At 43.6% G+C, this 210,076-nt stretch overlaps 1 protein-coding gene and 1 long non-coding RNA gene across 6 annotated transcripts; one reads left to right on the top strand and one right to left on the bottom strand.

Moving 5' to 3' along the window:
* The first annotated feature begins 12,894 nt into the window (after positions 1-12,894).
* Positions 12,895-170,348, top strand: SCD5 (stearoyl-CoA desaturase 5). 5 transcript variants are annotated; one of them, XM_073805400.1, is made up of 7 exons: positions 12,912-13,455; positions 97,951-98,081; positions 101,402-101,469; positions 116,508-116,713; positions 136,855-136,903; positions 164,759-164,991; positions 168,816-170,348. In XM_073805400.1, the coding sequence occupies exons 1-7, from the start codon at positions 13,215-13,217 to the stop codon at positions 169,004-169,006; spliced, it is 1,119 nt and encodes a 372-aa protein (XP_073661501.1). In that variant the 5' UTR covers positions 12,912-13,214; the 3' UTR covers positions 169,007-170,348. The 5 variants fall into 5 exon arrangements, 4 of the variants coding, with proteins under 4 accessions (XP_073661502.1, XP_073661501.1, XP_073661503.1 ...); XR_012332092.1 differs by lacking the exon at positions 101,402-101,469 and having other exon boundaries at positions 168,816-168,955; XM_073805402.1 differs by lacking the exon at positions 136,855-136,903 and having other exon boundaries at positions 12,913-13,455.
* Positions 68,896-78,488, bottom strand: LOC109549587 (uncharacterized). The gene is made up of 3 exons (XR_004526715.2): positions 78,216-78,488; positions 72,140-72,260; positions 68,896-69,581 (listed from the first exon to the last, which is right to left on the bottom strand). It is a non-coding gene; the product is annotated as an uncharacterized lncRNA (long non-coding RNA).
* Positions 170,349-210,076: the final 39,728 nt, after the last annotated feature.

The following is a 210,076-nucleotide window of genomic DNA, read 5'->3' as shown; positions in this document are numbered from 1 at the left end:
TGCAACAAAGAGTAACCCCCACTAGACTCAACTAGAGAAAGCCCACGCACAGCAACGAAGACCCAATGCAGACAAAACAAAAAAAGACATTAAAAAATAGAAATAGTTTTATAACTAAAAAAGGAGGACCTTGATAACATGTATGAACACTGGAGCCTCACAAGTGGGGTGATATATCAGCTCCCCGGGAGTTTGGTGGTCTGAGTCAGTCCTAGGACACACTGAAGTGGCAACTTGACCTTCTGGACCTGACCCTCGACTGTGGTGTCAGCCCAGGACCCCATCTGAACAGCAGGCTGGCCTCTAGTAATTGTTTTGATGTATTGCCCTTATAGTTAGGATTTGTGTTATGGCTGCATGATTACCTTGACATGACAATGGCAAAACTGGCAGCGTTTTACAAAAAAAACATTCCAAAAGATGAGAAACAGGAATAGGTGGCAGTGGAGCCCTGACCAACCCCAAAGATTTTACACGTATGAGTATGAAAGAACAATTTGCCACTGACATCTGAGCAGCTGTTACAAGTGGATGGAGGTAAGAAGACTTGAACCCAAAATAGAGTTTAGTCTTGAAGTATGAAGATAACAGGAGATTATGGGAAGAGAGCAGTTTGTTTTCCTGAAGAAAAGCGAACAAGGAAAGGGGTGTGAGGGAAACTGGTAGGTGGGGCTGGGTGTTGGCTGGGAGACATATCGGATCTCCGGGACGTGCTTTCTTATACTTAACCTGCTCCTCTCCTGCACCCCGCGTATGACCTTTTGGGCTGGATGGGATGGATGTACCTTAGGCCCCGTCTGAGAATCTCTTATGTGTGTGGGATGCATGGCTGATGGAGATGGTGGTTCATTCTAATAGTGTGGCAGCAGGAGAAAGTTGGAAACAACTGCTCTACATCTGACGAGAGTCCAACAAGCCTGTATATTCCTTTGGATTCAGAAAATTCCCGTGTATGCTGGAGGACAGACAGATGCAGTAGGATTCCTGGCAACCAGATGTACTCTATTTAACACCTGCCTGAAAGATAAAGGGAGGGATGGTGATTGGTTAACACTGTTCTGATAACCACATGTCTGCTGAACCAGATTTGTGTTCACCTAAGAATGACTGCAAGGCCATCTGTTGACTGCTCAGCCATGGTGGAGACTTCATTTGGAATGGACATCTACATATGCACACATACATATATACGTATGCACCCCTCTTTGTCATTCAACTGCTGCGGTGGCAGCATCCCCAAATGTCACCCCTGACAAATCTATCAGGGTGTTCAACAGATGCTGAAGATGTCACAGGCAGGTAGCATCTCCAATTATTCAGTGAAGGACTGCCTATGCATAGAAGCTCTTAACTGTTTCCTCTAATAGATAAATGCTCCAAATCTTTTAACCAAACTAAATTATAAAGAAAAAGTGCTCAAATTAGCTTTATAGTTCCACTTTTCCTGGCACACTGGTTTTATATACATTTCTGTAGCATCTGCTCTGCTCAGGGCTTTGGTGACCATACCATTCACTCAGGCTCAGGTTGAGTAGTGCACCTACGAGCTGACTGGGGTCAGACTGTGCCATTCCTAAATTTCCAGCTGTTTGCTTTCTCTCCCCTCTGGGAGATACAGAATGTGTGGGTTTTAGGGTGTTGGGATAGACCTTGAAAAACCTAACAAAATCAAACAAAAGGAAATAGACTTTGGTTTAACTGTGGTGCATGTTTTTTACACTCTGGATTAATGTTTCCAGAGACCTGCTTAAGTATTTATTTGGCAAACAATGTTAGTCACCTAGAATAACTTTGTATAAACATCATTACTCAGTAATGTCTGAGATCATTTTTTTAGTGGAGCTGCACACCCTGTTGATTTTTTTTAGTCCATTTCTTTTTTTTTTTTAATAGGTTTATTTATTTTTGGCTGCGTTGGGTCTTCGTTGCTGCGCACGGGCTTTCTCTAGTTGCGGCAAGCAGGGGCTACTCTTTGTTGTGGTGCGTGGACTTCTCGTTGCAGAGCACGGGCTCTAGACACGCGGGCTTCAGTAGTTGTGGCTCAGTAGCTGCGGTGCATGGGCTTAGTTGCTCTGCGGCATGTGGGATCTTCGCGGACCAGGGCTCAAACCCGTGTCCCCTGCATTGGCATGTGGATTCTTTTTTTTTTTTTTTTTTTTGAGTAGCTCTTTATTGGAGTATAATTGCTACACAATACTGTGTTAGTTTCTGTTGCACAACAAGGAGAATCAGCCATATGCATACACATGTCCCCATATGCCCTCCCTCTTGAGCCTCCCTCCCACCCTCCCTATCCCACCCATCTAGGTCATCACAAAGCACTGAGCCGATCTCCCTGTGCTATGCTGCTGCTTCCCACCAGCTATCTATTTTACATTTGGTAGTGTAATATATGTCCATGCTACTCTCACTTCACCCCAGCTTCGCCCTCCCACCCCATGTCTAGTCCATTTTATATGTCTGCCTTTTTATTCCTGCCCTGCAAGTAGGTTCATCAGAACCTTTTTTTTTTTTTTGATTCCATGTATATGTGTTAGCATATGGTATTTCTTTTTTTCTTTCTGACTTACTTCACTCTGTATGACAGACTCTAGGTCCATACACCTCACTACAAATAACTCAATTTCATATCTTTTTATGGCTGAGTAATATTCCATTGTATATATGTGCCACATCTTCTTTATCCATTCATCTGTCGATGGACACTTAGGTTGCTTCCATGTCCTGGCTATTGTAAATAGAGCTGCAATGAACATTGTGGTACATGACTCTTTTTTTTTTTTTTTAACATCTTTATTGGGGTATAATTGCTTTACAATGGTGTGTTAGTTTCTGCTTTATAACAAAGTGAATCAGTTATACATATACATATGTTCCCATATCTCTTCTTTCTTGCGTCTCCCTCCCTCCCACCCTCCCTATCCCACCCCTCCAGGTAGTACGTGACTCTTTTTGAATTATGGTTTTCTCAGGGTATATGCCCAGTAATGGGATTGCTGGGTCGTATGGTAGTTCTATTTTTAGTTTTTTAAGGAACCTCCATACTGTTCTCCATAGAAGCTGTATCAATTTACATTCCCACCAACAGTGCAAGAGTCTTCCCTTTTCTCCACACCCCTCCAGCATTTATTGTTTCTAGATTTTTTGATAATGGCCATTCTGACCAGTGTGAGGTGATACCTCACTGTAGTTTTGATTTGCATTTCTCTAATAATTAGTGATGTTGAGCATCTTTTCATGTGCCTCTTGGCCATCTGTATGTCTTCCTTGGAGAAATGTCTATTTAGGTCTTCCACCCATTTTTTAACTGGATTGTTTGGTTTTTTTTGATATTGAGCTCCATGAGTTGTTTGTATATTTTGGAGATTAATCCTGTTGTTTCATCTGCAAATATTTTCTCCCATTCTGAGGGTTGTCTTTTTGTCGTGTTTATGGTTTCCTTTGCTGTGCAAGTTTTTAAGTTTAATTAAGTCAACTATACTCCAATGAAAAATAAAAATTAAAAAAAATAAAGAATTTCTACGTGTAAAAAAGAAAGCTACTAGAGAGCCTGCTCTATCCCAGTTGCTATAATTACATCTTCACGAGGGACAGTGAAGCAGACCACCTGAGAGTCAAAGAGCTGGGTTCTAGTGTCTTCTCTGCCACTTACTGTTGGTCAAACCACCCCATTTCCTTTTGCCTCCATTTCTCACCTGTAAAATGAGGGGGTAGGACTAGATGATCTCTAATTTCACTTACAGCTCTGGAAGTCTATGGCCCATCTACCTGACCCACGGTGTCTTTGTATGTTACCTACAAGTCTTCAGAAGGAACCAAAAACAATTTTGGGATAGTACCAAAGCTTTGAAGAAAGATAACAGCAACAACTCAAGCCTATTTATATTTGGATACCTTTTTTCCTCTCATAGAGTTGATTGATTTTTCTGAAGAACAATCAATGCAGTGCTTTCCTTGGTTGGAAATGAATAGGCGGGCATTTAAGAAATAAGTTTCTAATTTGAGGACTTGGGACAGATGTATTTGCTTGGCCTTGAGGTCCTTAAGTAGTAAGTCCCCCTCAGCAATGATAAATATTTCCATGAAATTAACCTTTCTACACACCCGTTTCCCACATCAAGAATATGCTAGGCCTTCCCTGGCGGCACGGTGGTTAAGAATCTGCCTGCCAATGCAGGGGACGTGGGATCGAGCCCTGGTCCGGGAAGATCCCACATGCCGTGGAGCAACTAAGCCCGCGCGCCACAACTACTGAGCCCGTGCACCTAGAGTCCGTGCTCTGCAACAAGAGAAGCCACTGCAGTGAGAAGCCCGTGCACCACAATTAAGAGAAGCCCCTGCTCACCGCAACTAGAGAAAGCCCATGCACAGCAACGAAGACCCAACGCAGCCAAAAATTAATTAATTTTAAAAAAAGAATACGCTATATTTGATTACATAGGACACTCAACAATGAATGAGTTTTCCCTCTGGTGCTGCAAATCTGGGTCACCCTTTTGATGTTCCTGAACGCTATTGACAAATACCCTCTCCCAGCTAGAGAACCACAGGGCCTTTGCTTTAAGAGTAGCCCGTGGTAACGGACACAGCAAGAAGAGAAAGAGGTCATTGAAACAGTGACAGCAGCTAATGCTGAGAAGTAAATAAGAGCTTCTCTATGTTCATCTGCCCTAGGAAACCAAAATAACTATCCTAAAAGAAAACGGGGTGGGTGTTGTCGGAGGACAGGGACTGGAGAGCAGGAAGAGATGTGGGTGAAAACCTCATCAGCACTGTCTTTCTTCTGCCACAACAATAAGGATTGTTGATTCAGAGAGCTGGGATTTGGGAGAAGGGAGAGAGAATGGGGAGGAGTGTGGACCTTGTTTTGGTTTGTGGACCTCGTTTCTAGGCAGCTGTTGGTCAAAGGGGGATGTGGTGTAGGTACTGACAAATGTTCACGTTTCATGGCTGGGTCATAAAAAGGAGTGGCTCCTCCGTAGCACTGGTTAGTGTCTGTGCATGCACACCCTGTAGTGATTATTTGATCCCTCTCTGCCTCCCTACCGGGCTGTGAGTTCCAGGAGCACAGCCGTGCACTCCTCTGTCCGTGGAGCTGAGCTCGGTGCTTCTAGAGGAGGCTAAATCAATAGATGCTTAAGGAAGGACTCTTAATTGATTCAAACTGAAGATAACTTGGAAAGATGCAGGGGGCAGCATGTCACTGACAGGTGGTATCAGAGTCAGGTTTGGCTTGGGTTTTTCAGTAAGTAGACCCTCTCTTGTCTATGAATTAGGAAGTAGGGTCTTCAGATCTGGCTATTTCCAGTGCCCATTTTCCTGCTGCCAAATTGGAGCACTCTATGAAGAGTGGTCAGGAAATGGGGGGGGGAAGAATCTTAAGCAGTAAGGCTGGGGTTTTGTTAAAAGAAAACCCCTTCCTCTCTTCACATCCAAAGCAATAGAAGCATTACTTTCAGAGGAACAGCTTCCCCTCATCCACTGCTATAAAATCTTAATGGGGAAAATGTTCCAATCCATTTAGTACAGAAGCAGGGATGACAACTCTCCTGTGATCGAAGGAAGCTGAGAAGACTAATTTTCTAGTATGCCGTGGCGTTGCTGTATCTCAAAACCGATCCTCCCATAGTCTTGGAGGCTAACTTCCCAACTTTATGCTCCCCTGAAATCACTCTAATCTAAAGCCTATGAGTGGTTTTCTTACTCTGGGAGCAGAAAGAGGTTTACATTTGAAATTGCTGTCATCCAATTGCTGTCATTCCATGCATCTCATCCAAGAGGCAACCCCCTGACCTTTAATCCACAAGAGCTGCAGAGCTCATTCCTTCCTGAGCCAAAGGAGTTGCCTTAAATGATTACCTCTGATAAAGTAGAGCAGGAGATTTTATTTTATTTCATAGTTCCCTTCAGAGCAAACAAATCCTGGTGCAGCCAGAATTCCTTCCTTCAAGGTCTGAATCCCTCCAGCCCAACCAGGGATGAGTCTCTTCCCAAGTCTGGGGCCCCCAGAAGCATCCTGGTGTCCTGGCCAGGCAGGTTTCATAACTGCATGGAGTCTATCTCTCTGGTATGATTAAAAACTGATGAAATACCAACATTATTCAGCACTTAAGTAGGTATTAGACATCGTCCTGAGCTCTCTTCCTGTGAGGTAAGGGGTATCTCCATTTAGCACAAGAAAAAAACGAAGTTAGATTATTAGGTAAATTGCACAGAGAGTACTCCCAGCGTGGAGCTGTCTTAATTCTTACGTTATGTAGGATGAAATTGAAGATCTAAGAGACTGTCATGGTCCCCAAATCACAGAGTACTCAGACTTGCTAATTCAGAGTGGTGCAGCCAAACTCAAACCCAGGTTTTCAGATGCCAAACCTGGATCATTTTCACAACACTGTAGTTCCTGTAGCCAAAATCTAAATTTCCTTAAGAAAACCGTAAGCATGAAAATCACTGTAAATCTCTTACTTCAAGAATGGATCTTCGCAAAAAATAAATAAATAAATAAAAGAATGGATCTTTTCTTTCTCTTTCCTTCCTCCCCAGAGCTTGCATTTTCTCCACAAACTCCTTTTTTTTTAATTTAATTAATTTATTTACTTATTTATTTGGCTGTGCCGGGTCTTAGTTGCAGCATGCAGGACCTAGTTCCCTGACCAGGGATTGAATCAGGGCCCCCTGCATTGGGAGTGCGGAGTCTTAACACCACTGGACCACCAGGGAAGTCCCTCCACAAACATTTCTTATACAATTTTTAAAAATCTTATATTAACGCTTTAGCTAGATACTTTGCCAGGCTCACTCCCATCTCTGAGACTTCTCTGGCACAGTGTTCCAACTGGGAGTTGCTACCAGGTCATTCTATCTTTCAGGGCCTTGTTTGCTGCCACCATCTCCATGAAGCCCTCCTGACCACGCCAGCCCACACACCTCAGAAGCAAGTCTCACACACAGCTTTTTTTTTTTTTTTTTTTTTTTTTTTTGCGGTATGCGGGCCTCTCACTGCTGTGGCCTCTCCCATTGCGGAGCACAGGCTCCAGACGCGCAGGCTCAGCGGCCATGGCTCACGGGCCCAGCCGCTCCGCGGCACGCGGGATCCTCCCGGACCAGGGCATGAACCTGCGTCCCCTGCATCGGTAGGCGGACTCTCAACCACTGCGCCACCAGGGAAGCCCTCCTTCTTATTCTTAAACACAACTCTGTGTAAGGTCTGTTCCCACCACTCAATGAAAAGGCCTTGGCAAAGGTCAGCGATGACCTCTGTACGAGGTGGTCTCTTCATTCCCATCCTCCCCAGCCTTTCTGTAGTATTCAAGGTTGCTCCCCCACACTCTGCTGCTTCTTCCCCATCTCTCATCAGTCCTTCTTTGTCCACACCACTGGCTTCTCTTTCTTTGATATTCTCACAAATAGCAGTTCACTAGATGGCTGTCCTGAGTCCTTTTCTTACCTTCCCTGGGCAACTGCTTCCACTGCCATGGATTTTACTAAATTGAACTACCACTAGGTTACTCTCTCCAGCCTAGACCTTTGCTGGGCTCCAGGCCTATATGTATATTTAACAAATGTTGAATATACTGAATATTTCTTCAGTCCCTTCTCAAAAATGATGATCCCTGTGATGATGATCATGATGACTAATATTTATGGATTCCTTACTACATGCCAGACACTGTTCTAAACTTTAGTCACCATAGAAATACCGTACGGGAGGTATTATTATCCCCATTTCACAAAAATGGTAATAAACACAGTACGATTTAGTATCTCAGTAAGTGACATTGTTTTTCACCTGAATATCCAACCCAGAGACCCAAAAAGAATCCTGTACTTTTAATTTCTCCTCCTTCATTTTCAGTCAAGCATCAAATCCTGTTGGTTCTTCTATTTGAGTTCCTCTGGCTTTATCTTCTCCTCTCTAACACATCTTTTCCAGAATCTGTACCTTTGTCTTACTTGATCATCTTATTACGCTGCATAAAGCCAGTCAGTGACTCCCCTCACATGGCTACTTCTGCTGGGCATGAAAGGCACCCACCTACCTTCATGGGCTGCCCACTGCATGACATTTCATCTTCATCTCCCACCATTTCTCTACTTTCACTTCGGATATTCCAGACATCTCTCTAAGCGACAAATGAAAAAGCTTTTGCTCACACTATTTTCTCTGCCTAGGTTGCCCTCCTCCATTTCTTTGTCTAGTAAACTACTCATCCTTCAAAACTGTGCTCTCTAATATGTAGCCAGTAGCCACATGAGGCTAACCTGAATTAAGATGTGCTGTGCTGTAAGTATAAACATTGGATTTTGAAGACAGTGTGTGAAAAAAAGTATAAATGTCCCAGTAATTTTACATTGATTACCTATTGAAAAGATAATATTTTGGATATATTGGGTTAAGTAAAATATTATTAAAATTTATTGTTTCTTTCTATGTGGCTATTAGAAAATTTAAATTTATACAAGTGGCTTGAATTCGTGGCATGCATTGTATTTCTATTAGACAGTACTTCTTCAAAATCCTTACCCTGTAAACTTAACTGAAGAGGCAAAAGACTTGTACACTGAAAACTACAAAATGATGCTAAGAGAAATTAAAGAAGGCACAAATAAATGGAAAAACTTTCCATGTTCATGGACTGGAGAATTAATACTGTTAAGATGTCAATACTAACCAAAGTGATCTCCAGATTTAATGCAATCCTTATAAAAATCTCAGTGACATTTTTTGCAGAAACAGGAAAAAAAACCATCCTAAAATTCACACGGAATTTCACTGGACCCTAAATAACTATAATAATCTTGACAAAGAAGAACAAAGTTGGAGGTCTCATACTTCTTGGTTTCAAAACTTATTACAAGGCAACAGTAATCAAAACAATGTGGTACTGGCAAAAAGACAGACATATAGACCAATGGAATAAAATAGAAAGTCCAGAAATAAACCCTCAAGTATATGGTCAAATGATCTTCAGCGAGGATGCCAAAACCTTTCAATGGGGAAAGGAGAGTCTTTTCAACAAATAGTGTTTAAAAAACTGGTATCCACGTGCAAAAGAATGACATGGACCCTTACCATACACCATATACAAAAGTTAACTTAAAATGGATCAAAGACCTAAACATAAAAAATAAAAACTATAAAACTCTTAGAAGAAAACACAGGGAGAGAGCTTCATTGGATTTGGCAATGATTTCTTGAATATGACACCAAAAGTACAGGGAACAAAAGTAAAATTAGATAAATTGGACTACATCAATATTTAAAACTTCTAAGCATCAAAAACACAACAGTAAAAAGGCAAACTATGGAATGGGAGAAAGTATTTGCAAGCCATTTATCTAACAAGGGGTTAAGATCCAGAATATATAAAGAACTCCTGCAACTCAACAACAGAAAACCAAGCAACATCTAATTTAAAAATGGGCAAAGACTAGAATAGACATTTCTCCAAAGGTGACATGAAAAGCTGCTCAACATCGCTAATCAAAAACCACAACGAGATATCACCTCACACCCATTAGGATGGCTGTAATCGAAAAACATAAAAAAACAGAATATAACAAGTGTTAGTGAAGATGTGGAGAAATTGGAACTCTTGTGCACCGTTGGTGGGAATGTAAAATGGTGCAGCTGCTATGGGAAACAGTATAGAAGTTCCACAAAAAAATTAAATATAGAATTACCATAAAATCCAGCAGTCCTACTTCTAGGTATATATCCAAAACAATTGAAAGCAGGTATAACAGTACATCCATGTTCATAGCAGCATTATTCACAATAGCCAAAAGGTGGAAGTAACCCGAGTGTCCATTGATGGATGAGTGGATAAGCAAAATGTAGTGTGTGTGTGTGTGTGTGTGTGTGTGTGTGTGTGTGTGTGTGTGTGTGTGTGTAGAGAGAGAGAGGTATATTATTTGGCCTTAAACAGGAAGAAAATTCTGACACATGCTACAATATAGATGAAACTTGAAGACATTACGCTAAGTGATGTAAGCCAGTCAGAAAAAGGCAAATACTATATTATGAGATATCCAGAGTAGTCAAATGCATAGAAAGAGTAAGTACAACATGGCGGATGCCAGGGAGTAAGGAGACAGAGAAATGGAGAGTTGTTTGATGTGTATAGATTTTCAGCTTTGCAGGGTAAAAAAGTTCTGGAGATTGGTTACATATCCATGTGAATATATTTAACACTATTGAAGTGAACACTTAAAAATGATTAAGATGGTAATTGTTATGTGTATTTTACCAAAATTTAAAATTTTTAAAAATCAAGTCCCCAAAAAAAGAAAAAAAAAAAAACCCTTACCCAGATATCACCGGCCTCCTCCCCTCTAGTGTGAATTAACTACTCCTTCATGCCTCCACTTCCTGCACATACCTCTAATAGGGTCTTATCACATTTTCGGTAATTCTTTGTTTGACAGGATAAGGGTTACTGTCCCATGAGTGAGATGAATACCCATCCACTTCTAGGGTCTTGACCAGAAGCTAAGAAAATATACTAGGGTCTTTAGTAAGATGGAGAAAAGACAGTAGCCCTGACTGCATAATATGCTACAGGGGATATTCAAGAGTATACCTTGTATGTGTAGAGGTGTCACCCTGAGGCTAGATCTGGAGGGGCTAATGTCCTTCAGCCATCCCTCTGGAAGCAGCATCGGAAAGGCCTGAGGAGCATGTCCTCCCACCTCCAACAGATGAAAACATCCCCTTCTCTATCATGAGTCCAACCAACTGAAATGATTGGCCACCCCCAGTCTGACCTGTTGGCAGGAAGAGAGGAAGATATTCATTTAAAATAGAGCCAAGATAAAGTAGCTTATGTAACAGATAAGGTACTCTGGGGCCACATAAAGGACTATTTTGCTGCCTCCCCTGAACGCTTTGCATGTACACTTGATGCCTAACAAGAATTTTTTTTTTTCTGATAACGGACTGGACCTTCCTGTCCTTCCCAGTTCATAGCCAAGAGGTAACATTTGTTTGATCTTTCATCCCTCCTAGATGAGGAGCTCCTTCAGGGCATGGACCACACCTTATTCGTCCTCGTATCCCCAGTGTGCACCAGTGCTGGCACATAGCAGGACTGGTGCACACTGCCTGCCCAACAAATGACTGAATGGTTAGCGTGAGGGTGCGGTGGGTCATTACAATAACCCAGAGAGAGGCTTTTGACAGAACAACTACTCCACCCCTAGAGAAAGGACAGTCTGAATAGAGAACTACAGGGAATATGTGGGTCTGGTGGCTGTGGGGAGCAGAGGGAACATGAGAAGAAAAAGTGGTTCGTTCTAAAGCCAAGGTTGAGCAGGCTGATGAGGTTTATGCCCTCAAGTCTCATGTTCTGTTGTCTCACTGGTCTAACGACAGGGCCGACATTTATCTGGTGGCCGGGCAAGTGTCCCTTCATTCTATAAGTTCAGCTCCAACTGAAGCAACACCATAACACTGGCTCAGTGGCCACCATTCCACAAGCCACATACGTTGCTTCAGTTTTAAATTAGGTATTGTTTTTTCTGGCTGATTGGGCTGATTCTGGTCTGCTAACAATGAGATGCTCATGTATGGCCCTTTCATGTAGTCAATTCTTGGTAATTTTTTCCCCTCTCCTGTAATGCTGGAAAGGATTCCTAACAACAGTTGATCCAAAAATCAGCTTTCTTTGTCAACATAATGGTATCCTTTCAAAGTCACAGTTATAGACTTTGCAAGCTGGAAAGAAGAATAAAGTTTAGTTCCTGGTAAGGAAATTTGTCCCCAGAGGACTGAGTTGGGTCACAGTGAATTAGAAGTAGAATGCAGAGCCCCTAGCTTCCATTCCTTTGCTTCTGCTATCCGCCGCAGGTGCAGCCACAGCTGCTTGGGACACGGCCAGCTCGCCCTCCTCTGGGCTTCTGTATGATCAGGGCTCCCTCTGGATAGTTCTAAATTATCCGCGTTGGGAGGGGAGGAATGAGCAGACACGATTCTTCTGAGGTTAAGTTTCCTTGGAACGTTCCAGGTGATGTTTTTCCAAAGCTCCATCTCAACGGTGCTGACTTGGAGGCTTAGGAGACAGTGCAGAAACGCACTGGTTAGCAGAGAATTTGCCACAAACAGTTGCGTGGCTGATGAGCCGCGCAGTGGCAGCGCACTACTGTATACTAACAGCCCCCAAATCATTTATTCATCATCTAATAGGCATTATTTGAGCACCTACTTTGTGTCTGGCTGCAACCTGTCCAATAAGGAGTTGAGCAGCTCGGGGCTTTGTGACCACCTAGATGGGTGGGTTAGGGAGGGTGGGAGGGAGAGGCAAGAGGGAGGGGATATGGGGATATATGTATACGTATAGCTGATTCACTTTGTTATACAACAGAAACTGAAACACCACATTATAAAGCTATTATACTCCAATAAAGGTGTTTTATTAAAAAAAAAAAAAAAAGTTGAGCGGCTGCCTGCAACCCCCCACAGGCCCAAGGAGCCATAGAAACCGGGAGACACAGGGACTTGTGATTCTCAACTCAGATTTGGCCTTAACTTGTGTTGCGACCTGGGGCAAGTATTGTAAATCCTCCAGCCCGTAGCTTCAAAGCAAAAAGAAGTCTTTTCAACAGGGAAGGGTATTTCTGGGAACCGTAGAAACACACAACAGCTGCAGAAGTGCTGTGAGCCCCTCTGCAGGCTCCCTGACCTGGGAGCCACAGCTCACCCACCCGCGGGCGGAGGCTGCCCACTGCCTGCCGACCAGGATGCCCCGTCTGGCCCCGGGGAGCCCGGGCAGCGGAGGCCCAGGAGGCGCCTTTCTCTTTAAGAGCCCCACAGGCGATCCTGATTGGCTGTAGCTATGCAGGTCTTTCTTCCCAGCTCCCTCGGAGCGCTCCCTCCTCCGCCGCTTTCTCGGCTCTTTCCACACCCCCTCCCCCCACCCCCCTGCGTCCCCTCCAGCCCCTGGCGCTCGCCTCCTGTTCCTCGCCGCAGAGTTCAGCCCCGGCAGCGGTAAGGGTGACTCGCCAGCAACAGATGCCGGGCGCCAAGATTTGCATCCTTAAGCCACGCTGAACGCCAGAAGAAAAGAGAAGGAAGCAGAGAAGCGTCGGGAAGGCGGGGACGGGAGGTGCGGAAATCCCCTCCTAAAAGGCAGAAGCCGTCGCCCGCCCCGGAGAGCGCCGCGCCGTCTTATCGCCAGCTTGCTGCCGCTGCCACGAGCGCCCGCCTCTCCCCAGCCATGCCAGGCCCGGCCGCCGGCGAGGGGAAGGTCCCCTTCCGCAACGCCAAGGAGGAAATCCGTGTGGGCTTCGGGGTCCAGGGCTCGGAGGGCGGCGGCGGCGGCCGGGAGAAGCCCGGCGCGCGCGGGCAGCGGCAGGACATCGTCTGGAGGAACGTCTTCCTGATGAGCCTGCTCCACTTGGGGGCCGTGTACTCCCTGGTGCTCATCCCCAAAGCCCAGCCGCTCACTCTGCTCTGGGGTAAGTTCCGCCGGCGCCCCCTGCGCCCCGGGCACCGAGGCGAGGCGGCGCCGGGTCGCGCGGGGTCGCGGGTCGCCGCTGGCTTCGGGCGGTGCGGAGCCCCCCTCCGCTCTCCGCTCGCCTCCCCACCACGCGCCCCGGTCCCCCGGCCTGTAGTCGTCCGGCCTTTGGGACAGGCAGGTATTTCTGTGCTGGTATTTTCAACTTCTGCCTCCCCCGCTGTCAGCTTGAGTAGGCGCCTTTGGCGGCGCCTGGATGGACTCGGGGTCCTTCGGCGCCACCTCTGTGCGCAGAGGCACAGCGGCTGAACCCGGGTACCAGGGCGGGGAGACCGATGGGATGATTGTGTCGCCCAGGCGGGTCCCAGGGGCACTCCTTTCTGCGCCCTTCGGCTTCTCAGTCTCCTCTGTGGGCCACGGACCTTGGGGCCGAGTTGAGGACAAGAAAGGGAGTTGGAGCGGGGGTGGAGAGACCCGGCACCGCATCAGTCTTGATGTTCGCGCAGGAGATGGAAGACACCAGTTCCCTTCCTGCCCCTGCAAGGCCCCCATCCCTGCCCCCTCCGTGATCTTTTGTGCCCAGTTGCACTTCTACGGTCCCAGAAGTTTCTCGGCGAGCACACCAACCCCGCGGTGAGAGCGCTCTGCCCCCGGCACAAAGCTCAGACCGTGGCCGAGCAGATCCCCTACGGGACCTATCCCTTCTGACCAGTGCCTGTCTGTCACCGCACCTGTAGCTCTCCCTCTCGCCACCCTCTTTCCTAGCACCCCCAACCCTGCCGGCATGGGAGGGAGCCCAGGACCACCCCCCTCCAATCCCCCCCACCTCCCGGGGCCCGGGGGCCGAGTGCCTGCCCTACGTGACTCCGGTGGCTGACCTCAGAACCACTTCCAACACCCCCTGCCCCAGCAACTGGTTTTGGCCTCAGTCCCTGCAGTGGCCACGTTAGCCGAGACAAAAGGCGCTGGCCTTGATATCCTGGGCTGAGAATTGGACGAGGTGATCCAAGAAGCCCTTTCAGCTCTCCTTTCCGAGATCGCCAAGGAACGGGGGCAGGAGAAACACAACCTACTTTTATTCCCAGAGTGGAAGAGGAAGGAAGAAAATAAGAAAACCTTTTTCTGCAAGGTGTCTTATTTAGCATAGTGCCAGCTCCAAATGCCTGGGTTCATAATGGGGCCACTCGGTTCCAAGCCTTCCCCTGAAACTCTGCAGTCCCTGCTCTCGGAAGCAAACTCTTCCAGAAGATGGGTGCCTCTTAGGGGAGTGTGGCTGAGCAGAGCTGAGGAATGATGAGAGGGGCGGGGCGTCTTTGGGAATTTGTGAAACCTCCCAGAGCCCCCTAAGCTTTGGGTAACCTCCCTGCTCAGCCCTCCCCTGCTCAGTACACCTCCTCAATTCAGTGACCTTTTCACCATCTTCTTTGCTGTTATGTGTTGGTTTCATTCTCCCTGTCTTCTTCCTTTACCTCCAGATGACTAGATTGTGAGATGCTCAGTCATTGCTTCATGGACACACTCCCCCCACCTGCCAACCAACACCCTTATTGCCCTGGATCCTCCAGGGAGCTTCTCCCTCTCCACCCCACTCCTCCCTGCAGGGGCAGGACTGTGCCTTTGGACTTCAGAGCTCACCTGCCTCCAGGGGATTGGGGCTTAGCTTTAATAGCTGCAGGGAGAAGTGAGCACTTAAAATATTGTCTTAGGGGCTTCCCTGGTGGCGCAGTGGTTGAGAGTCTGCCTGCCGATGCAGGGGACACGGGTTCGTGCCCCGGTCTGGGAAGATCCCACATGCCGCGGAGTGGCTGGGCCCGTGAGCCATGGCTGCTGAGCCTGCGCGTCTGGAGCCTGTGCTCCGCAACGGGAGAGGCCACAACAGTGAGAGGCCCGCGTACCACAAAAAAAAAAAAAAAAAAAATATTGTCTTACATGCCTGGAGCTCCACAGACCCACAGGCTCCATCCCTTACAGCCACCCACCCGCTGGTTCTGGCATCCCACCAGGAGCCACAAGGACAAGGCCTCCTCTCCAGGTTTGCCACTCACCTCTGCCCTTTCCAGGCCACTCACTGTGGTGGAGACAGAATCTTTCTTCTGAAAGACCTTGGCCAGAAGACACCGTCCTCGGCCTCAAACTCCTCCAGCTTCCCCGGAGAAGTCAACACACTGCAGGACTCTGGATTCCCCTTTGTGGGTGATGTTGCCAAGCCCATCCTTGTGCCTTCCTGCATAGTCCTCTGCCTTAGCTACTTTTCATCAGTTCCATTCCCTGAATCTTGATTCACTCCCTACCTGGGTTTCATTGCTCCCCCGCTCCAAAAAAAACCCAAACAAACAAACAGAAAAAGAGCCGACAGTGGTGGATATTGTAGTTTCAAGATTCAAACTTATGACTTAGAAACATTCCAAGTAAGTGAATGTTATCTGATGGATATCTTGTGAGAGAAGAAGTGAGGGAGAGAGACAGCTAAGATCGGTGTGCTGATGGCTAGAATCTTTAGGGAGACTGTTGATCAGGGTTATTTTCATTGAAAGCCCTGGTGCCTTGAGCTACAAGTTTCTCCCCACTGGATGCCCTTTTCATCATCTCTCCCACTGGCTCTGTCTAGTGTTAGGACCGAGTTCATGCACCAGTGGGCTGTTCATCCACTTCAGGGACCTGAGTTGTCAAGGCAGTAGGCTTAACTAGCCCATCTATTATTGCTTGCCACCCTCCACCCCAGGTATGGTTGCCCTGGAAACAGGAGGCATCCATGCAGAGCACCCAGCAGAGGATGTTTTAGGTGTTCAGTTGTGCGAAGAGTAATTTGCGTGGCAGTAAAATGTCATCCATGAAAGATCCCATCAAGTTGTTCAGTCCAGACCTCCTCCACTGCCTCACTCCCCACCTTTTTATGACTCTCCTTGGGCCCAGAGCAAGTTGTTTTCTCGTCTTATCCTTGCAGTTTTCTGAGTGGGCAGGCTGTCAGAACGGAATGCTCTTGGTGCCCACAGGTCCTGAGGGATGAGTTTATGACTTTTGAGGACAGAACACGACCTCCAGCTGGAGGAAAAATCTTCACCTGAAGCCTTGAGCTCAAAAAATGCCTGCTTTGAGGGTTTTTGGCCAAAGGGGCAGTTGTTCATGCCCTGAATCCCAGGATGAGCAGAATAGGAGAGTGAGAGGCAGCAGTTGTGGTGTCGAGGTCAAAGTCCTGTGCTCCTTCCCAGCAGCTTTGCCCTGTCTCCAGGCATTCTGGCCATTGGTTTCCAAAAACGTGAGGGACTTTTCTGGTTTCCCTTGAAATGTCATCCGAATCCCCTAAATATGCCTTGGTGACATCATGACAATTTCAGTGATAGTATCAGGCATGCAAAACAGTAATATGCCCTGCTCCCTTCCATCTTGCCCCAGGGCAAATGTGACAATTGCTAAGGTAGATACAGGATTCTCTGGTACCCTTCAGGTTGCTGGAACACAGCCTTTGGCGAGGAATCTGAGTGGTGGCAGGAATTGACAAGGCAGTCTAGCAGGAGGGAGGATCAGGAGAGGCTGGGGTTTGGAAGGTACTGGTCCATCAGTCAAATTCTGTCCAATTCTGGGCTTCCCTGGTGGCACAGTGGTTGTGGGTCCGCCTGCCGATGCAGGGGACACGGGTACGTGCCCCGGTCCGGGAGGATCCCACGTGCTGCGGAGCGGCTGGGCCCGTGAGCCATGGCCGCTGAGCCTGCGCGTCCGGAGGCTGTGCTCCGCAACGGGAGAGGCCACAACAGTGAGAGAGGCCCGCGTACCGCAAAAAAAAAAAAAAAAAAAAATTCTGTCCAATTCTGAGAGTTGCCCAAAGATGAGTTGTCTTCGGTCAGGCCTTGGGTAACCTGAATCCACACCTTTGATGGTCCTGATGTCTTTGTTGTGCTTCTTTTTCCATCAAATCCCTAACATTGTTGAGGCGCTCCAAGAATGCGTGGCCATGGACTTCTGTTTTACCTCCGGGTTTTCTAGGGTGAGCACAGCTCAGAAGAGAAACAACTGAGAATGTGAATCCTTGCTCTCCTACTTACTTACCAGCTGCATGGCCTTGGGCAAATGAACATCTCCAGACCTCAGCTTTCTCACCTGTAAAATGGGTATATCAATACTTCTTGCTCATGAGGTTGTGAGAATTAAATTCAGTAATAGGTGTAAACTACTTAGCACAGTGCCTGCACCTTGGCTGATGTCCAGTAATTGTTAGCTGCTCTTATTATTCTTGGTCCTGATACTGGCTTTTTTTCTTTAGTAGAAGGAAAAAAGGCCCTCTTGCAGCACAATCAATTCTACAAAGCTGGCACACAACATGGCTTCGTTGCCTCTCTTGCATGGAAAAGGTTGCTTTGGCTTGGGAAACAAGGGTTCTTTCTCAAAGTCTCCAAAGAGAAATGAACACAGATCCCCCTGTCCCTCCTCCCTCCCCCATTCCCTTCTCTTTCATCCTCTCTTCCTCCTATTTTCCTCCAGAAGGCCACTATTTTGTAAATAAGAATCTTTTTGTTCAGCTGATAACTCACCTGGTCTTCAGTGTTTTCTTTGGGGCTTTTTGACCGTTGCAATTGCTGTAAAAACAGGGCCAAATCATTTCTCCTAAATGTCTTAGGGTCTCAGTTTTGACTTTTTTCCCCGTTTCTGTCTCCTTGAATCATCTTTTTTTTTTTTAATCTTTAATGCTCAAACTACTAAAAAACTGAAAAACATAAATGAATCTTCCTTTTAAACCTTGTAATTCCCAGCCCATTGTTGCAACTCTTGCATTTTTAATAACCAGGCAAGCACTAAGAGCCCTACCCAAGGCTGGGTGGAGTGCAGCGAAACCTGAGAGAATGGAGTGTGCTTTTGCTGGCTTAATAGTCTAAACAACTATAAATATAGGTTGAGGTTAACATTATTAACTCGTTTTTTTTCTAACACTGGTCAAGGTCACTGCCAACTGCAGTGTTGTTCAGTGTCATCCTGAAATGTGAAGTCGCTCTGCAGAGTAGAAACCAGAGCTGGAATCCCAGCATTGCCACTTAGTTCAACTTCAGGCGGGTCCCTTTCCAGTGTGTGCGCCTCCGTTTCCTGGTCTCTGAAATAGGGATGATAATACTGAGCTGAAAGTTGTTTTAAGAATCAGGGAAAATGTCAAACTGGTGCCAGAGGATAGACACGCAATGCTCTCTGTTACTACCAACCCCACCGTGGGCCAGGCGTCAGGGAACCTGCAGGGCTTCCGTGTCTGTTTGTCTGGGACTTCTTGTGGCTCGAATATAAGGCATAGCCTTTACATCCAAAGAAATGATCCTGACCTCGTGTAACATTTAGTTCTCATCTTACCCTGATTTGTGTATTGTATAAAATCATAATAATTGCTTGGAAAAGTCACTGAGAGATTTACAAAAGGGTGACACAGTCATGGTGGTTTCTCTAAATTTTTATGAAAGGCAACATCGTATTTGGTTGGCATTATTCCTGTTGAGCATTTATTATGACATTCTGTAGTCTCTGGTGTGCAGTCTCGCCATCCCTCTGCTGTGATGTGTCCTGCTTCTGTGGAAGTGCCACCCTGGGGTTAAGAGTATGGATGTTAGAGTCAGAGGATGTGGGTTCAAGGCCTAGCTATAGCCTTGGGCAGATCGCTCACCCTCCCTAGCCTCAGTGTCCCCAGCTGCACAGTGAGAACAGCAGTACAACCAGCGGCATGTCGCAGCTGGAGTGAAAGGAAGGAGAGTAAGGACCTTGGCCCTTGGTGCTTCCCTTCACTCCTTCCCTTCCTTTAGCTCCCCCTGTGGTGGCTGGGACTTGTTCCGACTGCCCCCTGGTTGTCAGAAAGCCCTGGTCAGGGGTAAAGCAGTTGGTTTTCTGACTTTGTTTTCCCTGGCAATGGGATGGTGGCCACCCCAACAGGGACCCGCTATCCTCCCTCATAAATGTCTGCCGTTTGTTCGCTCTGAGGGTGAACGGCCACGAGAGAGAGCCTCACAGTTGCACATGCAGTCACATATACATTTGTCCACTAATTCATTCATTTTTTTCCTTTTCAACTATTGTCAAAACATATCAGAATCACTTGGGGATCCTTTGAAATATTCAGAAGCCTGGCGCCCCCCCACCCCACCCCACCGCCAGACCTACTGCACTGGAATCTGTAGGAGTGAGGTCCTGGCTTTTTTATTTTTTTGAAAAAGGCATTAAGGTGTTTCTGATGCACAGCAGGGCTGAGAACCATTATTTAATTCCCTTATCCACATTCAGTTATGCTTATTACTCACCCATTACATGCCAGGCACCGACACCATCCCTGACTTCGTGGCACTTAAGGCCAGTTGGAGAGACAGACGGGTGCACAGGTGAGAACCGCCAAGGCAGCATTAGCTGCAGGTGCCAGCCTGGGGGAGTTGGGGCGGCTTCCCAGAGGAGGAGGTGGCTGGACTGAGCCTCCAGGAGGCCCGAGGCTGGCTGGCCGAGGGGTTTGGATGAGATGGCATTGTAGCCACAGGCTACAGATCTCCCGAGGGGAGAGAGGAGAGCCAGTCAAGGACCTGATGGTTCAGCAAGGCTGAAGGTGATCAGGGCCCAGATCCAGGGCAGGAAGATTCAACAGGAACACAAAGACTGGGAGGAGATCAGGCTTTCGGGGAGGCTGCCCTTCAGCCTGTCCCTGCCTCGCACCTCCTCTCACCCACCTCACACACCAGTGGCTCTTGGTGTATAACTTCAAGACCAGACACATGGCAGTGGGATGAGTGAGTCTGAAGATTTTCAGGAAAGACCCTGAGACCTTGGAGCAGGTGTGCACCTCCCTCAGGCTGGCCAGAGCTGAGGGAGAGCTAGAAATAATGTCTCAGCTGGGCCTTTGATCTCACAGATTCAGGGGTATTGTCCCAGGACTAAATTACTAAAAAGCCCCAAGGGTATAATAGCACAGGCACACCAGACCCAGGGCTCTCTCCTCCTCCTGTGTTCCTCTTTCCTCTGTTTCTCAGAGGTACAGGAGTTCTTCTCACCTCACTTCCTCCCTTGAACCTGAGCTTAAACAGCTGGTTCTCAATACGCTCCTTCTTTTTTTTTTTTTTTTTCTTTGCGGTACGTGGGCCTCTCACTGCTGCGGCCTCTCCCGTTGCGGAGCACAGTCTCCGGACGCTCAGGCTCAGTGACCATGGCTCACGGGCCCAGCCGCTCCGCGGCATGTGGAATCTTCCCAGACCGGGGCACGAACCCGTGTCCCCTGCATCGGCAGGCAGACTCTCAACCACTGCGCCACCAGGGAAGCCCCACTACCCTCCTTCTTAATGTCCTGCTTCCCATTTCTGCAGCTTATTTCAGAGGGCTCTGTGGGTCCCTGCAGGCTGTGGTCCAGCAACATCACCTGGGAGCTTGTTATAAAGAAAGACTCTCAGACCCCACCCTGGACCTATTGAATCACTACCTGTACTGATAAGGTCTCCAGGTGACCCATCTGCACTGAACTTAGAGAAGCACTCCCTCAAGTCAGGCCACAGGCCGACGGGTCAGAGAAGCTGCTCACGGCTGGGATTTGGCAACTCTTTCTTTTTCCGTTTAATGGCCTCCTCCCCTTTGCCTTCCCTCCTCCCCTCCTGCCTCCTTGTAGCTTATTTTAGAACATGTCGGGATCCTGCTTCCCTTGCCAACAAAATGCTGTTGCTAAAATTTTTCAGCTGGCAGCAGTGATGTTTAATTCATGGGCTAGAAAATTAATTTTATTTTCATGAGTAGAGCTGGAGAAAAATAACAGGAAGTCTCTGTGCATGGCCTTTGGGAATTCAGCTTGTCTATTTAATAGATGAACTGGTAAAGGTGAGGATGCCTCAGGAAAGGGCCACCTTCCACAAAGGATGCTTTTGGCTGCAAGTAGCACAAAACTCAACTTAGGATGGCATAAAAGATAAAGAAAATTTCTAATTTCACTGGTAAGTAATCCCAAGGTAGGGCACTTGTGGGATGACTCAGTAATAACATCAAAGAGCAGGTTTCATTTCTGCCATGGTGGCCTTGTGGAGTTTAGTTTTCCTTGTGGTTACAAGATGGCTGCCAGAGTTCCAGGAGTTACAACAATGTCCTACAGAAGAGGAGAGAGGCTGCCCCTTCCTGAAGTCTCATCAGAGAGAAACTCTCTCCTGGTCATCTCACAGCTGATGTCTCCTCAAGTCTCACTTGCAGGATTGTGTCCCAAGTCCCTTGTTAAACCATCGTTGGCAAGGGATTCAGGCTAATCAGGGTTAGCCACTGAGCCACATGCCACATGAGGCAGGGGTTAAGAGCCAAACAAAACCCAGGCTCTGGGGGAAGGGAGAAGAGGGCATGGCTGCTGGGACAGCCAACACCTCTGCTCCAGGGCCTGCCTTTACTCCCTCCCATGACTTTCCCTCTTTGGTGTCACCTCCATTCCATGGAAAGGCTCTGATTTCATACTTTAGCACGCTCTTCCCCTCTACTCCCTACCCGTTCAGCTTGTCTCCAGTCCTGCTGTCATTTCAGTGAGTTGTAAATGTCTGCCTTTTCCATGAGGCTGTGAGCTCTCCCATGGCACATCTGCCTCCCCAGAACCTGGCAATGGCCTCTGCTCAACATACACTGTGCTGGGGGAATGGATGAAGGAAGAGACGAATGAATGAGTTTAATCTTTGTGTGGCCTTTCTTTCTAAGGAAAGTTTTCATGTTGTTTCATAACTTTAAAGATGTTTCTGCCCCTGTAAAAGAACTTTCCGTGTGATTTTGGGGAAAGGACTGGGGAGAGAGAAGCCTTTCTCAGTGCCCCAAGAATCTGCATGCCCCTCTGCACCCATGTCCACCTGGGAGACACCCTGACCTCAGTGGGGAGCTTGCAGAACTCTTTATTGCTCTTCTGGGATTTTATGGGGTGAGATGGGGCTGGAGAAGGTTGCTCTGGGTACAGGGAAGTGTTAAATGCCTTGTGGGAGAATGGAATTAAAAAGAAAAAGATGGACAATGAGTGACTTAGAATGTGTTCTGTTTTTTTTTATTTTTTTTTTTTGCGGTACGCGGGCCTCTCACTGTCGTGGCCTCTCCCGTTGCAGAGCACAGGCTCCGGACGCACAGGCTCAGCGGCCATGGTTCACGGGCCCAGCCGCTCCGCGGCACGTGGGATCTTGCTGGACCGGGGCACGAACCCGTGTCCCCCGCATCGGCAGGCGGACTCTAAACCACTGCGCCACCAGGGAAGCCCAGAATGTGTTCTTTACCAAGGTTTTCCATGGACACACTTTCCTCAGACTGATGAATGGGTTTCTTGGCTGGTCATTGTCTTCATTGTTCAGGCGACACAGAGCGTCAGTGATGACCTCACGGTCAGATTTCTGTTCTCTTGCCTCAAATTTTACTTAAAAGGGCATTTAAAAGTCCACTTTAAAAAAAAAAAGTCCACTTAACCTCGCCCAACAGGTACTTTTTTTTTTTAAATAAATGTATTTATTCATTTTTGGCTGCGTTGGGTTTTCGCTGCTGCGTGCAGGCTTTCTCTAGTTGCGGCGAGCCGGGGCTACTCTTCGTTGCGGTGCGCGGGCTTCTCATTGCAGTGGCTTCTCTTGTTGCGGAGCACGGGCTCTAGGCGCGCGAGCCTCAGTAGTTGTGGCACACGGGCTTGGTTGCTCTGCGGCATGTGGGATCTTCCTGGACCAGGGCTCGAACCCGTGTCCCCTGCATTGGCAGGCGGATTCCCAACCATCGCACTACCTGGGAAGCCCTGCCCTTGAAATGGAAAAAAAAAAAATCAAATACCAGTGGACTTGGAAATGAAGAGGTACAAGAATAGAGTTTAGAACTCAGGTTTAAATTTGTTTTCTTCCTGTATCACTGTCTGTTGTATGAATACCATCATGCACTTGCAATTTGACTGTATTGGTTTTAGCTTGGTTCCCTAAAGAGACAATGATTGTAAATGCAACCTGTGACCTGAATGAGCAAGGCCATCTCCCAAAGCATCCTCCACTTCATCATCAAAAAACATTTATCAAGCAAGCAATTAATTTCCTATGGTCTTGAGCCAGGCACTGTGTAAAAAAACAGAGACCTGGTCTCTACCCTCCTATTTTTTTTTTTTTTTTTTTTTTTTTTTGCGGTACGCGGGCCTCTCACTGTTGTGGCCTCTCCCGTTGCGGAGCACAGACTCCGGACGGGCAGGCTCAGCGGCCATGGCTCACGGGCCCAGCCGCTCTGCGGCATGGGGAACTTTTCGGACTGGGGCACAAACCCATGTCCCTTGCATCGGCAGGCAGACTCTCAACCACTGCGCCACCAGGGAAGCCCCCTCCTACCTTTTATAACTCAGAGAACAGCTGTAATTTTCCCCAAGTAGTGTATCCAACTTAATGTTCTCTTGGCATGAGTAGAAGTGGAAAATACTCTTACTTCTTTAAAAGTTCTGTGCATGAAATTAGAAATGAATTTCTAAAATGTAACTGTTTCCTGAAGTAGTTTGTCGATTCCCTCCTCTAATAAATACATTCATAAGAAGCTTTTGCAGATGGTTACAATGAAGATCGTCTCTATTCTCAGCCTGTGAGTCACTGGAGTGTCCCTGAAAGCATTTGTTTTGCCCTAGAGTCTCTCTAAGCAAAAGAAGGTATTTATTAGCAAGTGTGAATAATGCCCACATATCTCCCCCTCCCATCTCCCACCCCCAAATCCATTGTGTTTGGCTCCCTAGCTCCTGACAAGTGGGTGAGTCATTAACATTTTTGAGCTCTGCTTGAATTTCTCCAGGGTCTTGACTCTACCTGGAGCTCTGGGGAGAGTTGTCGCTACCCTCTGAGCATAGACTGGGTACGAACCTAAACTTGGCAGAGCTCCCAGGAAGGTTGGAATAAACCACAGTTATTAGTGCTAATATTCCTTCATGCACAGAGCTGGTAGTCAGTCAGTGTTCGCCCAGTGGTTAAAATCATTGGATAACTGTGGTACTCCTGGAATTCCCAACAATCCAAGAGCTAAAGGGTCAATACCTGGCTCAGCTGCAGGGCTTAAATCTAAAAATAAATCTGTTCTCGGGCTTCCCTGGTGGCGCAGTGGTTGAGAGTCCTCCTGCCAATGCTAGGGGACACGGGTTCGTGCCCCGGTCCGGGAAGATCCCACATGCCGTGGAGCTGTTGGGCCCGTGAGCCATGGCCGCTGAGCCTGCATGTCCGGAGCCTGTGCTCCGCAACGGGAGAGGCCACAACAGTGAGAGGCCCACGTACCACAAAAAATAAATAAATAATAACAGCAAGATATAACTTAAAAAAAATAAAATAAATAAATAAAAATAAACCTGTTCTCATTGGTTTTGGTTGGTTGGTGCCCTTGTGGGTTGTCAGTTGTTTTTTAATTGAAGTATAGTTGATTTACAATATTGTGTTACTTTCACATGTATAGCAAAGTAATTTGGATGTGTGTATATATATATATATATATATATATATATATATATATATTCTTTTTTTGATTCTTCTCCATTATAGGTTATTATAAGATATTGAATATAGTTCCCTATGGTGTACTCAATTTTTTTTTTTTTTTTTTTTGCGGTATGCGGGCCTCTCACCGTTGTGGCCTCTCCCATTGCGGAGCACAGGCTCCGGACGCGCAGGCTTGGCGGCCATGGCTCACAGGCCTAGCCGCTCCGCGGCATGTGGGATCTTGCTGGACTGGGGCATGGACCCCTGTCCCCTGCATCGGCAGGCAGACTCTCAACCACTGTGCCACCAGGGAAGCCCTCAAATATTTTTAATATCATCTCTGCATATGCGTTTTCTTGTTATCATATGATTCCTATAATCTTCAGCTTCTATCCTTTTCTGTTTTAACTGAATGAGAACTTTGAAAAAATCAGTCAGTCATTCTGGCTTAAATTTATATCCTAAATCATGCAAGGAAAGGTACTAGGGCCCAACCTAAGTTCTGGGGTTGAAAGTAAATCACCTGTCCTAATAAAAACTTCTTTTGTGATAGAGGCAATGTGTGTCTGAAAGGTGATTTTTATTTTCTAGTTTATAATTGTCTTTATGTAAGATTCCCCCCAAAAGATTTGATATTAATCATCAGAAAAAAATAACATTGGAAAAGTCAGATTGTGAAGGTGTATCGTTAAGTGTTGGGAGTTGGGAGGACAGAACGTGGAGGACCTTACCACTAATCCAGGTGGTACTCCTAGCTCACAGGTCGTTGCCCGTGATGTTGTGGATGGTGTCTAGGCTCCCAGCAGCCCAGGGTCGGTGCCACTCAAACCATACCTGAGGCTTGGTACAGGGAATTGTTTTAATGATAGAAAATTTCAAACATACATAAAAGTAAAGAGAACGGAGTCTCTATCCCCACACCCACCCCTCACCTGGGGATTTTTTTGGGTAACTTTTTATTTTGATATATAATTTCAGATACATAGAACAGTTGTAAGAACAGTACAGGGAACTCCCATATACTCTATGCAGACTGAACAATTTCCATCATATTCTCTATGTGTATATGTATACATATGTGTGACTACTATTTTTTCTGAGCCATTTGAGAATAAGTCAGAGATATTGTGTCCTTTTATCTCTAAATACTTCAGTATGTATTTCCTAACAGTAAGAATACAACCACAGTACAATGTTCAAAACCAGGAATTTAACCTTGATATTATCTTTTTTTTTTTTGGCCACGCCCAGCAGCATATGGGATCTTAATTCACCCACCAGGAATGGAACAGGCCCCTGCTGCTTTGGAAGCACAGAGTCTTAACCACTGGACCACCAGGGAAGTCCCAATCTTGATATTATCTAATCCACAGTGGATAGCCAAATGTCATCAGGTACCCTAGCAATATCATTTATAGCTTTTTTTTTTTTCCCCTTTCGGATTAGGTTGAAGCAAATTCAAGACAATTGCATCTGTAAATACTTAAGTATCCAGTATTAGTTCGGGTAATTCTGGCTACATCGTCCACATGGAAAACCTCGGGGGCCACCTTTCCCCTATCAACTGCCCCCAGCTCTTTGCGGTAAAACATTTGTGAGGGGCAGTTTTCAGAAGCGGGAAGGGGTAGAAACTGAGAAGCAGACATAGGTAATGAGCGAGACAGTAGTTCTCAGGCTGATCTGCAGACTGTGTATTGGGGGTCATCTGAGTTGCTCGTGCAACGTGCAGAACAGGGGGCTCTACCCAGACAGGAGCTCTACCCAGGCCCTACAGGATGAGAACCTCGGGGAGCGACCAGAACTCTGCATTTTAACACGTGCCACGGGTACCTCTTATACCCTGTGGGCTGGAGGTGCTCTGACCTGGAGGCAGGTGACCTGGGAGTGATGCTGTGTCCCTAGCAGTTTAATGTCACATTCCCACACACCTGCCCCGTCTCAGAACAGGTGCAAGGCTTTTACATTGCCTCCAATTCCACTAGCCCGAGACTCCTTAGGGTTGATAAGAGGCAGCATTTGGGGAATGGGAATACCTGCAGGGGCTCCTTTCTCAGCACACAGCTTCTTACACAGGGCTGAAACCTTTCTTAGGACTGCGGAGGGGACTCAGGTGTGGCAGCCAACTGCGCAGCCTCAGCGCCTCCCTGCCCGATCTTCCCCTCCAGGAAGGCAGCACCAGTACGAGTAGCGGTGGCACCATTATTATCGTTCCCAGGACCAGACAGCGAGTTGGTGCTGGAAATCCGCTATATAGATGTGACCGCATTCAGGAAACGTGTCCATTCAAAAAATGGAGGTCGGTGGAGCCCTTCTCTCGGGCCCCTTTCATCTCTGAGGGTCGGGGCTTTCCAGTCATCTTCATTTGCTGAGGAGCAGATACTTCTTAGACCATGCAGCCGGGGACACAGTGCAGCTCTGTCCGGGACAAGGCACACTTTAGGGGCATCCTGGACCCAGGCTTCTCTGCTACCTGAGATACAAGGACCCTTGTAAACGATTCTGACCCACCAAGAGATGACGACCACTGGGGAGACGCTCTAGATGTTCACTGTGCATCCGATGGGCGGCAGTGGGCTTAATTCTAACCTGCATCCTGTCAATGTGGCCACGTGACAAAGGTGACCACGTGACACAGGTGACCCCCCCCGCTCACCTAGGACAGTAATCCAAGTGGCTGTTTCAGTTCCTCCCGCTGTTGAGTCTTCCTCTCCGTTCTCCTGAAAAGGCGCTGTGCTCTCCAAGTCCTTTTCCATTTTAGCACGAGTGTTTCTCAAGCTGTAGCTCGTGCCAGTTTAGATCTCGGGGCTCATTCAGCCTTGCTCAGGGCAGCCGGGCTGGGTTTCTCTCATTCAGAGATAAGTGTGAAGAGAGCCTTCCAAACCCAGGCAGGCTTGGAGTCTTCACAGAGAAAGAGAGACGCAAAGTCCTGAAAGCAGAGCTCGCGCTGGCGCTGTGCCCAGACTGCGCGACGTGTGGGAGCAGCTCCCAGAGAAGCAAACAGACAAGTGGGCCTCCTTGGCCCCCTGGGGCTGCCAGGTGCTTCTTCAGTCTAAAGGCTGGAGACAAGAGTCTGGAGTCAGATACAGCTTTGCTGATTAGCAAACGTTCTAATCTCCCAAGTCTCTCCCTGGTCAGGGCCATTCCTAGTGGACATGAATTGGGTTTATGAAAAAAGTATTTGAAAGTGCCAAAGAGGTTCCCGCACCATCGTGATGATGCTGACGAGGCAGATTGATGATCTGATGTCTACCCGGGCTCAGGAGCAAGTGAGGGAGCACTTCTGGGGTGCGCTTTTCCACCTGCTTGGAGACAGGCAGGTGGAGAGATTTAGATGACTAATTAACTTGTATTTTGCACACATTTATGGACATGTGCCCATCGTGGGCCAGATGCTGGGAATACACAGGTGAGCAAGCTATCATTCCTGCCCACAAGATGCTCACGATCTAGAAGAGGAGACAGACCTAGGAGAATTGTAACTCAGTGTGATGGATGCCAGGACCGAAGTGGGCCTGAGGTGCAGGGATGGCTAGAGGAGGTGGGTGTTGTAACTGTTTTAATCCACACAACAATAAACCTCCAGGGTCTAAATGTCTTCACGGCTGTTCTGAACAACAGCAAAACTTTGCAAGCAAAATTATTTCATAACTAATGTAGAGGGGAAGCTTAACACAATGAATGCATTTGGTGGCAAAATCTGACCTAAACTGTTTATCCTTTTAAGTCTGAATGTTCGTATCGATGTGTTTGATGACAGACCCACCATGGGTATTACCATAATGCATAGGCACTCTATTACCTTTAGCAAGTCTGAAAAATTCTGAACCTTGAAGCACATCTGACCCTTGGGTTTTGATGAGGGACTGTGGACTTGTCCTGGTATCGTCTGCATTTTGCATCTGCGGAGGCAGAATGCAGGGCGGACTCATTTGCCCAAGATCCAGAGCTGGTAAGGGGCAGTCAGGGCTTGCGGGAATGTCCTTCTGATGCCTGAGCCCTGCTGGGCACCCTCAGGTGACACTGCCTTGAAAGGCACCGACTTACACAGCAGTGGTTTGGGCACCGGACTCGTGGGTGGCTCTGGAGTGGGGATGGATTGGATAGCATTGCCCAGGGATGTACCCAGGTGGCCGTGACGGGGATGTGGGTGTCAGTCTCCCCCTTGCCCCAGGCTCATCCACCTCACGCTGGTGGCAGTCCCTATTTAACAGGGAATGGGGATTTTGTGCCTCTCTGCCCACAAGATATGCTGTTGCCGTGTCAGAATCTGTCCACCGCCACCCCCCGCCCAGGTTATCTCTCACTGCTTCTTGTCTCCATTCCTTGAACATTTTGTTCCCATCACTGGCTTCTGGTCTGTTACCCCTAAGGTCTCTTCAACCAGTGGGAAAGAGGTACTTGTTAATAATTCTGGTGTTTTGTAGGTTGGCCCCGGGATCAGCTTTGTGTACAGGCAGGAAGTAGCCAACAGGGATAAGTGATTTTAGGGACACAGGCCTTTAACAGCCTTCAAATTACCTTCCTTAGCTGTCCTAGCAATTGGAGCAGGGGTTCTGGGCTGAGGCTGGATGCTTCAGCGGTTTCATGAGCCCCCGAAATAGGTTTTGTGTGTGTTGACGTTTTTCTTTCATTGGATTCTCAGCAGAGCCTGTGACTTTAAAAAGGTTAAGTGCTGCTGGGTTGGAGTGAGGCTCATTAAACATGTCAGCATTTCCCAAAAGGATAAACAGTAAATGAGTGTTCATTTATATACTCTCTTCCATTATCCTTTCGTGTATCTATAGTCAGTGTGATCACTTTCATGCTTTAGTTAATAGCTAGGATAGTTAAGCCTTGATAGGCTGAAGGGAAAACTTGGGAGCTTCTGGATTCAATAGGCCTTTATGGGGTAGGTCCACATGGAGTCCCCCAAATGAGGGATCCCCTTGGATTGTGGCACAACCCAAGGACAAAAAACAAAGGGTGTTTTTCATCACTTTGCTTACTTCATAATTTTGCCAGGCCTTCTCATCACGAGGGAAGCAGTGACAGTTCCTCCAAGGGCCTTTCCCTGCCTCAGCTTAGCTCTGCTTGTTAAACACACCCTGGTGATAAGAATCTAAGGAGGTAGTGCATGATTTTCCTCTTGCTGCTGTAACAAATTATCACAAAGTTAGTGACTTACAGCAAAACAAATTTATAAACTTACAGTTCCATAGGTTAGAAGTCCGACACAGTTCTCGCTGGGTTAAAATCAAGGTGGCAACAGGGCGACGTTCTTTTCTGGAGGCTCTGGGGGAGAATTCTGTTCCCTTGCCTTTTCCAGTTTCTGGAGGCTGCCTGCATTTCTTGCCTCATGGCCCCTTGTTCTGTCTTCAAAGCCAGGCTCTATCTTCGACCTAGAGGGTCAAGTCCCTCTCACATAGCATCACTCTGACCTCTTCTTCTGATTCTCTTCCACTTTTAAGGACCCTTGTGGTTACATTGGTCCCACTTGGACAATTCGAGATAATCTCATCTTTGAAGTCAGCTGATTAGCAACCTTAATTCCATCTGTAACGTTACTTCCCCTTTGACATGTAATGTAACATATTCACAGGTACCAGGACGTGGACATCTTTGGGACATCATTATGCCTACCACACCCAGACACCAAAGAAAACTAATCTGCATTAATTCCTTTGGTTATTATAGGTACCACCTGGACAGAAACGCTCAGTTATGTATAACCTTCCTTCGAGGAGAGCTTGTCCTTTTGAGAGGCATATCAGAGGGTCACGATGTTGCAGGTTCTCTGACCTCATCCTCCCCTTCCTGGGACTGGGGGGAATGTCTGGCCATCCCACAGGTTGTGACCTACTTTCCAGGAACAGCCCTGGAGCATGTAGCCCTCTTAGAGACCTTCTAAAGGATGTGTTGATGCTAATGTTTGACTGCCCACCTCTGGCTAGTCCCAGGGGTGACGTATGTTAGCAAAAATTGTCTGGAGGCAGCTTAGGGTCTTGAAACCATCAGATAAACATTTTATTAGGGATGTGTGTGAGGAGAGATTCCTGGCCTGCCTGGAATGTAATTTATGGTTGTGTGTGCAGTGTGTGAGCAGGGATGAGAGGACAGAGATGGGAAAACAGAGACCCAACAGTAACATTAGCCACAGAAACAGGTGCAAGTCTATGCAGGAAAATGCAGAGCGGAAAAAAGCCCCTGGTCATTTGACTTGTGTCACACAAAAATGGCAGCAAGACCTTGGAGGGTAGGATGTTCATGGGGGAAAAGGAGTCTCAAGCCGGAAGCAGCAGCTTTCTGGGCAGAGGGGCTTTGTCTTGGTGAGGAGATATTGGCCAATTGCATGGATCTGGGGCTTTTGTTGGTTTTGTTTTGGTTCTAAACGGTGGTCGGAAAAGCGTCTCTTACAGTGACTGTGTGCAGACCTGGCCCTGCGCAAACTCCTGAGATTGGGGGCAGGGAAGGTAGGGAGAAGGTGACCAAGAAACTTTCCCGGAAGCAGGACCAGCTACATAATTTACAGGGCTGAGTGTAAAATAAAAATACAGGGCCCTTGTTCAATGATTATCAAGAATTTCAAGATGGTGGTGGCAGAGTATTTAGCCAAGCATGGGGCCCTCCTACGGCCTTGCGTTCTCACAGTGGTCACACACCATGAAGCGTGAAGTGGCCACTGCCCAGGGCAGCGTTCCCTGTGTGTGTCCTTGGCTCTCTCTGATATCACGAGTGATGTTCGAGGCCTCTTTCCCAGGGAGTTAGCAGGACCGTGGGCCTTGGCCCCAAGGACTTGCTTTCGTATCATAGAACTTGTCTTGATCGCACTGGATATTTGATGCTGCTTGACAGGTACTTTGCTCCATCTGGGGGGAGCCCACATTCCAGGGGCCGGAAGTAGAGGGGCGAGGAAGAGAAACTTGGGACTCTCAGAGCCTTCCCTTCCGGTGGTGTGACCTCAGACAAGCAACTTAGATCGTCCCCATCCTGTTTCTTCATCTGTAATGTTACTGACTCCAAAGTGACTTCATGAGGCCCATTGGTTAAGGTGCTCTGAGAGGGGCCTCCAGCCCCCCACCCATCTAACAGGTCTCTGGCCAGAACTAATGGCCACAAAGTCTGCAGAAGAGCGTGGATACGGCCGCTGAGGACCGACCGCATTCAGTGTGGCTGACCTGATGTACTTGCCCCCCTGCTTCCCTTTATCTGCCCTCAACACATGCACACCCACACCTACACCTGTGGAGGTGCTTTCCTCTGCAGGACCAGGGAGCTGCTGAGCCGCTGGCTTGAGCTTCCGCAGCCCCAGCCTGCCCAGGGTCCATCCGTCCCAGCCTGAACAAGATGCCCGAGGGAGACTTGGAGTGGACAGGGGAGGGAAGCTGCGTGGGAAGAAAGAGACAGTTGTGGTCCAGTGAACTGGGGGATGGCGCAGACGCATCCCGACCAGTGCTTGCTCCCTCTTTCCCAGCAGTTGGTTCACTGGCCCTGCTGGCGAGAAGCAGCAGCAATGGCTGGGCGTGTCGTCTCTGCAGCCCACCCAGCCCCGGCCGAGCCCAGGCGCTAATTAGCGGTGAGGATATGGGAGGAAGTGGGGAGCCCAGAGTCTGAACTCCTTGGCCTAGAGAATTTGGAACGTGCCAGAGGAAGTATCCGCTGCTGCAGAGAGCCGACCATGGAGAGCCCAGGGCAGCCAGGGCCCGGCCAGGGGTAGTTGGGGCACCTCTGAAGCTTTGCTGGTGGTTGAACGGGCAATTCCTCTTTTCTCCAAGCTGGTAGCCCCACTTTTAATTGGCACCCTGGGAGGACAGGGTGGGTGGAGAAGTGAACAGGGTGGGAGAGACGCAGCATAGGAAGACTTTGCGTCTGGTTAACAGCTTTCCTCAGGCAGCATGGTCCTTTCACCGAATAGAGGAAACAAAGAGTTGGGGCGTGGGGTGAGACCTGAGGCTGCTCTCTTTCTTTCTGAAGACTTTTATTTTACATCTCGTAAATACTTATTCATCGTACACAGGCTAGAAAATACAAGCGTGCAAAAGAAAAAAACACTTGTAACTCCCCATTTTAGAGATGCCTGTTGTTAACATTTTGGGCTGTGTCCTTCTAGACTTTTTTCTCTGTGCTTGACTGTAGTCTTACTCTCTGCAGTTATACTACAATCCTGTTTTGTTATTAGCTTTTGTCACTCGTTGACACATCAGAAACATATTTCATGCCTACAGATGTGGATCTTGGGTTTTATTTTTTGTTGTCTTTTTTAATGGCAGTGGAGTTTTGCAAAGTTTGGATGGACTTAACCCCCGATTGTTGGAAATTTAGGTGGTTCTTTTCTTGCTATTGTTGCTCTTATTAACAGCACTCCATCCTAGTACCTTCATCTTCATGCACATCCTTGTTTTCTCAAGAGACATTTCTGGATGATTTCCATAGGATATGTTTCTTTTTTAAATTATTTATTTATTTTTAAAATTGAAGTATAGTTGATTTACAGTATTGTGTTAGTTTCAGGTGTACAGCAAAGTGATTCCATTTTATATATATATATATATATTTTCAGATTCTTTCTATTATAGGTTATTACAAGTTATTGACTATAGTTCCCTGTGCTGTACAGTAAATCCTTGTTGTTTATTTTATGTAGAGTAGTGTGTATCTGTTCATCCTATACTCCTAATTTATCCCTCCCCCCTCCATAGAACACATTTCTGTATGCATTTTTAAGGCTTTAGACCAGTGGTTCTCAGTGAGGGTTGACCTCTCCCTGGCAAGGGGCATTTGGCAATGTCTGGAGACATTTTTGGATGTCACAGCTGGAGCGGAGGTTGCTACTAGTATTTATTGGCTAGAAGCCACAGTACTACTAAACATCCTACAATTAGAGAACAACTCCCACATCAAATAATTATCAAGTCCAAAATGTGAATTAGCATTTCTTAACCAAGGTCTAGAAACTCTGCTTTGGACACATGGCTTTCCGTCTGCCGCCACCCCCCCCACCCCACCCCACCAACTTTACTGAGATACAGTTGACACATAAATTGTGTAAGTTTAAGGTATATAATGTGTTGATTTGATCCATCTATATCTTGCAAAATGATCACTGCCATAGCATTAGCTGAGACTTCCATCCTGTCACATATTTACCATTTCTTTTTTGTGGTGATGACATTTAAGATCTACTTTCTTGGGACAATGAGTTGCTGACTGGAGCGATGAGCAGCCTTGCTGAGCATCAGAAGAGTGACCTAATAGAGCCAATCTGCAAGGACTGGAAAGGAAGGGCCAGATACAGCAACTTATTCATGGCTATAAAAGGAGAGCTTGACATGCCCATACCACTGGACCTCTAGAAACTCTCCTGAGTGAATTACAACAGGAGAAAATCAGACTTCTATGCAGTAGTTCCTTGATGCATTTTTAGAAGCCTGAGATTGCCACCCAGAATTTAACGAGAAACCAGCAATTAATGGAAAGGCCAACTGTAAAGCAAAATAGCTGAACCTGACTCTTTTACCAAGATAAAAGATGTACTTCAAAGTCTACAACAAATGCTTCATTGTGGAGAAGACTGTGCTGTATCACTTCCTCTGAAGCAAGCCCAAACACTGAGTTCTTGTCTATCAACACATCCCAGGGAGAGGGAAACTTCATAAGAATAAAAAAATCTATTCAGAACATCAGAGAGTCCAGGACTCTACATGACCTGGTGGGACCCCTCGCCCAGGATCTCCCTTGCCTTGCTTATGCTTGAAGCTGTGTGGCTCACAGGGTCTTGGTGCTCTGGCCGGGTGGCAGGCCTGAGCGTTTCAGGTGGGAGAGCCGAGTTCAGGACATTGGACCACCGGAGACCTCCTGGCCTCACGTAATATCAATCGGCGAGAGCTCTCCCAGAGATCTCTGTCTCAATGCTAAGACCCAGCTCCACTCAATGACCAGCAAGCTCCAGTGTGACACCCTATGCCAAACAACTAGCAAGACAGGAACACAACCCCAGACATTAGCAGAGAGGCTGCCTAAAATCATACTAAGTTCACAGACACCCCAAAACACACCACCGGACGAGGTCCTGCTCACCAGAAAGACAAGATCCAGCCTCAACCACCAGAACAAAGGCACTAGTTCCCTCCACCAGGAATCCTTCACAACACATGGAACCAACCTTACCCACTGGGGGCAGACACCAAAAACAACGGGAACTACGAACCTGCATCCTGTGAAAAGGAGACCCCAAACACAGTAGGTTAAACAAATAGGAAAACAGAGAAATATGCAGCAGAGAAGGAACAAGGTAAAAACCCACCAGACCAAACAAATGAAGAGGAAATAGGCAGTCTACCTGAAAAAGAATTCAGAGTAATGTTAGTAAAGTTGATCCAACATCTTGGAAATAGAATGGAGAAAATCAAAGAAATGTTTAACAAGGACCTAGAAGAACTAAAGAGCAAACAAACAATGATGAACAACACAATAAATGAAATTAAAAATTCTCTAGAAGGAATCAATAGCAGAATAACTGAGGCAGAAAAATGGATAAGTGACCTGGAAGATAAAATAGTGGAAATAACTGCCACAGAGCAAAATAAAGAAAAAAGAATGAAAAGAATTGAGGACAGTCTCAGAGACCTCTGGGACAACATTAAATGCACCAACATTCAAATAATAGGAGTCCCAGAAGAAGAAGAGAAAAAGAAAGGGACTGAGAAAATATTTGAAGAGATTATAGTTGAAAACTTCCCTCATATGGGAAAGGAAATAGTCCATCACATCCAGGAAGTGCAGAGAGTCCTATACAGGATAAATCCAAGGAGAAACACGCCAAGACACATATTAATCAAACTATCAAAATTTAAATACAAAGAAAAAATATTAAAAGCAGCAAAGGAAAAGCAACAAATAACATACAAGGGAATCCCCATAAGGTTAACAGCTGATCTTTCAGCAGAAACTCTGCAAGCCAGAAGGGAGTGGCAGGGCACATTTAAAGTGATGAAAGGGAAAAACCTACAACCAAGATTACTCTACCCAGCAAGGATCTCATTCAGATTTGACGGAGAAATCAAAACCTTTACAGACAAGCAAAAGCTAAGAGAATTCAGCACCACCAAACCAGCTTTACAACAAATGCTAAAGGAACTTCTCTAGGCAGGAAACACAAAGGAAGGAAAAGATCTACAATAACTAGGAAAATGGTAATAGGAACATACATATCAATAATTACCTTAAATATAATTGGATTAAATGCTCCAACCAAAAGACAGAGACTGGCTGAATGGATAGAAAAACAAGACCTGTATATATGCTGTCTACAAGAGATCCACTTAAGACCTAGGGACACATACAGACTGAAAGTGAAGGGATGGAAAAAGATATTCCATGCAAACTGAAATCAAAAGAAAGCTGGAGTAGCAATTCTCATATCAGACAAAATAGACTTTAAAATAAAGACTATTACAAGAGACAAAGAAGGACACTACATAATGATCAAGGATCAATCCAAGAAGAAGATATAACAATTGTAAATATTTATGCACGCAACATAGGAGCACCTCAATACATAAGACAAATGCTAACAGCCATAAAAGGGGAAACTGATAGTAACAAATAATAGTGGTGGATTTTCACACCCCGCTTTCACCAATGTACAGCTGATCCAAAATGAAAATAAATAAACACAAGCTTTAAATGATACATTAAACAAGATGGACTTAATTGATATTTATAGGACATTCCATCCCAAAACAACAGAATACACATTTTTCTCAAGTGCTCATGGAACATTCTCCAGGATAGATCATATCTTGGGTCACAAATCAAGCCTTGGTAAATTTAAGAAAATTGAAATTGTATCAAGTATCTTTTCTGACCACAACGCTATGAGACTAGATATCAATTACAGGACAAAAACTGAAAAAAATACAAACACATGGAGGCTAAACAATATGCTACTAAATAACCAGGATATCACAGAAGAAATCAAAGAAGAAATAAAAAAAACCTAGAAACAAATGACAATGAAAACACGACAGCCCAAAAGCTATGGGATGCAGCAAAAGAAGTTCTAAGAGGGAAGTTTCTAGCAATACAGTCCTACCTCAAGAAACAAGAGAAATCTCAAATAAACAACCTAGCCTTACACCTAAAGCAATTAGGCAAAGAAGCACAAAAAATCCCCAAAGTTAGCAGAAGGAAAGAAATCATAAAGATCAGATCAGAAATAAATGAAAAAGAAATGAAGGAAACAATAGCAAAGATCAATAAAACTAAAAGCTGTTTCTTTGAGAAGATAAACAAAATTGATAAACCATTAACCAGACTCATCAAGAAAAAAAGGGAAAAGACTCAAATCAATAGAATTAGAAATGAAAAAGGAGAAGTAATAACTGACACTGCAGAAATACAAAGGATCATGAGAGATTACTACAAGCAACTATATGCCAATAAAATTGGCAACCTGGAAGAAATGGACAAATTCTTAGAAAAGCACAACCTTCCGAGACTGAACCAGGAAGAAATAGAAGATATAAATAGACCAATCACAAGCACTGAAATTGACGCTGTGCTTAAAAATCTTCCAACAAACAAAAGCCCAGGATCAGATGGCTTCACAGGAGAATTCTATCAAACATTTAAAGAGCTAACACTGATCCTTCTCAAACTCTTCCAAAATATAGCAGAGGAAGGAACACTCCCAAACTCATTCTATGAGGCCGCCATCACCCTGATATCAAAACCAGGCAAAGATGTTACAAAAAAAGAAAACTACAGGCCAATATCACTGATGAACATAGATGCAAAAATCCTCAACAAAATACTAGCAAACAGAATCCAACAGCATGTTAAAAAGATTATATACCATGATCAAGTGGGGTTTATCCCAGGAATGCAAGGATTCTTCAATATACACAAATCAATCAATGTGATACACCATATTAATAAATTGAAGGATAAAAACCATATGATAGTCTCAATAGATGCAGAAAAAGCTTTCAACAAAATTCAACACCCATTTATGATAAAAAAAAACTCTCCAGAAAGTAGGCATGGAGGGAACTTACCTCAACATAATAAAGGCCATATATGACAAACCCACAGCCAACATCATTCTCAGTGGTGAAAAACTGAAACCATTTCCACTAAGATCAGGAACAAGACAAGGTTGTCCACTCTCACCACTATTATTCAACATAGTTTTGGAAGTTTTAGCCACAGCAATCAGAGATGAAAAAGAAATAAAAGGAATACAAATCAGAAAAGAAGAAGTAAAACTGTCATTGTTTGCAGATGACATGATACTATACGTAGAGAATCCTAAAGACACTACCAGAAAACTACTAGAGCTAATCAATTAATTTGGTAGAGTAGCAGGATACAAAATTAATGCACAGAAATCTCTTGCATTCCTATACACTAATGATGAAAAATTTGAAAGAGAAATTAAGGAAACACTCCCATTTACCATTGCAACAAAAAGAATGAAATACCTAGGAATACACCTACCTAAGGAGACAAAAGACCTGTATGCAGAAAACTATAAGACACTGATGAAAGAAATTAAAGATGATACAAACAGATGGAGAGATATACCATGTTCTTGGATTGGAAGAATCAACATTGTGAAAATGAGTATACTACCCAAAGCAATCTACAGATTCAATGCGATCCCTATCAAATTACTGATGGCATTTTTCACAGAAGTAGAACAAAAAATTTCACAGTTTGTATGGAAACACAAAAGACCCCGAATAGCCAAAGCAATCTTGAGAAAGAAAAATGGAGCTGGAGGAATCAGGCTCCCAGACTTCAGACTATACTACAAAGCTACAGTAATCAAGACAGTATGGTACTGGCACAAAAACAGAAATATAGATTAGTGGAACAGGATAGAAAGCCCAGAGATAAACCCACGCACATATGGTCACCTTACTTTTGATAAAGGAGGGAAGAATATACAATGAAGCAAAGACAACCTCTTCAATAAATGGTGCTGGGAAAACTGGACATCTACATGTAAAAGAATGAAATTAGAACACTCCCTCACACCATACACAAAAATAAACTCAAAATGGATTAAAGACGTAAATGTAAGGCCAGACACTATAAAACTCTTAGAGGAAAACATAGACAGAACACCCTATGACATAAATCACAGCAAGATCCTTTTTGACCCACCTCCTAGAGAAGTGGAAATAAAAAGAAAAATAAAGAAATGGGACCTAGTGAAACTTAAAAGCTTTTCCACAGCAAAGGAAACCATAAACAAGACAAAACGACAACCCTAAGAATTGGAGAAAATATTTGCAAACAAAGCAACTGACAAAGGCTTAAGCTCCAAAATATACAAGCCGGTCATGCAGCTCAATATCAAAAAAACAAACAGCTTAATCCAAAAATGGGCAGAAGGTACTTCCCTGGTGGCACAGTGGTTAAGAATCTGCCTGCCAATGCAGGGAACACGGGTTTGAGCCCTGGTCCGGGAAGATCCCACATGCCGTGGAGTAACTAAAGTTGTGCACCACAACTACTGAGCCTGTGCTCTAGAGCCTGCTAGCCACAGCTACTGAAGCCTGTGGGCCTAGAGCCCATGCTCCACAACAAGTGAAGCCACAGCAGTGAGAAACCCACACACTGCAACGAAGAACCAACATAGCCAAAATAAATAAATAAATTTAAAAAAACCAAAAAAACAAAAATGGGCAGAAGGCCTAAATAGAGCTTTCTCCAGAGAAGATATACAGATTGCCAACAAACACATGAAAGGATGCTCAACATCACTAATAGTTAGAGAAATGCAAATCAAAACTACAGTGAGGTATCACCTCACACCAGTCAGAATGGCCATCATCAAAAAATCTACAAACAATAAATGCTAGAGAGGGTGTGAAGAAGAGGGAACCCTCTTGCACTGTTGGTGGGAATGTAAATTGATACAACTACTATGGAGGTTCCCTAAAAGACTAAAAATAGAACTACCATATGACCCAGGAATCCCACTACTGGGCATATACCCTGAGAAAACATAATTCAAAAAGAGTCATGTACCACAATGTTCATTGCAGCACTATTTACAATAGCCAGGACATGGAAGCAACCTAAGTGTCCATCAACAGATGAATAGATAAAGAAGATGTGGCACATATATACAATGGAATATTACTCAGCCATAAAAAGAAACAAAATTGAGTTATTTGTAGTGAGGTGTATGGACCTAGAGTCTGTCATACAGAGTGCAGGAAGTTAGAGAAAAAAGAAATACCGTAGGCTAACACATATATATGGAATCTAAAAGAAAAAAAAGTTCTGAATAACCTAGGGGCAAGACAGGAATAAAGATTCAGATGTAGACAATGGACTTGAGGACATGGGGAGGGGGAAGGGTAAGCTGTGACAAAGTGAGAGATTGGCATGGACATATATACACTACCAATGTAAAATAGATAGCTAGTGGGAAGCAGCCGAATAGCACAGGGAGGTCAGCTCGGTGCTTTGTGACAACCTAGAGGGGTGGGATAGGGAGAGTGGGAGGGAGGGAGATGCAAGAGGGAAGAGATATGGGGACATATGTGTATGTATAACTGATTCACTTTGTCATAAAGCAGAAACTGACACACCATTGTAAAGCAATTATACTCCAATAAAGATGTTAGAAAAAAAAAAAGATCTACTCTCTTTACAACTTTCAAGTTTACATTAGATTCCCCAGAACTTTTTAATCTTAAAACTGGAAGTTTGTACACTTTGACCAACATCTTCCCATCTACTCCAATCCCTGGTAACCAACACTCTACTCTATGTTTCTCTGAGTTTGACCTTTTTAGCTTTCACATGTACATGAGATCATCCAGTGTTTGTTTTTCTCTGTCCTACTTCACTTAGCACAATGCCCTAAGTGTTCATCCAAGTTGTCACAAATAGCAGGATTTCCTTCTTTCTCATGGCTGGATAATATTCCCTCACACACACACGGATACTTTTATTCTTGGTAATATGTGTCATGCTCGAGCTTCCAAGCCTCCGAGGAAACCAAGGTCAAGGTATTCAACTTAATTGGCTCTCAACGCAAACCAACCCAATCCCATCCTGTCTCCCACTTGCAGAAGGACCTGAGTGCCCGCTCCGTTTTGGAGCAGGGAAATGACTAATGTGAGCCACGTGGAGCCTGTCCTTGCATCCAGGAGAGAAAGAGGGGCAGGATGCCCTGGGAGGACGTGCACAAGAGAGAGAGGCAGAGAGAAGAAATGGGGAAGTGGGGAGGTGCAGTGTAGACAATGCCATCCTTTTTGCAATGAAAAGAGGATTTGTATGTATTCTTTAGGGGCCTGAAGGCCAGTTCCTGGCACTGAGGACCCAAGCAGGGAGAACACACGGCATTGCAGAGTGCAGGAGGAGGGAGCAGATCAGAAAGCCTCTACTGTCTCTCTGAAGCTGGCATGGGGGCAGTGTGAAGTCCTGTGTCCTGGGGCGGTGCCCAGGGCCCACCCATCAGGAATGGAAAATACCAGCACTCTCTATACCATATATTATGAGGAATGGAATGGAAAATACCAGCACTCTCTATACCATATATTATGAGGCTGTGAGACCCGAAATGTTATCCTATCATATCCTTTTCAGGCAAACCTATGACACTCATTGAAACTGGCTACTTCATTTATTCATCTTTGGAATGTGTTACAGTCATCCGTTCATAACAGATATTTCCTGAGCACCTTTAGATGCCAGGCACCATGAGACCCAGTGAATAAAATAGACACAGTCTCTGTCCTCATGGAGCACAGAACCTCTAACAATGTGTCAGGCAGGGTAAGTGTTATGAGCGGGACATACAGGGTGGAGCCCAGGGTGGAGCCCAGGGTGGGAGCACCCCACCTAATGGGGACATGGAGGTGGATGAAGGGGGCCTGGTGTTAGGAAAACTTCTCGTAAGAAGTGGTGTCTTGGTAGATACAGGGAACAGAGTAGTGGTTACCAGAGGGGCAGGGGTTGAGGGTGAGGGTGATTTACTGTATGGTGGCGGATGGAAACTAAACTTTTGGTGGTAAGCACGCTATAATGTAGTTGTAACACATGAAACATATAATGTTATAAACCAATGTTTACTCAGTAAAAAATAAATTAAAAAGCAGTGATGTCTAAGTCAAGAACAGAAGGACCAAATGGAGTTCATCATAAGCAGAGGCATATAGACTTTTCTCTGGAAGGCTTTGAAAATACAGCGGGTTCTGGTCTCCCCAAGGCCATTTCAGTGTGGTCCTCCATGAAGGAATGCAATTGGACTAAATATGCCTTCAAAAATCTAGCTTCTTTTACGTCATCTTTTAAAACTATGAATATTTCCATCATATAGAAAAGTGAGTGGGATAATATAGCAAACAGCTTTACTGCTACCATCCTGGTCCAAGTTACCCTGAATGAGTCTCCTCCCACAGAGTCTCCCAGCTGCTGCCCTTGCCCCCTAGTCCATTCTCAACACAGCATGCAGAGTGGTCCTGTTAACATGTAGCTCTGATCATGCCTCTTCTCTGTTCAAAGCTCTCCTATGGCTGCCATCTCACTCAGTGTATGTGCTGGTCCTGCATGATGCCCCTCCCTGCCCCCATTACCTCCCTGAGCTCATTTCTGCTCCATTCCACTGTCCTCCTTTCCCTTCCACAGGCACGGTCCCATGTGAGGCTGTTCCGCCTACCCTATGATCACTTTGGATGGGGGAGATCTCTAGAAATTCAATAGTTTTCTTACTATACTCTGGAAGTATAGTAAGAGCAGCTGAAGAGCTTTGAACATTGGTTAAGCAGACTCTCAGCCACACCTCTTCAACCTTTAGTTGTTTCAGGCACTAAAGACAAACACAATTAGGGAGGAGAAAGGGGATACTCAAGAGAAAATGATGTGGAGAAAAATGCCACAAATATCCTCTTTTATATTTGGATATGACAGAAAGTTTACAGGAAGAGTATAGGAGGTAAATAAATACACTTTAGTTAGGTATTTTTCTGAGCAGTTTTTTGCTTTTGTAACTATTTTGATATAATTTCAAATTTATAGAAAAGTTGCAAAAGTAGTACGAGGAACTCCTGTGCACCCTTTACCCATATTAATCATGTGTTTACATTTTACCTCCCTCCCTTGTCTCCCCCATAATACATATGTATAAATATGTATTTTTAGAAACCATTCAAGGGTAAGCTGGAGACGTTGAGTGCCTTTACCTTTAAATACTTCCATGTTTATTTCCTAAGAACAAGGATGTTATCTCATACAACCATAGTCAATTATTTCCGGGCATTTTAAATCACTTTTGCAGTATTTTCAAGTGACTTCCTACTAAGGATACCCTTTACTAAAAAACATGCACCAAAATGGGTTGAATTGATGCCGTTGTTTTACCCAGTGGGATACTGAAACGCAGGTTAAGACTCACAGACCTTCCAAAGTCTACTGATTTTATTTCAATCTGGAAAAAAAAATCTAATCCTCAGTAAAGTGGTGAAACATTTATTGGCCTTGGAAAACACTGCCTACTTGGCTAATATCCTTTTCCCTTAATAGTCTGCTTCAATGCAATGGTATTTTATTAATTTATTAGCCATCAGAATCCTATTAAGAGACAGTGTTGGAGGTGGAAGGGGTATTAGAGATTCTTCCAGCCCTACTTTACAGTTAAGCAAACTGGGGACCAGAAAGACACAGCCCACTGTCTCAGGGCAGTGCTTGGGACTGGAGTCCAGAGATCTAACTCTAAACTCGGAAGGCCCTTCAGAGAGGACCAGTCTAGTGTGTGTGAGGGGGAGCCCATGGGGCTCTTGGGAACCCACGAGGCTCTAGAGGTGGTATGGTGAGTGAGGGGAGCCAGACCCCAGCCTCCAGCCCCTGTCTGAGAACCCTGCTTTCTCCTTTGTTTCATATATTGAGCTTCTGCATAAGATTTTCTGTGAAGAAAGGCCTTACTTCTTAAAAAAATAGGACTTAGTGAGGTTTAAAGATGGGCTCAGTATTACCTGGCAAGTGGATGTCAGAGCCAGGGTGAGGACCTGAGCCTCCCCTCTCCATCCAGTGGGTGTCCTGTTCCACCCTCACACCACAGAGCCGCCTCTCAGCCATCATGCTTCGCTTCTTCTTTTCAATCATTGCCCTGGGGGAGCAAGGAGCAAAACATTTTAGAAAAGGATTCATCTTATCAAAGGATGACTTCACTTCTCCAAAGCCCTCTCGCTACCATTCATTCCTCTCCCACATGTACCTTTACTCTGACACTGATCAAGAGTCCCAGGACATGCTTCTTACTCCCCCAGATTATCACAGTGTTTCCATAATAATACATTTCATTGCAGATCACTCACATAACTACTACTCTGATTTTTTTTAATATAAATTTATTTATTTATTTTTGGCTGCATTGGTTCTTCGTTGCTCTGCATGGGCTTTCTCTAGTTGCGGTGAGCGGGGGCTACTCTTCATTGTGGTGTGCGGGCTTCTCCTTGCAGTGGTTTCTCTCGTTGAGGAGCATAGGCTCTAAGCGTGTGGGCTTCAGTAGTTGTGGTACTCGGGCTTCAGTAGTTGTGGCTCGTGGGCTGTAGAGCTCAGGCTTAGTAGTTGTGGCACATGGAGATTGGTAGCACAGCAATGTGAATGTATGTCATGCTACTGAACTTTTACTAAGATGGTAAATTTTATGCTATGTGTATTTCACCACAATTAAAAATAAAATAGCCCCCACAAAAAAAGGAAACCTCAAAAAGACTAAACTATTTCCAAGTAATGTAACTGCATCCTAGAACAAAGCTCAAGAGTATAGTTATAGCATGTAATTTTAGAATTATAGGATATAATTTATAAAATAATAATTTCTATGAAGAAACACAAAAATATGTAGCACCGAACAAGGAAATACTCACAATGTCTGACATCCAATCAAAAATTACAAGGCATGTAAGAAGGAAAAATACAACCTATAATGAGGAGAAAAATCAATCAAAAGAAACAGATCCCCAAATGACACTTATGATGGAATTAGTAGACAGGAACACTAAAACTATATCCCATATGTTCAAGAATTTAGAGAAAAGAGTGAACGTGAAAAGTAAAGACATGGAAACATTTTAAAAGACCCAACTCAAACTTTTAGAGATGGAAAATACAATATCTGAGATAAAAAAAAAATACACTAGGTGGGAGTTATGGCAGACTAGATGCTGCAGAAGAAAAGATTAACAAATTTGAAGACACCACAATAGAAATTATCCAAAATGAAGCATATAGAGGGGAAAAAAAAAAAACTGAAAGAAAAGTAAATAACAGCATCAGTGAGCTGTGAGACAACTTCAAGCAACCTTATATAATTAGAGTGTAATTAGAGTCCAAAAAGTGGGGATGGGAAAGGAAATATATTTGAAGAAATACTGGCCAAATTTTTTCAAATTTGATCAAAATGAAAAATCCACTGGTTCAAGAAGTTCAACAAAGCACAAGCACAAGAAATATGGGGAAAAAAACCCCAAACTACATAAACATCACAATGAAATTGCTTAAAACCAGTGATAATGAGAAAATCTTAAAAGCATCCAGAGGGTAAAAAGCACATATTACATACAGAGGAACAAAAACAAGGATGAGAGCATATGTCTTGTTGGGAACAATGCAAGACAGCATACAGTGGAGCATCTTTAAAGCACTGAAAGAAACAAAACAAAACTGTCCATTGAGAATTCTGTATCCAGCAAAAATATCTTTCAAAAATGAGAATAAAATGAAGGCTTTTTCAGACATACAAAAACTGAGAGAATTCATTGCCAGCAGACCTGCATTAAGAAATGTTAAGGGCTTCCCTGGTGGCGTAGTGGTTGAGAGTCTGCCTGCCGATGCAGGGGACACGAGTTCGTGCCCCGGTCCGGGAGGATCCCACATGCCGCGGAGCGGCTGGGCCCGTGAGCCATGGCCGCTGAGTCTGCGTGTCCGGAGCCTGTGCTCCGCAACAGGAGAGGCCACAACAGTGAGAGGCCCGTGTACTGCAAAAAAAAAAAAAAAAAAAAAAAAAAAAATGTTAAAAGAACTCCTTCAGTTAGATGGAAAATCTACCAGTCTGAAATATTGACAACATAAAGGAATAAATAGCATCAGAAGTGTAAATATGTTTATAAATCTAAAAGATTTTTCTAATTCTAAAAAATCTTTAAAAGATAATGACTATTTAAAGCAAATATAATAACAATGTATTTTGGGGTTTAAAACATACGTAGAAGTAAAATATATTAAAATAATCACACAAAGGCCAAGAAGTAGACTGTTGTAAGATTCTTATATGATATGTGAAGTGGTATAATAGTACTTGAAGGTAGATGATAAGTTAAAGATGTATACATACTATTAACCCTAAAACAACCACTAAACAAAACAATTATCACTAGTAAGCCAGCAATGGAGATAAAATGGAATCACGAAAAAATGCTCAAGTAATTCAAAGAAGACAGAAAAAGATGAAAAAATGAACAAAGGGCAGTTGGACAAATAGAAAATAAATGACAAAATGGTAGATTTAACCAGCTATAATAGCACCAAATGTAAATGATCTAAAGCAGGCTGCCCCATAGAACTATCTGTGATGATGGAAGTGTTCTTTATCTGTATTCACTAATACTCAGTCACGTGTGATTATGAAGCACTTGAAATGTGGCTTGTGAAGTGAGTTTTAACTTTTATTAAATTTTAGTTAAGTTAAAATAGCCACATATTTCTAGTGGCCTATTGGACAGCATAGTTTTAAATACCCCAATGAAAAGGCAAAGATTGCTAGTTTGGTAAAAGAGCAAGTCCCAACTATATGTTGGCAAAAGAAACTCTTTACATATAAAGAAACAAATAGATTAAAAGTAAGAAGATGGAAAAAATATATCATGCAAACATTAGTTAATAAAGGCTGATATATTTATATCAAAGTAGTCATCAAGAGGACATAACAACTCCTCTGATGACAAAAAATTTATTTTTTATTACATTGTTGCTGGTGGGGGCAGCTGAGGAAAGAAGGATGGTATATTAGTTTGCTAGGACTGTTATAACAAAATACCACAGACTGGGTGGCTTAAATCAGTGGTCCTCAACCTTTTTGGCACCAGGGACCCGTTTCGTGGAAGACAATTTTTCCACGGACCGGGGAGAGAGGACGTTTTCGAGATGATTCAAGTGCATTACATTTATTGTGCACTTTATTTCTATTATTAATAATAGAAATATAATAATATTTATAATGTAATATAAGTATACAACTCACCATAATGCAGAATTAGTGGCAGCCCTGAGCTTGTTTTCACTTGCCACTCACTGATAGGGTTTTGATATGAGTCTGCAAGCAGTTGATTTATTATGGTCTCTGTGCAGTCAAACCTCTCTGCTAATGATAACCTGTATTTGCAGCCGCTCCCCAGCGCTAGCATCACTGCCTCAGTTCCAGCTCACATCAGGCATTAATTCTCATAAGGAGCACACAGCCTAGATCCCTTGCATGCTGGGTTCACAGTAGGATTCACACTCCTATGAGAACCTAATGCTGCCGCTGATCTGACAGGAGGCGGAGCTCAGGCGGTAGTGCAAGCGATGGGGAGTGGCTGTAAATATGGAGGAAGCTTTGCTTGCTCGCCTGCCGCTCACTTCCTGCTGTGCAGCCCAGTTCCTAACGGGGCTGGGGGCCCCTGGCTTAAATGACAGAAATTTATTTTCTCACAGTTCGGGATGTGGAAGTCCACAATCAAGCAGGGTTGGTTTCTCCTGAGGCCTCTCTCCTTGACCTGCAGCTGGCCTCCCTCTTGCTGCTTCTTCACCTGGTCGTCCCTCTGCACACGCACCCCTGGTGTTGCGTCTTTCACAAGGACACCTGTCATATTGGATTAGAGCCCACTGTAATGGCCTTATTTTAACTTAATCACCCCTTAAAGGTCCTGTCTCCAAAAACAGCCATATTCTGAGGTAATGTGGATTAGGGCTCAACATATGAATATTGGGGTGGGAGGGAACACAATTCAGCCCATAACAGGCAGGGACATTATTTATCACAGCTGTCCTCCCAAGAACCGTGTCTCCAGGCTTCCATGGTGTGGTATAATTGTCTGGGAACAGACAGTGCCCTCCCCCTTGTGATGACCATGAGTCAGGGACAAACCCAAGAGAGAGGAGGGCCCAAGGTTGGGGGGCTGTGGCTCACCTCTTAAGAGAGTCATGGAGGAAGATAGACTGGGGAGGAAGAGAACCCTTGTCCACCCAGACTCTTGTGTGACCTCTATTGTTTTTTTTTTTTTTTTTAAGGGATGGGAGTGGGTTTTTTAAAAATAAATTTATTTATTTATTTTTGGCTGCGTTGGGTCTTCGTTGATGCGCACGGGCTTCCTCTAGTTGTGGTGAGCAGGGGCTGCTTTTTGTTGTGGTGGCTCCTCTTGTTGCGGACCATGGGCTCTAGGCACGCAGGCTCAGTAGCTGTGGCTCGAGGACTCTAGAGCGCAGGCTCAGTAGTTATGGCGCATGGGCTTTGTTGCTCCGTGGCATGTGGGCTCTTCCTGGACTGGGGAATCGAACCCGTGTCCCCGCATTGGCAGGTGGATTCTTAACCACTGTGCCACCATGGGAAGTCCCATGACCTCTATTCTCTATGACCTTCTGACAACAAATTATGCTTCTCAGATATACCTTTTTTGTTATTTGAAATGTTACTCTATATTTTTTCCTTTTGAATGAATGAAAGGAAAACTTCAATTAAACAATGTTGTTGCTTCTGACGTCAAGGAGAAGAACCAGCTGAAAATGCTGACCCTACCTTAAGCCCACCAACTCTCCTCACCCACAACAAGCCCTTTGGTTGCCATGGCAACATTCATGTGGTGGTGCTAGTTCTGGCTTCGCTTTGTTAATGTTAGGAGACTGGAGCTAGTTCATCAATTTAGCCCCTAAGGTGCAAGGTTTCTAGGTAAGGCTTGAAATTTGGAAGAGAGGAAAGGGAAGGAGGCTGCAGGTAGGTCCTGTGGGAGTGAAGGCTTTAGGGGCTCTGAGCTACATGATCTGTGAAAGAAGTTAGAGCAGGTCTGTAGAACAATTTGAAAACAGATGGATTTCCTGAGATCACCACTGTGTTTCCATGGCAACATCTCAGCTGACTCTGTCAGTTACTATGAAGTGTTCTCCCTCTGTGTGGATAGAATCTGGGTGTCAGTTGGAGGGAGGGGCCCCAGAACAGGATAAATTGGAGTAAGCTTAGAAGGGTTAGAAATTTGGGTTAGCTATTAGGGTCTTGGGAAAATTCTCCTGAGAGTCCGGCCTCATGTCACCAGGGGAGATGAGAGAAGTCTCCTGCCCTAATGGTTTTTATGGGAATGGTGGCAGCAGTTCTTGGGTGGAATGGTTGTGGCTCCTTCCTGCCTGCCTCTAGGCTTTGTTAACCAGAGGATACTCATCGACCTGTAATTTGTTCATTTGGTAAGATATTTATAGGGTGTTTCTCATTGAATTCTGCCAAAAGCATCCATCACACTGGTGAAAGGCACGCCCATCATGATGAGTGTCGGTTGCCTATATCCCCCTGTGACAGATCTGCAACAAATAAAGGCTAATATTTTAAATCCTCCAAACAGTCAGCTGCTTCTTTACACCCACACTTGTGTGTGTGTGTGTTATGCTTAGGGCACCATGTTAGGAGTTCAAGTTATAGAAAGGAATGAAACCAGGCACAGGCCCTGCCCATGGGAGGCTTACAATCTAGGTGGGATGACAAATATTTTCATGACAAGACAGGGTGGCATATGCTCCATGTTAATGGTGCAGAAAGTAGGCTCCATAGGGATTCGAAAGAGGAGCCTTTCTTCCAGGGCTGAGGTGATCAGGGAGAAGTTTACAGAGCGGGTGGGACTTGAACAGTGTTTGAATAAAGGGCAGTACTTGGGTAACAGGAAAGATCTTGAAAACAAATAAGCAAGGGGAATGGCAGGAAAAGAAATACTGAGACAGGAGTCAGTGTGGGTGGTTGTTCAGGGGAAGGGAGCAGACTTATTTGAGAAGAAGGGTTCATGGCACAGAGGGTGAAAAATAAGATTGGTAAGGGAAAGTGAAGGGCTCCAGTTGTCAAGATTCTGAAGGGCATGACAGGGTGTTTATTCTTCTATAGGCAGTGAAGGGTTTTCAAAGGTTTTGGAGCAAAACAAACAAACAAGAAACTGTAATAATGTAGTAGGATGCTTAATCTGGTAGCTGTATATAGGATTAAGGAGGGAAGAAAGAGCTAGAAAGATTGAATGGAAAACTGATTGAAGGGTTAGGATGGTGGTTGAGGAAATGGAAAGAGAGGGCTGCTTGGATGCATGGGTGGACTGGATGGATGGAATAGAGGGACCCCAGAGATACTGAGAAGGAATAGACTGTAACTGATTGGTTCTAGCAGAGCAGGCGAGGGAGACTGTAAGGTTTGGGCTGTAAGGTTTGGGTCAGTGGAAAAGCAGTTTATACCTTTAAAAGAAACGATGCTTATGAAGCCCTGTGTTAATCAAAAACATAAGAGGAAAATTCTTGCCTAAGTAACTCACAACCAAGTAGAAGAAGACAAGTGTGATTAGAGGCGCTAGGACGGCAGCATGTACAGAGTACAGGGAGAGGTTCACAGGAAGGAGTGGCCCTCGATTCTGGGGAGGGGGAGGGAGGTTGTCAGGAAAAGGTTTATAAGAGATGCCCTTGAGCTGAGGGTTGAGGGGGAGTTTGAGGAAGAAATATGAGGCGTTAAGGGTTATATTGGACTTCACAGTTAATTTTGAGGTGAAGCAGAACATCTAAGTGGGAAGCGTTCGCTCATTCTCTTCATTGTTACAGAGGGACCTCTGTATGAGGCTGCCCTTGGGCAGGAATAAAGAGATGAGTAAGCCTTGCTCCCCACCTTCGAGGACCTGCCCATCCAGTGGGGGGAAGGAGCATTCACTGTATCATTCAAAGGTATGTGTGAAGACCCTGAACCAAGCGGGTGCTACTGGGCTGCTGGGAACGCAGGAGTGAACAGAACGGACTAGCTTCCACCTCTCACAGAGGCCACGTGCTAGTTAAGAACTTTCTCATAAACAGGCAGAATTAGGCTAAGTAGGAAAGGACAGGTTGAAGGGAAGTGCTGGGGGTGCAGAGAAAAGAAGTAGTGAGTTCTGCCTGGACCATCGCCATCTCGCGGAGGCTGGGGCATCAGGACGTGAGGGCCGATTGATGGGTGCTCTCATTCACAGCAGCCGGAGCCGTCAGTCTGTCAGTTGGGGCTGAGGTTGGGGCGGGAGGGACCCCAACGTTGGGTGAGCCTCCTGGTTGTGAGGATGGGCTTGTTTCCCCCGTGGAGGCAGCTTTGTAGCTGTGACAGCTGAGCTAGGCATGCGCGCCCTGTGTGTTCTGTGCCAGCTGGGACGACCCACCACCACCCAGTGAGCAGTGTGTTCACCTGCTCCAGGCCCACGTCCACGGAGCCCTGCCACCAACACCCACAACTGTCACACGATCCGAGGCTCACTTCCTAGTTACAGAGTGGTCTCTGGAGAGAGAGTGGGTGTTATGGGTTCAGTTGTGCTCTCCCCCCCATTCACATGTTGGAGTCCTAACCCCCAGGGCCTCAGGAGGTGACTGTATTTGAGATAGGTCTTTACAAGTTTAAGTTAAAATGAAGTCATTAGGGTGGACCCTATTCGAGTAGAATTGCTGTCCTTATAAAAAGAGGACATTTGGGCGTAGACGTGCGCACAGGGAGACGCCAGGTGGAGAAGAAGGCAGGGGTAGGGAGTGACGCGTCTATAAACTGAAGAGCACCAGAGGCGGCCAGCAAACGAGCGGCAAGGGGAAAGCCCTGGAACTGATTCTGCCTCAGAGTTCTCAGCTGGGACCTACCCTCCCACACCTTGATTTCGGGCTTCTAGCCTCCAGAACCATGAGAATAAATGTACATTGTTGAAGCCACCCAGACTGTGGGACTTGCTATGGCCACCCTCGCAGACTCATACAGAGGGTCAGTCACTCTGAGCTCTGTCAGATCAGGAGCCTGTGGGACCCGGTCCCCTGGGGACCGAGGCCACGCTGTCACAGTCCCTGAGGTCCCTTCCCCACCCGATGCTCTTGAAATCCGTGTATTCCTTACGTGCTCAGAGAGTCTCTGTCAGAAGTTTTGTTGTGACTGACTGGCCCTCAGCTCCTTCAGAGAAGCAGTCAACATATGTGCATGCCCATCTTTCCTGACTCGTTTATTTTTCTGAGGATTCTTATTACTAAAAGCGGCTAAGCCTCTGGGTGTGCTCTGTGGGACAAGTGTTAGATTTGTGAGGAGGTCAGTTAACAAAGAAAAAAAATTAATACGTGTTTTTGGTGGCGTTTGGCAGGATTTACAAGGCTATATAGCATTTTACTGAGCTGAGAGGGTTTCCACTCCAATTCCTGGCATGAAGGGCAGGGAATCGTTTCCGATCACCTTCACCAGCCAGTGACTCTGCTGGAGCTGAGGCACAAGGAAGTCATGGAAACAGATTGGTTAAGAGGGTCCTCTGGGCAGCGTGGATCAATAACCTGTTGTTAGAAAGAGTTTTGGCAAAGCTCAGCTCTGGGGAGTTTATCTGCTCCCGCAGAGACTGGCAGGAGGGTCCGAAGTTCTGTTGGTCTCCCCTCCCCTCCACTCCCTGGCTTCTCCTGCAGGGGGTGAGCACCTTGCTCAGGATTCACCATCATCCTCCAGAATTCTCCAGGTGTCTCTACTGATTCCTCACAGCCCTGCTCTCACTAACCCAGTCTCTCAGGAATGGGGCATAATCACTCCACCTGCTGATTCAACTCTTTCTCTCACTTACTTTTTTGAAGTCTCAGAAGCAGCCGCATGAACATCATATCCAAGATTATCTTGGCATAGCCGTTAGTGAGTTCTGCCTAGAAAAGTGTTTGAAGCTAGTGGCCATACTTTTTCTTTAAACTTGCATTCTATTGCTGTTTTTCATTTGTCAGGACTTTCCTCTCTTGAAGTTTATACATGTCTTTAGGATGTGCCAGTCACCAAGCTAAAGACTGTCTGTTAATTTTGCTCTTTCTTCACAATACCTCTGTGAAGGAGGTACTGCAGTCATCCCCGTTGTACAGAGGGGGCTTCACAAGGTAAGTGACACGATCAAGGTCATATAACCAGCAAATGCTGGAGCTGGGATTCATGCCCGGCACTCGGATTCTAGAGTCCCTGCCCTTAACCGTCACATCACACAGTAATCTATTTGGGTCTGAATGGCCGTGTTGGGGGTATAAAGGTGCTTGGGATGAGTCCCACTCTCGAGGTCTGGAGAGTTTCAGTACGACTTGGTGGCTGTGGAGCAGGAGAAATGCACAGGACTTTGGGAACCCAGAAGGAGGAGTTCGCCCAGGCTCGGGGTCCTGGAAGACTGTCTGAAGGAAATGATGACTAAATTGGAAGCTAAAGAACTTTTCCGTAGATGAATCGCACAGACAAAGGCATGGAGGCTTGAGTCAGCAAGATGGGGGATGAACAGCAGCTCCGTGTAACGGGGGTGAAAGGAAAGGAGATGGGAGAGGAGTGGCTGAAATGGAGCTGGAGAGAAGGGGGAGGGGCAGGCTGGGGGAGGCGCAATCTGGCACACCAAGAAGTTTGGATATTCCCCCTGTGTAGGGCGAGGTGCCGCTGAAGGGTTTTGAGAATGGGTGAAATGTTTAGTTTTGTGTTTCAGATAGGTCAGTGCTGTGGTTCTGTGGAAGCTGGATTTGAGGGAACAAGAGTACAGACAAGGAGACCAAGGAAGGCTACGTAGGATAGGAAAGGGGATGGGGATGGAGAGGATTTTGAAATTGACAGGTCCTGACAATTGAGTCCACGTGGGGTTGAGGACCAGGAATTTTAGCCAACACTGAGCGCTGAATATGTGCCAGGTCTGGTTCTAAGTGTTTGACATATTTTAACTGAGGGGTCCCCAACTCCCCCGCCACAGACTGGTTCTGGTCCATGGCCTGTTAGGAACCAGGCCGCACAGCAGGAGGTGAGCTGCAGGCAGCAAGCGAAGCTTCACGTGTATTTACAGCCGCTCCCCGTTGCTTTCATTACCGCCTGAGCTCTGCCTCTTGTCAGCATTATGGTGAGTTGTATAACTATTTCATTATATATTACAATGTAATAATAGAAATAAAATGCACAATAAATGTAATGCGCTTGAATCATCCCGAAACCATCCCCACCCACACCCTGGTCCGTGGAAAAATTGTCTTCCACGAAACCGGTCCCTGGTGCCCAAAAGGTTGGGGACTGCTGTTTTAACTCATTTATGCCCACCACAACCTTCCGAGGTTTTACGGATGAGGCCACTGAGGCACGGAGAGGCTGGGTGACTTGGCCCAAGGGCACTCTCATGACCAGTAAGTGACAAAGTGAGATTCACATCAGGTGGTCTGGCTCTGTCACCTCCTCTCTTCATGACCATGCTGCACCTCTCCTGAGTGAGCTCGGGGGCAGAGGAGGCATCTAGCTGACCCTCCCTTCCCCTCACCATCGCCTCCCCTGCCGACGACCACGTGCACAGAGGTGCCATTGACCAAGGGCTCTGGAAGGGAGAGAGAAAGATATGGGGCTCCGTATTACATGTTTTTAGGGGGCGGTGCTTGGGGAACACTGAGTGGAAGCATCCAGCTTAGTCCCTTCCTCCTGGAGCCTCTTGTCACTGAGCCCTGGGGCTTCTACACCTACACCAAATCCTTACACAGCTTTACATTTAGATGACAGATAAGAAAAAAAAATTGGTGGTGCAGGATCTAAAGTCTCTCAGACTCTGAAGTGATTCTTCTCTGTTTCCAGTTCACTGACTGGATGGCAGATTATAATGTGAAGGCTTGACAAAAACATAACGTAGCTGTGCGAACCTTCAGGGTCTGAGGCATAAAACTAAATTCAACATTGTATTCCCATTTGAAGACTTGTCATCATACGGCTGGCCAGAGAAATATGATTTAGAGGGTTAAGTTTTGAGAAATGAGTAGGAGAAATAAAATATGGAATAAAGGGGTAGTGGAGATAACACATTTAAAAAAAGCATATCCGATGGTAGTAAGCAGTCCTGTCTGATGACATTGTTTAATATCGCTTCCTCTTTTGCCTGTTTGACCAAGGGATTCTGCTATGTTGCACAGGTTCTCCTACTGAAGTCTGGAAATTCAGACACCCCTTTACCTCATCCTGACCACCTTTTTCATCTCCGTCTCCTCTCCTAATTCTCTGTACATCTCCTGCTAATTCTCTCCTTTCCTGGGCTTTTGGTCCCTGCCCCCGTATTTTTCTTGCCAGCTGCACGGTTCAGTCCGGCTGTGGACTAATTTCCAAGCTCCGAAGGTAAAGCTAAGATGCGGATCTCTCCCTCCAATTGACCTGAGTACACCCCTTAGACACCACAGCCCCTTCTGTTTTAGCCCTGGTCTCTGTCCATGGTGGGGTCTGGTGTCTTACTGCCGGTGCTCCTCTGTGAGAAGTCTTCAAAGGGCATCTGCTGGGTCTGTGTCCTGGCCTTCGAGGCTTGTCATTTCTGTCAGTATTAGAAGTGAAATATAGGTCAGCCCCACAGCTCCCACTGTTAAAAATAAAAGCTTTCTCCCCAGGCTCTGCGCGTTTGTAGATGGGCACAGGTCCCCCCTTCCCAGTAACCCCACTTCTCAGTTGCTTCTTGGAGCTTGGTTGATGCTGCCCTCCATATAAGAGGGAACCTGAGAATAGAAGAGGAGCTTAAATGATCTCCCTCGCAGACTTCTTTCCACAACGTGAAGATTGCCTGATGGGAAGTTGTGAATAGAAGCACTGAGCAGGCTTCCTCCCAGTTGTGGGGTGAGGCGTGCTGGCTGCTGGTAATCGAGGAGAGAGGCTTCCGTCCCATTTTCTGTAAAAGTAGGTCTTGGGGTGGAGCCTGGCAGGAGTCCCTCTCCCTCCAGGGCCGCCCAACACAGCTCTCCTGCCGCAGCCAAGTGACTGGGCAGTGGGATGCCTCATGATGTTGCTGCCAGGACCTCCCATCTCACCTTGCTCATTCCTAGTGCCTGCATTTGCACCATCTCAGAAGCCTCAGCCCTTTTTCTGTGATAATCTGAAAATTGAGGAGGTGAAAGCAGAGCCTTTTAATTTATTGTTAATGACTGCACACTTCTCTCCTCCTGCACTGTTTTCTTCTTCTTCTTTCTCTCCTTCTAGTCTGATTTGCCCCCTGATGTCCTTTCATCTTCATTCCATTTTGCCCTTCAACTCCTGCAAAACTCGGAGATAAGTTTTCATCCACATAAAAAGCCACGGGCCTCTGAGACTCCAGCTCTTTGAATAGATCCTCACCACCCCCCACCACTGCTGTTCTCCGCTCTCATTTCTCAGGCTAGTCTGTGCTTGACGAGGGACTACAGTATCTGCAAGGGGACTCTAAAGAGAAGGATGCTTCGACTTGTGGGGTTTTCCTAAACCGTCTCTGCAATGTCCCAGCAAATCTTGAAACTCACTCTTGCCTTCCTGCCACAGCTGGTAGCAATGTTGCTTTTCCGGTGGAAGCCGGAAGGCCTGCATCAGCCTCGGATCTAAGCATTTTCCAGGGCTTCAAGGAAGTGGCACATATCCTGACTTGTCTTTTAACCCTTCTGAGTTGGATTTTCTCAGAGATTTCTGTTGGGGTGCTGTGTGTGTTGGCTGCTTTCCCTAGAAATGGGAGTGAGGGGAGGGGGAGAGGAAAACAGCTAGGAGGGGGGACAGGCAACTATGAATGCATTTAACGCACATACGGTGGTCAAGCAGAAATGTTATGGTTACGTAACATTTCTAAAGCTGTACTCCAGGCCAGATTGAATGATTCCTTACGGAGTAGAAGAGGGCTTCAAAAAGAGTGATTTGGAGGACGCTCTGCGAACATAGCCTTCTTGCCAGCCCAAGAAGAGCCAGACTCCTGAGGGCACAGGGAACAGACACGCCCACTGTTGGAGTCCACCCTCTGGAGGAACCCCAGGGCACATCACTTTATGGGTTCAGCCCAACCACTGATTTACTTTGTGACCTTGGCAAGTCACTAGGCCTTTCTGCAATTCCATTTCTTCATCTGTGAAACAGGAGGTTTGGCCGGGAGCAGTGCTACTCAACTCTGGCTGCAGAACAGAATCGCTGGGGAGCCTTTAACCACCACAGCATCCACAGATGCCTGATTAATTTGCTCTCAGGTGAGGGAGGTCTGGCTTGGCTAGCTTTTAAAGCTCCCCAGGTGATGCTCCTGAGTAGCCAGGCTGAGAAGCGCTGCCTAGCTCAGTGTCTCTCAGATTGGATCATGCATGTGAATTACACGGGTCTTGTTAAAATTCAGACTCTACTTCTGCAAGTTCTGGTGGGGCCGGAGGCCCTGTCCTTCCAGCAGGCTCCTGGCAGGTCTGGTCCTCAGGCCATGTTCTGAGCAGCAAAGGCAGGGATGGTCTTCAAGGTCTTTGCCTCTCTGATATTATAGACTTCCTTAATTATTTCTTTTTGCAGGGAGAGGGCTGGCAGTAAGTGAGACATATATTGATGGTGTAGCGGGGGTAAGTTCCCTTTCTTCACTGGGGCAAAGTGATGTCTTTGGGAAAATGTGACAGTATTTGGTGGGTAGGGTTCAATTTGTATCTGTTTTCAACACTGAAGTTGGCTTAATTAGGGAGAAAAAGGAAAACAGATGTACCTGTATGTGTGTGTGCGCGCACGAGAGAGAGAGAGAGAGAGAGAGAGAGAGAGAGAGAGAGAGAGAGACAGACAGACAGACAGAGAGACAGAGAGACAGAGAGACAGAGAGACAGAGACAGAGACAGAGAGACAGAGAATGAGGGGGAATGAGTGAGTGCATGAGTGCTCATAGGGTGAATATTCTGAATAAATGAATCTTAGGGAGGATCAAAGGGCAACACATGTGTAGCTTTTCCAGGTCCAGTTATGGTGAGGAGACTAGAAGAGGGGGCAGATTTTTTTTTTTTTTTTTTTGCGGTACGCGGGCCTCTCACCGCTGTGGCCTCTCCCGTTGCGGAGCACAGGCTCCGGACGCGCAGGCTCAGCGGCCATGGCTCATGGGCCCAGCCGCTCCGCGGCATGTGGGATCTTCCCGGACCAGGGCACGAACCCACATCCCCTGCATCGGCAGGCGGACTCTCAACCACTGCGCCACCAGGGAAGCCCTGGGAGTAATAATTCTTCCTCACCTGTTGTGAGGATCAGGCGAGGTAAAAGTTCTGAAACCGATGCTAAGGCGTCAAGTATTATTCACGCCTTCTCCTCCTCCTTCCCTTCCTCTAATTCTTGTTTCTTTCTCTGCCTCAAATACATTAGCTCCTGGCCTCTTTGGCACTTGGATCAGTCATTAGGTCATTCAAGAAACAACTTCCAAGCACTTATGAGAGCGGCCTTGTGCGAGGCACCGAGAATGGAGCTGAAAGACCATCTTTGTCCCCCAGGAGGACATGTGGGAAGGTGACCAGGATATTAAGTACAGGATAGCAGGTTGGATTTTAAAGGAGGGGTGCCCAACTAAGCCTGGCCGAGGATGGGAGGAGGTGGGTGTGGAGGGCTGGGCAGTCAGGGAAGGTGTATAAAGAAGAACAATAAGTAGGAGTTAGCCAGCCAGAGTGAACATGTGGCTTCAGCAAACCGAAAATAGTTTGGATGGTTCTTGTGGGAACCAAACAATCAATAATGTGATTTCTTGCAGGTAGGATTGAGTTTGTCTTTCATGTGGTATGAGTGATTTTCTGACCCACTGTGGCAGGATGAGTATTTTGAATTATTCTTTTTGCAAGAATAAGGGATTTTCTCATTCCCATGGATGTACCTCTGTGAGAGGGCTGCCAAGAGTTAGCCATTCACTCATGGCTCAGAATATCAGAGCTAACGGACCTCGGTGGGGAGCGAGCCCCCGACTGTGGTTCCATTAGCCCAGTGCTCTGTCCAACTGAGAAAGCTCATGCAGGCTTCTCATGTTGTTTTCCATGACCTTAGAATTTGGTATTTGCAAAAGGTAATCCTTTATAGCAAGATCTTTCAAATTGCAGGTCACAACCCATATTTCATATTATGTGGGTTAGAAAATCAGTAGGTTGCAAACAGCATTTTAAACAATGAAATAGAAGGGGAATAGAATATGAGGATACATCTCACAAATAAGGGCTAGCATTGTTTAGTGAAACCTCGTGCATGTACTTGATGCAAAAGGCCTTTTTTTTTTTTTTTTTTTTTACTGTGGATCATGGAAAGGAAAATTTGAAATACTTTAGAGTGTATACTCATAGGCCAAGGAGGCAAAGATATTTCATCTTGTATTCCAACTTCAGTTGATTTGTAGTGGCTGGCTGGGGTACTGTATTGAAGACAGTTCAGAGGTGGCTAGACTCAGAGAGAAGGTGTCATTATGGATCAGCAGTGTTTAATGTGGACTTACAGCAGGGGCCGCGGGCCATGTCGTCTGTGCATTGGCCATCCCTGTGGAAGGCTCTATATAGACATTAAAAGTAGCTGCCAGTAGGTGAATTACAGTGCCTGGTTGTAACTAAATGGCCAGCAGGCATGGCTTTCCTGGGTGTGACTAAACCTCCTCCAAGAGATGGGAGATATACATATGGGTGTGTTTATGCATGTATGTGTGTGTGTGTGTGTGTGTGTGTGTGTATATATATACACATATACATATATATGTAGGTACATATACATGTATGCATACACAGATATATGCATATACTTTATTATGTTTCCTTTAACAAGAAATCTCATTATACTAAATAGTGTAAATAGTTATTATTTACTAATGACGTAGCTTAAAACATTTTAGCCTATTAAATGGTTTGGAAAGATAACTTTTGGGCTAATGTAGTTGATTTCCCCTTAGAAAGTAAAAAATTCAAAAGTTTGATTTGGTTAACCCATGTGCCCTGAGGCAGACGTTTGTAACTTGGCAGTTGAATATATAGGGAAGCTACCTCCCTGACTGGTGTTCATAGGGTCTGGCTTTTCTCAGTCCTATGAAACCCAAAGGCTTAGTGAAATATAAGGAAACATTTAAAGCCGTACCACCAATGGCCCATGAAACGCAGAACCAAGCATTTGGTCCTCCAGCTCCTGCTCTCCTGCACTTGTTCATGGGCTCATTCATTTAGTCCACAAATACGTATGGTGGGTCTGCTGTATGCTTTGTGCTGCGCTCACAGAGCTCTTTGCTAAGCACTCGAGATACAGCGGAAGCTGAAAACAGACTTGGCCCCAGTTCTCGTGAAGTTAGTTTGCAGGTGGTGAGGGAGACAAGCAGAGACAGAGGTGAATGCCTGCATGCAGGAGGAAGGGACCCAGATCTCCGAGCTTGGAGCAGGCTCACCGACCTAGACTGTTTCTCTCCAGCCGGGGGCCTCTAGGGAAGACGCTGGCTTTGGTATTTGCTGCAGAACTTGAGAGGATCTTTGTGCCACAAAGCCCTTGGCAGACAGGTTTCACTTGAGCCTTCAACATGGACTTAGCATGGCATGTGAAATGGGCTTCTGAACCCTCCCTACCTCGTCAGCCCTCAGACCTTTTGGTCAGAGCTTCCTCTTCTTCCCCTCAATACTTTCTCTTAAAGCAGACATAATTACTTGCCTTTTGAATCCCACAACTTTTTTTTGCTACCAGCAGATCTCTGGGGGCAGGCAGAAACAAAGATGTATTTTCTGAGATTCAAAAGGCTCTTCACAACTTCCCTGGATCTTTAAGAACATTTTTCTAGAATTGATTTTATTAGCCTTGAAGAACACTCTCATCCATTGTCCTCATCAATCTTTTCGAAGTGGGCTTATTTGCTTCTAACTTCAAATTTCTTTCTATCACCTCTTGCATATGTGGACCAATAATTCTTTTATTAATCAATATTTTTTTATTGAAGTAAAGTTGATTTACAATGTTGTGTTAATTTCTGCTGTACAACAAAGTGATTCAATTATACATGTGTATATATATATATATATATATATACATTCTTTTTTAAATATTCTTTTCCATTATGGTTTATTGAATATAGTTCTCTGTGCTGTACAGTAGGACCCTGTTGTTTATCCATTCTATCTATAAAAGCTTACATCTGCTAACCCCATCCTCCAATCCATCCCTCCCCCAACCCCCTCCCCCTTGGCAACCACCAATCTGTTCTCCATTGGACCAGTAATTCTTTTTTAAATTTTTTTTATTGGAGTGTGGTTGATTTACAATGTTGTGCTAGTTTCAGGTGCACAGAAAAGTGAATCAGTTATGCATATACATATATCCACTCTGTTTTAGATTCTTTCCCCATATAGGCCGTGACAGAGTATTGAGTAGCATTCCCTGTGCTATGCAGTATTGACCAGTAATTCTTAAGCAGACGTATTGGATGTGATATTTCCCCATACGTTGCTCCTTCGGACTGTTAGGTGCCTCTTCCCTGTCTCTAGTCTGTGTACTCATCTGCCTTTAAACACTGAGAATGGGGAGGTGGGTCTCAGAGTTATCAGTGGGGGAGACCCTGGCTGTGCAGTGCCCCGGCCCCTTCCAATGGCAATCTCACACCAACTCTGGCGGTCAGCCACCTTGGTGATAATAGTCGTGAAAACAAACATTTTTGTGGGCTGACTATGTGCCATCCATTGAGCTATAGTACTTTAGGTACTATTTTATGTAATCCTCACCGTGATTATATGAGGCAAATATTATTATCATTCCCACTTACAGACGAGGAGACCAAGGCTTAGAGGCATTAGGTAACTTGCCACAGTTACGCAGCTGAAAAGTGTAGAACTGGGATTTGAACCCAGGAAGTCTGTTCCGGAGTCCTTACTCCTAGCCGCTATACTTATATTGCCTTCCTAAGTAAATATAAAATATGCTTAGGGGTATAAAGCCTAAAGTCATTTCAGATGAATAACTCCCAAGTCAGCATGAGGCTAAAACTGACAATTTTAAACAGCACATAAGGGCAGTGATTCTTCTTGTCTTAATATCACAGCTCTCCTTGAAACGTGAGTCTGTGGCATGGTTGGATGACTTAGAGTGAAACTATTACGTTGGCACTTGGGGCTCTTTCTCTGAGTCTAGTATCATGGTGTGGCTTCTGCAAGATGGATGTATTTTTGTAATATGAGGACGCTCAGCAGTTTCCAAGAATGAAACATTACCCATTTGACCCAGTGTGTGTCATTATTTATTTTTCTGTTTATGTACATGCTTTGTTTCCTTAAATAAGACCATAAGCTTCTTGAGAACAGTGTCCTTCAGTGACTCACACATTGTAGTGAATGATGCTTATCGATGGTGGTGGTAACAACAGAAGCTACTGCTCTCTTCTCCCTCTGACCTTTTCCAGTGAAGAGTGTTGTTCTCTGAGTACATGACCGGCTGCCCACTAACTCACCCCAGTTCTGCAGTATCTGATGATAAATTGAGCACACTGAATACTCTTTGTTTCTTCCCATTTTGTTTTCTTCTTCCACCAACCTCTGTAAATTCACTTGTATTGTTTCTTGGATCTCAGAGTTTTTTGGAACCCGCTACAGAATAGGGTCCAGACTATATGCTATACCCAGCCACCTGCAGACTTAATAACATATTTTAAAATTCCACTTTGCTGGAATAATAAAGATGCTTTGCAACTTTCTTGGCTATGTACCTCAGGGATTGCAGCAGATGTGTTAATTCTCAGATAGGCAGGTGTTAAAAATAAATGTCACTGCCTATGGATTATTTAAACGTAAATTTAAAATCCTGGCATCTTTAGCCTGGCAATTAGAAGTACACACAGCTGAATTTGATGTCCTCATCTAGTTAATCCCCCCAAAAGACGGTGTGTGTGGAAATAACTGTTCATTTTTGTGTCCTGCGACCCTGACTCCCTCTGCTGTGCCCTGTGCTTACTGAGTTAAATTAGCGTTTAGACCTGAGCCTGGTAATTTCTTCCTTCTGGTTTCTGGACAGTGGATGGACCCTGCTTATCTTTTCCCTTCCCCTAGTCTGACTTGCTCTAAATTCTAGTTCCTATTTAAGACTTTGGAAGTTAAATCCTTCTCTTTTAGGTTAAAATGGGGCTCAAGAAACTAATTAAATTCTTCCCAACCCTAAATCCTTTGCTGTTCTGTGGGGTCACTTCTTTGTGCAGCAAAATGAGCCAAAGCTTCCACTCAAATCTCCAAATGATTCTTCTTGCCTTCTACAATTTATTGAATTCATCTTTTTTGAGACCGATTCAACTGTGGTCTCAAACATAAGCTCTTCCTTTCTCTCTTCCCAATTCCATAGGCCTGAGCTAAAACCTTTCAGCGGTGCTGGTTTCCTTATTTTACCCTGCTTCTCCATGCTTTTGCCCTCAGTGGTGTCTTGTTTTCTCCTTGTGCCAGGGGCAGGAATGCAGTGCCATGGGAAATGCCCTTACAGACAGGGGTCCAAAGAGAGTTTGCCAAATGGCACATTGCTGGCTGGCCTGGTCCAGTGATTATCCATCCATACGTAAAGTTGACCATTGTAGGCCAGCCTTGCAAGGGCTGGCAAAACAATAGTGAGAGTTGAGAGTTACTATATGCCAGCCACGATGTTAGATACTTGAATAAACGTTACATTTAATTTTCACAAAATCTGGTGAGGGAGCTACTATTATCACACCCATTTTATGTATCAGGAAATTAAGTGAGGTTTGGAGAAGTTAAATAGCTTGTTAGTGGTACAGCTGGAATTTAGACCCAGTGGGTCTAGTTCTAAAACCCTTGCAGCGTGCTAAGTGAAAGGCATGAGCTTTGGAGTCAAGGAGTCTCAGTTTAAATACTGGCTCTCACATTTACTAGCAGTGAGACTCAGGCAGTCCCTTACCTTCTAAGTGCCAGTTTCCTTACTTGTCATTGTAATTAATATCATCTATCTGTCAGAGTCATTGTGAAAATTCACGAAGTGCTTAGCACTATGCCTGGTGCATAGTAAGTACTCAGTCTATGGTCAGTATTATAATTATGCTTACTTCTGCTTGAATATTATTACATCTCTCCCATTTACTCTATCATATCTTTGGAGAAGATGTTTTAGTTTAGAAAACATGTTTTAGTCTCTTGCCTCTCCCTTATCAGTCACCTTCTATTTGTCCAGATTTTTGTGGAATGTGGAAAAATATATGAAAGATGGACCTGTGGTATCAGGTGGAATAATCAATCGATACAGCTGATACTCTTAAAAATTGAGATGAGAACCTGACTGATCTGAACAGAGGAAATTCAACTTTAAACTTGATGAGCCATTCTAGTTCATCAAAATGTGTCATCATGGTCTCAGAGGAAAACCAAAAAGAAAGAAAAAAGGCAAAGCGTACATCAGAGAATGAGAATTCTCTCCAAGAAAGAGAGATTTGCAGCACCTCATCTCAACAAAACCACTTTCATCTTCCTCCACTGAAGAGCACTCCTCAGCTTCCGAATGCTCTAGCCCGGTCACCTGGGATGTCCTTTTGGATAACTTCCTCTGGTTCTCGTTTTCCTTCAGCCTGGTCTTGCTTCCATAATTCTCTAATTCCAATACAATGGAGACCACTCAGTCGGCCAATTTCTCTCGTGTCCCGCTCAGCACATCTGGCTCCATTTGTCCTATAGGAACTCGATGCTGGTATCTCCAGTGTGGGCAATAGTTTCACAGAGCAATTCTTCCTAATAATGAAAACTCATACGGCACCTACTGCGAGCCAGGCATGGCTCTCTGCCCTTTATAGGTATTAAGGCATTTAATTTTCACAGCAACCTTAGGAGGTAGGTACTACTATCATTCCATTTTTGCAAACAAAGAAACTGAGGCATAGATTCAGTAACTTGCCCAGGGTTGTATGCCTGGTATGTGGCCAAGCCAAGGTTTGATCCTACGTAGCCTGCATTGAGTGTGTCTGTCCTCTTAACCACCGCTCTTTACTGCCTTTTACCTCTCTCAGTTACATGCAGTACTCTTCGATATTTTCTACTCTATATTCTATTTTTTTTTTTAATGGTGTCTGGATGTGACTTGCAAAATGATTTCACAGCTCTACTGGGTACTGAAATGCAGCTTGAAAACCATTGGCTAGACCCTCTCTACTGGGAATGGACACATCAGGCTGCCTTAGACTGGCGCCCAAAACATTCCATTCACGTTTCTCCTTCTTCGGATATCACGCTCACCCAGCAACCCGCTTAGGATTTAGCCTCCCATAAACGTCTACCCGCAGGGAAAGAATTCATTGGTTATGTGGACTTTGAGTATCCCCGCGAATTAGTGAATTGTCTCTCTGGTTTAGGCTGTGAGGCTGAATGATGTGATTCTGCCCCCAGGAAATGGATTTTTGAGAAATGGAGTCATCAGATCAGACTTCAGTGCCAGGGAGGCTGAGGGTTGTGCCCTGGACCTTGACAAAATCTTCACCGTCCACCCTGTGATGTCTTTTTCAGGACAGCCTGCGAGATTTCTTCCTGGGGCGGTGATTCCCAGCTTTGAGGAGGGACTGCGGGAGCATGATTTAAATTTCCACGGCTCTGAGCCTCATTTGTTCTGCAGTCAGAAATAGAGCTGTGCGCCCTTGTTCCTTGTCTAATATACGTCCTCACTGACTCACGTAGTCAGAAAAGAATGGATGCTCCTTTCCCACCTCACTTTATTATGCGACATGAATAAATGCAACACAGAACCTGCAGATAATTGATTGAAATGCGATCCCCCTTTCCCTCTCGCTCCAGCCGGTCTCTCTCGGAAGATGGTCTCCAGTGGGGTCAGGTCTGCATGCATTATGCATCTCTGTGATTATGCATTGAATTCTGGAGAACTAGCAAGCGATACCTAAATTCTTCAAGCATGTTTGGATATGCTAAATAATTGATTGCATCTTTTATTTATAAAAATTTACTTGCTGGAAATTCAGGCATAGATTTTGCCAACCCATCTCCTCTATTAGACTGCAACTTCCCGGTATGAAATCCAAAAACTCACCTACAGATTTCAATCTTTGAAAGCTCTTAGGCAGGTCGCCAGGATGAAGCTTGCATTCCAGACAAGTGAGACTGGCCTGAAGCCAACAGACACCTGTCCTGACTTCTTCCCACGGTCGGTTGTGGGGATAAAGCTTGCCAAGGCCTTCAGTGCTTGGGGAAACCTATTTCCAAGTTTATAGCCTCAGTAGCTCCCAGGTCTTAAATGGCAAGCAGCTAGGGACTTTCTGGATCTGGACAAATGTAATCATGTAATAAGTTATAAGCCCACCTAGGTGGTCTGAGTGGAAGGGTAATGTGAGCAAAAAGAACTATGGGTAACTGGGGGAAAAGAGAATTGCACAAAGAGGATGTTTTTTGTCTTGAAAAGTATATTCTGGAGGAATGGGGAATAGAATAAATGTAATTAGCATTTCCAACAAACACAATTAGTGATGTCTCCCTGTTGCCCTTTTAAATTTTATTGAATAGAGGAAGATGGATGTGAACAGTCAGCAGGCCTGTGACTTTTCAACTCGTTCTTAGGAAATAGTCCTGACATCATTCTAAGTTGCACTCTGTCTCAATTCAGAAATTAGAATATGAGAATCAAACCTTTAAACTTGATTTAATGTCAACTCTCCTGTTCAATTCCCAATCTCAAGCCTGCATCAGGCTGGGAGTCGGCCGTGGGAGGGGTTAGTGGGTAAATGACAGCATGTGTGGTCTCTGCATTATGCTTTTTCCCTCCCCACAATTTTCAGTTTGCTAGCTAGTTTCTGAATCCCCCAGGATTGGGTGGGCAGGTTAGGGACAAGGGACTCATAAAGGTTGGTTTCCCACTGTCTGAGCCAGGCCAGTGTTTGATGGACTCTTTCCCTTGTTGGACATTGTGGTAGGATCTTCAGAAACCTCCATTATTGGCCCTCTCTCTCCTTCAGTTCTCTGGGTATAGGGAGGTGCATCTTTATTCCGGGAGATCCGTTGGGATTTCTTTCTAAGATTCTATCAATCCAGTGCACACCTCCACTTTCTTGCTGCTGCAGTCTTTCTGCCCCTGTAGGTAGTCCTACAAGACAGGATCCAAGCTGACCCTACCCCAGCTGTCTCTTCAGAGTGACCACGTTTGGTCCACAAGACACACTTTACCCCGGAAACCCCACAAGAGCATACCAGCCCCCCCCCCCCCCCCCCCGTTCCCTTCTCTCCTACTGTCACAGCCCTCTGGGTGTAGAAGGCGCGAATCTAGGACCCATTATGTGTGCTGTTTCCCAGCTGTATTTCAAAATTCTCCGTGTGGTCCACATAAGCCCACTTCACTGGGCTTGAGATAAAGGAGATACAGCTCTGTCCCCTGTTTCCCTGGGGGCATTCAGGGGGATGCTCACAGCTCATTAACAGTTCTTTCTAAAAAAGCTGCTCTTCACCTATCTCTCCTGCCCTTCCCTTTTATATTCTCGATTTGAATGAGGCATCCAAGAATGGTGGAGCCAGGTCCTGATAATTTCCTTTGTGAATTCTGTATAAGGGGGTTTGTTTCAAATTCATGTGAGTATCTGATATCTGTCGTATTGGTGCCTCAGGAAAAAGAGAGGCAGAAAGAATCCTCTGTTTATTACATAAACAATAGAGAAAAAGGTAAAAGTATACATTTCAGTTATCGCTTGTTGAATAACACCCTGCCCTGCAACTGAGTGGCTTAAAAAAAGAGTGATGCGTCCTTTCTTCTGGTTCTGGGGGTGACTGGGCTGCTTCTCTGCTGGTCTCACCTGGGCTGGCTCCTGCCTAGCTCAGCTGGAGGGGCAGCCATCACTCACACTCACACGGCTGGCACTTGGCGCTGACTGTTGGCTGGGCGCCTCAGTTCTTTCTCAGGGCTTCTCACTCTCTGGTAGGCTAAACCGGCTTCCTTTCTTGGTGATCCGGGCAGCGTTTCAAGAGACCAAAGCAGAAACTATAAGGCTTAGGCTCTGGAAATCACACAGCATCACTATCCTATGTTCTGTTGGCCAAAGCCAAATCACAAGACCAGCCTAGATTCAAGAGATGGGAAAAAGACTCCGCCTTTAGCATTTCTAGCTTTTGGCTGTCCTCAGTTCACTACAGAGAATTCTGCCTCTGCCAGCTCTGGTTCTAGTCTTTTTCTGAGCAGATTTGGAGTAAAGGATTAGGGGAAGAATGAAAAATGAGTTTATATTGGTTTTATTCAGCTTACATTTCGAAGAGTAGAAAGGAAGAGAAAAGATCCAGAAGGTGGGAGAAGTGGGGAGAAAAAGCAGAGGCACTGTGGCTGGCTTTGGGCAAGCATGGGGGGTGGGGTGGCGCGGGGGTGGGGAATGGACCACAGGCTGGGAACTGGGAGCCCTGCGTTTAGAGAACAGGCCAGACTGGTTTTTCTGTTCATGAAGGTATGAGCAGGTCACTATCTCTGTGTGAATTGGAGCCTATTGTGAAATAGACTTCATCACTGATCGGTTTCCTCTTGCGGCCTGGCTTAAGTGGATACCATGGGATGCTATCCTGATACTGACTCCTTAATGCCCAAACCCAGCACTGGTGGCCTCTCCTTCCACCTGCCCCCCTGGACACACACCTCCCACTCAATCCTTTCTCTCCTCTGACCTTGTGCTCACAGGGAAGGTTAGCATCAACAAAGAGGGGTGCAGGGTACTGGCAAAACAGCCCCAACTTGAGGTGGAGTTTCAAGACCAGGTGAGTGGGAGAAGCAAGGGGTGATTAGCTGAGGGATGATTAGCTCCATTGCTCTGCTCTGCTGTGGGCTGCAGATTCAAGACTCAGGGTCTTTCATTAAAAAACAAACAAAATTTCTAAAGCCTTTAGAAGTGGTTTAAAATGGTCTTTTAAAAAATAGTGAATGCTTTATGTGTGTTTATCTGGAGTCTAAGTTGAAAGGGCCCTTGTTCCCCAACAGATGTCCACAGGAGGAAGGGAGGGAAGGCTGGAGACCTGCGTTGCTGAGCAGTGAAGTGCCCGGGGCTTGTTTTCAGCCTGCAAAGGTGAGCAGGCTCAGATGGCAGATTGTTGAAGCTGACAAGCACCCTTAGGGGGAAGCTCAGAACCTTTACGTGCCTTACATTTTAAATGAACACACAAAATCTATAGAATAATTTATTTTTCACTTTCAGAGAATAGATGTACACCTGCCTTGAAGAGAATATTTCACGCTTAAAAAAATAAAAAGCATTTTTTAATAATTGTGGCTTTTCGTTAACAAGGCTGAGCACAAGCCTTTCCAGCGGCCCCTGAGCTCCACCATCTGACTCCCACCTAAGTTATTCTATAATCCGTTTGTCCCCTTTGAAACCTTTGCCCATCTGAATCCTAAGCACGTTTCTTTCAGCACACACAGGGCTGTATACACTTTAGAGCGGGGCGGTGAGTTGGGAGCGCCCCCAAATCACTTTCCCCTTTGCTAACCTTTCGCACGGTCTCCACAGCCGGGCCACCTCCGCAGCGGGACCAGCAGGCTGAGCGGGTGACCACGGTCTCACTGCCCGGAGGCTGCCGGTAGGGGGAGCTGTGTCTGCACCTCCAGGCACCAGTGCAATGACACTCCCAGGCGTCATAAATTGTTAAGACGTTTGAAGCTGGAGGGGATGCTTTCTCTTGCCCATGCAGAACCTGTGGTCCAGACAGGGGGGTTAGTGGTGGGAGTAGGGCTGAAATACAGGCCTCTTGACTTCCGCCCTGGGATCCCCACCCTCCCATCTTCCTCCTTCGCGCACTTGCGTGACGTCAGTTATCTTGCCGGCGTTGAGGGGAAGATGACTGGCATGTGGAACTGTTAGAAAAGAACAGAAGATGGTAAGGTGCTTCCTGCGATTTGCCTGGGAAATCACAGTCTCGGACTTTTGCATTTGACCTCACAGAAACAGTCAGTTGGGAACTAGTAGGGATAAGATTAAAGTGTATTTTCTTTTGATAGTCCAAAATAACACACTTGTGGAAAAAGTTACAATTGATTACAAATCATCAAAAAGAGGTAATACCATGAGGGGCAATATGTTATGGTGTCCATCCCCAATTCTGTTACTACTAAGTGGGCGATCTTGGCTAAGTTTCTAAAATTCACTTTGTCTCATCCATAAAATGGGATAATATTGTTGGTGAAGATTCAATGAGATAGGCATATAAAGTGCTCATCTGAGCTCATGGCCCATTCTAAGCACTCAGTAAGTGCCAACAACAACAGCAATAATAATAACAATAGCAGCTAATTGGCATCTATAACTTGGACCTGCAATGTAGTTGTGTCTAGTCCAATGGAGAAATGCCTCTTCTCCTCACCAGTTGGGTGTATAGCTCTTCAGAGTAGCTTCTCTGCCATCTCCCTGTAGCCTCTCCAGAGACCAAAGTTGTGGCCGGGAGTTAGCGAGGGTAAGGGAGTGGGGAGTGGGTGTGGTGGGGCAGAAGGGGTGAATGTGTGGCTCTATAGTCGAAGTTTGTAAGTCAGAAAGAACTGAGTGAGGGAGGAAGCATGCTGGGGTGCATGCTTCCCCAACTGGGGATCCTTCATCTAGGCAAGGGAAAAAAAGGCCAAGAAATGACTTTTTTAAAAAGTCATTTAAACATTTTTAAAAAGTCAACAGTGACTTTTTTAAAAAAGAGAAATCTTTTGGCCATTTTTTATCAAGTAATTTGATAAATGTTTAGCATTTTTTGTACATTTCTTAGTTTTTGTTGTTGTTTTACCATCTCAGGGGGTGCCTGCAAAAGGGAGATGTATTTCTAGATAGTGGGTGTTCTTTGAGCTAATTAAATTGACCTTATGTCCATTCTATAACATGTTTCAAATACTTAAATTAAAAATTTTTAAATTGAGATATAATTGACATATAACATTGTATTCGTTTTAGGTGTACAACATAATGATTTGGTATACATGCATATTGCTAAATAATCACCACTGGAAGTCTAGTTAACATCCATCACCTCACATAGTTACAATTTTGTTTTCTTGTGATGAGAGCTTCTCAGCAACTTTCAAATATACAATGTTACTAACTGTAACTACTCTTAGTCTCAAATACTTAAGTTTTGTTTCAGTTTGTCTAATTTAATCTTACCTTGTCCATGACCTTGTTTTCCTCCCCAGCCCTCTACTCCATTATGCCCTTGATAACATCTTGACTGGTTCCTTCTTCTCTTTTCAGAGTCTGACCCAGTCAGACCCAGTCTGACTGTGTAGAATGCACGGAGACTGCAGTATGTAAATGCTGCCTTAGCAGAAAGACATACTATAAATCAGAAAGGCAAGCGTGAAAATACCTCCCCTGATTGTTTTGCAGTAGCACGTTATGCAACACTGAATAATTGCTGGGTATATTTGACAAATCAGGAATACAGTTCATTAGGGAGCTGGGGGACTCAAAAAGCAGGATGCCTTCAGGAAAATTTATGAGGGGATTACTGTGTGCAGCCACCAGTAAATAGGGCGCCAGGAATCTGAGCTGAACTGATGATCTTCCGCCTGAGTGGGACCTGTGTCCACTGAGCAAAACTTTCTTGAGTCCAAGTGACTTAGGGGAGAAATTGTTTGTGATAAAAAGAACGGATGAAAAAAAGGAACATCCAGAATCTCTAGGGAATGGAACCAAATCCTTAAGAGCCATATTACCTCTACTACATTCATGGTCAAAACAAAACAAAACAAAACAAAAAACCAGAACATGTCATTCACACAAGAAAACAAACCCTTGGAAAAGGATTCAGCCTCACTAGTAATCGTGGAAACTTAAAGCACAAAATCATGCAATGCCAGCGAAACTGGTAAAAGTACATTATAATTACAAAATCAAAATCTGGCAGGCTTTTGAGAAAGCTGTATTGTCTACTGACATAAATTAATACAATATTTCTGGAAAGCGACATGGCAAAGTGTAGTGAGCCATGCGGACTGTCACATCCTTTGGCCCGATAAACGTGTTTGAGACCATATCCTGGAGAAATAACTCAAAAAAAGAAAAATAAGGGAAAAGAAACCAGAAAAGGAACCCCCAAATACCTAAAAGTCATAAAGTAAAAAACTATGGTATAAAAATGAAATATAATATTACTATTAAGAATGATAAATTTGTATATTCTGAAAACAAATAGAAAAGTTGATATAAAATAACGCTAAGTGAAAAATAGTTTGAGCTCAAATCTTATGAACATTGAACATATATTAAAAAAATGCCCAAGCAACAATAAAGCTAAGAAGAGATGATTCAGTTTTGTTACATGGCAGGGTGAGAAGTGAATTTGAGTCTTCTGTTGCTTTGGTGTTGTGTTTAATCCCTCATTACAAAATTGGTTAAAAACGCAGTTTTATAGGCTGCACTGTATGTTGATACTTACCGAGGACAGAAAAGAGGTAAATCCTTCCATCTCCATCTTGTGGTTTCTGACAGCTGCACAGATCGTAAACATGAGCTGGAATCACACAGAAACGGCATTCTGGGACTGCACAAATTCCCTGCTGATTATACAGAGAGAGAACGTGTGATTACCAAGAGCCTTGAATGGCTGTAGGAGAAAATCATATCGGATTAGCTATCTGGTTGGCTCATCTGATGCCAGAGCTTTACCTCCCTCGGATCTGGTGCTTGCATTACTTGGGGTTTTTCTGAAGTGAGGGAGGCAAAGTGTTGGCTCCTTTCTCCCCTTGTAAGAATTTCCCCCTTCATTAAGCCAATACCGCATTTCCCCATCATAGGCCTCCTTTTCCTTCTGGTCTGATCCTTCTTGCCCCACAAGCTCGGCATCCTCTGATGGTTATTTTTCCTCCTATCCACCTCTAACAGAAACAATAATCCTAATAAAATATAGTCACACATTTCCTCGAAGTAGCTAGATGTTCTTAATTAAGGGTTGAGACACAGACGTCATTTTATTTAATAGTGGCCGCTTTTCTTTTCGTCCTTACACACGTGTAAGCAGGCACTAAAGTTCATCGGTCTCTCCCATATTTGCTTCTTTGCAGCAGCAGAGATACCTGAATCTCTGTACTTTGACACAGAATTCTGCTTACATCAGGCAGTTCTCAAAGTCAGAGAGGGTGGCGGGCCTCTTCAACCCCATCTGCTTTCACATGAAGATTAAATATGTGCGTGAGACCCAGAATGGAGAAATTCACGTTTCCATCCGCACGTGCACAAGATGCTTCATTAGCGTGTGCTTCCCAGGCAGACGAGAGAACGGACAGAGACCTTCATGACTTTTTACCTGAGAAGTTGTTACAGAGTTCTCAGGCTGTTGTTTCTAAATTCTTTCTTCCCTCTCTTCCCTTTCTCATATTTTTCTTCCTTTTTTTCCCCTCCACAAATGAGAGGACTTTGAGATAATAAGGTAACACTTATTAAGCATGTGCTCTGCATCAGGCATACTTACATATATTAACCTATTTAATCTTCACAACCACCCTATGAGGTAGTTGGGGACAGTTATTATCACCATTTTATTTATTTATATTTTAATTGACATATAGTTAATTTACAATGTTGTGTTACTTCTGGTGTACAGCGAAGTGATTCATATATATATATATACATATTCTTTTTAAATTGTTTTCCATTATAGATTTACAAGATATTGAATACAGTTCCCTGTGCTATATGGTAGGACCTTGCTGTTTATTTTACATATAGTAGTGTGTATCTGCTAACCCCAGACTACTTTCTCCAGATCCTCACCCCCTCCCCCCTCCCCTTTGGTAACCCTGTTTGTTTTCTATGCCTGTGAGCCTGCTTCTGTTTTGTTTTGTTTTGTTTTGTTTTTTTGCGGTACGCGGGCCTCTCACTGCTGTGGCCTCTCCTGTTGCGGAGCACAGGCTCCGGACGCGCAGGCTCAGCGGCCATGGCTCATGGGCCCAGCCGCTCTGCGGCGTGTGGGATTTTCCCAGACCGGGGCACGAACCCATGTCCCCTGCATCGGCAGGTGGACTCTCAACCACTGCGCCACCAGGGAGGCCCAGCCTGCTTCTGTTTTGTAAATAAGTTCATTTGTATCATATTTTAGATTCCACATGTAAGTGATATCATATGATATTTGTCTTTCTCTGACTGACTTCACTTAATATGATAATCTTCGGGTCCATTCATGCTGCTGCAAATTTCATTCTTTTTTATGGCTGAGAAGTATTCTGTTGTGTATCTATACCACATCTTCTTTTTCCATTCCTCTGTCTATGGACACTTAGGTTGCTCCATGTCTTGGCTGTTGTAAACAGTGCTGCTATGAATATTGGGATGCATACATGTTTTCCAATTAAAGTTTTCTCTGGATATATGCCCAGTAGTGGGATTGCTGGATCATATGGTAACTCTAATTTTGGTTTTTTAAGGAACCTCCATACTGTTTTCCATAGTGGCTGCACCAATTTACATTCCTACCAAGAGCATTTCTCCACACCCCCTCCAGCGTTTGTTATTTGTAGACTTTTTAATGATGGCCGTTCTGACTGGTGTGAGGTGATACCTTGTTGCAGGTTTGATTTGCCTTTCTCTAATAATTAGCACTGTTGAGCATCTTTTCATGTGCCTATTGGCCATCTGTGTGTCTTCTTTGGAAGACACTTAGGCAGTTTACTTAGGCATTCTGCCCATTTTTTGATTGGGTTGTTTGTTGTATGAGCTGTTTGTATATTTTGGAAATTAAGCCCTTGTAGGTTGCATTGTTTGCAAATATTTTCTCCCAGTCCGTAGCTTGTCTTTTCATTTTGTTTATGGTTTCCTTTGCTGCGCAAAAGTTTATAAGTTTGACAAAGGTCCCATTTGTTTATCTTTGCATTTATTTCTATTGCCTTGGGAGACTGACCTAAGAAAACATTGCTACGATTTATGTCAGACAATGTTTTGCCTATCCTCTCTTCTAGGAGTTTTATGGTGTCATGTCTTATATTTAAGTCTTTAAGCCATTTTGAGTTTATTTTTGTGTATGGTGTAAGGGTGTGATCTAACTTAATTGCTTTACATGTAGCTGTCCAGCTTTCCCAACACCACTTGCTGAAGAGACTGTCTTTTCTCCATTGCATATTCTTGCTTCCTTTGTCGAAGATTAATTGACCATAGATGTGTGGGTTTATTTCTGGGCTCTCTTTTCTGTTCCATTGATCCATATGTCTGTACCAATATGATGTTGTTTTGATTATTATAGCTTTGTAGTATTGTCTGAAATCTGGGAGGGTTATGCTTCCAGGTTTGTTCTTTTTCCTCCAGATTGTTTTGACAATTCTGGGTCTTTTATGGTTCCATATACATTTAGGATTATTTGTTTTAGTTCTGTGAAAAGTGTTGTAATTTGATAGGGATTGCATTAAATCCCCTATCCCCATTTTATGGCTGAGGAAACAGTCACCAAGAACCTAAGTAACTTGTCCGAGTTCATGACATGGTAGAAACAAGCTTCAAACCCAAGCAGTTGGCCCAAAGTGCAGGCTTGGGACCACTGAACTTCACTGCCTCGTGACAGTGAACCAGGCCTAGCTTACCCATGCTCTGGGAAGAGAAGACCAAAGTCAGAAAGAGGAGTGAGTAAAGGGGTGTGTGTATATGTGTGTGTGTGTGTGTGTGTGTGTGTGTGTGTGTGTTAGACAGACGTGTTGTTCTCTCATTTACTCTGTGATTACACCGAGTTGCTTAACCTCTCCATTTCTTAGTTACCTCATTTGTAAAATTGCAGGATTTATTAATAGTACTTAACCCGTCAGAGGGTCGTTGTGATGACTGAATGTGTCATAAAGTTCTTAGAATCGGGGCTAGTGCAGAGTGACTGTGATTAATCAATGTTAGCCATTATCATCCCCGTCATCATTCATGCCAGTGTTTGGGGGCCACTGCTGCACCTCTTTCTCCTAGGCTGATAGTGATGCAAATAGTGTTTCTAACAAATTCCGGTGCCACTGCTGCTTCTAGAACCACACTTTGAGAACTACTGAGGAAGAGGATCCAGAGCTCTCCTATCCAATCCGCACGAGTTCTATTTCTTTCTATAAGCTCTGTTGGAATATTTTCATTTTCTAGAGTGAGGGGACCCAGGGACTGTGCCCCAACCTGCAGGGCTGTCAAAAACCCGTGAAAAATGCCATCTCAGAACCTAGCCAGGGCCTGAATTTCATCAGGATCTGACAAGTGGTGAAATTTCAGCCACAGGGAGACACAAGCCAGTGAGAAGACTGGGGGTAGCAAATGTTGAACACAAAATAGGCAGAGAAACACATCTGGATGGGTGGCTCCATGTTTAAAGACAGCAGATGATTTTGGAAGTAATGGGAGAGGAGAGAAAAGAATCTTCCTCCCCTAAAAAAAATGGCCTTTGAGCAAAGATGGAGGTGATAAAGGAAAGTGAGGAGAGGAGGGGAGGGACCCTAATGACAACATTCATGGTTGGTATTGTAGGGCTTGTAAGAGGTAAAAGCCTGAGGCACCTGGGTCTGGCCCAGGCAGATGACGACTTGCCTTTTCCAACGTAAAAGATGAGATTATGTAAATGAGAAAAAAGTGGGAACTACAGTCATTTTCCTACCTCTGGGGAGGAAGGGGAGTGAGGAATAAGTCAGCCTGTTTGGGGTCCTGACAGTTTTGTGGCTGCCAGTTTCAGCGGTCTGGATTCTCTCTAGCCCACTCTCTGTCTTAGCAGGTGGAGTGTGATGGGGCTCCTTGCCCAGGGCTCCAAACCCTAGAATCCACACTCGTCAGAACTGCGCTACATCCCAGCACCTGGAGAGGCTCTGTGAGGGATGCAGATAAGCTCTGAAAATAAGGTTCCACTTCCAGGCTGCAAGCGCAGAGCTGGGATGTGACTCTAAGTCCCCAGCTCTGAGCCCCTAGATGTCTATACTGTAGTCGCTGCGGTGGTGATGGTGGCTGTTTCCAGGGCTCTCACAGCCCCAAGCCCTGTCCTGGAGTGGCTCATAGCAAAGGCTGTGAGGAAGCTACTCTACGTTGTGGGGAGGGAGAAGGAGGGAGCTGGTGGCCCGCTCTGCCCTCACCCACCCTGCAAGCTCCTCAGAGCTGTCCTAGCCAGGCTGGGCACGTGCCAGGCCTCGGTCCAGCAGCGGCATTCTGCACCTTGGATTCCTGACAAAGGCAAAATAATTGCTGCTTACAGCTACATCCAGCTGACTACCAAGACTAAGCACGGGGAAGAACTCTGCTGGTACCCTCCACACCCCGCATCCCCAGCTTTCTGCTGTCAAGAATGGCAGACTTCGTAGTGAGAGGCCCGCGCACTGCGATGAAGAGTGGCCCCCACTTGCCACAACTAGAGAAAGCCCTCGCACAGAAATGAAGACCCAACACAGCCTAAAATAAATAAATAAAAAAAAAAGAATGGTGGACTTGGCTGGTCCTCTGCGTATCAGTCATCAAGTTGAGAATGAAAATGAAATGAAAGGAGTTGAAAAGCACTAAAACATCTAAATGTCCATCAACAGATGAATGGATAAAGGAGATGTGTTGTGTATATATATATATACATACATACACACAATGGAATATTACTCAGCCATAAAAAGGAATAAAATAATGCCATTTGCAGCAACATGGATGGACCTAGAGATTATCATACTAAGTGAAATAAGCCAGACAGAGAAGGACAAATATCATATGATATCACTTATATGTGGAATCTAAAAGGAAAAAAAAATGACACAAATGAACTTATTTCCAAAACAGAAAGAGACTCACAGACACAGAAAACCAACTTACGGTTACCAAAGGGGAAAGGGGGGGTCAGGGGAGGGATATATTAGGAGGCTGGGATTAATATACACACATATATACACTACTATGTATGAAATAGGTAACCAACAAGGACCTACTGTATAGCACAGGGAACTATATTCAATATTATATAATAACCTATAAGGGAAACCTATCTATCTATCTATCTATCTATATCTGAATCACTGTGCTATACACCTGAAACTTACATGATATTGTAAATCAACTATACTTCAATAAGTTTTTTAAAAAAAGAAAAGCACTAATACACCCTGGTGGGGTGGAGCAGGCCGGTTTGGTCTTTGATGGGTCTTGTGGTGGGAGCTGGGGTTTGGGGGAGTGAGGAGATGGGAGGGGGGCTTCTGTATAGACAGAAACGTTGACTTGCTTGGAGGCTGTCAGCTCTTGACTGGAACCTTCCCTGGAAGAAGCAATTTTTCAAGAGCATATGCTCTTTGTGTTCAAGAAGATGATGGTATATTTAAAATACTTTCTCCTAAACATATCCCTTCCACCCCTCCCCGCCACTTCCATGAATTCCAAGAATGTTTACTATTCCACTGACAAACTCTTCTTTATTCAGACTTGTGGGATTCAGAGCTGTGTGCTGGTGCTCTTGGTGGTGAGGTGAAAGCCAGAGCTGATGGCTGCTCTCAGAGAGCTTACAGATGAGCCTATCAGGCGAGGCATAAATACAAGAAAAGGTAACTGACCTTCTGCAGGACCCTCAGTAATCCCAACCTGGTGTTCAACAGCCATCTGCCCGATCTCCACCTCTGGCCCAGCCTCCGTGCTCCCCCGACGGCCCCCTTGGCTCTGTCACCACCTGCGGTACAGCTTCTCTTCTCTACTGGCAAATGCTGCTTTCCACTTCCAGCCCAATCGCATCCCTCTGCCATCTGAACAGGAACCAACTTGCCTCCACAGACTTGGCAATCTACCCCAAGCCCTTGGGATGGAAACCTCTTGGTAACTTGGATTCTTTAATTTCAGGGTTACCCTTTTTAGCTTTTGAAGACTCAAAGATGGTTCCCTCACGTATGAGGTAGATGGGTGAGGTATAGATGAAAAAACCGTGGCCTTGGCCACACGGAATTTCTGGCGCTTCTCGAAGCACTTCCATGCCTTTCTCCCCGCCTCTGCCTGGGAAATCCCCATTCCTTCTCAAAAACCCAGCTCAGAAACCACATCCTCTTTGCAGCTGTCCGGACAGATGCAGCCACAACTTCTGTAGCTCTTCATCTCCCTCTTGGTTTGCTAGCTTCCTCCTGGGCCCTGAGGTGTCACCATCAGAGATGAAATCTCCCTCAGTATTTCCTCCTGGGGCTGCAGCTTCCAGCGCTGGTGCACTAGTTAGGTCCCCTTTGAGATCCTCATATTCGTGTTGTGCTGGGAATAACAGGCTTGATTTTGATTTAAAAGATGATTTCTTGGGTTACGATGTAACCTTTGCAAGTGACCTTCCTGGACAGTGAGGACGGAATGGTCTTGAATCTGGAAGTCGGAGCATCTGCTCTCCTACTGGTTGAAGAAGTGTCTTAAACATGAAACCTGCTGTAAATGGGAATAATAAACAGTGGTTCTCAACCTGGCCTACACTTTGGAATCACCTGCAGAGCTTTAAAAAGCAGTGCCGGGCCCCACCCCCAGAGATCTGATTTAATTTGTCTGGGTGCATCTGTGGCTCCAGAGACTTTTGAAAGCACCCTGGATGACCCTGGTGTGCTGCCCAGCTTGGGAACAGCTGTGCAGACAGCCACCTGATGAGTCTCTTCAGGAAGGAGGAGACCCTTAATTGGTAACTCGGGGGCCATGCAATGCCAGGGAAGAATTGTGAGAACTAAAATATGTTAAAGGAAAAAAAAAAAGGACAGGTAGACAAAAACAGGACCTACACAGGTAAATTCAGAATGATGATTCTTAAATGGCTTAACCTACTGGACTAGAACAAGGTGGGAAAAAGATGCAGAGGAGATAAGAGAGTTGCTCACGGAAAAGCTCAAGTCCAAAGAGGAGAAGCTGAGAGCAGCTGAACTTTCCCAGACCCGGGGAAATGCCACTTGGTGAGGGATTTACCTATGAAGTCAGAACAGTTTTGACTGGCTGTTGGGAGGTGTCTGAGGGGCAGGCAGGAAAGACCATTAGTTCTCAAAAACACAAAAAGGGAACCAAAGTCTAGAGCAGCCCCTGTCCCTGGGAGATGAAAGAACATTCACAGAGGCTGGGGGTGCGTGTGAGCCATGACTCCTGATTTGGGGAGGCTGGGGGTGAGGCCTGGACGCTCAAAGAGGGTGAGGATGAGTGCCTGTCTGAGCACTCAGCTGCTGGGCCAGGGTGCACGCTGCAAGGTCACTGCTCTCACTGTGCTCTGGGAGACTGGCATCCCTTCCAGAGACAATGCAGGTGGTACCCTTTGCAGGTGGGCAGCACTGTGGCATGCCCACTGCATGTCGTTGCACCAAAATTCCCACATCCTATAGTCAAGTTTGGGGTTTCCCTTGAATCCAAGGATGAAGAGACATGAGTTGAGAATCTGATTGGTCTTGCTGGTGGGGAAGGCTCTCTGCCCTTGGCTGGGAACCCAGGAGCCTCAGACATGAGATAGGGTGGCCCCTTCTATAACACACCCCTCATTTATCTTGTGATGACTGTAACGATAAATAGGTCCCACTCCATTAGAGATGGGTCAGCCTCCACCCCGTAGGACAAGCCTGGGCAGCAATGATGGGTGCCCTTGAGAACTTTGGAAGTGTGGAGGAAAAAGAAAAGCTGTCTTGTTTTTCTTGACCCATCAAGATTGATTCGTGGCAGCTCCTAGGGAAAGGGACCAGATGAGCAGGGTTATAGATGTGACAGGAATGTGCCACGAAGCATAGGCTTCATCCAGCCTAGTATATTTCAAACTGCACATTGTAACCTAGTAGTGGGCGTGAAACACTTTAGTTTGCATTGTGACCATTATTTTAAAAATAATCAAATAAACAGACAATATCAGTGTACTGCATATAGTAAGGATTAAGGATTGTTTAATGAAAATTTTATTCAGTTACACTTGAGTGTGTGTTCAACATTGCAGTGTGTAATATATTTCACTGCAAGTCTCCATTAAATAAATAAATAAACAGCTGCCTCCGTAACAAGCAGAATAAAAATAACCAGTTTTTTCCATCTCAGCGTGTGGGTAATTCAACTCTGCTTGGTTGGGAAAGTTCTATTAGCCTTGCTGTGAAAACTCAGGGTTATTTTTTTAGTAACAGACGTGCTGGTAGCAGAAAGTAGTTGCCTGTGCCTCTAAGAGCCTTTGGGAAGGATGCTGTCCCCACTCCACTACAGGCCCTTGAGGGCCTCAGAAGCTCGTCAACCCTCCAGGTGGCTTTTCCTCGCTTCTTTTCTGTGACTCATCTTGTCACTTGCATGCTACTCCCCTTAGGTTTGGGCCAAAATCAAATGCTTCTTTTTAGGGCTTTATCTTCACAAGGCATCATGTCTTAGAATTTTCATGGATGAGCTAAAGCTGTCACAATAACAAATGGGAAAAAACACAAATACCAGTGCCACCCAAAGCTGTCATTTTTGTTTGCTTGACGAGACTAAAAGGTGCCACTGAGGTACTGTGCGTAGTTGATGGTGAAATGAAAAGAAAACTCAGGTTTGGGTTTTACCCTCGGAAAGTTAGTGTTGGCTGATGGGGAGTGACAGCTCTCTTGGGGTTTGAATTGAATTCACATTCAAGGTTTTATTCGAAACACGAAAAAGCCTTTGTCCTTCAGTTCCCTCAACACTGAGAATAGACTAACATCATCTACATTGCATGTGAAGTGGAAAGATTTATTCCTTTCTAAAGCTCAGGGAAGTTATTTTTCTAAAGCAATAAAACATTCCAGGGTCTTGACATAGATCACAGGAGAACTTTGGCCTCCTTCTTGTGGAACTATTCTGACTTGGTTTTTCTTTTTTTGTTAAAATAGGCCTTCAAGAAACCCCTCTTGAATTCTTCCTGATTATTATCCTAAATAGGAAGTGCACCATCTGATATGTAAACAAAATGTGTCCCCAGTTTTCTCTGCATGGGAGAGGTTACCTTTATTGTGCTCATTGGAAGAAAATGCCATGTATAGTTTCTCTCAGAGGCCGTACAGCCCAGTACCGCCTGGAGCAGCGGTGCCCAACATTTTTGGTACCAGGGACCGGTTTCATGGAAGACGGTTTTGCCATGGACTGGGGGTGGAGGAGAATGGTTTCGCAATGATTCAAGTGCATTACATTTATTGTGCACTTTATTTCTGTTATTATTACATTGTAATGTATATTGAAATAATTATACAACTCTCCGTAAGGCTGACAGGGGCGGAGCTCAGGAGACAATGTGAGCAATGGGGAGCGGCTGTAAATACACATGAAGCTTCGCTCACTCGCCCGTGGCTCACCTCCTGCTGTGCGGCCCGGTTCCTAACAGGCCACGGACCAGTACTGATCCGTGGCCCAGGGGTTGGGGACCGCTGAGCCGGAGGACAGGCTCTGGGGCCAGAATGTCTGGGTTCTTGTCTTCCTGCTGCCACTGGCTGCTGCCACCACTCACAGTCACAATAATACCAGCAGTTCTGAGGATATTTATCACCTATCTACTGTTGGTCAGGCACTGGACTTTCCTCATCTCTAATCCTAAAAACAGGCCTTCCAGATTTGTTTTATTCTCCCCACTTACAGATGTGGAAACTGAGACTCAGAAAGGACCAGAGAAGACAGAAACATAGCCACATGTATATCTTTTTACATTATTTCTTTTTTAATCTTTGTCTTTCCAGCTTATTTTAGGGCCTACTTAATTGTGGGCAGGAAGAAGTATGCATATATTTAATCCCTTGAGTATCATAAAGCCAGCACAAAGCAAAGTTTAACCCATATTTTTACGTGCTGGTCCTCTGTGTTCCACTGGTTGGTGTTTTTAATGTGTGAAGCAAAAGAAGAAAGGTGAAATTTAGTATCTGTGTATTGACTCTCAGTGACATTTGTTTCCTGCAGACTTTTAATCTGAACATTTTCAAACACAGATAATTCTAAAGAATAATACAGTAAACACCAGCACATCTACTACCAGATTCAACAATTATTAACATTTTACCACATTTGCTTTATCTACAATTTTTTCTCCGTCGTTTAAAAGTAAGTTGCAGGGCTTCCCTGGTGGCGCAGTGGTTGAGAGTCCGCCTGCCGATGCAGGGGATATGGGTTCGTGCCCCCGTCCAGGAAGATCCCACATGCCGCAGAGCGGCTGGGCCCGTGAGCCATGGCCACTGAGCCTGCGCGTCCGGAGCCTGTGCTCCGCAACGGGAGAGGCCACAACGGTGGCCCGCGTACCACAAAAAAAAAAAAAAAAAAGTAAGTTGCAGATGTTATGGCCCTTTATTCCTAAATAATTCCACATGTATCCTCTTAAAATAAAGACATTATCATAACTTAGTAACAATCTGTCTAGTTAAAATTCAAATTTCTCCAGTTGTTCTCAAAATATCTTTTATAATTGATTTTTTTGAACGCATATTCTGTCAAGCTTATTGCATTGCATTTGACTGTTATTTGTTCTCTGTCTTTAGAACAAACTCTCACCTTTGACATTGACATTTTGAAGAGACCAGGCCAGTTTTCTGTAGAAGGTCCCACATTTTGAATTGTCTGATTGTTTCCTTTTCTCCCTTATTTTCTGTATACTGGGAGCTGGTATAAAAGCATATTGAGATTAAAGTTGAGCATTTTTGGCAATAATTTCTCAAGGATGATGTGATGTGCTTCATATTTATCACATCAAAGGGCACCCAATGTCAAGTTCTTCCACTATTCCTGATGCTAAATTTCATCTCTTGGTTAAGTGCCAGATTCCTCCTTTGTAAAATTTTATTTTCCCCTTTACAATTAGTAAGCAGTCTGGGGGATGATGCTTTGACATCTTGGGGATATCCTGCTTCCCAACAATCCTTTGACCTAATGAGTTTAGTATCTGTATTAGTTTGCTAGGGCTGCCGTAACAAAGTACCACAGACTGGGTGGCTTAAGCAACAGAAATTTATTGTCTCACAGTTCTGGAGGCTAGAAGGCTGGAATCAAGATGTTGGCAGGGTTGGTTCCTCCTCAGGGTTCTGAGGGAAGGATCTGTTCCAGGCTTCTCTCCTTGGCTTGCAGGTGGTTGTCTCCCGGTGTACCTTTACATCACCTTCCCTCTTTGTGTGCCTGTGTGTCCAAATTTCCTCGTCTTCTAAGGACCCAGTCATATTGGTTCAGGGCCCACTCTTTACAGAGTCCATCTGTAAAGACCTGTCTCCATAAAAGGTCACATTCTGGGGGCACTTGGGGGTTAGGACTTCAATACATGAATTTTGGGGGGGCACAGTTCAACCCATAACAGCACCCACTGATGGTCTTGCCAGAATCCATTATTCATTTATTGGGGTCTTAGGTTGGGTTCTTTGGGAAACAGATTCTGAGAGGCAGATTCGTGTACTAGTTTATCAGCAACTGTGCTTGGTAACATCTGGAAGAAAAGGGGAGAAGCTATGCTGCAATGCTGGGGCCTCAGCCTATGCTTCAGGCAGCTCCGGAACTAGATGGTCCTTCAGAGATGTTGCAAATGGTGGCAAAGGGCCAGGCCTTTGTACCCCTTTATCAGCTAAGCATTGGTTGCAGGCTGCCCCCAGGGCGGGGTGTGTTATAACTGTGGGCTGGGCAGCTTTGTTCCTTGGGGGAAGGAAGACTCAGCTGTGAGCTGTTAGGTACCAACAGTTCCAGTAGTTGGAGAAATGAGTGCCTGGGTCCTAGAGGGAGGGTTAGGGGTGTTGTGCCCACCACGTAGCACATGGGGTAACCGGGGGTTGCAGAAGGCTGGTTTCCTCCCCAAATCTACATTTGTTAGCTGGAACTCTTTTGAAAAGAAGAGCTTTCCCTCATCAACTGGGAATGAATTTTTTTTTTTTTTCGGTAAGCGGGCCTCTCACTGTTGTGGCCTCTCCCGTTGCGGAGCACAGGCTCCGGACGCACAGGCTCAGCGGTCATGGCTCACGGGCCCAGCCGCTCTGCGGCATGTGGGATCTTCCCGGACCGGGGCACGAACCCGTGTCCCCTGCATCGGCAGGCGGACTCTCAACCACTGCGCCACCAGGGAAGGCCCCTGGGAATGAATTTTAGTTCTTTCTAAAAAGACAGGGTAAATGCTTAAACCTTTCCCTTTTAATCACCAGTTTTCCAAGTCAGGAGTTGATGTAACTCAGCTATACTTAGCGAGTTATGATTTTTGCCATTGTGGGCCCCTTCCACCATCAAAAAAATTAGAAATTATATCTTACACCTGTGTGGGTGCAAAGACAAATATAACCTAGGCTGGATTCATTATTATACATTTACTATTATATTTGTTTTCCTTCCAAAGAAAATGTATTGTGGGCTTATCAGTGCTGTGTCTTCAGTGCCTAATGGACAAGGCCCTGGTTCTGCCCCAGCTCAGGGGCTGGGTGGGTGATAAACAAAGAGGGTTGATCCTAGTGTGTACCTGGGTACGGGGTGAGTGGGGCGAGGTCTCAAGGGAAGAGCATTTAGCTCCGGTAAAACGTTACCACTCAGGAAAATGAGGTGGCCTGGTGTTGCCAGGTCTTTCCATCTTTCAGGAGAAGCTAGAAATAGAGATTTTAAATCTTGGAATCCTCTATTTTTAACTGTTGGATCAGTTTTTCAAAATATCTGTGGGCTGATGGTGGCCTGAGGGCTGCCAGTTTGTCTGTGAGGCTCCTGGGGGAGGGATGTTGACCGTTTCCATACTGGGTACCTTACAGACAGCCAGGCACACCGAAGGTGCTGCTACATGCTTATCGAGGAAGGAAGGAAGGAAGGAAGGAATGGTGATATTTTGCTAAGGCAACTCATAAAATGAGGTTGGATTTTTTGCTTCAAAACCTGTGAGGATCAGAAAATCAGGCCCTGGATTTTGCTGCAAAGAAAAACATCTGCCTTGGGCTATTCACAGCAATTTACAGAGACTTGGCAGGAATAAAAACGTGTGAAGGAAGCCCTTGAAACCGGAGTTCGTGAACTAGGTCAGGCTGCCCCGATGATGTGGTCCCCAATCAGAGAATCGAACAGGATTTCTTGGTATCTTGATAGAATGCTGTCTTATTAAAATTGTAACTCTTTTCTTCTATTTAAGGCAGAAACATTAGTGTGGTCAACGTTGGAAGGACTGTGTTTTGTCAATTTTCCCTTTGGGGGCACCAAGGCACCTCACTGCCAAACGTGTTCTGTCTCTGTCCTTGGCCTGCTCTGCTCCATGGGGGATGTTTGTTCCAAGCCCAGTGTGTTCACACGGAGCCCCGGGGAGGCCCCTTCTCTGGTCAGAAGAGGGGGGAGGAGGGAGAGGACATCCTTGAGGAGGAAGAAGACAGAGAGAAAGCTATGCCTCCCGGGACGTTTCCCCTCCACTTCATTTTAATTCCCAGCCCTTTAAAGGGCTCAGACATCAAAGCAATATTGGTGCTTTGGGCTTCTCCTGTCAAACTTTCCTCCAACACACCCCTCCAGGGCTCAGTGCTCAGCCCTCTGAGGGCCTGGGTGACACATCTTCATGCTTCACTGCTGCTAACAGGCCTGCTGACTCCTGCCTAAACCTCTGGGCCGGGCTTCAACCATTGGCTGTCCTAATTCTATTAGGGAAATTGCTTGTTAGAAGAGAGAGAGAATGGTAACTCATAAGTACCCAGATAATTCAGATGATAAGGGCAGAAATCCTTCTTTTTTCCACTTCTCCCAAAATGACCAGTTTGGGTGCTGTTTCTAAATTTTAGTCTTCCTTCAGCGAGACTGTCATTTTTGATATTACAGTTTCCCATTTATGGTCAGAGACGTTAATGAGCATACACGATATGAAGCATATCTATAACAATATGAAGAATATGAATTCCTCTCTCTCTCGTCTCTCTCTCTCTCTCTCTCTCTCTCTCTCACACACACACACAGACACACATTTACTGCCCAAGAGAAAAATCACAACTGAATAATTAATGGAAAAGGAAAGTCAGTGTGCCCATAGTGCAGTGCATTATTCTCTTTGTATTCAATTATCTCTAATTCTGATTTTGATAGTTGTGTCTTGATCTTGATTGTGAGAGAGGGAGACAGAGAGGATGATGGGAGTTATCCTGTATCATGAACCGTGCTCGCTCTTCCCAAATTCACCTCCAAGAACCTGGGAGGACTGAAGATCAGGCTAAGGAAAAGAGTTGCTCTTGAGACCTGGGGCCTCCTTTCCTCTGAAGACCCTGCTTCCTGGTCTCCCAGCCTCAGTCTGAAAATCTTTGCCTAGTGGTAAGAATAATGGTGTTTTCAGTAATGTTTATTAAGATATTACTCTTTGCTAAAACCTTATATATATATTTTCATTTATCTCATGATAACCTTTTGAGATAGTCTTTTGTTTGTTTGTGTGTTTCATAGATAAGAAAACTAAGACTAAGAAAGAGTAAGATGGTATTGCCCCCCACCAGCTAGGAAAAGATAGACAGGCGACTGACCTGTGAATTCACTGATTTACCTGTGCACCTCCTCACTCCTCTGTGTAAGAAGCCAGTGTTCTCTGTGAGCTGTTCCAGCGAGCTCTGATTCCCACGCCTAATAAATGATCACCCCCCCCACCCCCCAGAAGCTTTGTGTCATTTGAGGGAGAGAAAGAGGTTTTGAACAAGGAAGTAAGAAGGCATCGAGGGAGCTGGAAGCCACACTGGAAAGATTCCAGTCTGAACTAGTTTATGCTCTGGAATAGTTATCTCTCAGGGGCTTGCTTTGGTGTAGTACTGAAGAAATATTGATAGATCATAAAATAATAAAATAACTTTGATTTTTGTTTGTTTGTTGCATTTTTAGTAAAACGTTAAATGATCGACAGCTCCAAATATAGCTCTTCTCATACGTGTGGCCACTTTCATTAGATGCCAACTATTTTTAGAAGTGGACTGGACGCAGAGCAGTGTTAGTCTTTGACATTTTCTTAAGAACAAAAAGAATAAACTCTTCCACTCCCTTCCCTTAACCATTCAGTTGTCAACACCATTATGTAATGATTACGGACTCCTAAGGTTCTGTTTAACAAATTCTTATTCCTATCAAGGGACCCTTTTTTCTTTAATCAGACCTCTTCTCTCACCAAGGTGTGAAGGTGCCTCAATGCACAGATGGTCTTCAGCCATAGTTCTTTTATTTATTTTTATTTTTTAATGCCTTTATTGGAGTATAATTGCTTTACAATGGTGTGTTAGTTTCTGCTGTATAACAAAGTGAATCAGCTGTACATATACATATATCCCCATATCTCCTCCCTCTTGTGTCTCCCTCCCACCCTCCCTATCCCACCCCTCTAGGTGGTCACAAAGCACCGAGCTGATCTCCCTGTGCTATGCGGCTGCTTCCCACTAGCTATCTATTTTACGTTTGGTAGCGTATATATGTCCATGCCACTCCCGGCTTACCCTATCCCCTCCCTGTGTCCTCAGTCTACATCTGCATCTTTATTCCTGTCCTGCCCCTAGGTTCTTCAGAACCATTTTTTTTTTCTTTAGATTCCATATATATGTGTTAGCATACGGTATTTGTTTTTCTCTTACTGACTTACTTCACTCTGTATGACAGTCTCTAGGTCCATCCACCTCACTACAAATAACTCAATTTCGTTTCTTTTTATTGCTGAATAATATTCCATTGTATATATGTGCCACATCTTCTTTATCCATTCAGTCTGTCGATGGACATTTAGATTGCTTCCAAGTCCTGGATATTGTAAATAGAGCTGCAATGAACATTAGCATTTATTTCTACATGAAATAAACTTTTTTACTCTGTGCCTGAGGAAAGAAAGAAAGCGGGAAGAGAATGTAGGAAGAGCAAGCATAGGCTGTGGGTAGGGAGATGAGACTTCCATCCTGGGCTTCTGTCACTAAAAATCCTTTTGCTTGCATCACAAGCCAAGAGGAGAAGCTAGGTTTCCTTGGTCCTAAATGAGTCTCTGCAGGAATTGGCCAGTGTCTTGCAACTCAAAGTGTGGTCCCTGGGATAGCTGCAGTGGCATTACCTGGGAGCTTGAAGGACATGTAGAATCTCTGGCCCTACCCAGACCTACTGGATTAGTATCTGCAATTTAATAAAATCCCTAGGTGATTTATAGGCACATTAGTTTAAGAAGCACTGTCCTTGTCCATCACTCCCATACTTGGCTGTATAACTGAATCACCTGGGGTTACAAACCCCTGCCTCATCAGTATAAGGTTCTAGAAGATGTGTATAGATTTTAAAGCTCCTCAAGTAATTCTGATGCAGCTAGCCCAGCCCCAGAAGGAGCCCATTGGTACAGCCTATAGTGGCCAGCCTCCTAGGGCACAGAGCAGCATGAGAAGGGAGAGTATGTGTCTGCAGGGGCTCATGGAGACTATCTAGCGCAAGTGATCATTTCAGCCCACTAGAATCCATCTAACACAACACTTTCTGTTATTCTAAATTTGATCATGTAACATTCTTTAGTGGTACCCTCTTGTCCTCAAGATCAAATATCTCTTTTTAGTATCACATATATGCCTTTCTGGTCAGGCCTCTGCCTGGTTTTTGCATTTCATTTCACCCCACACCCCCTCCCAGGAGTCAGACCCAAACACTTGGCAGTGCTCCTCCCAGGAACCTTCACACCTCCATGCCTTTGCTCACACATCACCTCTACCTGGAATGCCAGTCCCTCCTTCAGGGACTCCTGTAGCACCTCTGTCTCTCTTTCATTGTGTTCATCACCCACATAATGATTTGCTTAATATCCATCTAGAGACTGCCCACAAGGAAAGGGACCACATCTGTCTTGTTTGGACCTGGATAGGAGCAGTTTTGATTGGGGTGGGGATGAAAGAAGGGCAAAATCCTAATTGAATGGGCTTAAGAGAAAATGGGAAGTGAAGACCTGTTATCCACAATTAAGAGACAATCCATTCAATGAATTATGTGTAAAGGGAAGCAGAGAAATGGAATAGGATCTAGATAGGGAAAGGGCATCAAGAGAGGTTTTGTAATTTTGTTTTTTGAAATGAGAAAAATAACAGCTTGGCTATAGGCCACAGGAATAATATGGAGGGAGGATATTGATGATGCAGAGAGAAGGGAAATGGCAGAGCAATTGGGTAGGATGGAGGGGATACGATGCACAAGGAAGGGCCAGCCTTAAAGGGCACGTGGACTGGCCATCTGTAGGAATGCAGGAATGGCAGGGTGCACAGGCTCGGATGCTGGAGGGTGGCTAGAGGTGGTAGGGCCTGAGGAGGTTCTGCTATTCTCAAACAGAAGCAAAGTTATCAGACGGGGAGGGGGAAGGAGATTTTGGGAGGTGAGGTGATTGGAGCAGGTATTGAAATAGACATCTAGGAGAGAGGGAGAACATATGGACCAGGGGAAAGTACTATGATTTCTGGGTAATACTAAAGCCCAGTTAAGGTTAAAGGTTCATGAATTTTAAAGTGAAATCAATCAGCATGGTTGCATATTTTTCTCCAGCTAAGTTAGTTTCACAGGTACCAGCTGAGAATACGTGGAAGGACATACATGATCCCTGCCCTCCTGGACATTATGTTTTAGATGGGAAGATGGCATTAGATGAACAATTCCTTATTTCATTACAAAGTGACGATTGCCATGTTGGAAAACACAGAGGGCCAGAGAGCATCTAACAGGGATTCCTGGTCTAGCCTGAGTGCCTGAAGTGAGACCTGTGGATACAGAATGAGGTCGTTTAAAAGACCCGAATTCTTCCTTGTTTTTTTGTTTGAATTATAGATACTACGGTGCAACAGCAGAGTGGTAACATGCTATGCTATAATTTTATGGTTGTTAGTGATCTGCTGTGGCTTTCATTCTAATTGTCATATATGCTGTAAATCAACCCGGAAAAGTAGGATTTGCCCAGGACTTCAGAACAGTCAGTGGACCTGACTGAAGGCAGGAAGGATGCTTGAGGAAAACAGGCAGTACCTGGAAAATGCATGAAATATATCTTCGCCCTCCTGTTCCATTCCCCTCCCGTTGAATCTTCCTAGAAGATGCGGGCACTTCCAGAACGGAGCACCTATCTTCCTGCAGCCCATGTGCAGCACAGCATAAGGGGGCAAAGTGGAAGGGGGTGGGGATTGCAAAGAGGGGCTGTTGGTTATTGCTACGTATGATAGAATTACTAAGACAACATTGTAAGTCAACTCTACCTCAATTAAAAATAAAAAGATAGAATTTAGCAGGTTTTAATAGTAAAAAGAAACCCTTTGCTTCTAAGCCCACAGTTTTCAAGAGCCTGAAAATGTTCTGATTTTGAATGAAGTGTTGAAATAGCACCTAGGAGGAAATGGCCTCGGAATCTCGAACTTTGTAAACCCAAACCTTTAACGGGAGGACATAAGGTCTAATTGCAATCCTTTGTAACACCATCTCATGAGAGGGCCTTGCCCTGTGGCTGCAGTCCCTTGTCAGTCCTTCTTTCTCACATCTGGTGGGTCAGCTAAACACTCAGACCCTGGACCAACAACATCAGCAAACCTGCAAACTTGTTAGAAACAAATCTCGTGGGTCTCTCCCCAGACCTACTGAATCTCTGGGAGTAGGGCCCAGCATCTGCATTTTAACAAGGTCCCCTGGCACTTTAAAGTTCAGGAATCAATGACTTAAAATATTATTGCTCTTTCTTCCGACTTCTTTGTTTTCAGCTTGTTTATGATATGATATGCTATGCTTTGCTGAGCTATGATATATGATATGATATATGAGATGTGAGTTACTCCTACAGCTCCCCCATGAAACCAGAGAGATGTGAGGAAGCAAGGCCAGTGAAGTCACACCAGATTTCAAGAAGAACGTTCCCAAGAAACCAGAGCAGGATTCTCTACCTCGGCACTGTTGACTTTTTGGTAGTGGTACCTTTTTGTTGTAGGCAGCATCTGGGCATTGCAGGGTGCTCAGCAGCATCCCTGGCCTCCACCCACTAGAAGGGTGCCAGTAGCACCCTTCATGTTTTGCATTGTGACAACTAATAATTGTCTTGGAGACTTTGCTAAATGTCCCAGGAAGGGGAGCAGGCAAAATTGCCCACCCGCTTGAGAACCTCCGGCTTAGAGTAATGAAAAGCGTGGGAGTCTTCACAGGGGGTTAGCTGGGAAAGGGATAGTTTACCCTTGGGCGTAACCAGGCATAACCAGGGCAAGAACATATGCTAATGCTGCTTGTCAGGCCTGGCTAACATTTTATGTGCATTACTTCTTTCTATCCTTACAACAAGCCCATAGGGCAGGTACTATTTTCCCCACTTTATGGATGAAAAAAACAAGGTTTAGAGATTAAGTCACACTGATAAGTGATACATCAGGGATTCAATCCCAGGTTCATCTTAACCATTATGACATAAGGCCCATCATTTACTTATATGTATCTCTGTATCTCTATGTGTATCTGTCTATCCATCTATGGCTCTGTCTGTCTTTCTCCATTTATCTGCCAAATCTCAGAAGGACTGGAGAAGAGAAACAGTCATTTGTTGGCCAGAGCCCAAGTGTGGCTTTGAAAACACTGAAGCTGGCGGGAAAGGCAGATATCTAAGTGCGTTGTCTTCTCCCACACAGGCTCCACCCCACCCCCCATGTGGCCCTGTCCCCAGGAGCCTTGGCCCTCTGCGTCCTTCCTCCGCCTCGCCTCTTCCCTTTCCTCAGTGGAAGACAGGTCCGCACATGTTTTGTGCTTCGTGTCCTCCTGTTGGAGCCCCCCTGCACACCTGCCCGCCAGCCCGGGGCTTGGATATCAAAGACTCCTCTGTGGAGGGCCTGGCGAGCAGCTCGCACCATCAAAGGGAGCCGCCAGGAGAAGAGTGCAAACAGCCCGAGTTCACACAAAAGGGCAAGCGGGTCTCTCCAGATCTGGAGGTGCTTAGCATTTACGAAGCCCCGTGGGAGTCAGCTCGGGGCGGGGGGGGGGGGGGGGGCGGGGGGGGTGTTGGAGGGAGCACAATACACTCTGGATCTGGGTTTCTCCATCTGTAAATTCAGGGGATGGGACCAGATGGTCTCTAAGAGAGGATGTACCTTATAGGGCAGCGGTTTCTCAGGCCCGGTAGTGCATCAGAATCACCTGTGGAGAGAGGTGCCCGCTCTACCGGCCCTCATTTCTGACTCACTGGGCCCCATGGGCCTCGCGGCTGTTAAAGATGCCAGATGACTGCAATGCGCTGCCAGGGCTGAGGACCACTGCACCGGAGGAGAGGGCTTGGGGCTGCACTGAGCTGGCCTTTGGGCCCCAGCTCTGTCGTTGTGAGATCCAGAGGCATTTACTTAATGGCTCTGGGCTTCAGTTTTGCCCATCTGTAAAATGGGGATTAGGATATCTACCTCATAGGAATAAAACAATAAAATTAGATATATTGGTAAAGTGACGGTCTGTGGCAGGCATGCAGTGAGAGTAGGCTCCCTTCTCCAGCCTCCTTTCTGACACTGTTATGCAGTGTGGTGCATTTTTCTTCTTTTAATTGGACTTTTACTGTGCACTGGTTTAAGAAAGCATGGGAACCAACTTCTTTTTGCACTCTGTTCCCAAATACTGATCTTTTCATTTTATCACTCCCGTAATAGGGATTGCAATGATCTTATGTGTGCAAAGTATTTGAAGGTGAATGAAAGGAGGTTATTTTAAGAAGTATTATACACACTACTATATATAAAATAGAGAAACAGCAAAGACCTACTGTATAGCACAGTGAACTATATTCAGTAGCTTGTAATAATCTATAATGAAAAAGAGTCTGAAAAAGGATATGTATATATATTCATATATATATATATGAATCACTTTGCTGTACACCAGAAAGTAACACAACATTGTAAATTAACTATATGTCAATTAAAATATTAATAAATAAATAAAATGGTGATAATAACTGTCCCCATCTACCTCATAGGGTGGTTGTGAAGATTAAATAGGTTAATATATGTAAGCATGCCTGATGCAGAGCACATGCTTAATAAGTGTTACCTTATTATCTCAAAGGCCTCTAATTTGTGGAGGGGAAAAAAAGGAAGAAAAATATGAGAAAGGGAAGAGAGGGAAGAGAGAATTTGGAAACAACTCACCTATTTAAAGTGTGCAATTCATTGGTTTTTAGTATATTCGCAGGATTGTGCAACTATCACCAAAATCAATTCCCAAACTTCTTTTTTTTTTTTTCCTGCAGTACACGGGCCTCTCACTGTTGTGGCCTCTCCCGTTGCGGAGCACAGGCTCCTGACGCGCAGGCTCAGCGGCCATGGCTCACGGGCCCAGCCGCTCCGCGGCATGTGCGATCTTCCCGGACTGGGGCACGAACCCGTGTCGCCTGCATCGGCAGGGGGACTCTCAACCACTGCGCCACCAGGGAAGCCCAATTCCCAACCATTTTTAACACTCTTTACCCCCAAACCCTGTACTAGCAGTCATTCCCCACTTCTCCTCCTTGTCCCCAGCCCCATGCAATGTGAATCTACTTTCTGTTCCTGTAGGTGGCAAACTCTTCTTAAACTGGGATTTAAACTGTGCCTTCCTTCCCTCGAGGGAAGTTTCCTACTTAAGTCTTGCATTAGTTACTTACAGCTGCAGAACAAATTACCCCAATATTTAGCAGTTTAAAACAACATGCATTCACTTTCTCATAGTTTTTGTGGAGCAGGGGTCCAGGTACAACTAGGCGGGGTCTTCTGCTTCAGGATCTCTCATAAGGCAGCAAAGTGTTGGCCAGGGCTGTGGTCTTAACTGAAGGCTCAGCTGGGGAAGGAACTACTCCCAAGCTCACCTACACCATTGCTGGCAGGACTCAGTTCCTTGAGGACTGTTGAACTGAGAGCCTCATTTCCTCACTGGCTGGTGGCTGTAGGAAACCGTGAGTTCCTTGCCATCTGGGCCTTCCTGACATGGCAGCTTACTTCACCAGGCCCAAGGGAAGAGAGCATCTGCTAGCAAAACAGAAATCATATCTTTTGTAACCTAATCATGGAACGGATATTCCCTCAATGTTACTATGTTCTTTTGGTTAGAAGCAAGTTACTCAAGGGTAGGAGACTACACAAGGCTGTGAATGCCAGGAGGTGGGGAGTGTTGGGACCATCTTGGAGGCTGTGAACAAAAGCCCTATCCTGCAACTTTCCCATGAGTTCTGTAGGCTACTCAATATCTTTTTCTTTTTTTTAAATATTTGTTTATTTATTTATTTGGCTGCACTGGGTTTTAGTTGCAGCACGTGGGATCTTCATTGTGGCAAGCAAACTCTTAGTTGCAGCATGTGGGATCTAATTCCCTGACCAGGGATCAAACCTGGGCCCCCTGCATTGGAAGTGTGCAGTCTTAGCCACTGGACCACAAGGGAAGTCCCTGCTCAGTATCTTTTTAATACATTTCTTTTTGGCTTCAGATAACTAGAATTGGTGACACTTATTTGCATACAGACCAACATGTTTGTCGCTTACTGTTCTGTAATTTTGTGATTCTGGTTTCTATTGCTTTAGCACCTTTCTCTATGAGGTGAAAGTCACTTGGTGAAGTTATTGGCACTGCTTATTACTCCTTTTTGTTTTTTCTGAAATCATCACTTCTGTGTCTGAGCACTTTAATACCTTAGAGCCAGCTAGCCAGAATTCATCAGAACTTGTTTGGATATTAATTTCCACAAACATCATAGAAGACAGGTTAAGAACGTCTCGTATTAGCCCTGTCAAAATAGGAAAACTGAGTCCTTTTAATGGAACAGGCCATAAAGCCTCACATCCAGCCCAGGGTTTTTGCAGTTTATCCTCATTTGGACTGTGAACAGAAGGTTGCTTTCTTTCCTAGAGATTCTGCAGAATTTTAGTATCAGAAATCCAGTGCATACTGGCTTAAGCAAGAAAAGGGAATTTGTTGGCTCACATCACTAGGAGAAATACTGGGGAGGCCCACAGGATCAAAAGAAGAGCTATAGAACTCCAGGGCCTGCAACCAGTGACTCAATGCAGGCAGTTATCCTTCTAGCTCTTGTGGAGCTAGCTCTGTCCATCATCTTCACGACTTGCTTTCTGGGCCTCATTCTTTACTATTACAATCATGCATTGGTTTGTGACCTTTAGTCTTTAAGCCAGAAGAGAGAAAAGTTGGGTCAGGTGTTTATTCCCAGGACAAGGAAGATGGGATATAATGCTAGGCCAGCCCTGGGTCACACAGCCACATTCATGTTGCCAAAAGAAAGACCATGAAAAACCAATAGCCACTACTGCCCAGTACAGGCTCTGACTCGAGCCCATTGTCAGTGGCCCAGACATGCACAGACCAACCATGTAAATGACCCCTGAAATATTGGAGATCCTAAAAAGGACAAGACAATGCCATAGTCCGTGGTAAGGCCCTGTCTGGGAACCATGGATTGGAGAGATTCCATTTGGCCAATATATTTCATGGAGTCTGGGAATTCATCTTATTATAGCCAAGGTCCAGTGTCTTAGTCCACTGGCAAAGAAAGGCTCACATTGAATTTTTCCATTATAGATTTCACTTGTTCCCTAACTGCTTGACAGTTGGAAAAAAGTTATTAGCAGAGCCATGAAGGCCAGGGATGACATGGAAAATAGCTGTCCATTTCATGGACTCATGACCAAGGTTAAATTACAATAACAAAAAAGGTCAGAGCTTTTTATTTACTGCTACTTTCTGTGATTTATGGGCAGATTGTTGTTATTTGTTTTTAACCTTTCAAAGAAGGAATGATTTTTCAAGTTCATGAAAACCACATGTACTCATACTCATTAATCTTAGTGCCGAGGGTGAGTCTAGTTCTTAGACCATATACATATGGATTGAGATCAAGATTAGTCAGACTTGACTTTTGGAAGATGTAACAGTGTGCTCCCTGTAAATATGTGTATCGACACTGATGTTACCCTAGTAATTCTCCCAAAGAAGTCCTACGGAGGGTTCCCTAAGAACTTGGCCTGGGTACCATTCACAACTGCTCAGGGATGTACTCACAGCTGGTCACTTGGTCTTTGGCACTTCTTTATGGAGGGCCTTGTATGTGCTAAGTGCCAGAAGAAATTGTGTAGGATTGTGTGTAAGCCTGATCCTGCCTACGTATAGCCTGGTTTAGGGCTCTCGCCTCAAGTAAGGAAGCAGCTCACATTTAAATTTAAATTGAGATCCAATATTAAAGGTGTAGGGTGTAGAGAAGTGAAGATAAAACTAACCATTTACCTGGTTGATGTCTCCCTGAGACAAAGGAGAGTACAGAGGGCAGGTACTCTGCTCTTGGTTCAGACAGACTTGGGTTTGGCTCTTAGCAAAGACACTCCCTAACCTTGTGACACTGGGAAATTAGTTAAGTTCTTTAAACCTTTGTTTTCTCAACTGTAAAATGGTCCTAATAATAATACAAACCCTATAAGGGTCGTTTGATGTGTTTTAATAAGATAATCCAAGTAAGACATTTAGCGTTGTGTGGGAACATTGCTTTAAAACCACTAGAGTAGTTGTAATAATCTTAGGAGTTGTGATTTTTTTGGTCCCTTGGGGTCTCCTTCCTACCGCGCACTCAACCTTTCCCAAGTGTCGTATAAAGAGCAAATCAACACCACCACCTAGGGACAACATGGGCAGAGGCTTTAGAACTAGGCTGACCTGGGTTTATATGCAGGATTTAACTCTCAGAGAGCCAGTTCCTCAACTGTAACATGAGATGCTAATACATTTTATAAGGATTAGAGATAATATATTTAAACGTGTGACAGATAATAAGCTCCACTGTAGTTTGGCTCTAAAAAAATTCCCCCCCGGCCATCTTTACCAGCTCAGTCATAGTGATGGTATAAGTGAGGAGCTCTAGAAGACAAATCTCAGCTGTCCTTGGTGTCAGTTTTAGCCTCATTCTTACTGGCCCTGAGCCGGACTTCATTGCTTTAAGTCTGGCTTGAGTTCCTTCAAACCAAGGAAGCCCTGAAAATGGGCACTGTTGTTTAGAAGTACACTCTTCATAGAACTCATCCTGCCATGGGTGCCAATTAAGAAGTAAGATAGAGAGCTATCTCAGCTCCACCGAGAGTGGATGTGTAAGAATTACAAAGGCACACTAATATGGTTGTGATTTTGTATCCAGACTGGCAAGAAACATTTGCAAATAGAAGATTCCTTTGATATAGAAAAAATGTTCCAAGGTCAAAGTTTCTTGAGGAAAGTTCTCTCCACTTCCACCTGTACTGGAAAGCTACAAATCAATAAAAAGTCTGCATTTCCCCAAGTTACTGATTCTTCACATTGCAGATTCTTCCCCTGATACCATTTCACACAGGTTCCTATTCAGGAGAGAAAAAAGTTGGGGGAAATTTAAAAGCACTGACATCTGCTGACATTCTCCCTGCTTGTGTCTTGCAGCCTACTTCTGCTTCCTCCTGACTGCTCTGGGTGTGACAGCTGGTGCCCATCGCTTGTGGAGCCACAGGTCCTACAAGGCCAAGCTGCCCCTGAGGATATTTCTGGCCGCTGCCAACTCCATGGCTTTCCAGGTGGGGATGGAGGGTCCTTGCTGCCATAGGGACCTAGAGCAGGTGGCAGTGTGGGAGGAGGCACCCAGTGGGGTGGACATCCTCCATGCCCACTCTAGGCCCAAGCACTCCCTGCCTGTGTCAACTTTTTATCCTTGTAGCTTTAGATACTATAAAATGTTCCTGGGGGCCTTAGAGCACCAAGGCATGCTAAACTACAGAGGAGGTAAGGAAATTCCTCCCTCCAGAGTCCATGCCCTAAACATGACCCGAAACCCTCAACATCTGTCTAGCTCTGATGAGGGCCAAGTTCTGTGCTGAGCATGCTCTATGCATATCACCTTTGATCCTCACAGTAACCCCACAAGCTAGGTGTTATGCATGCCCCCATTTTACAGATGAGGAAACTAAGGCTTAATGAAGTTAAAGAACTTACCTAATTATCTGGCTAAAAATGGTACATCCAGATAGGCAAACGCAGTTCTGACTCCAAAACCACTGCTTCTACAACACGTATTCCTGAAGTTACCCTTTAAGATTGTGGTGAAAAGTCTATTATTCAATGTGGATTTGGAAGACTCAAGATTTAAGTCTTACTCTGATGGTTGCTAGCTGTGACTCACTCATCTCCAGTTTCTTCATCTGTAAAAATAAGAATATGACTTTATTTTCAGAGTTGTTATAAAATCATGATAAAAATGTAAATGTGGTCACAACTGTACTAGGATTGGGCCATATCCTTGAGGAGTGTGCCAGTCCTAGGCCATTTCCCACCACCTTGGGCACTTTCTGAGCTGCTGGAATTTTGGTTTCATCATGAATCTCTGTTTTCCCAATTCCTCATCTGATCCAGGCAGGGTGGGTGAGAACAATTTGTTTTCAAAATTTCTGCCAGTGTTATGAGGGCAGATGATTCAAGTCCTATGTATTTTCACCCATTAGGAAGAAATGGAAATTCCCAAAACTGCTTTAGGGTCCAGGGAAACAGGTGACTCAAGAGCCTCTCTGTGACCCTCAGACGTGCAGGTCAGGTGGTCACCTCTGCAACAGGCCTCCCATCCTTACAAGACAGCCTGACCCTGAGCATTTGTCTAAGTTGCCCTGTGTCTAAGAATTCATTTCCCAATTTTAGGCTTCCCTCCTGTCTGAGCATTCATAAAGCAAAAAGGATCCAGCACAATACATCACTCGGGGATCACAGTTCATATTATGAATATCTACCGGATAATTCAAGCACAGTTGGGAATAGGCACCAGGGTCCTAGGAGGAAGCTGTTTGCACAAAGGAGCAGCTGGCAGATTCTCGTTTTCATGTTCTTTTGTTGGCAATGGGAACTATGCTGCACTTTATTTTGACTTCAACAATCTTAGTTCAGTGTTGTGCTTTATTTATCATAACAATGGATTATGATAAGTTAGAAATTCATTAATTTAGGTCTTAGATGCTATTTAGGACTTAACTCAGTAATTTTCACTTATTTTGTTCAAGCAGTTTATTATTTTTAGCCTTCAAGTACACGCTCATGTAGTTATAAAGCACCTCTATTACCAGAATTTTTTCCGACATATATAACTTGAACTTGAGAACCTAAACCTCTTTTCCAAATGAAACTGTTTGTTTATAACTCAATTTTTGAGAACCTAAGTTTCCTTTACAAAACATCACATAACAGAACATCACACTGTGATTTTAAATTTATTTTGGGGGGAAAGTATATTGTGGAGGAAAGTATCCAGGTCATTGAATAAATTCAGGCCATTTGCTGGATATAGGCTTTTGTGCACATCTTTGTTCCTTCATCTGCAAAAATTGGGAGGAGCTAATAATATTTACCTCAGGGCTTCCCTGGTGGTGCAGTGGCTGGGAGTCCGCCTGCTGATGCAGGGGACGCGGGTTCGTGCCCCGGTCTGGGAGGATCCCACATGCCGCGGAGCGGCTGGGCCCGTGAGGCATGGCTGCTGAGCCTGCGCGTCCGGAGCCTGTGCTCCGCAACGGGAGAGGCCGCAACGGTGAGAGGCCCACATACCACAAAAAAAAAAAAAAAAAAAAATTTACCTCACATGGTTACTGGGAGGATGAAATAATGAATAATACATGCCTAGCTTATAGTGGCTCTCAGTGAATATCGTTCCCCTCTTCTTTATGAGATTTGGCATACCACCTCATTCCTTTCTGTATTTTTGTGCCTATCATATAGAAAATACTCAGTGATTGTTAAGTGAATGAATAGTTTTATAAAGTATTTTCATAAATCATCAAATTTGAACTAAGCATGCTTCCTCCAGGCCCACATTCATAGTGGATTTTTTTTCATTAATTCAGCAAATATTTATTGAGCACCTACTATGTGGCAGGCACTGAATTAGGCATAGTGGGCACAATGATTTGCAAACACAGTCACATCCTTACCTTCATGGAGGCTTCCATCTAATGGGATAATAGATTTTCCACAGTTTTCCAGTGGAAATAGTGCTTTATGGGTCTGCAGTTTTATAACAATGTCACTTAGACCTAGATGAGAGGTATCTGTAAGATCAGCAAAGGGCCAGCTTCCATACAATGCCTGTATCAGAGGGAAATAATTCAGTCAATTCAGATCATTTAACCCTAGGAAGAGAACTGCCTGGGAAAGTACAAAATGTGCTGTGATCTGCCAGTCTAGGGTACTGACCTACAACCCTGACTTAATGCAGAGTCATTGATTCAGGTTACCTTTGATATCCCCTTGGGTTTTTAAAGATAGTTTAAAAGGTTCTATTCCACTTTCTTCCATCAGAATGGTCATGCCTTTGGCCAAAATGGGCCAAGTCATGCCATGGTTATCTCTTAGGATCAGCAGGGCTTTTGCTAGCTGCTGCAAACAAGATCTTGATCATTAAGAGCAGTGGTCTTTTTGGCACCAGGGACTGGTTTGTGGAAAACAGTTTTTCCACAGGTGAGGGGGAGCGTGCATGGTTCAGGTGGTAATGCCAGCAATGGGGAGCCATGGGGAGTGGCAAACAAAGCTTCGCTCGCTGGCCCCCTGCTCACCTCCTGCTGTGTGGCCTCATTCCTAACAGGCTGGGGACTGGTAGCAGTGGATGGGGTCCCCTGATTAAGAGCAGTTTTAAAATTGTGACTGAAACATTTGAACTTCCCTTTTCTCTTTGTTCTGTAGAGGACGTATGTATGGCTCAGAGGGCAATAGTGGGCAAGGTGAGGTACTTTTAGTCTGAAAAGATGATGATGGGGCAGGAATGCCAGACAAGGAGCTGTAATAATCCTCTGTCCCCTCCACACCCTTGCATTCAGCAAAGACCTCCTGAATTCCTCTCTCACCTGTTCTCCTTCCTTACCAGTAGGTTGCAAGTCAACCCGAAAGCTGCTTGCAGACTTCTTGTAATTTTCTCCTAGTCAAATATGGACCCAGGTAAGGGATTCCTGCCATCCAGTGGTCTCCAAGAGTTCAGTTTTCACAAAGTAGCCAGAACTTTGGATTTGTGTTGTCATGCTCATGCACACACCCCTGCTGGCTGCAGCTGGGTCTCTTGTGGTCCAACCAAAAGCACCAGTAGATGCTTCAGCCTCCTCCCTTACTGTACACATTTGCTCATCAGATCCTAGTAAAGAGGCATTGGATTTCAAGCTGTAAGGGAGCTAAAGAAATTTAGTCTATGTCCCCTTTGTTTTACAGAAGGATAAAGAGAGGCCCAAAGAATGTCAGTGACTTGTCAAAAGTCACACAGCTAGTTAGTGGATAGACCAGACTGAAACCTAAGTCTCCTGACCACAGCCCCCCACCCCCACCCCACGCATCTTTTGGCTTACCCATGGATGTTCTTATGTGATGCCCAACCGTGTGATTTGTAGACAACTTTTAATTTGGTCTTGTTCTTTATCCACCCTGACATCCCTGTCTTTAACTGGTATATTTAGACCATTCACATTTAAAGTGATTATTGATATAGGTGAATATATCTACCTATCTACCATGTTTCTGTTTGCTATTCATTGCCCTTGTTCTTTGTTTCTTTTTTTTTTTGTCTTTCACTCTTTTTCTGTCTTCGCTGGTTTTATTTGAGCATTTTATATGATTCTATTTTCTTTCCTCTCTTGACATGTCAATTATACATCTTTTCAAATTCTTTTTAGTGGTTGCTCTAGAGTTTGCAAAATACGTTTAGAACTAGTCCAAGTCCACTCTCAAATAACGCTGTACCACTTCAGGTACTGCACTAGTATTCCCACTTCCTCTTTCCTGTCCCTTATGACACTGCTGTCATTCATTTCACATATCCATAAGCTATAATCACCAAATTCATATTTGCTATTATTATCTCAAGCCAACTGTTATCTATTAGATCAATTAAGAATAAGAAACTTGAAGATTTTATTTTACCTTCATTTATTCATTCTCTAACACTCTTCTTTCTTTATGTAACTCTAAGTTTCCAACCTATGCTATTTTCCTTCTCTCTAAAGAATTTCTATCATTTCTTGCCAGGCAGGTCTACTGGTGACAAATTTCCTCAATTTTTGTTTGTCTAAGAAAGTCTTTATTTCTTCTTCACTTTTGAAGAATAACTTTGCTGAGTACAGAATTCAAGGATGTGTGTTTTTCTTTCAACATTTAAAATAATTTACTCCACTTTCTTCTTGCTTATATGTTTCTTAAGAGAAATCTGGTGTAATTCTTATCCTCACTCCTGTATAGGTAAGGTGTTTTTTTCTCCCTTTGGTTTCTTTCAAGATTTTCTTTTTGTCTTCAGGTTGAATATGATATGCCTAAATATAGATTTTTTGCTATTTATCCTGCTTGGTACTCTCTGACCTTCCTGGATCTGTTTGGTGTCTGTCATTAATTTTAGAAACATTTCTTTCAGCCATTATTACTTCAGATATTTCTACTGTTTGTTTGTTCCTCCTTCCCTCTTGCCCACTCTCCTTTTCTCTCTCTCTTTCCCTCCCTCCTTCTTTCTTTCCTTCCTTCCATACTTCTTTCTTTCTACTTTGGGTATTCCCATTACACACAACTTATACCTTTTATAATTGTCCTACAGTTCCTAGATATTCTGTTCCATCTTTTCTCTTCACGTTTCAGTTTGGGAAGTTGCTATTGATAGCAACTTAGTCTTCAATTCAGTTATTCTTTCCTTAGCCATGTCCAGTCTAGTGATGAGCCCATCAAAAACATTTTTCATTTGTTACAGTTTTTCTGACTTCTAGCAGTTTCTTCTCATTCTGTCTTAGAGTTTCCATCACTCTGCTTATATTACCCATCTGTTCTGGCATGTTGTCCACTTTTTCTATTAGAGCCCTTAGCATATCAATCATAATTGTTTTATTTATTTATTTTTAAAATTTATTTATTTTTGACTGCGTTGGGTCTTCGTTGCTGTGCGCAGGCTTTCTCTAGTTGCAGCAAGTGGGAGCTACTCTTCGTTGTGGTGCACGGGCTTCTCACTGAGGTGGCTTCTCTTGTTGCGGAGCATGGGCTCTAGGTGTGTGGGCTTCAGTAGTTTTGGCACGTGGGCTCTGTAGTTATGGCTTGCAGGCTCTAGAGCACAGGCTCAGTAGTGTGGTGCATGGGCTTAGTTACTCCATGGCATGTGGGATCTTCCAGACCAGGGCTTAAACCCATGTCCCCTGCATTGGCAGGCAGATTCTTAACCACTGTGCCACCAGGGAAGTCCACCATAATTGTTTTAAATTACCAGTCTGATAACTCCAACATCTCTCTCATATCTGAGTCTGGTTCTGATGCTTGCTTTTTCTTTTAAGATGGTAATTTTTTTGCCTTTTGGCATACTTTGTAATTTTTTGTTCAAAGCTGGACATGATGTACTGGGTAACAGGAACTGAGGAAATAAGCTTTAGTGTGAGGTTTTATGCTTATCTGGCTAGAAATTAGGCTGTGTTACCTTGTGCTATAGCTGTAGTGGTTTCCTCTAGTGGCCTTGTTTTTGTCCTTCCTTCGCTGTCTCTGGGCTTTCCTAGAGGCTTCTTCTTAAACAGGAGTTAAGGCTTTTAGTTCTTTCAGTCAAATCCCCTGTTATTGTACAGGAGCCCTATTGACATGGAGGTGAGGGGGAACATCCTCAGTCCTGTGACTAGGTCTCAGTCTTTTGTTGAGCTGGAGCTGAGTATTTACCTCCCCCCAGGTTAATCAGGCTTTGGTAAAACCCCAGTTGATTAAGCTCTGGTAAAATCATTTCTCTTGAGGACAGATCTTGCTAAGGGGAGCAGAGAAATCTGCCTTGAATTTCAAAATGGTTACTTTTCTCCCGCTCCTGCTGGAAGAGCAAGGGGATTTTTGTCAGTTGATCATAGTGAGAACCTGGTAGGGATCCTGGAGGTAAAATTCATGAAAGTGTCGGGGCGCCTGGACTGCCCCCTAGGAGCTTTTAACTCTCAAGCTCGTCCATGCTAAACCTCCAGCAATTCATCAATTACACCTTAAAGTATTCCTACCCATCCTGGCACCAGCTGCAGACTTTTCCTCTTGGACCTCTGCTCCTGCTAGACTGTGATTCTCCGTAACTGCCTGCCCATCTCTCTAGTTTTTGGTGCAGCAGTTTGCCCCATGACCTCAATTCTCTGATAGATCTAAGAAGACTTGTTGATTTTCAGTTTATTTGGCTTTTTTTTCTTGTTGCAAGGATGGAAGTAAGTACTTCCAAGTGCTTTACATGTCAGACTGGAAAATGGAAGTTACCGTGTGATTCATAAATACGTCAAGTGAAACACAGGGTTATGGGCCATGAACTTTGGCAGGTATATAACAACAAAACAGCAACAATTATTGAGCCCTAACTACATACCAGCACTTCATTATGTATTTCAGTGATCTGACAATACCCGTACAAAGTAGATACTGTCATTTTCCTCATTTGATAGATGAAAGAAAGAGACTACGTAACCTGTCCAGGGACATACATATTTAAGACTAAGACATACAGAAGGGGGATGCACGTGCAGGCAGCTTGACTCCAGAGGACACACTCTCACTGCAATGCCCTAATGCCTGTCCCAGGATCAAAGTGTCTATTTGTCTTTTCATTTGGTAAATACGTGCATTAAGCATCATTCCCAGCACTGGAGAAAAAGATGGACAAGGTCCTTACCCTCATTAATGTGTATATTCCAGTGGGAGAGAGAGCAAATAAATAAGCAAACGAATAAACAAGTTTATTCAGAGAGAGAGAAGAAGGTGAAGAATTTTTTTTTTTTTTTTTTTTTTTCGGTACGCGGGCCTCTCACTGTTGTGGCTTCTCCCGTTGCGGAGCACAGGCTCTGAACGCGCAGGCTCAGCGGCCATGGCTCACGGGCCCAGCCGCTCCGCGGCATGTGGGATCCTCCAGGACTGGGGCACGAACCCGTGTCCCCTGCATTGGCAGGCGGACTCTCAACCACTGCGCCACCAGGGAAGCCCAAAGATGAAGAATTTAAACACAGTGATAAAGAACGCCAGAGAGGGCGGCTTCTTTAGAGAGGATGATCAGGGAAGATGTTGTCGCTGAGGAGGTGACATTAGAGCTGAGATCTAAGGGAGGGAACAGGTATGGGAAGAGCATTCCAGACAGAAGGAGGAGCCGGAAGTGGGAACAAGTATGTTGCGTTCAAGGAGGAGCAAGGTGGCCCATGTGGCTGGTCCAAGGGAGTGAGGGAGAAGATGGTCACAGGAGAGGCCCGAGAGCGGGGCAGGGCCACACCAGTGCAGGGCTCTGTCAGGCATAGCAAGCAGTTTGCATATTATTTTAAAAGTCCTGGAAAGGAACTGCAAGATTTTAGGCAGGGGAGCGACATGCCTCATGCATTTCAATGGCAAAAGTGAGCCTCAGACCACCGTCATGAGACCTGGGAGATGTTGTACCAGATTCAGGATGGTGGACCCACCCCCAAGGCTGGGTCTCCATGGGGAGAGCCTGTTGAGGAGGGAGATTGCATGTTGAGGCAGTCCCCTCAAGGACAGCTCAGGGTGTTAGCAGCAGCGTGGAGTGGCAGTTGGTTAGAAGGAGAAAAAGACATGCCGCAGACTCGAGAATCCTTGCGTGGCATCCCTTGCAGGTCTGACTCTCAGGGCAGAGATCCTGTTTCGGGGTGTGCCGTCTTCCCTAACAACCACCCTAAGCTTCAGATGTACAGCCCTTCTTCCGCATGGCAGAAACAGGTTCACCTTCCTCTGGCAAGATGGGTGGATGTGGTTGGTTTCCTCCTGCTGTGTCAACAGGCGGCGGCAGAAGTGGTCCTGACCCTGATGCCCCGAGAAGTCTTCCTGGTGTGGTTTTGGAAGATGACTTGCACACCTGCCTCACATCATCTCCTTCCACAGCATCTTGCCCTCCTGGGCACCTTTGGAGTCAAGTAGAAAGGACAAATAGCTTGGCTGTCTCTGAGCTCTGGTGATACATGGATTCATCAAAGCGTTGTTGTATACATGCTGCTTTGTGACTCCATCAGTATTGCGGGATACTCTGACAGTTGACGGGGTGGAGGTGGGAAGCAGGAGAGAGAAGAAACTCTCCCGGGGCTGCTGCATGAGGCCCAGCATTTTCCCTCTGTGCCTGCCTGGTAGGATTAACCACACTTCCTACCAATAAAAATGTCCCTTTTAAAGTAGAGATTAAGATGGCTCCACCCCCCTAAGATGCTTCACCTCCTTTGTTGTGGGTCTAGGTCAGTGGAAGCAGGTGACATGAGTGAAACCACCTCAAGGGAACGAAAAGGTGATAGCCTGGGGTGTCCTGAGAAGAGAGAGCAATTCTGTAGATGGACATGCCAACCAGTAGGGCTAGTCCCTCCCTCATGTTGCCCTCCCCAAATATAACAGAGACTCTTTATACAAATCTTACCCTCTTTGTAGTACAATGGATGAATTCCTTGATTAAATTTAATCAAGGTGATTAAATTTTGTAAACAAAAAATGATATACTTTAAAGGCATACAGAGAGTTTTTATTGAAAGAAATACTTGGTAAATAAAGTCGAGGGTATTTTTGCAAACAAATAGCTACCAGATTTTTATCTGTTAATTTGGTTCCACACCTATATTGGATGAAAGTTACTTTTATTTAAGATGAATTCCACCTGCAGTCCTGTCAATTTGGAATCTATTCTGAAACATATTATCAAGCTAAATGTTTCATCCTGCCTTCTTTTCACACAGAAGATGTTTAGTAGCGCACAGGCAGGGCATCCCCTTCCCCTTATCCGTGTTCTTCCCCTACTCCCCCCAGCCCCCTAAATCCCTACTCCCCCACCAGTTTCTCCTGGAACCACAGAAGGTTGGAGCTGAGGGACCTTAGAAACTAAGTTTAATCCCTTTTCTAACAACTAAAAAAACTAAGGGCCAAATATCTGTGAATATTTTTGTTTGTTTATTTTTCCACACTGTCTCCAGAAATGCTTATGGAAGTTGAAGGAGACTGTGTCACAATGCAATTCCTTGACAAGCTACTTCTTCCTGTACCTGCCACCAGGTATTTGGGCTGAGCTAGCACGTTGTCACTTCTTATTCTTCATTCCACTGCTATCCTGCCAGACACTCTTATGTTGCTGCTTTCTAGGTTTCCCAACCCACTGATTATTTTGCATTTTGGATGATTTCTCTCCCAGCTGCCTTCATTTGCATTTTTCCTAAATCAGATCTCATTGTGATAATTTCTATTCATATTTCTAACCTCTTTAGATCCATTTGTGTTATTTCTCTGTCCTCAATGATGTCTGCAGCACCTCCTAACTTGGCACCAACCAAAAATGTTATTAAATGTGTACGCCTTGTTCCCAGTCATTAATGAAGGTGCTAAATAAAGCTAGATCTAACAGATCCATTGGGGCCTTCCATTAGCTGCCTCCCCCCACCCCATCCCCATAGATATTGAGCTGTTTTTCATCTTTGGTTCTTGTTTATTAAGGTTCAAGCTTTTCAGTCATCCTGTCCTAGTTCCTACTAGCACCAACCAGAGCTCTTGTCACAAATGTTTCAAGGATGTTTTTTTACATGCTTTATTAAACTCTAAAGGTACGATATATAGAAGTCATTGAATCAACAATTTTAATTAACGGTAAAATTTATAATTTCATATGCCAGAGGAAATTTTTAGCCTTGCTTTTAAAAACTCTTCTAGAAGGCAGACACATTTGATTGTCTTTATGTCTCCTATTTATTCTTCTATAGCTTTTTGTGTAAATCTGCTGGTTAATTCTCTTTGAATTTAAAGGTGCATAAACCATTATGTGCTTGTGAGGAACACAAGTGATATATATGAAATGGCCCTTGTCATGAGGAGCTTATGATCAGATAGAGCAGGCTAGACCTAAGTATAATGAGGAGGGACTCTAACCAGACAATGAGGAGTTAAATTGCTTGAAAGCTTCATACTGATTCTTAGGGCTGCAAAAATAGGAATATGAATTAGGATGTTAAGATAAAGCCTAATGCAGAAGGGAAGTTTTGAGCTGAAAACTCAAAAGGTAAAAAGGATTTGTATAGGCAAGGAAGAAGTGGGGGAACATAGGGAAATATCTGAGCTAAGGTAGAGAGAGAGGAATGATCGTGACATCCTGTGTGGGGTCTCGGAGCAGTAGAAAATCAGTCTGATTGAAGAAAGAATCTGACTGGTGTAACGTCAGTTTGCAAATCCAGTTGACTGTATGGCATCTCTCACTGGACGTCTCTTAGGCATCTCAAAATCAGTGTGCCCAAAATTAACGTTGTGACTCTACCCTCTCTCCAAACTACTTCTCTCCTAGTTTTCCCCACCAGAAATATGGGTGTCATCCATGATTTCTCTAGTCCCCTAATCACCCCTCATCCAATCTTTTATCCAATCTCTTTAAGTTCTACTGCTCAATTATATCTTGAAACTGAATAATTCTCATTTCTGCCACTCTCTAGTCCAAGCCATGACTGTTTCTTGCCTGGACTACTACAAAAACCGAGCACTTGCCCCTCTCCATACCGCAGCCAGAGAGAACTTACTGAAAATTAAACCAGTCTCTAGCAAGAAAAGAAAATCTTTCAGTGGCAGAGCATTGCCTTTGGAATGAAGTCCAACCTTGTTATCATGGCATAGAAGCCCTGGTGTGATCAGGCTGTACACACCAGTGCTCTGTTTCCACTCCACATGGGTGTACTTCAATACAATTGTAATACTAACCATTTGAGCTGGCTTCAGATCCACAAAGAAAAGCGCCAGTCCTCCACATGGATGCCCGTGCTTCAGATCCAGCCATGAGCAGGGGTCTCCAGGCCCCCCGTATCTACAGACTCAGGGCTTCCCACAATTCCCTCATGTTCAGTAATTCGCTAGAACTACTCACAGAACTGAAGAAAGTGCTATACTTACTATTACAGTTTTATTATAAAGGATACAAATCAGGACCAACCAAATGGAAGAGACACACAGTGGGAGGTCTGGGAGGATCCCACATCCAGAGTTTTCTCACCTCTCCCTGTGGAGTCAGCTCACCTCACCTTCCCTGCACATCAGTAGGTTCATCAGCCAGGGAGCTCCTCTGAGCCTGTGTCCAGAGCTTTTACTAGAGTTTTACTAGAAAGACATGATTGATTAAATCACTGGCCATGTGACTGAGCTCAATCTCCAGTCCCCTTCCCCTACCAAAGGGCCAACCCTCTAATCACACACTTGGTCTTTCTGGTGACCAGCCCCAATCCTGAAGCTATCCAGGACTCCCTACTGAGTCATCTCATTAGCATAATGATGTCAATCCTATCACTCAGGAAATTCCAACAGTTTTTGAATCTCTTTACCAGGAAACACTGGGGACAAAGACCAGGTATATCTTTATTTCACCACAAAACCTCCCAGACCTCATCTTGCACCACTCTTGCCCTCCATGCACAGACATGCTGGTCTTCTCGTAGCCCCTGGACTGTGCCACGTCCTTCCCTGTCCCTGAGACAATTCCCTTCTCCCTCTCTCACTCCCACCCAACTCCCACAGCCTAAGATTACCTGATCAGAAAGTCCTTGCCTATCTCAATGTCGCCCTTGTATCTCCCCATACTTATTTGCTGCATAGCACCTGATTTTATCTATGTTTGTCCCCTCCATAGAATATAAACTGTTTGAGGACATAGCCTTGTTGTCTTGTTCCTTCTTTATCTTCTAGCACATACCAACATTCAGTACATATTTGTCAAATTAAAGAATAAATAAAGTGGGAAAGATAAGAATATTAATGCCATTTGAAGCTATTTGATTGTTAAGAAGAAGAAATGTTTAGGCTTGATGAGAAAAGTAATACAGAGAGGTTGTCAAATCAGAAGCAAGAGAATGATAGGTTTGGGGGGCATATGAATGTGGGGAGTATGATTGCAGTGTACCAAATGTATTGTGGAGGGGAAAGGACTAGAGGCAGGAGGCTTTAGAAGACTATTCCGTTGGAGCAACAAAGGCAACAAAAGCCCGTGCGCCATAACTACTGAGCCCGTGTGCCACAACTACTGGAGCCTGCGCTGTTAGAGCCCATGCTCCGCAGCAAGAGAAGCCACTGCAGTGAGAAGCCCTCACACCTCAACGAAGAGTCGCCCCCGCTCGCCACAACTAGAGAAGGCCCACGTGCAGCAACGAAGAGCCAACGCAGCCAAAAATAAAATTAATTAATTAAATAAAAATAAAAAATATGTCTTACTCAAATACATTCTTGTTGTAAGAGATAAATACTGGAGTAACAAAAGAAAATATGAGACCCCCTTTCTTACTTTGCAATCTTTTTTTTTTTTTTTTACTTTGCAATCTTTAAGTTTTGTCAACAAACACTTTTTTAAACTGTTAAAGTTGGCTTTTCAACATTTGCCTGATTTGCCTGGCTCCTAAAACCTCCCCAGGCTGAGTGGCACAGGAGGACTAGGCAGCAAGTGGAGACTTGTTCTCTCGAAACTGCAATTTGCCAGGTGGTGAAGACTGCTGCCAGGCTTTTCTTGGGGACTTTCTGGGCTCTTCTTACAGGTTGCCAGTATTATCTGGAGGGAAATCAATACTGACCCAGTATCAACAGTGGGGAAAGCACCGAATGTTCTTCACTGTTTGAATAGGACAGTGTTGGCATCTGAACTGGGGGAGATTAAATTCAGACCCCAGAGACTGAGATAAAGTCTATTTCAAATGAGCCTTAGGGTCCCTAAAGAGTGGAGGCCACAGCATCTTTCCCTCTTTGACCCCCTTGATAAAACGACCCTTTTTCTCAGACAGGACATCATTACTCATAAGACACACACACACAAACATGCACACACACACGCATATACACACGTTCTACTCTAAAACTTGCCTATTGAAGCTAACATGTTGGTCCTAGTTTCTTTTTCACTACTGACTGAAAACAAAGATGTATTATGAATACAAGTGGAATTCCCTTTGGCTATGTTTTGAAGCCACCTGGTAAACTTTCCCTTTTGGAATTATAAGCAGCCACACAATTGAATTAGGGGACAGAACAACCACACTGGTGTCTGGTCAGAAGCAAGCAACTGTTTGCAGCTGTGCTAGGGGAAAGCCGGTCACTGGTTCTGCTTTCAGATCTGTTGACTGGGACAAGCTAAATGCTGTTTAACTTGGCCTTCATCTTGCTACCCAGAGCAAATTACGTGGGCCTTAAAAGACAGTTTCCCCTACTGCCATTTAAAGGACTTGATTCAAGAATTTATTCTGAACATAAAAGGAAGTTGGGGAAGAGTAGTTTTGACAGAGTGGGTTGCTTTAAAATCTGCTTCAGTGGAGCTTTTGAGATTGATTACCTTTGCTCAAGTCCCAGAGAATACACAAAGGCTGTGCTTATGGAGAAAAATCACCACATGATCAATTTCAATTTCTACAGTCTCAGCAGGGATCCCATTTAGGGATATTATCTATGATGGAGAGGGAAGTAATAGAGGTACAACACAAAGGATGGGTTTAAGTGAGGGCACTGTCACCCTGGTTGCGGTGTGATTGGTTGGTTAGTGCTAATAAGAACGAAGATAGGAGAAGGGTGACATAAATACACTATCATGTGTAAAACAGATAGCTAGTGGGAACCTGTGGTATAGCCCAGGGAGCTCAGCTTGGTGCTCTGTGATGACCTAGATGGGCGGGATGGGGTGGGGGATGAGAGGGAGGCCCAAGAGGGCGGGGATATATGTATACATATAGCTGATTCACTTCATTGTACAGCAGAAACCAACACAACATTGTAAAGCAATTATACTCCAATTAAAAAAAAAAGGCAGAAAAGGTAAGAGAAAAAAAAAAAGATATATCACTGACTGGATTACTAGATGAATATTACGGCTTCATAGTTTTTCCTAACCTGGGGCTGATGGCAGAAGCTGGGTTATTTTGATTCTGGAGTATAGAAATTTTAAAATAATGTTTCCCTCATATTACAAAAGAAAAACTTGATCATTATAACAACGTAGAAAATACAGACAAACTGAAAGAAAAAATTAAAAATCACCCACTGCCCCACTCCCTACGGAGAACAACTGTAAACATGTTGACTTATACTTTAAAATTTTTCTGTGCTTAAATACATATTTTTATTAAGAATGCATTCATTACTGCATCTTTTATTTTGAAAACTGTCTTTCACTTAACTACCTTCTACCTCATCTCTCCATGTCAGTACTACAATATCCCTTTTTGTGAGTTTTTAAATACAAAACCAACAGATGCTCTTGTTAAAAATTTCTGAGTATAGGATAAAATGTAAAAGTATTTCTCCTACCTCCCAGTCTTACCTCCCCTAAGGTAACCCTAAGACTTTAATATTTCACACACACACACACACACACAGACACACAAACACACACACACACACACACAGAGTATTCAATTAACTAATGTATCACAAGGTACAAAGTCAAATCCTGTTATGTGGAAATTCAGGGTTTTTCCAAGTTTTCACTTCAGTGAGCATCCTTGTGATTAAATATTTGCACACAGCTATGATTATTTCCTTAAGATAAACTCCAGAAAACGAATTGCACAATTTTAGCGCTTTTAATACATGCAGCACATTTGCCCTTCACATGGTTTGTGTCAATTTCTCCCTCCCACCCATACTCAACATTGAATTTTAAAAAATCTTTAAAAGTATAACACATATAGAAAAGTGTCCAAACCATGGGTTAGCCCTGTCCAATATGGTAGCCACCAGCCACATGTGGCTACTGAGTACTTGACATGTGGTTGGTCCAAGTTGAGATGTGCTGGAATTGTAAAATGCAAGCCCAGTTTTGAAATATGGGTACAGGAAAAGTATCATATAAAATATATCATTAATGATTTTATGCTAATAATATATTGAGTGATATTTTGGATGTAGTATGTTAAGGAAAAATATATGATTAAAATTGATTTTTTACTTGTTTATTTTCACTTTTTTAGTGTAGCTACTAGGAAAATTTAAATCACATATGTGGCTCACAATTGTATCTCTCTTGGACAGCACAAAGTAGGACGTGTTATGGCTTCTTGGGTAATGAAACCTGCCACGGAGGGGTATACTCCTGATTGGCTGTCTTCCTCTTCCTCTCCTGTTCCCCTGACCCCACCCCTGCCTGTGCCTCAGTTACAGCTAGCGCTCTTAGAACTAATGTAGCTCCCTTCACCACAACAATTCTTTGTCAGGAGTGATCAATAAACACAGGGTGAGTGTCCACTATTGAAGGCAATGGGGTATTAAGACCGTGATCTACCAGAACCGGCCATTAAGTACAAACTCGAAGTTGCAAGTTGAATCATTTGTTAATTGATTTGTTAGAAAGTGTACGTACTTAGGCTTCAGGAATTGCTGCTGGGTCGAGCATCATGCCCCTATTAAAATGTGCACGCAGAGCATGGACAGACGGAATACGCACACTTGACAAGTCAGTTTGTTGATGGAAGGTCACCATCTCTTGTCGGCCCTCAGCTTTCTCTTCCTCACACATTGACTGTACTAAACACACCCTCGGAACACACACCTTTTCATCAAACACAAATGCTCTTCCCAGGTTGGCTTCCACACCCAATCACTTCAGGGTAGAAGCAAAATGCAGATAAGTAGGAAGAAGAGGGCCCAGAGATGACCATGTGAATCTTACTTCCTTTCTGCCCTATTGTTGTCTTACATCTTGTTCTCTGAGTCACTTTTTCGCTGGACTCAGCTTTAGAGTTTAAAAAAAAAAGATTTTTTAAAGTACATCTTAAAGTATTTTTGGCTCGATTGTATGCTCGATTATTTGGAATGTGGCCCAAATCCTTGCTTCATTCCACTGCTTCAGTCAAAGTAGCTTCTGTCTGGAAGGCATTCAGGTAAGGGGGATTAAAATAAAGAAATATCTCTGTTCCATCTTGTCTTCATCATCATTCTTTTGTTGTTCTATCATGCTTAATTTTATGAGAATAATGTTTCTAGCCCTTTGGAACTCTCCACTTAGAGTTTTCTCTTTAAAAGACTCTCCCTCCTCTAAACTTGAAGAGTAAGGGAAATATCTTGTGGAAACGAGTGTGAACTAAGAACCGAAGGAGCACCATCTTTGTTCCGTTATTGGTTTGACTTACTAGATGAACTTGAATACATGTCTTCTAAACCTTAATTTTGCCATCTGTGGACTAGGGACAGAGTGTTCCCCCTCCTTCCTATGTTTAGTTGGGTTTGCAATAAAAGCAATAAACTGGATGCAAAAGTAATAAATTATTCCTTGGGCTGCAGTGGTCTTGACATTTGAAATTCCTTCCAGACTCCAGATTCTGTGATTATAAATAATAAATGCTTTCACTCTTTCCAACCACTGTGTTTCAACACACTGGTAAAATTTAAAGACCTCTTTCTTATCGCAGTAAGCCAGGCTACAATGTTTACCTTACACAGATTGCTAAGCACATTTTTCCCTCTTTATATTCAAAGCTGAGCCTATACTTCTTAAGGTCTTTCTACCTTCCCTCTTTCTGTCCCATTACCCAAGGGTTAAGCAAATTTTAAAAGTTTTCAATGGTGCTATAAAATGAACAAGGTTGAGTTGCCTTCCAGCAGCACTGGTTGAGCCAGAAAGACAAAAAACTCCATGAAATATTTTTTGGTTAAAAGAACTGTTAAAACTTTGAGGATGAAACAGTTCTCTCTCTTCTCATCAGCATGAAGAAGCCAATATCTGTGAAATGGCAGATTCCTAATGAAAGCATGACTAAGTACTGAATAGTATGGTATAAAACATTATTACCTTTTTTTTTAAAAAAAGAGCTTATACACTATATATATTTATTTTTATTTTCAGATTATAGTTGGCCCTTGAACAACTTGGGGGTTAATCCATCTATAATTTATCATTGGCCTTTCCTATCTGCAGTTCCTTTACATTCTCAGATTCAACCAACCTCAGACCATGAAGTACTATTGAAAAATATCCGTGTGTAAGTGGACCTGCACAGTTCAAACCTGTGCTGTCCAAGGGTCAACTGTAATTTTCCTACCAAAAGCACTACTTCCCAACCTAATTTGTCATCTCAAAGCTTTGAAAGCATTAGCAGATAAAAACAAATCTGAGTATACATCGAAAGTTTATAGGTCTCATTGGCCCATGGCTATAGCTAAGATTTCATTAACAGTGTCAGCTGAAATGCTGCCCTGATAGCTCACCCAGGACCTCCAGCTCCTGTCACTCTCTCCCGTCACCAGAGGGTCAACAGGCTGGTCCCCCATGTGTGCCTGAGCCCCACCCTGTCTGTGGGTTTGGCAGAGTCTGCTGGACTCTGATGCTTCTCCTTCCTTGGGCACCAGAGTCTCTCTTGGGATTCCAGTGAGTGCCCCCTGCCCCTCAGGCATTGCTGCTTCTCCATGTTGTAGATTCGGCCAAGTACACCAGATTCCACAAGGAGCCTAAGTCCCCTCCTCTCCTTTCTGTGACACACTGTTAGAGCAGTCCTCAAACAATATTATTTGTGCCTCGGTATTTTGCAGAGATTTGGTGAAGTACCTCTTTGCATTTTTACTTACTGACTTCCTCTTTGCTGTGTGTTGGACATGAACTCCATCAAAGAGGGGGAGGTAGGGCAGAGAGAGCCAGACCAAGAACTAACCCCCTTCCATACTCAAGGTTACACCTCTCCTCTGACCACCAAAACTTGAGGGCAGATGTCTGTCTTCTTGACATGAACGATCTCCCAGGAGACTTCGGTAACCAGAACTTTCTTCAGGTTTCCCCACTAGTTCACTCAACAAGGCTGAACCTCCTGCAGTGGGCACATTCCAAAGACAAGCTAAGATCCTCACTAAGTGAGGATGTACTCTTGTTTGGATGAAAACCACCCCAGACCAACCCCCAGCGATTGAACTTGAGGTTGAGAGATTGCGGTTGAGGGTGGGAGCAAGTATAAATCAGTGAGGAGGTGAGGGGGTGGGGCGGGAGGAGGGGAGGCTGAGGAACTTTGGGGAAGGTGCCAGGGTGTTTTAGCCCTTCACTCAGGTCTGCATTCTCTCTGCAGAACGACATCTTCGAGTGGTCCAGGGACCACCGAGTCCACCACAAGTACTCGGAGACGGACGCTGATCCCCACAACGCCCGCCGGGGCTTCTTCTTCTCCCATATCGGGTGGCTGTTTGTCCGCAAGCATCGGGATGTTATCGAGAAGGGGAGGAAGCTTGACGTCACCGACCTGCTGGCTGATCCTGTGGTCCGGTTCCAGAGAAAGTAAGTGAACGGACACCATCGATTGTCCCTGAGCGACAGGACCTGGAGGCAGGGCACAATGGGGTGCAGTAATATCCCCAAGCAGTTCTCTGCATAGCACTTACCCTGACGATTGGGTCTTCTTGTTAGGATTGCCGTCTGTTTATTCATTCCTTTTTATTTATTTTAATTTTTTAAATATTTTTTTATTATATATATGTATATTTTTAAATTCATTCCTTTTTGATCATTACGTTTTCCCCTGTTCACACATTTGTTTTGAATTTGAGCTTGATTTTGAAATGGATTTCCTTTAAGCCCACTTGTCATTTCCTTCAGACCCACCTGAACTACTGATTTCATGGAATGTTTCTGTAGTTGTCCTCGCTTGCTCATTCATGTTTCCCTGGGGTAGCGAGGAGGAAAGAGAGGACTTGCTTATTTTAGTGACACACTTGACTTCAACAGGACTGGACTCCCGCCAGGTCCCCTGCTCTGTTCTCCCTGAATTCTCTTGTAGTGAGGCCTCCTCTCCCCCAGCCCTTGGAAATGGTAACACCAGTAGGTTTCTGTGCAGGGAAAACGTGACCATGTAACAAAGAGCCTCAAAATGCTTGTGTGCACTAATGGTGTCAGCTGAGCATATTCAGTCTGTCAGCATTTGCAGGGTGGATCTATGTTCAACAAGCACATGGTGAAAGCTTGCCTGTTATCGTGCTGGCAAGTGGAGGGCAACCATGGTTCACGTTTTAACTAGGGAGCTGGCCTAGACTCTATCCATGTTGGTCTGGATCTGTAAAGTTGGCCACAATGAGAGCATTTATAAATGGGCTCGTTGCCCCAAAGCAATGGATTTATGTGCAAAGAGGGACAATTTGGGGATCACACTCTGGTGAGAGCCTTGAGATAATATGGTGAACAAGTGGTCACTGGACACCCATCTCCACTGACAGGCAGGAGTCATTTGAGGACTCATTCCAAACAGAATCTCCCAATAATGGAAATGGAGGCTGTGCCTTTGACACAAGAGATCCTTGCACGAGAGGAAGTATGGCTGAGAAATGTGCTCATTTTTCCCTCAGTGGATGGTGGTTGCAAAGGCTCACACTCGCTCTAAGGCTCAGTTTCAGCTGTAAAATGGGAATAAGAGTAGTACCTATCTCTTACAGCTTTTATGAGGACATAATGAAAAAAAATGTATGAGAAATGTCTGGCATTTATATAGTAAGAGCTTAGATCCATAATGTCTCTTATTCCACAGGCAGTGGCAACTCCAGAGGATTCCCTGTCTTTCCACCCCCTGCTTCTGTTGGCTTCACCATAGGGTCTTCTCTGTGCTCCTCCATACAGCTCTTTCAGGTGGACACAACCAGTATCAATAGCCAAAATTTTATAGTAGATGTTTTAAATTTACAATTAAATGATTTGTTGATTTTGATTTTTCACCATGAGAGTAAAAGAGGAAAATCTGCAAAATTCAGAAAAGTAGAAAGAAACTCATGCGCAGTCCAAACACACAAACACAGCCACGGTTCAGATTCTGTAGTATCTCCTTCTATATTTTATGTGTATATTTGACATATTTTACATGATGGCAGTCATACTGCTTATATAATTTTATGTCTTGACTTTTAACTTCAGATTATCTTGTAAACACCATTATCAAAGGCTGCATGGGTTCACCGTTTGAGTGTCATAGTTTATTTAACCATCACTCTGTGATGGGATACGTATGTCTTTTCCAATTTTGTGATATAAATGGTGTTGCTATACAATTAGTAATGCTTTGGGACAGTCAGACCTTAGATTAATTTGAAGATCTCAGATGAAGAGGCAGAGGATCTTCTGTTTTATTCCTGAGAACCAAGCTGAGAATAATAGTCTCTGACCAAAAAAAATGGTTTCTCTGACCAAAAAAAATGGAAGTTTTTTTTTTCATCTTTTCCCTTTAAAAAATATGGTAATCTGATTCATTAGGTGTATACTCATGGTACCTACATCCAAAGACTATTACTAAATGCAGGCAGAAGAACAAAGGCTATTTCGGCATTTTCCTTGAATAGTTATCTGAGAACATCTTTCATTTCCAGTCCAGTAACCAAAGGAGATTGTAGCTATCAGAAACCACTCACTCATATTATCATCTCTTATATATCATTGAGGTCCTGCTAGAAATCGGTGCTGAGAATACGACCTTAAAGATTGGTGTCAGTTCCCCCAGAATTTGCAGTCTAGCAGGGAACCCACAAATTAACTTACAGACAATTATGCTTTAGAGAGAAGAGTGCTATAATAGGGTAGAATAGATGGGGAGGTGGATATTTATCATGTCTCTCATTTCATAGAACTATATAGAGCCATTGAACTTTGGAGCTATGAGGGACCTTACAAATCAGTTAACCCCTGCCTTCCATTTTCCTATGAAAAAACTAATAAACGAAATTTAAATAGAAAGTTGGGGATAGAAGTTCTGTCAGTCTGTTTGGGCTGCTATAACAAAAATACTATAGCCTAGGTGGCTTACACAACAACCATTTATTTCTCACAGATTTGGAGGCTGGGAAGTCCAAGATCAAGGCACCAGCAGATTCAGTGTCTGGTGAGAGCTCTCTACCTAGTTCATAGATAGCTGTCTTCTGGCTCTGTCCTCACACGGCAGAAGGGGCAAGAGAACTCTCTGGGTTCTCTTTCATAAGGGCCCTAATCCTATTCATGAGGGCTCCACCCTCATGACCTAATCACCTCTCAAAGGCCCTCACTGCATTGAGGATTAGGTTTCAACATGCAAATCTGGAGGGGACACAAACATCAGTCTATAGCAAGTACCTACATCTCAGATTATTTGCGTAATGTCCTTTGGATTATGCCTCGTTGTCTGAAAGGAGCTACAACAGTTCTCTGCAGTGTGGGTGGACACTCGTGTCCTTTGGTAATTATCCAGCCTAGAGAACATGGAGATCCATAATCCAAAATGAGGCTTAGAATTACTGAACTAAAGGAAGAGCGCTTCCAAGATACACAACGATACTGTGGCCATTTGGGCGTTTTTCATGTTCATAAAGCCAGGTTACCAGTCCTGACAGTCAGACCATGTGGAGGAGATAAATTCCTTAAGGAATAAGTCCTTGCACATAGGGGTGGGAGCTGGAGTGGTCGATCCTATCAGCAGTGGCACTGTCATATCAGGTCTCAGTCCCTGCTACCCTAGGCTGAGTGGGGGGCTTCCTGAGAAACAGAGAAAGGTGCCCAGCTCATTTGGGACCCAGTCCTGGGCCATTTCAGTGGCACCTCTTAGAGAGTCCCTCTCCTGGTCACAATTCCCATCCGTTTCTCTGTAGTCCTCCTAGGGCAAAAGTCCCTGTTCCAGTTTTGGTGGCCGGGGTTTGTTGCTGATTCCACTCCCTCCTAGGGAGCAATGTCTGTACAAAGAGACCCAGGTAAACACTTGGAGAGTTTCCTCAAACAGGCAGATGTGTAAATGAGAAGGACCCAGGATCTGGAGACTCCTCCTTCAGTCAGAACACCAGCACCAGTATTGCAGTTGCTTGATCCACAGTGCGTGGCCATCCTAATGACAGCTCACCAAAGACAAGCTTGCCTGAGAGCCAAGCTTGATCAGCTTTCCATTATACAGTCTCATAAAAGAGAGAAGATAGCAGCATTAAGGGTAACAGGGAAACAGCACAGTTCAAGCTATAGTTCCAGGCTTTTCCTCTAAAAGATAACTTTACCAAGGCTGTTACAAGTAGTTAACTGGACTACTTCAGGTTTCTCTCTATTGTCAAGTTGTGAATGATGAAAAGGCAGGCATTAGGAGGTGAGAGGGAGAGGAGCCAGTGGTAGCACATTTAGACTGTGGTATTTCGGGTCCCTGCCCTGGCCCCTGTGCCTTCAAGGGCCATGCTTCTCCCTGCAGGGCGAAGAGATCACAGGGCAAAGGTGCATGCCACCTGGAACCTCCTCCCACTTCTAGACTGTGCCTTAGGGTCCTAGGATCCTAAAATTCCCTGCCCAAATGGCTCTGAGCTCACTTTCAGAGCCTACAGCAGCCTTTTCCCAGGCTCTGTCCTCCTAGAGGGAAGTGTGTGCCCCATAGACCCGAAGAGTGGCCGAGGGGCAGTGTTGGCCTGGGGATGAGCTTAGAAGCATGGGCTTGGATGTCCACACAAAGCAGACAGAGCTGGGTTGGGAAGAGAAGGGATTGGGCTACAAGCTAGGGGCTCCCACCTCTGCTCTTGGGCTAGGCCCTGCAAACGTTGGGGGTGAGCCTAGAAGGGCCTACTTATAAGGCTGACAGTGGGTCTGTCAGTTGGGAATTGTGTTTGGCTTAAACAAGATAGAAGTTAGTTTCTCTCACATGTAAAAGAATCATGGAGGTCCAGGTTATGGCAGCACAGGGCCAGTAGAGAACCGGATTCTTTTACTTTCTTGCTTCTTGAGGTAGGCTTGTATAGCTATAAACTTCCCTCTTAGAATTGCTTTTGCTGCATCCCATAGGTTTTGGATCATCATGTTTTCATTGTCATTTGTCTCTAGGTATTTTTTGATTTCCTCTTTGATTTTTTCAGTGATCTCTTGGTTATTTAGTAACGTATTGTTTAGCTTCCATATGTTTGTGTTTTTTACGTTTTTTTCCCTGTAATTCATTTCTAATCTCATAGCATTGTGGTCAGAAAAGATGCCTGATATGATTTCAATTTTCTTAAATTTACTGAGGCTTGACTTGTGACCCAAGGTGTGATCTATCCTGGAGAATGTTCCGCGCGCACTTGAGAAGAAAGTGCAATCTGCTGTTTTTGGATGGAATGTCCTATAAATATCAATTAAATCTATCTGGTCTCTTGTGTCATTTAAAGCTTCTGTTTCCTTATTTATTTTCATTCTGGATGATCTGTCCATTGGTGTAAGTGAGGTGTTAAAGTCCCCCACTATTATTGTGTTACTGTTGATTTCCCCTTTTATAGCTGTTAGCAGTTGCCTTATGTATTGAGGTGCTCATATGTTGGGTGCATATATATTTGTAATTGTTATATCTTCTTCTTGGATTGATCCCTTGATCATTATGTAGGGTCCTTCCTTGTTTCTTGTAACATTATTTTAAAGTCAATTTTATCTGATATGAGTATTGCTATTCCAGCTTTCTTTTGATTTCCATTTGCATGGAATATCTTTTTCCATCTCCTCACTTTCAGTCTGTATGTGTCCCTAGGTCTGAAGTGGGTCTCTTGTAGACAGCATATATATGGGTCTTGTTTTTGTATCCATTCAGCAAGCCTGTGTCTTTTGGTTGGAGCATTTAATCCATTCACGTTTAAGGTAATTATCGATATGTATGTTCCTATGACCATTTTCTTAATTGTTTTGGGTTTGTTTTTGTAGGTGCTTTTCTTCTCTTGTGTTTCCCACTTAGAGAAGTTCCTTTAGCATTTGTTGTAGTGCTGGTTTGGTGGTGCTGAATTCTCTTAGCTTTTGCTTGTCTGTAAAGCTTTTGATTTCTCCCTCAAATCTGAATGAGATCCTTGCTGGGTAGAGGAATCTTGGTTGTAGGTTCTTCCCTTTCATCACTTTAATTATATCATGCCGCTCCCTTCTGGCCTGTAGAGTTTCTGCTGAGAAATCAGCTGTTAACCTCATGGGAGTTCCCTTGTATGTTATTTGTCGTTTTTCCCTTGCTGCTTTCAATAATTTTTCTTTGTCTTTAATTTTTGTCAGTTTGATTACTATGTGTCTTGGTGTGTTTCTCCTTGGGTTTATCCTGTATGGGACTCTCTGCACTTCCTGGACTTGGGTGGCTATTTTCTTTCCTATGTTAGGGAGGTTTTCAACTATAATCTCTTCAAATATTTTCTCAGGTCCTTTCTCTCTCTCTTCTCCTTCTGGGACCCCTATAATGCAAATGTTGTTGCATTTAATGTTGTCCCAGAGGCCTCTTAGGCTGTCTTCATTTCTTTTTTCTTTATTCTGTTCCACAGCAGTCAATTCCACCATTCTGTTTTCCAGGTCACTTATCCATTCTTCTGCCTCATTTATTCTGCTATTGATTCCTTCTAGTGTAGTTTTCATTTCAGTTATTGTATTGTTCATCTCTGTTTGTTTGTTCTTTAATTCTTCTATGTGTTTTTTCTGTATTTCCTCTAGGTCTTTGTTAAACATTTCTTGCATCTTCTCAATCTTTGCCTCCATTCTTTTTCCGAGGTCCTGGATCATCTTCACTATCATTATTCTGAATTCTTTTTCTGGAACGTTGCTTATCTCCACTTCATTTAGTTGTTTTTCTAGGGTTTTATCTTGTTCCTTTATCTGGTACATAGCCCTCTGCCTTTTCATCTTCTCTGTCTTTCTGTGAATGTGGTTTTTGTTCCACAGGCTGCAGGACTGTAGTTCTTCTTGCTTCTGCTGTCTGCCCTCTGGTGGATGAGGCTATCCTCTTTTATCTTTCTGCTCCACCATCCTTAGCATGTGACTTTCAGTCTTTCATTCTGAGGTCCAAGGTTACCCCTAGAGCTCCATGCAAAAGGAAGGTGGGAGGTGGGGTGGGGTTAACACTGCTCAATTGAGTCAGTTTCCTATCAGGAGCTTTCCCAGAAGACACTCACAGCTGATCCACCTAACTGTATTTGCACTCAAGGGAAATTAGGATGCAGTCTCTTGGATGATGTATTGCACCCCTGAATAAAATCCTGGTTTTGTTTCTATGGAAAAAAGGGTGAGTTGATATGGAGTAAGCAGTTAGTCTCTGCCATAGTTATTTAATTGTTCTGCCTTAAGCAAAATGATTGGCCGTCACAAGTTACTCAGTCTTATAACATTTTGTTATTAAGCAAGTGAGTAGCCTTTCTGTCTCCATTTAGTGAGCAGAAACTGGAATCTCAAATAATTTTTCTGAGATGGCAGAATGTGGATAGAGTCCAGAGGCTGTTTCTCCTAATGCTTTGCTTATCCCATTGATTCCCATCTTAGATGAGAAATTCCTCTAGAAGTAACATGCAGACACGTGCATTTTTGAAGTAACTGACAAGGATGCCGGTGTAGTCCAGACAGAGGAAAGTAAAGTCCTTGCCTCATCACCATGGTGATGGGATAAGCTAAGAGAAAATGGATGGAATGATACAGAAGAGTGAAGCACTTGTTTTGGTGCCCTTGGAAGAGATGAAAATGTGTAAATATTGTCATTTCAGGAAGAAAGGCACTTGAATGGCTAGAATCTTTTTGAGGCCGATTTCACTTCAATTTGTCACCTGATCTGTTATCATTTGTCTTTTTTTTTCTCCATTTTCAAGGACAAGCACCAAATCTCTCAGTGATACCTTCCTCCTTATGACTTTGTGTCAGTCCTGTCTGTGTAAACCCTAAGTGTATTTCTCTGTTGGGGACGATCACATAGCCAGGATAGAGCATCCAGACAAATCTACAACTGACTCATCTTCACTTCCCTACCCTCGCAGCTTCATCTCCCACTTGGGGGATCTCTTAGGGGGATGGGATGAGTCATCTGGGGACTTACAACCAACCTGACTCCATCTCTGTTGACCAAATCCATTGCTCTTTGATCCAGGTTCCATGTTGGGTCTTGGGGAGTCTCTCCCTACTCTGAGTTCATTTGCCTTGGGGCCCTACCCTAACTGTTGCTAGGTTAATACAACAATTCTTGTCTAGAATTTAGTGACTTTGAATGGCTGAACACATTGGTTGGCTAATTGTATCTCGTGGAAAACTCTATAGAAATAACCTCCAAAGGAGAGGTTCTGGATAATGAGACGTTCAAACATCTAAACATGTGGAGGAGATTTGGGGACAGACATGGAGGTGGGGCCTTTCAAGCACAAACACCCTCTGCCAACTGCCTTGCTCATCAGTTACTCTTGGTTTGACCACTTCCTGTTTCGCTTGGGTCCTTGATGGTCCTGCAACAGCTGAACCAAACTGTCCTCAGGGTGAGCATCACTCAGCCATGCTGTACGTAGAGCCCAGCTCTTTGGCATCCTCTCTGCCCACTCACACCTCAATAATGGAAGCCATGAGGTGCATGGCGTTTCTCAGGGCATCCAGCTTTCTTTCCTTTTCTGCATGTATCACTTTTTTTTTTTTTTGGCAGTACACGGGCCTCTCACTGTTGTGGCCTCTCCCGCTGTGCAGCACAGCCTCCAGACGTGCAGGCTCAGCGGCCATGGCTCACGGGCCCAGCCGCTTCACGGCATGTGGGATCTTCCCGGACCGGGGCACGAACCTGTTTCCCCTGCATTCGCAGGTGGAGTCTCAACCTCTGCGCCACCAGGGAAGCCCTGCATGTATCACTTTTAATTCAACAACTGTGTTTTGAGCATCCACTACATACCAGGCTCTAGGTGCTGGGGATGGAACAATGAACAAGAGAACCAGATTCTGGATGGTGCTTTCTCTTTCTCTCTAGAGCCCCCATTTGGGTTTGGGAATGTGAGAGAGGAAGCCTCGCCAGGCATCTGCCCCAGCCTGACTGGTTCTGTCTCTCCTGGATGGCTTTCCTGCTCCCTGTTCCATCTGTCCTGTTATTCAGTCCCTGTCCCATGAAGCTGTTTTTGGTTCACTTCCTCTTGTTGATTTGCCTCTTGTCTCTGCTGTCTTTGTCTGTTTACCTGCCAGAGTGCTTTGTTCCTCCCTGTACCCTTCTCTGCACGAGGACATTTTCCCTCATCTGTCATACAGTATTCTCCAAGCCTTGATGTTCTCCATGTCTTCCTCTCCCTCAGCTTCTTGAGAGAACAAAAACCATTCAGCCTATTGCTTAGGCGTTTTCTTGATGGGGAGATGAGTGTTCTTTTTCCTCTTGTATTCTCCCTCACTCCATCATCTTGCTCTGGTTTATTCTTTTCATACATTCATTGTATATGTAAACATTCCTTCTCCTTGAATCTTCTCTTTTATTTGTGAGGGATAGCCTATGCTTGGTTAACAGCTTGAGCCCTGGAATCTTCTGTCCTCACCTTAAAACTGTCACATCTTATCCTGGCTCTAAAAATTTTGAGAATGAAATAATTTTTTCTTTGAATAATTTTCTCTGCATCCAGCTGTAGTTGACAGGAGTTAAAGCTCTAAATTTCTGAGGTCCAAGGACTTGATAAAAATCAACGGAATAGATGTGAGCTGTGTTCAATTAGATCCCTTTTGTTAAAAGTCAACGGAAGAGGTAAAATATTCCAAGCTAAAATTTGGCCTTTTCAAGGAGACTGCTGTAACCAAACAGCTGAATGATACTCTGGGATATAGGACAGAGATGATTCAATATTGAGGTGGCAGCACCAACACCAGAATTTCCCTATTTTAGTGGCTAAAAACTTGGGCAAGGGAGAAACCAGTATGGCACATAATTCAAGAACTCATCTTGACTTTTTAAAAATTTCCAAGTCAAAATGTCATTTGTTTGCCTCTGTAAGAGGTATTTTTCCTAATAGGACTTCAGGAGAAGTTGCCTCTGTGTGTGTGTGTGTGTGTGTGAGAGAGAGAGAGAGAGAGAGAGAGAGAGAGAGAGAGACAGAAAATACATCAACTTCATTAGTATCATTTTTCTTTCCCCACATTGACCATCCATTTCAATGTGAGAAATTCCCCTGGCAAGATGAGGAGACAGTTTCTCAAATATCTGGAATCTGAATACTTCAAACACGAGCATGTTAGACATATTAATCAATAGGTGTCAATGAATTCTTGAACTGCTGTTTGTAAAGTGTTATCTTGGCTTCATTGTTGATGGCAATAAAGGCATCTTCATGTATCTTCGAGTCACTTCAGTAGCCAATAATAGCTGCCATTTATTAACTGCCCACTATGTACTTATATTATGTCTTTACACACGTTATCTCTGATCCTTTCAATAACTCTGTCATGTAGATGATGGTACCTGGATTCTGGACTTGAATTCTAAAGATTCTGGCTCCGCATGGCCTTGATTAACCAAGTCAAAAAAAAATAGTATGTGTTTGCACTAAATTATTCTTTCCCTAGTAAAATATTATTTTACTACCAAAACTGAGAAGAAATCTTAGCTAGTTTTCATGTAAATTTTAAATAATTACATAGAAGTCAAAGCAAGATTCGAATGACATTTGAAAGATTAGTTTGACAAAATGAAAGACATTTTGGTGCAAGTAGATATCAGTCTCACTAATATTTAGACATTATCAATTCCTGGCTCTCTTTCTAGACCACGTAGAGAATAGTGTTTTAATATTTTCTCGGAATAAACAGTTCTTCAAGTCATGTATAAGGTTCCAGCCCCAAAGCTTCAGCCAGTAGACAACAACCCTTATAAGAAACTTCTGTTTAATCCTTATCTATTCTCTAAAAAGTTAGATCTATTGGGGCTTCCCTGGTGGCGCAGTGGTTGAGAGTCCGCCTGCCGATGCAGGGGACACGGGTTCGTGCCCCGGTCCGGGAAGATCCCACATGCCGCGGAGCAGCTGGGCCCATGAACCATGGCCGCTGAGCCTGCGTGTCCGGAGCCTGTGCTCCGCAACGGGAGAGGCCACAACAGTGAGAGGCCCGTGTACCGCAAAAAAAAAAAAAAAAAAAAAAAAAAAAAAAGTTAGATCTATTACAATTGGCTTATGCATCAGAGAAAAAGACTCCTTTTGCCTTTTCTTTGTCTCTTCTTTACCATATAATAGAGCAAAAAATGTGGAAAAAGTTTTTCATAACAGAAAATTCATTTTCTAGTTATTATTTTTTCTAACAATTACCTTACAAAATTTCTCTAATCTCTGAGCTCTTGAAAATTAGTTAAATTTTTGATGTATAACCTTCTAAACTTTTTAAAATGAATCATGCTATGTTTTCTTTCTACAAAAATATATTCATACTCTATATACTATTAAAATAAGAAAAAACATATTTAATATTTACCTTAATTATTTCCTTTCCAGCCTCTTTATTATGTGTGTGTGTGTGTGTGTGTGTGTGTGTGTGTGCGTGCATATCCTAATTTCCATTTGATATCATCCTGCCTGAAGAACTTCCTTTACCATTTCTTGTAGCACAGGTTTCTTGGCAATAAATTCTCAACTTTTGTTTGTCTAAAGATCTTTATTTTATCTTCATCTTTGAAAGGTATTTTTACTGGACATAAAATTCTGGATTAGCAGTGTTTTTCTTTCAGAATGATAAGATGTCAATCTTGCCTTGCATAGGATCTGAGGAGTCTGCTGGGATTCTTAGCATTATTCCTCTGCATGTATTGTTTTTTCTCACTATGTTCAAGATTTTTTTCTTTATCTTTGATTTTCAGCACTTTGACTCTGAGGTTTGTTTGTTGTTGTTGTTGTTGTTTTTTAATTTTAGAATTTTATTTAATTTATTTTTTTATGCAGCAGGTTCTTATTACTTATCCATTTTATACATATTAGCGTATATATGTCAATCCCAATCCCCCACTCATCACACTACCACCACCCACCCCCGCCACTTTCCCTCACTGGTGTCCATACGTTTGCTCTCTACATCTGTGTCTCTATTTCTGCCCTGAAAACTGGTTCATCGGTACCATTTTTCTAGGTTCCATATAAAACTGTTAATATACGATATTTGTTTTTCTCTTTCTGACTTACTTCACTCTGTATGACAGTATCTAGACCCACCCAAGTCTCTAAAAATGACCCAATTTTGTCCTTTTTTCTAACTGAGTAATATTCCATTGTATATATGTACCACATCTTCTTTATCCATTCATCTGTCGATGGGCATTTAGGTTGCTTCCATGTCCTGGCAATTGTAAATAGTGCTGCAATGAACATTGGGGTGCATGTGTCTTTTTGAGTTATGGTTTTCTCCAGGTATATGCCCAGTAGTGGGATTGCTGGATCATATGGTAATTCTACTTTTAGCTTTTTAAGGAACCTCCATACTGGTTTCCATAGTGGCTGTATCAATTTATATTCCCACCAACAGTGCAAGAAAGTTCGCTTTTCTCCACACCCTCTCCAGCATTTGTTGTTTGTAGATTTTCTGATGATGCCCATTCTAACTAGTGCGAGGTGATACCTCACTGTAGTTTTGATTTGCATTTCTCTAATAATTAGTGATGTTAAGCAGATTTTCATGTGCTTCTTGTCCATCTGTATGTCTTCTTTGGAAAAATGTCTATTTATGTCTTCTGCCCATTTTTGCATTGGGTTGTTTACTTTTTTAATATTGCGCTGCATGAGCTGTTTATATATTATGGAGATTAATCCTTTGTCCGTTGATTCATTTGCAAATATTTTCTCCCATTCTGAGGGTTGTCTTTTCGTCTTGTTTATGGTTTCCTTTGCTGGGCAAAAGCTTTGAAGTTTCATTAGGTCCCATTTGTTTATTTTTGTTTTTATTTCCATTACTGTAGGAGGTGGATCAAAAAAGATCTTGCTGTGATTTATGTCAAAGAGTGTTCTTCCTATGTTTTCCTCTAAGAGTTTTATAGTGTCTGGTTTTACATTTAGGTCTCTAATCCATTTTGAATTTATTTTTGTGTATGGTGTTAGGGAGTGTTCTAATTTCATCCTTTTACATGTAGCTGTCCAGTTTTCTCAGCACCACTTATTGAAGAGACTGTCTTTTCTCCATTGTATATCTTTGCTTCCTTTGTCATAGATTAGTTGACCACAGGTGCATGGGTTTATCTCTGGTCTTTCTATCCTGTTCCATTGATCTATATTTCTATTTTTGTGCCAGTACCATATTGTCTTGATTACTGTAGCTTTGTAGTATAGTCTGAAGTCAGGGAGTCTGATTCCTCCAGCTCCGTATTTTCCCCTTAAGACTGCTTTGGCTATTCGGGGTCTTTTGTGTCTCCATACAAATTTTAAGATTTTTGTCCTAGTTCTGCAAAAATGCCATTGGTAATTTGATAGGGATTGCATTGAATCTGTAGATTGCTTTAGGTAGTATAGTCATTTTCACAATGTTGATTCTTCCAATCCAAGAACATGGTATATCTCTCCATCTGTTGGTATCATCTTTAATTTCTTTCATCAGTGTCTTACAGTTTTCTGCATACAGGTCTTTTGTCTCCCTAGGTAGGTTTATTCCTAGGTATTTTATTCTTTTTGTTCCAATGGTAAATGGGAGTGTTTCCTTAATTTCTCTTTCAGATTTTTCATCATTAGTGTATAGGAATGCAAGAGATTTCTGTGCATTAATTTTGTATCCTGCAACTTTACCAAATTCATTGATTAGCTCTAGTAGTTTTCTGGTGGCATCTTTAGGATTCTGTATGTATAGTATCATGTCATCTGCAAACAGTGACAGTTTTACTTCTTCTTTTCCAATTTGTATTCTTTTATTTCTTTTTCTTCTCTGATTGCCATGGCTAAGACTTCCAAAAAACTATGTTGAATAATAGTGTCAAGAGTCGACATCCTGGTCTTGTTCCTGATCTTAGAGTAAATGCTTTCAGTTTTTCACCATTGAGAATGATATTTGCTGTGGGTTTGTCGTATATGGCCTTTATTATGTTGACATAGGTTCCCTCTATGCCCACTTCCTGTAGAGTTTTTATCATAAATGGGTGTTGAATTTTGTCAAAACGTTTTTCTGCATCTATTGAGATGATCATATGGTCTTTATTCTTCAATTTGTTAATATGGTGTATCACATTGATTGATTTGCGTATATTGAAGAATCCTTGGATCCCTGGGATAAATCCCACTTGATCATGGTGTATGATCCTTTTTATGTGTTGCTGGATTCTGTTTGCTAGTATTTTGCTGAGGATTTTGCATCTATATTCATCAGTGATAATCGGTCTGTAATTTTCTTTTTTTGTAGTACCTTTGTCTGGTTTTGGTATCAGGGTGATGGTGGCCTCATAAAATGAGTTTGGGAGTGTTCCTTCCTCTGAAATTTTTTGGAAGAGTTGGAGAAGGATGAGTGTTAGCTCTTCTCTAAATGTTTGATAGAATTCCCCTGTGAAGCCATCTGGTCCTGGACTTTTGTTTGTTGGAAGATTATTAAACAAATTTTCAATTTCATTACTTGTGATTCTTCTGTTCATATTTTCTATTTCTTCCTGGTTCACTCTTGGAAGGTTATACCTTTCTAAGAATGTGTCCATTTCTTCCAGGTTTTCCATTTTACTGGCATAGAGTTGCTTGTAGTAGTCTCTTGGGATGCTTTGTATTTCTGCGGTGTCTGTTGTAACTTCTCCTTTTTCATTTCTAATTTTATTGATTTGAGTCTTCTCCCTCTTTTTCCTGATGAGTCTGGCTAATGGTTTATCAATTTTGTTTGTCTTCTCAAAGAACCAGCTTTTAGTTTTATTGACCTTTGCTATTGTTTTCTTTGTTTCTATTTCATTTATTTCTGCTCTGATCATTATGATTTCTTTCCTTCTGCTAACTTTGGGTTTTGTTTGTTCTTCTTTCCCTAGTTCCTTTAGGTGTAAGGTTAGATTGTTTATTTGAGATGTTTGTTGTTTCTTGAAGTAGGATTGTATTGCTATAAACTTCCCTCTTAGAACTGCTTTTGCTGCATCCCATAGGTTTTGGATCGTCGTGTTTTCATTGTCATTTGTCTCTATGTATTTTTTGATTTCCTTTTTGATTTCTTCAGTGATCTCTTGGTTATTTAGTAACGTATTGTTTAGCCTCCATGTGTTTGTGTTTTTTACGTTTTTTTCCCTGTAATTGATTTCTAATCTCAGAGTGTTGTGGTCAGAAAAGATGCTTGATATGATTTCAACTTTCTTAAATTTACTGAGGCTTGATTTGTGACCCAGGATGTGATCTATCCTGGAGAATGTTCCATGTGCACTGGAGAACGAAGTGTAATCTGCTGTCTTTGAATGGAATGTCCTATAAATACCAATTAAATCTTTCTGGTGCATTGTGTCATTTAAAGCTTGTGTTTCCTTATAAATTTTCTGTTTGGATGATCCTTCCATTGGTGTAAGTGAGGTGTTAAAGTCCCCCACTATTACTGTGTTACTGTTGATTTCCTCTTCTATAGATGTTAGCAGTTGCCTTATGTATTGAGGTACTCCTATGTTGGGTGCATATATATTTATAATTGTTATATCTTCTTCTTGGATGGATCCTTTGATCATTATGTAGGGTCCTTCTTTGTCTCTTGTAATATTCTTTATTTTAAAGTCTATTTTATCTGATAAAATTTTATCTAAGTATTGCTATTCCAGCTTTCTTTTGATTTCCATTTGCATAGAATATCTTTTTCCACCCCCTCACTTTCAGTCTGTATGTGTCCCTAGATCTGTAGTGGGTCTCTTGTAGACAGCATATATATGGGTCTTGTTTTTGTATCCATTTATCAAGCCTGTGTCTTTTGGTTGGAACATTTAATCCATTCACATTTAAGGTAATTATCGATATGTATGTTCCTATTACCATTTTCTCAATTGTTTTGCGTTTGTTTTTGTAGGTCTTTTTCTTCTCTTGTGTTTCCCACTTAGAGAGGTTCCTTTAGCATTTGCTGTAGCGCTGGTTTTGCGGTGCTGAATTCTCTTAGCTTTTGCTTGTCTATAAAGTTTTTGATTTCTCCATCAAATCTGAATGAGATCCCTGCTGGGTAGAGTAATCTTGGTTGTAGGTTCTTCCCTTTCATTACTTTAAATATGTCATGCCTCTCCCTTCTGGCTTGTAGAGTTTCTTCTGAGAAATCAGCTGTTAACCTTATGGGAGTTCCCCTGTATGTTATTTGTCATTTTTTCCCTTGCTGCTTTCAATAATTTTTCTTTGTCTTTAATTTTTGCCAATTTGATTACTGTGTTTCTCAGCATGTTTCTCCTTTGGTTTATCCTGCCTGGGACTCTCTGCACTTCCTAGACTTGGGTAGCTATTTCCTTTCCCATGTTAGGGAAGTTTTTGACTATAATCTCTTCAGATATTTTCTCAGGTCCTTTCTCTCTCTCTTCTTCTGGGACCCCTATAATGTGAATGTGCTGCATTTAATATTGTCCCAGAGGTCTCTTCCGCTGTCTTCATTTCTTTTCATTCTTTTTTCTTTATTCCGTTCCACAGCAGTGAATTCTACCATTCTGTCCTCCAGGTCACTTATCTGTTCTTCTGCCTCAGTTATTCTACTATTGATTCCTTCTAGTGTATTTTTCATTTCAGTTATTGTATTGTTCATCTCTGTTTGTTCTTTAATTCTTCTAGGTGTTTATTCTTTAATTCTTCTAGGTCTTTGTTAAACATTTCTTTGCATCTTCTTGATCTTTGCCTCCATTCTTTTTCCGAGGTCCTGGATCATCTTCACTATCATTATTCTGAATTCTTTTTCTGGAAGGTTGTCTATCTCCACTTCATTTAGTTGTTTTTCTGGGGTTTTATCTTGTTCCTTCATCTGGTACATATTCCTCTGCCTTTTCATCTTGTCTGTCTTTCTGTGAGTGTGGTTTTTGTTCCACAGGCTGCAGGATTGTAGTTCTTCTTGCTTCTGCTGTCTGTCCTCTGGTGGATGAGGCTATCTAAGAGGTTTGTGCAAGTTTCCTGAAGAGAGGGACTGGTGGTGGGTAGAGCTGGCTGTTCCTCTGGTGGGCAGATCTCAGTAAAACTTTAATCCTCTTGTCTGCTGATGGGTGGGGCTGGGTTCCCTCCCTGTTGGTTGTTTGGCCTGAGGCGACTGAACACTGGAGCCTACCCGGCTCTTTGGTGGGGCTAATGAGGGACTCTGGAAGGACTCACGCCAAGTACTTCCCAGAACTTCTGCTGCCAGTGTCCTTGTCCTCACGGTGAGCCACAGCCACCTCCTGCCTGTGCAGGAGACCCTCCAACACTAGCGGGTAGGTCTGGTTCAGTCTCCCCTAGGGTCACTGCTCCTCCCCCCGGGTCCTGATGTGTACACTACTTTGTGTTTGCCCTCCATAAGTGGAGTCTCTGTTTCCCCCAGTCCTGTTGAAGTCCTGCAGTTCAATCCCACTAGCTTTCAACGTCTGATTCTCTACGATTTCCTCCTCCCATTGCCCTACCCCCAGGTTGGGAAGCCTGATATGGGGCTCAGAACCGTCACTGCAGTGGGTGGACTTCTGTGGTATAATTGTTCTCCAGTTTGTGAGTCACCCCCCCCTAGCAGTTATGGGATTTGATTTTGTTGTGATTGTGCCCCTCCTACTGTCTCATTGTGGCGTCTCCTTTGTCTTTGTATGTGGGGTATCTTCTTTGGTGAGTTCCATTTTCTTCCTGTCAATGATTGTTCAGCAGTTAGTTGTGATTCCTGTGCTCTCTCAAGAGGGAGTTAGAGCATGTCCTTCTACTCCACCATCTTGAACCAGTCTCCTCAAGGTTTGGTTCTTTTCATTTGGAGTAGAGCAGGGACAGTGCTATCCTTCTTGAGATTCTTTGGGTTTCTTGGAACTGTGAGTTATCTTTCATTAATTTTTGAAAATTCTTAGTTGTTATCTCTTCAAATTATTTTTGACCTTTTTTTCTCACTCTCTTCTTCAGGCTATCAGTGTTTGTGATGGGATGGCAGAGGTTGGAGGTAGAGTCAGTGAATAAGATGGTGAGCTGGGTTTGGGTTTTGTTGTTGCTATGATTACCTTCAGTGCACCACAGACTTCAGCGGATGGCACCTGTTACTGCATGTGTGGAGTGCCTGGGGTGCCAGAGGAATTTTCTAAGCATTTATGCTTTACCCTCAGCTTTCAGCTGTCTCTGCATACCTGCACACATAGTAGATCTCTCTCTGCACTATGTCCCCAAGGCGTGAGGAAGGGGGGAGAGCACTTCTGTTGTTTGTTTCTCTGGGCATGGCTTGTTGTAGGGGTATGGGGTTTCTTTGTTGTTCTGGCCTTGTATCAGTCTTAGGCAAGCCCTGAGTGCCTGAACCTTGGGGTTAAGGCTTTCTGAGCATTCCTGCCTCTCCAAACAGTAGGAGACTTGCTTTGGAGCAGTGCAGGATCCTGGGCATAAGCCAGTGGGCAGAAGTTTTTTGCTTCCACCTTTCCCTCATCAGCAATGAGTCTTTGCTTATGTCTGGGCTCAGAGAGTTTCCTACTCCTCCCTCAGAGACAAGCAGGTTTTGCTTCTATTCTTCTCCCAGAAGCAATGGACTTTTGTCTGGTCCTGGAGGCCAGAGGGTTTTCTGCCCTTCCCCAGCTGCTTAAGATTTTTGCTTTTCAAAAGGAGGCTCTGGGGAAGAAGGCGAGGCTGGCTTGTCTCCCAGCAGCAGCTGCATGTCTGTGTCACCTCCTGCATGTCTGTGCAGTGGATGGGGCCTCTCACCAGTCTGTTACTTTACCTCTAACCTTTTTTGTGAACACCCAGTGGACGTCTGTAGAAAAGAGCTTGAGAGTGGGTGCAAACTCTCTGTGTCTGAGGCTCTAAGCTATTCCACATTGACACACTAACCCACACTTGGCCTTTAAGGATGTGTTAAATGTTTAGCTACTTATATGGTGATCACTTCTCTGGCTTGTGTTCTGCCAAAAGTGAGGCAGCTCATGGATGGACTTATCACTCCTTGGAATTCAGTTTACCTGGTTGCCTTGTGACCTCACTCTCTGATGGGCTCAAGAAAAATTATTTTGTAAATACTCAGCTTTTTCTCATCATGCGGATGGAAACAGCATTCTCTTAGGACTTTCTACATCCTAAATAGAAGCAGAACTCTGCCTCTTATTTTATAATCTGCAGTTTTCACTGAAGAGAATACTGTGAAGTCTTTCCAGTTTTAATGCCTGCTTAGTATCTCATTGTGAAGATGTATCATAATTATTTCTGATGAACAATGAAGGATTTCCACCTCTTTAAAAATTATTATAACAAAGCTGTGAATAAACAACTTAGTGCATAAATCTTTGACCATAACTATGATACTTTCCTTTGACTAAAGTCAGAATTGCTGAGTCAAAAAATATGTAAAACTCTCAGCTTTTGATACTCATTGTCATAATGAATTTGCAAATCTTTGATTACTAGTGAGGCTATACATATGTTCATTTGTTTTTGGCCAGTTGCCCTTTAAGAGAGACATACAATTATTTTCCCCGTAACTCTAAATCTACCATTGGCCAAATAACAAAGATACCATCTCTTCATCTCTCTTCCTTTTTTTGTTGCTGAAGAGAGATATCTGACAAAGTGAGGTGACAAAGCCTACTTTTCTTTCCAGAACCCTCTTGCCTCTCATGGAACAAGAAGGTAGTACAGTCACAAATGAATCTGATGTCTAGACAGGCAAATTAATACATGAGGCATGTTACATACGTCTTGTTCTTACTCTCCTCAATGGCCTGAGCTGGGATATATTATGACATAGATAATAATAGTCATTTTAGTGCTGTTTTGCTTCATGCACGATTCTCTAGTTATTACTCCAGCTACTTTCCATATTTATTTGGAGAATAATATTAAGCTAGAAAGAGAGTAACAAAGGAGAAGTTCCTTAAACAAGAGGCATCTGAAGCCACCAGTGCATATATTGAAAGTGCTCCGCAACAAGAAAAGCCACCGCAATGAGAAGCCCGCGCACCGCAACGAATAGTAGCCCCAGCTCGCCGCAACTAGAGAAAGCCCGTGCACAGCAACGAAGAGTAGCCCCCGCTCGCTGCAACTAGAGAAAGCCTGCTCACAGCAACAAAGACCCAACGCAGCCAAACATAAATAAATTAAATAAATACATTTATGAGGTAAGAAATAGACTAGTTAACTGGAAACAGATCCATTATTTACTGTCCAACTGGTAGTCCTTGCCATGAAATGATTTAGAGTTTATGTTCTTGTGACAGCTATTTTGTAAAAATTTTGAATGAGGCTGACTCCCTTTTTAAGATCGAAAGAGTGTGATGCATACATATTTGTGAAATTCAAGTACATTTTCTCTCTTACTGATACAAACTGCTGATGGTAATGGATTATGGAGACCCCTTATCTGTTGACAGTTGAAGTGAAAATATTGCCTTAAGTAATGAATTTGTTGGTAGCTGTTCCATTACCCAAAATGAATATTTAGATTAGTCATTATAGAGCCTGTCATGTCAGAGCTACCAGGGAGCTTTTCCTTTGACATAATTTATTCTAATTCCTAAGTCCCCATCTCACCATGTTATATCCTATTAAATGTGTCATAGAATGATTAGGTAGAGAGATATGAGGTTATGCTATTGACACAATTTACACAGGAGCACTGGAGAAATTAAACCCCTGCTGAACAAACCTGAGTTGAACTCTCAGCCATTTTCTCTATTCTTTATCGGTACAAAGGATGTTCAGAGACAAGGAAGGGCTCTCAACCACAACGCTGCACTACAGGGTGAGTTGCATCAAGGATGCGTATTGAAAAGTAACCCTCGCGTGGTGTGCTGTTTGGCTTTGTTATGTACTCATTGAAACCACTCCAAACAGTGCTTCTGGATGCCCCATGCCCCTCCTATGTCCCTGGAGGTATTTTGAAGGTCAGAAGAGAGACACACAGCAGTGGGACTTGTGATATTACATAAAGTAACAATGGTGATATTATATGTATTATATGTATTGATGACATTATATAAAACAACAGACATGCATTGAGAAACCAAGCCATTTTTAATTGTGTGAAACATAGGCAGAATTATGATCTATGTTAGCACTGGGTTATTCATTCATTCATTCAGTCAACACAAGGAGGCAGGAATAGAGAGGTAAAATACAGTCTTGGAATCAAAAGATCCCACCTTTGCCATTCTCTGAGATTCCGTTTCCACACCCATAAACTGGTGATAGTGGTGATATCTACCTGACAAAGTTATTGGGTGAATAAATTAGTTAATTTATGTGAAAGTGTTCATCACAGAGGAGATGTGCAATAAATATTTGTGTAATTAACTACACATACAGCACTCTGTGAAGCCATTCCATTTATGAAGACCTTAAGTTCTAGAAGCCTATTCGTATGTCCCATTTTCTCATAAGTCCAAAGTGACTAAGTGAGGTTTGAGCTGCCAGTCTCTAGCTACATCTCCAGAAATAAAAACATATGTGGGCCCCTCAAAGCTTTAAAACCAGAATACTTCTCTTCCTTACATTCTATTCAACATTTTCCCCCAAATGTGGAGCTCCTATGTCTATAGTACCTTCGTTTGCCACACCTGTCCAGCCATTTGATGTTTTGCTGATTTGGATGGGCCCTGACCTGTGGAGCCCCCCTTGCCTTCCAGCAAACTCATCCACAGCTTTCAGCATGCTTAAGCTCAAGTTCACTCATAAACTCCTGGCCTTCACCAGAATTAACAAAGCTTAGGCCAAAGAACACTGTTTATTGCTGCTAACATTTAGCCCAACCTCTGGTAGTTGCCTTTTTCCATTTCACCAATCCTTGTTCTTTCCTTTTTGATCACTGTTCAGTCTTTGGCTTCAAGAATTCTTCCTGCTCTGCCACAAGCCCTCTGCAACATTTGGCCTCCTCTCACCACTTTCAGTTTTGAAAGATCATTTCTACTTTTGTTTCCATCATAATTGTGTGTCTCTTTTTTGAAGCATTTTAAAGATACTCACTCCTTTTACACTTTTCAGACTGAGGGTGTTACTGATGTTCACAGAATATCACAGAACGGAGCACGAGCCCAGCTAACAACATACCCCCAACTAATGAACAATGTGTGGCAGAGTGATTGCTCTGGCCGCTGATACAGCTGCTGGTGGTGGGCACTCGATGCCCTTCCCGCCCTGCTTTGTTCATACCCGCAAACTTCATTAAATGGAAAAGTTTTAAATAGAGATAGTCCTTGCTTTTATTTATCTTATCATTTAACTGGGAAGATACATACTCATAAAATAGCCAGAGACCTCCAAGTCCATATATGAAAGTAACGCTGTGGTAGATGATTATATTAAGAGATGAGGGAATTCACGATAAAGGAGGGCAGAAAGAACGAGATCCTTGAAGTCTGCATGGAAGTGTTGGTTCTTTATAACTGGCAGGGTGAGGGCCTTCTGCTGATGCTCCCATTCTCCAGGAACAGAGTCTATCCCTTTGTCACCACCTACTTCAGTGAGTGTTTATAGTTTTCTACATATAGATCTTGTGTGTTTCTTGTTCAGTTCATTCCTAGACATTCTATAATTTTTGTTGTTATTGTTAACAGCGTCACTGAATTTGTATCCCAGGGACAGGGAGTGGATGCCCAGACCTTAACTTACCTCCCTATAGACCTCCCAGGTCAACGGAACCGTCAAGTTGCCTGGCCTTTTTTGCAAAACGCCTCTGGGGCCCACACCTGGAGAGGATGTCAAGGTTGTTGCCCAAAGGCGTGCTGGCCAGAGACAGAGGGCTCCTGCCCAGAGCCACCATCGGGATGGCTGGCTTCCTCAGCCTTAGAAATCAAAAATTCACCCTCCTTCCCTCCTTGCTTTCCTTAAAGAAAGGCTTTCGTGGATTCAGAACATTTTTAAATGAATGAATGAGTTGAATGAACGAATGAGAACACAGGCTAATCCTCCCTGCCTGGGAAGTATACCTCATGGTAAAGGGTGTCTTGTGGGATCTGACCACCAGGGATGGAACCCAGGCCCCCAGCAGTGGAAGCACAGAGTCCTAACCACTGGACAACCAGGCAAGTCCCTAAGAGCTAAACTCTTCGTGTAAAATATGAAATCACAAAGATCAAAAAGCATGAATTCCCGGGGAAAGAAAGACCAAAGAAATCACTGTCAGCCCATCCACTGGCCGAGGAAACCCTTGTCGGGGATCAGCTTTGAACTGTCTCCCTGTCCAAGTCACTTATTTCTCCTCACACTGCTTATTTTCATATAAAACAATAACCAATCTGTCACACAGTTACAAAGACTCTTACCTGAGATAACGTGATTTGTCCAAACATGCTCATTGACTCCGCTGAAGTGTGCTATCTCTTCTGACATTTGGTCTTCTCTCATAAACGTACTCTTATCTTGCCTTTCATTTCAAAGTAGAGAAAAACAATTACTCAGATGTCCCAACTATCGGGAGATTTAGACAAACCCCGCATATGTATTTTTTTCAAGGTAAGTAAATAGGCTTTCAAATTCTGCCCAACTAAGAATCTGTGTTTTTAGGATGATGAAAACTGTCATTTACAATCAGAGAGCCAATACTTGCTCTAATGGGGTGAGAAAGCATCACATCATATGTGACTGCAGTAGCTAACACTTCAAGACTGGAAGGAGACATTAAGAGTCTCAGAATCCCAGGCGGTGGGGAGGGAATTTCTGGATCCTGCAGGCCAAGTGTCTACAGAGAAAAAGGACTAGAAAGACCTTCTAGTTGGGGTGCTCAGGCAGAGAGATTTTTAGAACTGTGATGGCTGTATTTAATATGCATAATTTTTTTCCTCTGTGCCCTTTGTGTTTTGCTCATTATTATCTGCATAACCACCAGGAAACGACAAGGGGGAAAAATCTAAGATTTAAACCTTTAAATTTCGTATTGTAAGCTTGGGTGCCAAGTTGTATTGAATAATTAACATGGGGCCTGAGGTCCTTTTCTTCCAACTTTCATCAGCATCTAACGTGTCCCTCCTCCTCCATTATTGAGGATAAACGTGGGCTGACACTGCTTGGCATGTAAGTAGAAAAAACTTTTAGGTGATTCCCCTCTGGTCTTCATTCTGAATCATTTTGCTCTTGAAAAAACAAAATTCTTAGGCTCAATCGTCTTCTTTCAAGCTTACATCTAATCTGAGAATAACAACAATAGCTTCCAGTTGTTATTTTTTAAATCATCTCTATAACATTCTTTTTTTTTTTTTTAATATATTTGGCTGCACCGGGTCTTAGTTGCAGCACATGGGATCTTTAGTTGTAGCATGTGGGATCTAGTTCCCTACCAGGGATTGAACCTGGGCCCCCTGCATTGGGAGCGTGGAGTCTTAACCACTGGACCACCAGGGAAGTCCCTCTATAACATTCTTTAACATATTGATTTCAGTGTATTGAGTACCTACTATGCTCCAGACTCGGTATCTGTGCATGTAATTCATATCTCTTTACATGTGGTGGGATCTGAAGCTCTGAGAAGTTGACTCAGTAACATTTTGAAAATGGCAAAGCTAGAATTTAGACAAACTCTGTCCTAATCCAAAGCACATGCTCTTTCCTCTAAACTCTGTTGTAATGATATTCACAGAGAATATTATCTTTCTTCCTCCTCCACTTCATCCTATTGCCTGCTTACTCTGCTCATATGTTTTCTATTTATTGCAGTTCTGAGTTATTCACAAAAAGAAATTGTGTCCATGTGAGCCAGACTTGTCTCCTGTTTAAAACCTTTTCATGGCTTCCCCATGGGAAGAGTTACAACTGTCATCTCCGTGACCGAGACTGCTTCCCGTATCTCTTGGAACTTCCTGCCTTGTACCAGGCTCTCCAATCATGCTGTTCCCTCACACTTCAGGCTGTTCCCTGACACTGTGCCTTTTTTTTTTTTTAGTGTCACTATATATATATATTTTTAGAATTTTTGAATTTTATTTATTTTTTTATACAGCAGGTTCTTATTAGTTATCCATTTTATACACATCAATATATACATGTCAATCCCAATCTCCCAATTCATCACATCACCCCCCTCCCACCCCCCGCCACTTTCCCCCTTGGTGTCCATACATTTGTTCTCTACATCTGTGTCTCAGTTTCTGCCCTGCAAACTGGTTCATCTGTACCATTTTTCTAGGTTCCACATATATGCGTTAATATACGATATTTGTTTCTCTCTTTCTGACTTACTTCACTCTGTATGACAGTATCTAGATCTATCCACGTCTCTACAAATGAACCAATTTTGTTCCTTTTTGTGGCTAATATTCCATTGTATATATGCACTACATCTTCTTTATCCATTCGTCTATTGATGGGCATTTAGGTTGCTTCCATGACCTGGCTATTGTAAATAGTGCTGCAATGAACATTGGGGTGCATGTGTCTTTTTGAATTATGGTTTTCTCTGGGTATAAGCCCAGTAGTGGGATTGCTGGGTCATATGGTAATTCGATTTTTAGATTTTTAAGGAACCTCCATACTGTTCTCCATAGAGGCTGTATCAATTTACATTACCACCAACAGTGCAAGAGGGTTCCCTTTTCTCTACACCCTCTCCAGCATTTGTTTTTGGTAGATTTTCTGATGATGCCCATTCTAACTGGTGTGAGGTGATACCTCATTGTAGTTTTGATTTGCATTTCTCTAATAATTAGTGATGTTGAGCAGCTTTTCATGTGCTTCTTGGCCATCTGTATGTCTTCTTTGGAGAAATGTCTATTTAGGTCTTCTGCCCATTTTTGGATTGGGCTGTTTATTTTTTTAATATTGAGCTGCATGAGCTGTTTATATATTTTGGAGATTGATCCTTTGTCCGTTGATTCATTTGCAAATATTTTCTCCCATTCTGAGGGTTGTCTTTTCATCTTGTTTGTAGTTTCCTTTGCTTTGAAAAAGTTTTTAAGTTTCATTAGGTCCCATTTGTTTATTTTTGGTTTTATTTCCAGTACTGTAGGAGGTGGATCAAAAAAGATCTTGCTGTGATTTATGTCATAGGGTGTTCTTCCTATGTTTTCCTCTAAGACTTTTATAGTGTCCGGTCTTACATTTAGGTCTCTAATCCATTTTATTTTTGTGTATGGTGTTAGGAAGTATTTTAATTTCATTCTTTTACATGTCTCTGTCCACTTTTCCCAGCACCACTTATTGAAGAGACTGTCTTTTCTCCATTGTAAATCCTTGCCTCCTTTGTCATAGATTAGTGGACCATAGGTGCGTTGGTTTATCTCTGGGCTTTCTATCCTGTTCCATTGATCTGTATTTCTGTTTTTGTGCCAGTACCATATTGTCTTGATTACTGCAGCTTTGTAGTATAGTCTGAAGTCCAGGAGCCTGATTCCTCCAGCTCCGTTTTCTTCCCTCAAGACTGCTTTGGCTATTCGGGGTGTTTTGTATCTCCATACAAATTTTAAGATTTTTTGTTCTAGTTCCATAAAAAAAATGCCATTGATAATTTGATAGGGATTGCATTGAATCTGTAGATTGCTTTGGGTAGTATAGTCATTTTCACAATATTGATTCTTCCAATCCAAGAACATGGTATATCTCTCCATCTGTTGGTATCATCTTTAATTTCTTTCATCAGTATCTTATAGTTTTCTGCATACAGGTCTCCCTAGGTAGGTTTATTCCTAGGTATTTTATTCCTTTTGTTGCAATGGTAGATGGGAGTGTTTCTTTAATTTCTCTTTCAGATTTTTCATCATTAGTGTATAGGAATGCAAGAGATTTCTGTGCATTAATTTTGTATCCTGCAACCTTATCAAATTCATTGATTAGCTCTAGTAGTTTTCTGGTGGCATCTTTAGGAATCTCTATGTATAGTCTCATGACGTCTGCAAACAGTGACAGTTTTACTTCTTCTTTTCCAATTTGTATTCTTTTATTTCTTTTTCTTCTCTGATTGCCATGGCTAGGACTTCCAAAAAACTATGTTGAATAATAGTGTCAAGAGTCGACATCCTGGTCTTGTTCCTGATCTTAGAATAAATGCTTTCAGTTTTTCACCATTGAGAATGATGCTTGCTGTGGGTTTGTTGTATATGGCTTTTATTATGTTGAGGTAGGTTCCCTCTATTTCCACTTTCTGGAGAGTTTTTATTATAAATGAGTGTTGAATTTTGTCAAAAGGTTTTTCTGCATCTATTCAGATGATGATATGGTCTTTATTCTTCAATTTGTTAATATGGTGTATCACATTGATTTGCATATATTGAAGAATCCTTGGATCCCTGGGATAAATCCCACTTGATCATGGTGTATGATCCTTTTAATGTTTTGCTGGATTCTGTTTGCTAGTATTTTGCTGAGGATTTTGCATCTATATTCATCAGTGATATCGGTCTGTAATTTTCTTTTTTTGTAGTACCTTTGTCTGGTTTTGGTATCAGGGTGATGGTGGCCTCATAAAATGAGTTTGGCAGTGTTCCTTCCTCTGAAATTTTTTGGAAGAGAAGGATGAGTGTTAGCTCTTCTCTAAATGTTTGATAGAATTCCCCTGTGAAACCATCTGGTCCTGGACTTTTGTTTGTTGGAAGATTTTTAAACACAGTTTCAATTTCATTACTTGTGATTCTTCTGTTCATATTTTCTATTTCTTCCTGGTTCACTCTTGGAAGGTTATACCTTTCTAAGAATTTGTCCATTTCTTCCAGGTTGTCCATTTTATTGTCATAGAGCTGCTTGTAGTAGTCTCTTAGGATGCTTTATATTTCTGCAGCGTCTGTTGTAACTTTTCCTTTTTCATTTCTAATTTAATTGATTTGAGTCCTCTCCCTCTTTTTCCTGATGAGTCTGGCTAATGGTTTATCAATTTTGTTTATCTTCTCAAAGAACCAGCTTTTAGTTTTATTGCTCTTTGCTATTGTTTTCTATGTTTCTATTTCATTTATTCCGGCTCTGATCTTTTTGATTTCTTTCCTTCTACTAACTTTGGGTTTTGTTCCTTTAGGTGTAAGGTTAGATTGTTTATTTGAGATTTTTCTTGCTTCTTGAGGTAGGCATATTGCTATAAACTTCCCTCTTAGAACTGCTTTTGCTGCCTCCCATAAGTTTTGGATTGTTGTGTTTCATTGTAATTTCTCTCTAGGTATTTTTTGTTTTCCTCTTTGATTTCTTCAGTGATCTCTTGGTTATTTAGTAACGCATTGTTTAACCTCCATGTGTTTGTGTTTTTTACGTTTTTTTTCCCTGTAATTTATTACTAATGTCATAGGGTTGTGGTCAGAAAAGATGCTTGATATGATTTCAGTTTTTGTAAGTTTACTGAGGCTTGATTTGTGACTCAAGATGTGATCTATCCTGGAGAATGTTCCGTGCGCACTTGAGAAGAAAGTGTAATCTGCTGTTTTTGAATGGAGTGTCCTATAAATACCAATTAAATCTATCTGGTCTCTTGTGTCATTTAAAGCTTCTGTTTCCTTATTTATTTTCATTTTGGATGATCTGTCCATTGGTGTAAGTGAGGTGTTAAAGTCCCCCACTATTATTGTGTTACTGTTGATTTCCCCTTTTATAGCTGTTAGCAGTTGCCTTATGTATTGAGGTTCTCCTTTGTTAGGTGCATATATATTTGTAATTGTTATATCTTCTTCTTGGATTGAATCCTTGATCATTAGATAGTGTCCTTCCTTGTCTCTTGTAACATTCTTTATTTTAAAGTCAATTTTATCTGATGTGAGTATTGCTATTCCAGCTTTCTTTTGATTTCCATTTGCATGGAATATCTTTTTCCATCCCCTCACTTTCAGTCTGTATGTGTTCCTAGGTCTGAAGTGGGTCGCTTGTAGACAGCACATATATGGGTCTTGTTTTTGTATGTATTCAGCAAGCCTGTGTCTTTTGGTCGGAGCATTTAATCCTTTCACGTTTAAGGTAATTATCGATATGTGTGTTCCTATGACCATTTTCTTAATTGTTTTGGGTTTGTTTTTGTAGGTCCTTTTCTTCTGCTGTGTTTCCCACTTAGAGAAGTTCCTTTAGCATTTGTTGTAGAGCTTGTTTGGTGGTGCTGAATTCTCTTAGCTTTTGCTTGTCTGTAAAGCTTTTGATTTCTCCCTCGAATCTGAATGAGATCCTTGCTGGGTAGAGTAATCTTGGTTGTAGGCTCTTCCTTTTCATCACTTTAAATATATCATGCCACTCCCTTCTGGCCTGTAGAGTTTCTGCTGAGAAATCAGCTGTTAACCTTATTGGAGTTCCCTTGTATGTTGTCATTTTTCCCTTGCTGCTTTCAATGATTTTTCTTTGCCTTTAATTTTTGTCAGTTTGATTACTATGTGTCTCGGCATGTTTCTCCTTTGGTTTATCCTGTATGGGAGTCTCTGCACTTCCTGGACTTGGGTAGCTATTTTCTTTCCCATGTTAGGGAAGTTTTTGACTATAATCTCTTCAAATATATTCTCGGGTCCTCTCTCTTCTCCTCTGGGACCCCTATAATGTGAGTGCTGTTGTGTTCAGTGTTGTCCCAGAGGTCTCTTAGGCTGTCTTCACCTCTTTTCATTCTTTTCTCTTTATTCTATTCCATGGCAGTGAATTCCACCATTGTGTCTTCCAAGTCACTTATCAGTTCTTCTGCCTCAGTTATTCTACTATGGATTCCTTCTAGTGTATTTTTCATTTCAATTACTGTATTGTTCATCTCTTCTTGTTCTTTAATTCTTCTAGGTGTTTATTCTTTAATTCTTCTAGGTCTTTGTTAACATTTCTTGCATCTTCTTGATCTTTGCCTCCATTCTTTTTCCAAGGTCCTGGATCATCTTCACTATCATTATTCTGAATTCTTTTTCTGGAAGGTTGTCTATCTCCACTTCATTTAGTTGTTTTTCTGGGGTTTTATCTTGTTCCTTCATCTGGTACATAGCCCTCTGCCTTTTCATCTTGTCTATCTTTCTGTGAGTGTGGTTTTTGTTCCACAAGCTGCAGGATTGTAGTTCTTCTTGCTTCTGCTGTCTGTCCTCTGGTGGATGAGGCTATCTAAGAGGTTTGTGCAAGTGTCCTGAAGGGAGGGACTGGTGGTGGGTAGAGCTGGCTGTTCCTCTGGTGGGCAGATCTCAGTAAAACTTTAATCCTCTTGTCTGCTGATGGGTGGGGCTGGGTTCCCTCCCTGTTGGTTGTTTGGCCTGAGGCGACTGAACACTGGAGCCTACCTGGCTCTTTGGTGGGGCTAATGACGGACTCTGGGAGGACTCACGCCAAGTACTTCCCAGAACTTCTGCTGCCAGTGTCCTCGTCCTCACGAGCCACAGCCACCCCTGCCTCTGCAGGAGACCCTCCAACACTAGCAGGTAGGTCTGGTTCAGTCTCCTATGGGGTCACTGCTCCTTCCCCTGGGTCCCGATTAGCACACTGCTTTGTGTGTGCCCTCCAAGAGTGGAGTCTCTGTTTCCCCAGTCCTGTTGAAGTTCTGCAATCAAGTCCCACTAGCCTTCAAAGTCTGATTCTCTAGGAATTCCTCCTCCCGTTGCCAGACCCCCAGGTTGGAAAGCCTGCTGTGGGGCTCAGAACCTTCACTCCAGTGGGTGGACTTCTGTGGTATAAGTGTTCTCCAGTTTGGGATTTGATTTTATTGTGATTCTGCCCCTCCTACTGTCACATTGTGGCTTCTCCTTTGTCTTTGGATGTGGGGTATCTTTTTTTGTGAGTTCCAGTTTCTTCCTGTCAATGATTGTTCAGCAGTTAGTTGTGATTCCTGTGCTCTCTCAAGAGGGAGTGAGCGCACGTCCTTCTACTCCGCCCTCTTGAACCAGTCTTAACACTGTGCCTTTGCTCCTGCTTTTTCTCTGGCTTAGATCTTTGCTACTCAAACTGTGGTTTCTGGGACAAGCAGCATCAATATAACCTGGGAGCTTGTTAGAAATGAAGGATTAGAAATGCCCCATCCCCAGATCCCAAGTGATTTGGATGCACAGTGTTTGTTTGAGGAGCACAGACCTAGAATGTCCTTGTCTTGTCATGTTTTTCACCTTAACAACTCTTACTCATTCTTCAAAACTTACCTCCAGGGAGCTGAGGTCAGCAGTTCAAGGTTCCTCTGGGTGGGAGGTCCCCAAGCATGTAAGTTTTATACGTAGCATCTAAGCTCTTACTTTTTAGGGGGTCTGTGAGGTTCCCCCCTTTCCAAGTGCACAGGTGTATGAGGCAGATTTTCTTCAGAGATGTCAACCAAAGCAATATATTGCAGCAGACCGATTGCAGAAGCAGATGTGTCAATCCAGCTGCCTCTGTTAAGCCAGACATTAAAGAGATTTGCGATTATGTATAATGAGGACATTCTTCACACCAAAACTTTTTTTCTGTTTTGGAAAATAGTTACTTTTCATCAAAATATGTTATTTATGTTAGCATGTAATAGGCTTATTATTGTTATTTTAATGAACTGATCAATTGAATATTTATTTTATGACATTAACAAATACATTAATATATTTTATATGTAATTTTACATTATTGACATATATTAATATTTAATATTTACTGAGATAAGAAGACATTTCTCAGTTTTCATTTCCCTTATAGTAAATGTTAATAGATATAAACCACATAAACAAAAGCTCTTCGGAGTTCTCAATAATATTTTTAAAATGTAATAGGGTCCTGAGGCCAAAGTGTTGTCCTAGGGTGAGCTAAGTGCCCCTCCTCAGCAAGTCTTTAGAATCATGGGTTTATTTCCCTTTTTTGCTTATCATGTTATATTAAAATGACCCACTTGTATAGCTCTCTCATTTGACCATAAGCTCCTTGAGGACTGTAACTATGTCCTATTCATCTCTCTATTTATTGAGACTAAAGAAACATCTAACATCCTCCCTAAATACTTTTGGAACTGAGGATTGTGTTTGCTCTCTGGTTTATAGAGAGTCCTGGACAACCTACAGCTGAGAACCAGCTTCAGGGGTGATGATTTCTGTATGATGCTCTAACGCTCAGTTGCTGAAGTAAGTGATACATGGACACCACCACTAGCCCTGGTGGCACTACACTCCTTCAAAGTATGATTCAGCAGCCTGGAGTCCCACCTCCCAGGGGGAGGTAGGGAAGTGCCATGAGCAGCACTGCCCATTCACGCACAGCCTTATCACACCAGCAGTAATCTTCTCCAGTGCCTGTGGTGCCTCTGACCCTCAAAGGTACAGTGAGAGGACTACAAAAACATAGATGGTGCAACAGGAGACCCATTTGGCCGTGTCTGCTGGGAACTGACTTTGGCCAACTCCAGCATGAGAGGAGGAGGAGAACGATGGGTCTTCCCTCCAACAGAATCCCACATCAGACCAAATTCTACCACAATTAGGGACAAAAATAGCCGTGCACCACATATGTAAGCTTGGTGAAGCCCTGACTCCTGCCCTTTTGGATACCCCAAAAAGCCCCTTGCGTGGAAGGCACGAAGCAGTAGTATCACCTTCCTGTCAGAATCCAGCAACAGAATTCTGTCAGTGGCTGCACACAGGATGGAGCAAAGCCTCAGGCGATGCCACTCAGAAGAATTTATCCTGCTGGGAGGTACCTGTATAGTATTTCTAGCCAATTCACATATTTCGACCACTTATTTTACCAGTGAAAATTTATTTCCCTTATCCTAATTACAAACTCTTTAGGGCTGCTTGGAGATAAAAATAACTGAAGCCTGTAATAGACCTCTGATTTATGAACTACTAGAGTTTGTCAAACGCTAACTAAGCATGCCTGAAGAGTGGATTCCTGATGAGGGTACTTCAGATGTTAATGGACTTCCCCTTGGGTGGAGAAGAAAACACACACACACACACACACACACACACACACACACACACACACATGCACCCCATCTCACACTGTTTATGCTGAAGTATCTTCAAGTAAATCACAGGCAGCATAACAATATCATTAAGTTCAAATACACAGAGTGTAGTGAAAATTAAATATGGTAGAGTCTCACTTACCTGAAACTCAGAGATCCCATCATTTCATATAACTGGAATAAAGTCAAGAACCTGTGAATAAACAAAGAGAATCATCATGGTAGATGCTCAGTTCCAGATTCACCTTACTGCATGGAATCCTCTAACCTCCAAAGTGCATGTTTCCCCCTCTACCTCCATAGAGAGAGATCTTTGAATAAATGTCATACTCCTAATAATTCTGCATTTTTAGTCTCAGCCCAGAGGCCCCCCTTCAGCTTTCACTCAGAGCCTGTGTGTGCTTCATCTGCACACAAATTCAAGTTCAGCTGTCTAGGTAGTATAGTCATTTTCACAATATTGATTCTTCCAATCCAAGAACATGGTATATTTCTCCATCCGTTCATGTCATCTTTGATCTCCTTCATCAGTGTTTTATAGTTTTCTAAGTACAAGTCCTTTGCCTTCTTAGGTAGGTTTATTCCTAGGTATTTTATTCTTTTTGTTGTGATGGTAAATGGGATTGTTTCCTTAATTTCTCTTTCTGATTTTTCGTTGTTGGTGTATAAGAATGCCAGAGAATTCTGTGCATTAATTTTGTATCCTGCAACCTTACCAAATTCACTGATTAGATCTAGTAGTTATCTGGTGGCATCTTTAGGATATTCTATGTATAGTATCATGTCATCTGCAAACAGTGACAGTTTTACTTCTTCTCTTCCAATTTGTATTCATTTTATTTCTTTTCCTTCTCTGATTGCCATGGCTAGGACTTCCAAAACTATGTTGAATAAGAGTGGTGAGGGTGGGCAACCTTGTCTTGTTCCTGATCTTAGTGGAAATGGTTTCAGTTTTTCACCATTGAGTATGATGTTTGCTGTGGGTTTGTCATATATGGCCTTTATTATAGATTCAATGCAATCCCTATCAAACTACCAATGGCATTCTTCACAGAATTAGAACAAAAAATCTTACATTTCGTATGGAAACACAAAAGACCCCGAATAGCCAAAGCAATCTTGAGAAAGAAAAATAAAGTTGGAGAAATTAGGCGCCCCAACTTCAAACTATACCACAAAGCTACAGTAATCAAGACGGTATGGTACTGGCACAAAAACAGAAATATAGATCAATGGTACAGGATAGAATGCCCAGAGATAAACCCACGCGCATACGGACACCTAATTTACGACAAAGGAGGCAAGAACATACAATGGAGAAAATACAGTCTCTTCAATAAGTGGTGCTGGGAAAACTGGACAGCTACATGTAAAAGAATGAAATTAGAACACTCCCTAACACCATACACAAAAATAAACTCAAAATGGATTAAAGACTTAAATGTAAGACCTGACATTGTAAAACTTTTAGAGGAAAACATAGGAAAAACACTCTTTGACATAAACCACAGCAAGATCTCTTTTGACCCACCTCCTAGAGTAACAGAAATAAAAACAAAAGTAAACAAATGGGACTTAAACTTAAAAGCTTTTGCACAACAAAGGAAACCATAAACAAGATGAAAAGACAACCCTCAAAATGGGAGAAAATATTTGCAAATGAAGCAACTGACAAAGGATTAATCTCCAAAATATACAAATAGCTCATGGAGCTCAATATCAAAAAAACAAAAAACCCAATTAAAAAGTGGGCGGCAGACCTAAATAGACATTTCACCAAAGAAGACAAACAGATGGCCAAGAGGCACATGAAAAGATGTTCAACATCACTAATTAATAGAGAAATGCAAATCAAAACTACAATGAGGTATCACCTCACACCGGTCAGAATGGCCATCACCAAAAAATCTACAAACAATAAATGCTGGAGAGCATGTGGAGAAAAGGGAACCCTTCTGCACTGTTCGTGGGAATGTAAATTGATACAGCAACTATGGAGCCAGTATGGATTTTCCTTAAAAAACTAAAAATAGAACTACCATATGACCCAGCAATCCCACTACTGGGTGTATACCCTGAGAAAACCATAATTCAAAAGGATACATGTACCCCAGTGTTCATTGCAGCACTATTTACAATAGCCAGGCCATGGAAATAACCTAGATGTCCATCGATAGATGAATGAATAAAGAAGATGTGGCATATATATACAATGGAATATTACTCAGCCATAAAAACGAATGAAATTGGGTCATTTCACATAGAGATGTGGATGGACCCAGAGTCTGTTATACAGAGTGAAGTAAGCCAGAAAGAGAAAAACAAATATCCTATTAACGCATATATGTGGAATCTAGAAAAATGGTACAGATAAACCTATTTGTAGGGCAGGAATAGAGACATAGACATTGAGAACGGAAATGTGGACACAGCGGGGGAAGGGGAGGGTGGAATGAATTGGGAGATTAAATTTGACATAAATACACTACCATGTGTAAAAATAGATAGCTAGTGGGAACCTGCTATATAGCACAGGGAGCTCAGCTTGGTGCTCTGTGATGACCTAGATGGGCAGGATGGGGTGGGGGATGGGAAGGAGGCCCAAGAGGGAGAGGATATAGGTATACACATAGCTTACTCATTTCATTGTACAGCAGAAACTAACACAACATTGTAAAGCAATTTTACTCCAATAAATAAAAACACTAAAAATAACAAATCATTATAAAACAAAGAAAAAAAAAGTTCAGCTCTTTGGTTTTCAAACCCTTGGCAGATTAAGAGGAACGAGTTAGAAGGAGACAGAGAAGCCACTGAAGGTGGGCAAACTAACAGAGGTGGCAGCTTATCCGTGTGTCTGAAAATAAAGGTGGAATCAGCAAAATTTAATATGTAAACATAAGAAGTCAGTTCTTATAGTGACTGAGTCATACAGTGAATCACTTAGTCAAGGCCAAGAGCTATTTATACCTCAACAGACCCTGTGGGCCGAACAGAGTCTAAAGCTCACACTTATTTGTATCAGACACCCGTTAGGCAACATTGCAGACTGTCTGGACCTTCTTTGTCCTGGGGCTGTGGCCACTCATTCTCTGCAGTTCTCTGCACTCCAACTGGTTTCAGGTAGGTTCATCCCGACAGCGCCCTTCTCACGCCTGTGCCTCCTGCCTTGGGGCGTCTCTGTTGGTGCTGGAGCCTGTGACACCTCTCAGCACCCACGCTCCCAATCCCGAAGTTTGTGTGTGGTAGTGGTGGGGATGCGGGCAATGCAGAGGGGAGCTGGTAGATGCACTCTTCCTTTCCTCCTCCCAGAGGCAATGTTCTGAGGCTCCATCACCCAAATGGCCTCTTGGAAGATGGCCCCACCAGTGTGAGGGATCAAGCCGGGGCCAGCTGAGTAACACACTCTCCTATCGGCCCCCCAACCTTCCCTGCTTTCCACATTCTGTTTCCCGGGGACTCAGCCATCTTTATAAAATAATATCATAGAACCTTCTGCCTTAAGCCTTCCTTTCAAGAAACCCAGGCTAAGACACTCATCACCATCATGGAAAGTCAAGTTATTTCCATAAACTCTCATTAAGAAGGACCAAAAATGGATAATGATTTCCACATAATATTTCTTTATTTGGCCCACAGAAATTTCCATTGTTTTTAATGGGGTATAATTGACACATTATATTAGTTTCAGGTGTACAACATAATGGTTCAATATTTGTAAATATTACAAAATGATCACTGCAAAAAGTCCAGTTAGCATGCATCACCATACATAGTTACAAATCTTTTTCTCGTGATGAGAACTTTCAAGATCCATTCTCCTAGGTGCTCTCCAGTATGCAACACAGGTACACAACACAGTATTATTAACTATCATCACCATTCGGTATATTACCTCCCCAGGACTTATTCATTTTGTAACTGGAAATGTGTACCTTTTGACTCCTTTCATGCAGAAATTTCCATTTTGATTCCATGAAATGTGTCCATCTTTTCCTTTGCCACATACAATTTAAAAGAAAGTTGGGGTAATTGAACATTTGTCCTCCCAGCTAGCAGGAAAACTCAGCTGTCTAAAATGGTTGTCTTCTTGAGTCTTGACAGCACAGTTGTAGTGAAGGGATGTTGAATAATGCAATAAGCACAGGTGAGAGGAGATTTATCAGGGTAGGCTTTCTGAAGGACATCAGTCTTGAGCTGAGTTTTGAAGGTCTGGGGAGCTTTGAAAAGACAGTGCAGCTTGAATTTAGGAATGGAACCCATGGGCTACAAAGCATGCATTGTGCACAAGGGCCATTCCTCTTACATGCGAAATGAAGAAACTGTGTTAGGTCAGCCTGTTCATTTTTGCCCTCAACAAGGAAAATGGTCAGCGTACCCGATCAATTCAGCTGCAGCAGTTCATAATTATCATGAAAGTGACCAAAATGACTCCACTGGCTCCTTTCCTGCACAGAGACTGGCTGCTGGTGAGCAGCTTATCATTGATAGAGTTTTGGAATTAACAAAAAAAAAACAACCCAATTAATTTTGTCCCCCCTTGGGTAGGGGAGGAGGGTTGTAGTCTGTCACTTGGTGATTGTCCTTTCAGCACAGGATCCATATGTGAGCGCACACACACACTGCTATCTACATATGCACACACTGCTATCTACTGTCACTAATTCTTTTAAAATTTTTACTGCTAAAAAAAGGGAGGACAATCTCATTTTAAAAAGGACCACTCCAGGGACTTCCCTGGTGGCAGAGTGGTTAAGAATCCGCCTGCCAATGCAGGAGACACAGGTTTGAGCCCTTGTCCGGGAAGATCCCACGTGCCGCGAAGCAACTAAGCCTGTGAGCCACAACTACTGAACCTGAGCTCTAGAACCCGCGAGCCACAACTACTGAGCCCACATGCTACAACTACTGAAGTCTGTGCACCTAGAGCCCATGCTCCGCAACGAGAGAAGCCACTGTAATGAGAAGCCCACGCACCGCAACAAAGGGTAGCCCCCGCTCGCCGCAACCAGAGAAAGCCCGCGCACAGCAACAAAGACCCAACACAGCCAAAAATAAATTAATTAATTAATTTAAAAAAATAAAAAGGACCACTCTCTAAAAAAATAGAAGGACCACCCTTTAAATTGAATTAAATTTTTCTTACTTAAATCTTAGGCCAGATCCTAAAGGAAACAGAAAATCAAAGTTAAACAACAGCATCATCAAACAAAAAAGTAGTTACCTTACTAATATATTGGGCTTTCATTCTTTGGGAATTGACTATCTCTTTGAGAATCTGATGAAAGCTATGGACTTTGAACCCCAGAAAAATGGGAATACACAGAAGAGTTTGCATACAACTTCATGGATCCCAGATTAGGGAAAATGGTTATGTTTTCTCCTGTGATGCTCAGTTTATCTCAGATAGTGTCAAAGTGGAATGCAGTTTTAAGTGTGAAGTTTTAAGAGAGAAAGTGGACATGCAGTGACTTTGTTTAAAAATTATTTTGTAAATGATTGTAGTTATTCATTTTAGTCATCCTATCCTGCATATCATCAGGAGTTAGTCTGTCGTTCCTATAACTTACTGAGAACGATTGATAACTAATCAGGAAGGGAGGGAGAAGAATGGGAGGGAGGAAGGGCAGACAAAGAATTCTCAAGAGAGACCCAGAATGACATCCAGTCAAATCAACTTAAATTTCTGGAGAGGACTAGAGAAGCTCTAAATATCAAAAAATTACAAAGGTGAACTGATGCAATTGCTTTGGCCAAAGACAGATGGATGCTCATCGTGCAAGTCAACAATTCAGCTACTTACTGGGCACCTGCTGAGTTAACCAACATTTTGTGTCCAAGGAACTACGAATGATGTGAATTAGATCAAGACAAATCCTGTCCTCAAAGAACTTGTCCTGTGCATATTATGATGGAATCAAAGCTTTGAAAAAGGAAAAGTCCTTTTAACCTTCCTTACACGGTCTTAGCAATCAATATATGCCTGGGCATTTTTCTTCAAGCACTTCATTGTTAATGAGGTAGGAATAATGCTCTTTTATGCTAAAATTCTGAAACGATTATGTTTATCTTTTGAACCGCTGCCTAGTGAATTCATGCAAGCTGTTTGTACAAAGACAAATTAAACTCAAGTAGATGGATGCAGCTAACCTCCACATTCAGACCTCAAAAGCAAATAAAGCTGAAGTAGGAGAGAAAATAAAAATATGTCTTTTTTTCCCATGCATTGCAAGTTTCCAAAGGAGATGCTTTCATGGAGCAGCCGTTTGCCATCTCTGGTTCCTCCGTGGAAGGAATTATCCAGAAGATGAGGATTATGCATCTAGATAGTCTAATTAAAGATTTTCTTCTACAGGAATGCTTATCATGAAGTAGCACAGGGGAAGTGATGTCAAGACCAATTGAGGGTCAAAGACAAATCTGGAGTGATTAAGATTTTCTGAGAGTACTTCAAACGCGGCCATCATGAACACTTTCACTTAAAGACACTGAAGCACTGGAGAGGCAGACTCAAGGACACAGCCGCAAAGCCTGTTTTCAACTGCAACAATTCAAAGAATCTGGAAGATTTTCTGAAAAACTCCAAAGAGCTTCCCTATCAGCGGGCTTCCATCTTCAGATCTGCATCCAAACGAATCACATATTCCACCTCCTGTGGGTGATAACAGAAGAGACAAAAGAAGGAGAGAATGGTCCATGCATTTACAAGCTGCCAGGGCGGATCATCTGTCCTCTAAATTAATGTTTATGGTAAGCACCCAGATAATTTTGGCTGGTCCCCTACAAGATGCAAAAACTGTAGGGAAGATGAATTTCTGGCTCGGCTGTAAGTGAAATCACAAAACCAAACATATTTAATCAAGATGCTAGTGACAGCTCATTGCTCATCATTACGACACATTTGTGGGCTATAATTTCCCTCTCACCCACTGTATTTGCTTCTTTTCACACTTCCTGAGGCTAGCCCTGCTTGGAAGTCAGCAGGTCATTTCCCCTTCCTTCATACTCTAATCGATTTCACTCTCAAGATCTCACACACCAGCAGCTCCGGACTGCTGTGCTTAGGGTTAGTTAGTCAAGCAACAGGAAATGCTTGCAGACAGAGAACAGCAATTTCTTTTTCATCTAAAGAAAAATGAGAGTCTTAATATGCTTATCACACCCAGGTTTGAAATATATATATATATATATGAAATCCCAAATTCTTTCTTCTCCATAGAACAAACTTTTGGTCTCAAGCCTGACTTTAATGTTTCACGTGATCCAGTTTATTGGAATAAGCATATTCTTCAAAGCACTGAAAGGTTAGGGCCCATGTCAATATCTGTGTCCTCTAATCAAAGCTTACTTAGATGGGGGCATGGCGTGATGGTCTTTGATTGTGTGAAAATGGACTTCTTATCTTCATCTAAATGCTGAAAACGATCTTCCCGCTGTGGTATTGGTATCATGAGGAATTGTGAGGTGGGAATTGAAAGGTTTCCAACACCCTATTCTTATAAGCTATCACCTTAAAGCTCTAGGAAACTGCTCCAGAGTTACCTGTAAGGTGAGCTTGAGTGCTTTGGCTTTTGTGATTTTGGCTTAAACATGTGGATCTCTGGTTTCAAATCTGTGAAGGAGAGCTACACTTCCCTGGGTCGTTCTCAGGTTCATACCGCCCCTTCTCTCTTTCTTTACCCCTTTCTTTTTCTTTCTCGCTTGATAATTTTAGGAGGCTTCTTCTATCTCCTATCTTTCCTATCAGATAACTCCCATCTGAGTGTTCACAGAAAGGAAGAAGCCACTCACATTCCAAACCAGGACCAAACCTGTTAGACTGGCTGTTAACCTTAAATACTGCCAAAAATTTACCATATTTGGCAGCCCAGAGAATAACCTAGCAGCGCATGCTCAGAAATCATTCATTTAAACTGGAGGTAGGTAGCCTCACAGTGAAACCTGTTGGAAGCTGGGGGTTGGGTCCCAATGAGCACGAATGTCTTTCTTCGAGGTGTTGACTTTTATATACACAATTAAAAGCAGGTGGAACGTTTATTGTGCAGTTTGTGGGGGTTTTGTTTGTTTGTTTGTTTTGGGAAACCTTGGCATCTTATCTCTTATACTTTGAGCCCTACTGAAGTCACTGTAGTGTTTTTATTTTCCTGAGAAGCTGAGAACTCATCATTGACTAACCATTCAGAAAAAAGAAAAAAGGATCATTCATGTAATCATTCCACAAATATTTAGGAGTGCCTGCTATGTGCGAGTCTCTGTGCTAGACTCTGAAGAGTCTGGCTTTCTGCTGGACTCTGCAGGCCCTGCAGTAGATCCATGTGGCAAGACAGGTTACCCAGAAGCTGCCTCCAAGATGGATGTTACATTGTAGAAACTTTATTGGAGATTACTGGAAGGGTCATTGGGATCAACACCTGTGGAAGAAGGGACCGAAACAGGATTGAGCAAGGGAAGAAGCTGAGCCTCAACTGATCTCAGTGGAGGCTTCAGCCAACCCTGTAGGGGCTCTGAAGTGGAGATGACTTTCAGAGTCATGGTGAGTTGGGGCAATGGGACCTGGCCTGGGTAATGGACTACTGCCCTTATAGGTCAGTCACTGGATGGGGTTGTTGGGAGAGGACGTGACCTAGGGCAAGGCAGAGGCAGCACTGCCATCCACTGGGAGATGAAGCCCTCTGATCCTGAGAGGAGATCTGGATGGGACATCACAGTGTCTACTACGTTATACCAGAAGGCTTTCAGCTACCCCACAGGAGATCTTGACCTCTTGACCCGCCTGGCTTGTCTCAGACTAAGACCTCAGGGATAAAGCCACTCTAGGGTTGGTTAGTTTTGTGGCTCAAGAGCCTTTCCATCTTTCTGCTCCGTCAACCTAAGGGGTCTACTTTTTTCTGAGCCTTCTTCCTGTCATAGTCACGCATGGCTGGAGCAGGGCCAGGAGTCACTGTGAAAAAAGAGATGCCATCTTTGCCTCTGAGCTCTTTCTGTTATCAAGGAAAATATTCCTTCATCTCTCTCTCTTTTTTTATTGCCGTAAAATATACACAACATAGTATTTATCGTTTTAACCACTCATAAGTGTACATTTCTGTGGCATTAAGTATATTCACAATGTTGTATAACTATCACCACTATCTATACCCAAACTTTTTCATCATTCCCCAAAAAACTCTATACCCATTAAGCAATAACTTCCTTCTTCCTTTCCCCTTCCCTCCAGTTCCTGTGACTTCTAGTCTACTTTCCCTTTCTATGAATTTGCCTATTCTACGTTCCTCATATGAGTGGAATCATAACAATATCTGCCCTTCTGTGCCTGGTTTATTTCATTAAGCATTTTTTCAAGTTTCATCCATGTTATAACATATATCAAAAAATTGTTCCTTTTTATGGCTGAATAATGTTCCATAGTATGAATAGACAATATTTTGTTTATCCATTCATCTATTAAGGGACACTTGGGTTGTTTCCACATTTCAGCTATTGTGAATAATGTTTCTGTGAACATTGGTGTGCTGATACCTGTTCAAGTCCCTGCCTTCCAACCGTCTGAACAGATACATAGGAGTGGAATTGCTGGATGTTTCACCTTCTGAGAAACTGCTTTATGCAGCAGCTGCGCCACTTTACATTCCCACCAATGATGCTAAGGCTTCCGATTTCCCTACATCTTCACTAACACTTATCTCCCTTTCAAAAACTTGCAGCCATCCTTTCCCTCATATCTTATTGGCCACTACTGCCCAATTCCCAAATTTATTATTGGCAAAGTGAATGAGATCAACGTTGACTGCCTGAAACCAATCAGGACCCATGTCCCCAGAGGACATGGCTGCAGGGAGGACAGTTGGGTATCTGAACAATATCAGGGCATTTCAGCAAGAAAGAGAGGGTGGGGTGGATTATAGGGAGGCCATGATCAATGTTTGCAATGGAGAGGCTTTAAAACTATCAGTGCCCAGGCCACAAATTTGGATTCATTTGGATTCTGTTGGTCTACAGTGAGTTCCCAACATCAGTCGTTTTTAAATGTTCACCCAGTTGATTTTAATGTGCGGTTAGGGTTGAGGCCACTGGTCTAGCAGGTGAGACTGCCTGCTAAGCCAGCAAGTATTTATGAATACTGAGAGTTGAGAAGTACAACATGCTGAGGCACCCTGCCTGGTCCAAGGGGACCATGGAAATCCCCCAAGAGGGAAGAACATTTAGACTGATAACTGAAAAAGTCAACTCAGCCAGGCTGGGGGAAGAGTGTCATAGATACAGAGACAGAAAGAAGGTGGTGCCCAAGGAATGGGAAGAAGCTCAGTCTCGCTGGAGTGGACAACGTGTCTATTTCTGACCTTGAGGAGACAGTATTTTTACTTAAAGATGTGCAATTCATGAGGCAACAGCTAGATTACACACTCCAACCCAGTTTACCTCTCCCCTATGACCTTCTCCTGGTAAGCTAAGTAGCAGGTTATACTTAGAGGGAACAGACAATTAGGTTTAAGAACTGAATTTGAAGCCTGCCTATGTTCTGCACAACCAGTGTGGCCTTGGAGAAGTCTCATGACCTCTTTGGATCTCCGTAAATGTCCTACAAAGGTGAGGTTATGGGCTTCCCTGGTGGCGCAGTGGTTGAGGGTCCACCTGCCGATGCAGGGGACACGGGTTCATGCCCTGGTCCGGGAAGATCCCACATGCCGCGGAGCAGCTGGGCCCGTGAGCCATGGCCGCTGAGCCTGTGCGTCCGGAGCCTGTGCTCTGCAACGGGAGAGGCCACAACAGTGAGAGGCCCACGTACCACACACACACACACAAAAAAAGGTGAGGTTATGAAAAGTATCTCATAGGACTCTTGTGGAACTCAAACGAGAAAATACATATATGTATATATGTGAGTGGCATGCATTCACATACTGATGCATTCCAAATATCTCTTCCCATCAAAACCTATCTCTAGATAACTTCTGAACTCCAGACCTGTCTGTTGAGCTGCCCATTTGACATTGCCCCTTGAATGTCTAATGGGCATCTGCCACTTGACATGTCTAAGACTGAGCTCCTCCATCCTTCCCCATATCAGCTAATGGCATCTCCATCCTTGGTGTCACCCTTGACTTCTTTCTCTCCAACATCCAGTCTGTTAACAAGTCCTGTCACTCTAGTTTCAAAATATATCCAGAATTTGACTGTTTCTCACACCTGCCACCACTATCCTGGTTCAAGCCAACGCCCTCTCTTGGCTAGGCTTTGTAGCAGCCTCCTAATTGCCTCCTTGCTTCTGCCCTCCCCTGCAGTCCCTTCTCAACACAACACTCAGAATGATAAGTCCAATCACAGCACTCCTTTAATCAAAACCTGACCAGAGCTCCATCTCAGTAAAAGTGAAGGGTGAAACCCTATGATGACCTACAAGCCCTTCCATGATGTGGTCCATCATTATTCTCTTATCTCCTACACTTCTTCCCTTTGTTCATCTGCTCCAGCCCCAACGCTCCTGCTCTTCCCAGAATGTGCCAGGAACATTCCTGCCTCAGGGCCTTTGCACTTGTGGTTTCCTCTGCCTGGAATCCTCTGTCCTATTTAGCCACATGTCTAACTTCTCACTTCCATCAAGTCTTTACTTAAAAGCTACAGTGTGAGGAAGTCCTTCCCTAGACACCCTATTTAAAATTTCAACACCTGCCCTTGATGTCATATTCTCCTTCTTTGCTTTATTTTTTTCTGTAGTATTTACCAATAGCATGCTCTATATTTTATTTATTTATATTGTTTATTAGCTTTCTTTCCTACCAGAATATATATATGCATATGAGGAGATATATATATATATTCATATATATATAAAATCTCCCTACCAAAATACCCCTGCTCCCCAAGGGCAGGGATTTTTGTTTGTTTTATACACTTTATATCTCCAATGCTAGGACAGTACCTGGCACATAGTAGGCACTCAATAAATTTGTCAGTACCACATTTTACAAAAGAGAAACCTGAGGTTCACTGTGATTAAATAATTTACTCAAGATCACACAGAAAGACAGTGGCAGAGTTGGGTAGTTAACTGTTCTATGATGCTTTACAACATAAGAAGCCCATTTAGCAAAAAGAGCAGTATCAGTGGCCCCTCTCCAGTCTTCCTCCCTACCACCAGCTAAAGAAAGAAAATATTTCAATGAGGAAGGATTAGGGGTGGAGACTTTGTGGTGTTGCCCTGTGGACCCTTGGCTAGGGCGCCCAGATTTGAGTGTTCTTAAGCAAGGAAGCAGGGGAGCCATCTCAGCACTTGTTCTGAGGCAAGAAGGCCAGTGACTGTAATTAAACGAAGACCAGGGGGAAGGGGCACTTGGCTGCACAGGAAGATACGCTGAGTCCATTTGAAATGGTTGGGGAGATTTTTTTACACAGTTATCAGCATCAAGCCCTGTCTCACTGGCAATGCCACCCAGACTCACTGTGCCGCCTAAAAATTCCTTCCTCTTCCATCCATTGCATTGAACACACAAAGAGAAACCCTAGCAGAACACAGGCCGAGCAGTCAGAGAGCAACCCTATAGTTAGATCTGCTAAAGCTTTGTTGGAATGAGGGCAGTGATTTTTAAAGAGCATCTTGTTTTGAGGAAGAGAGGATTTGGTGGGACAGTGGTTGTGTTAGCAGGCAAGGCCTTTTTCTCCTCCCACTTGGGAAGCCCCATTGCTGGCCCTCTCCCTCCACGGGGACCCAGCCCCCTCTGGGAAGTAGAGCTTCTAGAACCAGAGCCCAGGCAGGCAGAAGGCTTCCCTAACAGTTCAGAAGGCGGAAGAAGCGGCAGGGCATGAGTGGAAGCCGAAGCCTGCAGACTGCAGTCAAACCAGAGGCGGCGGATTCCATAGGGTCAGGGCAGAGCAGAGTCAGAGCAAGGGCCGGGGGAACCATGGCCCCTCTGAGCTACAGCATCCTCATTGCCAGAGTGCGTCCATCCTGAGTCTGTGGTGAAGAGTAAGTGAGAGAAAGCCTGTGGCATGCGTAGCCTGGCATCCAGCACCGAGCTAGCTGTCAGCATGTGATTTCTGTCTCCTTTCCAGGGGCAAAATGAGGACTAACAGAGGCTCTTTGCAAAGGTACTGGGTTGCAGCCCAGAGAGTGGAGGGAGAGAAGGAAGCACTTAAGTTGCAGAATGCCTCTGTGGGCAACGTTCAGCTGCTTCCTGTGCTCCTTAGAGGTGCCCTCGAGGAGCAGCCGCAGCAGGCCGTCTCCTCTGGGCTTCCTTTCAGAGCCTCTGCCTCTTCACAGGCACTCACACCAGTTCCCAGGGCCCTTGGTCAGGGCCCGTGTGCTTCACCCAGATGCCCTCTTCAGCTGATGCCCCCAACCCTGGCTGCTGTCCTTTCTAGGGCTTGCCCTTGCCCACATGTTCACCCAGCCCAGGAGGCACCCTGAGGCCAGTGGCGGATGATGAGGTGATACCTTGCAATTTGGGACAGCTCTAAAAGAGCCATCCGGCTCTACTGGATCTGCTGGAGCTCACTGTGGGTGAGCTTCTGCCTGGGCCCATCCTGCCTTCCTCCCTTCCTTGTAAGCATCTCCCAAAAACACGCTCCAAAAGCCTTCTGCGCGGGACTCCCAGGAGCCCAACCTCAGACCACCAGTCCCACCACTGTCTGTTGTCTTTGCCCCTCCAACCACACCCTGTCCTCTGACCTCCTGGGCACCCTCCTTCCACTAAAATGCAGTCATATTGTATGCCAACGACTGGAAAATGGGTGTTGAGGGGTTAATATGTTGCCCAATAAAAACAGTGATAATTATATGGGAACCAACCTTCACATGCAGCTAGCAATCTGCGAAGCACACTTACACACATGATTTTTTGTTTTTTGTTTTTTTGTTTTTTTGCGGTACGCGGGCCTCTCACTGTTGTGGCCTCTCCCGTTGCGGAGCACAGGCTCCGGATGCTCAGGTTCAGCAGCCATGGCTCACGGGCCCAGCCGCTCCGCGGCATGTGGGATCTTCCCGGACCGGGGCACGAACCCGTGTCCCCTGCATTGGCAGGCGGACTCTCAACCACTGCGCCACCAGGGAAGCCCCTACATACACGATTTTATTTGCAAAGCAGAATAGCATGATAGTCTCCGAAGTGCTTCTGCCTGGACTTGAATCGTCTTGTAACCTTGGCCCATCTACATAACCTTTGCAGTGCTCAATTTCCCCGTCTGTAAAATGAGGATATTAATGGTCCCCTGCTCCTAAAGTTTTTGTTAGAATTAAATGAGCCAGTACATGGACAGGTTTCGGAATAGCCGTGACACACAGTAAGCACATAGTATGCATTAGTTATTAGTATTTGATCCTCACAAGAACCCCAGGAGGTATTATAATTACTGCCTGTGTTGGACACCTCTCACGCACACCTCGTACTCTCAGCCCACCTTTTCACTCCAGCTGTTCCTGCAGCCACCTGGTGGCACAGGTGTAACACAATGGCACCTTGCTCAGCTGTACTGCTTATTTCTTACTTCCTGCCCTGACTTCTCTGCCACCATCCCTTGAGATGCCCGTGGACCACACTCAGCCATTCTGACCCAAGCAAACTTGGAAGTGTGAGAGAGCTGACATCCCATGGGGGCCCTTGGACCAAGGAAGAGTTGGAGCCAATGGGAAAACAGTGCCTTCTCTCATTCCTTGAGAGAATACTTCTGAGGTATAATGTGTCCCATCAAGGTCCAAGTTCAGTTGCCTGTAGCAGTGGGCACCCCCATCTTGACTTTCCCTCCTTTCGTTTCCCACTTCCCAGCTGCCTATTCCTGTTACTTGAGCTCACTTTCCCCAATAAACGACCCACATACAAGCCCTTGCCTCATGCTCTGCTTTGGGGAACCATCTAGCTGTGAACAAGAGGAGAGTGAAAGAATAAAAAGAGGCTTGTTTTGCATCCAAAATCAGATCTGGGCTCAAGGCCAAAGCCTTCCACCTCCCTAGTCTCATTTCCTCACGCTGTGCTCCCTCCAAGTTCATACATGTGCATCTTAACAGAGGCCTCCCAGAAGTTTGGTCAGTTGAAGGCAGGTCAGGGAGGAATCAGCTATGAATGGGCAGCTTTGGACATTTTCATTTCAGAGCTTCTTTCCTGTCCCTGCTTAGAGCTGGTCCTACATAGCTGGAGGTTTCACCTGACTGGGGCCTGGGGCAGAGACTGTGTCAAATTTGTCTCTGTACCTCTAGTACTCAGGGCCTGGCCTACAGGAGGTGCTCAGGGAACGTTTGCTGTATGAACAGACCCAGGAATCCAACTATTGATGGTTTCTTTATAATTTTTACTTTTTATGTGGCTGTGCCTGTTCCTATACTTAGTTTATTTTTAGCTGGTTTGGAATGTAATCTCAAAGGGACAGAGAACATTTTAGGGAAGGGGTTGTTTACCTTTTACTAAGCTAAGTTAGTACAGAATCATGTGCCTGAAAATTATTCAAGGAATACAGGATATTTCTTGAAATTATTGAAAACAACCTGATTGTCAGGTTGACTGACTGATGGAAGAAAGAAAAGCTGTTAAAAAGCTGTCCTTCTGCGGCTTGGAGGACAAATGCAGCTTTAAGATGCATGGGTTTCATGATTTTATATTGAAATTCTGAAGTATGCTGCGGGGCCTTCCACTTCCTATCGCTTCTGCCTGTCCTAATTCTCAAATTTGTGTTACCTGCCTAGCCCTTGTAGGTATCTGGGTTTGTGACCCCCATACAGAGTGACACACAACAGGGCACAAGAGCTGAAGGAGTTGAGCAGTGCCACTGCTGACTTTCCCTGCAGCTTGCTCACCTATCCCTGCCACCATCAACAGGTGCCCAATGATAGCATGACATCCTGCCTTCCAGGTACTACAAGATCAGCGTGGTGCTCATGTGCTTCATGGTCCCCACACTGGTGCCCTGGTGCATCTGGGGAGAGAGTCTGTGGAATTCCTACTTCCTGGCCTCCATCCTCCGCTACACCATCTCACTCAATGTCACCTGGCTGGTCAACAGTGTCGCCCACATGTACGGAAACCGGCCCTATGACAAGAACATCAGCCCTCGGCAGAACCCGCTCGTCACCCTGGGTGCCATCGGTGAGTATGGGGTGGGAGCCAGTGGGGGGAGTGGCAGTTCAGATCTTCTAGGCTTCTCAGTGGTTTTGTGGAATCTGTAAAGAGAGGCAATGGGGTGGAGTAAACTGGGATGAACTTGGGCTTTGGCGTTAGAATCCGAGCCACTTACTCTCTCTGATTTACAGTTTTCTTACCTGTGAAATGGGAACAGGAATGTCTGCTTCATAGGGGTGTTATGAGAATTAACTAAGATACTATACATAAACTGTTTAGTACAGTGCCTGGTACATAGTAGGTGATCAATAATTAGTAGCTATTTATTTTTACCATGGAAATTTTCCTAAAGGAGGAGTAGCAGTTGATGTCTCTCTCAAACTGCCCTGACCGCTATAGCCTCAGCTGTCCATCATTTGGCTGACCTTAAAAATAAATTAATTAATTAAAAGGCCTGCAAACAGAGGGATGGGGAGAATCAGGACCTTGTCATCTCGCGGTACCACAGAATGGTTAAGAGCAAGGCTTCTGGAGTCTGACAGGTTTGGTTGAGTCTTGGTTCCTCCACCGCGGGCAAGTTATCTAGCTCCTCCATACCGTGTGTTCTCATCTGTAAAGTGGGGATAATATATAGTAGCATTGACCTCCGCCTGGGGTCGCCGGAGGGTTAGGTGAGTTAATACATACTGTTTGCAGCAGTGCTTAGCAGGAAACAAGCCTTCGGGGATGTTGTTTTTCTTACTAGCCGTATGGTCTTAGGCAGGTTACTTGTCCCTTCTGTGCATTTTCATCCTCATTTTAAAATGGGGATAATCGGGCTTCCCTGGTGGCGCAGTGGTTGAGAGTCTGCCTGCCGATGCAGGGGACACAGGTTCGTGCCCCGGTCCAGGAAGATACCACATGGCGCGGAGCGGCTGGGCCCGTGAGCCATGGCCGCTGAGCCTGCGCGTCCGGAGCCTGTACCCCGCAATAGGAGAGGCCACAACAGTGAGAGGCCCGCGTACCGCAAAAATAAATAAATAAATAAATTTTAAAAATGGGGATAATCATAGCAGATAGCTTAGCTATGTGAGGATTATAGGCATTAATACCCTTTGAAGAATTTAGCATGGTGGCTGGCACACAGTAAGTGATTAATAAATGATAGCTGTATCTTGATAGAAGCAACTCAGTCTCCTGGGTAACCTGAGCCTTGAGTACAGAGATCAAACCCAGGAAGGGAGGTTCCTGCTGTTAAGTTGAAACAGTCTCTGCATCCCTCTGCCATGGGTCTCTGCCATCATGGTGTTAGGGTCACCCATTTATTAAGACCCCAGGGATCTTGTGTTGACAAGAGCAATATAAGGTGGAATAAACACCAAATTTAGCTATGGGAATAACTGGATAAGCAGAGAGAAAAGTGTGAGTTTCCTGATCCCTCCTATTGTTTTCTCCTCCTCTCACTCTTCATCTTCTATAAGAACTGTAACGAGGGGAGCCACATCCAGTGGTAACTCTGAGAGCAGACGAAGAGTGGGCACTCTGGGAATGTTACCATCTTACATAGGGGATGGTGGGCCAGGGAACCCAAAGAATGAGGCCATGACACAGGCCCTGAAGAACTGGGTGTTGGTTTGAAGCTTGTCCAGGTCAATACTGGACTCTCAAATCAGCTTTCTTGATAAAGGTCCTTGGAAGACTCTTATTACACCCACTGTATGATAGATGGGGGAATACATCCAGAGTTCTTAGAACAGTGCCTGTATCTGAAAATAGGGGAAAACTCTAGCACTCTAGTCTAGGAATGATGGGGTGGAGGGCCAGGTTAGAAAAGACCTAAATTAAACAGAAAATTGCAGACAACAGACTGATCCATCTGATATACTCATTGTAGAGCAGAATCTTTCAAATGTGGTCAACAGAAGAACTGTATGATGACCAGTAGCCACTTAAGAATTAAAGGAGGAATCTGGCAGTTCCTTGAATGGTTAAAAATAGTTACTACGTGACGCAGCAACTCCACTCCTAGATTTATACCCAAGAGAAATGAAAATGTATGTCCACATAAAAACTTGCTTATGAGTGTTCATAGCAACATTATTTATTTATAACAGCTAAAATGTGTCCCTCAACTGATGAATGGATAAATACAATGTGGTATATCCATACAGTGGAGTACTCTTCAGCAATAAAAAGAAATGAAGTACTGATATCTGCTACAACTTTGAAAACATTATGCTATGTGAAAGAAGCCAGTCACAAAGGATTACATATTGTATGTTTTCATTTATATGAAATATTCAGAATAAGCCAATCTTATTGGCTTAGTATTAGTAAAAGTGAGAAACAGAAACAGTATATGTATAAATATATGCAAATAAATATATACATAATATTGCTCATAATCTCTCTATATATATACATATATACAGAAACAGTAGGATATCTGTATCTATATAAATGTAGATGTATTCTGTTTGTGCATGTGTGTGTGTGTGTGTGTGTGTGTGTGTGTGTGTGTGTGTGTGTGTGTGTACGGCGGTGGGGGCGGCGGGGAGCGAGCAAGAGAGAGAGAGAGAGATTTATTTTGAGGAATTGGTTCATGTGATTATGGAGGCTAAGTCCCACCATCTGCTGTCTGCAAGCGGGAGACCCAGGAAAGCCAGTGGTATAATTAAGTCTGAGTCTGAAGGCCTGAGAACCAGGGGAGCTGATGATGCAAATCCCAGTCAGTGGGCAGGAGAAGATGAGATAGACGTTCAATCAGTGAGTCAGGAAAATGGGAGCAAATTCCTCCTTCCTCCACCGATTCTATTCAGGCCCTTAAGGGACTGGCTGATGCCCACTCACATTGAGGAGGACCATCTACATTACTGAGTCCACTGCTTCAAATGCTAATCTCATCCAGAAACGCCCTCACAGACACACCCAGAAATAAAGTTTAATCTGGGCACTCCTTGGCCAGTCAAGTTAACATGTAAAATTAGGGGCTTCCCTGGTGGTGCAGTGGTTGAGAGTCCGCCTGCCGATGCAGGGGACATGGGTTCGTGCCCTGGTCCGGGAAGATCCCACACACACACACAAAAAAAATGTAAAATTAACCAACACAGAGAAAGAAAGAGGGGCTGGAGGGAGGGGAGATGGTTAAGGGCCAACAGCTAAGGGGAGTGGGGTGTCTTTTTAGGTAATGAAAATGCTATAAAATTCATTGTGGTGTTGCATGCACAGCTCAGTGAATACACCAAAAGCCATTAAATTGTATTCTTTACATGGGTGAATTGTATGGTAAATTATATCTCAATAAAGCTCTTTTTTAAAAAGAAAACAAAGAAAGAAGCTGTGAGACTTTTCCTGAAAACAGCTTAGTGGGGGGAAAAAGTAAGGGAGGAAAAGCTATTCACTGTGAGGGGTAGAATAATATATAGGCAGATTTTGGATATTTAAAGATCCAACTCCTTAATTCACTCACCTATCAGAATGATTATCATTTATCTCTTCCAAGCTCTTCCAGGAAGTCTTCCTTTAATTACTTCAATCCACAGAGGCTATTTTCCTTTTATGAACATACAGCAAAATGATGATCTGTTATCAGCCATTTGGCATTTAGCTTAAGAAGTACAGCTCTGAAGTCGTGGGAGCATGTCACCAATCCACAGGGAAAATTACTCTTGATACTTTGTCCTGATTATTGTTATTTTTCTGTTCCTATTGAGTTTGTCTAGCCAACTGAGTGAATGCTTCCTAAGGGCAGACAGCAAGTCTTCTGCTCCCCACTGGAGCCTGACACAGTGTCTTGTAATAAATGAGTGATTTTTAGAAAGCTCTACAGAGAGATGCTGATTGGGTTATTTCAAGCCCACTTTGTCTTCCAGGTGAAGGCTTCCATAACTACCATCACACCTTTCCCTTTGACTACTCTGCGAGTGAATTTGGCTTAAATTTCAACCCAACCACCTGGTTCATTGACTTCATGTGTTGGCTGGGACTGGCCACTGACCGCAAACGGGCAACCAAGCCGATGATCGAAGCCCGGAAAGCCAGAACTGGAGAGGGCAGCGCCTGACCCTGGAAGCGCTATCCACATCCGCTGTCAACGCCTCGGTTCATGGCCTTTGTTACTACACTTCTCTTCTTCATTGGATCGTGGGAGGGGGTACAGGGTGGGGAGGGAACGGAGTCTACGCGGTTTGGGAATTTTTTGTTTGTCTCAAACTAATGTCAAGATACAACTCTCAATGAAAATAATTTTTTTTTTTTTTTGAAAATAATTTTTTAAAAGTCAGTGTAACTATGATTTAACACTAGAACGTAGACATGTGATTTAATCGCTGTAGCTACAATATGTCAAACATACATCGTCATGTGCTTGTACGAGATGTTAACCCTGACAGGATGAAGGAATTTAATATTCTTTCAGTGCGATTCAGGAGAGCCTTGTTTTCTTTTTCTACCAGTTAACGCAACGTTATTTTTAAACAGGCTATCTGAAGGAGCAGAGAGGCAGGGTAGAAGACAAAAGAGAGGGTCTAAATCGTAAAGAATGTTTGTGTTTTGTAATTACTGTGTGTTTGTGTGTTGTTATTTTTAAGGAAGAGAATTGAAAACGTAAAAAAATGAGAGCACAGGAAATGGCTCTCTTATTTTTTTGCCCTGTTTCCAGCTTGTCAATGCTCCACTGTCTTTGCTTCAAGAGATCTATCTGTTCACTGCTCTGCTAGTTTTGTGTCCTGCGCTGTACACCCAGCTGACCCTATAAGTCAGTGCCTGTTTTAAGTGTTTGATTTTGTTCTCTTTGCTATTGTCATTTTAAGGTGTATAACTCAGAAGTGCCAGACATCAAATTAAGCTCAAATGAAACTCTCATTTAAATGTTTAGACACCTAATTTATATTCTAATTGATCCCAGCCACTGATGCATGTACTTTACCTACTTCTGCTAAATAAGCATATTAATTTTCTACACCAGGCAATCAGATCTTAATAACCAATAGTTATCTAGAACTCAGTGTCTACAAATGTTTCACCTGCATGCAGCCTTCACTGAACTTGCAGCAAGACATAAAGTGACCATTATGTAGCTTCTGGATTTAAGAAAAATTTGTGTGTTAAGTTGCCTTGTAAAGAGCATGCCAAATTAATGGGACAGCGTTCCGCTTTGTGTTAGATGTTAGAGCAAAAGAAAGCCTTATAGTGTTGGCATCAGAGCACTTCGAACATAGTGCTTCAAAGATAGGGAAGATGTAGGGTTTAAATTTAAATTTTAAATTTTTGAAAAAGAAGTGATGCCAATAAGAAATTGTCATAATAAACTACTTCATCCAGCAGGTGTTTTTGCCATTTATAATGTGTAAACTATGAGTGATTTACAATAAATGATTATGAATTCATTGGTGTTCTTGACCAGACACTTAAATCTTTTTTCTTTTTTTAATTCGGCCGTGCCGCACGGCATGTAGGATCTTAGTTCCCCTACCAGGGATCAAACCCGCGCCCCCTGCAGTGGAAGTGTGAAGTCTTAACCACTGGACTGTCAGGGAAGTCCCCGACCAGATACTTATATCTTGTTGGAATGTCCCTCAAGGGTGCCTGATGCTTTATGATGATCACATACTTCACATTTGAGTTGGGCTCTGGGCTAACAGCAGCCCCTAAGACCAGACCTTTCCTATCCCATCAGCATAACCAGAAGGAAAGTCAGCAAGTTTTATGTGGAATGCAGAACCCCCAGTGGTATCATTTCTCACTCACCAACACTGTCGCTTGTACTGCTTCCAGCTGACCAATGAGAACCCAACACCTACATGTCACTCAAAAGAGCATGAAGAATACTTTCCTCCCCAGAGCCCTGCCAGGCCCCCCAGCAGTGACCAGAGGAGGGGGAGATGGACTCAACTTCCACTCCAACCCCACCTCTCTCAGCTTTGCCCCTCCATGTGCTGCCTCACTCTTTGCCCATCTTTTGTCCCAAAGCAGCTGTGCCCCTGCCATCAGCTATAGACGTCTTAGCCTGTCTGCAGTTGAGCGGGAGTCCAGCCATCGGGGGGTGCCGGACCGGACTTCACTTGTAAGGACACCTACAAGGCATTTTTCAGCTGCTTTTGTATTCCGGTCACAGATTGCTAAGACCTTGTATGAAGTGTTGGTAGAGTGTAGATGTATTCCAAGATGAGTTTGTGTCAGCCTGAACTAAAATGACCCTGACTGGGAAAGTTTCTGTGAACATTTGACCCCTAAAAGTACTAAACTTATTTGCTTGTCCATTAATAGAAAAGGTTACATTTGGAACAGCTATTTGGAATCTTCTCACAAAAGGAGGCTGTTCCACAGCTAATCCAAATAAATCCAGAACCTCACTCCTCTGAACCTGAGTGCCACGTCTTTATCGGCAGTACCCATGAATAAGGACAGCGATGATGTTGATGGAGTGGATGAAGTTTAGAGCATGCTAGAGTCTTCCATATTCATATCCCCTGCATGTCTCAGCAGCATCTAAGAGTGCAGTTTTCTCATCTGCAAAGGGAAGGGATGAAACCAGACTGTCTCAGGTGCCACCCAGCCCTAACATGCACTGGCAACAGCAGAGATGGGAATATACCTGCATTCAGATTTCAAACACCTCTCAAGTTACTGCCTTTCTAGGACCTGGGAGGTCAAAATTGAGGGGAAATAATTGAGTCTGAGTGGGAGACCACTGTGTGAGGCCAAAAGGATATGTTCTCGGTAAAAATAGTGCATGTGTCTCATTTATTCCCAAATTATGATGAAGCAATAAAAATAAATATAATCCATGAAAAATAACTTAATGAAAGAAAGTACTCCAGCTTAGTGAAGTAGTAGAAATAGTACTGGACTCAGAGACCTGAGTTAGAATTCTCTTTTTTTTCCCACTGAGATGAACTTGACATATAACATTATATTAGGTTCAGGTGTAGAACTTTGTGATTTGATATTTGTATATACTACAGAATGATCACCACAGTAAGTCTAGTTAACACCCATCACCACACATATTTACAAATCTTTTTTCTTGTGATGAGAACTTTTAAGATCTACCCTCTTACCAACTTTCAAATATACAATACAGTGTTATTAACTCTAGTCACCATGCTGTACATGACATCTCCAGGACTTATTTAGCTTATAACCGGAAGTTTATACCTTTTGACCACCGTCACCCATTTCCACCACACCCCTCAGCAATCTGTTCTCTTTATCTATGAGTCTGTAGGGGCTACAGACTCATAGATAAAAGATAAAAATTTTTTTAGAAAAATTTTTTCTAAAAAAAATTTTTTTAGATTCTATTATACATATAAATGAGATCATACAGTAATTGTCTTTCTCTGTCTGACATATTTCACTTAGCATAATGCCCTTAAGGTCCATTTATGTTGTCACAAATGGCAATTTTGAATTCTAACTCTTGGTCTAACTTGCTGTGTTTTTAGGCTGACCCACATGGAAGTGCCATTTACTAACCCACTGTGCCTCTCTGAACCTCAGTGTCCTAATCCACAAAATAGGAACAGTAACACTTATGCATCGGAGAAACCTGGATGCCCTGAGCACAGGACCTGGTGCCTCGTAGACCCCCAGGTGACATCCACTGGGGGTGCGTGGCTGTCCCAGTCACGAGATGAAAACCGAGATGGAACCAAATAACTGCAGACTAGAAATGAGGAGGACCAACTTCCAGTTCTGGTTTTGCTCCTAACTAGCTGGATGGTGAAATGTAGCAGAATATGCCCAAATCTGCCAGTTTGACATAAGATTATTTTGAGTTAAAGCCACTTGAAAAACAGCAGATGCAAGCAGTGTGCTCTGACTTCCTTTTTCCTTCCTAAAAGCAGGAGAGGAAACTCCCGTGTGAAAGATACCCTCTCTGTACCAGGAGGAAAGAAACGTTCTTATCTCCATAGACAGGGAACAGGTACCAAGAGAAATCAGTACAAACAAACCTTGTTTAAACAGCCCTTATCTTGCTTGAGCTTCCCCATATACTTTAGTTACTTGTTCACAATTACTACTCTTCGTTCAACCTAGTATATGAGCATTTAGACCCAACCACTTTGGGGGGTGGTCTTCATTTTTCTGTGAAGGCTCCCATGTCCATGTAATAATAAAACCTGTACGCTTATCTCCTCTAAATCCATCTTATGTCAACTTAATTCTCAGGCCCAGCCTGATGCTAAGAGGATAGAGGAAAAGTTTTGCCTCCCCTACAATGGCTCTAACCTCTCAGAGCTTCAGTGTCCCCTTCTGTAAAGGAACCGACTGGGCTGGGTTATCCCGTCCAGCTCTGCCGTTTTAGTAAGTCTGTTGTCTCTGTGGACAGCAGAGACAGCAGAGGACAGGACCGCAGAGCCTCCGTCCAGCCTGGTGTGGGTCCCTCTGCATCTCTGGCTTCCTTCCTGCACCTTCAAAACCCCATCAGAAGACAGGTCTGGCTTGCAATGTCCTTTATGCTTCCGTCAGCTTCCTCACAGGATTCAGAAAGAAAAGACCAGCTGACAGCACCCGAGCCGGCTGGGTTGTGAAGGCTTTGCCCTGAGAAGGTGCCCTTCCTCACAGCACTCGCTGAGAAGGTACCCTTCCTGACCTACAGTTACTAGGGGAAAAGTGACTGTGCCTTCCACCATCTCTCCAGATCCCTACAACTCAGGGTTCACCACATCAGCCTCCCCTCCCCACCTCCCCTTTCCTCCCTTCCTGTCACTGACAGAAATCTCCGAAGTTGCTTTTCTAATAGAAGCGCCAACTTCTGGGCAGAGTCATCAATCCCTCCCCACCCTGCAGTGAACGAACAGACAAAGCCACTGGGTCCCACTGGATGGGGTGTGGTTGTGTTTTTATTACCAGATTTCACTTAAGCCTGTGCTGACAGCATGTGGATTGCGGAAACACAGGAGCTGTGTGTAGACAGGTGCTCCTTTCCTGGGCTGTATGAGGACACTGCATGTGAGGGTGAGGCCCCTACCAGGTACGCGTTGTGATGATTGTGATCATTGGTTCGTGATGACCTGGACTGCTAACTGGGATATCCAAGGTCTCAAAGCAAGAGCGAATGAGCAGTGGGGGCGATGGCGTTCCAGCTCCAGCACACAGGCTTCTCACACCTGATGGGGAGGGGATGGGAAGACCCACATCAGCTCCTTCCTGGCCCTGCAGATGCTGCCCGTGAACACATAAACAGCTCCTTGAGAGCCAGCAGGACTCCCTTCTGGGGACTCAAAAGCACTTAAGAGCTCCTGGCATCGTAAGGTGCTCATTCCAGATGTGCCAGGCAACGAGCACATCTATTTGCACTGTTCTCTACACCTCCTGCTAGGCTGAGCTGTTTGTAACACACAGGATCCAAATTCTTAGAGTCAGCTTGTTAGAATCCATACACAGTCGCACCATAGCCAATGGAGGCAAAACAGGAAAAATGATCTGCAAGTGGATACTTTGGGCTGGATGGTTTCAAAACATTATTTTAAAAGTGAAAACCTTGATTTTGCCCCGAGGTGGGAAATTTTTAAGCAATGATACATTGGAGGCTTTTCCACCACCTGTTTGTTCGGTTTGAAGCCAGGGACCCGGATCCGTTTAAAGACACCGAAATGGACAGGCCATTTCAATGTGGTTGTTTAAACATCGCTTGACTCCTTGGCCCACATTTATACAACCCAGAGGTGGTTAGACTGTTAGCTGGGAGAGAAACAGCCTAAGGAAAATATGCAAAAGTTCTGCTTCTTCATCCATGATATGTAGGAGGTAGAACAAATGATTGCTTACATCCCTTCTAAGATCACAAACTACAGGAATCAATAGCAAGCAGGCTTAGGAAATGCTAGATTCTGCTTTACGCAAGCAAAAGGTGTGGCCAGAAACCATCCTAGCTATGTATCCCTAGAAAAGAAGAGAAGAGTCTCAAAGACAGAGCATCACTCAGAAAACTGACCCTCTGTTGAAGTCCATATAAACAGCTGTCGGTGGAGATCGTTTTGTTGATATTCATGGGACGTCATTTCGATGGCTAGATATTTCTAAACAATCTTGGGGGGGGTTGTTTGTTTTTTTTTTTGCTTTGTATTGTTTTGTTTTTTAAGTTTTCATCTAAGAGATGTCCTTAAAATGATCATAGCTGTGTACAGGAAATTGCAGCTTTATAATACTTGGAAACGGTAACATGCTTCAGAATAAGGTCACCAACCATCACATGCCGCAGTGATTTGGCTGCCAAAGCTCCTCACTCCATGTCAGAACCGGGCTGTGTGCATAAAGCTCAGAGATCATTTAAACCTTCCAACCAACTTGTCTTGGTTAATCTGATTGATATACTGTCTTTTGTTGTAACAGTGTGTTGTTTTTCCATTTCCTTTAACTTCAGCACTGCCACATATGAGAGAAAGAGAAAACAGAACAGCTTGAAGAGGTGTAAAAATATAACTACTCTTTGAAAGTATGCATATTTACCTTTTTTTTTTTGCTACTCTCTTTTCATTTGTCTTTTCAGCTCTAAATAGGCAAATGCTCCTGTCTCGTGGATATACAGCACTTAAGTGTTACTTCTGAGAAGAACATCCCTTATTACATTTTCTAGGCCAATGATTATCGTGCATTTTTAAAATTTCTTGTGCATCAAGAAGGAAATCAAATGAAAGCACATCAAGCTTGAAAGACCACTGGTGGTACCATAGGAACTTAGCAAACCAGTCTGCAAATGACACCTCAGATCACCGAAATTTGGCTCAGCACACCACCTTTAGAAAAATAATGGGCAAAGAAGGAAGAAAAGAAAAAGAAGAAAAAATCTTCATGAGAAAGGTATTTTCCCAAACTCCACATAGTTTTGACCACATTTGGCTCAATTTTCTGAAACTATTACAGCTGCAGCTATAAAATGATAGGCAAAGAATTCACAACTCCCATTTAAGAGACATGCAGACCATGCCAGTCTTAATCACCAGTACTTTCCCAATGGGCAGAACTGAGCCTGAGGTGGGAGGTGCTGCATAAATGTTACTGAATGATTGGATGAATGATTGGATGAATGAATGGATGCATGCATGAATGAATGGATGCAAGGCAATGCAATGCAGAGAGAAACTAGTATTGCTGTGTCTTAGGTTTGTAACTCATTCCTTTGTTTGCCCTGTTAAAGGTGAAACCCCAGTCAGGCAGGCGCAAGTCTGTCTTGTGCACAGTTGTATCCTAAGCTCCCAGGAGACAGCTTACCATGTAGCAGGACCTCAACATTTTTGGTTGAGCTGTCATTGTTTGTGAATACAGGTAGGACCCAGCAATCCAAACCTATTAAAAAAAAATAACTTAGAAGACAATTCTTAATTTTACAGAAGTGTTTCCTTTCATAAGCAGGCCTTAGGATATGTGTCAACTTATAAAAGTCTTCACCAACTTTTAAGAAGCACATAGGCTGGGGGACACAAGATACACCCAAATCTATGAAGACTGTCCAATCACAGAGCCACTTTGAGAGGGTCAGTATTAGAAAGCTGTACTTCCCCTCTGAGATGTCTCACACTAAGCCACGAGAATAAGATTATGCTAAGTGAAACAGGTCAAGACTGTTTTATGGGCTGAGTTTTGTCCCCTCAAAAGCATACGTTGAAGTCCTAACCCCCAGTCCCTCAGAATGTGACCATATCTGGAGATAGGACCTGGGAATTTCCTGGCGGTCCAGTGGTTATGACTCTGTGCTTCCACTGCAGAGGGCCCAGGTTCGATCCCTGGTTGGTGAACTAAGAACCTGTAAAACAGGAGGCACAGCCAATAAATAATAAATAAATTTAAAAAATGGAGATAGGGCCTTAGAGAGGTGATTAAGTCTTTCTCTGCATTTCACACTATATGCATTCTCCCCAGGTATGAGGCAGTGATTCCACCCAGAGGGCTGCCTTCTTGAACCAACATCCCATTAACTTCCCAACAGAAAACTGCACCAAAAATGTTTTGCCTTTCTTTTCAACAGTCAACAGGAGTTTACTTAGTTCCCACTATGGGGAAAGAAATAGGACTGAGCACATCCGGGAGATAGGTGGGTATTATTTCTGAGTCTTAAGAAGGAAACAAATTCATGTGGAAAGGAAGGAATCAAACCTTCCCCATCTCCCATCCCATCATGCAAATACGATCACATCATTTGGACATTTTTCACAATTACTTTTCTAAATGTGTAGAAAAAGAAGTGACTTAGTAAGTCCTGAGCCTTCACTCATGGATTTGACCCTGGACAATTAAGTGGGGGGTGGTAATGGGAGGTGGTCGGCATTATAGACAAAAAGAGTTACATGCTTTCACTGAAAATAGGCCAAGCATCATCAGACAATTAAATACATTATTTCCCTTTCATAGAAGCTCAAATCAAATGTCTCACTGAATCAAATTAAGTTAGGAGAGAAACCATCTGTCGGCTCCGGGTTCAGCTCCAGCAAGCCTGTTTTGAACACCATTGGCTAAGGCCTGTTTGAATCATTAAAAAATTATCTTAACTGCTCACTGCCAAAAGTAATTTGCCTAGCCTTGTCCACTCGTCAGAAGCAGAACTAATGTTTCCAGTGGTTGTGAATGTCTGTGAAATAACATCACAAGAGAAATGCCTACAGGCAGCTGGAGAGACTGGGCCCATAATGGAAAGGAGCCCTCTGTAGGAAGTGATAAGAAAGACCTAAGGGGCCAAGTGTGCAGATGGCCACAGGCCACTCTGCAAAGCAGCAAATCCTCTGAAAGATGGGCCCATCTGGGAAGTTTGGATCACACACACAGGTTTACAAGTGGTCTACAGAGTGTGACTGATTTCAGATTCTGGTTCCCTCAATGCCTCATACTCAGATGTAAGATCTAGGAAAGTAGAATAAGGTGTGTGTTGGGGGTGTGAGGGAGTGCTCTCAATCTCTCTCTCTCTTTTTCTCCTCCTCTTCCTCTCCATCACCATCACCTTCGCCATCCTCTTTCTCCTTGTTCTTCTCTCTCTCCCCATCTCTGTCTCTATCTATCTATCTCTATCATCTCTGTCTCTCTCTCTCTCTCTCCCCCTCGTTCATCCACTTCCAAGTAATTACTCTTCCCCTCGTTCATCCACTTCCAAGAAATCACTCTATGTCATTTGTCCCTAAGGACCTTGCTTTGGTAAGTGAAGCTGCTGAGGGTTTGGAGACCAATGGTCTAGAAGCTGGCCAGTGACCATGGGATGAGGGCATCTGGGGAGAACACAGCAAGGCAACAGCCTTGCCTGACTCATGCCTTCTCCAAGGCTGGATTATCTCTCCCTTACAGATTTTGTTGCTCCTCTGTGGTTGCCCTCATATGCTGGAGGCACTTGTTCTCACCTCCACCCCACTCTCCGCTTGGGGAGGCTGACAGACACCCATGATATTAGCAAGCTGCCTGGGGATGGAGAATGGGAGCGCCAGCAGGATGGAGGGAGGTGAGTGAGGGCCGGGTATTAGTCCCCGATTCCCTCCATGCTGGCTGCACCCTTCAGCCCACAGTCACGATCCTCTCTCTGTCCTTGGAGTTAAGGGGGCTAGTGGTGCCCCTGTCTCTCTAGCTCTGCTCCATTGCTTCTGGTTGTTTGACAATTCCCCACCCCATGCTGGGGATGACAGCCACGGAGGTGCGCCTCTCAAATCTGCTTTCAAGAAAGAACTTGCCATCGAACTGCAAGGTGGCGGCTAACTGACTGCCTTCAGACTTCGCAATCTATTGTTGTTGTTGTTTCACTCTTCCTGAACAGGACCCTTGCTGTGACTATGCATAGGGGGTACAAGAGGCTGGCCATTTCTGCCCAACAAGAGGGACTCCACTAACTGGCAGTCTTTGCTCACAGCCTCAGTCAGGTGGGCTAAGACTTTGTCAGATCTGAATCATGTTCTGAGGCTCCCCTGCCCAATCCTGCTTTGTCCTCTGTATTCTTCCACAGGGATCAGACCAGCACCAAAGAGCAAAGCCTTTCCCTGTTCATTCCTGCTTCCTTCCCCTTTTATGTTCCACAGGCTTTACCCCTAACAAGTCAGTTACATCCTAACTCCGCCCCAGCACCTGCTTCCTGGAGAATCCAGCTAACCCATGCCTTTTTAACACTCTCTTCAGATAACCCTATTTGACTGTACCCCCCCTTCCCTCCTAGGCCCCCAACGGACACCCCTTGGTATTCACTGAATGCGTTTCACATGGGATCACAAACTGACTTGGGAGAGGAGAAGCCCTTGAGCCCCTCCCGGGCTGCCCTGCCCATGACTGTGGACGGAGAGAAATGACACACTGAGACCCCAGTTCCCGTCATCTCCTGGCTTCCCCAATCTTGTTTCCTCATCATCCACAGCTGCGCTTCCACCCTGGCTCATCCAGGCCTGGGAATAGGATCCCGAGATAACAGGGGGGAGCTGGAGGGACGGCGAGGAACTGCTGGTACTGTGGGAGGCCAGCAGTGACAGCAATAAGAAGTGCAGGTCTCTGGCTTTTCTCAACAGAACCTTAGAAAAGCACATTTAATCCTAATCAATTGGAAGAAAATGTCCAAAGTCATTGAAGCAGTAAGCAAAAAAATAGCACCAGAAAGATCCAAAGTCTACTCATTAATCCTGGAGTCCAAACTTGTTACCTCCTGGGAGCTGGGCTATTTGGACTTTCTGGGCCTGATGGGTGCTGTTAAGAGAGGACATTAAGAAGTCAGGGTTCTCTTCAGGCAGGATGATTCTGCATCACTTAGGTTAGGACCTGCGATGTCTAATGCACTTTGGGGAAATACCTAGTTTAGTAATTCCTAGTCCTATTTTTGCAACACTCCACATATTTCCTATTTCTCTCAAGATGTGGTGAGTGTCGCAAAACCTTAAGAACAAAATCAACTTAGTTATAAAAAGTGATTATGTCATTAAGAGCCTACATTTTAGGAGCAGGTCTAATTTCAAGGATTCTGGCTTATTAACAAAAATACATTTATGATCAGCCCTTATATTTTCTTTGGGGTTCAGAAAATTTGCTCCTGTTGTTCATGCAGCATTTTTAAGAGAGGAAAAGAGATGGAGAAAGAGGAAATATGGCTGCGATACTCCTGAACTTCAGAAATGCTAAGATTCATTCCTATCACGTCACACATTGGTTCTTCTATGTAATAAATGGAGTAGTCCTCCACTAGTGACCCCCACCCCCAAATCCATAGATTTGTGATTTTTTTCCTTGATTTTCTTTTGGCCAGGGGGTGCCTAGGGAAATACCAAGCGAGGGAGAAAATTTGCCTGTCCCCTGCAGCACGGTGCAAACCCTAATTCTCAGGCACCTCGGCTTTCCGATCCCGAGGTTCTTCACCTAGGATTTTGCTTCCACCTTCGGATTGAGCTGAGACACGTACTATACTGGAGTCAGGATCAACATTTGTGACTAGGATCATTCTTGCTGCCGTGCACAAATTTGTCCCTGAACAGCAGCAAAAGTGCAGGACTTCTTCAGGCTCCAGCCCTAGCCCACAGGGCCCTGATGCCCTCCCACCACACTCCCTTTCCATCAGTCCTGGATCTGACAGGAGATAGATCAGTGGAAGAAACACTGGTGCAAGCCCTTCTCTCTGTGCTTCTATTCTCTGTAATCTTTGGACACTGCCCCCACCGCCAAAGGTAGGCCTCCACGCTTCCCCCAGTCCTCTCCTCTCCTCTTACCTCAATCTTCTTCTGTGATTTTATTTCCTCTGACTCTTCCCTTCACTTGATAGAGCTCTCTTGTCCATTTCAATTATTTTCCAAAACTCTCCTTGGAAACAAACGCTTCCATTTCAGCATTCTAACAGAGAAGCCGCTCCTCTCCGTCACCTCACAATCACTGGGGCCAGGCAGGAGAGGTAAATATTCTCCTACCGGCTGCCTTCCACTGATGTTTCCAACCCATTACTCCTCCACTCTCGTGTAAAAACATCTGCTCTTTTGATCTTCCAACACATTCACATAATTGCCACCGCCCTCTTGCTTGTTTCAACGAAAGCCTCCAAGTCATCCCCCCTTATACACAAAGCGCTTTGCCATCTCGTGTATGTACTTTCTTTCCCTCTACACCAACTACGAGGAGAAGTTCCTATTGTTATGTCTGTGTGAACAGTGTATCTGTATTAGTTAGGATCCGTTTGGCTGTACATAAAATACCCAAATAAGTGGCTTAAATAATCCAGAGTTCACTCACATAAAACAGGTCTAGAAACTAGGTGGATTGGGGTGAGAATGGTGAACCCATGGTACTGAGGACTCTGTCGTTCTGCTCCACCATCCTAGCCTTGGTTTCTGTCTTTAAAGTGGCCTCAGGGGTCAAACTGGCTGAAAGGCTTAAAGAAGAAAAGGGAAAAAGAAATGGCAAATGGGTACACCTTCCAGGTGATTGCTCACTTCAAAATTTTTCCCAGATCTCCCTCCCCAACCCAATGACTTCTACTTATATTTATTCTTTGGCCGCCCCAACTGCAGAGAAAGTTGAGAATTGCTGTCTTTAAACTGGTCTCAAGGCTGTTCTGAGTAAAATCAGTAAAAACTAACATTCTTGCCTTGTAGTTCTTGTCCAATATCATTGACCTTCACTTCTACTCTGCTTCACCCACTTATTCCCCATGACCATTCTTGGTCCTTTGTTACCCCTAAACCCCTCACCTCCTGATCAATTAAGTTCTAATATCCTACTCTCTGACCCTCACCGACTACCCTTGCAATTCCTGTGCTCTCACTTCTGTTCTTCCACCACATGGAGGCATCAAATCAAGTTCCTTGGTCCTTTTATCCCCCGCCCCTGCCCCCCGTATTTGTGTAACTTACAAAATGTTACATCATTTTGGGTCCTTGAAGAGCCAGACACAAAGATGTAATTAGATGGTCAAGAGATTTATTGAGGGGAATGCCTATGAAGATAAAGGGGGAGGGAGCAGAAGTCATCAGGGAGAGGCTTTGAGCCATGATGCTGGTGTGACGCCTGTGAAAGGAGAGAGGGAAGGCAGGATTGAGTAGGAAGGGCCTCTGGCTGCAGCAGAGCTCTGAGAAAATCTCCATCAGGTCATTGGAAAGTCCCTGAGCCAAAATTGTCCATTAGAGAGATCCTGTGTTTGGCAGAAACAGCCCAGATCCAGTGTTTCCCCTGCACTCAACTTCCTGCCCTTTCGGTCACCCACGCATTTATCTATATCATATCCCCTAAAATTCCTATGCCTCTCCTAAAATCCCAGCAGAGGCTCTCTCCGCCTGCCTTCCTGTGTCTTTGATCGCCTGCTTTCTACATCCTCCAGGTCTTTGCCTCATTAATTAGTCCATTTGCTCCTGCTTCTTCAATCCTACCAACAAGAGGTAACAGCAGGATCGTAAAACAGCACAGGGGGAGGCCAGGGGACTGCAAGGGGCTGGTAGGGCTGGAGCAAAATGTGTGAGATAGGGAATCCTTCATGCAGTCAGCAAGGGTCACTTAGAGAGGGCTCATGGGCTTATGCCAAAGAGCCTGAACTTTATCACACGATGGGGAGGAGTGAGCCACTGAAAAGAGCTAAACGACATGGAAATGTCATTTAAGGAATTAATCAGGAAATGGCAGATTAGCATTTCATTTGGGTCTCTCTGGGGGCAGCAAGAAGAGAGAATTTCAAGGACCAGAGACCCGAGCTGAGGCTGGGAGAAGACCTGTTAACAGAATATCACAGTCTGCCTGGGAAAGTGAGAATAAAGATTATAACGAAGAGACCCAGAAATAAAATTGAGGATGTTTGGTTGGCAGTAGGATATGTTTCAGGTGTCCTGACCTCCGGGCTCGGCTTTTGCAGAGCTCTCTTGCACTTCCCCTCAGGCAGCCCCCACTCAATGTCTCCCAGACTCACAATTTTATCTTCCAGTCTCTTCCATCTGTCCTCCCCTGCTTGGGAGTCAAAGTCAAATTCACCCTCCTAGTGCTTCCAGGGTAATCAAGCAGGTCTTTACAATTCAACCTAGCAAACATCTCTAAAGTGTGTTTCTCCCACCTGCTCGCTGGGTGTCCCTTCCTCAGGTCAGGCTTGCCTGGACCACTGCAGCATACTCCTTGACGCTCCCCTGCCGCCACTCTTCCACCCCAATTTACCCTCGATGTTGCTGTCAGTGACTTGCTTTTCCTCTGATGGCAATCTTACAATGGCTTTCATTTGCTACAAGAAAAAAACCCAAGCCCTTTATTATTGTATATAAGACCTTCCACCATGTGGCTGTGTACACTTACACTCAGCCTTAGCTCAGATAAGTCATCAATCTGCAATACCACATGGTCTTTCATTGAAGTGACACTGTTTGTTACAGAGGCTTCCTCAGAGTAAATGGTGGATGGATAGGCGAATGAATGAATGAATGAGTGAATGAATGAACATTAGCGATCTAATTTTGACTTGAACTTAATAGCTCACAGGTATTAGTACAAAGTTGCTGAGCTAGTGCTGTGGTCTGAATATTTCTGTCCTACCCACGAAATTCATATTTTGAAATCTTGACCCCCCCCAAAGACGAGAGTATTAGTATTAGGAGGCGGGTAGAAGGTGCTTAAGTCATGAGGATGGAGCCCTCTTGAATGGGATCCCTCGTCCCTTCCACCATACAAGGAGACCTATCACCCAACCCTGCTCGCACCCTGATCCTTGGACCTCTAGCCTCCAGAACTGTGAGAAATAAATTTCTGTTGTTTACAAGCTCTTTTGTGATAGCAGCCCAAAGGGACTCAGCTAAGATGACCTGCTCATTTCTTACTGTATTGGAAACAATATTATCTTTCCAAGTTCCTCATTTCATAGAGCCAAATAATAGAATATTATGGATTTTCCCTCAACTAAACAAATGAAAGATTATCTGTTTAAAAACCCTCACATTAGAACAGAGTGGCTTAAGCAAAGGAAAATCTAAAAGCTGTGCTGAAAGAAACATTTAAAGATTCATATTGAGTGGGTGAGGATTCTCTTAATCCGTGAGGCAAATTCATCTCAGTAGGAAAATGGAGACTATGAATAACACTTAGATCACAATTTTCATCTTTGTAGAATTGAAAAACTGGGTAATTTTCATGACTTATATTTTTATTAGGACATCATTCTAAATTCACATATGAAAGTCTTTGGGGATGGTGAATTGTAAACAATATTAGTGAATACCTGTTAGGTGGCACATTAATTAAAATCCAGCTGGTGAACAAAATGACGGTATCTTTTTTCAACGCCTCATCACAAAATGTAAAAAAATTTCCCTGTCACAAAGTGATTGTTCATATTAATTGAGATAAAACTATAATAAGCTGCAGACAGAAGTCCCCACTGCACACCCATGCTCCTGGGGAAGGAACTCAGGAAGTGCCTCACAGCCCAGGTTTCCTTGACAACCGCTCCCATAGAACCAGCAGCGTTCAAAGATAAACTCCAACCAAGCAACAAGGAAGACTAACTGATGATCAGGCTCCCACGTCTAAGAGGGCCTCGCGATTTGATGGTATCTTGAGAACTATTTCTAAATTTAAATGGAAATGTAGGTGGCTGTGTATTTTAAAACTCACTTCTTTTCTTTCACTGTTATTTTTTTCGTGGAATTCTCCCAGCTTCTTTCTCAGTTCCAAAATAAGACATCCCTTCTTAAAAAGGATAACAATCACAGTTAAATTGCTACCTTGGAAAATCTAACCTAGAAAATAATTCTTTCTCATGTAAAACCAAAACTCCCACCAAAGGGGCAGCAGGAGAGCCAGGCAAAAGTGAGTGGCAAATGGGAGGGAGTTCTGGGAGGTTTAATCACACTATTTAAAAGATCTCCTTGGGACCTCCCTGGTGGTGTAATGGTTAAGAATCCGCTTGCCAATGCAGGGGACAAGGGTTCGAGCCCTGGTCCGGGAAGATCCCACATGCCGCGGAGCAACTAAGCCCATGAGCCACAGCTACTGAGCCTGCACTCTACAGCCCGTGAGCCACAACTACTGAAGCCCGTGCTCCTAGAGCCCGTGCATGCTCTGCAACAAAGAGAAGCCACTGCAATGAAAAGTCCACACACCGCAACTAGAGAAAGCTCGCGCGCAGCAACGAGGATCCAACATAGCCCAAAATAAATAAATTAAATAAATAAATTAAAAGATCTCCTTGTGTGTGTGGGTGTGATGTATGCCTCAACAATCCCGGTGTACTGCCAAACATTGGGAAATTAGTTCACAGCCCAAACTGTCACAGAAACGCAAGCACACGCTGAGAAAAAAGAAGGCGACAGTTCTACTGAACCAGCCTCTTTCCAATTTGCTTGCAAATGGAGATCAAATGTGTCAGCAAACAATTTCAGGTTCAAGAAGAAACCTGTGTGCACACAATAGAAAATTTGAAAAGGGGTGGGGACAGAGAAGTAATGAACAACCTTAGGATAAACAATCCAAAGGAACCCAATATGTTGGAACAAAAGAAACCTTTAAGGTGTTGTAAGAGTCTTATTAAGCCAACTCTGGCCACCCAAAGAAGAAAGACCAGAAATGCAATTACTCCAACCCGGAGGAGTAAATACATAAAATAAGAAGCCAGAGAGAAAGCAAGCCAGAATACTTAAATTAACAGAAGCACCCTAAGAAGTCACCTTTTTCTTTTCTTGTTTTCTCGGTGATATTTTAGATGCCTTTCCCCAAAGGTGCAATTATCTCAGCAGAAGGAAGTAAGAAATGAAATTGCAGTGTCCATGCGCCAGAGTGGATGAGGGCAGATACAGAAATTGAGGGCTGAAGGACAGTTGCTAAGCGCAAGCTTTGCCAGTCACCTGTGTGGACCATAATGCAGAAAATTCAACAAGTCCTTGAAATACTGAGCCTTAGAAAAGCACTTTGAATTCTTTGATCTTAAGTAAAACAAACAACTGTTCCTCAATGTCAACAATGACAGCAAATCCACAAGAAGTTAGAGTCCTTTCATTGTGGGAGGCCAAAGTGGAATGTCCAGGTGGTGAGTCACTTCAGTTGTGTGATTTGACCTTGTCACTCATTTAATGTGGTTTGAGAGACCAGAGATGGGTCTGCATGCAACACGAGGTCAGGCTGGCTATTAAGCCATCTCAGTGAGAGTGCTAGCTCCCCTTCCCAATATGAGGATGTTATATAGTAACAGATTAGAGCTCACAATTCTTGCCTTCTAAGGGAGGGATTCTCAACTCCAAGATGTTCCTCGTAGTTTGGTCATTTCAGGAAATGACTGATTCCCTCCAAAGAGAAATAATGTGAATTAACTTTCACTTCTAAAATTTTAGGCAATACATTAATTCACTGTTGGTGAAGGTATGGAGAAATGGCTGCTGCCTAAATTGTCTACGGGAAGTATTAATCGACACAAGCTTTCTGGAAGAAAAGGTGGCTATGCTATCAACATTTAAAAGGAAGTAATCAGACAAGTGGCTCCATCTTCAAAATACATCTGTAATCTGATCTTTTCTCGTCTCCCACTGCCACCTCCCTGGTCCAGGCCACCATCATCTCTTGTCAGCGTTTCTACAGAAGCCTCCAGATTGTTCCCTGTGCTTTCACCTTTGACCCTTCAGTCTATACTCAACAAGGAGTCAGATCATATTACACCTCGTGTCACATCCTCCAACGACTTCCTATCTCTTCAGGATAAAAGCCAAGACCTTACAGGAGCCTTTTATTTCCTACTCCAAGTTCCTCAGTCTTCATCTTCTGCTTCTCTCCACTTTTCTGGCTCCACTCCAGCCAGATTAGCCTCTGTGCTCTTCCTGAACTCAGCAGGCATGCTTCTGCCTCAGGTCCTTTGTATTTGCTGGAAAGCTTGCACCCTCTCTGTCCTACCTCCACCCGCCCTTCACCAACTTCAAGTCATTTCTCAAAAGCCATAGTCTCAGTCAGGCTTTCTTTGTCCAGTCTATTTAACATTACAATGTCCCCTCCCTTCCTAGTCCTCTGTCCTATTTAACTTTCTTTTTTTTTAAATAAATTTATTTATTTCTTTTTAGCTGCGTTGGGTCTTCGCTGCTACATGCAAGCTTTCTCTGGTTGTGGCGAGCGGGGGCTACTCTTTTTTGCGGAGCACGGGCTCTAGGCACGTGGGCTTCAATAATTGTGTCTCACAGGCTCTAGAGCGCAGGCTCAGTAGTCGTGGCACACGGACTTAGTTGCTCCACGATATGTGGGATCTTCCCGGACCAGGGCTCGAACCCTTGTCTCCTGCATTGGCGGGCAGATTCTTAACCACTGCACCACCAGGGAAGCCCTGTCCTGTTTAACTTTCTCCATAGCATTTACCAACCCATCACCATACGCAACCCGTCACCATCTGATACCCTATGTAGTTGACGATTTTTATTTAAATATCATCTAAAAGAGTGCCCCCCATAACTCTAGAATATCTGGGAAGTCCCCAGGCAGCTGATCTCTGAGTTATACAAACTAATAAAATAACTCATAACTGTCATTAAAAGATCAGTTTTCTTGCTTTTTAATTACCTCTCCCTTTATAAATAGCTATAATTGATATTTATATATGTCATGACTAATATCTCCAGAAGGGAAAAACAATTAGCCCCTATGAAAGATAATCATTTGTTAGCTCCAGATCTGCTTATATATCTTGCTGATGTGGAGCATATCTTAGTGTCAGATGGACGCTGGATCTTTCTGTACAAGTGGGATGTGAGAAGTGTAAATTCTTTTTTTTTGTTGTTGTTGTTGTTGCGGTACGCGGGCCTCTCACTGTTGTGGCGTCTCCCGTTGCGGAGCACAGGCTCCGGACGCGCAGGCTCAGCGGCCATGGGTCACGGGCCCAGCCGCGCCGCGGCATGTGGGATCTTCCCGGACCGGGGCACGAACCCGTGTCCCATGCATCGGCAGGCAGACTCTCAACCACTGTGCCACCAGGGAAGCCCAGAAGTGTAAATTCTTATGTGCAAATCCGAACATTCTACAGTTAATTAATTTAATACAGACAAGACATCTTCTCAAAATCCTATCTGATGAATTTAACCATCATCTTTAGGGGTAACTAAATAGTACAGCCTCAGCCGTGGCCTTAACTCCATTCTGTTAATTTTGCAGTCTTATGATTGATGTATTCTTGTTTATTGCTTTCATTAACTGTAAACTTTTCAAGTCCAAAGCTTATGTGTGTGTGGAGAGGAGTCTTCTATTTCCTTTAGTCTGTGTGGCAGTCAGGAATTTAGTTTACAAATATTTCCAGATGACTCCCTGTGTGTTGATGCTGGGGATGCAGCATTGAGCAAGTTGGATAAGGGCCATCCAGAGGAATGGGGAAGACAGAGGTTGCATTGGAGCCCTCACTTCTTTCTAAGAAGACTAGAATCACCAACTGATTTTAAACATCAACATGGTTAGAAGGAAGAATTGAGAAATATTTAAAACTCCAGGGGAAAGTGGAGTTTTGTAACTTGAGGATTATCTTTTGACAGAAAACAAACAAAGAAATAAAAAAACTATATAAAAGCAAACCATGGCTGTGCTTAGAAAGACAAATACATTTGGTGGGCAATACTGGTTAAATACCAATATAAGTACTTTTTAAAGTGGGATTTAAAACAATCTGATTTACAGATATGGGTGTTAATGGGCCAGAAGCATCCATTAGAGGAGTAGTTAAGTTAGCTCCAATTAATTAAAGTAATAACAGTTGATGATAGAAAAATTGAAGAAGGAAAAAGAAGGAAATAAAAGTCATTCATTTTCATACCGCTAAAAATACGCACCACTAATTTTTGCTACAAGCTCTTTGTGTAATACGCCACTTTTCTGTATGCTTTCCCCTGTGCATTCACATATATGTGCATGATTGATCTACCTATCATTTTTTTCAAAATTATGATCATCTTATAAATGCATGTGCATTAGTTTCCTAGGGCTGACAGCCCTAGGACAGAACAAAATACCACAAACTGGATGTCTTCAAGAAAGAGAAAGATACTCTCTCACAGTTCCGGAGGCTAAAACCTCAAAATCAAGATATTGGCGGGGCCCTGCTCCTTTTCAGCCCTCTAGGAGAGGGTCCTTCCTTGCCTCTTCTAGCTTCTGGTGGGCGCCAGCAATCCTTGGCCTCCTTGGCTTATGGCAGCATCACTCCAAACCCTGCCTCTGTCCTCACATAGCCTTTTTCCCTGTGTGTCTATGTCTCTTGTATGTTCATGTGGCCTTCTAATAAGAGCACCAGTCGCTGGATTTAGGGCCCAACCTAGTCCAGTACGACCTCATCCTAACTAATTACTTCTGCAAATACCTTATTTCCAAATAAAGTCACATTCTGAGGTTCCAAGTGGACATGAATATTTGGGGGACACCATTTAATCCAGTAGAGCATGTAGTGAAGATATCTGATTTTATGATGTAAGATAGAATACTATCCCTCCATCCCCTGGTATCCCAAAGAGAAGTGTCTGAATCTCCTCTTACCAGAACTCATAGGAAGTCCAGTCTAGCGCCCTTGCATACCTCCCTGCGCACCACCCTAGGAATGTCTGCTTACTTGCTTGGGTCGGGGGTGGGGGGATTCTGATGTCATCTGGGGCCCGGGGAAGATAAGAATGTCCAATCTCCCTAGAGTCACAGAGACTATGGCCTGGATTTGACCACTTCTCAGTGTTAAGTGTGGCCTAGGCATTAGCCACCCACCAGATGGACCATTTGGTAAAAGGTCAGCACAGGCCGGCACCCCAAGGTGCTGCCCTAGCACAGACTCCTGCTTTCATGTTCACGGGCCTAGAATGGTCACTGACACATGTCAGCTCAGGATACAGCAGACCAGCAGTCCTATCTTTTTCCATGCTCAAGGTAATTTTATGTCAAAAGACCCTCTGCCTTACGCAGGGCCCTCTCAATCTGCCCCAACAGAGTTGTCTAACTTTGAGTTTCAGGGATAAGTTATTAGAGTCTCAGTCACTTCCCTTCAGAAGGCCCCTGGGCTCCTTACGCAAATGAGAGCACTTCTCCCAAGAAGGATTTGCACGAAGAAGCACCGGTACAGATAGATTGGCTCAACCACAGAAAGTATACTGTCCTTCCCTCAGGCATCGGGTACCTAACTGCCTTCTTACATTTCAGAATAAGTTAATGGCTATTAATAATTCTTCTCACAGAAATGAAAGTGTGTGTCAGGAGGCTGGTGGTCTCCTCCTGCAGACCTAGAGGTCTCTGGCAATATTTCTTTTTTGGGGGTGTGTGGGAGTGACAACAGCTTTATTCTCTGACACACGGTTACATGGTTCCACTTTAGAATTCTGTCTTGGGACAAAGGAGCTCCGAAAGAACTCACTGAACCAAACATTTGAGGAGCTTTTTACATGAAATCTATATCAGTCCCCCAGCATCGCTGCAGGATCCACATTTTCAGCTTTTTTTTTTTAACATCTTTATTGGAGTATAATTGCTTTACAGTGGTGTGTTAGTTTCTGCTGTATAACAAAGTGAATCAGCTCTACATATACGTATGTCCCCATATCTCCTCCCTCTTGCGTCTCCCTCCCACCCTCCCTATCCCACCCCTCTAGGTGGTCACAAAGCACCGAGCTGATCTCCCTGTGCTATGCAGCTGCTTCCCACTGGCTATCTATTTTACATTTGGTAGTGTATATATGTCCATGCCACTCTCTCACTTTGTCCCAGCTTACCCTTCCCCCTCCCCATATCCTCAAATCCATTCTCTGGTAGGTCTGTGTCTTTATTCCTGTCCTGCCCCTAGGCTCGTCAGAACCATTTTTTTCTTAGATTCCATGCATATGTGTTAGCATATGGTATTTGTTTTTCTTTTTCTGACATACTTCACTCTGTATGTCCATCCACCTCACTACAAATAACTTAGCTTCGTTTCTTTTATGGCTGAGTAATATTCCATTGTATATATGTGTCTGGCAATAATTTTAAAGTCCCTCCCACCGTGTACTTCTTCGGAAGTTAGTACCGCATCATAATTCATATACTATTCTATCACATGGCTACACTAAAACTTATTTAACTGTTCCCATATTTTGATACATTTAGATGGTTTCCCATCATAAATCAACTGAGATAAAAATATTCACTTAATGAATATTTATTACTTATCTACTATGTGCTAGTCAATGTTTTAGGTCCAAAGGGTCTTTCATGTTAGTGACAGCAGAGGACAGCAAACAAGCCAATGTAAAACATAATGCTTTCATAGTTACCACAAAGGAAAACAAAGCAGAACCAGGTGCCAGAGTAACAAGCGCTGCTGTTCTGCAATAGGGTAAGTGGGAGGGGCCTTACTAAAAAGCTGGCGTTTGATATAACCTGCCCAATCTGAGAACTGGAGAAGGTTCTATATAAAGCACAAGGACGCTCACAGGAAGTTTTGTCTTTTTTGTTTCTGCTGTTTCTTTGTTTGCTAACTATGTCACATATGAATGTGAATAAAATGGAGCTCTCTCCATTAAGTGAAATTGCCACTTAAATCAACCTAAGTGCAATTTGCACAAGCAAATGATGAATAAACTGGATTTAAAAATCGATGGGTGCACGCTTCCCTGGTGGCGCAGTGGTTGAGAGTCCGCCTGCTGATGCAGGGGACACGGGTTCGTGCCCTGGTCCGGGAAGATCCCACATGCCGCGGAGTGGCTGGGCCCGTGAGCCATGGTCGCGGAGCCTGTGCGTCCAAAGCCTGTGCTCTGCAACGGGAGAGGCCACAACAGTGAGAGGACCGTATACCGCAAAAAAAAAAAAAAAAATCGATGGGTGCTCAAAAAACTATGATTAGTATTATATCTACTCCATGAAACATGCATGTTACGAAATGAAGGGATAAATTGAAAACTGTGAAAAGTGGCCACCAAATCACATTCAGTTGAGTCATGGCTGCATTTATCTGTAAAGTGTTTGTGTTCTTTTTTCCTAAGAGCTTTGACAGTTTTTTGCCCATCGATAGTTTTGTCAAACAAAATTGGTACCAAATGAAGACTAGCAGAACTTCTCAGACTCTGAAAGTCTTTCACAACCTATCATTACCATTTACTTACTAAAAAGACCCAGTCTGCCTTTACAATACTGTCCTGAACTTCAAATACTTAATTTTGTTACACTGAGAAACAAGCTCTTCATAATTTTATACCTTAGTTTAATCATGCTGCAACATTTTAGGTAGCCAGATGTTTAAATGCCTTGCACTTAATTTTTAAAGTAAGTGTGTGTGTGTGTTCATTATCAGTCTAGTACTGTGTAACAAACAACCCCAAAACTTGGTGCTTAAAACAGCAATCATCTTACAATGCTCACTCCCTGTGGGGCAGGAATTTGAGCAAAGTTTGACTGGGCAATTCTTATGTTTTATGGAGCAACAACTAAGTCACTCAATGGTATCCCGCTGGTCAATGAGCTGAGCTGGTGGGGACGAAGGTAGCTTCATTCACATGCTGGGCTCCTTTGTGGCGGTGACCGGAAAGCTGGACCCCTTTCCCTCTCCACATGCTCGCAAGGCCCTTCCTCATGGTCTCTGCAGCAGGACAATCAGACAGACTTCATACATGGCAGCTCAGGGCTCCAGGCATGTGTCCCAAGAGAAGCTGCCAGTCTCTTAAGGCCAAAGTCAGCAAACTAGCACAGGGTCACTTCCACTGTATTCTATTGATCAAAACAGCTACAGAGCCCACCCAATTAAGGGGAGGTGACATAGACCCCACCACTCATATAAGGGGAGTATCAGAGAATTTTGTAGCCATCTTTAATCTGCTACAATATATACATTTACCTTTTATTATGGAAAATGTTAAACATATTTAAAAGTAGACAAAATTTATATAAAACTCCATGTCTCCATCATCCAGCTTCAACAGTTTGCATCTCACAGCAAATTTGTTTCATCTATACCTCCCACCTACTTCCTAGACTCCTATATTGTTTTAAATCAAACCTCAGACATCATATTAATTCATCCATCAATGCTAATTTTTAAAGTGTTATGGTACCCGGAAGACAGAACAACTTTTAGAGGGAAAATCTATTCATTTCAGAGGCTTTTCTTTTATTAATACCCAGTTGTTCTTACCTCTTAGAAGATACCTTCCTTCCAAGAAATCTCTAATTATTTGAACACCAAAGAACAGCCACTTTCCTATGTAGCTTCTGGTGAAGCACACACTGGACTTGGAATCAGGAGAACTGGGTTTTAGAATCTCAGCCACTGACCAGCCATGTGATAGCAGCTTTCACTGAGCCCTCACCTGCCACCACATTCATCTTTTCAATTCTATTATTATTCCAATTTCACAGATTGGGCTAGAAAAGGTAAGCGGCTTGCCCAAGATCAAAGAGTGGCAGAGGTGGGATCTTAGCCAGATCACTTGGAGGCTGTTTCCTCCTCCATCCCATGGAGAACATCATCCAACTTCAACCTACTTTACTGGAGAATAATATAACAAATGCTCTCGACAAACCACTTTGAAAATATTCCAAATTGTAATCACAAAAGCTTTTGAGTAGGTAATCCGTTTTCATGGCTCAAAAATCCAAACAATAGAAAATGCTGAAGAGTCTGGCTGCCACTCCTGTTCCATTATTTCACTCCCCTACTCATTTTCTCTGTACAAGTAACCATCTAATTATTATTTATTTATGCAAATGTGAATAAGGGTGTCACTGTGTGGCCCCTTCTCACACAGCAGGAAACACCTTTATATATTCAATCTCTGTGGGAGTTAGTCCTATGCCAGAAAAGAGCTTCCTTGTCCTTTTTGATCGCTGCCTAATTACCTCATCATGTAGACATACTATCGTTTATTTAACAAGTTCCCTGTTGATAAACATTAGATTTTTATCTCCAACCTTTTGCTATTACAGACAATCAAGCACTGAGTTTTATTTTTGTGGGAAAACCAAGGTACGGAGTGCCTACGTGCATATATAATGAGAGGGAGTCAGTAGCAGAACCTGGTAGTTCACTGTTTTGTTCAGGGTTATGATTCTTTAACTGCTTTTGACGTTTAACACAAGAAGTTCATCAAGCTTAACTAAAGAACCTATACATTCTTTTGGAGTCTTTTCATGAGGGAATCCCCAGGGTAGAGCCCATGGATATATCATTATCATTGTCACCTTTTACCAATCTTTTCTGGATTTGCTTCTTTTAAAACTCTGCCTATAAACGAGATCCTTGTGAACATACTCGTCCAAAGTCTGATGTCTTAGAAGAACTTCTCCTCAGAAAAGGTACTCTGGGATATGTGTTTCTTTTATCACAGTTTGTGCACTTATAAGCCCACGCTGGATTGACTGAGGACATAACACATAACCCAGAGACAACCATGACCGCTGACATTAAAAGAGGAGGCAAATCCAAGGCAAAGAGGGAGGCAACTCATGATTTTAGAAGAATAACATCTCCTTGTTTTCCTCTCTACTTCTCTTCCAGATGAGGAGGTGTGGCTCTCAAGCTGATGCTAAGTAGCTTAAGTTTGCTGTGGCCTAAGTGGGTGATATCAAAGATGGCCCCAGATTTCCTTTACCACTCTTTTCTTTGTCACTGCCTGAAAGTCTTCACTTTTACTGTTCTTTGTCACTGCCTAGAGTTCCACCAATTACAGATCCATCTGTGTTAAAAGTGCTTCATTTAAAAGGTAAATATCTTCAGTCATTCATGCCTTCAAGTAAATTGATTTACTCAGTCACCCTATCCTAACACTCAGTGTGGATCAGCCATGCTGAACTGGACTATACTGAGGGTTGCAGGGAAGTGGGGTGGTGCTTGTGATAACCAGGGAGAAGAAACCAGTGGGAAGGGTGCAGCAGTGGGCAGGATTCTGGGATGCTGGAGTTGGAGAACTCTTATTATTTCATCAGTAGGAGAGAAAGGCAGTAGGGAACAGAGACATGCAGAAGAGAAGTAAGATGGGCCTCCCAAAGAGACATTATCATTTTTGTAATTTCACTCAAGAGTAGCCTTGCTAACTTGGACCTATTAACCAAGAATGTATCAGTTGTGTAACTCTGGCTCTTTCCTGTGTATTGTTGGGCCTGGTTTACTATTCCAAATGTAAATTAGAATCTAGAGATGGCAGAATAAGGTACCACCAGAAAGTAAATACTGGTATATATGGTTGTTTGGTCAGTGGTGTTCTCAATGACACTACCCCACCGGCACTGTGTGTTAACCACAGAATATTTTGTTTCATGGTCTGGATTTCAAAATTCTCAAACATATTATTATACCCACACCAAGAACATGAGGAAACTACATAGGCTGGAGCAAAGATTTTTAAGAAAGGATGGAGTGGGGGAAAGAGAAGCAATACACACATTTTCAAAGAACTAAGTTAATTATTTCCAAAATGATTCGAGAAAAAGAATCTCAGCTTCATGCACATCTCAGTCCCCATCCTCTCCTCTGCAAAGACTCCCCAAGTGGTTGAAGTCTTTAACATAAGGTGCCAAGCTGTCCTACAAACAGCAAAGCAGCCTAATGTAACATCTGTGTTTTGACAGATCAACTTCTAGAAATCAGGAAAAAAAAAAATCTTGTAACATCACAAGCAATGAACCCTTTGCAAGCATGACAGATATTAAGCAATAGTGTCCTACTTCCCAAATGTCTCCTGCCAGGGGTTCTTTCGACATCTGTATATCTTTTCTGGGTCTCCATTTGGTTTTTATTTCACCCTCATTTAAGTGTTTCTTCCTCTCCTTGACCACTGAAAATACTTCCTCCATTCTCTCCCCACACATCATAAATAGTATTCCTCCAGCAATATCCCATTCAATTTCTGTTTCATATTTATACTATACCTCATTCTTAAGCCCCACATGTAAGACCCCATGGCTGAGCTGGGAAACTAGATGTGGAAAGTATTTGCAGAAGGGTCACCTGTGACGTACACAGGCCAGCACTTCAGATGGCCTCTGACCAGGACTGCGTGGGTAAACTTGGTAACAGCGTTCCATTTTCCTGTGCCTTTGTTTTCCCTTTGTAAAATAAAATTCTAAAAAAAAAAAATCATATGATATCACTTACATGTGGAATCTAAAAGAATGATACAAAGGAACTTATTTACAAAACGGATTTAGACCCACAGACATAGAAAACAAACTTATGGTTACCAAAGGGGAAGGTGGGGGGGGGCGTAAATTAGGAGTTCAGGATCAACAGCTACACATTGCTATATATAAAATAGGTAACAAACGGGGACCTATGGTGTAGCTCAGGGAACTATACTCAATACTTTGTAATGACTTATAAGGGAAAAGCATCTGAAAAAGAATATATATATATACATATATATAAATAACTGAATCACTGTGCTGTACATCTGAAACTAACACAACACTGCAAATCAACTATGTTTCCATTTAAAAAATAATAATAAAAATTAAAAATACATGATTTTAAAATAGTACTTAATGCATAGCCCTTTTGCTTACACCATCTCATCTGATCCACAGAAAACCCCATTAGGGTGGGCATTTCTATCCACAAACCAACCTGACTGGGTTTCCTGCAGATGTTCCTGATTTGGGGCACAGTTAGGTGCTGCAAACTCTATTGGTTCCTATACTCTCTTCGTTTCTTGCCAGCAGAACTCTGATTTGCCAAGTGTCCCTCCCTCAGGGAAGAAGACCCTCAGCCAGCTCAGCAGTAAAAGCCCTGAACTACCCAGGCCAATCATGGTGACTTTATTCTCTTTGCCAGTGATTGTTTTCAGGCAAATGACCCAGATCTGGCTAATGCAACAGGAGACAACGTCTGCTGGGGAGGTTCTAGGAAAGTCTTCTAGATCTTAGAAAGACACAGGGCTGAGACAGTCCTTCGGGACTTCATGCCTGAATTTTTTTATTTTTATTTATTTTTATTTTTTATTTTTTTGCGGCACTTAGGCCTCTCACTGCTGTGGCCTCTCCCGTTGCGGAGCACAGGCTCCGGACGCACAGGCTCAGCGGCCATGGCTCATGTGCCCAGCCGCTCTGCGGCATGTGGGATCTTCCTGGACCGGGGCACGAACCCGTGTCCCCTGCATCGGCAGGCGGACTCTCAACCACTGCGCCACCAGGGAAGCCCTCATGCCTGAATTTGATGCCTAGAACTGTGGAAGCCATCTCATGACTATGCAGGGAACTAGCCCAGAAGAAGAAAGCCAACAAGTTGGGATGACAGAGGGAAAAGGCAGAAGAATGTAAGACTTTTTTTTATGGGAAGAGCTAACATTTATTCAATCAACAATCACTGGGTGCCTGCCAGGGCCAGACACTGCTGGTGGTCGGGACACAGAGAACATGTGACTAGTCAACATAAAACTCTGTGACGTCAGCCTGCCCTTGTTTCCCAGACATCACTAAGTGACAATATGTACAATGTTTCAAAAATGTAAGACTTTGAGGACGTCACTGAGCCACCGAATTAACAAAGCTTAACTTCACCCTACCTTAGGCCTTCATCTAAATGAAGTAATAAATCTCCTTATTGATTATTAAGGTCTTCTGTTCTTTGGAGCTGAACACAACCTATTGTGTCAAACTTTACAGGAATGTTTGAGTCTTTTGGCTCCGAAGGGACCACTCAGCTTACACCCATATGAGTTGAGATACTCACCAAATGTCCCAAGCACGGTTCTCAACCTTGCCTGTGCATTAAAATCACCTGGGGATGTCCAAGATGTGTTCATGCCTGGTCTTCACACACAGAGGTTGGCCTCAGGCTGGGGCCTGAGACTTGATTTTTTTAAAGCTCCGTGGGCAATTTGAATGTGAGAGCCATTGGTTTAAAAACTCCAAAGGACATGGAAGATACATTTTGGGACACTTTTCCCTTCTTACCTCTGTCCTGCCTCACCTCTCCTCCCACCCCCCAGGTTCTTAGCACCTCCCAAACACAGGGTGACCATTCATCTGAGTTTGCCTGGGACAGTCCCAGTTTGTAACCGTTGCCATGACATAATTATCAATAGCAAATCCTTTTACACCTAAAAATGTTCCCATTTGGATGACTGGGTGCCTTACCTAAAAGGACTCTCAGTGGATCTAGTTTAATCAAGTCCCTGAATGCCATCTCTCCCCTATTTCAGATGAGTGTGTGCCTACCCAAGTGTTTGTAGGAGGCCCAGGTTTGCAGAGGACCCAATCCACTTGCTGGAGTTTTTAATAAGTGCTTCAGTCCCAACCCTGGAGGCTTTAGCTTTAGGGTGGAAGATTGTGGGTCGCAAAAGAATCTCAGATGTCTTGTAGAGAGTTAAGTATTCCCTGTTATTTTTATGTGCTAAATTATTTGTTACCACTCTGGTGTGCATGTAGTGTCATCTGAAGTCAGGGGAGTGATCTAAATGATCCCCCTGGGTTCTCCCCAACCCTAGGATGCCCTCATAATGCATATTCTGCTGCAGCCTTTCAGAATTGAAAGAGGAAATTACACCGTGGGAGCTGCTGAAGCAGAAGAGAGCTCTGGATTTAAGATGCTGGGGTGATATCCAACTCAGACAGCTGAAGCATCAGGCAGAAGAAATTGAAAGGGGGGATCATAAAACCAAAGGAAAGATATTGAGTCTGTTTACTATGAGCTAATGAGAGTTTCAGAAGCTTGAGTGAGATTAGTCAGGCACTTTGGATATCATGCAACTATAACTAAGGTATGGGTATCAGAGGGAGCCAGCCATGTCTACTAGAGCAGCTAAGTGGAGTCCTAACTTCACAGAAATCTGATGAATCTTTTGGGGAAAAATCAAAGAAGATTTGGAGGACTGCTAGTTGGGCTCCATGAAGCTATAATGACGACTTCTAAACAAGAAGGGGTTATCAAGGCTGCCCTCATGCTCTCGGGCAATGCCTTAGATGTTTAGAGAAACTACTCTGTGGGAGGGCAAAGCTGAGGGCCCTCAGGTCTCTCTTGAAGCACTGGTCAGTTGTTGAAGAAAGGGAGTACTTTACAATGAGACATTTAAAAGTGCCACTTAAACTCCTGAGTTCTCTGATACAACTCAAGAAGGAATGTGAAACAGGAAGAGCAAATTTCTTGCTGTTGCCCCAGAGGCAAGATATCTTTCCTCTATCTCTGGGAGAGAAGCAGGGTCAACTTTGGGGATTGTTTCAGTTATACATTGCTGTGTAACACACTACGTATTCCAAAAGTTAGTGACTTAAAACAAGAACCATTTGTTTGCTCACAATTTTGATGTCAGGTCACGATTAAAGCTGGGACAATTCATCTTTGCTCTATGTAGCATCTGCTGGGACAGCTTGACTGGGATGAGGATTACTCTCAAGTCACCCTCATCTCATAGCTAGCTGTCTGCTGAGAGCTCAGCCTGGGCAGGCAGCCAGGGGCCTCTATTCTCTTCCACACGGACCCTGGCAAACAGCTGCTTAGGCTCCCTTACAACATGGAGGCTGGGTTCCAAGAGGGACAAAGAGGAAGCTGACAGGCTCAGAACTGGGACAGCATCACTTTCGCTGTATTCAAAGCAGTCACGGTCCCAGCTCCAGTGCAGAGCGGCAGAGAAATAGATCCTACCTCTGTGTGTCAAAAGTGACAAAAAATTTACTGCCATCTTTAATACGCTATATGGACCATGGGAAAGATCAGCCATAAAATGTCAGAACGAATGGCCATTGAAGTAGAATTTCAAAGTTGTCTGGTCCTACAAGGAGGAAGGGAAGAGAAATTTGGGCAGTTCAACATTCCTGATGATTTGCTGGGGAGGAAGAAGAGACAAAGGCCATTTTCATTTCCTTGCTACTATAATTTACACTCCTAGTTTACGCCTAAATTTGTGCAGCCAGGGGAACAAAACATACATATCTATAGCTGAAAACTGCAAAATTTAAGACTGACATATAACAAATTATTTAATTCAAAAATATTAAGTTAAAATATTTCGTATGTGCAAGATAGTATAATAGGTCTTATAACAAGTATAAAGTTTTACAGAACATTGTTTCTGTCCTAGAGGAGCTTTTCACTTGATTTAACAAGCATTTGCCAAGCATGTGTCAAGCACTATCTAGGTGCTACCAGCTAGTGGATGCAAAGATAGGAAACACCACCTTCACAGGCAGAGGAGAGAGATGAGCATAAATATGTCATGTGACAAGTATGACTCAACCTCTGTAAATGATAAGTAAGGTATGTGTATAATAGAAGAAAAAATGAAAATACTCAATCCAAAATGTTAATAATGAGATTATGGGTGAACTTTTGTTTTTTCTTTATACTTTAATGTTTTCAAAAATGAATTTTTTAAGATAGAAAAAATTATATATATTAAGCGCAAGATGGTGTCGTAATAGAGACATTTCAGGATGTTCAGGGAGCTGAGAGGGAGTCCCTAGCTCCTCCTGGAAGGAGGAGAGAGAAGTTTCTATCAACTTCTTAGAGGAGGTGACATCAAAGTATGGCTTGAAGGGGGAATAGAAGTTGTGATTGACATTTGTCATTTGGGGGGTGTAACCTTGCCTAAACCTCTTATCTGAGAGAAATTCTTTATTGTGTGTGCACTGCTGGGTCTCTAGAACTTTGTCTCCTGAAGGGAAGTCAGTGAGGTAAGAGGCCCCATTTATATTTCTTTCCTTCCCGGAAGTCAGGGCATGAGCACAAGCCCTGGGTTCAGCCTGTCAGACTTCCTGCCCATGATATTGAATCTGGTGTTAGAGGAACAAAGGCAGGATGGATAAAACTCATCTGTAGCCAGTGTGGAGGGGTGTGATGGTGGTGAGAGTACTGGCTAATGGCAACAGTGCCCTGCAGCAGCGATGGCACAACCCTGTTAAAAAACAGCTGTATTATTGGCCCTTGTCCCTCCTTGGTTCCTTGTTCGTGTCTGTATTCTAATCTTGGTCCTCCAGCTTCCTGTTATTCTGTGAGTCCCCAAAACCCTTCCAACAAATTCCTTAAGGAGAGTCAAGCTTGGGTTCGGTTGTTTGAAGCAACTGACTGATGCAGGAGAGGGCTAGGCAAGTGGGGTGCTGGGGGGTAGGGGAGGGAGGGGGTAGGTGAAAGAATCGCAGCACGTGCAAAGACTAAGAAAGAGTGCATGTGGTTCTATCTAGAAGGAGAGATAAGATGTACTCAAATATATCCATGGTAGGGAAAAATATCCTTGCTAACTATTCTGGAGGTGCAGAGGAAGGCGCAATCACTTTTTACTGGGTTTATTAGCAAAGATGCGGTGGAAGAAATGGAATTAGCTTGATCATTGGAGAAAAGGAAAGAAAGGGGTAGTTATTCCAAGCAGAAGGAAAAGTATATACTGATTGAAAAGATCCATGTATATTTAGGAATCTAGTAGTAAAGTAAATAGTTCAATTTAGCGGAAGCATGGAGGACTAGCAAAGGAGCTTGGGTGGTTGGTAGGTTCAAAATTCTACCGGCGTTTCGTGCTAGGACATAGACTTCGGATTTTATTTGGTACGTAATAGGAAAACACGGAAGGTTTGTGAACAGGGAGTGTCATCATGCAAGTGTTGCTTTAAGATGCTAAATCTGGTGGCCATGGCCAGAATGGTCAGTTAAGGCTACTGCAATAACTTAGGATGAGTCGGTAATGTCCTGAATTAGGTGATGGCAGTGGGAATGGAAAGGACCAATGTGCAAAATATAAATAAGAATTTGTAACCTGACAGCTCCTCTGTTTTAAAATAACTAATTTTAGGGCCTCTCTGGTGGCTCAGTGGTTAAGAATCTGCCTGCCAATGCAGGAGACACGGGTTCAAGCCCTGGTCCGGGAAGATCCCACATGCCGCAGAGCAACTAAGCCCGAGCGCCACAACTACTGACCCTGCACTCTAGAGCCCGCGAGCCACAACTGTTGAAGCTGGCGTGACTAGAGCCCGTGCTCCACAACAAGAGAAGTCACCGCAATGAGAAGCCCACACACCACAATGAAGAGTAGCCCCTGCTCGCCACAACTAGAGAAAGCCCGCGGGCAGCAACGAAGACCCAACACAGCCAAAAATAAATAAATAAATACATAAAATTTATTTTAAAAAAACTAACTTTAAACACACATATGCACACACTGTGTTTATAAATGGGCTGTATTTACATATATACAGAGTATAATACACCTCATATGCTGGCTGTAATTCTCTCCAACTAATAGCATGGTGAATTTATTCCATACATTATGCAAAACAAATACAACCAGGCAAAAATGTTCTGCATCATTTCATGAAAGTGCTCGGAGTGTGTGTTAGTGGGGGTGCGTGTATGTGGACTTGGAATGCTGCAAAAAGCTTGGACTATAGATGGAGTTCTCAAATTCCTCTGAGGAATCAGGCTGTTTCCTATAACTATGCTCTTAGTGTAGTTGGAGTTGGTGATTAATACAATGTACTATTGCTGAAGTAGACGGGTGTTCCCTGGTTTTGTCTATGGAAAAAACTCTGATAGTTCCAAGGACAGTGAAGTTTAAAAGGTCCCTTAATAAATAGGATGAGCTAAGGCAATTATGTGATAAACTGAGATTCAATTTACAACCCTCCTTCTATCATCCAGTCATGGATGATAGATTGATAGATGATTGATAGATGATTCTTCCTCCTAATTATATTTGAAATCTATACCTTATTCTCATCTAATCCCTCACTGTCACCCCAAAACTCAACTCAAAAACACCTTCTTGACCACCACATCTCTAGTCAGATCCCTAGGTCCCTTGCTTTCCAACAAAGGGGATGCATTCGTCAATTTGTCTGCTTTCAAGATGACCCCTTTCTAGCAAGGCAGTCCCATGGCCCTTCCTGAGTAGACAGACAGTAGGCTACCTGACCCTGCCCTCAACTGCATCTGGCCCTGACTCAAGATTCACCCACCACATTCCCTTCCTTAGGACTTTGGAATTGGGACCCGATAACTCTAATTAGCTCTAAGTGTTGTTGGATCTGAAGATCATGTAGAGTCTAGAGCTTGGCACCATTTAAGGGAAGCCAAGGTGAACCATGTGAAAACAGAGCAATGGGATGAGTCTGGAGAGAGGAATATATGTGCCAAAGGAAGAGGAGACAAAAGATCCCACTACCTCAAAAGGAATGAAAGAGATAGAGATGGAGAAAGAGAGAAATGGTCAGAGGACTACTTGCTCTGGTCCTCACGGTATTTCAGATCTAGGAACTGGGGTTTCTGAATCTTGAGGACCCAGGACACATTTCCTCCTTGGGTTCCATGACATTTCCCTACATCCTTATAATGAGCCCTCCTTTGTTTCAGCCATTTTGAAGTAATTCCTATTCTTGGCCCCTAATTAACCATCCCACAGCTCTTAGTCCATTCTCTTAGCAACTACCATACTATACTGTCGCTGTTTATTTGCTGTCTCTCTTCCCTGTTGGGCTTTGAACTCCCTTGAGGCAAGAACTTTGTCCTGTTCTTGTTCATCCTTTGTATCTCCAGCACTTAGGGAAGTGATTGGCATATTAGCAGATATTCAGCAAATGTTTAGAAAGTACTTTTAGAGTTAGGGGTCATCCTTTTCACAACTTGTATTGATTCTGCCTTATTCTAACTCTGGTTTCCACTGGGTTTTGACAGCATAGACATTGCATACAAGCAATTGCTTCTGAGCTGTCCTAGGAGTCTCAGAGTGTGGTGCTAGGAGCTGGGAAATACCAGACTCCCAGGCTGAAACGGACCTTGAGAGACCGTTGTTCTATGAAAACTGAGATAGTTCTGCTGTGAAAGATTAGCCACTCTCTTTTATTTAAGAACACTGTTTAACTTCACACACACAAATATTGTAGCAATACTAATGAAAAACTAAAAATTAAAAAAATTTCACCCATGATGTCATCACTACAATAAAATAACCTGTTTTGGTTAAGCCCACAATGCCTGCCAGTCCTTGTTTGTATGCATTTATATAACTTTTACAGAGTTGATGTCATCATTAAGATAAAAATGTGTTCTCTTTTTCACTTAACAGTTCATCATAATTATTTTTCCATGTTGCTACAAAGACTTTCTAAGTTTTAATAGCTACATAATATCTTAATTGATTAGATATGCTTTAAATTACTTAGATTCTCCTACTATGGACAATCACATTGTTTCTTTTTCTCTTTCTTTTCTTTCTTTCTTTTTTTTTTTTTCCTTTTTCTTTTTTCTTTTTTTTTTCGGTACGCGGGCCTCTCGGTGCTGTGGCCTCTCCCATTGCGGAGCACAGGCTCCGGACGCGCAGGCTCAGCGGCCATGGCTCACGGGCCCAGCCGCTCCGCGGCATGTGGGATCTTCCCAGACCGGGGCACGAACCCGTGTCCCCTGCATCGGCAGCGGACTCTCAACCACTGCGCCACCAGGGAAACCCTCTTTCTTTTCTTTATTTCTTCCCTTCCTTCCTCCTTTTCCTCCTTCCCTCCTTCCTTCCTCCTTCCCTCCCTTCCCTCCTTTCCTTCTTTTTTCTTTCTGCTATGACAACTCTAATCGCATTGGACATCTTTGTGTAAATTCTTTTCTTCTTTAGCTTAAGTCAGAATAATTCTTCCCACAGCCCAGTTACTGGAATAGGCTCTGCTTTCATTTGACGACAAATATTTACTGAGCACCTACTGCTTTAGCTGCTAAATGCTGGGGACCCAAGGATGGAAATGATGCCTAGCCCTCAAAGAGCTCTCCTCCTGGCAATGGAGAAACACATTAACAGAAAAGCCAGAATATACCACAGTCGAGCACTGTGATATAGATAAGAACCCATTGCTGTGGAAGCCCAAACGGAGTTTGTCTGGGGGGGTGCTTGATTTACCACATTGCTTCCTAAAGGATGCAGATGTTCTCTACCCCAGCACACATGGGTGCAATCTCTCCAGCCCCAATGTCATTACTAGAGATATTCAAAGAAGGAAATCTGTAGTTCAGTTAATAGTAAAAATCATTTACTGAGCTCTTATCATGTTCCAGTGGTTTATGGACCTCATACAATTCCCTCAACAACAATATGAGGTCTTTATTATTATTGTCCTATTTTACAGAATAAGAAATAGAGGATCAAAAGTGTGAAGTAACTTGCCAGCGTCACATAGCTAGAAAGTCATGGAGCCAGTGTGTGGATTCACACAGGTAAGATACGGAATCACACTTTTAATCGCCACACTCTGCCGTGGATAACACAACATGAGATTCCTTTACAAACGAAATCCCCTTCTCAGTGGGGATGCGGCTCAGTTGGGCTCTGTTTTCCATAAATATAATGCCTCCTTTCCAGCAAGGGGCTTACTGGAAAGCACTGTGTTTGTCGTGCTTGAGGCCTTGAAGATGGGGTTTTGAGTCTACTCAAAGTGTTCTCTTTCCTCTTCAACCCACACTAACAGGTTCTTTCCTCTTCAACCCACACTAACAGGTCCTCTTCCCAACCCTCACCCCAACTTTATGGACTAAAGCAGTGTTGATTCAGCAGATGGTATTTGGATCACCATCTAGAAGCCCATTCTGATTTAGCTGTGCTACTAGATCACTTTCATGGATGCCGTGGCAACGAAGAGCACATCTTCTTATTATGAGTCAGTATGATCTTCATCGCAGGTAATATCTGTCTCTCCATCTTTGACATGTCTATTTCCATCACTGTGGGAATTGCATACAGAAATATATATGTATATATGAAACTGCCTCTTTGAAAACACATACATATTCTCATAAATGTTTCCTAGGAGAGAAATTATTAGCAAGGAACCTGCATCTAAATAGAATAAAGAAGTTGTCTTTGGTTGGGTTCCCAAGAAACAGCCCCTGAGACAGCAGTTCATGAGCGAGTGATTTATTGGGGAAACACTACCAGGAGAAGCCAGTGAGGGAGTGGGGGAAGCAGGACAGGGACGTGGGAGATGCTGAGCAAAGGGACGATTTCAGACGATGTTTCTGCTTCCACCTGATCCCCATGGGAGCTCTGGTGTGTTAATTATTCCTCGGAGTTTGTCTCAGTCAAAGCAAGGGAGTTGAACTTCGGTACTCCTGTGCAGTGAATCACTGGCTTTGGGCCAGTTTATGGGGATGTAAACTCTGCACACTTTTGGCTCTCTGGGCTATGGCAAAGCAAACCAGTAGCCCTTGGGAGTCCTCTGAAGAAGGTCCCAGGTACGAGATGCTAGATCAGAAGCAGGCAGAAGTGGAGGATGGACACACAGAACCTGTAAAAAGCATCCTGCTTGGAATATAGTCCAGTCCAGAAATCTGACTGCACAGAAAGTAAGAGCACAGTCTCTAGAAGTAGATCTGGATTTGCATTCCGACTCCACTATGCTAGATATGTAGCATGTATGGCTAAGCCTTGGTTCTCTCCTTTGTGAAATGGTAATAGTATCTTCTGGGGGAGGTGTAAAAATTCAAGATATTTTATTTGAAGGATTATTTTGATGACTATAATAAACAGGAACTCAGTAAACCATTAATTCTGATTTAATATAAAGATAATTTTTAAAATGTACTCAGCCCAGCTGGATCAAATACATTAAAATATCCCTTTTCACATCATGAAATGTGCATAAATTATATAGAGAAATGATATATTTTTCCCGTCACTTTACCCGTGAAAAGTATTCCTTCTCTTAGAGAGAGCCATCAGTCAGGAAGTCAAAAATAAGCTTCTTTTCAACATGCAAGCAGGAAGAAACTTTATTCTTGCTCACCAATGCTTTTACTTTTAACTTTTTAAAATGAAAATCTTTGAACAGACACAGAAAGGGAGAAGAGAGCATACAGAACCCCTGGAGAGTATAATGAACCTAGTTTCAAAAATTATCAACTCATGGCCAATCTTCTTTCATCCGTACCCCAACATTCCCCTCTCTCCCACATTCTTTTGAAGCAAATACTAGATATTGTATAATTTCAATATGTATCTCTAAAAGGTAAGGACTTTTAATTTTTAAATTAACATGCAGTAAAACTGCCTTTTTGCAGTATGTATAATTCCATGAATTTTAACAAGTGTAGATTCATGTAACCATTATTACAATCATGATACAGAGTAGTCCCATCCCCCAGAGGACTTTTTTTTATCTATAACCACAATCCTACTATTACACCTCTTAAAAACTGACGTAACAAACAGACTTTTAAAGATAACTATGATCCTATTTATCTACAATCATGAGACAACTCTCTAATTCACAGAGTCCCTTTTACAAAAGAAATGTTCATGTCTAGGCATTCAGATACACCATAAACAGAATGTGTTCTAAGCATCCTTCACCCTTCTTTCTGACAAGCGGTCCAAACATGACCCTTTTGTAACAATTCACTCATTCTTCTGCATACAATTATCTTCCTGCCCAACACAGATCTCTTTCTCTGATAGATATTTTATAACATCCTCAGTTCTCCCCATTAGCAGAATTATCCACCTTAACATGATTAACCCTTTAGATTTATAGAAGTCAATCAGTTTTAGTTGAATGATATAGTTTTACCTGAAATAACTCAAGTAGTGCCTTTGTTTCTTAAGAAAATAGTTTAGAATCTTAGATCTGGAAAGGAGTTTAGAAGCCATTCACTTGGATCCCCTCATTTCATGGATGAGAAAAATCAGCGCGGAGAAGTTTTAAAACTTACCAGAGGTACACCGCTGATTAGGAGAAGAGCTGAGACCAGAGCTGGGTGTCCTGGTCTTGAGGGCTCTTTCCGCCACACCATATTGGTGGTCATCCTTTTTCCTTCATTTTGCTGTCACCTGAGTGTGGGTTTCATTACAATTTGCATATCCATATGCCATGAAAAGCAGTTAGGAATACTTTAAAAAAAACCCCAAAAAGATGTTTTATGAAATGCCCAGAAAAGGCAAATCTATAGAGACCAAAAAAAGAAAATCAGTGGTTGCCTGGAGCTGTGGGTAAGAATGGGGATTGACTGCAAATTGGCACAAGGAATCTCTAGGGGGTGAAGGAAATGTTCTAAAACTGGATTGTGGTGGTGATTGCACAACTCTGTAAATTTACTAAAATTGTATGCTTAACATGGGTGAATTTTATGGTGCCTAAATTAAACTATACCTCAATAGAACTGTTTAAAAAAACAGTTGCATATTGATATTAAATTATCTCTTATAGCAAGATGTCTGAAGTAGGTGATTCCCAGCTTGGTTCAGCAGTTTCACAATGCCATCAGACTCATGTTCTTACTGTGTTTTAAGTCTACTATTCTAGTTAGTTAAGTCTACTATCCTATGTTAGTCTAGTACTAACATACTATCAGAACATGTTGGTCTCTGATCCTCACGCTAGTCCTGTCATGGTCCTGTGACGGCTGTTGCAGCTCCAGGATCAGGTCCACATACACAGCAAGAAGAAAAATGGTGTCCTTGAGTTCTCAGCTCCCGCCTGTCTCCTTTATAAGAGGACGTCCCCCCATCGACTTCTTCTGGTCTCTCATTGGGCAGAACCAGGTCACGTGCCACCTCCATATGCATAAAAAGGCTGAGACTATGAGTAAATAGCAAACGGGAGCGGCGTTACCAAGACTGGCTTAGTGCTGGTGCTGGCCACATTGCCTCGCTGAACTAAAGGGAGGTTCTATTGGCAAGAATCGAGGGTGCAGAGTGTTGAGATGGCTATTGAGTGGGCAGCTCAGAGTGTCTCCCACACCAGGAAACTCAAAATGTGTTAAATACGTTATTCTTTGTTCAGAGCTTTTAGAGCATAAGAGTTAAGAACACAGACTCTGGAGAAAGACTGCTAAGGTTCAATCCCAGCCTCACCTAGCTCACTGGGTGAACTTAGGGGAGTTAGTCAACCACTCTGTTGACTTTGTTGCCTTCATTGTAAACTGGAGATAATAACAACACCTATTCGGAGTTATGAGAGAACTAAATGAGTTAACACATGGAAAGTGCTTAGAACAATGCCTGACACATAGTAAGCACTGCATAAGTGGTATTATGTATGTGTGAGAATGCGTGAAATGTGTTATTTTGGTACATCTTTTATTCAACAAATATTTATTGACTATTTGATATGTGCCAGGCAGTGAGCTAGACACTTGGATAAAACTATGAACATGACAGAGTGCCTCTTGACCTTGCTGAGCCTGTATTCTGAGGGAAGAAACCTATAATAAATAAGTCAACAAGTACATAAAAATTTAGATTGTGATAAGTACTATGAAGGAAATAAACAGGGTAAGGAGATAGAGAATAGAAGGAGCAATTGTCTTAATGCAGGAAGGAACAATTAAGCTGAGATCTGCCCAGTGGAGTAGTCATAGGAGCAACCAAGGCAAGAACTTTCCAGCTAGTGAGAACAGTTAGTGCAAAGGTCCTGGGGAAGGAAAGAGTTTGGCCTGTTCTAGACTGTCCACAAAGCCAATATCACTGGAACAGAGTGAGTGAGGGGGATGGGACCTGGGTGAGGCTGAAGAGAAAGTCAGGCCCCACACCACATAGTGCCTTGTAGGCAGTGGGAAGGTGCTTGGGCTTTAGTCTTAGTGAAGTGAGAAGCCACCAAAGACAGAAATGGCCTGTATAATGTGTATGTCTTTTGTAGACTTCTTTTTACTGAAGTATAGTTGATTTACAATGTTTCAGGTGTACAGCAAAGTGATTCACTTTTATATATACATATATATATAGCTGTTATATATATTCTTTTTCAGATTCTTTTCTATTATAGGCTATAAAAAGATATTGAATATAGTTCCCTGTGCTATACAGTAGGTCCTTGTTGGTTATCTATTTTATATATGGTAGTGTGTATCCCAAATTCCTAATTTATCCCTTCCCCCACCCTTTCCCCTTTGGTAACCACAAGTTTGTTTTCTATGTCTGTGATAATGTGTTTGTTTTTAATCACTCTGGCTGCTTTGTGGATTGAAGGGTGACAGGAGTAGACGCTGGGAGACCAGTTGTAAACAACGATAGATTGAATGAGGATGGTGGCAAAGAAAATGGAGAGGAATCCAGGGAACCATTTGTGTGTGTGTGTGTGTGTGTGTGTGTGTGTGTGTGTGTGTGTGTAGTAAGGACCATGTGTTCCGCCATCATGCTGGCTCAGTGGAGGATTTCAAACTGTTCCATGTCTTCTCACCTTTGTCGGGGGCACTGGCTGCCCTCTCATTCCACCACCACTCCTTGATGTATCTAGAGACCACACCTTCACCTCTCGGTAGTGCTTCTGGGTGGCCAACAAGGGTCCAGGGCTGTTGAACAGGTAGTTGCCCACATGAAGAGGTCAGAGGAGAGGCAAGCATCACTGGCTGAAGGATGGACAGGCGTGTGCCGATCACTGGCAACTA

This window comes from Tursiops truncatus, chromosome 5 (assembly GCF_011762595.2).
Source record: "Tursiops truncatus isolate mTurTru1 chromosome 5, mTurTru1.mat.Y, whole genome shotgun sequence".
In the NCBI taxonomy this organism is placed as follows: domain Eukaryota; kingdom Metazoa; phylum Chordata; class Mammalia; order Artiodactyla; family Delphinidae; genus Tursiops; species Tursiops truncatus.
The sequence above is the reverse complement of the archived record's forward strand: the minus strand, read 5'-3'. Positions and strand labels throughout refer to the sequence as shown.

Excerpts from the sequence above, each read along its gene's own strand:
- SCD5 (XM_073805400.1), top strand. The coding sequence starts at position 13,215 with ATGCCAGGCCCGGCCGCCGGCGAGGGGAAGGTCCCCTTCCGCAACGCC. Across the intron at positions 13,456-97,950 it reads GCCGCTCACTCTGCTCTGGG|CCTACTTCTGCTTCCTCCTG; the intron begins GTAAGTTCCGCC and ends TGTGTCTTGCAG. Across the intron at positions 101,470-116,507 it reads CTAGTCAAATATGGACCCAG|AACGACATCTTCGAGTGGTC; the intron begins GTAAGGGATTCC and ends TTCTCTCTGCAG.